The sequence below is a fragment of the Lagopus leucura genome, unplaced genomic scaffold (assembly GCF_019238085.1).
Source record: "Lagopus leucura isolate 7727_CA_CO unplaced genomic scaffold, USGS_WTPT01 Super-Scaffold_1, whole genome shotgun sequence".
Classification (NCBI taxonomy): Eukaryota; Metazoa; Chordata; class Aves; order Galliformes; family Phasianidae; genus Lagopus; species Lagopus leucura.
In genome coordinates this window covers 4607106-4895463 of record NW_024962250.1, presented here as the reverse complement: position 1 = coordinate 4895463, position 288358 = coordinate 4607106, and the positions used below count along the sequence as shown (strand labels likewise).

General features: G+C 42.5%; 5 protein-coding genes and 1 long non-coding RNA gene across 11 annotated transcripts; all 6 read right to left on the bottom strand.

Annotated features, from left to right (window-relative positions):
• Positions 1-1051: 1051 nt before the first annotated feature.
• EXT2 (exostosin glycosyltransferase 2) lies at positions 1052-72924 on the bottom strand. 2 transcript variants are annotated; one of them, XM_042866414.1, is made up of 14 exons: positions 72853-72924; positions 70798-71357; positions 70536-70625; positions 65558-65674; positions 62674-62869; positions 59224-59363; positions 58249-58342; positions 39296-39427; positions 29236-29425; positions 17660-17826; positions 10739-10882; positions 10063-10191; positions 7118-7200; positions 1052-1498 (listed from the first exon to the last, which is right to left on the bottom strand). In XM_042866414.1, exons 2-14 carry the CDS (start codon positions 71331-71333, stop codon positions 1360-1362), a joined length of 2157 nt encoding a protein of 718 aa, XP_042722348.1. In that variant the 5' UTR covers positions 71334-71357; positions 72853-72924; the 3' UTR covers positions 1052-1359. The 2 variants fall into 2 exon arrangements, with proteins under 2 accessions (XP_042722348.1, XP_042722339.1); XM_042866405.1 differs by lacking the exon at positions 72853-72924 and adding an exon at positions 72708-72818.
• Positions 72925-78349: 5425 nt separating this feature from the next.
• Positions 78350-92493, bottom strand: LOC122177788 (probable inactive 1-aminocyclopropane-1-carboxylate synthase-like protein 2). Of its 2 annotated transcripts, XM_042867507.1 has the most exons (16): positions 91457-92492; positions 89646-90256; positions 88502-88561; positions 87642-87653; positions 86179-86249; positions 85612-85681; positions 84509-84575; positions 84046-84143; positions 83418-83495; positions 82412-82512; positions 81639-81728; positions 80679-80724; positions 80392-80533; positions 79696-79838; positions 79161-79314; positions 78350-78944 (listed from the first exon to the last, which is right to left on the bottom strand). In XM_042867507.1, exons 1-16 carry the CDS (start codon positions 92340-92342, stop codon positions 78697-78699), a joined length of 2877 nt encoding a protein of 958 aa, XP_042723441.1. In that variant the 5' UTR covers positions 92343-92492; the 3' UTR covers positions 78350-78696. The 2 variants fall into 2 exon arrangements, with proteins under 2 accessions (XP_042723441.1, XP_042723451.1); XM_042867517.1 differs by lacking the exon at positions 87642-87653 and having other exon boundaries at positions 91457-92493.
• Positions 92494-130472: 37979 nt separating this feature from the next.
• CUNH11orf96 (chromosome unknown C11orf96 homolog) lies at positions 130473-131230 on the bottom strand. Its single transcript, XM_042868016.1, has one exon. It carries the CDS (start codon positions 131206-131208, stop codon positions 130846-130848), a length of 363 nt encoding a protein of 120 aa, XP_042723950.1. The 5' UTR covers positions 131209-131230; the 3' UTR covers positions 130473-130845.
• Positions 131231-136761: 5531 nt separating this feature from the next.
• On the bottom strand, positions 136762-154303 carry ALKBH3 (alkB homolog 3, alpha-ketoglutarate dependent dioxygenase). The gene is made up of 9 exons (XM_042862329.1): positions 154234-154303; positions 153927-154051; positions 153046-153080; positions 151078-151125; positions 150398-150501; positions 148787-148875; positions 145390-145599; positions 138787-138885; positions 136762-138262 (listed from the first exon to the last, which is right to left on the bottom strand). The coding sequence occupies exons 1-9, from the start codon at positions 154301-154303 to the stop codon at positions 138170-138172; spliced, it is 873 nt and encodes a 290-aa protein (XP_042718263.1). The 3' UTR covers positions 136762-138169.
• Positions 154304-154546: 243 nt separating this feature from the next.
• On the bottom strand, positions 154547-231075 carry HSD17B12 (hydroxysteroid 17-beta dehydrogenase 12). Its single transcript, XM_042869905.1, is given in 11 exon segments — positions 154547-156366; positions 156559-156708; positions 162635-162700; positions 167457-167538; positions 172962-172996; positions 180645-180689; positions 181584-181648; positions 186094-186204; positions 202945-203020; positions 206904-206950; positions 230652-231075. Coding segments are annotated over 11 exon segments (1206 nt in total). The 3' UTR covers positions 154547-156261.
• Positions 231076-232258: 1183 nt separating this feature from the next.
• LOC122179330 lies at positions 232259-286917 on the bottom strand. 4 transcript variants are annotated; one of them, XR_006178645.1, is made up of 8 exons: positions 286854-286917; positions 284177-284250; positions 281778-281942; positions 278261-278340; positions 242449-242516; positions 237106-237173; positions 233178-233326; positions 232259-232314 (listed from the first exon to the last, which is right to left on the bottom strand). It is a non-coding gene; the product is annotated as an uncharacterized LOC122179330 (long non-coding RNA). The 4 variants fall into 4 exon arrangements; XR_006178648.1 differs by lacking the exons at positions 278261-278340; positions 281778-281942; XR_006178649.1 differs by lacking the exons at positions 278261-278340; positions 281778-281942; positions 284177-284250 and having other exon boundaries at positions 286854-286884.
• Positions 286918-288358: the final 1441 nt, after the last annotated feature.

Genomic DNA, 288358 nt, shown 5'->3' with positions numbered 1-288358 from the left:
ACAGTGGAATGGAAAAATGGCCCAAAGAGTAGGCTAACCCTGTAACTGGCAGCAGTGGACATTCCGAAAAAACAGTTAAATCACCCTTATCTGCTAACAGACATTTTATCTGTGGAGTTGGAAAAGAGATTCTTTTCTCAGCCCAACTTGAGATTATCTTTAATATCAAAGGACAAGAGGCAATAGTCCAGGCAATTTTATTTCTAATTTTACTGAATTTAGTTTTCTAATTCAAGTTAATTTCAGTGTTGAGAAATATTGCCAAGGCTTGCAAGAAAGGTAAGGGATCTCCAAAGCTCTATGTTTCAATGGCAGCCTGCAGCAATGGGTTCCTTAGTTAAATTACAAACTAAGATCCAGCAATTTTTTTCCAGCAGGTTACAGTGTGCATTAATAGTACCTTACACATGCACATAACCCTGCACATTAAAGCTGTGAGAACTTCTGAAAATTGAAGTGGTTTACAAATCAGTATTAAAACAGACTGTTTGCTGAAGAGAATCCAAACATTAAACCTTTACTTTATAGCTGCTGTTGCAACATACGACCGTGATGTAAAATTGTTACCTGGCTGCTCTGCTGAATAATGAAAAACAAACATAGAGAAAGACACGTTTCTTTCTGTACAATACAACTAGTTTTGACATAGACTCCCAGTCTCTTGCATTGATGCAGCAGAAAACCTGAGATTTATGCAGAAAGGAAGGCTACAGCAAGTGGAGTTGTATCCTGCAGCTCTCTGCATTAACGACCATCCTGCTGTGTGCCTCAATTTGCATAAAAAAGAAAATGCTTTTTTAAACCACGTAGCAAAATACTGATTTTTGTTGTTGACATTGTAAAAAAAATAAACATTTGTCCCACTAACCAGAAAAAAATGTTTGTTACGTAGGTACGTAAGACCAAAATTAAGCAGAAGTCCACCAACCACCCAGAAAATAGGCTCTCCCAAAAAAGCACCACACATGCAGAGACAGTTGCTTCAGATGGATGGATGCTTACAAACCAGAGGGCCATAGCACATTGAATTGAAGAAGACAGTCACACCACAGAGAGAAACTCAGTTTTATTCTCCCAGGTGCACAGCCTCCTTTGCTGTTTGTTTGACAGTTCTGATAGGACTTGTCAATAGATTCAATCCTCTACAAGCAACAGAGAAGGAGTTGTCCAGCTTTCCACTACATTTAGTGCAATATAAAAGGAGGACAGTGCACCAGAATACATTAATTGCCATCTCCCTCAGATGTAACCCACTCTCTAGCTTTTTTTTTTTCCTTTTCTTTCTTTCAGAGCCTTACATTCTTCTTAGTACCTCTTCTGCTGGTGTTTTCAGTGCTCAGGTTTGTCTCACAGCTGCCTTTACAAGCTGCCAATATTGGGAAAGCTCTTCAGTTTCTCAGGAAAGTCATCTTTATACAGAACAGGATCAGCACGGTGCTCCACCACTTTCAGAGGCATGGTCCCAAAGACAGAGGCAAACTTATTGATGCATTCAGATCTGGTAAAAGGGAAAGCAGTGTGATTAAGAACCGCAACAACCAGGCTGGTTACCAGCTCCCACACCAACATAACTTGTAGAAAAATAACTCGGTAACCTTCCCTCATGTGTTTCGAAGTATTTTAGCCATGTTGGCTATCAGTTCTCTCATCACAGAGAGAACCGAAGAGAAGTTGGTGTTTTTTGATTTATCCATTTAATCACAGAGAAGAGCAAGGGGATGCCGGCAGCAGCACATGTGCACATGGAGGTCAAAGCTTCCCCTTTCCCTCCCCCTAGAATTCCAGTCATTCTTCAAGCAATGTACATGCTGTAAACCAGAACAGATTAACTGCCAACATGTCTCTTAAAGGGCCACTATTGGGTTGGTTTGGCTCCTAACGAGAGTTTTGCAAAAAAAACAAGTCTCCCTGAAAATGAATTTCTACAAAAAAATCTCATTTTTTTCAGACTTCTTCAGAAGCTTCCCAGAAAAATAAGCATGCTGTATTCTATATGTAGCATTGATTATACTGCAACTCAAAGGTAAAGCTGAATAAAAACTAAAACAAAATCAACTAGCTTATTTTCCTTGTCTAAATAATGACATTGAGCAGTGAGGCACCACATTAGCACAAAGGAGATCAGATCACTGACAATACTTCCAGTTTTAACAATTTTAGGTGTCAGTAATGCTGTGAAAGGGAGCAGCCATGTGTTCCAAAAGCCAAGCAAACAGATGTTTAACCTTACAGTGCTCCTTTAGCTCTTTCACTGAAAGACGCGCTACCTGTGGCAGCAAGGCAAGGAAAATGTGGCTAATCTCACCTCAGTCGGCACTCAGCTAACATCACCTGCCTACTTCATAATGAAGCTCTTAAAAAATTCAGACACTGAGAACCATGATGACAGTCCCCAAGATGTAATACTACAACAACATTTCTGCTGCCATTCCGAAACGAAGAGAGAGGAGTGCTCTGATTCAGCTGGAGAGGCTGCTGTGCTGCAGGCATCCTGGAGCAGGCCTCTCTCTCTGGAATCACTGCTTTCCCTTCCCGACCCCTTCGGAGGGTTAGGGGGTCACGATGGCTCCGAGATCACTTTCTTGAGCAGACCCAGTCAATCACACCAACTGAGTGTGACAGTTTTGTGATGGAGACTGCTCAACACTGATCCAAACACTCTTTTGAAGTAGATTGGGACAGCAAAAATGCTTTTCAAAACTAATTCCTCTGCCTCTCAGCCATTCCATGGCTCTCTCCTTAGCTAGAGCAAATGACTGAAAAACACAGAGTTCAAGTTGTTGAAGAGCTACATCTCCACACAGCTATTTTTAATCTCCTCCCTGGCCTGAGGAGAGTCAGAAAACGACATAATGGGCGACACATGAATAAAACACTTACTACAAACAAATACAGATATTTCCCTTTCTGCTATCTTCTCGTGTCCTCACACTTCTTCCTACTCTACCTCTGGGTTGAAATCCTTTTGCTAAGAAATAACCAAAAAGGAGCTCAGAGAGGAAGAGGAAACCATGCAGTGGCAAACTGCAGTCAGAGATGTTTCATAACAGGAAAGCCCAGACTTCACAGGCTAGGAGGTAGATGTGCATATGAGAAGCCTGCACAGCTGCTGTGCCTCACTGGTTTCTGGAATACAAGGCCTTTTACTTCTACTCCACTGGTTCAAATCTGCCTCTGCCAAGAATGACTGAAAGACATTGTAATGTAACAGCTGCTTGGTGGCCTGTGTGAAATGAATTAGTTATCTCAGCCTGCTGCCAGGTTGGCAGGTGTCCATGTCACAGCCAACATTGTCACAGGCGGAACTAAGCAGCATCCTCCGAGCAGAACATAAAACCAATTAGACAGTGGAGATCCAACTGTTCTCTTCTCCCAGAGGTCACAAAACTAAATTGAATTTGAGGTCTTGGAGAAATACTAAGATGGACACCCTCTACAGCCAAAATCATTTCATGGTAAGACCAGGCATACCAGTACAACATCTTTCACCAATGAGAAATCAACACTTGGTTGTTAAAGAAATGTTAAAATGAAAAAATGGCAAAATAACTACATTCTAATCAGAAAAGTTAGTCCTCAAGAAACATCAAACTCAAATAGCAGAGGCAGTTTTTTGGGTGGAAGAAACGTCGCACGCAAACCACAACATGTGTTTGAAGGAAAGTTGCCTCTTTCAAGAAAAATTCATCTCCTTCACTGAACTAAACCACTTGAATGCTCAAGTATTTGCCACTTTCAGATAATATAAAACAGAAAGGACATCTAGCACATTAAACATTCAGAAACAGGAAGCCAAAAAAACATAACATGTTGTCTTATATGGAGTGTAGGTGTTTTTCTTGGCTGTGTTGTTAGCTCTGCAAATTCACACTAACAGAGGCATCTTTTCTTCCCACAATTATTCATTTTTCCCTTGCTCTGCTGACAAGGTGCAGTTGCACTCAACAAGGAATTCAGTTAGTGTGAACCAAGAAACTAGGAGCTCTGTTGTCCCTGTCAGACTGGATCAACTTCGTACCTGTTAAGGTCTCCCAGCTTCCTCAACTTTGCAACTCAAACATTTTTGGTGAGGGTAACTCCACAGCCACACTCTTTGGGTCTACTATCTTCTCAGTTTGCCTCTTGAGGGAACGTTGTACTATTTTGACTTCAATAAATAGAACACCACAGTCATCTTTGCTGCAGAAGCAGCTCAACTCTTTGCTACATTTACAGTCATCATCCAAGCTGCATTTTATAAAGTTCTTAATTTTTTTTGAAAACCAGGTGCAAAAATGCTAAATGCAGAAAACTTGTTGCTATTTAAACAGCACCTGTACGTACAGGGATTAAAAGATCTTTCTAAAGCTTCTTCTTCGATCTGATGTAGAGGCCAACCTAGGGCAAGCAGGTGACTTGTTGTTCAAAGCTTTCTTGAGCTAAAGTATTTTAATGATGGAGCTCAATAACCCTGTGGTCTGAAGTCTTTTATTTATTGCAGAGAAATTACGTAGCAGGAAGAATAGCTGTGTTGCCTTTCCAGTTATTCACTGTTAACAGCCATCTGTATTAGTGGAAAGAAAAAAATTAAAAAAAGAGAAAGTTCGTCTGTTGTCATCTTTCCTTTGTCTCTGCTGGGAGCGACAAAGCACTCAACAGAACCGACCTTCCTGGACAGATCTCCACAACTAAAATCTCAGCCCTTTCTTCACTTACAAAACAATCACCAGGCAGTTGCTGTGCATCTCTTGCTATTTCAGAAACAAAAACCCATTTGTTTCGCAAACAGCAGGATGATCCCTGGATATCTGGGCAAGAAACTAGCTCAGGCTACTCACAATCTGCGAATGATAATAAACAAGAGCCAGGCATTTGGAGAAGCTGCAAGTGAAGCTGATAACTGCTCTTTGCCTGATGCCCCAGGCATTTTTCTGGGTATCCAACATTGTAATGTACCAAGTTATTGTTTCATAATATGACAAGTATTCCCTGACACGTATACCTTCTCCATTTACCCTCTCAACTAGTAGCAGAAATAACGTATTCATATGAACATTACTCAGGAAATTAGCTATTAGGAAAATCTGCTTTAGAAATCACTACCATTTTTATGCACTTTAAACGAAGAGTTAGCGTAGAAGATGAAAGAAAAACAAAAGAAAAAAAGGAAAAAAAAAAACATTTCAAATTTTCGAATAACTTGCACAAGTTGAAGGCAGGTAAAAATAGCAATATGGGATGAAAAGCTGCTAGGTGTAGCGTGTGCTCTTGGAATTATGATTTTCACAATGAAGCATGAATACATAAACCGTATACCACCAGCTTTCTCCTGCACCCAGACCCCATGGCAGTATTTGCACCTTTGAAAGGACGAATAAAACATGTGGTTCTGCAGTCAGTGTAACATTTCAGTTACATCTCAGTTACTGTTACTGTCAGAAACTACGGTGGAGAAGCAATGCAACAGTTTAAACATGGTGTGGATAAACTGTCAAAGATACTTTACTTTGAGAACACAAGAATTGCCGGAGACATGGAAAAATGACCTTTACCCTGCATCATAATGCACTCCGAGGAAAGATCGCTTTTTCATCTTCTGTTTTTATAGTGCTAACCTTAATGAGAACCTACTTCATGACTGAAATTCCTACACACTGTTGTAATGCTAATAGCATGATCATAAGAAAGCTTACCTGGGTTCTGGGAGTCTATTCTGCAAGCCAGCACAGAGCAGCTAGATAAATGACATCCTCCTGTTCTTCTTTCAGCTAACATTTAAGAGCCTCCTGATCCTTTCTAAAGGAGTTCACTGCAGAATAATGTTTACTATCTCCACGGGTACCTTTTACAACTGACTTCCAGATTTTTATTTTTCATTTTTTTAAGCTAGCCTTATTATACATCCAGTCCAAATATCTAGGCACTAACTGTGGTAGTTACAGTCTTCAGTGCCTGGCACCACGCTTGGTTATTAACCAGCCAAACTATGTTTGTACTTGTGTGCGCTGTGCAATGCGTGTTTATACATTAAACAGATGCATGCATATACTCTCCATACAAATAGGCCTCCAGCCTACTAACCAGTTTTACATTAGTTCACTGGACACATTTCAATATGTATCAATTCTATATCCATGACAAGTAGAATAAACTACTTGTTCCACAAAGAGCAGGATGGTCCCTGGATATCAGCACACGTAACTAGCTCAGCCTATCTGCTCACAATTCCCCCAGCAATTGTATGGCTGCATGAAATTTTTCCACAAAGCTTGTGGAGGAGATGCTACAGGCTAAGAAGCTTGAGGGGAAAAGCCTTTGTCAGCTGCTGGTTAATTTTACCTAATAATAATTAATGTACATCTATCCTCAGCTCTTTTCAAACAGCAACTCAAAGAGCTTTGTGAAAGGGAGCAATGTTTTCCTTATTTCAAGTATTTAGTAGCCAGCGTAGAGGGAAGCTTAGTGCTTGGCCGTGGTTAGGAAGCCATTTTACTATAAAGAGAGAAATGGAACTCTTACAGTTATCCAACTTACAGTATTTCACTAAGCATTCGCTGCCCTTTGCAAACACATACTTCATTTCAAAATAAAATTCTCACAAAATATAATATTACTGCCATTGTTAGAAAACACCACATGCAATTGTGCAGACAAATGCCTTTCATTAATGGAAACAATGCAATTCAGAAAGATAATGTACAAACAACAATGCAAATAACATTATTAGCAATTTATATCCTTGTTAGTCAACCATTCTTCAGTAAGCAAGCAAACTGGCTGGATTAAAAAAAAAACACCTCATATTCATTACTGCTCCATGATACAATTACATTCCCTGATAAAATAGAAACGTGACATTACTGAAAACACTGCAAACAACCTGTATTTCATATACAACCAATACACTTTACAGCAAATCTGCTAAAAATAGTACCCTTCCTAAGGTTCTTTCTTGCATTACTCCACTTTTCAGTGCCCCATTATCCACTGTGGGAATGACTTATGTTGATCAAATCCAGGAGACATTCTTTAAAAATAGTATTTTACAGAAATACAATCAGCGAGTGTTTTTGATCCTAATTTAATGCAACTTTGGATAAGATTCTAGCAATCAGAGGAAGAAAGAGTGGTCACTCACCTTTCCACCATGTGTGTCTGGTCCAGTGATAACCCATCGATTGCTGTGCATTCTGGACATTTGAACTTCTTCCGTGGGGTCACCTGCATAAAGGCATGCCAGATACCATCAAATATCAACAGAAGGGACATTAATCTCCTTGCACAGAGAGCAGTGCAATACTTCTGAACATGCCTGCAGTGTAAACTGAGCTGTCTCATAAAGGGAGGGGGGGAGAGGGGGGGGAATTAAAAAAGAAAGAAAGAAAAAAAAAGAAAAAAAAGAAAAAAAAAGAACCACTCCATTCCCCCATTCAGCTCCATCTGGCCTGGCTGACTGCAAAATTCACAGGGGCCCAATAAAAACGGCTTGGAGGGGTTTTTCCTTCTGTAACTGAAAAGAAGTGGCGATGACAAGCTCCTTAATTCCTGTTTAATGACTGTTTTCTCACTGCCAAGGTCCCTGTATAAACACCATTTGTTCTTGCAGCCATAACAGCGATGAAATATAGCTTCCCATACTTCACCGTAACGTTAATCCAACAGACGCTCTTTTGCTCACTCCAGTTAATAGCTGACTGGCAAACTCTGCGAGGCTCTCCAAATCGCACAGAGGTGCCAAATTACTCTGCTGTGCCCTCATACAGCTCAAAAACTTTTTTCAGCAAAAACGCACGCTTTATCTTCTAAAGACTTTTCTAGGAAATGCAGCCACCAGTCCCAGTAAATGATGATGGACAGAAGGGAAAGCAGACCCTGCTAATTGAAGTAACGCCTGGTGGCCTCTAAATCTCATTCCAGGTTGACACACTTTGAAATGAACGTACAGAGTGAATGTCCAGACTTGAAAACGTGTCGAAACATGTCAGGAAATTAATTCAGGGATAAAAAGTTCATTTAAAGCTGATCTTGCAATTAACATTCTTGCAATTAACATTCCTATAAATCAGCTGTCGCTAGGCCAGGACAGAGAGCTGCGGACAGTTGGCTGTTTTTTTCCTTCAGTGACCTCAAATAGTTAAATTGCACGCATGTTGGCTGGTGTGTATGTATATATATAGCTATCATTTAAATTACCTTCTTCATACCTCATCTGGTTGTTCAAAATAACCACCAGAAGCAAATGGTAAAAAAGAATTCTATGTTTCCAGTTAGCATACATTTTTTACTCAAAACAGCCTTTCCTGCTATGGAAGTAGAATCAGGAACCATACCACAGGCAAAGGAGAGAAGAAGATTGAGTAATATACTCAAATTTCCTAAATAAACTAAGAATCACAGAAACTTTTGAGTTGGAAGGGATATTTAAAGGTCATCTAGTGCAACTTCGCTGGAATGAACAAGGACACCGACAGGTACGTTAGGGTGCTCAGAGCCCTGCCCAGCCTGACCTTGAACATCTCCAACAATGGAGCTTCCATCACCTCTCTGGGCAAGCTGTTCCAGTGCCTCACCACCCTTATTGTAGAAAAACTTCTTTCTTAAGTCCAATGTAAATCTCCCCTCATTTAGTTTGGAACCATTTCTCCTTGTCCTACCACAACAGCCCTGCTAAAGATTTTGTCCCCTTTCTTCTTACAGCCCCCCTCTAGATACTGAAAGGCCACTATCAGGTCTCCCCAGAGCCTTCTCTTCTCCAGGCTCCAGACAGCTCTCTCAGCTTGTCCATGCAGAAGGGAGGTGTTCTATCCCTTGGACCATTTTTTCTGGATGTGCTCTAACAGATCCTCAGTACGTACTGAGAGCTTCCCATCTGGACACAGTACTCCAGGTGAGGTCTCACCAGCACAGAGCAGAAATGTGGTATCACCTCCTTCACCCCGCTCATCACACTTCTTTTGGTGTAGCCCAGGATATCACTGGCTTTCTGGGCTGCAAGGGTACATTGCTAGCTCATGTCCCACTCACCATCTACCAATACCCCCAAGTCCTTTTCAGCAGAACTATGCTCTATCCTTACATCTCCCAGCCTGTACTGACAGAGGGGATTGCCACGACCCAGGTGCAAGACTCTGCACTTGGATTTATTGAACCTCATGAAGTTCACTCGGACCCATAGCTCCAGCATGTCTAGGTCTCACTGAATGGCATTCTGCCCCTCAGATGTGTTGCACCACGCAGTTTGGCATCATCCAAGGTGCACTTGATCCCACTGTCAATGTCATTGATGAAGATGTTGAAGAGTACTGGTTTCAGTACTGATCCCTGAGGGACACCACTTGTCACTGATCTTCATCCAGATATTGAGCCATAGACCACCACTCTCTGGGTATGATCTCACAATCAGTTCCTCATCCATCAAACAGTCCACCATCAGATCCATATCTTTCTAACATGGAGAGAAGGATTTATGAGGAACCAGTTGAAAAAACAGAAAAGAGTTCTGCTTCTCTGCTCATTTCCATGAGCGCCTGAGCTCAGAGCCTCAGCCTCTTTGTTCTACTGTGAAGGCTGCTGCTTTTTTTAATAATCAATCTCAAAGATTTAAGTTAGATATAGAGAAAAAATCTTTTACAGTGAGAGTGGTGATGCACAGGAACAGGTTGCCTAGTGATGTCGTTGATGCTCCATCCCCAGAGACTTTCAAGGCGAGGCTGATAAGGCCCTGGGCAACCTGATCTAGCTGCGGTGTCCCTGATCACTGCAGAGGAGTTGGACTAGATGGCCTTTAGAGGACTCTTTCAACTCTAAGGATTCCAGGAAGAACCATGTCAAAGGCCTTACTGAAGTTCAGGCTCCTCTCTTGTCCACTGACACAGTTAACACCATCATAAAAAGCATTAAGTTTGGTCGGCCAGAACCTACCCTTGATGCAGCTATGCTGGTTATCCCATATCACCTTCCTCTCTTCTGTTTATCTAGCATAGCTTCCAGGAGGATCTTCTGCATTATCTTCCATGATCTTCATTTACATGAATATGTACATGTTTTTGAACTTGGTAGAGTTAAACTGTGGAAAAGTCTTACCTTAATGACTGATTTGCCAGTGACATTTGCCACTAGGAAATTCATGGCAATATCTTCACAGTTCATATGGGCATCCACCCAATTCTTGATATCTCCAGGCATTTTGTAGGTGTAAAGATAGTTGAAATACTGCAGAACAGATGGAAAAGGAGAGAAGATAATTTTAAATACAGATGCAATAACTATGAGACACTAAATCTTTCAGTCTCTCAAACAGCAGGCAGCTAAGAATGGATTATGGACAAACTGTGATACTGCCTTCAGCCAAGGACTGCTCTAGCAGATGAGAAACATTTTTGGATGTTTTAGGTTCATAATTATTCCATTCCTGAGCAGCACACTGATTCCTGTACAATTAATTGTGGGGTGGCAGTTGTGTGTGTGTTTTCTTTCCTTAAACTCCTAGTTACAAAGCTACATTCATTGCAAAATATGTTATGCTCTTACTGGTCAGGCAAACCAACAACAGTTCTTCTGTATCTTTCTGAAAGTAACAGTTGTTTTTTTCACAGAAACAAACCAGTTGTTTCTACAACTACAGGAAGAGTAGAAGTCTTAGGAAAAGATGGCAACTGGTTTTCTGTTTGTTGCAGAACACTATTATGGCACCACAAGACACAGAATACAGTTAAGGAGTGGTTCATGTTGTATACCACGAGCTGCATGTTACAGATACCTTGTGATAAAATGCTGCCCCAGTGAGCACCATTGAGACTTCATTGGTCCATTCAGATTCATATTTCCATTTGTTCATCTCATGGTCCCAAAGATGCAGTCGACCTGGATATCCAACCAACCTATCTGGGAACTCACGCCAAACCTAAAGAGAACAAGAAGAGAAGAACAACACTGCAGTAAATTTTCTTGCACAGCAAATATGAATGTCCAGATGAAAATGTCTACTTTTGGGAGGGTGCCAGTACCGTGGGGCAAAGACCATTTCAAATCTCATAAGTCCTAATTCTTGAAATCAGAAGATGACTGGAAAAAGTACAAAAATCCCAGAGCTTGCTCTGGAAGGACCCAGCACTTCAGGGATGCTGTAGTTCAGAGCAAACAACCTCTAAGCCATATGACTTTCTTTTTGTAGAGAAATGCAACCAATTATTCAAAAAGATTTTAACACTAATTAAAACCAAGCATGACTAAAATGGAACTTCTGATGTTAAAATCAGTAGATACGGCTGCAGTCTAACTACTTTCACAGCTGGCTTTGGATCTAACCAACCTGCTTCCTTTAATAGGAATAGGCTTAAAATCAACTTATGTTTTAATATTTCTGGTGTTCTTTAATGGGTGCTTGGATGGATCTACTGCTACATGGAGGGCCTCTTTGCCCTTGACTTGTTCCAAACAGCTGGATACAATCAAAATACCATCCTTGTCACTTCATACATTATTTTGAAGCTGACTACAGGATCAAACACAGTAGACAAGAACAAGGAGAAGGGCATCATTAATGCAACCTCAGTTCTCTACACTTCTGGCCACATTAAATAATGGATAATTTTTGCATAAGAAAAAAGAGAGAAAGGATTATGATTATTAAGAGGAGACTGAATGCTGATTGCTTCCTAAATACACTGCATGCCTTTTAATAATCAATAGCAGAGTCAATATTTATCTGCATTATTTGTAGATGAATTATTCAAAACATGTCCTTTATTTTGATCCAAAGAACTGCTAGATTTGCTGGAAAAATGTGTGTCTGGACTCTTCAACACGCAGTGTTAAGCCACAAGAGTTTCTGTTTCAGATTGGTAATGCGTAAGTAAACAAACACATATCCAAATTTCACTGAGTATGCCAGATCAACAACAACAATTCCCAAGAGTCACTTTACATGCAAATTTTTTTTTCTCTGAACAAAACACCAAGAAACCCTACAGTTGAATTTGCGGTAGAGAAAGCGTCATCTGGAATTCCACAATACTGCAAACCTAACTTTGCCAGCACAGTTCACTGAGGGCACTTGCCATGTGCCAGTATGTTTCAGCTAGAAGCCTGGATTGTATAGAACTCTGCAAGCGTATCCAGTCAAAGCAACACAATAATCAGCATTAATTTACTGCTTCTGTATCTATGTTTCTATGCTTCTGCATTAATATATACCTTTTCATCTACACATCTCAACACATTTTTATTGCTGTCAGTTAATATAGCTTCAGAATCCCGTGATGAGAGAGGTTATTATTTCAAACATACAGATGAGGAAACCTGCCAAAAAATTGCATGGGAAACAAGAATGGGAACCAGATCTTCTGACTCTCTGTCTTGTACTTTAACCAGAAATCAATCTTTCTGGACAGTTCTAGGCCACAGGTACTGGGACAGTATTTAGATAGGACAATCATCTAACAGATGGCTCTTAAAAGCAGAGACGATCTGGAACTCAAGAAACATTGTTATGTTGTTATGAATCGTTGCCACCAACTAATCATAAACAAAGAAACAATAATAAAAAAGAAATCCAGAGAAGACAGTGAGGACTTGAGATACCTATTGTGACAAGACATGACACTAACAAAGAGCAAAAAGACAAAGGTATAGCCACTCTCTTTTTTGAGATTTTATTCCTTACTCTCTAGGTCTAAAAATTTAATGGCTATATTTTGCTGGTTTTATTATTATTGATTTACTATTAAAACCCTCATTTCACAGCTGTTAGAAGACACCACCACCAAAGCTACTGAGGATCAGCAAAGAATTTGACAGAACACTACAGATCTGTACCACACCGGGCTAAGAATCCTCGTAAAGGGAATGACACGCATATTAAATGCAGCTGAAGGAAAGATTAAACTCAGCTACTGCTCCCCAAGGGACTTCAGTGCCTTCACAACACTCAACAGCAGATTCATATTCTTTCCAGTTTTAGCTCTCAGTGTCATCTCAAAGAGTCCAAACAACATAAAATAAAAGCCGATAAAATGCATGTTACTAATACAGATTCCTTTGTATCACCATAAAGCTCAACATTACCCCAGCTCTGGCCTCTGAAAATTGTCAGTTTGATGCACTTTAAAATAACTTAGTTGTATTAAACAAAGATTCCTTTTAAAAGTAATGCTATCTAAGTCAGTGGAAAAGCTTGGCTTCTTCTTAATGCTCATCACTGGCTCATTCAAAGCTAACTCTGGGAAAGGCTCCAAATAGCTGCATCCAGCTCACTGTCCAAACCCATACAAATGTTTTGTGCCAAAATTATTATGTACGGCTACTGCTTATAAGAAAGCTTTCAGAATAGGAAAAGTGGTAATTTTTCTTATACTACTCCCTTTTTTGCAGTCAATTTTCTTGTTTGATGGTTGCCTATAAATTTTTAGTCTGTTAGGAATACATTCCATGGCAGACAGTGATCTTATTAGCTTTCACAGGCTAAAGAAGGATGGCTTGAGTTAATACTGCTAAGGGACACAGCCAGGGAAGAACATATTGCCAAGTGAAGAGGAGGTATACTTCTTTGCAGACAGTGCTATTCAAAGACTCTGCTGGACAACAGCAAAATTAAATATTTTTGGATGATTAAAAAAAAAAAAAAAACCAACAAACAATAACAAAAAAAAACCTAATTGAAATTCTTAAATTTTCTAGTTGTATAAACTGAACACAGTCACTGTTTCCAATGCTACCCAGCAACACTTTAAGAATGGAACACTGGCTATCCTCCACAATTTAAAGAAAAATTGAGCTCTGAGACAGATAAGATCACTGAATGGTTTTGAACTAAAAGAGGGGTGATCCAGGTTAGATGTCAGGGGAAATTTTTCAGTCAGAGGGCTATGAGGCCCTGGCTCTGCTGCCCATAGAGCTGTGGGTGCCCCATTCCTGGAGGTGCTTTAGGCCAGGCTGGATGCAGCCCTAGGCAGCCTAACTTAATGGTTGGCAAACTTTCCCTTGGAAAGGGGTTGGAACTGGATGATCTTTGAGGTCCATTCAATGATTCTACTCACAGTAGGCAAAAAGTTTCCAACAACAACAACAACAAAAAAAAAAAAACAGAAATGTAGTAATGCACTAAACTATTTTCTCTACAAGGAAAATGCACTCAACAATCCCAATTTTTAAAAGATTATTTTTTTTTAAAATATTGTTTTAATAAAAATACTTCGTAAGGATACCGAACAATAACTTTGTAACTACCTAATAAGATATCTTCATGAACTTCGTACTTGGAAGCCATTACCCCCTTTTTCAGATTGACAGAAATGCTAGCAATCTGCCCTGGGGCCAGCTGAGGCTCAGAGGTGGGAATACTAGAATGCATGCTCTCAGTCTCTCATTCAAACACCAAACACTTTAGGAGCAGCCAACAATTCTGCTTTAATTTTTTAGGATTACGATATTTTACATATTTGCTCCTTTTCTTGGCTCTCTGATACTCTCTCTGTGAAAAACAAAGATTGGTAATTATGAAAAATGATCCAGCCCCAGCAGATTATTTCCAGTGCCTCAAGCCATGTCTGTGATTTCACTATGTAACGTACAGAAGTAGTCTTTTTTCATAAGTCAGAACGTCCTGAGTATTCTTATGCTACTTTAATGCAGCAGCACACAGGGACTATTTTTCTGCTTGCTCCAATAGATTTATGCTCTGCAATAAATCACTGTACCATAATAGCTCACTTTTAACAAGTAAAAAATGTCTGACACTTTGAGTGTTACTATAATTTTTTATGGCTGAAAGTGTACCGAGATCAAAGCTTCTGGTTTTTTTTAGGCTTGCCCTGTACATTCAGACAAGTCTGTGACAGAGAGGGTTTGGCCATATGTTTAAATGTAAGGTCTAAGGATGTCAGGAGGAGAAGAGAAAATTACAAAATGTCACGTTTCCAACCCTTCTTGTAACCAAAGCAGAAGCAGAAAAACTTTTAAAAGAAAACTTTCTAGTAACATTATATGCTGCTACTGTTCCCTCTGGATTCTCCTGCAAATGAGTCAAGAGTCTGAGAGATACTTTTCTGGTAACACACATAAACAGATAAATAAATTATCACAGGCTGAGGACAATTCAAACATCTGGGAGCCAGCTCAGGCTTGTCAAACAAGTCACAGACACTCAGGGACAGGAAAGATCAATCTTCAGCCCCCGATTTCTGTGCCAGAGAGTAGGAACTACATCACTCACCCTTCTTAAGAGGAAAACTGTATATTTATAAAATAATCCACTGTGCTTCTGTATTCAAAGACATTTTTACTCATTTATTTTATGGGGGAGGGGGGAGGAAGCAATCTCAAAATGTAAGAGTTTAAGCTTCCCATGGGTTTGTCTCGACTATCAATAATACATTTCAATTTTCCATCTATGTGGCTGTGTACTAAGATAAATTCTCAAAATTAAAAAGGAATAAGATTTATAATAAAAAAGTTTTTATTCTGCCAGTGTAAGCAATTACATGTCCAAGCAGACACCAAACACAAGGCCTGTTGCTCGGGCAGTGCCTGCAGCCAACAGAAGGTCAACAAATCTGCCAGCACAGCCCAGCAGTCAGGTCCAGGGATGTAGCTGTCACCTTGTCACACTGGCCACAGGGCAATTCACTTCAACTTTCTCTGCCTCACCTTTTTGCAAGAGGATAACACTTTCCTGCTTAAGGCACCAGACTCAACATATACGAAGTCACAGATATTCTCGTTAGAGGATGTTCTAATTAATGTTTCAGACACCTGAGCATCACAGTACTAATTCATTACTTCTGGCTGACACAACTGTAACTCAGCTGCAGTGGTGCAGTTGAAAATTCTGCTTCAAAGCCCTCCAAACCTGTTTTGCCAGTAGTAGAGATTCATTTGTAACTACTTACATTGTTGCTTAGGTTTATTCTTATTTACTTCGAGCCAGCTCTAGGAAAATCAAACTGGAAATGGAGCCAGAATTCACACAGCATGCACGTTATGATTTTTTTTTTTTTTTTTATCACACCAGTTCACCCTCAAAGTAGTAGTTAGAAGCACCAACATGGACAAAAGTAAAGTGGCTTGCAGAACTGCCAACACTTCATTGCTTTGCTGCTGTAATGCAGTGCTTAAAATGTTCTGTGGTGTGACCAGAGTAGACAGAAGAGGCATATGTTGCCGCAAAAAAGCCTCAACTCAGTTGTCTTCCCTTCATTCCATCTTTCACACTCCATGCACTAACTCATTACTATTAACCTGGCAAGGGAAGTATTTCCTTTCTTCAGACACACAATAGATTAAACCTCTGCCTTCTGCTCCTAACATCTTTGTTATGGTATCAACATACCTGCATTACCACACGTAACTTCCTGAGTCCAGAAACTTGTTGCTTGCTAAGGCTCTTTGACTTGAGAGTGAGAAGCATCTTACCACATAAATATTCACATTGAATACTTCCATCATTTCTGAAAAAATATCTTCTTTTGTTAACAAATGCATTTGAGTATTAGAAATGATACAACTATCACATTTCATTTGCTTTCTGCCCTTTTGGATAGTATTTTCCATTATTACACTCAACTTACGTAATTGTTTTATGTTCTAGCTCTCATATACAAACCTCAGTGTTGTTTTGCTCTTGATACTGCAGATACAGGTGTGAATGATATATTCTTAAGCATAACTTACATTCTGTAAAGTTTATGATTTATTCACAGAGCATGTTTGTCTTACACATGTGCAGGACAGTCATGTCGTATTATGGACTGTGTCATATACTCAGAAACTGAAGGCAATATTTATTCGAGTCAAAGTTTTGCAAGGAAATTAACAGAGTGGCTTTCAGCAAGTGTACTTTTGGACGAACAACTAAAACATGTCTATGAAGACTTTCACCTCTTCATACTGCTATGGGTAACTGATTTGGAGAAACCTTCTCTTTGTTGATATCCTCATTACAACAGCAGCTGTTGAAGCTTTGCCATTTCAAGCATATGATACATGTATCTCCTTGACATTCTTCACTTCTTTTCACAGCACTCCACCTTACTTTGGCATGTCCCCAAGAGACATCCTCTGTTCCCAACACTTAATCTCTCAAAATTGTCCTGTCTATCAGTGTGATGGAAATGTACCCCTACCAACACAGAAAATGCTGCTTTACAGTAAAGAGGCCAATGAAAAGCAGTTATTTTTGTTTTAAGGTGTATGAATGTTAACAGCTTGATAATGGGACAAGCGAACAAATTATTTTAAGAGACTACATCACAGCAGCCAGCAAAGCAGAGTCCAAAGGTATGGAACTTCAACCCTTGTAATCCCTGCTAAATCTCCTCTGAAATATCTGAAATATTAAGCTACACAGCACTAAAGTCATCATATCAGGAAACTTATTGAAATTGACTAAATGAATCCTATTCACAGTTTCCAGACCACTTCCATTACAAATCTACACAACGCAAATTAGGCAATGCTTTCTAGAAGCTCTTGGTTTCACTGTGCCAATTACTGAAATTTTTCTGTTAGCGGGCAGTGTTTTCCATGAAGTAATTGCAATCTGTAAAAACATGTCAGAGAGCACTGAAATGCCACAATAAACTGAGATGCAACAAATTGAATCAGCAGTACCCTTCCTTCACTTTAAAAACACCGTGTTGCAATGGACAGTGTAAGAGAAGAAAAAAAAACAGAGTTCTCTTACCTCATAGCCAAATTGGAGCTCATCTGAGGTTAGCATAATGATATCATCATCAATAGCCAACACTGCTTCTGTTTCGATCTCATCGTAGGGGAAGAAGCGGTTACTGAGTTTGTTTTCTGCAGTCCTAACAACTTTCAGAGGAACACGAATCTTTGGCCAGAGGGAATCTAGAGAAAAGTGTTAGAGGAAATATAATTCAGTATGATAACTTACTTCTAAACAGGTCTGCACTTCTACCTTTGTTTCTCTTTATGATCTACTTTGAACTCAAAAATGCAAATATATGAAGGCAAGAGACAGAGAAAAGTCTCTTTTGTCCACTGCAGAGAGCTGCACTAAGCTGTTTGGGGGATAGCTTGCCCCAGACAGCAATCTGAGATAGTTACATAACAAGAATCAGTGATGCCCCATATTGATTTAGGATGTACAGCAAGAAAACATTTTACTCATCTGCAGCTACTTAACCATTTGAAGAAGCAGTATACAATCACCGGCTGCAGTCCAGAGTCATAGAGAATGCAAAAAGCAATGTCAGTACAATTAAGTACTGACAAAATTAAATTTTATTTTAATAATTAACGACCTAGATGTACCTAAAATGCTAATCACTGTTAACAGTTCAGGAGAAGATCCGTGTGTGTGTGAGTATACTTGAGTAATTTCTTTTATCTTCAAAGTTCTAAGTGACAGTGACAAGTAAGCTAGTAAATGTATGAAGAGCCTTACTGTGCCTGACATCATCTTTACAAGTAGAACATAGCACTAGAGTACAGAGGGATTAAAAATCTCAAGTCAAATGGTGTTTTAATTAGTCACAAGAAACTGTAAATATAAAATTCACTCTAGAATGAGTTGCATTTCCATTTCTTGCTGTTTTCAAAATGTATCACTTTTAAGGTTGCATTAATGGTCTCTGCAAACTATTAAATACATTGAAAGATTTCATAATCATATTCTATTCCTAAAAAAGCATGACTGGAAGCTTAAGTATAAAGCACCAAGCTAAAGTCAACAAAATAGAATAACTGAATATAAAATATTAATTCTAAATGCACTCATAGTCATTTTCCAATACAAAATATAACAGGAGTTTTTATTACAGTTTGATTCATCACAAAAACATCAGTTCATCAAATGGTAGCTTAATAAAAAGATAGACAGCCATCAAGTACAAGAGTGATACGTTGATTTCTTCCTGCTCTCATAGTGAACATTTATTTCAATAAGAGTTTGAAGGAAGAGAGCTTGTGTATGGTAAGAGGAGCCTAAGTATTTTGAAAGATACTACTGCAGACAAGAGACAGATGAAGACTTGAGTTTCTCTCGCTAGTGAAATGGAGGGGCTGACAGAATGGTATATGAGAAGAAAAAAAAAAAGAAAATACATTAAAAGAACTACAAAGAAACTACTAACAGATTTTGTCAGTTGCTCTCTGTGTCAAATCAAAATGTATATAGGTAGGGTCTGCAAGAACTGACACAGGGACTGAAATTTTCATCAGCGGTCTGAAATAAATATAAGGACTGGGGACATGAAAAATAGTGAGTACAATAAGGTCATACAGAGTACTCTGGACCACTTAGTAAACTTAGGTATATTTAAAATAATAATAATAATAATAAAAATAATTAAAAAAAAAAAAGCTCAACACAAGATTAAACAATAGGAAAGGCAACTTTTTTTGTTTTTTTTCCCCCTCTAAAAGTAGCTACTGAAAAGAATTAAGAAGTCAGAATGGACAGCGTTCTCAGAGTGATCCTAGGGGAAAATAGACTGATGAAGCACTTGTATGTGTAGATGGGTAAATAGTAGGAAATGCTGGGGCAAGAGTGGAGGGCAATTAAAAAAACAAAAACAAATCTGCTTCTGTAAGAGTTCTTAGAAGAATGATCTGAAGAATTAAACAGGAAACACCAAAAATAAATGAGCTACAAACTGATACTTCCAATTCCGTAACAACCCAGAATCAGTTTTGTGTCCCAAAAAGGTTCGCCCTGTTTCCACTGTCATCAGGAAGACAGACAGACAGCCATTTCTGGAGAAGAACAAGAGCTGCTTCATTCCAACACGTACAACTACCAAGGAGCAAAGTGTCCACACTCTCCCTGCCAGCAAACCCCTCAGATATAACTGCTTGCCCAATACTCTTCAATAAAACACAGAGCTACATGCTCCTTCAAGACTTTCAAGAGCTGCTTCACTAAGAAAACAAAATCCTCCTTCCAAACCACAACAAGAGTCTTCAAAAGTCAGTTTTTTTCGGAGCTGTTTTTTAGAAGGAAGGATTGGCCCGTGCGGGTGGCCAGAAGAAAAGAGAAGAAATTGATATTTAATGGCAATATTTTAATTCAGCTTCCTATCCTGGGGTTATTCCTGTGAGACTCAAAAAGTGACCGCAAAATCTACCTTTATCTGGGTGGTTATGTAGACCATGGCTTCTACCTGACATGCATGTAGCCTCTTGTTGAGTTTTACTCGTGTATTTTTCCTCTAGCAGAAACAGAACATTGCTTTCTTACTGGCGTGCCATACAAAATGCAAGCTGACAGATCTGCTAGACAGTTACAAGTGCCTTACAAAGACATACATCACACCTCAAACTCAGTAGACTGTTTAACATTTGCAAGCTACTTAAAGACCTTAGGCTAATTGACAGTAATTACCCAATTATCAAGTGTGTATTGATACAGAAGAATTTTAAGTAGCTTGTGAGATCCCCAAGAGATTCCCCTGCCAACTTTTCAGGAGCAATCAGAGCTGTTATAACCATGTATACATATGTACATATTTATTTATAAATACCAAAAACGTGTCTCATTTATAAATGCTAATTAATTTTTTATTTGGGATTGTTTTCTTCCTCTTGTGCTTTCTACACATACGAAAAAAAAAAATGACAACCAAACTGCAACAAAGATCTTATTTCAGTGCAGGAACACTGTGAAACAAAAATTAAAACCAAAAAGCCAGTGAGAATGGGACACAATAATTCAGAATATCAAGCAAGCAACAACACTCTAAGCTTTAAGCTCTTTGGAAAATCAGCTGCTTGATAACTTACTAACAGTTATGGCATGTGCATAAAAATATGGCAAAAGAAGAAAAAAAAAAAAAGAAGAAGGTGAAGGTGTAATATAACTGCAATTGGCACGCATCTCAGATGTCAGCAAATCCTGTTAAATCCACATGATTTAGCAAGGTCTTGGAAAGTCTCTCAAAATGACCAATTCTCAAAATGAGGTAAGTTACTCTACAACAGTTGTGCTTTGAGAAACATAATACAAAGTGTTCAAATTTGAACTGAAATGAACAGAAAATACCAGCATTTTGGAGCAACTCCGAGGAATACATTAAGGTATCAATTACCCCGCAGTATGCAAAAAGAAAGAAAGGGTCAAAACTACTTGCTGCCTAGAGGCTGATCAGATACTAAATGTTGTACAGAGCTGGATGCGTATGGGAGATGTCAAGACACAAAATAACTTGGGCTGCCACTATCCTAAGTACCTGAAGAAGAAGTATCATTACAAAGGATAGCAGGCTTCACTCAGAGATACAAAGTATTTCTAGTTCAAAATTAGCACTGCTACAGGAACTCCAATGTAGGTATGTAATCAATAAAAAGACAACAGTTTCTTCAAAAGCCAGTTTCCGAATTCATCAGGAAGGTTAAAATTGTCTATAATTATCTTAAAAGACAACAAAAGATGAGTGTACTTCTCCTTTGTACACACAGGAGGAATGAGGCATAAGAAGTCTGAGGCAGGGTCTGACACCACACTTTTAACTTTGAGATCCTGCTTGCAAAGGCAGCGTCCTGAGAAACCTGAGCACTAGCAAAACACATATGGGAGAAATCCTCATTTTAGTAGGCTTTAATTACAACCTAAGTAAAAGTGTATGCTTTAATTCTTATTGTAAGTGGGCGCAGTATCACTTAGCAGAGTACGACAAAGACAAAAGAAGCCCAAGATGAGAAGTGATGGAAAAGGCAGACAACACATTACAAGATGATATGAGGACCTTAAAGCATACAGAAGTAAAAATGCAAGTGAGCACCAGGAAATACTCTTACCTCTTTTAAATTTAGCAAGAGCTTTCTGTGAATACAGCAGAAGACAGAGGTAAAACATTAAAATAGAGCTCCCTGGAGTATACAAAGTTTATCTGTACATGGAGACTGAAAAGAACAACAGGCACCTCCTGTTGTGTATCACACTGAAATAATTATGACAGACCAGTGTTCAAATAATACTCACACTTGCTCTTTGGCAACAAGACTCCGGGCATTCTTGGCAGTTTGCACTATTCAAGACTACTGATCTACTGACTGCAGAAGCTACCACAGAAAACAGCATGTGGTCTTCTGAAAACAAAATCAGCTCTTTCCACATTTTTCCAAATGCAGCTTCCACTTCTAATAGGCTTACAATCCCTAGCAATATGACTGCAGTTCTGGCCAGCCCACAGTTCTGCCATTAAGTCCTGTAACTCCGCATCTCACAGCAAATTTTTCAAGCATGATTTCAAGATGATTTCCACAAACTACAGGATTAAAATCAGTGTTTACCTCCACTACTCCAAGAAAGGAGTGCTGTAATTATGCTCCTGTTTAAAACACTCAGTTAATAATGAAGAGCAACAATAAATAAATAAAAATGATAATTTAAAAATCCCCCAAATACACATTTTTCTACAATTTTCAATTACAGGAAAGAAATAGCAAATAGAAGGGATGACAGTTATGAGAGTCAATTTTCTCTCCCCCTATGAAGTTTCCTTTTCCATATCTCTCCACGTTTACCATCTTGCCATCAGATGTCTGTAACGAAAATGCACACAGGCTTGCAAAATGTGTAATAATGAATTACTGTTCTCAAATCCAGACCTGTTTCTCAGCTCAGAAGGAATTGTTAAATAATATATAGGAGAGAGAGATCATAAAAAAGATAACAGACAATGATATTTCCATCTAGAAGTATTATCTCTTTTCAAAGAGTGATGGCAACAGCATCATTTACTGATTCCTCACTTTTGAGAAACTGGTAAGTCTTTTAGCAGTACATGTGTTATTTTCTGTCTTATCCAGAGGGGAGAAAAAAAAAGAAAAAAAAAAAGACTGTCTGCATAGGAAATTACTTGCTCTAATTTTTAGGGACTATCTAATTTCTATTTTCAACGTTCAACCTAGGGAACAAGAGTCAGCTATTGTAAAGAGTTAAATAATATTTTTGGGACACTCACATTCAAAAATAGCAAGCAATATTTAAATGAAGATGGTCTATTGCATTTCCAGTTGGAAGGAGCAGATAGGGATAGTAAGGAGGAGCTGGAAATAGAACACAGTAAAAAGCACTAAGTAAAAAGCTCAAAGTAAAGCTCAAAGTAGAAAATTCAACACTTGTCAATAGTAAGAGCAATTTGACAAACTGAAATTTAAAAAGAAGAACTTATTGGGTAAAACAATGGCATTTTGATGACTTGCATAAAGGCGCTCATACAAACATGTTCATGCAAACATGCTCTGTTTTATTTTCTCAGTAAGAACAGCCAGGAGAATCTCATGACTGCAGATTACATGGCACCAGAGTATTAGTTCATACACAGCTCAGATTTCCCACAACTCCTAAGTAGTCCTCTGGGAACTGCAAAAAGGAAAAACCTTTCAAGTAGTTGTGCAAAGTAGACAAAGATCAATAAAAAAGCTGTCAGAAAACATCTCTAAACATGCTTCTTTGTATGTATCTGTAATTGCTCAGATGCTCAACTCTTAAATCTGATCTTTCACAAGATCTTTCAGTTGATAATCATTCTAATTGGCCTACAGTAGTTTGTGAGAATTCAACCACTTGAAGCTGATGAAGAAAGCCTAATGAAGAATGTTTTCCAGTCTGGACTTAAGGACAGAACTTAGCTGGTATCTGAAGTTTCAAAAAATTGTCAGAATTAGCAGCATGTTACAACTATTAACTACCAGCGTTCCTTCAGCAATGGCTTACTGAAAGTCTGTTCAGGTAGTTCAACTGCTTAGACTTACAATAAACCATCTAAAAAAAGTTGCTTCCTACCAACATCACAGTTTCTGTGTTGGTCTACAGTAACGCGCAGAATTCCTCTCATATATAAAGAACAGAATACTGGTTTCTGGGACATTACTGAGAGCCTCTGCTCTGGTTTTGTTAAAACTAAATTTCTGGACTTCTTTCAGAAAAAAAACAACCTTAAAATGATTCATAGAAGACTAGAACAGTCCTCAATTAGTTACTTAGCTAATCAAAGAAAATGGCATAAAGTACGCTGTGAAGAAGACAAGTTAATTTAAAGCCTAAAAAGAAATTCAATAGAATATTCCTACCAGTGTCCAGCATTAAAGGCACAGTAGGATAAGAGCTGTCATTTAAGGCTTCTTCTTTTTTTTTTTTTTTTTTCCCTTAAGATACAGTGATCTATAGGGCCCTCGGGATCTTTATCCCCAATGGTTTATATCAGTGTTGTCTATTCATACTATCAAACCAAAAGAAAGACATGGTTACTGTGGTAATATACAGTCTATACCTTATTCTGAGTTTATCAACAACTTAGGTCCAGGAAACTGTGCTTATAGAACTATGCAGAAAATACACATTCTTTAAAATATACTTTTTATTTTGATAAAAATGAACCTAATGAGGAATCAAACTGTAGGACATGATTTCTAGCTTATTGTGCATTTATGAAGTGTAATGCATTTATATACCATTTATGTGGTAGACAAGATGATTTCCTCAACTGCCTGAAACGTGAAACACACGATGAAATGTTAGTGGAAATTACTATCACAGACTATTTTTCTGAACATCAGAACTAGTAATTTAGACAAATTCAAATGAAAGGGCAAAAGTATTTGGCTGAATTGAGAAAATAAAAAAACATCCTGTCTACACAAATATTCCCAGCAGCAGACACTTGGACCACAATGTTTATTATATTGGATGCAGAGTGAGTGAGAGAAAATCATTTTTTCCTATAGTATTTCAAAGCTTTTTTTTATTATTAATATCATACATGGAGTCATGGGATGTTATGGCTGGGTTAACAGACTTCTTATACAACCCATATGGGTGAGTATATATACAAAACTGAGCCAAAGACACAGAACAGAGATCACATCCCCCCACATTTAGAAAACACTTAAGATTAGCAAATTTATTCCCTAAAGCACTAAAATTCTGGATTAAAATTATTATCATATGCGATACTTCCTCTCTGCTGTTTCACACATAAGATCCAACATTTTTACCGCTGGCTCTGTGAAAAATTTGAGATGCCTCCACAAGACTCCTGCATTGCTCATACTTGCCTCTGCTGAAGCTTTTTTTTCTTCTCCTAAGATACCGCTCATACTTTGAGTCCAAACATAAAATTAGACCCTTGATTTCCAGTCTCACCCATAGCACAGTGGTCCTATTTTGGTGCACACATTGAGCAATTATCTCAAAATATACAGTAAAGCTTCCACCTCTTCATTCACATCCATGTCTACATATCTCTCTCAGATAGAAAGCAGGGGAAAAGAGTGCTTTCTACCAAGCAAAAGAAAGACTTAATCACAAGACCCTCCTGAATCTCTTCATTGCTCTTGAGTTGAGTGATGGTGAAGATGTCACCTCTGTGACCTCAGTTTCTAAAGCTGCAAAATGGGAATAAGCAGTTAAAATAGATTTTTATTAATATCCTAAAGGTTCTCAGATGAAAATCTTACTGAAAGCAGTTTCCTCTACTTCTTGATTTTGATGTAAAAGTAGATTACAATTACAGATTTCAGCATCTTCTTAATAATAATGCCATGAATAATGCTACTTACACAGCAGTTTTAAACTACGGATCTCAGTGTTGTATGGAAAACAATATTGTTGTATTCATTTTACAGCCACGGAAACTGAGGCACAGTAAAAAAAAGAGTTTCTCCCACTGAGCAGGTAGAGCATGTGTGTCTGGTCAGTGTCCAGCCTTAAGAACTATATGCCTAGGAAAATTAATTGAAGCACTGTTATTCAGTGCTCACTAACTTATGTCTCAAAAATCTTGAGAGACAAGATATGTGTTCCTCATTGCATTCAGGTGTTTTTCCACATGGAAAAACAAACTGGATTTAGAGCAGACAGCTAAGTGGCTAAGACCAGTCATTCAAGTTTGTACTGGCCACCTTAAATTTCCTTCAGACTCAGTGAAAACAAAAGGGTACTTCTGCAAGGATGCTTTATTTCATTGTAAAATAAATGTCATCCAGACTAGATGGAGGTGCTTTTTTTTTTTTTCTCGTTAATTATAAAAGAAATGTATAGTTGTGAGCTCAGACTTGCACATGAAGCTCTTAAACATTTCAACTTAGGAGTCATCGTCACAAATTCATAGGACAAGGGGAAAATTGCTCTTTAATTGCTTGTGCATGTATGTGTGTATACATGTATACATATGTACACACTTTATCTCCAACTTAGAATTTTGTATTTTATTTGGGTGAAATTTTCCAGTCAAGTATTCAATTTATCAGTTGACCTCTGTTACTTACATAAGGCAATGTGATAAAGAGTTTGCCAGTTTGTCAGCCATATCAGAGCTGCATTAGCCCCTGACACAATTAGATCTGAAAAGCGTATGCTTTATGTAGACCCCACACTCCTGCTTTACTGACAAATGTACCTCCTAACTCAAAATTTACTAAATATTGAAGAGAAGCAAAGAAGATTTCAGTCTTTATGGAATTATCCATTTCTTGAGGGGAGTAGCTTCTTAAATTTCACACAACGTTTTAATTCTCTTCTTAAGTTCTGTATTCACTGAATTTTGCTTACATAAAGGCATTATTACAAGCACGTAAGTATTCATTGTTTAAAAATTAAATACCAACACGAATTCTAGAATTTGCAGGTGTTTGAAAATCTCAATTCCCAGAGACAGATTCTCTCTGTTTACAACACATACTTGTTCTGATAAAAATATCAAGTGTAACTGGTGTCATTTTCAATTATAATACTATTCCTGTGATGACAAGGCGAAGGAGCAGCCCATGTCATACTTGTGCAGACTGTGCCAGGTCCATTTCAAGAGATTCAAATCCAATTCACAATTCACTGCCTATAATCAGTGCTAAAGACAACCTTGATACTGTCCACTCAGCCCTCCCTCTTGTACACTTGGAACAAAAGCAAATCACAAAGTGTTGCAGTGCCAAAAGCCAAGACTTGCTTCTGTACAGAAATGTCCTGTATATGTAAATGATCAGGAAATACAGCTCTGGGTGCTTGAGGAGGTTAAGCACCTCAGCTTTACTACAATCAATTAAAAGAAAATGGCCCAAAAAGCACAGATACTACTGTAGGGTAATAAACTAGACTTTATCAGTGACAGTGGTGCACATTACAAACTTCAAACTCATTCCTTGCCTTAATCCATCAGAAACTTCCTGGCTTTAACAGGCTATAAACAGCAGAAGCTTTGAAGTCCATGGATTAGAATCACTAATAGACAGACTGAAGGAGAGACTGGCTGAAGAGCCAAGTGGAATGCCCTGCATGGATCTGAAATGAAACAAGTTAATTTAATCAAACTGACCTCTCCTCAGCCATAGCCCAAGATAATAATGGTTATAACAGCAATAAGGAGACAAGGAGCACTGGAAACAAATGGTCATTTACTTCGATGCAATGCTTAGTCTAACATAAGGGCACAACTTCCTGGGCATTCAATTGCAAGTTTATGCTTAGAGGTAACAGCAGTTTTTTCTGAAGCTATTAGACTTCATAATAATTAAGATAGAAAAAATTAAACACTTCAATTCTCAAGAATTTCTAAGTTTAAGATTAATATGAATGATTTAACAGAAAAGATCTTGCCAACGTTTGTTTCAACTCTCCTATTCTTCTACTTTCTTTTTCACTCAAAGCAAAACATGGAAACAATCCATTTGGGTCAAATCCACCTGCACTCAGTAGATGTTCGCTCACAGCTTACATAACTGAATGAGTGTAACATTAAGCATTTCAACTTTCAGAGAAAAACTTCTAACTGCAAAAATTCCAGCATCAATTTATATGCAGCACTTCTCACTTCAAAAGTTTGCAAAGCATTTTATAAACCACTAAATTCTGAGATGTTTAGAACAGCAGTATTACAGAATGCTTTTCAAAGCAAACAATAAAGCTACTTGCTTTGAACTGCAACAAGATGCCAAAATGGCAAATGAGCCAAGTGGAGGGTTGCAATAGCTTGGCTCCAGAGAAGCTGTCAGAGCATGGCAGATTGAGACAAGTGGTCAGGGATTAATTTTTGCACTGCATCTTACCACTGTGCCAAATACCTAACTCTGAAGAGTGGAAAACTGCAGCAGCTGAAGCTTCTGCAAATACAGTTACAAAGCAAGGAGTCCTAACAGACTTCTTTTGCTCCAGAAGACAGATGAATACACAAAGTTCTGCACCACCAAAGTTAGCATTTTTGAACACACAGTCCTAGAAGAAGGCATTTATTCTCCCAGAAAAATATCACCTACATTTTCAGATGAGAATAACCAATTCATAGCTATGACATACAGGAAACAAACTCATTTACAAGTACTGTAGATACAGGCTTTCATTAAGAATGAGAAAAGAAGACTAACTGCCCAAAATAATGCTCATGTCTTTTGTACCAATGTTTAGAACTTATGAAGATGGTGAAGGGCCTGGAGCATCTCCCCTATGAACAGTCTTGCCTTGAGACTGAGAGGGGACCTGATCCAGGTCTATAAGTATCAAAGGTGTGGGGGCAGAGTGGCGAAGCCAGACTGTTTTCAGTGGTGAGTGGAGACAGGACAAGGGGAAACGGCTGGAAACTGCAGCATAGGAAGTTCCACACAAAGTTCTTGTGCGCAAGAACTTCTTTACAGTGAGGTGACGGAGCACTGGAACAGGCTGCCCCAGGGAGGTGGTGGAGTCTCCTTCTCTGGAGATGTTCAAGATCCACCTGGATGCCTACCTGTGTGACCTGGTGTAGGGAACCTGCTTCGGCAGGGGGGTTGGACTCCATGATCTCTGGAGGTCCCTTCCAACCCCTACAATTCTGTGATTCTGTGAATGTCACCCTACATAGCAATGAGCACAAAATAAAGGTCTGTGAATGTACCCTCATTTTAAAATAAACACGAATTTCAAAGTTGGAGGGATCCTGCAGCTTCCATCAGATTCTGTTGTGCAAAGAGAAACACAGTATCATATGTGTTGGAAACAAAAACATTTTAATCAAGGCCCATATGTCTTTCTACAGAGAAATAAAATCAAGCATCGACAAAACAAAGATGGTTTCTCTTTACCTCTCTCCAAAACAAAGGTAAGGAAGCCAATGTCTCTGCAATTACTTCATGTTACCTTTGACATTAAGCTGGCAGTAGAACAACTGGAAGGTTTCTTTTCATCTACTTTGGCCCTTCTCATTTCACTTTCAAAAGCGTCGCCACAAAAATCTCGGTTTGCTGTTTTGAAAGTAACTACAGAACAGTTTTTGAAGGCATGTTACTCCCAGTTTCACCCTCCTCCACTACACCTAGACCAAGTCTTACCTTCAGGTGGATTCTTGTTCTGGTTGTTCCAGACAACGAGCAATTTGGACAGGCTGGGCACTTTGGACACCTCGGTGATGACTCGGAAAAGACTCTCCACCCTGTCATAAGTCAGAACAATTGCTGTGAATCCTTGGGACTGTGGTGGGATCAATGGAAGGAAGAGTGGATTGCTCACACTGCTCCATTTCTGTGAAGGAAAACAATAAAATAATTCAAATAAAAACAAGTGTTACAGCAGGAAGTAATTCACATAGTCAGCATTCAAGCATCAGAGGTGAAGTAGGCTCAGAGTAGACAGAATAATTCTCTAATTTCAGCAGAAGTGAACTTCAGCAATTTCTCAAAACTTTCATTCCAGCTCCTCTGTTAATTCAATTTTCATTTTTGCCTACAGGCAAAATTGCATACCGGAGTGGTTTTAGGGAAAAATCAAGTGGAAGAGACAGACAGAATTTGCAGAGAAAGAAAACTATGGTAAATTTTGAACTCAGAAACCAAGAATCAATTCTCATTTACTACTCACTATTTCAAACACTTACATTTACAGTCAGAACTCATTAAGCAAACAGAAACCTAATCAGCCACACAGCTTCAGAAGTGAAAGCAAACAAAAAAAAAAACAACCAGCAAAAAACATAAAATGGGAATCAAGGAAAAAAACACCAAAACAGACACTAGGAAGAATAATGTATTAGCTCCCACAAAATTTGGTTTGTTAAATGGGGTGAGAAAACCTATTCTGCTTAAAAAAAAAAAAAAAAAAAAGCATGAGATACAAAGATGAATTTCAGAGAGTTATTTACCCTTCCTGAATTTTAACTAGGGCATCCCTCTTACGACTTTAAAGGTCTTATTTCAATACACTGCCAGCATAAGGAAGCCAGCTCAACTGGCAAGAGACAAGACAGTGAAATTCTCACTGCGTGTGCCAACCTCATTTGGAACCAACAACGCAGGGGAGGAAGCAGTGAAGGGACTGCTCAACAGGAATGAAAGCGTCGGTGTTGTAGTCTCAACTTTTCCATTCCAGCTGACGTTCCAAGCAGATACCAAGGGTCAGAGAGAGAAGCAAAGGGAAAAATAAGACCCTTTGGGATGAGGTGAAAAGCAGAGTTGGGAAAGCAGAAACTGAGCAATGCTGTTTTGCAGGGAAGTTCTGAACGCCAGCCTGTAAAAACTATGGACACTCATAAGCAGCCACTAACTGCCTGCAGGTTACAGAAACCTTGTGAGGATCTCCAGCTAAACTCATAAGTCTGCTTTTGTTAGGAGAAAAACAAGTTCTTGGATTTTTGTGTGTGTTTTTTTTTTTTTTTTTAATTTGTAACAAATCAATAAATATTGCAATTTTCCGTGTTCTGATTTTGTCTTTGGGCTACTTTTCTTCACATGCTCTACAGTCACCCTCGTGCTCAGTGGTAAGACATTTCTAACTTGAATGTTTTCTAACTACGAGGACAGGGAGAACTGAGCCTATTGTGCTCAAACAGATCATAGCATTTTTGACCATTTTAACAAAGGAAAAAAAAATACAATGTGAATACTATTTACTTCTACATACACATCAGCATGGAAGGGAGGATAAATACATGAGATAGAAAAGCAGTTTTACTTTAAGCACAAATATTAGCACACTGTTTTATCTATGATGGTCTAAGGACATGTTCCAGGCAAGAATCTGTCAGTAGGAGTAATACCAATTACTAAACTTCTCAAAACAGCTGGAAAGACAGATTAGTCCTCAGCTGCAGATGCCCTTTATCATGTCTCATACAAGTATATTTGGTATACAGTGTTGCTGAGGTTCCTAATGGAAAAAAATGCAGTTTTTAGCCCACAGACGTAATAGAAATAGTAACAAATATATTCAACTTCAGTTCACGAAAGGGACGTGGCTACCTATGATAGCAGAGTACTACATTCAGTAACTCAGAATATACATATTCATTGTTTTAACAGTGGATACATGCTGAGACAAATTTTGCATGCCAGTTATACAAGTGGGCTAAGTGTCTGATTTTATTCCAGTTTCAAAAGTTCCTACAGCAAGTCACAATCACAATGCCAATAAAGCAGAATCCATCCCATTAAAGCTTTACAAATTCATTTCCACACAACCAACCACCACCCCAAAATGATCCTTGCATGTTGAGAAGCTCTTTGAAACAACATTCAGAACCCTCTTTTCATTAATACTTGTAGCTGAGGTTTAATTTCATCGTCAGCAGGCTACCAAGAAAATCTTATGTTTCTGCCCTACAAGGAGAAATAACTGGTAAAGTAATCTATGTATTTATTCTGTATTCTATGTATTTAATCTGTATTTATTATTTACAGGTGAGTATTGCCACTTAAATTAATAGTCCCCGCTTTTTCTGTGGCCATAGCATCTGCTACAAAATTACTTGCTATAATATCCCTTGAAAAGGAGTATACTGTTTATATTGTTCTAAGACTATTTCAGTTACTCAACGAAAAATTAAAGATGCACATGTACATGTAGCCTACAGAAATTATCATAATTTCTCTTAAAAACCTGTGTTTTATGTACATTTAAATTCCTACTTTTACTACTTTCAGAAAGGCACAAACATTTTCCCCTGTTGTTTATAACTTAGGAAAAATAAGACAACATTTCAGGTGTTTTTGCTCATGCATCTACTACTAGATGATGGAAAGGAAAAGCCTGTAGACCCACACTAATGGATGGGAGAACCAAGCCGCTCATTTGAGAAAAAACATTTCAAAAAGGCAATTAAGCATCTCTCAAGTGCCATTAAGAGCCAACCCCCTGCTGCCTGCCTGAAGAGTGTGTCTACAGTCTGAGACCTATTGACCCTGCTTTCTGCAGGAAATCGGGCAAATTCAAGCCTCCATAATTTACTAAAGTCTTCCAGATTTCTCCTCGGGAAAAGCAAACCATGCAGGCAATTAATTCAACAGCAATCTAATTAAATCTCCATTATGGCAGCAAAGTATGAAGTGGATAATGACACAGGGATGGGTTTTCCTAGTCGTTGATCAAGAAACCAAGGGTGAAAGAACATTTGCTCCAGACCCATCTTTATTAACACTCATGATGGAAATTCATAGGGACTTTCACTCTCAGAAAGAAGAGCAAGCAGCAGCATTGGACTGATTATCCATCACCTCTCCTTGACAAAGTGCTGACATTCAACTACGGATAAGACAATCCTTCACTCTTGCCCTCACAGCTAATATAATTAGAGGAGCCAGGATAATGAATCTAAGATTAATAGGTTGTTTGTTGTGAATCATTTTTATGGGCAAAACAGATCAAGTTCAAACACCAGTTTCCTTAGAGTAATTTCATGTCGCTTAGGCTTGGCGGCCCTTTGCAGATCACATGAACAGCCAAAGTAGTGGGACCTGAATAACAGCAAGAACTCTGAGATGGCTTAATGCTGGGGAGAGAGGAGATTTCAAGCTTGGATAAGTATTACAAGGAAGGATTCAGGCTACTGCAGTTGTGCATGCATACTTGTATCTTAGAAATAAAGCAAGAACTTCCCAGACATCTTTTAGTGGGAAAAATCAGTAACAGCAGTTTGGAATGAAATTTCACTGTTACCATGAACAAGACAGTGGGTTTTCCTCCCTACATATTTTATTTTCAATAACCAGATTTAGTTCTTGTTTTAGTCAACATATTTTAGAAATCATACAGATTGAATGACTACAATTCTCAGTTAAAAGCATAGAGAGACAATGGCAATAGAATGCTGAACTTATACAATAGCTAAGTAGTCTGTCTATATATCTAAGTAAAGCAGAGATGCATCCCTTGCCAATGTAAGGCTTTTTCAGCTGTGTTGTTCAGAATATCAATCCTAACCTCAATGTGGTTTCAATTATGAATCACTAGACCAAAAAGGCCTTGATTTATTCTATTTTTCTCCAATTATTCATGATAAGCTTTTATTGAATACTTTGAGAAAGTATTTCATCATGCTTCCCATCCTCGAGTGGTCATAGGGCAAAACCGAAGGAATTAACCTCTCTCCTTCTCTGGAGCCAACCACGGCACTTATGCTCCGCAGAATCACAAGGCAAGTTGCATACCCAACATTTCACATTCTGATGAAGATTACAAACCTTCCCCAAAATCATTTTAGCTACGAGGCACACAGGAGTTTCTATCTATTCCTACTTGAGTGATGAAATGTGATACCATGTGAATCACAGATTACAAATGCCAAAATATATCATGCGACTATGATGCTAAGTTATTCAGCATCTTTTTTTGCTTAGTTGCTTAAATTTTATCAGCTGTCCGAGCCCTTCTGACACTGAATCTATTGGCTGAACACATCTTTTGACATAAAAACTTAACTTCAGGTTCGTTTCTTCAAGTCTTTAATTTTAACAATTTTCAGTGAGAAGAAAAGAATTATCAAGAATAAAATTTGCGTTCATGCTTTCAATAAGGCAGGTAGGTTGAAGAATCAAAGGGTGACAAAGATGATTAGAGAGCTGGAGCATTTCTCCTTTGAAGAAAAGTTGAGGGAGTTAGGCTTGTTCAGTCTGGAGAAAAAGCAGCTTCAGGGGGACCTCACTGTGGCTTTCCAGTACTCAAAGGGAGCTTAGAAACAGGAGGGAGACCAACTTTTTACATGATTTAATAATGACAAGACAAGAGAGAATAGTCCTTAATTAAAGTAAGGGAAATTTAGATCAGACGTTTGGAAGAAATTCTTTAACTCAGAGGGGGGTGAAGTGCTGGCACAGGCTGCCCAGAGAGCTGTGGATTCCCTATACCTGGAGGTGTTCAAGGCCAGGTTGGATGGCAGCCTGGGCATTTCTCATTTACAGGTAAATAAGTTTTATAAAAGTGTATATTAATATTTGGTTAATGTTCTGAAGATACCAGGATGTTCGTACAACTATAATATTGGCATCATCTGGGGAGTATGAGCTATAACATACTAGTCAAAGAGCTTAAAAGTAGTTTTAGAAATCATTTAGAAAGTGTGATCTGCCTGGTAATTGGACAGAGCCCACAAATGAACATCCAGCATAGGATTTTCTAAAGCAATGGCATTTGTTGCACAAAGTTGTCTATTTGTTTTAGTTTAAGCCAAACGATGGTTCTGTTTCCTGTCTCACTGGGAAAAACTGAATCTAGTATGTTTAATAGTATGTGAGGCATGGTGATATTCTCAAGTGATTTATTAAAGTCTGATCTACATCACCCAAGGTCAAAACTCAAAAGCATCTACTTACAAACAAAACCTAATGTTTTATAGGCCTATGTTATAAACAGGCTTAAAAGAATTTCAGCAAAAGCAACTAAATAAAAACTGGAAAAAACTCATCTGACACATTTTCCAGAAACCATATATGTTAGGAAGGTATGTAGTACAGTAAAAGGAGAACTTAAATAATCACAAAATAGCTAGCTTGTGAAGTGAAAAAGTAATTTACCCCCATTAGTGCACAACAAAGTTCTTAATTGAAGATAACAGATCATGTCTCAAATCCACATCATTAGTTCTAATCCAGCCCAAATTGGTAACAATCAGAATGAACAGCATATAAGTCGCCATTTTCTGGCTTATTTGAACATTATAGATTGCTGCTACCCCATGGATAATGGCCAACCAATACAAAACACCACTTGCCCTCTCCTCTAAAAGGCAAAAACATAGTGTATTGCTATTGAAACTACTACTTCATTATGTATCAGCATGTTATACACTCACTGCTCTTCCACTTCCTTAACAGTATGAGTAGGAAACTACAAGTAAGAAAATCATCCACTTTTCTTTAGAAAAGGACATCAGCCTTCAGTCAAATGATATGAACACATAAAATTGTTTGGATCCCATTGCTCACTCAGTGTATTAATATGCAATTAACTGCACATGCATCTATCTTCTGTGTACCTTATATCCCTTTCTGCTAGAAAAACACCCTCGCACTGCTGCTGTGCCCACATGGTGGTGAAGATACTCAGGCAACAGTCTCACTAACATTTTGAGCCAATATAAGCCAAACTCATGCCAAACAAAGCAGCCTTCCAGACACCCACTCCCTCCTTTGTTCCTCCCCATCTTTCTTTTATTTTGCTGGGTAAGTTTTACAGAAGGAAACAGATTTCAGTCAATTCACTACAAGTGATTTGGAAAATTCAAGAAGGAGGTAGCACAGGGAGAGGAAATCATCATCCAAATGTGGAAGAATGCAGGACTGCTTCTTTTGGCAACAGTATCTGCTTGGAGCAGTTGGAGTGTTTGGGTGACTACAGATTGAATACATGGTGGTGGGATGGTGTTTCTTTGTGCCGAGAAAGGAGGAACACCTGGGGGTAAACTCATATGCGAACCTCGTTATGAGCATGCCTCATTCATTTTAAATGCATGAACATCACTTCCATGCTGACTGTCCAAATTAACAGCCATCCCCTCAGATAAAAACACCAAAGTAATTTTGCTAAAAAGAGAACGTAACCATTATTATGTTTGTGGATTTTCTAGTTCCTGATACCAGTTATCAGTCAAGGTAAAGCAAAGAGAAAGTCTTCAGAAAGCAGTTGCAAGTCCTTAACAGTCCTGCTTTGCAAACGATGTCAAACTTGAGGCAGCCCTCTGTGAATGATGCACAGCTTCACCTTTACAGCTACTGTAGTTCCAGACCTAATCAAGTATATCAGACCCCCAAGAACCTTTTGTCTATCATACTTAGAGGCTAACTCAAAATAGGCTTCATCCAACTGCACTATAATGAAAACAATAAAAGGCCAGCAATATATAAAATCATAGGAAATAGACCGAAATTAGATGACGAATCTTGTAACAGGGAAAATTCATGAGTTTGCATCAGCTCAACAAAATACAGAGCATAATACATACCTTGGACAGTTATGAGTTACTCTAATTGTTGAAGCAGAAATGCTTTCACTGCTTTATTTTACATCTGAAGCAGTTGGAACAACTGTGCAGCAAAATAACTAACAACCAGGGCATTTTATTGAGCTCTAACTCTCTGTTAGTTTTCAGGACTTTCTGCTAGAAAGGGGCCATTCTCCTAGCAATTAAGCACACGTAACAATTAATACAAGCCATTTCTGTCTGAATATTCCATAACCAAACCTATGCTGTCGTTTTCAAAACCTTATTGCTTTGAGCTCATTAACAGCTTTGTGCTGATCAGAGGAATCTCTAACTGAAGCAAGCCTGTTGCATTAAAATTGTGATTGTACCCTCTGCACCTCCTGCTAATCTGCCTACAGCTTTTACATACTCTTTCTGCAACTCTGCACTCTATTCCTATCTAAACCATGGAATGGGAACAAGAGAACATATACAAGCACTACATTTAATCCTTACTAACCACAACATCATGGTGAACAACAAGGAGAGCTAGAGAACTGCATGCTGAGCCAGCCTAGTTCAAAGGGAAAAAATAAATGACAAGTTCTGGAGGTACAGTTCTGGCCAATAACAGAAGAATTTTTGGCACTGAGTTACTTGCACATTTCACTGTGATATTAATGTTAACTTGCAGGTGCTTCAACAGTTACCTATATCCTGACCCTGAGGCCAACGTGAAATAACTTTTCTTTAAATGTTTCAATCTTGGAGTTTACCTAGATATGAATATAGCAATTTTCTTGCAAATGAGGAACACATTCAAGTCATCTTTAGTTATTTTGTCTTCTTATCAGAGTTTGAGAATACAGTTAACATCTTTGACTACCCCAAAAGCACACATGTACCTTCTTTCCAACTACCATTTTTCATCCAGGCTAACTAGAGATCACAACAGTGCTATGAGTCCACATTAGGCACAAATTTAGATGAGAAATATACTTGGGCTCAAGTAGATTCCTTTTTCTGCAATGAGCAGAATTCTGACAACTGAATACCACAATTATTTTTTTTAATGTTCTAAAAGATCTCCACAACTTATTAAATTTACTAGCAGATATTGTATATATCATCACCTTCCAAACTGTCTGAATTCAGAAATATCTGAGTCCTGGAGAATATACTCCCTTATAGATCGCAACTGCAATACGTTCTCATCTCAAAGAGATAAAACATAATATATTCAACTAACAAATAATCTCAAAAATGGGTTGGAAAAGGCTCCTGTTATTCAATTCCATGGAAAGAACATGGTTCAAGACCCAACAGCATTAGTTGGCTAAAAAAAGAAAAACACCACAAAAAGAGCCTGATAAAATGAAATTTTCATGCATGCTCAGAGCAGCTATCAAAAAACACAGTTAAAGATATCACAGGGTTGTGCACTTCTGTTCTACAAATTTAACTGCTTTTGAACAATTCCCAATCTGAATTCTATTTTCTTTAACTGACCCCATGAGAAAGGGTCACAGGCACACTGTGCTGCTGGCTAATATGGAGCTTACACAGACCATAAAGGAACTTTTTTATGATGTTTCTGTTTCATATTGAAGTGAGAAATGTATTCATGCACATATTAAGCAATTTTCATAGACTAGGATAAATATCAAATTCTTTCAACTAAGACATAAAATCACCAAGGAACTGACCATGTATGGCATGAGACTCATGATATGAGGTGTTAAACTCCAATATGCTGGACAAATTCCAGCCTGTCTAATTGCAGTCAGCCCTCTAACTTTTCTTAGCCATTACATATTGATAAAACATTCCTGCTTACTCCCCTGCTGCCCTAGCATGACACTGCTGTTATGTGTTCCACCGCAGCTTCAGTGCTCTGCTCTACACCATGCTCTGTCTGTGGCAATAAACCTGCCTAAGAGAACCTCTAGGTTGAAAAGCTAAGTATAAATATCTTTTTTTCAAAGTACGTATTTAAGAAGGATTAGAAAAAGCCTGCTTGTTGCCCAGACTTAAGTATAACTTCTCCAGAAATTGACCAGTTTCCAGAACAGAAGAGAACCATAAGAGCTTTTTGTATTCCTTTTAAAGCCTCCCTAAGGATATCCTCTTCATTTTACTAGACGCTTCTAGATGCTTGACCTGCTAGCATAATCTGAAGGTGTTAAGATACTTTGACTCCCCATTTATAGAACACATTCTTCTTCTGCAGCTAATTTGTTGCTTAAGAACTGACAATTGTCACATTTGTTCTCAAGTCAATGACAAAAGTAGACCAATGCCTTTGGCTAGGCAGCAGAAATTTGTCTTCTAGCCCTTCCTAACAACTGTTCACACTCAATCAGCCCGAGGAGTTCGAAGTAAAAAGCGCTACTCTTGAGCACTCCTACACAGCTTCCAGAGAGACTCTCTTTAACTTACCATAAAGAAAGACAGTTAACAAGTTTGTTTTTATTAGTAACACAGAACTATTTTTTTATATTTTAACACAGAGAAAATTAACTGATTATGAGTGAAAATCATCTGCAGCCTTTATATGGTAAAAAATCAGAACCAGCTGCCTGGTGCAGAAGGTTAATTAATTCTCCAGCATTTGTTCTTAACAGAGGGAGGTTCAACCAGTGAAACATTTAAAAAATACAAAAAACAAAACAAAACAAAACAAAACAAAAAAACAAAACAAAAAAAAACCCACAACCAACACCCCAACAAAACTTTGATCATCGGTTTCTGTTCGAGAGAAATTATGTAGAAAAAAGCACGGAGAAAATTGCAGGCATAAGACTAATCAGCTATTTCAGCAAAATTATGTTAAGGACTCTTGCAAATTAAGATCGTCAGTATTTCCACTGACTATTTCCACTGCAGTTATTCAATCTTAGAGCTCTAAACTGACCCTAAATGCAAAATAAATAAATGTGTGTACGCATGCATGAAAAATAAATAAATACACAAATAAATAAATAATCAAGCATGCAATTTGGAGTGCAATAGCCAAAGTTCATATTTCACAGCCAGGACATAAAACAAACTGCTAGTTATTTTGCCAGTTGTCATAAAAATATATTAACTTCATCTGTTGGAGTTACCAACACAATGCATACACAAACACACACAGAATTATTACCAAGTCTCATTCCACATACCTCTTATACGAGGAAGAAAAAGTCATTTGTTTTATGAGTGAATCAAATGAATTTACTTACCACAGCTGGGGGATCATTCCATTCTTCATAAGAAATGGCAGCATATGGATAAATTCTATCATTGATAATCTGAAGAGTAGCAAGAGCGATTGCTTTCATCGATCGAAAATATGCTTCCCAGAACCACCTTGCCTGCAAAGAGAATAAAATTCACTTTCCTACTGAACAGATCCAGCACATAATAATCAGTTCAGGCTTGACGCATACTATCTGCTCAGTGTAGCCAACAAGTCAGGTGGAAATTAAATTAGGAGGCATGCTTACTCCTACTAGGATATTTCTGTAGTGCCAGCAGACTTCAAACTCAGATCCACTTCCATGTAAAAGAAGACTTACGGCCAATAAAAGGAAGCAACAGCATTACTTCGCAATTGATTAATAAGAATGAAAAACCTTGCAAATCCTCAAAGAAATCAGTCACTTTCACATTCTTATAATCAGTTTTCCTCTTGAAAAAACATCAAAAGCAGTTTGACCACTGAAAATAAGTTACTGTTATACTCAATTTTTCCAAAGCAGAAGGACCCACCGTGCAGCTAAGCAGCCTAATAAAGGCATGGAGCATAAAAGGTGGAACTTAAGTCACTTTTTAACTAGATCAACTGGAGAATTTTAGTATTCATGATCTCCATCAAATTAATAAGTCCCCTAAACTGCCAAAAAACAAATTATAAAAATAAATATCAAGATCTTTCATAACAGTCCATGCGCTTTGCTTATTAATAACAAACATTCATCTGGGCCAATTTACAACAAAGGAAGTGTAAAATTGCATGCTGAAATGAAGCATGTAATTTCCTTGTACCCAGGCACACGGGGTTTCACAGAGAAGTCATTCTCAAGCCCTGTACAGTAAGTTTAAATCTTATCCCAGTTTCCACATAAGACACAAACGTTTGAAGAAAAATAGGGTTTCAGAATTGAAAATGCTCACTTCTCTTATTTTCTATTAGAGATAAAAACATATTTTTAAAATGCCTAGAATCATCAAATGATCCTGAAGGATCACTTCCAACCCAAAAGGAAATACACACTGCCAATAAAAATAGTTCAAGTGTTTTGGCCCAAGAGACATGACATTTTTCAACCTGATTTTTCTTCAGGAAACTCCAGCACCTTGAAGTGTCCAGAAAGTAATTTAATTTAAAATCTCCCTATGGTTCAGTATCAACATTTGTATCTAGATGGTAAAGCAATTAGAGGAAAACAGAGCAGAATGCAACAACTGAAGGAAAAAAATGTACAAAGTTGGGTAAATGCTATTTTACTGTTACGTATTTCTTAAACTGCACAAAGACTCTACAGAAAGGCCAGTTTTAGACGTGTGATCTGAGAATATTATTATTTAGAATATTGTACTACCGAAGGAATACCAAGCTTTTGGAGGTACAGACTTGAAGATATAAGAAAACTATAGTTTTAACTATAATTGTAAGTCACTTGTGTGTTTCTTTATGCAGGCTGTTGCCTTTTAGTAGAAGACAAAGAGTGGTTCCTGCTTGTATAATTTGTGCTGCAGCATCCGTCAGCTAAAGAGTGGTGCAGAAGAAAGATTATGGAGAGGGAAAATGCAAAAAAAAATCTTTGGCCAGGATAGTGGCCCCAGCACCCTGCTCTGTGGGGAGTCTGTAAGACAGGTCCTTCAGAATTGTTTTGGTAAATATTTAAAAAGAAAAAAAATTCATGTTCCAATTTTAAAAAACAGCAACAGCAAATCTGACAGGAAAAGGGAGAAGCGTACTCGAGCACTGTCTTTATCATGAGAAGACATAAACGTACAAGCATGCACCACAAAAAATGATTTCAAAGTTTTACTAAGGTGATAGAGGAACATATCCAAAACGTTACAATTCTCTCTGCAACTCATCATCCAGAGAAAATGCTAAGCAGTTTCACTCCAGAACAGAATCACTCTCTCTTCCCTTGATAAGGCTTAGTAGCTGGGTAACAGCCTGATAGAGTCTGACTTCAAAACAAATATTATGTCCAGCTGTAATAGCAGAACAATTAAATGAACACATTAGAATAAGTTACATCTGAACCCTTAAAATATCAAAAAGACAGTAAATAAAGCAAGCACTACATTCTAAGAAAAAAAAAATACATTCTTTTATTCCTGCCCCATTTCTTAATAAAACATATTATACACAACTCACTGCATGAGACTCAGAAAGAAAATAAAATATAAATTGAGAATTAAAAGTGACCAGATCAGCAAACTGAAGAAACTGAAACACAGAATGAATAGAGATTCCAAATATCATTTTCATATGAAACAACAGCTTGAGAAAACTACTGCTATAAGCAGTGCTGATCATGAAGTGGAAGGTGTTTTATGGAGTCTTTCAATATGCAACTTTGTGAGTAGATGGGAATGTGTATTTCACTGTTACTAAATGACAACATTCCTAATCAGTTCTGAGATTATTTGTATTGTAACTATGATTATCCAGCTTTGTAACAATCAACTCTTTAACTAAACTAAAACTCCTTTAGCACAACTAGGATGGATCTGATGTAGCATCTCTTTGCTGAAAGAATGTTTGTAATGTCAGGTAAGACTACACCTTAAAACCAGAAGCAACAGTGGAGAAGAGGGCAGAGGGTATTTATCTTTTAGGGACTAACATATATATAATTAATTTTTTGTAAGGAGCTAGAAAATGTTCCCACAGTTGGCGGTAATTTTTTGGAGTGTGTTTCTTTAAGGCAGAACTCAAAACCTTCTAAGGGGATTCTAAGTCCCCAAACAGATGTTTCAGGGTCTCATTACTTCCTCCCCACCTTGTTTGCTTTTATAAAGCAGAATTGATTAACATGGTTTGCCAGTCTCTGCTGCTCAGCATGGTGAGTTGCTAAACATTTTGGGAAAGTTCTCTATTGGGAAGATGTGTGTCAATTCCATTTGAAATGTATTTTCTGCTCTACTTGGTGTGGTTGAAAAGCTTATGTTGGAATGTAATGAATACCTAGTGGGAATAAAAATCCTATGAACACAGACAGGGATATGGGAGAGAAAAACAAGAAAAGCAGCACTGAGATCTGTTCCTGCCTCCTATGCCAACTTCCTCAGTATTCTTACACAGTTTTTCTGAGCTGTCCATTTATCTTTCCCTCATCTGTGAATTCAGGAGGACAATAGTTACGTTCACAAGAGTAGCTTTAATATACTGGGAAATAGTTCTACGTTTTAACAATTACAGTGTGTTGATTGTTGTCACAGCTGACCTGAAAAGGCTTAGAGAATCTTGCAGTAAGTGATCCACATTTACAGATCTTGTCTTTCACACAGTATTGATTATACAAGGTCTGCAACTAAGATACAGTCAGGATGCTATTCCTTTCAACTTGACTGAAATCAACTAGTTCTTTAGGAGACTGCTTGATTAGGCTTTGGAACTTTCTGAGAAAACACCTTATGTGGGCCACAGACTTGGAGGAAATGCTAAATTTGTATACACCTAAATATTGCTCAGGTCACAAGCAAGCTAAATTATGAACAGAGATCAAACGTGTACTTGGTAAAACTGCCAAAACAGCACAGTTGAACACATGCTAACCTATAGCATTTTACTCTGGGTGTACAGCTTATCTGGAATTGCAAACAGGTATTTGAGAAACACAGCTTCTTTTCCTCTTCTGAGTTTCTAAATAAATAGAAAATATGGGATAGATGCAACACAAAAGATGGAAAAGTACTGTTTTCTTTAACTGTTTTACCAACATGCGGAAGAGTCAAGGAGGGGGGCTGAAGTATGTGAGAGGTCCCTTCCAACCCCTACAATTCTGTAATATGGAATGACTGACTCGATAGGGAATGAGGAATACAAGATATTATTGGGTTGCCTGATGGGTTTGAAGTGACTAGCACATCATATGAGACAACAGATTCCCCATTTAACTAACTCATCTGAATCAGGAGAAAATTTCACAAACCCAAGACCACCTCACTGTAGAAGCCAAACACTGAAGGTATTGGAGACCAAACCCTCACCACTCTTATAGACGTAAGATCTGCAGACCAAAGTCACAAACACAGGCATGCTAGGAAGAAACGGCTTTAAATTGTCTCTCTGTCCCCTTGCTTCTCTGAAGGATAAAAATGCTTCCTATGATGTAGAGGTATTAACGTATCTCTACAGCTACGTGTATACACTTTGAGTAACAGTTGCAACATCCATAACAGTACTTAGGTTCTTTTAAGAAACTTGCAGATAGAATGAAAAACGTGGCATTTCATCAAACAAATCTTGTTGTCAGCTGCAGAGTTTTGTACAGGTGGGATACGAAGAGACCAGGCAGAAAATACTGAGCATATACTGATACAGGCAAGAGCTTGGGACAGAGCCATTTGCAGCTATTTTTGTAGGAGACAACAGGAAAAGTGCAACAGGCATCAAGATTGAAGCCTAATGACAGAAAGTAACATTTATTTAGTTAAGGTGTTATTTTCCTAAGAAGTAAACACACTTGGGGGCCTAGCATCTCTTTATAAGCTCTTTACAAGCCAGCACAGCATCAGGTTACAGAAGTCCATTCATATAATGTTTATAAGTTCTAGTGTTAATGCTACTAATGGTGCTGCAGAGTAGAGTGCAAGACAGATCAATGTAAATCTTCTGATTGGTTTGTGGAAAGAAAAACACTAGGAATAAGGAAAGGAATACTTTTTGTAATGTTTAGATTAAAAGGAAAAATATTCCCCTAAGCAAACTTTTTAGACTTGCTTTTTTCACAGCCTACGACTTGGTGGGAGTTAGGAAAATTAGTAAACAAGAAAAAACAAGATTCACAAAAGAACAATAAAAGTTAACTGCCTATAAACCACTACTTTTCTCAGCTTCTAGGTCAGGAGCCATGACACCGTAAGATTTTGCCCAATGCAGGAATTCAGTGTTCCCAAAATGCCTTGAAAAGGTTTATGATGCCTTTGAACATAACCATTTTCATGCTACCTGACGTGACTCTCCTTCAGTGTTTTCCCCTCTTGATGGCTCCTAGTGTTCCTGGTTTTCACACCCTGACCAGTTGACTTAGTGAAGTTCTGGTGAAGAGAACAACATGATGTAGCTGCTGCAGTAGTTCTGGCCTTGAAAATCATATCCAGGTGATATGTGATTGTCTTTTCCATCTTGGTTCTGTTAGTTACTTTCAGCCAAATGTTTCACATTCATTTGATCCTTTTCCTCTACTTCAGCATCTCAGCAGTGTGTCTAATATCCATCTTAGAGACATATTGAGATGCAACTTTTTCAGACCTTTGTAAATTTGGGATTGGATAGAGCCCAGCTTTATCCTTTCATTATTTGTAAAAAGAAACTTGAAACTAATAAAAATTATGTTAAGCCAAGCAATGCTTCCAAAGCAACTGACTGCTGCAGCCCACTCACAAAAAATGTATATCGGCAGCAAAAACATGCAGCACAGTCATAAAAGGCATTACAAAGAAATACCTACATCTCTGCTGTGTATCTACCAGCTCTAGTCATGGAAGTTCAACCACAAGGACCTTCAGGCTCTAAAGCTGCACAATACTGTGATAAAATGGAATACTTTTTAAGTTACCAAAATCTAACTAGTTATTGCCCATTAAGTAAGCTATTGTAACTGCTCACATGCACTTCATACCCTTTCTGTTGTGCAGTAAGATCAGATAGGTGACTGAGGTTCAAGATAAACTGAATTATATATTTGCCTCGTAATAAAGATGCATATGAGCATAGCTGATGCTATTTAACAATCAGATAGAAAGCTTGAGCTCTCACTCTCCCACTCCAGTCTATTCACTCAAGGTAAAATGGGACTGAAGAGATACGACATAAGATCTTTTGCAGAAACAATCATTTAGTGCATAGTTTTCTAAACGAGATCTTGGGTTCTGATGGAGGACTCCAAAACCCCAAATTCACACATTTTTGTCTCCTCTTTCTGGACCACTACTTCACTGTGTCCACAGCTGGTTCCCTGCTCCAAAAACTGTTTTGCTACTCATATGTACCACTTCTTCAGCAAAGCTGATACCAGCTGGGTCTCAACTAAAAGTAGAGACATCCTTGCTTCTTTAAATAGGTTTACTGAAACAAACTCAGAAGACTTCATGCAACTAAGAATTAGATGGCAATGTATTGTTACTGTACAATGATAATGATAGGAATTTGATTCTGAATGAGTGCTTGTTTGGTAGGGCCCTCGGGAGCAATATCATACAATCAAATTCAACAAGTCTAAAATTGGCTGGCTCACTGTTCCCTCTCATCAGTGGAGAAAAAAATGGGTTCTTCTGAGAGAAAGTGAGAAGTCTGGTGCTTTGAAATACATCCTGGACAGTCTGTGCCTCACCTTTTAAATAAGTAAGAGAGGAGGACAGAAGTAAGCAAAAAATTCAAAATTGCAAAATTTATCAGGACACCTTTTTCCCAGGTACACAAAAAGATTTGACGTGAGGAGAAACAACAATGCATGTTTGTCAAGCATAATTTATGGAAGAGAAAAATCAAGCCAGCTCTAAAATCATGGGAGTCTTTTGGAGTGCCAGTATAATTATGCCCAAACTCAAGGTAAACCCTTTAGAAAACACAATCTGAAAGTGAAGATTTGATTACTGTCTCTACAACCAAGAATTTTAAGGAATTCTGCGGAATACTGGTAAGCAAGCATTCTTTTATATCAAATTGAAAAACTGTCCAGATGATTGTTATGTTTTATAGCAGATTGAATTAAATGCCTTTTTCAACTCTGACCTATTCTTATTGTATAGTTGCCATTTGCCAGCAAGTACCTATCTAAAAAAAGTAGTTGTGTGAGTATCACATGAAAAGCACTCATAATATCAGCATGCCATTTTAAAGGATAAGGAGTGGTTGAGAGTGTCTAATCATTTCAGGCAAAAACTAATCCTCAATTCAACACTGAGTTTTGCCAAACCTCAAACTAGAGGGTTCTTCAGAAGTAAAAAAGACAAATGAATAGTAGGGCAATGCAGGGCAGGTACATTTGTTTCCAGATAACTAAGGTTTGCTTCTATTGGAACATGACGTTGTTCCTTTAATATTATTCTGAAATTCCATTCTACTTTTGTTTCCTAATTGTGCTTGACTCCCAAGTAAACCTCCTCAAAATATTCATCTATTTAACTCATATAACCTTTATGATATGCCTATGGAGAAACATTTGTTAATGAAGACACTTCTGCAGGCTCACCAAGCAAAACGTTTATATCATTACGGTCCTACATTTAAAGAAAGAGATTCCGGATGGACATTTTGAGGTGCTGCTTGTCTATCGTAATTCAGTCTCAAAAACCATCTCTTCAAAAGTAAAATAGCTTGTGGATTTAATCCCTAGATTAATACTCTCAATTGTAGTAATTTCAAGTCCTAAAACAAGCATATTTGCCTACTTCCGATACACTATGAAAAGTAGAACTAAATCTTTCCACTACCCAGATTTTTTATTTATTTATTTTTTTTTTGAAGCTGCCAATTCATAAGGGAACAGAGGCCAGAGTTCAAAATGCTAGTCTTACCCTTCAGATACCAGCCACTTGGGAGAAGCTCACTTATACAGACTCTCAGTTTTATTGCTACTAAACTACTTGACAAATGCTGACTCACAGGAGCTAAGGGTAAAGGAAAACGTTAGTGCAAGAATAGATATTAATGTTAAGCTTCTTGTACTGCAGTTTTCTTCAAATTCTCCTCTTTGGTGTTTTGAAAAGAATTGCTTACTACTTATAATCCATATGTAGAAAAAACACTGTATGCATATGTAAATGGATCTCTGATGCACACCTGTTAAAGTTAAAATTTTAAGTCTTGCTTCCATACTTGTAGATAATTTGTGGCTTGGTTTCTATTTCTTAAAGTTTTCATCTGCTGTTACGAGCAACAGCCTGTACTGCTTAAAATCTCACTCAAATATAAGACAGAGAAGAAGCTATTCTAATAGAATGAAATGGTAACATTTTACATGGTTTTGAAATCCTACATTACTAAATAGATTTCCAATATTTCTGGTCCCAACAATAGTAACTGGATTCTAAAATAGCAAGAACGCAAAACTTACGTAGGTAATAATACCACTCAACACTGATATTTTTCCCTCCTACTGCAGATTTCTTCAGTCCAAACTTGCTTTTTGACTAAGGATTATGTCAACCTGATGAATCTGTTGAAGAAGGCAACATTGCACCAGCCAGGAAACCTGATTTTTCTGCCCTGGCACCCTATAAAGCCATTGTCAAAATAAATTTCAATGATGGAATCAAGAAATGGATATCAATGCTATGAGCAGCACAGAACCCATCCAATCTCAGCTGTAATTGGGAATACTGTTGCAAAGCAGGGAGACAATCAGTAAAGAAAGGAGCAGGTTTAAAAAAAAAAAGAGTTCAGATTAATGAAGCACTTAGAGCTTTAAAACAGCATGATGCAAAAATAACCACCATTTATTCCATTCCCTTTGCTCACAAAGAGTGTTCAGCGCTGTCCTCCTATTTACAACTCAAGATGTGTTGGCATAACAGATATGAGAGAATAATACAGATGCTCAACTGGTTTCTAGATATCTATATAGTCATTGATAATGATGTAAAGACAATCAGTTCAGTTTCCCTTCAGTTTCCAAGATTTTGTAAGGCTCTCTAATGATTCCAATTTCAACAGGCTGTTACTGTGAAGGGGCAGGCATACCTAACCTGAGGAGCAGACAAAATGACTTGGGTGCGTGTGTCATCCTTTCTACAACAGCTGGTCCTTCGTACACTCCCTGTTAACTGCATGAAACCAAACAGTGGTAACTTAGGTTTATGCTACCATTGATTCTATAGCAGTCCAGAAAAGAATAGAGAACAAATATGTGTACGCAATTGTAGAGAATGTTCAACTACACTATGTCCAAAATTTGGGGGCTGCAGGAATGTTTTAGCTGCGTTTCTTGACAAATGATGGACAGCTCCTGAAACTGAAAGCAATAGGTTTCTAGTCCCAGTGGTATTGCCTTCAAATATGTCTATGTTCTCAGGGTGGATCAGTTTTCCCTGCTGCAGGCATCCTGCTGAGAGGTGAGGTCCCCAGCAAAACACAGGAATCTGACTGCAAGCCTTTGAGGTGGCAGGAGCCAAGGGGGGTTCAAAGACAAGGCTGGCTGGTGGGCAGCACCTCTGAGTATTGTGGAGGTTAGAGGTTAGTAAAGCAGGAGCCACTGGCCAATAAAACAGTGTTTGGAGAGCCCACTCTACAGATAAATTGGGGATCTGTTTACACCTTTCCCAGCTTTCTGAGTTACACACACTGAAGCTTCCCACTGCGATCTTGTCCTACGTCCACTAGCATCTCCCCTTCTCAGCAGCTGCCCTGTTCTCTGCTGGTTGGCTTTGTAACATGGCTAAAGGATGCTTGGAAACTTTTAATCAGCATCCAGCATCAAAAATAAATAAATAAAAGCACAAGCGCTTTTATTTGTGTCAACTGCTGCAACAAGATCTGTCTTGTTTGATATTTCCCATGACTGCTGTACTAATGCTGGGAGAATAGAAGCTTAAATTCCCTTGATTAGAGAATTTAAACATAAAGCAAGCCCAATGCCAATCACACACATGAAAGGACAGCTTTCTGAAGCAAGAAAAAAAATGATCTAGGTAGAGTTACCACCACATTATAGCATTCAAAAATCAGTGCATACCTCACTTCAGAGCTTAAGCCCTGTATGAGGAAGAACATGTCCTTTTGATGAAGACACGTTTTCATGTTTCCTGTAAGCTATATAGCTCTATTTTAAGTGAGCATAAACATATATATACCCCGCTCAAACAGTTCTAAACACTGAGCAATTTTAAGTGAGCATTACTGCTTGCTTTGATTCAATACAAATGTGTCTTACTAAATTCTATGAGGATAAAACCCGAAGGACTGGTAGTCGTGTCATTTTTTTTTTTCCCCACTGTGCATCTATAGGAAAAAAATCAGTTTACAACTTGGTGTTGACTTCTTCCTCAACATCTTAAAAATTAAGTGACATAACCTTAAGCTGTGTGAACACACTTCATCCTTTGTGACTCCATAATTGCTGGCTGTGTTAACACTGTCAGATGGTCACATTGCAAAGGAAAGGGGTTGAAAATAATTTTACATAAACAAAAGAGTTGATAGACACCAACTAAAGTCTTTCATTTAATCTTGGAGAACATCTGAAATAGTGTGCTACAAGAGGAATGTTCCTTACTACATGAAGTGGAGTTTGGAGAAAAAAAAAAAAGTAATCATAAAGATAAGCATGAAGTCTCTTCACAGAGTCCCTGCTATCTCAAAATAAAGATGGAAAGTACACCACTGACCTGTGTTTGACTATTCATTCTGTATTAGTAAGAGTGTCAGGAAGTAGCTATTGTTCCCCTCTTGACAGATATGTAACGTGGCATCTGCAAGAGATGGAACTCAATTCTCAGGGGATTCCATAAAGCACTTTGCTAAACAAAGGTAGCAATAGATCAGAAACAAATGAGTAGTAAGAGGAAGAGTGCACAGCCCAGGTTTGGTGCTGCTAGCTTACTGAAGTATTTCAGACAATTGGTTAACAGGTTTTTCACTCATTCTCAGGCTTAACCTAATCACCAGATTCAGGATCAGGAAAGTTTTTAACCAGTATCTCAACCAGGACCATTGACATTTTCCTGTTATTGTTTGTTACAGTGTTGGGAAGCATCTTACAGTAGACTGTGCTGTGTGAGGGAACAGAGATGATGTATTCCATGGATCCTGTGAGACTAGAATTCCCTTACCCAGCTGAGTCGAGTTGCAGGAAACTATTTTTGAAGCTTAACAGCACTTTAACAAGAGGAAAGAACCAACCCTCACAAGTATATAATACAAGTTATACTGCTTGTCAGCTAAAAGGCATTACAGTATATTTCTAGCACAGTCCGCTTCTTCAGTCCTAACAAAGATACACACACAGACATCTAAGAAGCTCTTAGATACATCTGCACAACTTAGGAAGACTAAAGGAAAAGGTATTTAAAGATTATCTGGCAGCAGTTTGCCTCTACAGAACATGCAAAGCCTTTGTAACTTAAAGCCAAACATTTCCACTGTGTTGCAAGATACATTTGATGTAGTCATTAAAACAGGATCCAAGACTTTTAAGTTCCATTATTAACACTGTAGTTTGACCTTGGGAAAGTTATTTGTATCTCTATCCACTCATCATGAAAATGGATCCAAGACAAAGTTGTATTTACTATTAGTGTTTAACACACTCAAATGCAAATACTACAGTAATACAGAGCATTTACATCCTTGTAACAGTTTGAATAACCAAGGAAAGGTTTAGAGAAGCAAGGAAATTTGATAAAGAAGTGTGATGTGATATAGACTATGCAGAGGGAGAACAGAGACTAGTGAGAACTAGTGGAACAACAGGAGAAAGGCTTAATCATCTATAGCTAGCTACTTTATTGGTACAAAACAAACCACTCTCTAATACACTTTTAAAAGAAGTTCACGCTTCTCCAATTTTTGGATCACCTGGGTTTTCTGTAGGATATTCAAGCTGTGTATAGTGATCTGCAAGGGGTAAGTACCACAGGCCTACTTTACAAAAACATAAAGACAAACTTTTTTTTTTTTTTTTTTTTGAGTCTTAAAATAGCATTATTTTGCTTCTACAGTTCAAGTTTAACCTTTTTTTGTTCAGAGGCTACAAACCTAGATACTAAAGCACCACAACTGCATCCTAGAGAAATTACTCGATATGGTGTTGACGGCTCTCAGTTTTCAGGGCTCTTTGTCAGCTATGCCATGAAGCCCACTCTGTAATAAAGCAAGATTAAAAATAGTTTTCTTCGTTCAAAAAAGTAATGGCAGGAGAAACAATAGGAAAAAAGTCTAGGATAAGAATACTCGCTACAGCAAGTGAAGGGCAGGGGGGGAGCAATGAAAGTCTCATACACAAATGCCAAGGATTCTACAACTCCCCTGGTGACTCTGGCAGTAATCCAGGAAAAAGTTTTCTCTTTCCTTTGCTGTTTGCAGCAACAAATCTTTCCTCTGGAGGAGGGGTGAGAGGGCTGCAGCTAACTTCACTGCATCTGATAAGATGGCAAATTGTCCAGGTCTGACATTTATGGGGGACCTGGAGCTCCACTGAAGCACTCTGGGAGGATTAATGCAGGGTTAGCCTCTCCAATCACACTCCTTAAAATGCTACAAATGGCAGACAGATGAAAGTTCATTTAAATTTGATAATGATGAGTCTAAAGAACCCAAGACAGAAGTTGTCCCCTCTCAGGGAAAGAGCAGCAGCTGGAAGTTGAGCATTCTCACTAAAAGAGTTGTAAAACCTAACCATACTTGAAGAACTTCCAGTGTTTAGATACTGAAATGAGGTTCTGATTAATTGATTAATAAGAATTAAATCCCACCTCCTTCATGTGAGCTGTACCACCCACAAGAGAATTCCACCATCCATTTGCCTTAACTCTATCCAGGACTGTTTCACTTGAAGAATGGGAAATTTCACGCGCCTGCACTCATTGCCTGGAGCCAGCAGAAAGGCTCATATAGCTGTCAGCAAGCTGATAAGAGCTGAAATTACTCTGCAGAGCCCTCTTTAAAGAAGAGCCAAAGAAGTACATTAAATGAAAGGGAGGAGGGGTCAGAAAAGCCAGCCACTCATGTTGTCTTAACGTGGCACTAAAACAAGTCATTGATTTATGGATGTGTCTTCAGCTCTGCTTGACCTGGAGTCTGAAATTTTCTTTAAGTCAGGACTGTGGGACATGGCACAGGCACTAGAAAAAACATAATAGCTTGTCCAGATATTCTGACTGTGGGAAAAAACACTGCAAAAATATATGATTCCTATTCCTAACTTCCCTTGATTATTATATTATTTAAATTGCACTTTACTTAAAAACTAAACTTGTATCTTTTATGAGCTTTTAATTGTCTACCTAGGCTGAAAAGACAAAAGATTGGAATCATCTAAACAATTAATCAAAATCAAGAATGTCATATTGCCATTATTTGAGAAAATACCTTGAGGGGCTTCAGGAAAGTGAGTTACTGATTTACGCAAAGGAGGAAAACAGACATCACAATCAAGATTTTTTGTCACTGAAGTGCCTGACAGTCACTGAAGCGGAGATACATTTTTTTTTCAAAAGAAAAGCACACTGAAAATCTGCAGAAGTTATTCCACAAGGCAACACAGAACCAAGGTCTCTGGCAAATCTGAGCCCTGAAGCTGGATCAGCTGCAACGCATCCAGCTGTTCCCACATTCTGACAGCAGTCTGCAGCAGGTAGGAGCTCTCACCTACAGGCATCCCAGGCACAAGCCACCACTTTCCTAAGTACTCTCTAACTGCCATAAGTTTGCAACTTATGTCCTCTGGCTTAGGAAGTTCCTGTCTTTGCATTCATCTCGATTGATTTTCCTTCCCTGGGTTTTTTCATTCACCCCCCTAAGCTGATTAAAATCCTTCACTCACAAGGTACTGAAGCAACAAGTCCCACAGACTACATTGAAGTTCTGTGACAAAGCCATCTCCTCTCATGTTTTTAATAGAGCAGATTCCCAATAGTAAAATCCTAGGGCATGTCAAATGAAATTGTATCAAACAATGAGTAGTCTTGGCCATTCACTTTACGCATGGCCCTATTTTGCACTATATTCTAGCTCGCTATCTTATCCCCTATCATTCATGTTCAAGATGAAGAGTCTGGACTACTTAATTATCCTCATGAAAACTTTCATTGCCCCTGCTCTCTCATCGAGATGGGAGAACTGTAACTACTGCAGCCTATTAAGGGTGCAGGCATTCAACAGATCTATTCTGTGGTGTTCTCTACCTCTTTTATAAAAATTCTTCGTCATTTTTTTTTAATCACAGCTGACCATGGAACTTGTATTTTCATTGAACTGCTTATCATAGCTATAAGAACTCTTTCAAATGACTGCACCCAGCTGAGAGGCCAAAACTGCATATATGAGAGCTATTCTTCCTTGCACATTTATTCCTTTTTAAATCTACACTGAATTTCATTTGTCATTTATCATTCAGTTGTGCTGTACTCTAGCTTCTTTGGCCTAAGGAGGCACTATTTCCACATAAAATATTTCCCAAAGAACAGCCATTCACGAGGAGGATGTGCAAAGAGCTTTTGCTATGAGCTTGAGCTGCAAGTTTTTCCTTAAAAGTAATGTGATTCCAGGATGCTTACCTTGCACAAAGTTACACAACTTTGTGGAATTTCTTATCTCCAAGATTTCCACCACAAAGTAAGATTGGAAGAAATCAGGCAACAACAGAAATCCAAAGTGGAACAAAACAGCATTCAGACATGATGATCATGCCCTTGTTTCCTCAGGAAACCATGATGAAGAGACTTCCTTCCTTCAAGAGCTCTAGCTAGCTCTTTATTCTTGTACTGTTAGAATACATGAAGTCATTCTGCCTTCCAGACTGGATATTAATTCAAAAGTTTTAGTTCTGGAAGGTGGAAAAGTGTTACAAAGTCACTAAAGAACACACTAAGCCTTCTCTGGAAAATAATCTCTTTACCTGAAAACCATTTTCCAAGAAAGAACATCTAAATAAATGAAGGAACGACTCTTCTATTCCCAACACTTGACTATTTTCATATTCTGATCTCTTAACTTAATGAGGCTTTCTGTGTTAAAAGACTTCCAAGTAGGCTGATATTCAATGGGGAAAAACATTAACAAAACACCTGCATGCTGGGACATTTATTTCAGAAAAAGAAAGGGGATAAAATGAAGATGGTCAAATTTAAGGTGTGGAAAACTGTTATACAAGTTGAAGACATTTCTGTATCAATGACAGTACTGAAGTATGTTTCTGTAGATTAGCAGACTTTCAAAGCAACAGGTTAGAAATACCTTAGCTGACAGGGAAACTATACAAGGCATGGGATAAGCAGACATCAGCCAAGTTTATTTTTGCCTTTTCTTCCCACCTATGTCAGTCCTACTGTTCAGGACAAAGAAACTTCTGTTCTCACTCTATTACACACATCTACAACATTCACTTCTATTTCTTATCACTCCACTTCTAGGACTTTGCTATTAAGTGGGTGCTGCTTTGTGGTGCAGACAAAATGAAAGCGTAAGGATGTAGTGTCAAGTCTGCTGGGTCAGTAGCAGTGCAGCTGAGTTGCTCATCAACTTGCCTCTGGGCATTTCAGCCAGTATTTCAGATTCCATATGGAACTACTTGTGAGAGGGGGACTGTTCAAGGAAGCTTCAAAGAAAACGAGTATGACAACATTACTGTACAAAGGAGACAAGACAGCAGTCCCAAAGATGGGCAGATTTCATCCAGACTGCTATTAACTTCAGAAGCTCAAGCAGTGGGGACTTTTTTCTGATGTTCAATGCATTGGAGAACTAAAACATGTTAGCTTCCAGTTTCTAGGAAATCAAATCAGGAATTGTTGACAACAAAATGTTCCGCAAGTTCAAACAGTAAAAGCATATGTTAACATGGTTAATCTTCAGAGAACTCAATACAACCATGTATAATTGCAAGATTTCCCACACAGTAAGCTCTGTTCAAATCACTAAATGACACTTACTCTTTTTCTGAGCTGATACTACACACTGCCTTACGAAGCAACTGGACAAATGAAGTTGTTCTATAGGAAATCACAGCCCAGGTCATACCTGCAGTACATCCTCACAGGTAGCTCCAAATCTAAAGCACCTGCATTAAATCCTTTCCATGACAGTACTTTCTGATGCTCATGGATCAGTGTACAAAGTGCAAGAAAATCTTTTTGAGTACGGGTTCCTATATACTGCAGTGGCTTATCTTAAAGTGTCTTCTTTACTTCAGCAGATGCATGGCTTAAAGTGCCAAAAACAAAGCAAAAAATACATAACACTTTACTCCCTAAAAGCAGTCAGTCTATTTTAACCTGGAAAAAAAAAAAAAAACAAAACAAAAAACACCAACATTTGTATATATATCCTTTTGAACCAGCCTAAGCACCGGTCTCTTCAGAAGTTTCATTCCAATTCTAAATTCTCTCACCTCCTAGCATCATTTCATCTTTAGACTATGAATCTTTTTTGCTTTGTCCCTGTACACTGTCACAGAAATAAAGTCAAGACATTGAAAAAAACTGGTTGGGTATTTTGGCCAGTCAAAACACCCTACAACATTTTTTTTTCCTGAGTCATTCAAATTGTAAGAGAGTAAGTAAGACATGCAACTGCTCCCTATTGTGAGGCTGATGAGGAGGAAGGAAACAAATCTGTAGCACAGGTGGAATATTACTGCACATTTATCAATGAGGAAAAGCAATCAAGTTATTGGTAGTCAGCACAATATCAGTCCATAAGTAGCTTTTCACCATATGAGATTTCTAGGACATAGAACCATGTACAGCAAGGGAATTTCACAGGTACTTAGACTGAGATTCCACCTTGTAAATAGTGCTGACAGTGCATGAAACATATGGATAACATGCTCAAGTATTCTCAGTATACAGTCAGAAACAAATTGAGGAAGACAAGAGGAAGACAGACCTTATAATTTCATCGCAGTATTCTCAACACCAAAACATAAAACTATATTCCCAACTAAAGCATCAAGATGTGAGAGCAAGCTTTAGAGGTACTTCTCACCTCCAGTCAATTGAATCAGTGTTTCTGTTATATTCAGTGATGTTTTGGATCCAATAACAGTGACCAATACAAACCACCTACAGTTCACAAAATTCTCTCCAGAAACAGACCAATATCATATTCTGCTTATTAAATATCTTCTATTTTAGCTTAAATTCAGGAGTTACCAATGATACAGATAATTTACTTGAATTAAGGTTGCTTAATTGGTTTGCTACAAAGCATCTGAGAAACATATATTGTGAATGCAAAGGGAAAAGTGAAAGAGAAAAATATACAAACTAGTGAAGTTTCCTGATTTCGCACTTTAAATTTACTGTTTAAAGCACCTTCTCTGTAGGAGAATATTATCTTGATCTGATTATTTTATGACATTAGTAAAACAGACAAGAAAATCAATGTATGCTTTCATGAACTATTCATGTCAGTTCTAGTTTTGTCAGGCTAAACACCCCTGTGTTAGTATTTTTATGTTCAAGTCACAGAAAAACAAGAAAAATCAAGCAAAATATTGTTTCTAGGAGTTGCAGTTATGAAGCTACTTCTGCACTTCTCTGCAGCAAATTAGTGCTGCCAATGGGCCCTACCAAAACAGTTCATTTGTCTGTAGGGACTAAAGAGAAAGGAGACCCCTGATGGCTGATACGATATTTGCAGACACTCAGAACAGAGAAGTCAAGCTGGCAAAAAATCTCAGGCATGAAATATAACTACATTTCAGAGTAGTTTCTTCACCCATATCCGTTATTAACGTAACGATGCAAATTTTAGCACTGCCTAGGTAGAAACAATTACACTAGTATTACAGGCCACAGCCTGAGAAACCATGCCTTGGGCCACCTTTTACAAGAATCACACAGAAGATGACTTCATCAGTGACATGCAAGGGGATTTCAGAAACATCTCCAAACCCTGTGGAGAAATCTGAATACAGAAATCCCATGCATCTTTAAAAGTCATCTGAAATCAAGTGGTTTACTTTTTTCCCCACATACCCAGCACTTAATTATTCTTTGCCTCAGCTCCTCATCACAAAACCAGAAGCCCCCTACCATGCACTAAACGTCTATCATTCCAATAAGGTGACGAGGATTACAGATCCTAGTTATGTGTTTACAATACATGCCAACATCTTACTGTATTCATCTCTGGCCCCAAAATGTGATCCATATAGCACAGCGATCAGAAGAACATGGCTGAATCCATGTAATTTGACAACAAAACTTTTCACACCATGAAAACCCTCACAGTGCCAATTCTGTTCAGACAGTGTTGATATGTACGAGCTCTTGAGTTAAAGGAGCTGATGATGGCTGTGTCCACAGAAGCAAAGTTTTGACAGTAACAAACAAGAATCAGCATCAGCTGGAGCGAAATAGTTTCTTTTGCCTCCAACTACACAGAATTCAATCACAAGTTTGGACAATTTAAGATCTCTGCTCTTCAAATCACAAAATAAGTAAAGTCTCCCTCTCACAGCAATCATCAATTTAGTTAAAATATTTAAAACATTTTTCACTTGATATATCCCTCACATTTTGGAGGATTAAAATTTATCTACAAGACAAAGCTCCTGGGACACAGGTAGACTCAAATACTGTCTTTCAGACAATTTAGTTACTATGTAGAAAAAATACATATATGCTATAATTTCATCAAAAACATGTTAATAAATTAGAGTAGGTATTAAGTCTGCCTTCAGGCAGAGCCTCCAGCCCAGTGTGTATTAGGAAGCAGAAAGGAAAACAAGAAAGAAGTTTCTGAAAGTTTAGTTTGACTGGATTGGTAGGAATATGCATTCCCCACCCACTGTAAAAATCTTCATATGAAAAAGCAGGTTGTCAAAACATCAGTTTCACATTTCAGATGTGCTGCAACCCAGGATGGGGAAGCTTTGATCACTGTGGATACTGAGAATCCTATAATATATTTCACAATAGCATGTAAATTAAAATAGGTTGGTGAAATTCCAATCTGAGTAACTGGAATCTGCCTACTCAAGTGTTCTTCTGCAATTGCAATCACATGCAGTATTCTTCACTTCCTGACCTGAAGGATAACGTAGTACCGCTCAACAGCTGCTGTTTACCAGATTTATCTGCATCAGTGAAGGGTAAAGATAAAATATTGAAAAATAATGGTGAATGCATATGCTTAGCATAAAGAAAGAAGGAAGAATAATCAAAATATTAACATGAGAGAACAATCAATGCCTCAGCATTCCAACAAATTACACAGTAAGGCAGACATAAACCCACATTAACTGCAAATAAAGGATAATCTAAATACAGTTCATTATTTTACCTGTCTTTGCATCTCTTCAATCTGTCGTTGGGGAACACTTTGCAGAATACTGTACATTTCAGGCATTTTTTCTTCAGGGATGACTACAGAGGCCCTATAAGCAAACAACCAGAAAAACAGTAAGATGAGAAAAAGTACATTCCACATTAAAAGAGATCAACAGCTCTTTTAACACAGAAACTTGTTCCACATCTAATATGATGTGCTCAGAAGATATCAGTAGAAATAAGCAGTATTGTCCTAGTGTAATTTATTATTCTGTAGCAACTCCCTCATGACCACGGTCAGCCTGCCCATAGATGACACAACAGAATTCTATGGACTGATCTGCAAATCAATTTAGAAAATATGGAAGGGACGGAGACACAGAATTCCTGAAATCCCATCCCTGGACTGCCACTGACTTGCTGACACCTTCGATCTTTCAGAGTGACAACTGATAGCACCTACAGTGTTATGCATACTAACTAGTAATTTTGTATGTATTATCCTAAGATCACATAACTGAACATTGTGCACATATAGAAAAATAAAATCTAGACTCTTAACACAATACACACAACTACAAAATAATTATGCTTTTCAGTCTCAAATGAACTTAAGAATCATGATAAAGTATAATAAATTAAGCATCCAGATGATGCCATTTTTTGGCACATTCTGTTCTTAAATGTCTAAATGCAGATCAGTCATCATTAAATGCAAGCTTAAGAAAACAAAGCTAGTCTGCCTTGGAAAAGATATCATTGGCTACAGGATAAACAAACAGCTCAATCAACTCTGCCTCCTTTGTTTTCCTCTCTTGTTTTCGATACATGAATACATCAAAGGCCAAGACCACATTTATCTTATTCAGTATTCTCTTCACTGTAACTACCAGTGCTTTTGACTTATTACAGCAGTTTCACTCAAATCACTGAATACAATGGATGCCTCTTAGGTGCAAACTGGATGTACAGCAGTTATGGTACAAACCTCTTCCAGTCCAGAACCTCAGAGAAAGGCAGGATGTAGGAGTCAGCAATAATGACTGGGACACAGCCGGCTTGAAGAACATCGCTCAGTACAGCCTGTCCGAGGCGTGCTCCACGTAGAACAACACAGAATGTAGCTTCCTGTCAACAAATGATACCCAACACAATGATGAGGGAAAAAAGAGCAGTATTAGAGTTGAAGTAGGTATGTACATATATGCCCTTTAAATTGTCAGGGGGGGGAAGCCAAAAGGAAAGACTTGCACTTGCACTGCGCTACCAATGTATTCTGAGTCACCAATAAATTCAAGTTTATCTACTAGTGGCTCATAAATATTGAGTGGAAAGCAGAGAAATCAGCTAACGAGATTATTCTAAGCTTTACTTTAATGTTCTAATTTCAGAATTCTAGTTGAGAAAATTCAGGTGGAAAAAATAAGTTTGAAAGTTGGCATAACAAGATGAGCAAAAAGCAGTGTGAACTTATCAAGTGCAAAATGTACGATGCCAAACCAACTTTTTCCACTAAAAGGATAACAGGGACATAACAGATTTCATAGGCAATCTTAAAATGCACTTAGCATCTGATATTTTCATAAGGAAATTAAAAAAAAAAATCATGAGATTGATAAAACCCTTAGAGGCTTTATAGTTACAGAATTCTATATAAAAAGCAGTTAGCAGTGGCTCATAGGTAAAAAAAAAGTGACGAATCAAAAGAGTTCAAAAAAAAATTTATCCTAGTTGCAGCATCCAAAATGTCTCTTAGTTAAGGGAGGAGCAAAATTAAGACTACACTACTTATTATATGTGATGATGGTTGACATTTTTTGGAAGATTAAGAAACATAATGGATAACAAGATTAGAGTTTGACACTACATGGAGAAAATGACTAAAAATACACATATAGCCTTCAACATTTAGGTAAAAATCAACAGCACAAATGTAGAGCATGAAATAATGGGCTATGTTTTGCGTTTTGCAGAGAAGGATATTTCATACAAAAGGTATGAAGAATATTCATGTGCAACAACAATGTTATGCTACTGGAAAAAAAAAATTTAAATCGCTCCACCATAGGTTGTAAAAGAATGTAGAAAGAAGCACAACCTAAGAGAATGGCAGTAATCTCTCACTCCGTTCAGTATTGCAGGACCCCAGACATAGCAGCGTATTTAGTTTTAGGCAATGCACTTCCAGGGAAAAGAAGTATGATAACTTATCTCAAGAGCGTGACCAACAAGACTCAACAAGACTACTTATTCCAAAGGGGTACAAATGGGAGGAAGGTGGCTAAAGGGAGCTTCAAAGATATAAAAAGATTCCACAAAAAAGAATATTAACAGCTTATTCATGCCCACGGCACACAAGATGAAAAGCCACAAGCTGAAACTCCAGCAGAGAAGGTATCTTGGCTATGCTGCAGATACGGTATTTAGTTCACTTCAACATTACTGAGGAAACTTGCTACAGATTCAAGATGACAAAAAAAACATACTTGGAGGGTTTAGCTCTACAAAGAAAAACTCCAAGTCAGTATTATTCCCAAATCTAAGAAAGAGAAATCAAAGTTGACACAAGGGCTTGCACAGATAAGAAAATATCTTTCCAGTTAGCATTCTGTGGCATGATGAAAAGGAGCCAGGAAGGCAGGGTAGAAAAACATGAAAATGAAACTAGGAAATACAACAGAATTTGCTGGATCTTCACTTGCTTCCTAGTGCAATTGTGAGCCTTGTGCTCATATTTGTAGAGTACTGAAGAGTCTGAGAATCCTGTCCAAGAGAAGAGTGCTAACAGGAGGCTTTAGCAATCCAGAAGTCCAAGAGCCTGGCTAGAAAAAAGTCTGTACAGGCAGTGCTGGAAAGGATGAACAGGGATCAGTCCTCAGGCTTCCTCCTTCCCCTACTCCCAGACAAGAACAGAAGGAAAAGAAGGGTGGGGGAAAATGGAAGGAGCAGAGAGAACAAACACACTTTAACCATTCACTTGCTGGATCACAAATAAACAGGTGGAAGAAATCCTAGTAAGGTCTGGGAGAAGGGGGTGGGGAAGATAAAGAAGAGCCCAGATGTGGACACAGATGCTCATCTGCCCAGATAACCATTTTTCCTGTCTAGACAAAGGTTACTATAAATACATCTCCTCACATCACCACTGTTATCAGCCAGACATTCCAAAGGGAGATGCAGGGCTCTGCTAAGGAAAGTATTTTAACAATCTCTGCATGTGCCAGCTCTCTTCAGAGATAGAAAATAATACATAGCAAGATATAGATACAGATCCTCTGACTTGCTATCCTTGAGCTATCCAGTCAGTATTTAAAGAAATACAGCAAAGAGATTTTTTTCCTCCCCTTTTGACTGGAAGTTTAGGACTCATTGTGACCCGTTGTTCCCTCTCCCTCTCCCCCTCCTCCCCAAGGAATTTTAAACATATTTCCTTCAAAACATAACAGGAGGGGTGGAAACTTTGCCTTTCTTCAGCCTGTTTGTTATTTTATCATCATTTGTTGAAGTTCAAAGACAAATTATGTGCTGGTGGCCACAGACAGAGCACAGTGGCCTATGGCATAACTCACTTCACCACACCACATGCCAAAGCACCTCTCTGTTAGAGAATTGCCAAGAGACCCAGGGGTCTGAGAATGCTACCTAGTTTTATCTTCCCTGACACATCAAAAGGCCTCTGGAAGTTGGGCCAAGGCCATCAGACACATTTCACCTAGATATTTTCATAGTTGCATGCTGACAAGTCTTCTAGCTCAGTCCATTGTGTCTACAGAGAGTATTTTGTAGAGTTTAACTACTGAGTTGCATGCAAAAAATGCAACCTGATGAACTGTATTTGTAGCAGTCTTTTTTTCCCCCCAAAAATAAATATATACATAAGCTCTGCAAAGTTCATTTTAATCTGTCCTGCAACTAACAAAGCAGGCCACTGCTCTAAGCTCGATCTAACAAGACCCGAAGAATCGTTAAGAAATCAATTTCAAACTCATGCCTACTGAAGGTCACTTTACCAGTCATTCTGGAGGTGTAGATTCTAAAGTTCTTCCCTAGTTTTAAAGCAATCAATTTTGCCTGACCTTCAAAATTTTCACCTCTCATTACAGCTGGATTTTGTGGTATCTGCACATCCTTATTTAAGTTTACACCATGTTATCGTGTACTACCACAACCACCATGACCAACCCCATTAAGTTGATACACTTAAGCAGTATTTCAGACTGCAGTGTATCCTCTATACCAGCTTGAGTACACGGTTCTTCATTCTCTTAAAAATCAGAATAAAGTTGGGATATAACATCCCAGCTGATCTAATGAACTGTGCATTTGCAAAACATTAAATGAAATATAAGCAAGTTCTCTATCAGGGCTAACTAGGAACAGCTCCACAGCTAAGACAGTCACCAAGAGAAAGAGAAATCTGCAGAAGAGACAGTCTTACCTGAAGCACTTGAGGATAATCAAAGATTTGATTGTTGTGACAGCGTTTGCGAACAGCAGGGACCCCATCTGACAGATTTGTACATTTGTCAAGGAGCAGCACCGATTCCCCATTCTCAGCCTGAAGAGCTTCCAACTCAGACTGGTATTCTGGGTGCAGAGACATTTGAGATGACAGAATGAAATACCTGCGGGGACTGAGAAAACACAGCTAGTTTACTTGACAGCAATGCAAGTTTACTTCCAAGGTGCTCGGCAACACGTTCCCTTCCACTCTAGAAAAGTTAATCTCATTCTGCTAAATGTAGACATAGTGCCAAAATTGGATTTTCAGACAATGCAGGAAAGAATGCAATATAATTAAATTTTTGATATTAAATGGCTTAGTATTATTTACAATATCAAATAAAATCATACACAGAAAAAGTGCTTGTATGAATAGGCACTTGCATTATAACCTCTTTTATAAATTGAGATTAATGTTACTTGTCTACATAATAAAACAGCTTGCTACTGATGCTTGATGTCTGTGCACTGTTACAAAGCAGACAGGACACTGAATGCTGCTAGTGCTTTCTTCTCCCGTATTATTTTTTTTTTAAATCAATTTTAATTGGAAAAAAAGATGCTGAACTGTCTAATCTTATTCCCTCTTAAGTCCTACCACATCCCAAAACCACGAATATTCAAGATGTGCTTCAACACTGAATTATTTCACAGCTTTAATTAGACCTGGAGGTAAAACACACAACAACAATGACAGATCAGAAGCTCTCTCTTTGAAAAATGGGATTTGTTAATGCTGGAATATATCATGTCACACAAATGTTATACTCATTTAGTCTGATTTTTTTTTCAAGCAGATCGGATAAGTCAAACTACTCTACTGCTTCCCATTCGAGGGAACACGCAGTGAGAGCGTGCCCTCACGCAGCCAAAATAACGCAGGAAATAGGCGGCCTGAACTTAGGATTCCAATTCTGCTCCACGTGATACTACTTTTAATTTACAGCTTTGAAAACACACACAAACACACACTTTATAAAGTCAGACCTTTCCTGCTGCTCTTCTCACCTCTTTTACTTATTTCCCTGCTGGTCACTTCAGCGGATCCAATTAGCAGAGAAGACTTGAACAGAATTTTTTTAAAGCCACTCTTGTTCCTAAGCCTGCAGCTGCTACCATCTTGCTACAAACAGTTTTAAAGAACATATGTTTCTTGCAGAGTTGGATTTAAAATATTTCAAATTATCCAACTCAAAAGGCCAGTAAATCACAAACTCTCTGTTCAACTCTGTAAGAGGAACAAAAATAGGATTTGCCTTTAAAAAAGGAAATGCCACCACACACTAGTGATAATGGATGTTTACGACCAGTGAAAGATTGTGTGGGATTGATTGGGCGTTTAAAATCAAATTTTGCCTTTAAACCATCATCATCCTATGACACCCAAACCCAGCTATCAAATCTTGTTACAAAAGAAAGTAGATTGCAGCTAGCAGGCAATAACACTTCAGTGTAATGGAATGTGATTACTTATCCCTATCAAGCTTGAACCTGAGCTTTGTTCTCTTGTCACTGTTTTCCAGCATAAAGCAACCTGTGAATGTTTCAATTAGTAACGCTAACTGGCCGCTAGATGGTACTCTGGAGACTGCAGTCTGTTTCTCACAAAAAGTTGTGTGTGTTTGAGAACACAAACCTCCCATCAAAAATGGGCTGACACAGCATTTGGTTGACTATATGGACACAACCAGTATGACAGCATCTCTCTCTGCAACAGATTCTACACATGCTGAAACTTATGATCACGTTTATACCTTCCAGATAGAAATACAAAGCATGCTCTCAGTCTACATTGGGCCATAACACTTGAGACGTGACGAATCAGTTAGGATTCAACCAGGTGTCCCTACACCTTCCAGGTGCAGAAGCATTATAAACAAGAGCATAATGTGTGTGGGTAAAACAAACTTCTACTGTACAGCTTTGTCCTGTAACTAACTACGATTCCTTGCTCTGGAGCAGCCAAGAGCAATAGCAAGAATGTTGCCCTTACCAGAGGAGACAACTGTAGCCAAAGCTCCAGTTTTTGTCTGTTATCAGCAGCACCCTTGCAACAACAGTTTTCAACTCTGATAAATCCGTATTCTTTAGAGGACGCGGTTAGAAGAAATCCCTAAAGCTTCTGCGTTTCCAATCTTGAAATTCATAATCAATAAGAGCACATTTACCCCACTGCCTCAATCTGCTCAGCTTTTAAACCACAACACTGGTAAGAACCTGCTACAGGGAAGCTTTCAGCTGTGTAATTAAAAGGCTTATTGAAAATGCTTCTTTTGTCTTTGCTATATATACAATTTATTGTCATTAGTTTGCTTTTAAGTATCTTAAGTGATCTGAAAGTATAATTTACTAGGGAATCAGTGCTACTTGGAATTACAGCTCTGCTTTACCTAAACTTTAAAAACAAACATTAACAACTATTTTTATTTATTTTCTGTAAGTTGAAAATATATTCTAGATATATTGAATCTAATGCTGCTAGAAACACTGTTGTCCTGTTTCACAGTTCAGTTTCTGGAGTGGATCACCAAGAAACATTGTCAAACTATCACCTACCACACTTTAGTCTCTGAAGTGGGAAGACAGAATCATCTCCCCTATACCCCCAGCTCATAGGTAACCCACACCCCGGCAGATTAGCCAAGGCTACTAGCAGCAGAACCATCACGTATTTTAACAGGAAGAGCCATACATGAGCCCAACCCTTACACAAATTGACCCAGCCTGCCAAGAGGCTAGCAGATATGTTTGTATTTTATTTGTATCCATATCACATGCAATATTCAATGTACTTTGCCAATTCATTGGAATCACTTTACCCTGGTCCTCTTTCGGGCAGATCCACTTCTGCAGACAGAGGGCTGTACACAGGAATACTGACATCGTAGCCTTGCCGGTAAGTCCACGTGGAAAAGCCTCCACCAGCTAGCAGAGCTCTGAAAAATACAAGAGACTATAAACAGAGAATGTAAATCATTCAGACTCAGAGCATGATTTACTGGTTATCATTACCAGAACAGCAATAACAGTTACTGAGATAACAGTTTTTCTCCCAACTTCTGTCAGTGGAATTTTTCATGCAGTTTTTAGATTCACTTCAGCCTTCCTGAACCGGGCTTACTGCCAGACTGGATACAGTCATCAGTGGAATGTTTGCAGTGGCATATGATCACTGAGGAAAGGACCATTTTTGCATTCTTATAGGGAAATGGAATCTATTGCTGTCATTACAATCACCCTACATTTTTTCAAGCTTACATGCATCAAGTCCATTTTAATTTAAGGAAATATTTTCTTGATTATTTATATCAGTTAACATATTCCTCAATGCCTGCCCTAAAACAGTGCATAACACAGCTCTCAGAGTGTCAGACAAGCTGTATTTCGGGTACAAGTCCAGATAAAATACAGCATTTTGTCAGCTTGTAACAACTCAGGACTTCTATGGCAAATAAAATTAGTTTATATTTTGTTCTCAAAGCAACTGCATAAACTTTTAAGTTTATTTTCACCTATCACAAGAAGAAATGCTGTAAGCAGAACACACCACAGCAAGAGCTCAGTATGCTCTGAATCCAATCTCCAAGAGTAGAGGCAGCTTGGGACACTGCTAGAATGCATGAGAATAACCAAGGATGGATAAATTAAGATCCATTTTAACTCTTTAGAGAGTTGACTCTGTCTGTGGCCTTTCCTAAATGGGACAACCTTTCATAACATAAAGAGCTTTCAGAAAAAGAAGAGAACCATGTGTACAGAAGAAAGCAACGCACCATTCACAGTGCCAGAAGAAACTAATGTGTTATTATCTCTTATCCCAATTCCAGCTTCTTTGAACAAATGATTAGAGGCCAACAGTTTTTCAGTTACATTTCATCCCCAGTGACCAGGTGGCACACTGAACACATCATCTGATTCCAAAATATGCTCTCATCCAGCTTCTTCTGAGACTCCTGAAACGTCTGATCATACTTTTAGCCCTTCGTCACCAACAGCAAGGTGAGCTATTCCTAAAGTTGCCCTAGAGATACTGTGTTTGTCTTAATTACCACTTAAAGTAATTTGCAGAAACCTGTCTCCAGGCAAAGAAGAAGAACACAAATACAGCACTACTCTAGATAACGTGGAAAGGGGCTTGAGGAACGGTACCCATTGCAGCAGCTACAATTACAGCCTGCAGCCTTACCACAACCTTGCCCACTTTCACAGTTGAGACTGGAGCAGGCAGGTCTCATCAGTAACATGAGAAGAACATCAGTATGAGACCAGATGAGATGCTGAAAACACAATAGGTGAAGTAGTTTCCAGCTATCACTGAATTAAATGCATAGTATAGTGTTCAGAGCAGTTTTTCTATTGCTCTTATGCAACAGATTATGATTTTACTTAGTTATCATCCAAGACTAATTATTTTTTCCCCTCAGAACTCATCAGCCTGGTTAAACATCAGCATGTTCTGCCTCTTCTAACTCCCTTCAAGGTGTTCTGCAGGATAATTCGCTTCCTGCTTTAAATTGCAGCGCAGCCGTTTAGCATTCCTATATCCCATTTTGGTACAAATAAGACTTCACTAAATGTCATTTCAGAAGCTCTTGGAAAACCATAGGCTCTGGATTAGAGACATATTTCAGTTCGATGACAATTACAAACTCAAACACTTGCCTTTCATTACTCTTCACTCAGAACACAAACCACTTGTAGACGCAAACTATTTGTAGCAGCAGAAATCAACTTGAGAACAGGACGATAAATCAAGAACGCGTCGAGTGAGAATTTACGATCCAAGTGCTTATTTGGGATTCCTTTCCAGTGCCTCCCCTTTGGTGACATATATGCGTTATGTGTATATTATGAGCAGGTCTCACCCTTGAAGCTACATGTTCCAGGGCTTATCCATCAACTCAACTACCAGCCTGGAGAAAAAACTGGCTTAGACATTGCTGTTCTTGCACTTTACAACCTCCTCTTTTTATAACCCCCCTAATTGGGAAACTACAACCAGATTGTTTTAATTGGATCCGGTGAAAACATGACAGCACCTCATCAGCCTTGAGAAAGCAGGTGTGTCATACAGACATTTACTTAAATAAACCCGCAGGGAACCAACACCAGCTAAATAACTCCTCTCAGATTTTCATTCTGTGGTGCAGTGAGGGAATAGAGATATTAACTCCTAATATAGTCAAGGTGAATAACCTTCAAACAGCACTAAGCAATGAGCCTGTTTCAGAGCAACTTTTCACCACTTCTCAGATACTGATCCTGCTTGCTCTCCAGGAAGTGCCCCAACTGGTCTGCACTCTTAAGTGTTTCTGCCCAGCTGCCAACATCACCAGTTTTCTGCCAGATCTCACAAGTCACTGAAACCCAATTTGTCAGCTGAAGCAGAAAGAAAAGGTATCATCATCCCTACGTTCAATTCTACGGCTACAGAGTGGATCAGAAAAAGAAGTCTCTTCAACCACACTACTATACTAGATTTAGTAACACTTATTAACAAATAAAGGGCTTATCTTTTAAGCTTTATGGCAGGAGATTACATATGTTACAGCAGCTAATATCAGCAACATAGGCTCCACACCCTCAAGGCAGACTTGCATTGTGGAAATTATGGAATAAAGCGCTTTTATCTGTCTCCTAGTAATCAGATTTAAAGATTTAATAAACAGTCAACTTCTCAGTGAGCTAGCTTAGCTAAAGACTTCTACAGACATAAAAATAATATATAAATTAATTCCCTTTTGTGCATAAGGCCTTTACCTGGATTCACATTCTGCAGCAAATCAGCAGAACATGATTCTATCACATCCATGATCCATTAGCGCTCAGTATGAGAAGGCGGGCCACACTCCCTGAGCAAACTTCACAAATGCTACCTGTGTATTTCACCAGTCACCCACAAAATCCCACACACCCACTAGTCCTTATGGAGCTCCATCTGTACAGTTCAGGCCTGTCATTCAAAATCCATCAAACTCTGCCAGAATACATATATTTCAACCTGCAGCCTCACACCTCACAGCGCTACCAGTGCTGCATACTTTGTTAACTACCCATTCTGTACTTTGTGGATGTATTCAGATGAAGAAGGCATGCTGGGTTCTCCTGTCTGTTAGATATGAGGTAAGGCCTCCAGAGGTCTCCAAAACCATACTGTAACCACATGTGACAGCACTCAGGCCCTTCCAGAACTAGATCCTCACAAGTGATTTTGTCACAGATCATTTATTTTCACACCTGTGGCCAGGATTTACACTTAGTACAGTCTGACAGCTGGCTGCCTACAAAAAGGTATTTCCACCTTTTCCACCTCTCAAACGTTGTTGCCTCTCTACTGTACTAGAGCTAGTGGTTATGCAGCTACAGAGCAAGTCAACTCAGCAAGCTATGGCAACAGCCGCTTCAGAAAAAAAAGGTGGTTTTTGTTTTTTGGTTTTTTAATTCAAATGACATGAATTCCTGTGGTAGCTTGGGAGACACTTACAAAAAACATCTACCAAAATAATGTATTTTCTGCACCCTAAGCTAGGGTCAGACATAAATGGACATTTGACACAATTTTATTTTAATTGCGTTGCGTAGTAAACCTCCTGCATTCACTTAATAAGTCTGCTTTTTCTAAGGACACAGGCATGCAGTCCAAGAACAGTCCATCCTGCTCAAAAGAACATTGTTAAATGAAAACCCTTGTTAAGAAATACAAATCTTAAAGAGTTTTGTAGGAACAGATTTACAGGTTTGGTTACACAAGAACAGTGCTTGGCTGCCCTCTTCAGGATAACCCACATCCATGTAACATATTCCATACGCTGGCAAAAACTAAGAAATCACTTCACAATCAGTGATGTGATTACAAAGAGTAAACATACTCTTCAAACATGTCAAAAAAAAAAAAAAAGCCAACAACCAAATGTATGTCTTCTGGTATTGAGGGATAATGTTTTAAATCATCTTTGGTGCAAAGAAATCAAGATAAGCTCTACACTCAACATTCTAAGTTACAATTCCATGTCTCAGGGAAGATTTTGTTGACAGAACATTCAGCAGAAGGCGGCTAACCTTGATCTTCAAGGGAAGGACTGATTACATGGGATCCAAATCAGCAAAGCTAAATGTGCATAAGCTAATCCACTAGAAACATATTCAATAACAGCTTCTAAACTAATAAAGTTTCTCTTATTCCAACTTGCATTGCCTTGCAACTTCCTTTTCTCCTTCAAAAGTAAACTGTTCTGCAAGTGAAAATTAAGCTCAGGAGCCTTTTAAGCCCCTGCCAGATATCTTAAAATGACAAAACAACTATGAGAAATTGCCCAATTACTAGTGCAGTGTAACTGTTGAAATAACAAACGTTAATGAAAATCACCATAGTTTTAGTTTTGTCAAGTAGAACATCTGTTTTAAAACATCCCATGTAAATGTTCTGACTTGTATCAGAAAGTTGAAGCTAGGAGCAGTCTTTGGATTTCTACTTTGCATCACATGAGACATTCTGTAAATACATCAGGTTTTGTAATACAATATACAAGCCTAAACTGAAAATTCTCCATCATTACAGCAAGCAAAAGAGCTAAGACAAACAAATGCTACAGATCATATTGCCTGTAAAACTGAGAATGGGAATAAACTGTTGGAGCAAACACTTGGCCTGTACAAGACAGGGACTTCTCTACTTCTCTTGACAAAGCCATATTTCAGCTTTGTAAAAGCTAAGGAGCTATCAGCTACAGTTCTGAACTTGCTGCTTCTCCAACGGCATTTAGAAATCTATGCATTCAAACACAGTAAAACTCATACCTATCTCTAGGAACATCCAGTGCAGTGTTGTAATCTGGTGGCCCTCCAGGCAGCATATTGAAGAGTAAGTGATTTGTGCCTCGATCCCATCTAAAGCAAAAGAAAAAGCAGACAACAATTAGAAAGATGTTATCTGTAAACAGATGATAAGTTCTGTCCAAGACTAGCTCCAGCACTGACTCACTGGATCCTCCCTCCCCTCCAACATAATTTTATTCCACTTGAGTTCTGCAGCGTCCTATGTGGAAGTTTCAGCAAGTACCTGGACAGCTGTGCCAAAGCCTGAGCTGTCTCCTTGATACGGAGTGTGTTCTGATTGAGGACATCTATGGATGGCACAAAAAGGCAGGCTCGGTTGACATCATCAGTGTAGTATTCACTGTCAGAGATGGCAGTCAGCAGCTCATTGTATTCCCTGGAAATAGTATTGCTCACTGACGTCCCATACTCATCCACATACTTTTTCAGTGAGTAGATGTATACTTTGATTTTGTTTTTGGGATTAAAGCCGCATCGATAGACATCAAAGCAGGTGTGCATCCGGCAGCTGAGGTCTCCCCGCTCAGGAATGGGGCTGTCAGCAGGAAGCTTGACCACAGGCACATCGTGGACACTGCGTTTTTCAACAGTCCAGTCACTGGACGACTCGATGGAGTGAGGCCAGAACTGGAACACTCCTGTGGCAATTAGGCCAAGCAGAACTATGGAAAAGAGAGTGATGTAGTAAATGCGATGCTTGGTTTTCATTCTTGGGATGAGGGCTGGACCCCGGGTGTTATATTTGGCTGACGCACACATAATGGCATCAATTATCTCTTGTCTCTGCAAATTAGAAAGAGAGAGACTTAAGGCTGAGCTCTGGAGGAGACACAAAGTTATCACTGTGCAGAGAAAAACATTAACCCATTCAAGACAAGCTCTTTGCCTCAGCAGATTTACAGTAAAACTCCTTCAGATGCTCACGTCCCTCTGGAACATAAGATGCCAGTGGTTGGTTATATGTTGTGACTGCCACTTGGCAATGACAAGAAGCCCACCTGAAGCTCTGATTCTTCACAGGCGGCAATCTGGAGTGTACACACAGTGAACACCAAAAAAACATCATGCCCAGCTTAGATGTGAGTGAAGAGACACAATGTGGATAGCATGTAACAAGCAGAACTTGGTATCAGGATACTGTTTCTAACACCAAGTGACCTTCAAATCAAATTGCACGTGATCGACCAGAAAAATGCCAAAGAAAACCTAGAATACAAACCAACTCAAAATGAAAAAGCTTTGCAGAATTCAGACTAAATGATTGTGTTCTAAGATCCTCATCCATGGAGACAGCCAGGTACACAAGCTTATTTACCCATAGCTGAGGCTACCTTAGAACTGACATTTTATCTCCCAAAAACATCCGTTTGTGCAAGCAATCGTATTCTGGCACTGAAATAATTACTTCTGGATATCAGTTAGGAAACAGGGAAACCTTACACATTTTAACAATCTCAAACGTCCACTTCCCCAGAAAGAGCGAACATGCATGCAATTACTACTACAGGCATTATACCAGCCAAGGGGGTTAGTTGGCTGTAGTCTTAGTGACACTTTTTTTACAATAAATACGATGTAATATAAAGTGTCACAAACACAGTCACATCACTGCTGCCACTGCTGACTGTTCTTTAAGCTTTCACATGCAGAATCACAGTTCCAGCTGTATGACTGAAGGATCAGCTACTTGTAGCATGCTGAAAGCTGCTCAGGTCATCTGCTCCAGCTTCCACATTAAGTAAAAATCCACGGCTCCAAGCTGCACGCTGCACAGCTGGTATGCTTCCATGCTTGAAGAAGAATGCAGGTGATGTAATTACACATTCTGGACAAAGATGGGACATTTTCTTGCCTTGACAGCAGTCAACTGCACAGCAGACAACAAATATGAATAAAAGAAGTACCACTAAGCACAAATAGTCATAATGAAATCGGTTGACACACTGATCTGGCAGTTGTTGACAAAAGGCTGTCAGGACAGAGTAAGCGAGCCGCGAAGCAGCTGTTAAAGCCCACCGTACAAAGTAACATCCCCGCGACCCCTCGTCGCGACGACCTTCGCAACCAAAAGCTTTCCGTACGCTTCTGACCGCTCATCCCGTTATCCCACGCTGGCCGTACCGCCCTCGTTACCTTCAAGGCCACACGTCTGCAGCAAGCTTTGCGTCACCCGACCCCACAGCCGCGGCACCTCCGCTGCTCCTCGCCCATCCGCGGCTCGGGGACGCGGGCGGAGAATGGCAGGACGAGGCAAGCCGCGCCTCCGGCCCAGACTCACCTCCGCCCGCAGTCTCTCGGGTGCGAGCAGCCAGCCCGCCGGCTGCCCCTCCGCGCCGGGCGCGCCGCCCGCCGCTCCCCGGGCCCGGACCGTCGCCACGCACGCGCACGGGCCGCCGCCAACTCGGAGCAAGAGAGGCGCCGCCCTGCCCCGACACTGTGAGAGCGCCTCGCTGTGGCGGGAGGGCGCCGCTGCAGCGGCAAGGCAGGTTGCCGTGGAGTTCGTTGAGGCTTGCGAAATTGGTAGCAAAGAGCTGCCGCCGCCAGCCTGCTTTTAAAGCTGTCAGCTCTTGCTCGCACCTTGTCCTGAAGCGTATCGTGCTTCTCCCTCAGGCATCTGGAATTGTTATTAAGCACTGAAATAGGCTCCCCAGGGTGGTGGTTGAGCCACCATCCCTGGATGTGTTTAAAAACCATCTGGATGTGGTGCTCAGGGACGTGATTTAGCAGAGGGTTGTTTGAGTTGGGGTAGAATGGTTAGGTCATGGTTGGATTCGATGATCTTTAAGGTCTTTTCCAACCTGAGTGATTCTGTGATTCTATGATCTTGCAAAGGAAGGCCTGTATAGGAAGTGAGTGGAACAAAAAGCCCCTATCCCGAGGGAAACCATGAGCTCCCCTCCTGACAGGGCATGATAAATCCGTGGCACAAAACTCTGTGCCAGAACAACACACACTGGCGGCATGCCAAAAAACAGGTGTCAATGAATTGCCCCTTTGCCAAAAACGTGTCAGTGCTGCTATATCCCCTCGCATGACCCCCCTTGAGACCCTGTCACCCCAGAGCCGTGGGGACAGCCCCTGGCAGAACCACATCCAGGCCTTCCCCTCACCCCTAGTGCAGCTTGCTGGGGCCCTTTGCCCACCCATTCAAAATGGCAGCCCAGAAGCACTTGCTGCAGCCCAGATACATGCTGGCATGCTGCCGGCCCCCTGGGCCATGTGCTGCAGCCCATTCCTCCCTGTGCCAGGGGACATCTTGACATGCAAGGAGGCTTCAGCACTACAGGAAAATTTGGGTGGTAGTGCCATTTTATTGAGAGCTTAGATTGAACAGAATGCAAGCAGCATCAGCTTTTTTTTCTATCCAAACAGCAAGAAAAAATGGAGGACGTAGTCTGTCTACCTCAGGGAGCCCATTCGTATGCTGGTGATGCTGCTCAGCCAGACAAGTCTGCAGCACGGCACTATTTTTAGACTCTGTTGCCATTTATATCTGGTAAAAATATTCATCAGCATCTTGGGTAACAGGCTATCAATTTTTATAAATGTAGAAGAGAGGTGGGATATTTTACCTCACTTGCTTTGCCCTCTTCTGTCTCACCTTATCTGACCCTCCTGAGGTCGTGTGGGGATTTGTTGCTGAGTGCTTTTCCATCATGCCATACATTCACTGTCTGTCACACAGCCCCACGGATTTTCTGCTAGGACAGAAAGAAATGGCTGCAGAGCCTTTTGTGTTGGGTCTCCTTTCACTCAAGGCAGCTGCAGGAGAGGCTGCGAGGTACCTGGTGCAGCCAACATTAGAAGCAGCACGCTCTGAAAAACCCTTCTCAATAAAAGATTGTGCTAAAAGGGAAATATGAAACTCAGTGTCTTGGGGACATCTTTTCCATCTTTGCTTTCATTCTATGGCATAGCATAAGTCATAGCTCATACTTCATTTCTGAAACACTCATTAACGGCTACAACAAGGAATCAAGGACCTGGGATGAATGAAGCAATTTGGCTCTGGCGTAAGAAAAAGCAGGATTTTGTACCAGCCAGAGCATTCCCTTTCAGCTTATGTCAGAACTGAACAATGAGCTCAGTGACAGCATTCAGCTGATGCCTGGGCTGAGCAATATCTGCATCCAGCATCCACCCGCACAGCTGCAGCCTCCTGAGCCATCGCACACCTCCAATGGGGCTGTGCTGTGCCCGGTAGCACTGAGCAGCTTGTAACATGCCAACCTCTGTAACCTGAGGTCCAGCCTTCCCAAACCGAAAGGAGAAGGAAACGTGAAGAGACTCCAGCAATCTGCTGCTACAGCTCCCGCAGCAGGACTCGAGCCGTGAGGAAATCTGTTCAAGCAAGCGTTCCCTGCAAAGAAACCCTGCTGTGACAGAAGCGCATGGATAGGGATGCTCTCCGTGTGCTTCCCTGTCCCCAGAGCCCTGAGATGTCATGCCGTGCGGAGGCATTCATGCTTCACCGAGCAGCACTCCCTGCACCGCGCTGCCTGCCTGCTCGCACCTCACTGACCGGCAGCGCCGAGGGGACGGAGCTGCTAAAAACAGCATTTCCTCACGGTGTTTTTCCAGACTATTTTTGATTCCCCATTTTGATAAGGTCGACTGGCTCACTGCTAAAAATAACCAGTCCTGGCAAAGCGAGGACAAAAGACAGAGTATTTATAACCACCTCTGAGTGAAGTGCATTTGTCGCTGGCCAGTTGCTGGTTTTATGTAAGCTGCACAGAATTAATTGGAATGAAGAATGAGCACACCTTGCTCCTCCGAGCTTCTCCAACAGGATACGTGTGTTTTGGTACATATCCTCGTAAGCTACCTTGTGCTTCACAGTGTGGCCTGAATTGCCTCCGGAAAAAATCCAAACCAATCCTCTCTTATGGGAGTCTCTCCCACTAAAATGGCTGCATGTATAAAAGCAGCTGGATTTGTTTGCATGCTCAATACTTCAGATGCAGGTATGGCTGGGGAGGGATTCACACAGCTTACTCCATGAAGAAGGTTTTTTTCACTATCTTTCTGATGAAATATAATCCTGCCAATGGCAGAAAGGTGTACTGTGCAGGAAATTACCTCCTCTAGCTGGAAAATTCTAAACATCTCCGTGGGATAAATGTGCTGGGAGGGGGGCTGAGAGGCTGGAACTGCTCCTGGCAAAGGCCAGAAACCATCTAGCATCCTTTCTCTGCTCAAATGAGTGAAAACAGGAAAACAGAAATTATAAGCAAAGGCAATTTTATCACTTATTAGAATTACAGTGGATATAAACATGAAGGCTTATACTCATCTTAATGTGTTATACTCAACTTGATGGCCTTGCATATTTTATATTAAATGTTGCTTTATTTATTTATTTTAATGTAGCTCTGAGCAGCTTTATCATTTCAGATACTGCTCTGTTTGCCTATTGCTGGAAAAAGAAACGCAGGGGGCATTCAGACCTTACTCATTTCTGTATGTATTTATTTATTTATTTACTTCTGCCATGCAGAAAAGAAACCAAAAACTGTTACTGATGCTAAGGAGCAATAGCGTGCACAGCACATATCTTGCGGGGAGGCAGCAGGGGGAAGGAAACAGTGACCAAGGAGCTCTTGCTCAGAGGAGCCCTGCTGCAGCTCCCTGGAGCAGCAGCCATCCTGGCAGGGCATTCAGGTAGCAAGCAGCAGCCAGCCATTGGGATGACTGAAACCTACTCCAGCAGTAGGCTCCTAATGCCACATTTCTCTACCCTCATTTCCAGTTATATTCCGAGTTTCCATTATCAAGCTAACTTTACCCAGCAGGGAGTTCAAGCTGAAAAAAAAACATGAAAAACAGTCCAAGCAACAAAATATTCATCTCCCCTGCTAATTTTAGTTGCCATAAGCTCAGATAGAAGTGGCTTTGCACTGCAGTATGATAGCTGTGAGAATCTTGAAAATGTATTGCAGCCTCTGCACTGCAGAGAGGTGTGTTTTACTAGTCTTTTCCACATGGACAGTACAAAAAATCCACTTTCTGAACAGTAAAATTCTACACCTAAGTGAATGCTGGATAGCAATATACTCCAACCATTGGGATGAGTGGAAAGTCTAATGAAAAGAAAGGAGGGGGCAATTAATAGATTGAATTTGTCCTAAGAGTCCTCTAAAATGCAGTTTCAGCAAATGGCCGTACAGTCTGCCTTTGTCATTTCAAGAGCTTTCTCCGAACGTTTTTGTTGCTCAGATCCTCCATGGGATAAATAAGGAAGGGGGCAAGTCAGTAAGTCCATTTGCATTTTGGCTGCACATCTCACCTCCCACTCGTGTAAGGACAGCTGCTATGTGCTATATCTTTCTCTGTGGACAGTCAAGTGCAAATGCAAAATAAATGATAATAACCTCAGAGTGTGCTTAGAACCATTTTACATGGAAATGTAACAAACTACTAAGCAAATACGATGATTCCATCTCTCCACTACCCTTGCCTCCCCTCACTGTTGTTGGAGATGGAGCAGTCCCTCTACCCACAGCACTGCTTGCTCCTCAGCCCCTCACTTTCCCCATAGACACATTACCAAAGTGCAGCTGCAGCACTTATTTGCTACCTATGCTGTGGTAATTCAAATTACGATACAGACACATGCTTTTGTCACTTGTTACGTGTCTTTCTGCCCAAACCTACAAAGCCCAAGAACAAAATCAACAGAACCATAGAATAGTTGATCACTGACACACTATCTCATAAAATAATTGTAAAAGGAAAGCTCTTTTCCTTGAAGACTGGACCAAAGAATAACTTGAATTATTTTTACTCTGAATTTTGTCTTTCACCTCTCTAACTCATTATATTCAGGCTCCATAATGCTACCAAGATATAACTTGGTACTGCCAAGTCACAGGAGGAGTCATGCGCTTCCATTCACCTTTTATGGACCATTTCCTTTAACTCTAAATTAATAAGTATGCAGAAAAAAAACTTCCTTTAAGATATCAATAAAAGTAATACTCAAGAAACTAAACATTTCTGCATCTGAGCAAGAAGCTTTCCAACAAAAGTTCTTTGTCATCATCATACAGCGTCCTTCAGAATGGAAAACAGAGGAAGGACAGGAGACCAGAGAATATAGTTTAGTCAAGAAGGCTACTTTGCCAAATGACAGACTTAGCAGTTCAGGTAACAGTGGGAGATGCCACCTTGAAAGCCTGTGGGCAATAAGTAGGTACATCTAACACAGAGGTATAAGGAACATTCTCAATAGTGTCCTGTGAATAATCTCACTGGTAACCAGAAGGGATGATCTCAGGAGTTGAGAGGCTGCAGAGAGAATATTGTCTTTCCATCATCTCTCCACTCTTAGTTCTTTTGTGGACATAGTGGGCTAAGAAGCCAATGGGCTCTTTTTATTTATACAAAGTGAAGGACAAAAACAAAAACAGGCATTTTACCAGCCAAGGGGGTTAGAGACTGTCTGACCTGAGAATAGAATGGAAACCAACTCAAAATGAAAAAGCTTTACAGAATTCAAACTAAATGATCATGTTCTAAGAGCCTCTTCCACGGAGATGGCCAGGTACACAAGCTTATTTACCCATAGCTGAGGCTGCCTTAGAACTGACATTTTATCTCCCAAAAACATCTCTTTGTGAAAGCAACCATACTCTGGCACTGAAATAATTATTTCTGAATGTCAGTAAGGAAAATGGAAACCTTACACATTTTAATCTCAATCTCAAACCTCCACTTTCCCAGAAAGAGTGAAAAGAGAAGTGTAAAAAAAACGACACCACAACACCACAGGACCTTATAAGAGAGTTAAGAGCATATTCATTAGAAATGAAATACAAAATACAGTGATGCAGCAGGATGAGGGGCAGCAGGTGAACAAAACCCCCATCATTCCCTACCCTCACCCCAATCCAAGGAAATCACCTATATAATACAAATCAGAGACATCAAGTGGGGTAGAGGAGGGGTTTTACAAAGTGATTTTCTTGCTATACAGAAAATATATTATTTGCTGGAAGTCAATGCTGAGCTGCTGTTAGGGGCCCAGGGCCATTAGTGCTCAAGAACATGCCTAAAGGTACACTGGCCCCTACTGCTTTCCCATGAGTTTGTTGAACATGCTGTACATCTCTGGCTTTTTCTATGCAAGCTGTTCTGCTGTGTTTTTCTGTAGCCAATCAGATGAACGCATCTGCTGCTGCAGGAGGCCCATAAGGTCACTGAGATTGGAACTACCAGCACAGGAAGATTCCTGGTGGCGGGATACGAAAATGACTTCATCTGTGCTATGGGCTTTGCCATCCTGATCTGACTGACAAGGCTGCTCCTTTTCCTCAGACAATATCTCCTGCTCTCGTTCTTCCAAAACCTTGCGGATCCGCTGCATACCTGCAATGGTAAAAGGAAGGGAAACATTAGTGGGTAAGTCTAAGATACAAGGGTCTCCAAATTTCTATCAGATCCAGAAAAATTTGGAGAATTGAAGGGAGAAAAAATGGAAAGACAAGAGGATAATAATTATAGGGTAGTTTAGGACTAAGGAGAGGAGGAAATGGTGCTGCAGATTCTCTAGCGGAAGGAAAAACAAAAGAAAGCATCACTCACCCAGCTGTAGCCGGTGGGTCTTGTCAGCAAAGATGATGCGGAACCATCCAGGTTCACTGCACTCAAAGGCTTTGCCACACGACAGGAGGACCTTGTTATCAAGAAAACGCCTCCAGAGCAGCATCTCCTCCTCAAATGTTCCTGTCCTAAGGTACTAGGAGAGTCACCAGAAGGGCCAGAGGTTAGTCACCTATAGGCTAATTCACAGAGACCCTCATCATCTGTGATTCCCATGAGGTCTGCAGAGGCCAGGGAAACACCTTTTACCTCTGAAATACAGCAGTTGTGATAAAAAGGAAGAAATGGAAAGGAGAGTGGCTTGAGAGCAGTAAGATTCCTGCAAGGAGGGAAATGTACAGGCAGAAAAAAAGGAAAAGCATGCACAGAAATACCAGGCCACCCGTCCCTCTGCTCATCAGACAACAGATGGGGCTTTAACAAAAAGCTTATCACAATATTGAACTTTCCCCTGGACAAAGCTGCACCATGAGGCTGCCCTCAACCCAGGAGAAGCCTCCTTTCCTAACAGACCAACCTTTCGGAAATCAATCCAGACAAAGAAGCCTGCATTACGGTTGAGGAAAGGAACCCCAAGTGTCTTCAGCTCATCTGTCACATACGTATGGGCAGCTTTCAGGCGGGCATGGTTGGCTCTCAGGTATACCTGGTTGATCCATTCTAGCCAGGAGATTAAAAAAAAATTAATCACAAAGTGACTAAGGATAACAACCACAAATTGACTAAGGTTTCTGAAACAAAAGGGCCTTTTTACATTTCAACCTTTTACAACTCCTTTTCTGTTTGCTCAAAAAGCAGAAATGGAGACAAGAATTCTGTAGCAGTTTCATGCATGTACGTATCTTCTTTACCACTCTGCTGCGCTCATGGCTGGAGCACTAGCACCCCAAGACCAGGACAAAGCTACAAAGTCCCCTCCCGTTTCCCTCTTCATAGAAGGTTGAGTTCCCTGCTCTGTACAACATCTGCTGCTTTTACACATATAGCTATCACACTTCTTCAGAGCTGCTCTTCCATATCTGCTGATGAAGAACTCTGCTGAGAGTTCCTCTGTTGTTGAACTGCCAGCCACAGCTTACAGAGGCAGCTTCAGGATAATGGACGGCTGCTGAGCACACAAATAAGACAGCATTGGGAAAGTAAAGGGACTGAATCTCCTGAAGTACTGAGATAACAGGACGGCATGAGGATCCTACATTAGCTACCAACTCACCTCTGTCCCTAAGTAGCTGTGCAACTTTGTGCTGGACTGGTCCACAGACCCCATGGAAATAACACAAAGAAGCCACTGCATTAGCAACATCTTGGTTCTCTGTATACAAAGTACCAAAACGAATCCCAGAGACAGCAAAATCCTGCAGAAGACACATAGAAACTACTGTACTGAACAGGAAGTTCAAGTAGGAATGGGTTCCTACCAACACTATTTTCTTCCTTATAACCCAAGGAGCCTGAGGACAGCAGTAAGAAAGCCAAAGCACAGCAGCAACTGGCACTCACCTTACTTATTCCCCACATCACGTGAGTCCTCTGTGGATCAGGCAATCTGTATGTAGAAGGATGCAGATGGGCAATTAGTGTCATGGGTGCTGAAGTTTTGGATCACCAGTGCAGCATTGCAAAAATAGAGAGGCAGCATTACACAGCGGCAGTGGAGCACAGATCATCAATCAAGCAGGGAAAATCCAAATCCAACCTGTCCTTAGAAGCAAGGAACTCCCAGGAACTAATTTTAGACACCATTTTTAAGTATTTCAGATGTAAGTACTTCAAATACTCACGTTAAGCACTGTATTTTTTGCGCAGATTTCCTGCACATACAGAGTTTGCAAATGTAATACTAAAAATTGATACATTTTCTAAGATTTTGAAGTAATTTTCTTTCTTTCAAACAATAATACCTTGAAGAAGGATATTCATAGTCACAGAATATCCCGAGTTGGAAGGGACACACAAGAATCATCATTAATACCTAATAAAACCCATTCTCAAACCTCTAATAACACTGTGATCAGTCACTACTGTACGAAAACAGAATGTAAACAGCAACAGAAAGTCTTTACAGTCATCAACAGAAATAAGAGAAAGACGTAGCAATACTGGGGTAGGAGAGAAAAAGCCTCACTTTCAAGGAATGAAACATCCATTTCCAATTTTTTGGGGACTGTCACAAGTGAATACGAAAGCACACACACACACAAAAAAAAAACAACAAACCAAAACGTACCATAACAGAAAATTAACCCACCTTTTTCTTGCTAGAATTTTCCCTGCACTTGAAAAAAACGCATTTGCCATTCGGAAATTATGAAAATAAAAAACACAAAAAGAAGCCCACGATATATAAGGCAGATTCAGAATTTGCTAGCTCACGACTTAACTTCCAGTCACAAGTTCTCAGCAAGGCATCATGTTGAATTGTCACTGGAAGATGGCCAGGGAAGTAGGAGCTGGTTTTACCTGTCCATGCCCAGGACACTGTGAAACGTGGCTGATTCATCAAAAACTGACAGCATGTAGATCTCATCTACTATCACATGCAATTCGTGTCTGCAAAAGGACAAAATGGAAGTTAGAAAAGAATTCTCTGGCTGAGAAGCAAAGAGAAATTCAGAACCCTGCAAAGGCTACCTTTATACATCAAATTCTGCAACACAGAGTATTTTTTCACAACTCAGAAGGTCTATTATATTGAACTATGTACACTGAACTGATTGGAGATATATCCAGATAATTGTCACCCACTGCAACTGTATAATGGGATAAAATTTCAGTCATTTCCAATGTACTTGTGAAAATTAACTCCTATATGTACGACCCCTCTAAACTACATTGTGTTGTTGTCCATTCAGAATTGGCCAAATTGCAGAGAGCATCCAGTGGTGAAGATGGGCAGCCATATTCAACTATTTCTTATTCTCTGCACATACAGAGAAAACGTGAGGAAAGAAAGTCAGTTTCCTACCAAATAGCACCGCAGCATTTGCTAGGACTGTCAGTAAAACTGCTAGTATTCCTTGATGCAAGTCGCCTTGTCCCTCCAGCCCACTGGATGGTCTGCACTCCCTTCTCCCCACCAGCCCACTCTCCTCTCTATGTGAGGAGAACAGGTGTTTTTTTTTCTTGCCTGACTGAGAAGATATTCACAGATAGATTAAGGTACAGCAAGTAGACCACCAGGCTCTGAAAGCCATCTCTGCCTCTGGTTATCTCAGCCTTCCAAACTGGCATACCTTTTAGCAAATTCCAGGTAATCCCATAGCTCTGACAAGGAGTAGACGTCCCCAAGGGGATTCTGGGGATTCAGAAGAATTAAGGCCCTTACAGTTACACCCTGCAGAACACAAACAACACGACAGGAAGAGAGCATTCACCATGGGATAAACTTTCAGTCTCTCCAAGGCGCAGTGAGCATATCGCAAGACTCCCCTTCAGCCTCTACTATGACATTTCACCTCAAAAGTGACATTTGTATGAAAAAGTTGAAGCCACAAATGACATTTTTATAATGATGGCACTCGCAAAATGAACTGAGGAAAATATTATAGAATGAATCTGTGAGTTTGAAAATGGTGAGTCTGCAATCATATGAGAATGTGCCTTCTCATATTCTCAGCATAAAAGAGAATTCTCTCTGATCTGTATCAGCATTGTTAAGTAGCAGATTACTGAAGATTGCCCATTAATAAGGCAAGAAAAATAGCAATTTGAGGTACATGGATGTGAATTGCTCATAGATAGAGCACAAGTGGCTGGAGTCAGAGCTGCTAATGATCTAAAGATGAAGCTAAACATACACGGAGTTTAGGATAATCTCAAAACTTACAGACTAAATATTCAGATAGGTAGCACACATCTGAATTTACCTTCTAGATTTGCCCCTCACTACCTCCTGCAATTCGTGCTGTTCTTAGCGGATAAATCTGCACTGCTGAGTAGAAAAGCCCATTTTGGGTAACCCAGCTGGCACTCCTGAAGAAAAAACCCTGCAAAGACCCTACATTTTAGTGCATGCCCAGGTATGCATGATACAGTGGGATTCCTCCAGGAAGTGCTGCTGAATATTCTTCCACAAGAGCAGGCAGGATTTGCAAGCAGCCTGACTTCAGGTCTATAAGGACCATGAGAAAGCCAGGTGCTAGGTTTTGAAAATGTTTTGCTCTTCAGGTCACATCTGAGACCAGCCATCTCAAACATACTGTAGCCTTGACCAGTAAGGTGAAGCTCATCTATGCTCACCTCTGCCTGGGCATCCTGCAAGGCCTTTTCCAGTTTTTCCACAGTAAGCTGGAAAGGCCGAGTGCTTGTTCCAGTAATCTGAAACACACCACAAAGATAAAATTAAAAAGGCCAAGTTATTTCAACAATCTGACTTGAGTCATTTCACACAAAACAAAATAAAAGCCCAACAATAATGACTGGCATCCATCCCTTTATCCTTTTATACTACAGAGAGAATAAATACACAAAATCAAAGACATTTTCACCATAGACTGGTCACATTCAGAGAATTCTCTGGGAATCCTTAATGACTAAAGCAATGTTAGACAGCCATGCGTTCTTACACCTCTGGGACAGACCATCTCCTATAGGACAATACATATGTCTGACACCAAAATGGTCATTTTTCCCCACCAGGAGTCATTATTAGATATTTATAGGGACAAGACACAAGAAAAGGACAAGACTGGAAACTAGATGTACGGCCTTCAACAAGTTTCTTGAAAACAATGTGTCCAGTTCCCCAACCATAAATGAAACCACAGGCTGCTGCCTGGCCTTGTTTTGAGTCCCCAGAGCTTGGCACTTTCCTGTGCCAATTGTTTTTTAACTGCGGAGGTCGCTATTCCCGTTCCTCAACTCTTACCTTGCTGTCCAAATAGGCATACACCAGCTTGACGTTGCCATACAGGAAGACGCTCTGGGTGATGCCACCATAAAAAGGAGTAGCAATCAGAACAGCTTCTGGAACCAAGACAACAAAACTTGTTAGCAACAGATTGCTGTCCTTCCTTCTCCTCTAACGGACTTCAGTTGAGCATGAAAAGCTTTCTTACAGTTATGCATTTTGCAAATATTTTAATGTTACTGTTCTTTTCTCCAATTTCTTTCTATATCAATTCTACAGTCTTCTGCAAAAACTGGGACACTGTATACCCACCCTCAGTATTCCAAGTAAGCATAAGCGTAGTCTACATTTCAGTAGATCAGTGCTAATTCCACACTACTTCACCTCCACAAAACAGTATTTAAACTAAGTAACACATTAATTTCCGAGCAACAATAACAAAAAAAAAAGCATTAAAGATATTTTCCAGCAAACCACTTACCCCCTGGATCACACAGGACTGTAGCTAATGCAGAAAACAAAGAGCCACAACCGTTCAGAACAATCACCTAGAGAAGAAAGGGAGAGGCTAGTGATAAGTATGTCCATAGAAACACCACCGCAAAATTTCTCACAAAACCAACTAAATATATTTTCTCCCTAATCCTCTAGCATGGATGTTCCCAGAACTTTCCTGCTGACATCTCACTTCTATCAGAAACAACATTAATCCTGGACTCTGTTTCATGATACTTTGTCCCATTGCCTTTTTATTATGTGTTATTTTCTCTTTGTGATAATAGCAGCTCCTACCTCCTGCCAAATCTGTGCAATAGCATAAACAGAAGCATAGAGAAGCAAGTTTGTCTCCTGTTTCTAGAAGACTGATGCACAGAGGCCCCAGGAGTTTCAATCCAAGCGTCAGGTAGAATCTGCTGCCTTGGAGAGGCAATGATCAGCAAACTGATCAGTGATGACTTCAGTTCATGTGAGACAACAGTTTCTGCTGAGTTACTGCAGCCAGAAGAGCAGCAATAGTACTGGATCCTGCTGCCTTTAGCACCCAGCAAAAGCAGGACTCATGCATGCACAAAGCCCAGCCCGCACCCCTCCCAAATCAGAAAGTCCTGCAAAGACTCAGGTGTTGACACCTTCCTTATAACACCATCACAAGTTCTGAAAATATCTGTTCTTGCCAGGTGAAACTACCATTGGCTCAATGACAGATTTTGCCCTGAGATGCAACAGCAGAATAGTATGAAAGTAAAGTCATCAGAAACAATGGGCACTCTTTGTCAAGGCTGAGGGACATGAACGCAAAAGGTCCCAGAGCTGAACGGGGAGATAAAAACACAAAGCCTCACTGGGAGCAATGGAATGAGGAGCTGGCACATAGAAGCAAAGAATAAGGCAAATACGCAGTAGAACTGAAATGTTTTGGCTGATGTGTGCATCAAAAGCAACTAACATGGCTATGATCCAATCTCATTTACATGATAAAAGGCTTCATTCTACAAAATCATTTGTTTAAAAAATAAAATGAAATTGTTTGATAACAAATGGCAATACATTAGAATATACACCAACGGAAAGTGGGTTACCCACATTTTCTGCCTTAAGAGGTGCAGGAGCCTTGCAGTAATAGGTCAAAAATCGAGCCACTTCCTCCCGTAAACTGAGAAAGACACAAAAGCAAATATTGATTCAGCTTATTCTCCAAGAGGCTGGGCTTCCCCAGGTCCACATCTCAGGAAAATAAAGCCAGGGCACATTAAAGTCTGATGCAGACAGCCCATGTCACAGATGTGACTGCTACACATGGCAAAGGCATCACAGACAATGGCTATGGCTGCACAGACATTTCTGAAGAGCACTAAAGAGAACTGAAGGATTAAAGTCCTCGATGTTAACAGGGCTTCAAGGAACTTTCCTGAGTTAGCTCATCTGTTAATGTATAGAAAATTAGCATCTTCTCTTACATAAAATGATTTTAAACTGGATTTTCAAAGGATTTTAAGTTGGATGACCAATTACTGTTTTGAAAATAAAAATATGATTCTATGACCTGGAAGAAGTTTTAACTACTATGTAAGAGAAGCAGTTCATACTCATCCATTCTGTTTTCAGGCAGGTACTCAAACAGAGAAGCATTACAGAAATGAGAGGACTTACAACATGTGTCCCTTCCAGTCAGGATACTGAAGCAGCAGCGGCTCCATGAGGTTCATATCGGTCTGTGTCAGCTGTGAGCAACAGGAAGACACATTAAAAGCACAGTCACCAATTTCGGAAACAGAGAGAGACAGAACCCAGGGGCAGGCACATTTCTGTATGGACATGCACACACAACACTTCAAAGCCTTAAAACTGGACTGAGAAAGCCACTGGCCATCAGAATTAAGGCAGCTCGGAGGGGCCAAGAACAGCAAGCTGACCAGTGATAACTTCAGCTTATAGGAAGTGGGGGCTTCTGCCAAATTATTGTAGCCAGAACTTCACTGCGCAGAGATCTACAGAAAGGATGCCAAATAGTTCATTTTGTTCTTAAAGTCAGAATCACCCAAACTGTGTGAAAGCTCCACAGCCCCTTTTTATATTTATGTTTAGATAAAGTATGCACATCGCTTTTATCTAAACATTTTCAGGATTGTAATTTTCAGGGTTTCACATAATCCAGTTCTATGAAGTTGCAAGAGAAAACGCAGTCATGATCAGGGAATAGAGAAGAGGACATTTTATGTGAACAAAAAGGGAACAGACAAATGTTATGTACAATGTACCTTGCAAATATTTGATAACTACCAAGGCTGTGAGTTAATACTAAAAGGACATGACAAGTAAGTGACAGTGCAAAAGGGGAGGGATATTTAACATGCAGTGCAAAAGTCTACCACGTAATAACAAATCCACAGCATTCTGTATCAGTGTTTAATAACTTGTGCTAAGCTCTAGTGTTCAAAGACACTGTCCTCATCCCATCCCACGCAGAACTGCAACCTGACATATGAGATTAAAGTTCTTTCATTCACCTGCAGATGTTCTTGATACCTGTGTAGCACAGAACTACTTCTCCTTAGACCTCCCTCCTAAACTTATCTAGATAATGCAACACAAAACTATCAGCAGACTTGGCCAAAAATGTCCGTGCAGTAATGAAGAGGAGAACCCTTAAGGATAATTGCCTAAGGACTAAGAAACCAGATGGGCCAGATGGGATCAAAATGAAGATTATCTGAGATCTCATACCACAGACTGCTAGCCAATTTAAGGGCCAAAAGTTGAAGGCAGAAATCAAATACATTACTTTACTCTGTGGAAACTGAGTACTTACTGTCCCCAAGAGCAACAAATTATTTCTTCTTACAATCTCAGCTGATGCTGCACTCAGTGAACCCTTTCTGTAACTCTGGGCTGTGATGAAGAAACTGGAAGCAGTAACTTCTTGCCAGCATGCTACAGCTCATTTCCACAACAAGGCTAATGAAGACAAGACTTGCTACTGTCTCCCTCTGCACTACTTGCTGCAGACACTGTGTTAGTTTAGGGAAAGGATGGTGAAGGAAGGAAGACACAATCTACGCAGCCCATAGGGCACCTTCTGAGAGCACAGCCACCAGGCAGCAGCTCTGCCTTACCTGTTCCTTTAGCTGGAAGGCCGAGCGGTGGGGTAGCATCCCCAAGTCAGTGGTGTGGGGGGAAGGAATAAAAGGAACATTTTGAGGGTGGGAATTGGTGGAATGGGAGTAACAGTGAGTTTCAAACTGCAGAGACCAACTGTCAGACACTCGGCTACCTTCCCCCCCTCAGGCAGCTGCAGCAAGGAAAAGGGCAGCCTTCCCATCCAGGGGGCTGAATCTGAGTAATAATCTTAATGAAAAATCAAGAAACACCCCGGGAAGGCACAGCTCTGTTGTTGTCTTTTGCCTTTTTCCTTAATGAGTTATGCCATTTGTTTCATGGAACTGAACAAAGCGTCCAAGTAGCAGCTCCCCAGTACAATTTCAAGAGATATCATGAGATATCACATTTGCTGCTGCCATTCTCTCAAACCTTAGCTGAGTTGCGAACTGGGTGCTCAAATTGTGTACCTTCACAATGGACAGAATCAACGTCCTCTGTCCCAAGCTGTGAAGATTCTTGAAATTCAGCAGAGTCTGAAGTAGTTATCTCCGTATTAAATAAAATACTGTCAGTAGGAGAAAATGAAATGCACCCTATCTTCATTTAAGTACTGTCTTAAATATCTCAATGAGCCAAGTACACCCCTCCAGGGAAACGCAATGAAAGGGAACAGAAAACTCCCTGTTTCTGTTCTCCTGGGAAAACAACATCAATAAGTGTACAAATAGCTGGATTCAGAAGTGGCTTTCAATAGTAAGAAATTCATGAGGAAAAATTTTATCAGAGAAACCTCAATAGCAGCAATAACCCTAGGAAAGACACCGAGGAGGAACCACATACTATATTTGGTATTCCTCTTAGGAACAGGACTTACCCGTTTGGACATCAGGTCAAAGCAGAGCTTATTCTCACTGGTGCCAAAATTAATTATACCCTAGAAAAAGAAATAGCGTGTCATTTATGGACACACACACACACAAAATCAACGTGTATGTACACCATCTTAGCTATCATTCCACTCAATTGCCCCCAGAAAGCCTACCAAGGAAAAGTCACAGCACAGTTCATGAAATAGAATATAATTAGAGAGGTATATATGCAGGTGTGTGCTCACAGACTTATCTCAGACACTCCAGCTCTCAGGCAATAAGCTTTCTACAAATGGGTAAGTACTAACAGTTCATTCTTCTTTACAGAATGTTTAACTTATTCTTGAATTCACTCATCAGTGTGCATCTACCTGCAAATACATGTGAAACAGTTCTGAGAAAACTGAGGTTTATGCTTCTGCAGTGGTTTAAAGAAATGTTTTTGAAACATTTCTTCACCTAAATTTAGTTGTTTATCAGTCCTGTTCCACTCCACTCACTCTTTCAAATGTCACATAGCACACAGACATGAAGAGTGGTTAAAACATTAAGTTTTCCCCTCTGGAGAGGCAATTCTGCGATTGCAGGGCCAGGGTCTGGCTCTGCTTATTTAATATGGCATTGGGTGCTGAAGAACTCCAGTAAACCAGCACATGCTCAACACTGGAAGAAGCTGGATAAACAAACTAAAAATGTACATAAAATGAAGATTAAACAATCGGACATGAATGGTTCTACTAAAAGTCGAGTCCAAATTTAGGTGTTTATCTACTTTTCACATCGTTAGTAGAAGTTAGTAGAAGAGCTAACAGCTTGTGCCTTATAACACATCTCTTATCAAATAATTACTGTGCTTTTGGATCTTAATCTAGTTTGCACCTCCTCCCCCCCACACACCATGACTGCAGTTAGGGGTCAGAATAAAACATCTTGACATTTTCAAGTTGTTCAGGATGGAATGCTGGATCTGTTTAAAAGTAATCCCCAGATAAATCACGATTTCCATTCACTCTATTCGTTACTCATTCAGTACCGAACGTTAACATTCAGCCTCTGTGCCGCCAGGGGGTGTGCGAGGAGCTGCGTACCGAGCAGCGGAGCTGCAACGGGCAGAAAAAGTGCCGAGCGGTAGTTAAGAGACACACTCACGTTGGGGTTCGTGTCTTCATCATACTTGTCAGCGTGGTACGCTTTGTACCCCTCGTCGTCAGAGCCCCGGAAGATGTTGGCGACGTTACCGCGAGCGGAGAGATACGGGCTGCGCCGGAACCCCTCCGGAGGGCAAAAGCCGCTCATGTCACCCCGGCTCACGGCCAGCCCTCCGGCCCTCGGCCCCCGCTGGTCTCCTCCTCCCACCCGGCCCGTCAGTTCCGACAGCATTTGGCTGAAGTCCAGGCCTCGAGGCACGGCAGGGGAAGGGGATGCGCCGCCGTGGCTCCGCTTCAGGATGCTGAGCATCTGGGCGAAAACGTTGAACATGCGGAACTCGTGCTCCCTCTCCAGCTCAAAGCGCCGCTGCTCCAGCTGCATCCGCCGCTCTTCCACATCCAGGTCCCGCTGGAACCGCCGCTCCTCCATCTGCAAGAAACGCTCCTCCATGGCCCGCTGTGACGTCAGAGTCTTCAGCAGGAGGTCGTCGAGTGGGTCCTTCACGCGCTGGCCTTTCCGCTTCTTCCGCAGGCGGTGCAAGGCGGAGAAGCTGGGCCGAGGAACTGTGTTCTGCATCCGGGATGAGTTGGCCATGCTGGGCTCACTGAAACCTGTGGTTGTGTGAAAGCGGGAAAAAATGAAACACGAGGCAAGTTAAATGGTGTGGATGTGCTTTGCTGCTTCCCACTACCTGACCTAGAACACACTACAGCAGCATCTTTAGGAAAACAGTGAAATCAGTCAAGTACATCTTGGAGTTTGTGACTTTGTTTGCCGTCTCTGACTTCACATGGCAGGCTCACCACTGTGCTGCAAGCCACTGATCTGGCTCTCACTTGCTTTCTCAATTAACCCCAGTGATCACTATTGGGGTTAATTCAAGGATCCTGCCCTTGGCTACCCACGCACTCGCCATGGTGAGGAAGACATAGCTCAGAATGACTTGGGTTGGAAGGGACGTTAAACAAAGTTTGGTTAAGATCACCGTAGCTGCTCTTCCTGATCTCAGAAATGAGCCTCATACTGACTATCACTTCTCTTCTTCCCAAGAAGGCTGTACTCTTCCATCAACCTATCCTAGACCGGTTGGAAATCACCACAATCTCTAGTCTATCTTTCTGTGCACCCAAATAACGGCCAAATGTACTACCAGCACAGAGCTCTCATCTCCTCTAAACAGAACAGCTGTTTCTACCAGTGATTTCCAAAAGTGTCTTCTTTCCAAGTGCTAATTAGCAGATTAGGAAGCCAAGCAATGATTATTCCCAAGTATTCTCTGTTGCTGACTATCCTAAAAGATGAGATGCGGAAAACATTCAAGTAGAACATAAGAGAAGTTTCACCTGCAGGTTTACAAGTTGCAATGGAAGAGGAGGGTCTCCTGATACAATTCAGCATGAGGACTGCAGACAGCCCATGTCGCATTCAGTCAATACCAAAAAGCTTATAATTTTTCTTTTTTTTTTTTTCTTTTTTTTGAATAACACATGTACTGTCTGCATTACACAGAGAGATCTAGCACAAATGCCTATCCCAGCTCAGAGTAGATGCTCCAGTCCTCTGGAGTTCATATGCAGTATTTAGCCTAGAGCAGTAATTTTAGATTTTATTTACCTGCGCCAAGACACATGTCAGGAACTGCCAAAAGACAATTAATGTTGTTATCAGCATTCTACTTTAAAGCTTTTTGGGGCACGAAAAACAAGGATCAGTGAAAAAAAACCACATCTCTCTGTGCACCAGAACAAAACCCTCTCTTTCTGGGAAACAAGGCAGCAACCCTATGCTGGAATGCAGAAGTCTATCCCTACCTGAAGGTGAAACACTGGTTTCAATGGGGATCTCCACCCTGGAGATGGGAGAGTCATTCTGGGCCCTTTCCAGGAAGGCTCTCTCCATCTCGTGCTCTTCAGGGCAACCCTGCTGGTAAGAAATGGCTGCTGGGGGCTCTGGGCTCAGGCAGTGCTCGTCAGAATTCACCTCCTCGCATTTGATCTCCATCAGTTCGGGGTGCTGGGAGTGCCCAAAGGGCAGGACAGGGGCAGCGAACTGGTGGTGGTAGCCATCCACCATGCCGCCTGGCAGCACCTGGCTGGCCATCACACCGCCGCCCATGGGCCCGTAGGCCAGCGCTGGTCGGTTGTTGAGCACTCGGTCCATCACGTCGTAGAACTTCCAGGTGCGGCCGCCCCGCGGGGCCTTACTGTTGTCCTTGATGCGCCGGTACTCCAGCTTCATCTTCTTGATCTTCTCGCGGCACTGGTCCCCGGTGCGGTGGATGCCCTTCTCACGGAGCACCTCGGCGATGCGGTTGAAGACGTGCTGGTTGCGCAGGCAGCTCTCCAGCTCCAGCTGCACCGACTCGTCCGCCCACAGCTGGAGCAGCTCCACCACCTCGGGGTCCGACCAGTTGCTGCCGCGCTCGTACTTCTTCCCTCGAAAATCCATCCCTCCCGGGGCCGCGGGCTCGCCCTTCCCCCCGGCTCTCGGCGCCCCGGGCCGAGAGGGGCCGTGCCGGGCCGTGCCGGGGGTCGCTGCCCGACTCCTCGGGGCTGCCCGTTGGCCGGAAGAGCCTCTCGCACCCTTTCTCTCACGGTTCCTGCCCGTCCTGGCCCTTCGGTGGCCACGTACGGCCGCCGCCACCGCGCTTGGCACGGCTCGGCTCGGCTCGGCACGGCTCGGCACGGCTCGGCCCATCCGCTACAGCCGGGCGGAGCGAGCTAGTGGGGAGCCGGGCCGGCATGTTCACATCCGGGGTGACAGCACATGCGTGCAGCCTTATTCCGGGATAACTTTAGTCCGTGCCAGTCTCTCGCCGTGTTCCCGAGCCGCGCCGGGCTGAGCGCAGCGGCACGGAGCCTTTTCCACGACCCCCGCCTTCCTCCCTCGGCTTGGCTCGGCTCGGCTCGGCACGGCTCGGCTCGGCACGGCTCGGCACGGCTCGGCACGGCTCGGCACGGCACGGCTCGGCTCGGCACGGCTCGGCTCGGCACGGCACGGCTCGGCTCGGCACGGCTCGGCTCGGCACGGCTCGGCTCGGCACGGCTCGGCTCGGCTCGGCACGGCTCGGCACGGCTCGGCTCGGCCCATCCGCTACAGCCGGGCGGAGCGAGCTAGTGGGGAGCCGGGCCAGCATGTTCACATCCGGGGTGACAGCACATGCGTGCAGCCTTATTCCGGGATAACTTTAGTCCGTGCCAGTCTCTCGCTGTGTTCCCGAGCCGCGCCGGGCTGAGCGCAGCGGCACGGAGCCTTTTCCACGACCCCCGCCTTCCTCCCTCGGCTTGGCTCGGCTCGGCTCGGCTCGGCCCGGCCCTACCCGGCCGGTAGGGGCTGCGCTGGGTCGGGCCGTGCCAAGCCGTGCCGTGCCAGATCCGCCCCGCCCCGGGGAGGTGCCCGCTCTCCCAATCCCGCCCGCCGCCCCGCCCCTGTGGCCCCGCCCGGCCGTGCCAGGCACGGCTCGGCTCGGCTCGGCCCGGCCCCTATGGGGTTGTACGGAGCGGCCCGTTTTGCTTCAAAAAGGAACCCGGCGGACATCGCGGGGAGCTCCCAGAAGGAGCCGCGCCGTCCGCGTTGGGGCACGATGGAGCGCGGAGTACAGAACGGCGCAGAGAACCCGCGCGGCACCTGGCCGTGCTGCTGGGGCACCGGGTGCTGCGGCCGGGCCCTGCAGGGGGTGCTGCAGCCCCGCAGCGCCAACCCCACCCGGCCCGGCGGGATCGCAGCGCCCCGGCGGTGCCCGCGGCCGCCGTCAGTGCGGGGCTGTCCGGGGCTCCGCGCACTGCCGCTGTGTTAGTGGGCAGAGCTTCTGACCGAAACCCTGAAATCACAGAGAATCCCTGAAATAAAGCACATCGACCAAAACGAATGCTGGACCCGCGTCCCCCAAGGCAACCCTTCCTATTTTTTCACTAATTCTTCCATCTCTGCCACGCAAACCTTTACAGCTGCCTTCTTCTAAGCTCCTTATTACGTCGGAAGCCAAAGCAGGTGTACCGTTTGCCTGGTGCTACCAGGTGCCTATTTTAATAAGCAGACTCAGCATACGGCCGTGAGAGACGCCGAGCTATGGAAGAGGCTCTGTTCCCGACACACGCCTCGAGGCTGCCCACAGAGGGCAGTAGGAGAGCCTCCAGAAACCTTTGTAAAGCAGAGCTGGGCAAGGAAGGGAAGGGATTGAGAATCGTGGTTATTAAGCACCTTGTTATCCCGAGACAGACTTCGGGGGGGGGGGGGGTGCTGGGGAGAAGGAGTTAATTTTGTAACCAATTAAACAGCACGTTGGGTTTTCCGTAAGTCCGGGGCAGGAGCGCAGGACGTGCCCAAGTGCTGGGTGTTTCCCACCCTCACACTCAGTGCCCTGTCTGCACAAAGAACAGGGGAACAGTGTTTTTCCCATTTTCTGTGGGAATGACCACGGTAAGAGGCAGGCCTGCATACTCACACAATCCCATTAGTGCATCCCACTAATGGGGTTACCTAGAGCAGGAAGCAGTGGTGCTGTGGGGGACTGTGTCGAGGGCCTTATTGGAGTCCAGATAAGAGACATCAGTGGCTCTTCCCTTCTTCAAAGACATCTAGGTATCTCTTTCAAAGCTACCTGGATTCTTGTCGGTCCAGCTGTCATAGCAACATTTCTGTGGGTTGTGACTGACTACGGGGGAAAGCCATGATGAAGAGAGTGGAAGAAGGTAATGGCTCTTACTGGTACATGAGCACTCTAAGCTACTTCCCTCTTGACAAGCTGTTTATATTAGCCCCTCGTGCATTTTTATTTGTTTGGTTTCTTTGCTTTTTGGCCACTGCTTCTTCTCAGGCTGGATCTGGTCAGTACTGCGAGTTCTTTGCAAGGAGACATGCAAATGTTTTCTCCCTGCCCACTGCCAGAGAATGATGCGACCAGGTCAGGGCCCACAGACACAGCCAGAAGCTCCTCAGCTGCGTGCAGGCCTTGAAGCCAATAGCTGGGGATCTCAGAAATCCCAGCTTGATACGATAATTTGATTGCTCTAATCACAGAAAATTGTGTTTTCTGACGTGGTTATCCTTTATTTGTAAAGAGACACTAACACACTAGGAAATCGCTTTGGGAACAGTGACAGCCTGCAAGGATATACGTGTTTCTTTGCTCTGCAAAGTCACGACATGCTCACACTAAAACTGCATCACTGAGGCAAACTCAAGGGATAAAATTTCATAGGCAACCATGCAACAAACCCAGGTCTCAGCCTTTCTCCCTCTCTCTGGCTGCACTGTCACTCCACTTGCTGCAAGATTTTGCCCCTCCAACTTGCAAGTAATGCATACTAAGGATCTGTCACCATTTGCCTTAAAAGAGAAAAACGAAAGGCGAGGAAAGGAGCCAACTGGCCCTTATCTAGTGTTAAATATAGACACAGTGATCTTCCTTTTTGGTCTGGTAGGGAAAGCAGTTAGATATAACCATGGGTGAGAATCCTCCTGTATTTTCATTTATAACAACAAGCAGTTTACATAGCTCATGTAGTTATTTCAGGCAGAAGCTGAAACTGGGATCACGTTTCCTGTAGCACGACCTGAGCAGGACCTGTTCATCCATAGTCTTTCCTAACCGGGGGTCAGAAATGCCAGCAGCAAATATTTTTGCAGAGGAAATTAAGTGTTTATGTACAGTGGGAAACTGAATTCATAACAAAACCTTTCCCACACAGCTGTAACGCTGCCAAGGGTGTCCTTGCTTTGCTCACGGCTCAGTGCAGCTCAGCCCCATTCTGCTGCACCCTCGCTGCACTGATGGTGGATCGTTGTCCTCATCCTGACATTCTTTTCTGCTCTGCCAGGCCTGAGAAGAACACACTACTCATATTTATGGGTAGCTTTGTGCCAGAGGCTGAGGCCACAAAACTCGTATCACTGTTTACTCACTGAACAGAGAGCTGTGGCTGTAACATGCACGTACCCATCAAGCTCAGCTGCACTCGGCTTCTTCCTGATCCAGGTGCAGTTCCCAAAAGGTAATATTCCCCTCACATGTTGTCAGTTCTGGCTACCTTTCTGTCTTTTTCCTTTTTGCTTTTATTTGTGGCCAGACAGTGAGAGCTGCAGGCCTTTCTGTTCTCCCTCCCTCATTCTCCACATCTTGTGCAACAGCTTCAGTGATGTTGCCCTTCTGCAAGAACTCTGCAATTGCTCTTTGGATTCTAGGAACATGGTCTGTCCTCCTGTAACTATCAGGGCATTCAGAAAGCAGTCTGAATTACAGTGAGACAACATGGTCCTGCTGACCCCATTACACCATCTGTACGACGTCTTGGTGCCTCATCCAACTAAATCATGTTTTTCCAAACTTGGTGTGCAAATTCCAATCTTCATAAGGCAAACTTTTCAAGGAGGTTTGGAGAAATCACTGCTGAGTGGTTGTGCAAAGGACAGAATGACAGGGAAGCTTCTGAACTGCCTGAAGTCAATTTCTAAGCAAGCATAAAGTTTTTGCCAGCTTATCATTTCAGTTCAATTAACCACACTGAATTGATTGCTTTCTGGAAAGTAGACATGACCAAGAGTTATAACAGCATCAGTATCTGATGCCAGTAAGTAGATGTTTGTCAGTCTGGATTCTTGTAGAATGCAGATTCTGCTAGAAGCCTATATTCCCTTCAGAGTAGTGTGTGAACAAAAAAAAAAACTGATTGTGGAAGGAAACACAGAACTGGACAGGATGGAAGACAGTTCTGTCAAGACGGCAAATCCTTCCACTTTTCCTTGTGGATGCAAAATCTGAACCTGACATTCTTCTAAAGACAGGAGCTTCCAGGCGCTTAAATTGCAGCAGATGAGAGGATCCTCTTGCCCTGATAGACATGCAACCTGTAGTTACTATTTGGAAAGCAAAATAAGGCTGAAGTCATCAATAAATGCATGCAGGTACCTCTGCTATCTTTGTTTCCAAAAGAGCTGCAAAGCTTCTCTCATTACAGAACATCATCTCCTGCCTCTTCTCTTTGTTTGGCATGGACCTGCAGTGGTGCAGCCCAGACCACTGCAAAGCCAGATTATCAGCAGCTTGAGACTGGAAGAGGAATCTTTTGGCCCAAAGGACCGTCTGGTTTTTGCAGCTATGCTGTCTACACTCTCTGATGTGCTCTCTTGTTACTTCCCTACCTACAGCAGCATTACTGTGACACAGTTCCTGGAAGATACAGGCATTTTGTATCTTCAGTTAAAAACTCCCCAGTCTCCTTAAGCAGTGTACTCCCTGCTCAGTATACTCACTATGAGAAAGGTTTCCTAATGTCCAGCTTGTATGTCCTCCACCACAGCACAAGGTGTAAGGGAAATTTCTTGTCCTATCTACCACCAAGTGAAAAAAGTCTTCATTCTTTTGCAGCAAGTGAAGAGGTTAGCATGCAGTTTTCTCAGCAAACTCCTCGACCTAAAAAAAAAAAAAAAAAAAAGTAGAGATAATCCTCTGTAGACTTCTGATTATTTTTGTTTTTCTTCTCTAAGCTCTCTCATAAACCAATCTACAGCTTTAGGGAAACGTGGTTGCTACAGTCAAGCATAATACTACTGACAGAGCTGCATCAGTACTAAACAGAGAGAAGAGGCTTTTTCAGGGACTGCACTCATGTCCATCTGTCCAAGGATAACACTGATCTCTGAACAGAAAAGTACATTCATATTGTGACCTGTTAAGACCATTAAAATCTAAAACCTTCCTACCTGCTCTCTCTAACTTGTATTTCTTCAGTGGATTATGTACTTCTGTGCTGTGCCTGTCCGTATCAATTCCTTTCCTGTTTGGTCCCCCAGCTTCTGAAGACCCCTTTGACTTCTGATTCTGTTCCCCATGCGTTCCCCATTCCTCCTGGCATGATACTGTCATCAGGCTCAATGAACATCATCTCTGTTGCACTTACAAAGCCACTAACAATAAGACTGACCAACCTGGGAGGGTCCCCTGCAGCTATCTGATGCAAAACCCTAAGGACTTTCTTGCAATTAGGCTTCTCTTTGAGGCTGTGCATCCATATTCCACCAGTTTTACCCAGAGCGTGTATATATAGCTGGTTTGTGAATATCATGCAAATGAGTGTGAATAGCCTTACTGTAGTGGGAATAAAAGACATCTCCTTTTTCTTCCCTGGTTGCTTACTCTGTATGGAGGGGAAAAAGAAAAAAAAAGAAAAAAGGAAAAAGGGCAGTCTGTTCTGGTAGGATTTCTTCTTGACAGTCCTGTATGCCTGCAACTTATCACCTTGTTATCTTCAAGACTCTTACGCACAGATCGTTTGTTCTACTTTTTCCAGGAACTGGGATGACTTCTGTTAGGTTCCTTTTACCTCTTTCTCTCTCTTTTCTTCAAAGGCAGTATTATGTGCATCCTTTTCCTACATTTTGGAATCTCATTCATTTCCCATTATATCTCAGCAATAATTCCTAACACTTATGCTGATGTCTCAGCCAGTTAGTTCCCTAAACACTGGACTTCATCAGGTTCAGTGAATATGAAATATCTCAGCAAGTTCCAATCTGTCAGAGATTGTTCTTCCCAGTGCTGCTTCTGAGCCAACCCATTCCTCAAAGCAGAACACCACACATGTTGGATCTGACCTCGTTACCTTTTCCAGACACCACTGTTCCTTCACACTCGCACTGAAGAAGCAGCACGCACTGATCAGCAAGCAAAGACTTTGCATTACAGTGGTGCAAACCCAAGCAGGAGGTTCTCACAAAGTTCTGCTGATCCAACAGGCAGCTCCTGCACCCCAATACCCAGTGTGTTCTCCCCCACCAGCCAGATCATGGTGAGCTGATTAACAGTCATCTGACTGCACTGGTACAGTTCCAAAAAGAAGAAAATACTGACTCAAAAATCTAGCTAGTCATCCCAGTATTGACTTCTACTTGGAAATACCTCATGAGTACTTATGAATGTAACCCAACAACACAGCTGTGCAGCTGGTCCCCAGTGTACTACTATAAGAAAGAGAGGCATGGAACAATTCAATCACTTTCCAAAAAGGACATATACAAAGAAATGCTGATAGAAGATGCTGGTTGTTTTGGCCAAGTTCACTGCCCCAACTACAGCAGACTCAGTTATGAAGATCTGGGCTACCCCAGAAATGAGCCAGACCTGTTACCTAAACCTAACTTTATTAATATTTCTTAACAATTGGAGCTCTAAAGCAAGTCTCCTAGAAAAGGGGAGGTCAGGGTGAATGTTTGTAAACATTTGCTAATTTGTTGTCTAAAGCAAACCAAAACATTTCCCAAACCTTATAGCTGAAGCAAAACACAGCTGGAGTAACATTTTGCTCTTACCTGTGGACTTAGCCAGCAAAAATAGGCTTTCAGTAAGTCAATCAGTCAGATGTTCCCCTAGGATCCTAGGCACAGCTCCTGTTGTATCTCTGACAAAAAGGCTGAGGAAATGCTCTTTTTCATAGCTGTTTACTTTGTCAGGTGTGCTCATTAGACCTGGATTGCATCAAGGAGCTCCCAGAAAAGCATGTGGGAGAATCACACCCCCCTCGCAGGCTTTTCCCAACCAGAGGGCATGTCCTTGTGCCCTCAGCTAGAGTCATGTGCCTTGCCCTATTAAAGAGCAGTACGTGCATTAGTTATCAATCAATAGGCACAAGCTTCCTGGGGTGAAGGGAACGCTTGGAAATTACAGCTATTGCTAGAAATTTCTGAAAATGATTCTTCTCAGGCTGACGGGGGGTTTTATTGCATTAAGTAAGAGGACAGAGTTTGTGTTGCTGCTTTTGGCAAACCTTCCCTTTAAGAACTCTGTTTCAGTTCAAGCTGTACTGTCTTCAGACATTTTAACTGGATGATGTTTACTGAGCTGTTCTCAAGCAGTGATTCATTCTGAAGAACTTCAGAAAAGTTCTAAAAACATTTAAGAAAACATTTCTAGATTTTCAAGTGAAAGGCAGTTGAGCTGTTCTCTGGTCCAGACATCAACAGCAATCAGACATCAGTGTCCTGAGGAACTCCAGCACACACTCTGCTTGCCACCCCAACATTCAGATTTGCAGCGATCTGAGGGTTTCTGTAGAAATCTCTTCCTAGCCTGAGACTGCCCCAAGCAAATTACTGTTCCAGAGGTTGAAGCAATGCTTGAGACCCTGGCTTCCAGTGCAAGTTGAGGCTTCTTTGCAGGGGCTCTCAAGCCTGCTGAAAACCAGTCCTCACTGCTGACATGCTGACACTGTTTTTCCAGTGCAGTACATGGTGGCAAAAGAATCTGCTGTTTTTGTAAGTGATTTTTAAAAATAGTTTTTCTGTTAGTGAGTCAGGGTCATCATGCCCCAAATACACCCAGAGGAGGTGTGCAATGCTCAGAAGCAAATGGAAACTTTCCCCTGTCATTGCTGCTCATCTTGGTACGGGTAGGTGACTGCAAGAGACGAAAGAACATTTTCAGTCTCTATTTCAGTCTTCAGTGCATCTGGCAAAGCTTCTGAGAGGCTTTTGTGCCACTAGAGTTGCACAGTGGGCATGGAGCAGAGGTCAGCTCCACTCAAATCCCCTGTCTGGGCCACCAGGAGGTGGCCAAGATCACCACCAACTTCACTGGCCCAGAAGAGGGAAAAGAGAACACCAGTGTTAAGAGGTGAGCTGAGTGGCCTCAACATGGGGCAGGTGTCTATAGCTAAGCCTGTCCTCACAGGCCTTCATCCTTCCTAAATTAAGGACAGGTGAGGAGAGAAAACAGTCTGACTCACGCTCCTATCAAAGCCTTGCAAACAAAAGCCTTACATCACATTCCCACCTTCAAATCCTTTGGTCAGTCCTGTGCACATCAGGAGTGTATTCCCCACCTTTAAGAGACCTTGCTTTAACGTAACTCACATTTGAATTGCCCTTAAAAGATCCCTTGCTGGCTAGACTTAGTTCATTTCCCTTCACCCTGTCACCTGTGGTTTTGAGTGCATTGCAACAGGCTGAAAAGTATAGTTATCAATAGGGTAATTACACCTGCAGACCTTCCCTTTGAAATGCGTGTGTTATCACCATCTTGCTTTCCTCTGTTTTCCCATGTTTCAGTTTGGCTGGAACTGCTTTAGTTCAGAAGGGACCAAGATTACAGTAACTTTTATGAAAGAAATTAGTTACATTGCAAGCCAGCTATTTAGAAATGATGAATACCACACAGAAGAACCATTAAGACTGTTTCTGGGCCAGAGGTCGTGACTGAAACAGGCTGTTTGTCCCACAAGGAAACCTGTTTTTTTCCCACTGGAAGCAAAAACTATTTTGGCAAGCAGAGGCATCATACATGGAAAGGTATCCTGCCTGTGCCCACACTCCTTCAGTCTGATGGATGGGATTTTACTAACTCAGTCTCCATGAAATTCCTTAAAGTTCACTGTATTACAACATGTGAAAACAGAGAAATCAGAGTATAATTATGTTCAGAGAGACAACAGTGTTTTTCAAGCCAGCTCTCCTCACTAGCATACTTTGAGCCTCTTTGCAGACAGATGGACACATTTTTCAGGAAGCGTCGGAGTCTGTTTAAGCTACCAGCAATCTGCTTTGATTAGCTGTAGCCAGTTATAGACCACTCCAAACCCCATTTGCATCACCAACCTTTGAGGCAGGAGTCTTTGCTGAAGGAACGTCAGTAGTTGCTTGGTGCTCAGGAGGTAGTGTTGTCTCTTGCTTACATGTCTCCAGAGGGCACTGGGGTGGCAAACCTCCCGTCACGCTGGAGTCACCTCCTAGCCATGTTGGCTTTTGTTCCAAGCCACTGGGGAAGAGTGAGAGAGAGCAGCCTCCCTCCTCAAGTCAGGTCCAAGCCACGTGGCTGTCCCATGTGGAGAACACACCAGATGCTCCCCAAGTGATGCTGGGGAAAAAGCACAGGTGATCTGCTGAGTACACAGTCAAGGTCTAGCCTCTGGTCCAAAACCAATCGTAGTTATTTATGGAATAATTTCCAAGGAGGGAGGAGAGAACCAAGTTTTACTTATAGCTTTTTGTCGATTTTTATCACCTCCACTATTAAAATGAAAACTGTAGATATTAACACACACAAAAATATGTCATTCCCTGAGGTCTGGGTATCATCCAGTCTGATTCATAAAACCAGAAATTAAAACCAGCCTGTTTTCCACCGAAGACTTTATTATCAGTATTACTGAATTAGCAGATGTTTAGAAACAGTCATCTTGACCCACCCTTTTCCAGAAGACTTGCTTTAAATTTCCTTTTTTTTGGGGGGGGGTGGGAAATGATAATAAAGTTGGGTTTTTAACTCAGGATGTTAGTGATTTTAGGCTCACTCAACTTCTACCTTCATGCTGCAAATACCAGAACTAGGAAGGCACTATCATAAATGTAAATTAATACACATTGATATGTCTACGGAATGGGGGCATTAAGAAAAGTGGCAACAATCACAAGGATGATGGAAAAATCCAGTCTTTGGCAACCCAGAATAGGCCTGCTTCCTTTCCTGCTTGCGTTCAGTCAGGCTGTTGACTTCAATCTTGTTCTTTCCCTCTCTCTCATTCACTGGGAAGATATGTTTGTGTATCAACAGGCTTTAGAGACTAACCCAAAAAACTCTGGGAAATTTTTCAGAGTGGTCTGGGGTTAGAAATGAGTTGAGTAGGATGGTGGCACCTTACCTGGAATGAGCATAACTGAGACAATATGTTGATCACAAAAGTTGATGGTTTAAGTATAGGCCTTTCTTAGCCTGCTCCAAGACTGCGCAAACTAAGTTCATCTCATTCTGTTCTGAGAGATGCTCTGAGCTTTTTGGTGACGCATCTTCATTGCTTTCTCCTAAATATTTAGCTGTGCAAGCTCATGTTCAGCTCCGGAACATCTCAAGATGGAAGAGGGAAATAAGCCTGTCTGGAGATGAGCCCAACGTTTCTCTGGCAGATGCACATCAAATAAAACAAAACATTTTCAGACGTAAATAAAAGATGAGAGATCAGAAGGGAGGAGGAATGGGAAACCCAAATCTTTCTTCTGCTGTGTCCAGCTTCAACTCAAACGTAAGTACTAGAGTGGGAGAAAGAGAAAATGATACACAGACAATAATATGAAGAAGCTCTGTGTTCCAGCACAATCTCATACTTGCCAGGAAGACCATCGAGAATGAACAGGTAACAGTGTTGTGTTACTTCTAATGAGAAATCTTCCATTTGTAGGAATTCTCTTACTTTCTGTATGGCCGTGTCTACCTGGTCTTTCCCCCAACGCTGGCTGATTCTGGATTCACAGATCCTGCCTACAACTAACCACAATTAATAAGAGTCGTTTTGCATCTCACACAACACTGCAGAAGAAACCTAAGACAGGACTACCAGGAAAAAACTCAGAGCTATGAGATTCATTTTAAGAATAAAATGATCTGTTTTAAACCAGCGTGCTTAAAGCAAGTGGAAAACGATAGAGCTGCTCATCCACAGATCAAAGGGGAATTGGTTGCATCTGTCTTTCGAACTTCACTTTTCATTCTGATGTGGTGAAGAGACAGCAGCTTGTGGTTTTGGGTGGAACATCTGACACTCAAAAGTATCAGCAGATAACATGATTGCCATCACCTCAAAGCAACAGTCAAGGACATGACAGAAGAAAAAGGATCTGGTTTCACTTCACAGCTGTCCTAAGATAACAATGCTTTCATGGACTTTGAGACAATGTGTTACGTTCTTTCAGGCAGTTACAGCTCTATTTTATTTTATTTTTTTTAAAGAAACTAAGACATCACTGTTGCCATATTCCTACTAGAGAGCAGGGATGGGATGTTGAGGAGTTGCTGCTGCAGTGCTTCCCAGAGATATGTAAATTGATGATGATAATTTTTTTTTGTTTCCCCATAATTAGGTGAATATTGGAATGGGAATGCAAATCCAGATACATTCAAAATACCCATTTCAGCAAGAAGGCGACGTGGGCATCTAGAAAAAGCAGTCATTTTCAGCATGGAAACAGGTAAACTAGAGCTGGTGTAATTTACTCAACACCCAGACAAGCCACCAGTAAGAGCCTCAGAAGATCTCAGCTGAAGAGAGAGCTGTGCAATGGGTGGCTAGGCAAGATGTCTCGAGTGGCAATTTAAAAACAAAATTAAATCACTTGTGAGTAATCCAGGAGAAAAAACAACATTGTTTGGTTCAGCAGCGGCCAAAAACAATCAATCTCAAGGCATGTTGAAAAGATCACAAAATGCTACCACAAATACAATGCAATTATAGAAATGATAGCAGTCCGTCCTGTGTAACAAATGTCTTCAATTTTCTCTTTCAACAGAAACAGTCAACTAAAATAGAAAAGAACCAAGGAAGCATGAGCAAGTCTGGGAAACACAGAAATATATGTCTATACAAAATCACAGAGAGGACAGCAAAGAAACGGTTCCAGAAGATAAAGAAGGCAGGTGAGCAGGGATATTTGTGAAAGAGATCACTCAAGTGTACCTAGTTCCCTCAGTATGCAATTTAAGAACCATGGAACATTCGGAACAGCTCCAAGCTGAAAGCTGATTCCCATGCTTGGTTCCTGTTAGGCAGAGCCTACATTGAGAAGGTGTGCTACACCGTGGAAGACAGCTCGTTGCCTGAGCTGCTGGATCTCTGCTGCCACAGCCTCACATTTTCAGGAGATACTGCCTTATACATCAGCTCCATTGGAGGGAGGGGCTGCCGCCATTCACTGTTGGATTTGAATTAACAAAAGGGCTTCTCTATTCATCGTTATCCAGCAACGTCGGGATTGTCAAGAATAGAACAAATTGTAATGATTGAATTTCTGCATTCATGATAAACTAGCACTAGTGAAGGGGGTAATTAGTCAGACGAGTGTGTCTAGGGAGAGGGAGCCAATCTGGGACACGTGTGCTTGTCAGAGCAATCGCAGAGCTCTGGGATGGTGGTGGGGATGTATTCCAGGAACTGGGAATTATGGAAACACTCAGAGCAGTGAGCAGCTGCAGGAATAAAAGCACATACCAGATGCCAGGCCACATGAACTCAGGAGGAAACTTCAGGCAGGAATGGGAGAGCAAATGAGGAGTGGGGAGCTAATGTCACCAGGACTGCTTCTGGCCCACCACCATCACAATTCCCTCTGCAAATTCCCTGTGACACTCACCCCACTCGCTAGCCTCTCATGTTAGAAGACTGTAAAAGGCCGTTCTCTGCTTTGTGTCCTCTTGCACAGATTCCCTCTTCCACAGCAATTAGGCACAACCAGACTGTGCTGCTCTGAACACAACAGTGGAGCAGAACAGAGCCCGCTGAAGCTTTGCTGGTTTGAGCAGCAAAGGCCAAGTCTGCTCGAGTTCACCAATTCCTTGTCAGTCTGGGCTGTGCTTTGATCTTAGTACTGCATTTTGACCAGAGCAATTGAAGAGAATCCATCCAAAGTCCCCTTCCAGAAAGGCCTGCATCAGGGTAGCAACAGAGCCTTTGGAGAAGGGTTTGAACTCAGCAAGCTCAGCACCACCTCTAGGTTCTGGTGTCAGCTAGCCCAGACCCTGCGGGAGGTGGCAACTTTACTACAGCACTAAAGTCACAGGGGATATTATCTCTGCAGAGACTGAATTCTGTTGAGTGCATTGCATGCAGGGCTCTGCAGAGCTTACTGCAGAATAAACAGAAAGCAGCTGGAGCCTGGGGTGCCCATGAGGCTCTTCCAGCTGGCAGTCCATGGGAGCCAAAGAGGAAGCAGTGAAGCTGCTGTCCCCAGGAGACCTACCACAGCCCTGTCACCACTGCTCCGAGAACCTGGGGACCTGGGAAGAGGAGCTCAGCCCACAACGCTCAACCTTTGCCCTGTGGGATGGACAGGTTGGGAAATTCTCCCTCTTCTAGTCCTTTCTCAACAGCCCAGCCTCTCCTGTCTCATTTCTGTTCTCCTTCCCCTCTCCTCTGCTTTGGACATCACCCAGATGTTCTACAGCATGCATAGATTCATGCTCTCAAGCAGCAGAGATGTACACAGGCAATGCTTATGCATGTGCACTTCAGTTTAGAAACAGAGACTTGTGCTATCTGAGGTGCTGACTTTAAGCTCAACAATTTCTTCTGCAAATGATATACAAACTTCCAGAGAATATTCACACACGCTATGTAGTTGGGCAAAGCTAGAGCTTGCAACGGCAGAAGCAACTCTAGATCTTCCAAGTACACCAGTTTCAAAGGGATTTGTACTTAAACCAAGAGGAATGGTTATTGTGAGGATTCAAAACATGAGAAATAGGACATAAAAGAAGTGAAAAACGAAAAAGTGGGACAGGCATATACTTGACCTACTGTATTATCTAATTGCTCGGAAATTAGAACATTGCAGCCTTTGTAATCATTTGCAATGCTCTCCAAATATTGCACAAAATATAGTGCTATAATTTTCACCCACACTTTCAGAAGTTACAGTGAAAGAAAGGCCTCTGTATATAGAAAGTGACATCCCAGCCAACATGGGAAAAAATCTCTGCAGCGTGGGAAGATTGAGCTGAATTAAAAAAATAAAAAAATAAAAAACAAATTACTGACTCTACAAAAGAGGGACTGAGCTGCTTTTTCCATGAGAAAATGAACAGAGAAAAGGGAAAAAGGAAGGAGAAGTAGAACAGAGATCACAGGGGAGCACAGTAGCCAACCTGCCTTGCCACTGCTTTGGCACAAGTGCATCAGAGGTCTGGGACCCAGTCTGCTGTCCTCAGGGGTCTCTTGTCCTAGATCTGGCCAGGTTAAAGCCTTCCTGAACTACTCCTCAAAAATGTCAGATCTATGTCAGCATAGCGAAGAGCGCTGCTACTCTAACAAAATACACCATGGTCCGATGGAGAGAGGGGGTAGTCCTGCTGGCTGAGGTCTGTGGATGATGACCTCTGGGACGTCGCTCAGTAACAGGCAGCACATCACCAGGAAGATGTTGCTGAAGTGGGAATTCAGGAAAAAGAGAAAAACCCACACAAGAGAGATCCGAGCAGTCAGAGCTGAGTTGTTCCTGCCACTTGGCTGAGAGACAAAGTGTGCTGGTAAGCTTGCAAATATGGCAGAAGAATTTTTTATACATGTGAAAAGAACACCTAGAAAGAAAGGGGGAAAAAAAAAGGAAACAAAGAAAAACTATGAATACAGTCATTCTGAAAGTTTCATTATGGGAAAGAAAATGTAAGACCAGCACTGTATCCAGCTTCCTGCTCTCCAAAATCTGTGTGTTCTCCCATTCCCTGGGTGCCCAGTGGACGCCCTCTCTCTAGCCCAGCCTGTGTCCCACTCCAGCCTGGGGTCACTGGCCTGCTCTAGGGCTCTAATAACGTGGAAGCACACATGACCAAGGAAAGGTTGTGTGAAGGCATCTTTCATCACCAGCTCTGTTTGCATGCCCAGCACTTCTTCGTGCACTTCAATCCTCTGATTGAATCCTGACCTGCCATAAACTGTGGTGTTGTTTTTTAAGATCTTCCAACCAAACAACACAAGTAATCCTGCTGATTTCAGCATACAGGAAGGAACCACTCAGTGCAAACAATTGGGACCTAAAAGTTCAGATGGAAGCATGTCAGACTGTGCTACTGACTGACTCAGCTAAGTGACTCCTTGGTTAGGACACGAACAGTGCAGTACTGCCTTCAGATGATCTTTGCGTGTGAATGCTTTAGGAGAAATGATGTGCTATAGCATCTCACGGAAGCACAGAGAAAACCTGCAGCATGTCCATGTAATGGGATAGGAAAGTTTGTATGATGTGATTTCTTTGCAGGGTTTTAATCTCTGTGAAATCTGCTGCGCTGTGCATCATACCAGCTCAGTCACATCCAGAAGCCTGCACTCAGAGTCACTGCAGAGCAGTGCAAACCCCATATGTTCAAAGTTTGGGGCTTTGGAGAACCCAGATAGCAAGAGGCTGAAAAAGGAAAAGACCTGGGAAATATGGGTTACAATACAGGGCCTCCAGCAGAACATATTAAATCACACAGGTCAGACGAGAGTATCATAATAAAATAAAATTAAATCATTAAATAATGAATGGGGGAAGGCTTGGGCAGCCCTGCTGAGACCACGGAGCAAACAAAAACAAGGAATCCTTGGCACAGGGCTGAAAGTACAGGCATCCCAGAAGCAGTGTTTGGGAAAACGAGACCCACATCACAAGAGAGCAGGCAGGGTGGTGGGTCCCCCAGCCCTGCAGAGGCCGTCACACACTGTGCAACCCCACAGTGGGGATGGGAGACAGGAACAAGCAAAGCACTGTGCCAGCTTCCACCAAGAGGGAAGAGAAATGACAAAATGAGAGCCCTAATTGCAGAGCAGAGACGTGTCATTCCCTCCTCTCCACACCCCATAAGGATGTTCTGTGCAGCTGTCTCTGGCTGGAGTGTCTGCCAGCAGGCTTTGCAGAGGCATTGTCCCTGCATGGGGACTGTGTGCTGGCAGAGAAATTACGTCTTTCATGCACTTATTAGCTGCAGTCACAGCTTTACGTGCCTCGCTTGTTAGAGGACAGTTTGTTCCTCCTTCCACATCTATCCATTCTGAGAAGAGCTTTGTCATGGGCTGAATAGCAGATGAGGGGAGGAAGGATGGATGAGTAAAAGCACAGATTTGACATTCACAGCAGAGGTGAGAGCATCCCTGTAACGTGCTCATCACAGCCACAGGGCAACTGGAGAGCCAAGGACAGCAGCTGTGGGAGGAGGAAAGCAATCAAGGGCAGACCTTCACTCTGGCCTTCCTTGGGCTCTTTCAGCAGTGCCATACATCCCCATGCCAGTCTTCCCAAGGCTGCCCTGGAAGCTGAGACTGCAGTCATGCTCCAGAGGAAGGGCTTTGACGGAGGCAGCACTGTGATGCTCTTCCACCATGCCTGCAGCAAGAGAGGGGGTGGGCCCAGGAGATGATTAATTCATTTCCCTTGTGGAATTGAAAAAAAAATGCAAATGTTGTTGCGAGTCCCTCTGCGATTGACGTATGTTGGAATGTAAGGCAGATTGAAAACATTTGGCTTCAGATGAAGTGGTTGATTAGGTGGGAAACAAGTGGTTTCCCTTCTGGGGGGGGGGGGCATTTTCTGCCAGAGGAATGAGAAGAAATGGCTGTAGTTTCTCCAGCTCTGGGGAACAGACACAATCCTCGGAGCTGCAGAAAAGGAGGTGCTGCAAAGCCTGTCTCAAAAGCCTCATCTACCCAGACCCAGAGAGTGCTGTGGGGCAGAGCACAGGCCCCTTCAGCAGATATTCACTGATACGCTGGCGTAGCCCTGGTGCTCATTGTGCACTACAGATGGAGGAACCCTTTTCCAAATCTGATGTTTGTAAGCCAGAACGTGCAATTTTGTCAGCTTACATCTCTCATTACCCTTCTCATTGGAGATTCCCTCATCAAAGTGGAGAACGTGCTGCCTGTGCTTTTCAGTCACATCTTTTGGAGTCATTCCACCATTTCTATAACAAAACCCAACAGAGACAACAGAGCATGGCACCAGGTGGTCGAAGCATCCAGATGTCAGCTCTCTCAGAGGGAGGCTTGGGCATGGCTCTCATACACCAGAGGCTTCTTCTGCCTAGGGAGCAGATGGTAACCCTGCAGTAACAAGGAGACAGTTTCTCTCAGGGTCCCAGACAAAATCTGGAACATTTTGTTACAGAAACACCACAAATCAATCAGTGTGCACCTCACGCCACAGATGGCTAAAACAGTGTTTTTATCTAAACTAAATTATTTTCACCAAAACTAATCAATAGCTTTGAGTAAATGGATGCTGCAATTTTTGGCAAATGGATGCTACTCAAAAGGAAAACAAATCTGCTAAGATAAAGCTGTGAGATCTGGTACCAGGCAAGGGTGCTGCAAACCCGAGAAGGAAGGCCAACCATGCCCTGCAGAAACAGCATCAAGGTCCTTTTGTACCAGCAGCCAGCGCCTCAGAAAATTACCTCGCGCCAAGGATTTTGGGGAGAGGAGCTCAGCACTGCTTTCTAGCTTCCTTGACGTAAATGCTTGCAACACACGCTTACCGAACACGCTCTCCTCCTGGGTCAGTTTGTACTTGTTTTAATATTTTTCCAAAATATCTTACCAGGGTCATGGGAAGTGCTACGCAGCCAAGTCAAGTGACAAGCATCAGCATGCTGTCAGTGCACAAAAGCAAAAACAAACCTCTCCTAGATAAATTAGAGATTCAAATAACTGAGCTAGCAAGAAACAAAGCCAGACATAATGGCGGTGCATGAAGGAGAGAAACCTGAGTGTTTCACCTCTGTCGGTGAACCTCACAGCACCCCAGTGTGCCAAGCCCAGAGGAAAGCAGCAGGATGGCCGATGCAAAACACACCATTCCCAGTCTTGACCAACCAGCTTGTAATTTCTTGCACAGCTCCAGATAAAGCTGGATCCCTGCCTTGGCTCTGCAGGAAAACAGGTGGATCTGTTGTACTTCCAAACTAACACCAACCACCTGACCAGCACATAAAGCCGGCAGCAGAGCAGCTGACACGAGCCCAGCTGGTCTGTCCCCAGGCCACGTCTTCAATCCTTAGCTCTCTCCTCCCAGCCTGACAATTTAATCTAGAAGGTAAATACTAAGGGCTGTGGGTGAGTTCTTCTTTTCTCTTGTGCAATTGCAGTTCTTGGAACTTACCTCTCCAAGATATCTCTTTGTTTACAACAAAATTGCTGCACGGAGAAACTAAGCATCTCACAGCTGTGTAATTTCAATACCTCATAAAGACACTTGGAAATGGATGTGGTATGCATGCCATGGCTTTAGAGATGTAATATTTCAGATCTTATTCTAGACTGTAATAGGGTAAAATTGTGTAAACTTGTGACATTGGGTCTCCGAAGGTAATACTCAAAATCCTCAAAAGATTTGGGTTCTTGTGGGTGTTGTTTTTTTCCAAACTTTAAACATACCTGTGACCAAATTCCCAAGGGAGTAACATCTCCTGCACAAGAAAGCACTAACATTTCTTGCTGTTGATCTTTGGGTTTGTTCTGTAGATGCAGAACAGAGAAAATGATTTTACAGGCTCTGAGGAGTTATTATTATATCCTTAGACAGAGTTCTAGAAACAGCCGAACCTATTTTCCACTGGACGAGCCTCCAGAGCCTGCGTGCAAAAAAGGCTCAGAGTGCACTGTTATTTATGCTGCAATACATAACATACATGACAGCCACTGCTATCTAGGAGCAGAGTGGTTGTCCCCACAGCTCCAGTCAAAATCTCAGTTCCAAGGGGGCAGGTGTTTGATCTCAGGATTCCCTCCTGTAGAAATTTGCAATTGCTTGAAACGCAATTTCAAACAGGCATCATAAAAGGTTTGCAAGTTTCCTATGAAACATAAGTTCTAAAAATATATTTATAATAAATATAATAAATATAAGTTCTAAAAATAAATTTAATTTCAAAAACGCTGATGTGTGGTATTTATGAAATATAAGAGGTAGCTCCAGCCATCAGTAGCTGTTAAACAAAATTGCCAGTTGTTTTTTTCCCCCGGTATCACTGCAGCTTAGCGCAAATAAAGACAGCAAATTGATTTGGGAGGGAGCAGCAACAGAACTGAAGAGTTTTATCAACGTTATTGAAGAGCCAAGCTTCCAGCTTCCCTGGACCAGGAGGAGATCTATCTTAGCCAGCCAGAAAATGCCAGGACCACAGGGCAGTAACAGAGGGGCAAACCCTGGAAGCTATGTTTCTGTGCACACGTAGCTCACACATATGGTACAAGTGAGCTGTCTAGCAGCAGAATACTGACGATTAAGATTAGTCAAACCACGTATGTTTCCACAAAACATTTCTGCTTTACAACATACACATTTTCTAACTGCGTCATCTTTGCTGAAACATTCTTAACAAGCTCTATTCAGATCTTCTTGCTCCAGAAATTACAATTACTCCCCAGACAGACAACACAAGGACTGTCATTAGGACACTGTCAATGCAGATTCTTTGAGTACACAGATGGACAGTCTAATTCTGTCACCAGTAGCATCAGCTGTTGCAAATCATACACACTTGCTTCCTTCACCGATTTGTGACAGCATTTAGAAACACACTGGGCCACAGTGAATAGATGGCATCAGCCAGCTCTGTGTGATGACTGTGGACCCAGTGTAGGTAGGGAGAGGGTATACAGAGGCCAGCTTTGCTTTGAAAAAGGCACCTGAATGGTCCATAAAAGCTAAGACAGACAGATACATTTAAAGGAACAGCTAACAACTTATTTCCATGGTGTTGGATGTATTATGCTGAGCAAAGCATAGCCCAGAGGCTGGAGCATTTAAACAAAAACACAACCCAGCACAATGAGAAGCTATGAAAGGAGGCAGTGCATAAAAAGCCTCATTTCTCTATCCTATTGCAGTATCATCTAGGAACACAGAGTACTTGGTACAGCCACGGCTTGAAGGCCGTTGAGCTCTCAGCTGCATGAAGTGTCCGAGGAGGCAGAAGGTCCTGAGCAATGACTGAATTCTCTTATCGCTTATTAAAAGTAGGCACCCTATTTTCCACACTCAGAAGGGTCACATCAGTGGGCAAAGATAGGCAGGTCCCCACTGTCACAACTGTCAACTGTCATTGCTGGCAGCCGGGGATGTTGGGACCCAGAGAAAGGCAGGACAGAGTGGTGAGGCCTCCCAGATGCATGGCTACACCTTCAGATGGTGTGAGAGCACCTGTGAGCACAACCTGCCCAAATGATCTCTCACAGACAGCCCCAGCCTGGTTGCAGTGGCCTAAAAACCATCACCATGGCATCATTGCCCAACAGGAGAGCAAGCTCCACCCGCACACACTGGTGCAGCCCATTTGAGGCACTGCACTTCATTCCACAACAGGAAGACAACTGCCATGAGATATTTTCTCTTCTACAAGTTCAAACTTACAAGAGTTACGGGAGAAAGGGCCTCTGTCCCAGCTGCATAAATAAAAGTATTTCCATGCAGAACAGGGCTGAAATGGAGGTTAGATAAGCAAAGCCTTGGCAGCAGGAAAAACAAACAAAAGCCAATCCCTGCTACACCCACCTCAAAGCAGCCTGTTTTGCCATCAGCAGCTTGTCACATAAGACCTGCAAAGATTCACAGACAGACAAGACCAACTCAAGGAGGTTTCTCCAAGCCCTGCCAGGAAGAGAAAGGGCTGTCGGTTGGGTGATCTCAGGTTCGATGTTCCCAGCATTGAGACAGTGCAAGGCTGCACCCACCAAAGCCAGATAGTTTGGCATGAAGAGAGAGAAGCCCCTGGCTCTCACCTGGAGGCCACCCCAACTCCCATGCCAAAGGCAGGCAGGTAGTGTCACCTGAGGACAAGGAGCCTGTTCAGCTGGACCTGGCAGGATCACAGTTCTCAGCACGCTTTCCTTCACTGAGAACCCACCTCAGCCTCAGCTGGTGGTGTGCAGGTTGGCTCCTTCTGCTGGGAGCTCAGCACCGTATCGAACACGAGACACTGGGGTGTCTCAGTGCTCCCTGCTACACTCCTCTCTAAGGGAACCAGGGCTTGCCAAGCTCAAGGGCAGAAATGACACAGCCACACACAGGAAGCTGCAGCCGGGGCCACCCATGGAGCTGGCTCTCCCCACGTGGACACCCCAGCCCTTGAAGCGAGGTTGGGCTGAGGAATGTCTTTTTGGCTGTGGGGATGATTTGAGGCAGTTCTGGTGAGGGCTGTGCTCATTCTACCAGAGCAGAACGGAGCATCTGCTGCTGAAGCCTCTCTCCGCTGCCCCAGCTCTTCCCTCTGATTTTACTCCCAGAGTCCAAGGACTGCTTTTAACAAAGACAGTTGAGTCATTTCCCAGCCCTGATGTGCCATCTACCAAATGCTTCAGATGACTGATGCCTTAAGAAAGAAACCAGCCTGTTCCCTCGCTGCACTTCTGAAAGCAGCTGAAATGGAGCAATTATACCCGATTTCTGTGACAAAGAACGAGGAGTCCTGTCATTATCTTAGCTTCCCCTCAGAAAGACGATGGGTGAGAGGAGGAAATACACGAGCAGTGTCACAACAAGAACAGGCTGACGCACATGGTGCCTGCAGCAGGCTGAGCCTGCAACGGGAGGTGCCTGCACATGTGTGGAAGGACTGGAGCCTGTGAGATTCACCTGCACTCCCATATGACTCACAGCGATGCCACGTCCTCTCATAGCCTCCCCCTCTCCCCTCCCCCCGGGATCCTTTCTTCCACCTCAACCCGTGGTTGTTTGAACCACGTGGCCTGGTTACACCTCAGTCAAGTCTCTCTCCATCTCCTGGCTAATTGGCTCCAAAAGGCAGAAACTAAAGAGTGAGTAGAAGGGGCTGAAATGGAAAGCGTAAATGTAAGCAAAAGAAAGGTTTAGACACACACTTCTGTGCCTGGAAAGCTACATGTTGTTTATACTATTGGCAGAAGACTGACTTCATGAACAAGTCAGTACGTTCTTGTGTATCCAGGGTAGAATATAGCCTACATCCCTTGGATGAAACTCATGCAACTCCCAGCCCCAAACAACAGTTCCAGAGAGCAGTTACTGCAGTCACTTTGTTTCCTTCCGCAACGGGAATATCCTTGGAAAAAAGTCACCATCTCTGCAGCAGGGTCCCTGACCCAGCCTTGCCACACCCACAGCAAAGCTCTCTTTAAAGCTGAGAGCTTCTCTCCCTGGAGCAATTCCCTGCCCCTGACACCAGTGGCTGTCAACTCATCTCTCTGCTGTCATCTGAAAGAAGGAATAACATGCGAAAACCATAAGCCGGGGTGGCCTGGGAACATTTTGACAGCCTGACAAAAGGAAAGCAGAGGAAGTTTCTATTTGTTTATACTTTTTCAGATCTTAGAATAAAGATTTCACTGAAAAAACATCGTGACTTCCTCTAACCAGATGAAGAAAATGAGATGTCAGCTTGTATCTCATCAGATTTTTCTGGTATAAAAGCTGAACCAGATATTGAGATAGATGATGCCATTCATTCAAAATAACGTCCCTTTTGTGAGGCACAACCTGCATTTAAATGCACAGACTAAGCTAAGCCTCTAAAAGAACAGAGAGTACAGAAACCTCCAAACCACCCACTCAACCTTGCAGATGCAGAACAACACAGCAAGCAAAACAAGCAGGGATAGCAGTTGAAGACACAGTGGTCATGCAGAGGTGGCCGAAGGGTTGCACAAACACTGTCCTGGCTGCACGGTCCTACCCCTCACCCCCAGAAACCACTTGGGGAGATGGTGGGCTTTAGCTCCTGCAGCAGCTGCTGAAAGTGAGACCCACTGATGCCCATCATGCCTACGTGCCCCAACAAGGTCATTACCACAGGGAAAGCACGGGGAGCAGCGGCCTCCTGCCTCTGTTGGGCTTCTCACCTCCAGCTCCACAGCACATTTCCCAACATGTAGCACAAACAGAAGCATGCTCATAGTGTTGCAGTGCACCCCAGCCTCCCTTCATTTCAGTGAGTGCATGCTTGGATCCTGCTAATTTAAGGACTTTAGGACTGGCAGCAAGATGAATGGAGGAAATGGAAGGGAAACATTGGACTAGAATAAGGTAGATCTCAATAACAGATTCAACAGCAGGATGTGATGTCATTGTTGCAACATGCACCAAGGGAATTTCCCCTGGCTATTAAGCCAGAAGACAACAGATATGGGTGGCCAAGTAGTGCAAACAGGCACCTGGAGAGGCCATGGGATCACTTTTGTGGTGATCCTCTGGATAGAGGCTCGAACAACACAATATAACTTTGAAGTTTGCCCTGCTTTGAATGTAGGGGAGGACCAGGTGATCCTCAGTAATCCCTCCCAATCTAAATTGGGCTCTATAATGGTACATGATCGCAAGTTACCATTAAGCATTGGAATAAAACAGAAACATAAAGATGGGTATTTAGGAAGGGAGCATTGATGAAGCTGAAGAAATCAAAGGCAGGAAGATTCAGTGCCCAGAGTCAACCCTCCTGTTCCCCACCACCTCAGAGGCCAGGACAGCTGGGCACAGGAGTGACCTCTCCTGGAGACTGCCAGCCCTGCAGTCCCACTCCTGAGACCTGCAGCAGCCACCCACAGGCTTGGGTCACCTCCTCTTTGCCAGGCTATTACAGAAAACCCTGGCAAATCTCATCCCCCACTGAGCCCATCATCTCACAGCAGGCACCCTCGGCAGAGCTGCCAGCCCTCACTGGCAGGAGAAGGAAATATTTTTCACTGGGTTTGTACTTGGCAAGAGCTGGGTCGTCTGATAACAAACTCCTTTCTCTTTTGCCCATGGAGTTCTTTAGGCATATGCTGGTATATAAAACATTTACATTTGCAGAGTTGACTCAGTTAACCTGTCAGTGGAGCAGGGTGAAATGCAGGAAGGTGAACATAAAGGACAGTGACAAGCATTAAAAATAGCAAGATAATTAGCCACGTAGTTACATAATTACAGAATAATTTGGGTTGGAAGAGACCTCTGGAAGTCAGCTTGTCCAAGCTCCTTCCCAAACAGGGCTGATTAGATTTGTCTGCTCGGGGATTTGTCCAGTTTAGCTCTGAGATCTCTGGAGACAGGGGTTCTCCCTTCTCTCCAGGAAGGTTTTCAATGGGAAGCAGGCCTTGTTAAAACACACATGGTCCCATATTTGATGAGGCCACACAGTCTTTGAGATGAGGATCACTATATCAAAATGTTTACCTCAAGAAGCATTCTACAGCCTCACTCGTTACTCTCACGTAACAACAGCATTCTGCAAAATCAGTATTGCTCACAGGAAAGAGGTGTCATTTGAGAGCAGTACAAAATGGGTGGGCCTGGAAAGACAAGGAGCACGCTCAGCTGTACAAACCCGTCCAGCACAACAAATTCATTTCTGCAGTGAGGCTGTTCATACACCAAAATCCAAACAGGGTTCATTCACGTAGCAGCAAAGGATGGTATTGGCTATAGGTGCACCATGGATGACAAAGTCTTGTGAAGCAGCTCTGGGAAGGCTGATTACGAACCTGACTCTGCTTCAGGGCACTTCATGGCACACAGTCAGATAAATACAGCCCCTTAACAGCACAAATTGTAATGGGGTCAAAAGAGAACTGCAAGAAAGATTCAGCATCTGGAAAACATATTTCTTGCAAAAAAAAACTTAGGAAGGTCAATCCAAGTTTATCCAGCAGAAGGTCAGAAGATGTCTCGAGCACTGTTAGTAATTATCAGTGCAAGAATAAATGATTAATAATAGGGCTCTCTAATCAGGCAGAGAGAGAACATAACAGAAATATAATTTGTTGTGGTGGCTGGAAACAGAAGCTAAGCAAATTCAGATGAAATGCAGGGTGTACTGTTTGATGAAACTGTTCACCTTTAGGACAATTTACCTAAGGATGTCACAGACTTTCCATAATCTGAAGTCTCCAACTGAAGTCTCTACAGTCTTTTTTAAGATACGTTGTAGCTCAAGAGATGTTGAAGCAGAAATTATTAGGTGAGATTCATTGTCAGAACAGATAATCGTAAAGTTCTCTCTGCTCTGAAGAACATGAAAAGCACCCAGGAAGAATGGCCAAGGCTGCTGAAAGTGCTGAAGGGCACCGCAGCAAACTCTGCTGCTGTAGATTTCTCCATTATTACAAGTTACTGTTAGAGAAGGTGGAATCTTCCTTATGAAACCATGTTCACCTTAATAAAGGTGAAAAATCCAATGAGATCCCTCTTGCAGCTGCTGAGAACTAAAGGAGAGAGAAAAGCCATTTCTAGGAAAAAGAAAAAGGGGGGGGGGATGCAGAGCAGCATTCCCTTCTGTGTAAGTTAATCACACATCCAAAACAAAGTAAATTCAGATTTATTTTGGCGCAATGGAGAGCAGAACCAAGGCTCTTCACTGAAGAAGACACAGATCGATACCCTCATGAAATCAAACAGGAAGGTGCAAAAATTCCCATCCGGAGGCTGCTGCACGCTGTGGGCCATGCTGTGCCTGGTTGCTGGAAGCCGGCCTTGTGCCGCCATCTCCACAGGGGCTGCGGGTGCCGCGCAGCAGAGCAGCACCAAGGCAGGCATGAGGTGCCTGTGGCAGCTCACAGCTGCAGAGAAGCACACGGTTGTGATGTGAAACCAGATGGTGTCTTGGTGGTGGTTTGCTTTTCACTCACATCCAGAAAACTCAGGAGGAGGCAAAGTATAAGCAGACAAAACCAAACACAGCTAGCGAACAAAGCAGCTCACGCAAGAGCCCGTTGTATGGCCTGAGGAGGGATGTGCCCTGGTTGTGCCCGTGCTGGGACCCAGGGCTGAGCACCATGCTGTGAGGGGGGGCACATGGATAGGAGAAAATTTACAGACCCGGTTCCTCAGACAGATGGGAAAGGAAGCAGGAACTCAAAACAGAAAAATGCTTTACAGAAGATGGTTTTTTTTTCTAAAACAAATCCCAAACAACTACCATCTGGTTCTCATTTCAGCCCACAAACGAGCAGATTTCCAGCTGAAAACCAGCAGCAGATGCCTGGACGTTGCTCTGCAGGATGTTCAGACTCAGGCTGAGCAGGCGCTGGGCTGGCTCTGCTCTCACGCACTGCTGTGTGGGCTGGGGGCCCGCTGTCCCTCGGGAACAATGGCAGGGGCATGTGGAGGATTGGCCCCCACTCTGTTAGCCAAGCCAAGGGCTCCTGGAACCCTCTGAGGTTGTGAAGGTCAGGGTGAGACCATCCACAGCCCACCCAGTGCTGGCCATGAGAGGACCCTCCAGTTCCCCAGAGCCCCCGTAGGCAGCTGCAGTGCCCCAAGGTAACCTAACACAGAGAAAGAATCAAGACGTGAGGAAGCAGCATGGCACTGGTCTGGAGGCACAAGGACTTACCTCCTCTTACAGCCGTTGCTGAGCCTGCAAACACTTCCCTCTGAGCAGAGGCTTACAAGGTGGCCAATTAGTGGTTCCTTCCTTTCAGCCTATGAGCAGGTAGCAGCAGGTGGGCTGAGGCTGGGATGGGGACACCTGTGTGTGTGCGCTTGACATCCTGAAGCCTGGCTTATCATTCCTGCCTCTTCCCAGGGCACCATGGGGTTATTTCACATCTGCAGAACCAGAGTCAAATGAGGAGAAGCCATTCAGGTAGAGGCTATCGCAGCAGGATAGTCACTGTCTTTAGAGAGGTCGCACAGCCATTCCCACTGTGTTGCAGCCAGCATCCTGCAGGGCCAAACTTCTCTCACGAGCTTTCTGGGATGGATGCCACATGAATTTGTATATAAAACAGAGGGAGAGCATATACACGCTTTATATAAACAGCTGTCGGTGTGAGGAACTCTACCACAGTTAACATATCCTCAGGTCAGCTGTAGTTGTTATGATTGCAAATGGCTTTTCAATTACGGCTCTTCACATCCAGGAATTTGTGTTTTAAGTATTTTCAAAGCATTATGCATAAGCACATGGCTACATAAACAGCACACACGCCCTCAGTACTCACACGTTACATTTGCCTCTCACATGCTCAGCCATCAGTCTGCTAAAGGCCCGTGCTGTGCCACAGCAGCCAGGACTTGCAGGTAATGGCTCCTCAGCTCCTTGTGACAAACCAGGAGAAGTGATTAGCTCAGTGTGGTTCTGAAGAAGCAGGTTATGGTCTCTTTGAGACCCAGTAGCGCCACCGAGCAGCCTGATGGGCAGAGTGCTGGTGGAGGTGGTGAGGCGACAGTGAGGAGCAGACAGCAACCCTTGCACTTGTCTTGAACTGTACTAAAAATAGAGGCACTTGAACCTGTTCCACTGTGTGAAGCCTGCATAATTCAGGCAACTTTTACCAGTAAATTGCAGCTATAAAGCAAAAACTCCACAGCCTTAAAAGGTCTCTTGAAGCCCATCCAAAAGAGTGCTCGGTCCAAGTGCCTTACACAAGAGGGTGAAGGAGGAGGCTGTGGGAAAGCAAATGCCAAGTGAAGCTTAGGGCTGGCAGGGAGAGAACAAACTTTGCCCCCAGCCTCTGTGCTGTGCCTACAGCCAGGACAGCATGTTCGAGAGCTCGAGACAAAAGGGTGTCCTCTGCTCCCTCCAGCTCCCTGCCACACCTGCGGGGAGATGCCCTCCCCTCTGCTGTTTGTTGAACCTTGGTGCTGGTGTCCCCATGGATGGGGCTGGATCCAAAGATAGGGACTGCATCCCTGCTGCCTTCAGTGGTGCAGCTATGGCCTGGGACAGCTGCTGTGTCCCATGCCAGGAGGAAGCGCTATCAGGGTTTCCCACTTGAGGTTGCAGCATCACTGCAGAGCCACTTGCAGGATGCAGATCAGGTTTTTCTGTTAAAGATCCATCCAGAAGCACTGCAGGGAGCACAGGCAGGGAAGGCAAGCATGGTGCCGCTCAGCAGAGCAAAACTCTTCCAGCCTCATGATAAACAAATCAGTGCTCAAGCAGCGAGCAGGAGCACCCCAGTGTGAGTCAGCCTGCACTCTTCTCTCAGCAGTGCCTGAAGGCTTCCCACTCGGCATCCAGAGATGTCTGTGGGAACAACGAGTGAAGCAGAGCTGACAGGAGCTGCGGAATGAAGCCAACATTCAGTTTTCACTGGGAGCCTCACACAAATAAGGTGAAGTATTTCACTTAGAAGCATAACCGCCCTGCTGGAGCTGAGAGGATGTCACACAACCAGAGGGAAGCATGTACAGGCATTTTTCAGACAGCAGTGCCCAGGTCACACTATGCTGATGGCACACTGATGAAGGCGAGCAGAAGGCACATGGATGGCCCAGTCAGCCTTCAGCTCAGAATAGTGGCACGCATGCTGGCTGCTCGCCTCCAGCCCCGTGTCCCTTCCTCTCTTTTGGCTACAGCCAATGGGAAAAAGTCTGGCTGTTTGAAGGCTGGCTTCTGTCTACATATTAACACATCTGATGCAATATGCAGTTGGATCTTAGGTAGCAGGTGAGAGAGCAAAATGGAAGGTACCATTGTATTCTTGGAGTACAGCAGTTTTCCTCCGTGCAGCCTGCTGCTGTTCCACATTAAATATCACACCCTCAACAGGCCTTCTGCACAGAGCTTTCTCACAGTGCTCTTTTGACCTGCATTTCAAAGTCCTGGTCTTGCATACTGAGATATCAGCAGGTCAAGATCAGTCCAAACAGTCTTCAGAGTCATTCTAGCAAATGGTGCAGGACAACAAGACATTGCAAATGTATCAGTACATTCCTTAATTTCTCCTGTGCCAACCTCTCTCGGTCCCCAGACCTCTGGTGGTATCTCCATCCTCCTGTCAGATCTTTTCCTTTGCCTGTCTCCTCCTGCCCAGAGACAGCAGGCAGTAGGCCACCACCACACATACTACTCTTAGGATATTTTGAAACTGATTTAGTACTGGTGAAAGATCACAGCCCCAGAGCCCAAGCCAGAGCACTGAGCTGAAGCAGTAGGGCAAGCTGCCCATATGCTGCCCATTATCAAAATGCCCTCAGTGAAACTGGGAGTTCAATCTTCATGGCCCACTCCTGGCTGCTTTCCTGGGAATGCCAATTAGTGCTCAATATTTTCTAAAATGTAACTTTGTACAGTTTGTGAACTCAGTAAAGACTGCAAAGGCACTGCAGACCACTGAGTGGCCATGGGATCCAGCCAGCCAGGGTCACACTCCCACCAGTGACTGGAAAATGAGTGGCTCTGTAACCTTTTTCCCACCCCCTTCCTGCCTCCGAATGACTACTAAGCTGAATCTGAAAACACTGACACCGGTGACAGGAGCAGGAGCTCTGATTCCTGGGAACAAGTGCTGATGACAGGGGAATCACTAGCTGTAAGCAAAGCCTGGTTCCCGAGCTCTGTTCCATCAGAGGAATCTTTCCTTATTATGTCCCCAAAGCCTCCCGGGGGGAGTGGGGGGGGGGGAGGCGGAGAACACGCAGTAGGAGCACAGTCAGTTATTTTTCAGAGACTTTCCCCTCTGGGCAGTCAAAAATCTGAAGGAGTTGGCATCCAGCCCAAGCTTATTCTGATAAACGCTATTTGCAACTAAAAGATGGATTAAAATAACCTCTGAGAGCCTGTCTGAAGGGGAGCAAGAAGTCTTGTTCAGCAATGCCACTAGCAGGAAGAGGTGGAGAGAACTATTCTGAGGGCTGCTTATTTTGGGTTTCACCCCACTTTGTCATTTGCCCTGACCGAAGCAGAATGAGAGGTCTATAATTAGCACTTGGGGCGCTGTTGGTGGGAGCAGCGAACAAGTCCTGGCCAAAATTCAGACTCAAGGCTTCTCCAGTTCTTTGCCCCTTCCTCCCACAAAATGGAGCCAGGGAGCCTGGGCTTTGGCACCAGTAGCATGGGTTCACTGCTGACCATGGAAAAGCAACACAACCATCTCATATGGAGTCCTCCTTTTGGCACAGATTTGCAGCTTGTGGATCACTGCACTGGACTCACATTCATCTGCTGATATACTGCAGCCCTTCCAAACAGGAATTGAAATCTCCCTTTCTAAATGATGGGTGCAGACAGGTGAGAATTAAAATCCAGTACTGCCACATGGGTACTTGGAATCCCAGAGATGACAGAACAGATAAAATGCAGATGTCACTGTGAAAGCCACAATGACTCCTGTAAAGAAGAAGGAATATGGAATGCAGTTGGTTTTCCATTTCCTTTTAGCTAACTGTAATAAAGTCACAGAGATGCAACGTTCATAAGATGGGTAGATACAAAGGGTTGTTGAAAGGGGTAGATAACGGCAAACGGTTGTTTGAAAGGGTAGATAACAGCAGGACAAGGGGAAATGGTTTTAAGTTGACAGAGGGAAGATTTAGGTTGGATGTCAGCGGGAAGTTCTTTATTATGAGAGCAGTGAGGTGCTGGAACAGGCTGCCCAGAGAGGTTGTGGATGCCCCGTCCCTGGAGGTGTTCAAGGCCAGGTTGGATGGGCCCCTGGGCAGCCTGGTCCAGTATTAAATGGTGAGGTTGTGGCCCTGCATGTGGCAGGGGGGTTGGAGATTCATGATCCTTGAGGTCCTTTCCAACCCTGGCCGTTCTGTGATTCTGTGATTCTGTTGTTACAAAACCTGTTTGACACCTATTGTCAAAAATACTGATGATACGCTGAAACTTGTCTTCTGAAGGGGCTGTAATCAAAAAGTTTTTCATCTGGCAAAAGGTTTTTCCACCTGGGCAGCTCTCAGAGCCATCCACTCCATAGATGCACATTCTCATGGATTCATCAGGGGATGCTGCTGTGGCCATTAGACCTACCAGGGCTGCATGATCCCTGCATGCATATTCTGCTGCTGGGGGACAGGACCAGCTGATGATGCTCCTTGCTGCTTAGCTCAAATGCTGTGTGACATTGAGGTTTCATGGCAGCAGTAATAATCTTTGTCTTGCAAGTGGCACAAAAATTATCAGAGGTTGTGTAAATAAGAGGACTGGTAATAGGCAGACAAACTAGCCTGTTACTGGGTCACACGATTTTCATGATTGAGCTTCTAGGAAAAGCTTCTCAAGGACAAGATTATCATGCATTACAAACAAAAAGAATCCTACAAATATTCCCCAACCTTCAACAGGCAGAGCAGTTCCCCCTTCAGACCATCCATCGTCACTGTGAGAAAAGAGATACGATTGCTCTCCTGCAGTGAGGCCCCCATGTTCCCACACGGACTCCCTCCAAGATAAGACTGCTGAAAAGTTATACTTAGGTCCTAATAGTTGATGCATGTCCCCTCTCTTTCCCCTAGCCTATGGAGAATACTGGAATCCCATTTCCAAGCTTCTTCTTGCCATAGACAGGAAGAGTGGGAAGTGTTATAAAAGCAAAAGCAGAGATTCTTGCCAGACCAGAGGCTTCCAGGAGCCAAGATAGTAAAGAAAAACAACAACAACAACAAAACCCCTCAAAAACAGTAACAATAAAAAACAAACAAATAAAAACAAACAACAAATAGCAGGAGATTTACAGTTCCACTGCGGAACCAGGAATGCAGGCATTACTGTGCCATGAATCACCACGAGTACCTGCATGATGGCAGCCCTCCCTGCACACAGGACTGGCCAGGGTGCCAGCCTGGGGGGTCCTTCAAGGCAGAACATCCCTGAGGTACAGCTTTGCCACCAGAGACCAGAGCAAGTGACTGAAGTGGGAAGGAGAACCTCCCAAACAAATGTCCTCTCCAGGCCAACCCCTGCATGTTCATGTGCAGCCAGCTCATGCAGCAGCATTGATGCAGCCAACTCTTCCAAGGTGGAAAACCAATGCAAGAGGCAAATGCTCACAACTTGCCTGCTGTACCACCCACGGGGAAGCACTTCATTCTTCACTGCTGTGATGGCTCTCCTAAAATGTTTGAGGCATAACAGGATACATCTCAACATATGCACCAGCATAGGGCAACTGAGCTCCTGTTGGCAGACATACCAGGTAACTGTCCCGTACCTGTGCACTCTGTGTCTCTGTGTCTCTGTGTCTCTGCCCTGGCCCCTGGGCTGGCAGCTCTCACCTCAGAGGGCTCCTGCATCAAGGAGGCAGGATGAGGAGTCAGTGGCAAGAAATGCATAGCAAGGGGAATATTCTGAGAAAGGCTAAAAATAGATCTCTAACCCTGCTCGTTTATATATAGCCAGGTCTATACGTGCACTGCCTGGCAGCAAGGCAGCATAGGGGCAAAGACATCCTGCAATGCTGACAAAGAGCTGAAAGAGCAAAACTGCATGGTGCAGCAGCCAGGCAGCCCCAAAACTGGCAGAGGCAGCAGTATGAAGTCCCAGCCAAGGTGGTGCTGGCCTTGTAACAGGGTGGAAAACTCAGTTCTCCAATAGGAGAGGCTGAAAGAGCTGGGACTTTGGCCTGGACAAGAGAAGGCTCAGGGGGATCTTGTCAATGTCTGTAACACCTGAAGGGGGTACAGAGAGGATGGAGGTGGGCCAGTGCCCATGCCAAGACCAGAGGCTCGCGTGCAATCAGGTCCTCCATCCTCCTGCCCACAAGGGGCCCTGCCACACATCATAACAGCATTAAATAAGATGTCTTACCAATGCACATAAGAAGCCTGAAAACTCTGACAGAGGCACTGGAACGATTTTTACGTGAGCAGTTTAAAAGGTTACCCCTGACAGCTGCTTGTGCCGGTGTGCAGCATCATGCATCTCCTCCTGTGCTTCTGCCCTCATACCCACGTGTGGGCACTTGGCTGAAACCAGCAGCAGCTTTTGGAGCCTGACAGGAAGAGAAGCAAAAACAGTCCCCTTCTGGAAAATGGTTGTCCTCCTGGCAAAAAAAAAAAACCCAAAATTTCAAAATCTGACTTCAGAGGGTTCCCTCACTCAGACAGCTCACATGGTGCCCCCACTCTGATGCAGGACAGATGCTGTGGCCAAGCAGTGCAAGTGGGATGCAGCCATGAGCTCTGCCTTCAGACCCATCCTACCAGCAAGCAGGGGCAGACGGTAAAAATAACAACTGTTTTGGAAGTGGGGATGTACTTGCTGGCTCTGACACGCTGTCCTGCTTGAGCATGTATTGGGTCAAAGGAGAGATAGCAAAATGGAAAATGTGAGTGTGCTGGGATTATGAAGGCAGGCAGCTCCGTGTGATAGATCAGAGCTGTGAGTGCAAGGAGGGCTGGGGCAGGCAGCGTGAGCATTAAGTGGAGTTATGGCTTTCTTTGCAGTTTGTTCACCTTGGGGCAATGGCAGAAGAGCAGAACAGGGTGTGATGGACAGAGAGTACTGCGGTGGGGAGCAGCACTCGGCTTCTTTGGGCCAGAGCTGGGAGCTCCAACAAAACCGCTTCACAACAAAAATGCACTGGGGGAGGGCTGAGCTAAGCAGCTTCTCAACCATATTTCTATCCTGAGGAGCACGGCCAAAAGAGGCTGCTTTCCACCTCCAGCAGCCCCACTCCCAGCACAGCGAGGCCACAGAAGCCTTGAGGGCAAGTGGGAAGCAGAAGCCTCCCAAATACCAGGGGACTGACAAGGGAGCCCTGGCATTTCCTTACTGTGACAGCATTAAATAAAATTCCCAACAGCATCCTAAAAGAACCGCCTGGAGGCTCAGGCAGAGGCAGTGCCTGTGAGAGCTGAGCAACAGGACCTGGAAACCCAGAGCATGAGCACCGTTGGAGCCTACATGCCTGGCAGGCCTGGCCCAGCCCGCAGATAAGCAGCAGGAAACACGTCAGGCCATTGCGAGGCCCAGCCACGGCCTTGTGTACGTGCATGGGTTCATTTGTGCGGGAAGTGGGGGCATCACACGGCGACAGGAGCTTCCAGCTCGCTGTACGTGAGCTGGAGACATACTCAACAAAAATAGGCACGGCACACTTGGTAACAGCAGGGAAAAGCACAACCCTGGCTTTTCATGCATAATCCCAGTCTACCTGTTATTATTGTCCGGACTCCAGCAGTGGACCTGGAGCCAAACGCTGGAGTGATTTATTCTTTGCTCAGTATAATTCCATTTACTGAGTGGAGTTATTTAGTCATTGCAAAATTCGGCCCAATTATTTTTATTTGGACATTCGTCTTATTTTCATAACCGTGCCCCCTGAAATGCTAACCCTGCCGCCTCCAGAAAGAGCCATTTTCTGCAGCAGAGCTAACACGGCATTTGGAAAGGAATTGTATGCTGGCACCCAACTTCTCCCGCATTATCTGGCTGCGTTCTGGAGATGATGCTGATGCTCACTTGGAGATAAGCCCCCAAATGTTTAGGCAGGCATCGAGCAGAGGGCAAGAGATGGAGCACACATCCATAGGGACACAGACATGGGAGGATGAGGAGTGGAGTATGATTCCACTGTTCACTGTAGAAGGAAAGTCTTTCCTTTTGTTTGCCCTAAACCTGCTGTCTGCTAACTCATATGGTGCTCCAGCCCTGTATTCTCAGAAATCATGAACAAGTTCCTCATCTTCTCAAACTGTTCAAGAATTTCTGCAACTCTCTCCTACCCTCATTTTATTTTCTGAACTGTAAGGCCCCACACTATTACATCTCCACCCTGCAGTAGGAAACACAGATGCCTTTGTTGATGTACCATTTTTTTGGAAATAAGTGAACCAACACAGAAAAACAGTTTTTCTGATACTGCCTTATCCTCCCTGAGGGTTCGTTTTCTTCCCCATTCCGAAGAATAGCCAAAGACTTCATCAGCTCTCCCAGCCTGCAATCCTAAACCTAGTGCTGCATTTAAAGCCAGGCAGAAATCTGGGCAGTTTTGTCTCTTCCCTGCTTCATCTGTATGATAAAAACACATAGGGACACTTTACCAACGTAGACATAGTCATAAAATTAATAGTTGAACTCCTAAAGCTAGCAGATTGGTTATTTGGGACTGGTTTTCTGGGAAAGGGAGGAGCTGATTGGTAAGTCTAATGTTTATTTTGGGAAGCAAACGAAAATGCCACAGAAAAATGTTGATACGCTTCCTAATTAGAATAAGCAGGCAACACTGCAACTCGTTTCCCTGGATCCCTGGGTGCTCCCCATGGCAGGTCACCCAGAGCTGGCTGTCCCATAGCAGAATGGCCACATGCAGCTTCTCTCAGAGGCCGGGTATTTTCACCGCCAAGCCTAGTGGTGCAGTCGATACAATAGAAGGAAGGGATTTAATCTAGAGGGAACTGGACAAGCTTGAAAAGTGGATCCATGTGAACCTAATGGGGTTTAACAAGGCCAAGTGCAAGGTGCTGCACTTGGGTTGGGGCAATACCGATTATTAGCACAGACTGGGAGAAATGCTCTTTGAGAACAACACTGTGGGGAGGAACTTGGATTTCTGGTGGATGAAATCTGGAACCAGCTTATACCCAGAAGGAGGACAGACTACTTTTTGCATGGTCTAATAGTGATAGGGATGGTTTTAAACTAAAAGAGCAGAAATTTAGGTTAGATGTTAGGGGGAAATTCTTTACTCAGAGAGTGGTGAGGCACAGGTTGCCTAGAGAGATTGTGGGTGCCTGATCTCTGGAGACATTCAAAGCCAGCTTGGATCTGCAGCCTGATCTGGTGGGAGGCAGCCCTGCACGTGGCAGGGGGTTGGGACTACATAATCTTTAAGGTCCCTTCCAATCCAAGCCTTTCTATGATTCTATGTTCTTCCCTCCCATGCTTCCTCTCCCCACACTTTAGTTTGCCTTTACTTCAGATACGGTGAAAAAGCTGTTCTGCCTTGCTGCTTTTCCCTGGAGCTGGCTGGAGAGCAAAGCTCAAGTTCCCTCAGCCATTCAAGGCTGCTGTGAAAAGAGGCAGAAATGGGTCCTTAACAAGCACGGTCAGGACCTCCAAGCATTTCTCAAAGGGAAAACACAGACTTGCCAGAAGCCAGGACTAAAAGTAACAAGCACATAAACATCATTCATGCAGCTCTGCGCTAGCCAAGAGCCATTCCACAAGTGAGCTGTGTTCTCCCCCTCCCTCACTGCCTTTTTGCCAGTCCCCTTCCCTCCTGCCTAAGAAAGGTCATTTTCTTCACAGGCAGGGAAATCTTCCACAACAACAGGGTTTTAAATCAAGCCAAGGAAGAAAACTTCCCTTTCACCAACTCCTAATAAATAACTTCAACATCTTCGATGCAAGTATTTCCAAACAAAGAATCCCTGTTCAAGACAGAGCTGTAAATTACTGCAGCCAATCTTGTTTTGTTTGAAATCAGACTCAGGCAGACTTTACTCATCTGTGTTCCAAAGCAGCAGTCTTCTGCTTCAAAGGTCTTCTGCTGCTCTCTACCAGTGCTCGGTGGCCGAGGAAAAGCCCTTTCCCATGTCCTTCCAGGGGCTCTGCTCCCCAGTGCACCTGAGAGACATTTGCAGGGCATACAAAGCTGAGAGATGCCCTGGACATTGCATTTCATGCATTGAATTTCATGCCAGCATGTGAACGTGCTCAGAAACATCAGCACAAAGCTCAAGCTGCTAAGGAGAAGGGACCAGAGCCAGGCTGGCACCACCACAGCTGAAATCAGGAGCTGACTCTATGCTAACACCAGGGTAAAATGGCCCAGGTCACAGGCTCAATAGCCCTGAAGATGGTTCTCCAACAGTAGAAGCACTGATGTGACTCTGACACCACAATTAGCAGCTGTGCAGCTTTAAGGCACAGTTCCCTGTCCCCTGGCACCAGTTACACTAATTGCACTCATTAAATACCCAGAGGTGCTGTGCTCCATGCTCACAGGCTCAGGCAGCTGGCGCTGAGGCACAAAGCCGGCTGGAGGCAGCACCAGAGCTGTGCTCAGGGCCTTGCTGGTGTAGCTCAGAAAGCCCAGGGCCACGCGCTCTGCTCTGCTCTTTCTCTCCTCATGCTCCCCGCTCCCTCCCACACACACGCAGCCTGCCAGTGCCCATTGGCTGTATCCCAGCTCTACCACACAGCACCTCTGGGTGCTTTAGGCTGTGGGCCTATGGAACGGAACGGAACGCTTAGCCCACGTCTGCAGCCTGGGCAGCGGGTGGCAGCCTCAGCAGCCTTTGAAGCAGTCTCAGTGAAGTGAATTTAATGCAGTGGTTTCGCAGCCCTTACAGGATGGATGTCCACGGTCCTAAAAACCATGGCAAGAGGAACCTTCTTAATTCACAGCAAAGGCGGTCAGTCACTCTGCGTGGCCTCTCTGGGACAGAGCTAAAGCACTTTGTGCTTCTCTGCTGCACAGGGCAGTGCTGGGAAGAGAAACACCAGCCTGCACCTGGGCATCTCCTGTTTGCATGTCATTTGCTTTGAGAAGCAGCAGGAAGTTGTTAACAAGGAACTGCTGAAGAGGAACTTATTCAGCCTAGCCACTGGGATGGCGTTCTTACCTCTGTATTAACATCCAGCCCGTTCTGTCTCTCAAAAGCATTGTTTTTGACCACCCTGCTTCTTGAAGCTGGATCTACAGGCGCAGAGAGCAGTCCTGGGTTGGGCACTGAGGGCAGCTGGAGATCACAGGCTGATGAGGGAGCAAGCTGGAGCTTACACACTGTGGGCACAGTTTACTACTTACAGTTTACCCCTCCTGCCCAGCCAGGCTGGCTCTCGCATTGTACAGGATACTGTAAGACTCTTCTGGTACTCAGAGAGGTTGTGGCAGGACTGGTCCAAAGGAATCTTCCCCACACCACTGCTGTCCCTCAGTTCCCAGGCAGAGGCAACTCTGAGCATGGTTCCCCATGCTGTATGGGTCGTTACACCACACCGGGCTGCTCCCGGCCCATCTGTCACACTCACCTGCACCTCTGCCACCGAGGAGCAGCAGCATGGGGTGCATCAGTGTGGCAGCACCCGAAGGTAGGATGCAAGGAACCTCCTCTCCACCTCTCACTGTAGTGATGTTGGTCAGAAGCTCCCAATAACCACCTGGGGTAACCCCGGTAACTGGGATGATTGCAGGGCCCCAGGGGAGCTGTCAGCACAGGGATGCTGCCACTGGACTGAGAAATTATGGCACGGAGATTCCCAGCCCTGTGATTTGCCTCTCGCTCTGCAGAGAAATACATGATCAGAGACTGGGAAGCCACACAAACACTCACGCACCCCAAAGTGCCAAAGAATTCACTTGTCCCACACTAAAACCCTTTGCCCATCAGCTCCAGGTGAATCTCACCCCTCGCTACTAGATGGCAGCTATAGGAGCCCACATCGGCCCCAGGTACTGAACCCGTGCGCAGCACTATGCAGCTGTGGGCAGGGAAGAGGGGCGGGAACCCTCGGGTAAGAGCAGAAAGTCAATGCACCGAGCCACGAACTACACCTGCCCGTCTGCGGCAAAGCTTTTGGGCACAGCCAGTTCCGAGCAGTCCTTAAGCATCAATCCAATCGAACACGACCATCTTAACAAAGCAAACGAAGTTGCGTAAGGTCAGTCCGCAGCCCATCTCCGTCCCATCGGCACTCCGCGAGCGGCAGCAGCAGCAGGGGGGCAGGGCACCGCAATAAGGACGGCCCGGGGATACTGTGCAAATATATCGGATTTTATTACTCTTTTATGGAAATAATAACAGACATTCAGGTAGAAACATATTAAATTAATGCAGTCGACAGTCTAAATGCAAAAATAAATATAAAGTCCGGCAGCTCAATGCATCTAAAACAGCTCATTTCTTCTAACGGATAGAAAAGATTTTTTTTTTTTTTTTTTTTTTTTTTGTCTTTTAGACGGAGAGTTTCATACAATCAAATAGAAACGAAGGTACAAGCGCTTTCTCAGAAAACACCGCGACCCGGCAGGCAGCGGAACCTCCCACCGCCGGGTCCCCGCCGCCGCCGGGTGCAGTCCGCGGGCCGGGCCGGGTCCCGCCGAGCCGAGCCCAGCCGAGCCGCCCCTCAAAGGGCCGAGTCCGAGTCGCTGGAGTCGAGGCTGTTGCGCAGGCGGCAGCTGCCCAGGCGGTCCCGCTGCAGGCTGAGGTTCTGGGTGCTGCGCCGCAGGCACTCCAGCGACTGCAGGAAGGACTTCTTGGCCTTCTCCTCCTCCATGGGGGACACCCCCTCCTCCTCCACCTCCTGAATCTCGTCGAAAGTCACCGGCTGCGTCTTGAAGCGCGACTGCCGCGGCCGCCGTGCCTTGCCGCGGGCGGGCCGGGCCGGGCGGGCGGGCGGCGGGAACTCCTCGGCCACGCAGACGAAGTGCGGCATCACCGCCTGGTAGCTAGAGCAGACGCCCAGCAGCTCGGCGGGTTTGGCGGCCATCCTGCCGCCCGCGGGGCCGCCCGCCGCGGGGGCCGGGGCCGGCGGAGCGGGGGGAGCTGCCTCGGCCGTGCCGGGCGACGGTGCCGGAGCGGAGAGGGAGCGGGAGCGCCGCGGAGCCGAGGAGCGGTAGACGAGCGGCGCGGTGCCGAAAGCGGCGCGGTGCCGGGCGATCCGATGCGGTGCGACGCGATGCGACCGGAGCGCGTCCCGCCTGCCTCAGCCGAGCCGGCTGCGCCCGCTGCCGTTATATAGAGCGGCGGTGCCCACGCGGGAGCACGCTCGGCGGCGGCGGAGCCCACCCGCGGCCCCGCCGCCTGGCACCGCCCCGGCCCCCCGCCCCCGGCGCCGCCTCTCCTCCACCGCCCCCCAGCCGCGGGGGAACGGGGCGCTGCGAGAGCGCGGGGCGGCGCGCCCCGATCCGCACCGCACCGCCCGCGGCCCCCCGGCGCTCAGCCCCGCAGCGCTGCGTTCGGGACAAGCCCAGCTCCGGGCCGGGATAAGGCACCCCAACGCCACAATAAACTATGGAGACCGCGTAGCACCACCATTCAGAGACCATCGCGCACATCTCCTCCCACTTCTGCCCCTTTTGATGCGTCTAAGCAGGGTTAAGAACCTGCTTCGGTTGACCCTATGTCCACTTATCCGAGGGATCCTAAAATTTTCCATTCCCCGCAGTCTCGGCCACACTGGTGATGCACAAACAGAGCCACAGACAAGAAATGGCATACACATAGCACTGAGCTGAAATAAATGCTATAAATGAGCAGAGGCTGCAACCACACCTCAGAGCCGCTCAAGCCAAGGGGTCACAGAATAAGCCAGCAGCATAGGGCATAGGGCAGCATAGCATAGGGTCGCATAGGGCAGCGATGGGGACAGAGCTAGGTAGAAGCAGAGAAGGAAAGAAGGAGGGAGATAGAACCTGATGTGGCTCAGCTGTTCCCTATGCAGGGCGAATGTGAGAACAGTCCACTCAGACACCCTCTGGCAGCTTCACCCACACAGAATATTGCTGAGGCCTGGTAAGGAGCTGAGCAAGGGCAGTCCCACTGCAGCCTGGCTCCAGAACATGGGGCTGGGAGCGAAGTATGGGCAACATAGGGCAGCACTGCCAGCAACGCTCCAGCCTCGATGTGAGGAGACATCTGGCTGCAAGCATGTTCCTTGGCTGCTTGCAGTAACCTCAAGGCCAGGCTTAGTCTGAAGCCTTTGTACTGGGAGATACAATTAATTTAGTAAGAGAAAAAGCTTTTGGTTAATCTCAGTGGCTAAATGCATTCCCTGAGCCCAAAGTGCACAACAAGGCTTAGAGTAGGCCCATCCCTGGATCTCGGCTCTGCCATCACAACCACACCAAGGCCAGGGCCTTCGTCCAGGGGTCTCTGGGGCTGAGCTCTTCCCTACAGCAACCCAGACGTGCTGGTGGTGGGCAGGACACCTCACACCCACACGAAGCCCGGTGAATGCATCTGCGCTAGCAACAAACTCAGCACCAGAGGATCCCAGGCCTTGCTGAGAAATTCAGCACTAGCAGCCCCAGCCCCAGCTGCCCTCCAAGTTTGTTCAGCACAAACACAAAAGTTTTCTTTCAGGTAAAACCTTTCAGGTACCTGAGCAGGCAGGATTATAAACGGTTCCGGGAAATTTCAGTGTTGAGTTGGGAGCAACATCACCATGGCAATAACCAGGAAGCCTGAAGTTTTTAGTTGAGACAATTTGAAAAAAAATATCCTGTGACATAATCCCCCAAGTTAGGCCTGCAATGCGCTAATGTAACAACTATATTTATTCCGGCGGCTTAAATCATGCCTTTAATCTGGGTGCTCCTGGTGCTGAAACGCGACCTCACCGCCGGGATGGCAGAGCCTGCTGCCAGGGGGCTCCCATGGTGGGGTGGTTGTGTCACATAGTGCAGAGCTGAGGTCATCCTTGTGCACAGGGCCCGGTGCTGCTCATCTCTGATGAGGTGTGCAGGCTACATGAGGCCCTTTGGAAGCCTGATTAGAGCCTGTCGGCTGGAGGTGCACAGCGACTGTCCTCTGTGGCAAGCAGGCAGCAGCACCCTGGCTGTGCTGAGTCCCAGCGCACTGACCCTGCTGCTCCCTCAGCCAGCCTGCGGCCCAGCCTGACTTCTCATGTGCTTTGTGCCACCGTAACTTGTAATGCTTCCTTTTACCCACTGGACAACGTAGAGACCAGAAAGTTTGAATGCATTAATGCTCCTCACAGAAATACACCACGTTATTCTTTGAATTATTTTAGTTATAAAGCCATAGCTGAAATGAAGCCAGTACTTCAGTAGCAGCCACAGGATAACAGCGTTTGGCTGTCATCACTCTACTTCTAATTAATGGGGTAATACAGCTCATTGTTTTCAAGATGAGCTGCAAAATGTTCCCTGACGGAAACTGCTATGCAAGTTTCCTCTGTTTGGGCTGACGGGGTCAGGGCAGGCTGCAGCTCCTCCAGCACTGCCGCAGACGCAGCAGCACACAAGGATACACGATGGGAGCACGGCTCGACAACAGGAGCTGATATCTGGGGGGATCTGCTGCTTCTCTCATGTTTTAAACACTTCAGGTTAAAAACCCTAAGCTGGGATCCACCTTTCCAACTATCAACTCCCAGTTCCTTCTGTGGCTACAGCCACTGCAGAGAACCCACATACTTCAGCAGAACAAACTTGTCCTTTCCTCTCCCCTCTCCTTTTAAGCCTGTTTGTAAGTAATTAAGACAAAAACCAGCTCCATTCTAAGGATAAAAACACCGGCATGTGTTGCACAGGCAGGAATTGCTCTTGGTTGAGTACCATCTGACTGGGTGATCCCTGAAGTCTTGCTCAGCCATAGAAAACCCTCCTGAGCAATAGGAGCACAAGCTGGCTCTGTTCCTCTTGGGGAACCTAAGCCAAGTGGCAGCCTTGTGACGGACCTCTGCTCAGTTTTCTGGTAACAGCCTTCAATTTGCTCCCCACTTCCTTCACTTAAAGCAAAGGAAAGATGCACCAAACCCATCTTCTAATGCACAGAGACACATCCTCATCGTGTGGGCAGCCAGAGAGCTGCCAGCCAGCCCGGGTGCTGCTCTCACAGGGAGATCACACAGCGATCTAAAGCTGCACAGAATGGTGCACAGGAAGAGGAGGTAAATCAAACAGGTCAGCAAGCGAGGAAGCCCACATCTGTCATCCTACTGAGCGATGGCCCTCTGGGAAGGGCCCATGTTTTTACAGAGACCTGCTGGTGAGCCACTATGCAGTACTCATGAGTCACTCCCAGGTATGCCAAGAAAACGAGTGATAGCTGCAGGATCCCAGCAGCAGTGAGGTGCAGGAGGACAGGCCGGTGAGCTCCAGTTTAAACAAATGGCACCAGTTGCTATGGAAACCTTGAGCATTTACAAAAAGCACTTCAAAAACAAAACACAGTGAGGCAGATTTCATATCTAATCTGGAAATGTTTATGACCAGAAAAGGCAAAGCGGGTGTTAAATGCTTTTTAGCTAAGTCAATAGCAGCAGTACTTGACAAGGAGGCATTATGGATTTGCAGCACCCATCCCAGAGCTCCTATCTGAACTCCCCAGGAGAACAATCTTCTGCACTCAGCCAGTGCTGCAGTATGAATCTTCTGGCTCCTTAACTCCTTCCTGGCACCCCATCTCTCTCTGAATTGCCACTGGCAGAAGCAGATTTCGGTAACTCAACCCGTCAGTCACGACAAATAGAAAATATATAGCTGGATAAATCTGATGCAGGAGAAATAAAATTATGGATTGCTTTAAAGTCAATGAAAACTATAAAACGTAATATTTTTTTTTCCTGAAAGAAGTGGTGAACATTGCTGTTGTTTTTAAACAGAACGTGCTCAGATCAAGCAGGTATGGCCCAACAGCACAGTATTTATTCAGCTGTACTCCAGCCTCATCAAGAGCTTATGCTTGAACGTTCAAGTATCCCATGATTAGATGTTTACTGCAAGTAGTGGGGTGACATAGATTCCTGATACCACTGTGGTTTATTAATAATGCCACTGCTTATGTATGTGTTAAATGAACAAAGGGTTATATATTATTGATGGAACAACCCTGTGCACCAGTCACAAGGAGGTTGTTTTTTTTGGCTGGCTTGTTTTTGTTTCTTGTTTTCTGTTTCTTTGTTAAGAACAGCTCCATTCTGCATATTCTCTAGGGGCAAAAGACAACACTCCATCCTTACCAAAGACAGCTTCTATTCACCTACTCCTTACCATCAGGACTGAGAGTTGTATTTTGGAAAACGTGGCAGTTACTTGGAAAAGGCAATCTGTTGGAAAACCACAGGGAATGAATGGTTTTGAGGAATGCAATTTTTCAGCTTTTCATGGAAAAGACATCCATACTCTGCTGAAAAACAACACGTCACAGTGAAGAAACAGGAAAAAAGTAGAAGCGCAGTTGATACCTGCTGCATCACACACCTGCTGCAGGAAGCGTATGAGAAACAACCAGAGATAAACATGAACAAATAACGTAGCAGTGGGACTGGGACAGCAAATGGCTACGAAAGGCAGTTTGGGAGAGATGGCAAGAATACGGGGAAATAAGGAAAACAAAATCCAAAAGTGCTCTGTAGGCAAAGCGGCTCCTAACATCTGCTCCACTGCTGGTGGATTCTGGGGAGAACAGCAAAAACAAAACTGCCCAGGAAAAATCCCCTCTCTGAATCCTTTGTGCACGTAAAAACATTCGGTTTTGGATAAACCCAACAGCCCTGCAATACATTCTACTTTAAATTACTGCCACGAATTCTGAGTTTAAAACTTTTTCAATAAGCTTTTGGCTGGGAATGCCGTACTGTCAAAACAATTCTAGGAAGGAAGTAAAGCCTCGTGACTGGAAAATAAACCTCTGGATAGTGCTTTTAGAGGCACTGCTTTCAAATCCACATAACGAGGGAAAAATTTCCTCCAGCTATCTATAAGTTGGACACTCTACACATTTACCATCTTAAACGAACATCACGCTGTGCACTTGATTCCAATGGCAGAAACACCCAGATGTACCACCTGAAATTATCAGGCTGTCTGATTTCCCATGAAAAACCAAGCCTTTTGGTATCACAAAACAACACCAGGAGCAGGAATCTTTTAAATGCTACTTCTGCACACGTTCACTTTGAGAACCACAAGAGTGCTCGCAGCATTAAGGAACAAATCTCTACAAAGAAAATGTCCCTGCAGAAAGACCTCCTGAGGAGATGTGGGCTGAAATCTCCTCTGCTTTAAGCCATTTCCTGCTGTTCCGGCAGGCAGGAGGCTGCAATCTGCTGCCACCTGGCTAGGGGACATTTTGGGAGGAGGTGGGGGGGAGGAAGGAAGGACCCACAACACCCAACACCCCATCTGGCGTGAAGAAACCTGACCTCTATGCCAACTGTTCCCCTTGCAGGACAGGGGAGGAAGGACGCCACACGCCTTCTCCCCACTGCCACTGGTGTGGAAAGAGAGCAGCACAGAGGAGACAGCAGCAATAAAACGACATCACCCCAGGAGAGAAATATGGAATACAGCAATTCTCTTGTAAATTGTTTTATTTTGGGGTAAACCTTTGTCTTCTCACGGCTCAGAGCAAATAAACTAAACCACAATTTGCCAACATCATAAACTGAAGCTGAGAAAGTAAGCAAAAAACTGTTTTTCCTCAGCACAGCCCTGCCATCAGTCACGCACCAGGGCTTCATTGAATTCAAACCAGTTGCCATTTCCATAGGCTGAAGTTTGGGGATTTAAAGGTTCCCAGTAGTCCCCACTCATTCTAGCAGCATGACCACAGGTAACACAGTGTGAACAAAGGTAGCTTGTCTGAGCTGACAGATGCTGAAATGTTACCTTGTCAGAATACCTGGAGAAGTCTGCAGAGCTCCTTGGTTAAGGGAAAACACTCTCTGTAAGAACTGCCAAAACTGGGCACGCATATGGGGTAATAAACAAAATATCAGTTACCTGAACAAAACAAACATTAAAGGAAATGGCCGCCTGCTTCAATGCTCGTTCTCAGGAGGTGCATCACAGAGCTGAGAACTTAGGTTCAAATTGAAGGAATTAACATCAAATTGAAAATATATTTCTAGAAACATATTTCTGTATGAACTGGGATGAAAGAGGAGACATTATTAGATAACAAAGAAGGTTTTCTAACAACATTCATTCCTTTTAGAAGAATAAGCTATGTCTAAAGCTGTTTGGTAATTTAGGTAAAGAAGTTAACAAATGTGGCTGATACACAGAGAATTAAAGAGCTCAACAGCCTGTCCTGCAGGTCATCGACACCTTAACTTTGGGCATAACTGAATATTGACAATCTGACCACACTTGTCAAGTAACAAACTTTAAGTACAGAAAATGTTGACTAAGAGAAGACAGACATCTTTCCAACACCAACTTACTCTTGAAAGAGGTTTTCTAACGTGTTACACAGCATTGAGTATTTACTCATGCTTGGATCCTACTTGAAACAGAACATGAAGACACACCAAACCAATGTTCTAGGTCAGTACAGTGGGTTCCATTCAGCTGCAGCAAGAACCAGGCACACAGGGTACCTGGCTTAACATCGAGGTAAGCAATCACCAGCTTACTGGTTCCTAACAACAGGTAGGCCAGGCAAACTCTGGTACAGCAATCTAGAGCCAATTCTGAGCTGCTGACTGCTCTGGTCAGTACCTCTCAGAGCTTCCATGTTAAGGATAATTATCCTTTTGCAAACCAAGTGTATGATTTAATATCACCCGAAAGCACACCACTTCTGAAAACAAAACAGCACAGCTTGCATAACACGTAACTTCTGATTGTCAAAGATCTTCGTGACATCAGTTCTCTTCCCCATCAGACATTTCTCAGAACTCCTTCCTGTAGGCTTCTTTTGAATCTGAGGCTCTTGATCTCCTGCGGTTCACATTCAACAATGCCCAAAGTGCCTCTTCACTTCCAAACTCCATCAGGTTCCGGATAAATGATCCTAAAGGTCAAGTTTATACGTGTGTCTCTGGAATGGTACTCCTTAGGTACTCGATGCTGTGAGCAGCATTATGGAAAAACAAACAAACATCCATGAGCCTGTGCATCTAAAATACAGGTAACCAACGTAAAGAATTCTAATATTCTGTGATGGCTTTTTATTTACCTTTTTAAACATTCCAGTAAGACAACATATCCACATTCTGACTACTGAGCCACTGGGAAAAAAAAAAAGGTCTTTGCAGATAACTGTGGGTTGTTAAACTAAACTGCCATTCTTTTTTATGTATTCTAAATTCCTAAACTGATTGTACTCTTTCATCTGCAGGCTGTAACTTTCACTGAAGACCTGCAATGAACACCTACATGGTGAGACAGTTCTTATTATCACTTAGCAGCTGAATAAAAACCCATAACTTTTTTTGGGGGATACTCTGAAATTCTGAAGTAATATTAGCACATACTGAAATATCTGTTCCAGTAGAAAACATGTATTCCACATCTTTACAGGAATGCCTTGCACACATTTAGAGAACTGCACTGGAAGTAAAGCGCAATAAGCAGTGCCAACGAATTCTTACCTGCCAGTCCTCCTGGGTAGCTCCTTCCATCATCAGCAGAGTCCCATGATCAAGCGGGATTCTTAGTCTCTCTACATAAGTATAGTCTCCATTCTCTTCCTAAAAAGAAACAGTGCACACTGAAGTAGATGAGTGCATTTGGCAGAAAACCAGACCTCCGTAGCAGAGCTTAAAAAACAGGGACATGGGAGGAAGAAAGGAAGCTTGTGCAGGATCAGGAAGTCTAACTAAACTTCTCAGCAACCATATTTCATAGAGAGTTCAGGAGCTGAGCATTTTAAGGATGAAAGAAAGCCATATTACATCTCACTGTCTGTACAACACAGTTCAACAACTGCTTCCTACATCCAGTGCAGAATCCTGGCTGTGACTCTTTTGGAGACATCCACACAAATTAAACAGTTCTGTGTGAAAACGTTCTGCAACCATAATGGCAATGCCAATGGTTAAGTACTTCGTCAAAAATGAACATCCTCCTTTTATTCTGAATTGGTCCCATTTCTGATTCCAGACACTTGTTGGTACAGTGCTATCTGCTACATGAAGAGTTCTTTCCCATTAAAAAAATCTTTTTCCTGTAGTAGTTTGTAAAACAAGTTCCTTAAAACTTCATTATCATTAAGCAAAACAGATTGCTAAACTAGAAGACATCCATCAAGCACAAGACTTCTACTGAGCTCTCAGATGACATATCAGAGTTTTAAAGGATGAACACTTCAACTAAATGAAGCTGCACCACAGCCCTGGCCTGACACACATGACGTCATTCAGAACAGGAACTCCTCATCTCCAATTTTGCATCAGACCAACACAGGGCCATTGGCACATGGCTCAGGGAAGCCAAATACACTAACATACTTGTCTTGGTCAATCACCACAGTTACCCCCTCACGAAACCACACTGTGCCTGGCATCAACTGTCTCCCATGCCACATGGGCAGGTACAGCACTCCATGTACTCTTCTAATATTTTCTGGTGTTAGCCTTCAACAGTTGCAAAAATCTGCTACAAACCTTAAGCAACTTCTATTCAGCATCTTGCCTACTTACCACTGGCACTTTAATTACTCATCTGCATTAAAGTACTGAGTAGGAAAAATACTATTTTTCCCCCAGTACAGAATCTAAGTACACAGTTGGCACACTGAAGATGTCTGCTGCCAATTTAGAAAGCTGCTTAGGAAGAGTGGAAAGCAACTCTCTGAAATGAGGAATTCAGAGGTTTCAGATAGAAAATTGCTTTCAAAATACAGGGAGAGAGAGGGGAAAATTTGTACACTACTGCATCTCTGGGAGCAGAAATATGGGCTTTTTTTTCAAACAGATCACCAAATCAGTTTTTTCTTCATGCAAAAAAACCTTGATTGAGGTAAACTCAAATCCCAGTAACAAAAAGCATCATCTGACATAACTGATTTTGCAACTTCCTGTTCATCCTAGGACTGGAAGTTGGGCTCAGTGTGACAGAACGTGGTTATTCACTACTGCTGGTGCAAGGGGCAGTGCTGGCTGGCAGCTCCATGTTTGTGCCTCTCTTGGTGATACCCGCAGGCCTGAGGCTATTCCAGCAGTTAGTTACGCTCATTAAACCTCCAAAATCAGGGAGTGCTGAGGGCACTGAGAACCACTTGTAGTATTTTCTTTTTCAGAAGGACAACGTCCATTTGCAAAATATATTGCCGAGCTTCTGGAATTATTAGGCATTTATCTCACTCTATTAGAAATACTGCACAATGCCATTTATTTTTTTTCTTAAACATCTAGGGAAACAAGGAAAGAATTTCAAGAACAGATTTCATAAACATGACTGCTGATGAAAAGCAGTGAAATATCACTGCATGGCTGCTTTTTCATTTCACAGGATTGCACCATTTCAAAGGACAACAGTGGACTTATTTTTAACATCTCTTGTCTGCTGATCATAATTAAAATTAATCTTTTAAGATTCAGGAGAAAACATTCTTTTGGCTTAGAAAAACCAGTATGTAAAAGCAGCAATTACAAAATCAAAAAGGAAAGATAGAGAAAAGATCTGGAAGCCAGAGTGCTGGCTCCTGGACTTCTGCTTTTCCTATTATCTTGAGCATGATAATTATCCTTACAAACTTCAAATCTTTTATATTTCAGATTCCCATCCCCCCTTTCCAGTTTCCTTCTCTACCACCAATTGTGGAAGCTCCATTTGTATCTCTACAACAAACTGGGCTCATCTGTGAGGGCTGCTCCAAAAGTAATGCCTCCCATATTATTATGTTGGCCCATGATGTTCAGAGGCAGATTGCAGCAGAGGTTGAACCTTCCCACCAATATCCCATTACATTTGGTGCTGTGTGACAGATGGCAGCAGAGGGGCACTCTGACAGAATGACGTTGGACTTGAAAGTGTGTACGAAGCAAAGGTGTGCCACTGAATTCCTCCTTGTGGAAAACATGGCACCCATAGGCACTCACTGATGATTCCTGAACATTTCTGGAGACCAAACAGTGGATGCGAGCACAGTGAGGCAGCACGTGGTGCATTTCAGCAGTACTGACAGTGGGCCACCTCTGCCAGTGCAGACCATTACGAGTGTTCATTGCTCACTGCTGGTGAAAATGCACAGCTGACGGTGGTGACTCTTGAAAAACAGTGTTTTGTAGCTGAGATTTTACTCTACCAAACAGCGTTGTTATGCTTTTTGTATCTGTTGTAGTTTCCACAGAAACAAACAGAAAGCATTACTTTCAGAGCGCTCTATGCATCAATCATTTTGCATTTTTGCCTGTTTATTCTCACCACCTTGCTGACGTCCTCAATGCAGCTCTTTTGTGCATTCAATGAGAAAGAGTATCAGTGCTATTGCTGTTTCCTCATGTAATCCCCCTGCCCTCCTACACAGGACTATCTTTAAACTCCTGCTGCTGACCTCGCTTTCTGCAATTGCGGCAGCCTGAAGTTAATTGCCTCTTCCTCTCTGCTTGTCTATAGCTGCTCAAGCCCTGCCAATACCAGCAGAGAAAGGCACCTCCTCTACAGCTGCTGTTGCCCACAAGTCTCCTTCCTGCTAATCCACTCATCCTAATCCAAGCCTTGGTTTCTACTGTGCTCCATGCACTCCCATGTCAGTCTTCAATGGCTGCAAGGACACCAAAGCTTATTTTTCTGCTGTTTACTGAAGTAGCTGACTTCCACTAGAACAGATACACAAGGGCAGCAGGACCTTATCTTAGCGTTTCACGTGAAGGACAGACCCACGTGAAGGCAGGAGCTCAGAATGCCACCAACACTGTTACCTAACATGCACAGAACTCCCTGCAGTACCCAGCACCCCCCAGTTGCCATGGTTACCAAGGCTCACAGCTGGCAGTGACTTAGCCCAGGCCTCTGTGCCCTCAGCTGTGGGCACAGGGGGCTCCTGGAGCATCACGTGGTGCCCTTTGGCTGAAACCTCTCATGGTTCCCACAAGGACCCCATCAGGTACCCTGGCACTGCCTGAATCGAGAAGTGATGAGCAACAGTGAAGCGGTCCAAACGAACAGAAAGGGCTGTATTTTAGAGAAACAACGCTTAAAAAACTCCAGTGGGTAAAGATAAACAGTGTCTGGCATCGTGTGAATTTCCATGAAAAGTCCCTGTAGCGACTCCACTAAGACATTTGCTTCCAAAAAACAGATGAGGCTTTTCTCCTTCTACATGTGCTGGGCTGAAATCTGAGTAGGAATTATCTTCTGCTTACTCAGAGGGGGGGCGATGCGGATACAGGCAGGCTCTGCATGCCTCCCTGCACTCCTTCCCCACCTATTACATGGTGAGCAGTTATTCATCCAGTACAGCAATCACCAAAAAGGAAAAAAACAGAGGACTGGACCTTTTCTTAAGCTCACTCTGGAATCATTTTCAAATAGAAAATAATAACACCTGAAGCTAAATAGCTTCCCCCTTTCCTTCCACCCCACCTCAAAGGACATAACGATTTCCTTTTGTGGCAGCTTCAGAGTGGCCTACGTAAACTCCATCAAATCTCTCCGGTGCACACGTAAAAATCTCACACAAACACGCAATAACAGCAAATGCAAAACAACCAACTCAAACAGACACCAACGTGACTTGTCTTCTCCATAGGTGATTTAGGGAAATAGGTTTTTATTCTCTAATAAGTCCATCGATGTTTCAGGAGGAAATATGCTTGTACAGATGCACCCTAATACAAAGCAAAGTCTGCAAAGGCCCTGCTCTGTTGTTCCCCAATGGCAATACAAGGTGTTACTGACTTCTGGTACATGCTGTTTTGTACCCAGTACACAATCACACAACAGGCAATTGCTTTTACTCTTTTTCCAGCTTCACTTACCACAGCGAGATTCTACCACAGTACTTCTCACTCTGTATTTTCATTATGTCTTCCATCTCAGAATACTTAAAAGCACTTACCTGAACAAAGAGAAATGACAGCCTTTGAAATGCTAAGGTCAACATTACTAGAATGCTGGTCTCAAAGAGTTTTAACGGGGAGGAAAAGGAATTACTTCCTCTTTGCCTCCCAAGAGGAGACTGCCTCCAGAAAACCTGATGCACAACTAATGGCAGATTTCAAGCCAGATAAGAGCCTGAAACGCCTGCAATGACTGCTAGTGCAGATTCACCCTTCCTTAGACTACATCCCTACTGATATAATTTGCTTTTGAACGAAGCAATAATCAAACTTCAATTGTCTGCAGTCAACTTTAACTTTCTCTTCATTAAAGTGAGAGTGCTACATTACAATAGAGCACAAAAATTACTTCTTTGCTGGTACAGCCTGAAAGGTGGTAATTTCTATCAGAGACTCTAGTAACTTCCACTTGGCAGAGCACCTCGTGCCATAGGATGCTCAGAAAATTGCAGGCTTTTGGAACGCGCAAAGAATACGTAACATGACATATAATGTAAGTACAAATTCCCTTAGGCACAGGATATACAGCTAATAGCAGCGTGTTCAAACATCACTTTGCATGTGGGCATCTTACTTTAGAAACAGGTATGTCACAATTGCAAAAGGAATACTTCAGATATAACAAGAGTGAGCTAGCCAGAAAGAGCAGATCAGAGACACTAAAGAAAAAAAAATGAGGAGACCTGATGAGTACATGTATGGAAAATGATCCAGCTCAGGAAAAAGAAAGGAAGAAGCTATCTATTACAGACCAAAGAAGCTGGTCAATTAAGACTGGGATAGATTGAATTCCCCCTTTACTCATAGTAAATGTCTTTTGAACAAAAAGAAAATGAAACAATAGACATCTCGCCTAAGAACTGTGCCTAGTTTTTAAGCATAAATTGCAGAGTTTATACTGAAACCTAGGTGGCTTAGATTCTGATCCATTGAAAGGGAACACATGCAATCTAGAAACGAACTCAAGCACTATTTACAGCTTCCCAGAAGAATGAACTTGCCAGCTGACATTTTGTTAACATCACAGCATCCAAGACACTTCCTCATGCTATGCCCAGTGATACAACGCACTGGTTATGTGATCTCCTGCTCAAGGACCACTGGATTAAACTCCTTTCACACAATACGGGATCTACAAACTGGAGAACTGGTGAAAAACACAAGTTATTTAGCTTTCCAAATGAAATTGTGATCCGTTCTGCTCAGCTGGGTGACCCACAAGAGGCAGATTTCAGTACCTCAGCGCACAGTTTTCTTACACATTGATCATCTCCACCTCTGCTTTCTGAACTAGTTTATTCAGAATTAATAATGACATAAGAGCAAACTTCTTCCCTAAGATCCAAAGTGCTTCCCAGAGTACGTACACACATATTTAAAAAATAATGATTACTCTAACCAAAGCTCACTGCAAGCATACTGCCGCATAAAAGAAGACACGCAAAACAGACATCTGAAGCAAGATACCCTAAAGTAAGGCTTGGGTTCTCAACAAAGGAATGTGTGATTCCTTTACATCAATCAACATGCATTGCAGAACTAGTGTGTGAAGCTGGCCTGTAACAAAGCATTTCATCTAGAAAAAGTATTCCTTACAGAATCAGCAACTAACCCCCGAGAGGATGTTCCACACATGCTTCCCATCCAAGTAATGATCCCTGTTTATTCTGTGAAGTGTGATACCAGAGTTTGGTATCTTAGGGGAAAGAAATGAGCAGTTCCTTCCTGCTGTTCTCTCTCTCTCAATCTGAACATACACAAGTCAGAATGCAAACAATGCAAAGGGGATTTTTACTTACAAGAGCAGTCAGAGCTACTCTGCATCCCACGCATACTATGAATTACACAACGCTTACAGGAGTTTAACAAAATGGTATCAAATCTATGGTTCGCTTACACAGTGAAAGCACCCTTCTAACATTACTGATGGCAAGGAAAGGGAAAGGACCTGCTTATGGCAAAGCAATACCCAGGCTGCAATTACACTGCTGTGCATTATTTCAGAGCCATTCCATTCCCACCTTGAAATTGTCACGTTCCACGTGATGGACTTTTTGCTTCCTATACTTATTCCACAGAATTTCATGAATGCGTTTTCACTAATTACTAACGTTACTAAATGTTTCTAGTTCTTACATTACATAAACAGAGGGAAAGCACTGAAGAAATGACACTGTTGAGTGTACTCACAGGGGAGGGTTTCTTCCTCATCTCAAAGATCCGGGTGGCACCAAAGCTGAGCGAGGCAATGATGGGATTTTTTCCCAGTGATGGCTCATCATCACTGTGCCAGTCCACACTATCCTTCTCATTTCGGTACAGGTTGCAGAGAAGGGAGTTGAAGGTATGGCCAGTGAACTCCTCTATGTGCTCCTTTAGCGTGGTCAGCACAGGATGCCACTGCAATCGGCACAGGAGAAGCAAGATAAATGCAATGAAAGCAGGCCGGCGTTAGACACGAGAGGAAAACTACTCTTGGATAAGAAACAAAACACACTGCACTTTCACCACAATAAACTTGAAGCTGAACAAATACCTCTGCACAAACCTCACTGAAATTTTACCAAAGCTTTCTGCAAAACATGCTTATGTTACCCTATGGCTCAATACTAAATCAAAAATATGAAGCCAGTCTGCTTTTCACACTGATGTTGGCAGCCGCCTCAATTAACTGAAAGGTGAGAAAGTCAACAGAGTAAAACCTGTTTGATCTGACCATAAGCAAACAGTAACAGCTCTGAACTAAAACAAAAGCTATACAACTTCTCCCATTCATACCTCTCTTTTCAAATTTTCTGTCTAAGCCAGAACAGTTTACCATATGGGTCTGACAGCATCTGACTGACTTAAGCACTGCTAGAAAAAAGTTGGACTTGGTGACTAAATGACACTCAGCTCCCCGCAGCTGACACGGATCCAGAGACAACAGTTGGCCAAACACTGGCACGGCACAGCCTTCTGTTCCAGGTCTATTGGCACTGCTTGCTGAGCCCAGCTCATCTTCTCTTGGGGTTTTGACTTCAGCACTGTAACTTTTCAGTGGTTCACAAAAAGAGTATCACGGGCCCTGAATTTCAGCCTTTCCTTTGCTGATATCTTACTGTGTCCATAGCCTATGGCAGCTATGCACATTCCATTACAACTCAGCCCAGTGAATCATTACTCAATGTTACAAACTTACATCATGGCTTTCATCTGTCAGAGTGCTTTTAAGCACGATATAAGCTAAAAGAAAAAAAGGCTTAAAGCAATGTAGGCCAGAATCTTTGCCCATTACATAAGCAGATCAAGAGAGGACAAAGAACTGACTCCAAACCTCTGAGTGAACACTGGAAGGAAGAAGAACAGGCAGCAAGAATTAATTCCCAGTACTAACCTCAAATAAGCAGGTATGAACCCCCTTCCTTCCATGCTCCCCCACATTTGGGGGTTTTTAACCTATTGGCTACACTGCAGGAACCTTCAATATGTCATCTTTCTGTTTGGGGTTTTTCTAGCTAAGTCACCCCTACAGTGACTAAGCATCCTATGAATAATTAACTATACTTGAACATGGCTTGTAGCTATGAGACATAGGGAAATCAGTAGCAGATGTCAAAAATGCTACAGCTTGTACTTAGTTGGGTTGCCTGAAGGAAATCCACTGGATCTCAAGTACTGCAGTATGTGGTGAACATGCAATGCAGTGACAGAAGAAAGCAATGAGAATTACTGAAAGCACTTTTTAGTGACCCACTGCACCAGGTTCCTTCAATTCCTACCACAAAAGTGGTATGGGTGAAAATGTTATATAGTCAATTTTACAGTTAAGTGGAAACTTCACTATAAACCAGCAGCTGTGGAAGTCATGCTATTATGAAACATTACTGCTTCTCTAACTACATCTCTGCTTATAAAGAATCGTTCCCCAAATACCAAAATTCACTTAAGCACTAGCACTGCATCATACTTAGCAGTGCTGCCATCACACTCAGTCTTACCAAACAAAAAAGGAGGGTCACAAAACTAATTACTCCTATGGACCAGAAGATCAAGGCACGTAACTGGCTTTGGCCAAGCTGCATATCAAATTACATTTGCTTTTACTCAGGATATTTCTGTGCCATAAATGCTATTCCACAGGTAAGGGCAGTGCTATGTACACCATCCACAGCTTCTTCAGGCTGCAGGAACTTGCATCTACAAAGCTGAATAAGACATCAGAGTGACAAAATGCAGTCTACCCACATATCTGTCCATGGCTGTTCCCATGGGCAGTTTCCAGACAGCGGCAGAGCTGGTTGCCACTTAAGTAAATTTGCTGGTGCAGGTCACTTTCCTTTTCACAGCAAAAAGGAGAATGATTCAGGGATCAAAGACTAGGTCAGCACGTATGACTTATTTGGTCTTTGCATCTCTGGGATAAAAAAAACTAATCAGTGTTCCACTGAGTGCTAATTCTCAGCTTCACATAAACGAGACTGAAACACTGAACTTCAGGGCACATGGGCTCTATCTAAGCTCTAAGCAGCAACAGCTTCCACAACAGGCAACTCTGAACTAGATTTAAATCATTAGCATACAACAGAATGATTTTGTTAATGCACTTCAAAGCCCTAAAGTCATTCTGCTTCTAGAAGAGTCCAATTAAAATAATACGCAGTGAGTAAGCAAAAAAATGCCTGTTATCCCATCATAAATTCCACAGGCTTCCAATTATGGAATTTCTGAGACTACAAAATCTTCATAACTCATCTTGTTAAGTAACACTTTCCTGCCCTCAAACTGAGCTTTGCTGGGGAAATGTTCCCACCAACAGCAGTTCTGGGACTCGGGACACTTTTTGCATGCCATACAGCCTTCAACAGTCACAATTTATGGTTCAGAACACAACAGACTACTGTCTTGGAGCTGTGAAGCAAAGCAATACCAAGAAATAAGCTGATAGGACAACATGCTGGAAGCCAGAGAGAGTAACCGAGCAGGAACAAAGCATCAACATGTCACTTGGAAGGTTTCTGACCATTCCAAAATAGCATGGGAAGTTATGAACCATCTGAAGCTGCTGAGCAAGCACATGATGCACTGAATTTCATAATGTTCACACAGGAATCAACAACATGCCTACATTCTCATTTCAGCTGTGTTGAATTGTATTGAAGTGTTTCTAAATGCAAATATTTCAGTATTCAGTTGATATTATCACGTCTTTACAGTAAAAAACCTCAGTATGACTGCATATGCTGTGAACTCAGTACGCTACATGCTACATGTATGCTACAGACTTCAACATTACGATGCGTAATCACACACAACAGTTAGGAGTTTTGCCCAAAGCTACATAGCAACCCAAATCCCAAACTTTGAACTAAACCAGAGAAATTATTCCCTTTTCCCAACTTTTAGTCACTCTATCATGTTTCTCTCAACCAGTCCACTCATAACACTTATTTTACATAGTTGTCCACATTCCACTACAGGCTGATCACAAAGAAATTCTGATATGTTCTAGATAAAAAGAAGACAGAAGAGATTGATTGACTCTCGGTCTCTGCAGTGTTTTTATTTTGCAGACAACAGTAAAAGGAAACTGTGCACAGATACATACATGTGGGTTTGGCTGCATTGTTATCCTGGAGTAAGTGTAGGGAAGTTCCCCATACCAGGAGGTAAGCCGTGGCTCCTCAAAAGATCCTTCTGAAAAAAGAAAAAGGAAGGCCTTCTCAGTTGCTCTATCACACGCCTTGAAAATAGAAAGATGCAGTTCTGCCACAGAAACTTCATCAAAAGGGAATGACCATCCACCCTCCTTAAATTTAAAAGTCACCTTAGAAATCCCTGAGCCTTACATAATGAACCCAAGAGAAGGAGTATTACTCAAGAGCAGGCCTTGTGCTACATTTTTGATCCCATGCAAAAGGGATCATATTGCAAAAATCTTGGAACCACATCAATTTTCTCATCCCTATGCCAGACAGGGCAACAACTGGGCAAACTAGATAGTAGATAACCGCAGGACAAGGAGAAATGGTTTTAACTTGACAGAGGAAGATTTAGGTTGGATGTAAGAGGGAAGTTCTTTACAGAGAGAGTGGTGAGGTGCTGGAACAGCTGCCCAAAGAGGGGCTGTGGATGCCCCGTCCCTGGAGGTGTTCAAGGCCAGATTGGATGGGGCCCTGGGCAGCCTGGTCTGGTATTAAATGGGGAGGATGGTGGCCCTGCATGTGGCAGGGGGGTTGGAGATTCATGATTCTTGAGTTCCTTTCCAACCCAGGCCATTCTGTGGTTCTGTGAAATTAAAGGTAAAATTACACTGAAATTTCATTTATAATCATAGGTTGCTTTGGATTCTCCCAGTTCCAGTACCCAATACACTGACCTCAGCTGCAATGTATAACCACAGCAAAGCATGAAGTGGAAAGGACTGCCACATCAGTGGGATTTTACAGAAGCAGGAAGCAGCAAAGCTGGACAAGCTGTCACGTTTTTGTTAACTGCATATGTATTTCGTGGTGTAATACAAACACCAGGTATTTTCAGCTTCTGAAAAGACTACCTTGGTTGCTATTTCTCATGTTTGATAGGTGGCATTCTCCATTAAACAGTACCTTTATTACCAGCTAACAAACACAGACGTTGAAGAAATTTTCCAGCCGTGTTCAGTAACTACTCCAATATATTCTTTTATATCCATTGCTGATTGGAAAGAGAAATCTAGATAGAACTAGTGCCCCTTAGTGAACAAATCCAGAATAGCAGACTCTTACTTACCGAGTACTGCCACCAAAAGTCAAAGACAAGGGAAAATAAATGTGCTCTTCTGGGATATTAAGTGGAAAAAAGTACAATTGGTAACAGAACACAAAGAACACAGTTTTTACATCATACTGGGAGATGGTAAGAAGAAATGGAGCACAGACTTAAAGGAAAAAAAGAACAGGAAAAAGAGCTGGAGACAGCACAGAAAAGAAAATCCTTTAGGGTTTTAAGATAGAAAGGCACCCTTACTTTCTCTTCAATTTGAAAAGATCTGATACAATTGTGTATAGGAACATGGTGATGTAGATCTGAAAAATAAGCAGCAGTACACCTCAGGTATGCACCGAAGACCTGGAAGGCAATGTGCAAAGGCAATACATAAATGAAAAACAGGCAATGTGCGGATTTTGGTGCAGAAGTGGTATGGAGATGACCTGAAAAGTCAAGCTACACACCTTACCCTGCCTGGTGTGAGTTCTCTGACCCCATGGTATGTCTTGGAGGAGTTGTTCAAACATCCAGTCTGCCTGTTCTGAGTCAATGAAGCCAGGAACCAAATGAATCCTAAGGAAGAACATGTATAAAAAAACAAAGGAATAAAGGCTTCTATATATGCCTCGATAAAATATTCTAATTTACAGGATTCCCAAAGAAGGTAAGAATGCCTATAACACAAACAGAGAAGTCAGCAAGGGCTCCTGCTGGATCTTCCTCTAACCAACTATGTCTAATTGTTTTTCAAACCTACAAAACATGATGACAATAAGCCACAGTCAGCCATGTGCTGAGCAAAGAACAGCATTCTTATCACACTCGATAAATTAGATATCTCCAATCATGGTACTGCCATCAACACACAGTAATTCCCCTTTATTCCCCATGTCCAGGAGCACTGGATGTCCTACGCAGCAGACATTAGAGCTGCGTTCTTCTTTTTGGTGCTGCTCAGAACTACACGAGTGCCTGCTGCTTGAGAAGCAAATTGCTTGCAGAGGTGCTCTGAGCAGATGAGCACAGAAGGGCAACGCGCGCCTCCTACAGCCGGAACTATGCAGGGACCAGACTGCAGAGAGCTGCCTCAACACCTCACGGTTCAACACAAGCACAGAACAGGTTTCTGAAGGTGTGTTCTCCACTCACCTAGAAACACCGGTTGGACCTTTGCTGAGCTCATACACACCGGGCTTGCTGGGGGTATAGAAAAGAAAGAGCCATCAGACAAGCCAGCAAGAAGAGATCTCACACCGAAGAGCACAGACTGTAACTGCTGTAATCTTGTGCTAGGAGAGCCTTCTTCAAAAAACAGCAAGAAGGTTTGTGTCGCTAAGGGAAGCAAAAGTGTTCTGAAGGGGTGATCAGAATGAGGCAGCAAAGGATGCAGCAGAAACAAATGAGTTTGTGCCTGCTTCCTGCTCCTCACTCCCACTCTTGTCCAGGCTCAATACACGGTTTTAGGGCTCTAGAGGCGAGTAAATGAGGGATCCCACCAGGAAATGAGACACCAACGGGACTGTAGTCTGACCACTATCCTTACAGTTATGGCTACATCAAGAGCATGAGTTCAACTGTAGATGCAAAATAAACAGGTACCAATCAGAAGACAGATAACATCGTCCTGCCAATAGCAAAGCATTCATCTGTCTGCAAGACACAGAGAAACCAAACCAAATGTATGGAAACAACATTTTAACCACTGAAACAGGGAGTAGAGCAGTTCTTTCCTCTGTTGCAGGTGATGCTACTGTGAAGTATTACTTGCTCTCAAATGAGCTGCTTGTTTCTGCCACTACCTCATTTTTCTACTAACCTAGCTCCATACTTTATATCCCTTTTTGCCTAAACATCCCATAAGTTAGTCACTGTCCAGCACTGCTCCTCTGTCAAAACAGCTGACCAGCTCTCTCAATCATCACAACCTGTTTCACATCGCGCTGTATTCCAGAAAGTTGAAAAAACAGAATTCTGTGACCTCCTCTGTCCTGCAAATACAATCAGAGCATAAACCTTACAATACTACCTACAGCACACTGTCTTAATGACAACAGCATCTCAGTTCTGATTCCTGTGTATTTCTTAATTTCTAAAAAATCAATCAACAAAAAAAACCAACAAATCAAAGGTCAGTGAATCATCTCTGCATGTTTTAACACACTGAATTTGCTTAGTACATAGAGGCTACGTTACTGCTACTAGCAAACAAAACAAAAGAACATATGGCTGTAACATCCTATTAAGATGGAAAGTTAAATCATGAGAATAACTGTTACAACATCTAAGAGCTTCTGGGGAATTCAGTTGCTATTTCCACCAATATTTTTGTGAATCTTGACAGAAACACCTCTCTCAAGAAATAGCTCTACTTAAGGGACTGTTCACTGCCACACCAGTAGTGTGAGGGCTTTGCAGAACATCTCATCTGAACTGTGTTTGCTCTGCATGGATACCCACCAAGCACCATACCTGAAGTGGATCCCTCAACACATAAATGCTGGATCAGAACAGCTGGATCTGTAGCCTGCCTCACAGGAACTGCTCGTTAAGAAAATTCTCTCACGATAGGCAAACTGAAGCAAATTTAATTTTGAAAGCCTTTAACTTCACCATGGACCACCACACCTTACCACACTTCATATCAGTTCTACTCCGGGAAGATCCCCATTTTTACACAAAGGAAAAGTGACCCACACCACTTGAGAATCTAGCTTCACTATGACATTAGCACGTACTTTTTAAACCTTCAAAGGAAGTGCTGCTTGAGTTGCCATGCCAGCTACATACCTATATACCAGCACATCATTTCCAGCATAGTTTACCTGGCAGTTTTCTAGGAAAACGTACACTGTTAACCAAAGCAGACGTGTTAGTGGTTCTTATTCAGGAATCCCCTACTGTTTCATTCTATACGAAAGCTGCAGTAACTACTAAGACAGATACGAATTCTCCTAACTATTGCCTCAGCTCTGGACAAAAAGGTTCACATTTCATACTGAAATTTCTTTCAAAGGTATGGATGCTATAAGAGGAAAAGGAATGCTTTTTTAGCAAACTCCCCCCATTGAGCAGGGCAGAAAAGCTGCAGAAGGGCCGTTAAGTCTGCTGCATACTCACTCTATCACGCCTGCCTCTGGAACTCTGCGTTCCACCTGAAAGGTAATCAGACAACACAGGGTGAGTACTAAACGCTCACATACCTGACACACCTCAGCCAAACAAAGCCCACTGCCACTTGTGGTGACTCTACATAGATGAACACTGTAGTGCCGATGAGAAAAACACCACTGCACAGCTGCTAAGCTGCAATATAACCTCTCCCTTCCAAACCCTCACATGCAGCCAACCTTCCAGACTGATTTTAACAACCAAACGCCCCTTGAAAGGACACCCATTAATAAATTATTTGGATCTCTGCAATACTGAATTACAATTTAAAACATTTTAGCCTTACATTCTGAAGTAAATTTTAGCTTTACATTCAGAAGTAGAACTACAGAGCAAGGAGAGGAGAAACAAACAAATCTCAGCCACAGTGAACAAGCACAACATAAGGCAGATCAGACCACAGGAGTCAGCGGCTTAAAAGGCACCGTGGGATGGCCGTTCTTAAAGGCCAGTTGTTTAATCCAGCCTAGATGGGCATTCTGGCCGCCCCGGAGATGAATGCTTCTCTTCCCCGAGCTCAGTGCTGAGACACGAGGTGGTTCTGACAGCGAGAAGCAGCACACAGCACCACGGAGGAGCCAGGGCTCTGCCTGAAGAAAGAGAATCCTCCCAAGCACCTCCAAATGACTTCGCGGTATCTCTGCCTAGACTGAAGCCAAATGGATGGGCCACACGATTTCAAACTTTGCTTGGTAAACATCTCCGGACGTTCAGCTCAGCTCAGCTTCTCATTTGTTTTCACACGTCAGACCTCAATCTCAAAGCCCGCAGTTTTTCGGTTTATTGTGGAAAGTTTCAGAAAGCTTGGCTAGAAACCGCTTCGCTTTTACCTCTGACGGCTTTTCAAAGACAAACTGCTTCTGAGAGCGGAGCCGATCTCTCCTCCCCCACGCCTGCCCTCCACCTGCGCTGGAACGGCCGCCGGCCTCGGGCGCCTTCGGTGCTGCGGCAAAGGGCAAAACAAATCACGTGAAACTGCGCTCCAACGCACGGAAAGCGCAGCGCTTCTCTTCGCGGAGCCCTCCGTTGGGCACCGGAAGAAGGGAGCCCTGCCGAAGAGCGGCTCCGGTGCTCGGCACCCAGCGCGGCCGCCTCCCCCGGCTCTGCCCGCCGGCCCCAGCCGCCGCCCCGCCTTGCCTGCCAGCCGCCCCGCCGCACCGCCGGCCCAGGCGCCCTGCACGCGGGCCTGCCGCCGCCTCTCCGCCATGGCGCCGCCGGCCCGGCCCGACCCGACCCCGCCCCGGGCTCCTCCCCGAGCCGCTCCTCCGCCGGGCGGCGAGCTGAGCCGCGTGGCCGAGCTCCTGTCTCCCTCTGGTGGCTGCAGCGGAGCCTGCAGGACTGCGGCTCGGCGCAGCGGGGCCGGCCGGGGACGTAACTGAGTAGCTCCAGCTAAGGGCTCATTGCGCTGCTTCAGTGACCGGTTTTAAGAAGGAAACCGACACGCCAAAGATTCAGAGTGAATGTCATTTTATTTGTTTGACCAAGTGAAAACACACACAGATCAGTTAGTCCAATGCTTCCACGTCACCTCCAGGCTTACAGAACTGGTACCACCAGTCTCTCCATTGCTGCTCCAAAAAAGTAGTAATGAAGACAACTATGGGACAGGATCTTCAGCTCAGATCTGAGCAGCACCATTGCATCGGTATTCAGGTTTTCTTCACTGTACAGGAATGTCAGCCCCAAATCGTGTCTCAGTGCAACACTTCAAAACCAGAGCTCGGAACTGTTCCTCAGGGACCAAAACCAACCTGCAGCCACTCACCACTGAAAACACTGGTACCACTTGCCATTCAATCTGGCTTGGAAGTTCTGGTGCATTTCACACAGAAAGGAATGATAGGAACCACATCTTCAGAGATCAGGTAATAGACAACAGCAGTGCAGACCTCTCATGTACTCTGACCCATCTCAGAGCTTCTATAGAACAAATCAAGTACATTGAAAACAGAAAAGTTCCACGTTTAAAAAGTTTACTGGTTCTCGTTTGTAAGTAAGTCAGGAATCACATTCTGAATGGCCTCACCAAAAGACGGACTGATGTACTGCAGAAAGAATGTAACCATCAGTGCTAAAGGAAAGTAACTCATTTCAAGCTCTGCTTTTGAAGTGCCAGTGGTCTCTTACATAGCAACTACCAAGTAACACGTAACTCGACATTTAGCCAGCTGTGCTATCACCCTCTATTACAGACAGCAGGCACTGAACTTGTAAAAACTTTACAAATCGAAGCTACATACAACTGAAGAGTTGACTTCATATTCAAGAAGCAAGAATTTAAATACTTACTGAAATGTTATTTTATGTATATATTTGTAGATGAGCAATCACACTCATTGGGGGTTTTTTTGGCTCACTCCTCTCAAATTCATAACCAAAAGTCACACTGAACCCTTGAAGTTCACATAAATGACTGCTCAGGTTTTGGTGCAAGAATCCATTTCAAGACAGTACCAATCCATGAGCAGACTTCTGAAAACATCACGCTAAGGACCATTTTGTGGTCATCCTTCCCAAGTGGTGATCCTTTCTAAGTTACACAGAAGTCTGAAGTGGAGGTACTCTTGTTTTACAGAGAGATGACTTCAACATAGCCCGAGTCTGTCCCCCCTGCCCATGGCGTCCCAGTTCCTTCGACTGGGCCATGTGGCAGGGGAGCACTTGCTAGCTGGCTGACAATGATGAATCCTTGCAAGTATCCTAAACCCAAGCTGGGAAAAGTTACACTCTGAACAGAACCAGGCTTCCTTTTCAAAGAAATACACTTCCTTCCCACACATCCCTACCTCTGAATATGCCAGAGAACTACTATTGTTCTGCCCGTCACCCACAGTCATAAGACTCAGATGTGATGGATGCTATATGACCAAGCTGTTCTTCAGCAGTGCAGTGTCTGATCAAGTCCGTTTAAGTATTTCTTAAAGCATAGCGTAATTTTAGTCCAAAACACTTCCCAACTCAATAAACCTATAAACAAATAAAGCCTATTTTGAAATCAGTATTAGAAGTCAAGAATTTGTCTGTATTCTCTAAACAATACAGTTTTGCTTATTAGAAAGCACACTTACAACCGCAGTTGTTTAAAACATTAGGTCTACACAGTGCTGAGGTGCAGGCATGGAACCTGCAGGAGTTCCAGGCTTCTGAGATCTAGCTGCTTGCTATTTACTTCTCCTTCAGCTTCTTCAAAAAACGAGCCCGTATTTGTTTGTTTGTTTTCATGACCAAACTCTTGGCAGCAGGTGTAGGTAGAATAGAGAAGATCCAGGCCTTGAAATCAAAGGAGAAAAGGCTCAGTTTTTACAGGCTGTACGAGGCTAAATCAATACCAGTACTTGTAAATGTTACAAAATTATGATTACAAGTTAAATAAAATCCATTTTTGTTCTTTACTATTCTAAACTGCTCTTCTATCAGGCAGATAGAACATATCAGATCCTTGTGCCTCCCGAGGTGACTTACCATGATGGCATGGGGCAGGCACCCGTTGGTCTGGGACTGCAGGCCTACTGTGCCTATGGCAGCTCGCACGAAAGTTTCAGGACTGGGCTTACTGAAGGTTGGCTTGCGGATTTTGGACAGTTTTGTTGCCACGTAATATGGGAGAACACTCTGCAAGTAGGAAAGATCACAATAGGCACAGAACACTTTCAAATTAACTTACAGATTCAATAAGGAACCAAAACCACTAGCAATCAGGTAACCTACACGCTGAATTTTGAAACACACTAGCTTAAATTAGACTTCTTTTTAATTCTGATTACAACATCCTAGCATACAGTACTAACATTTTCCATCAGCTATCCTGTAACACACCTCATAATGGGCCCACAAGCCATGCCTTTCGCATGCTTACTTTCAACTTCTCAACCTTGGCCTCTGAAGTAGTCAGAATGCCACAAACTAAAGCTGTTCAACCAGATATTAATATCTCAGAGATCTCGCAATCTTACAAACATTGGAACCTTACCAGCACTTTGAGAAGGATATCCAAAGATAAGCACAGTCCTACAGCTATACCAATGATTCAGTACCTGCATTTGCCACAGTTTGCCCCAACAGTGAGCACCACGAGTTGCAAACCTTTATAGCAGGTATCTGAAAAGCATCCTTCCCCTTCTGCTACACTAGTAGATCTCAGAATAAGAACATCGTCTCTAAACTCAGCATACTTGGGCAAGTTACACTCCAGAAACTTGTGTCAAAATACTTAGTCTTTAAAAGAACAGTGACCATATGATCTCAGAAACATCACCTTCCCCAGCTCTGAAGAGTGTAATGTGAGTGAAAGGAACAACTACAAGCCTCAGTAGATCTGAAACCACAGCTTTATAGGAATATATATAGCAATATATATAGGAATATAGGAATTCAACCACCACGAAGAGGAAGCAGTACTATGCTAGCAGCTTAAAGAAAGTGTGCCTCTCTCCACAAATGGGACTGAGAATACAGATAACATACTGAAAGATTCCATATTCAAATTGAGAGAAAAACTTGGATACCTGAATTTCAGAAGCGTAAGCATTCACCACTGACTTTAAAGTCACTGAAAGCTTTGATAAGAAAACTATTCAGTGTGGTGGTTTTGCCTATACACATAGCTAAGCTTCCTCACTTCATCTCCTTGAAGAAAGAAGAGTAGAACAGGGTCACTGAGGTTGAGGTAGGGACAAGATTGCTGACCATTATGGGCAGAACAGATTCAACCTAGGGAGATATCCAATAATTTACTGCCTATTACTAACAGACTAGAGAGTGAAATCCACAAACTAAAGACACCTTCCTCCCACTCATCCTCTTCCACTCCTCCATGGGTGCACACGGAGATCTGCTCCATGTAGTGCACATGGGCTGGGAAGCAGCCTGCTCCACTGTGGGCGTCTCTCTGACTGCAGGGAACAGCTGCTCTGTGCCTGGAGCACCTCCTGCTCTCCTTCTGCACTGACTTCAGTGCCTGAAGGACCGTTTCTCTCCATTTTCTCACTTTTCCTTCCCAACTGCAGTTTCTCAGCTTTTTTTTTTTCTTTTCTTAAATCTGCTCTCCCAGAGGCAGAATGAGCATTGCTCATGGCTCAGCTCTGGCCAGCAGCTTGTTCCTTTTGGAGCCAGATGGAGCTGGCTCTTAATTCACATGGGGCAGCTTTTCTGCACTCTGCTCACAGCAGCCATCCTTGCGGGCCCCCCTCCCAAAACCTTGGTACATAAACCAATGGAGTCGGACACTGTAATATCAGTAGGTGTCTAGTTTAAGTTTTGTCCACTTTTTGTTACGTTTCTAAATTGAATCTATTATCTATCTATTAAAACTGGCCAGCCCACAGAATTGCATTCAACATCATATGGATTCAACAAGAATGATTTCAGGCCCTGAGCAGAAGTTTCTTCTAATTATGCTACAAGGACATGAACAAACCAGAAGTCAGAATAGCTTGTTTATGCATTTCCATTTCAGTTTTAAAAAGAAAGATCTGAATTCCCATGTGTTTCCCCAGCAGCATCTAACACTTCAACATAGTGAATATAGTTGAAGAAAGCAGGTAACAAAAGTTTTCACTGTTTCACTTCTGCTATGCACAGTAACCAAATTTAGATGCAAAATGCTGATATTAACAGGAATTTAAAGAGTTATCAGTAAAATAAAGGGTTAAAGAACCAAGCAATGTTTTCCAACACTCAAAGAAAGTTTCAGAAAGTCTGCAGAAACTTTCCATGCAGAGATTTTTCCAAAAGATGATCAGGAGAAATCCTTGCAGTCCTTCCCACTCCTTTTCACCTGATTCTTGCTACAGTTCCACACCCCTCCCATACAGATGTAAACAAACACAGAATTAACCCTTTCATACGGTGAGCCCAACTGGAAGCATAAGCCTGAAATTAAAAGCACTACATTTCTGAAGGTCAAAGCGATGAATTTCAAACAGTCCAAAGTGAGTGCAGTTTTCCTAATGGCTCCAAGAAGATTCGTCAGCTAATCTTCACAGGAACGCACTTGTAATATTCATTAGTGGTTTATAGGAGCTTAGGAATGAGAAGACAAGGACACAGACTGCAATAAAATTAGCATAACAAATTGAAGTTGTGACAGCTATTGGTCATCAGGCTCACCTAACCCAGAAAAGCAAAGCACTGCCTACATTTAGGGACATGCTATCTGGAATTCAGCACTCTTAGCCAACAAGCGAGTTACAGCTTACCATCACCCATCAAGCTTTCTGAAGGAAAAGCCTATTTGTTGATACAGAAAGCCAGATTTAATCTTCATTTATGTTAATAATGTAAGGTACTGAAAATATTTTCATAGCTTTTTTATATCCTAATCTCAAAAGTAGTTCCTCCCCATACTGTGTGTTCACACTGCGTTTAACACCGTTAGAATAGCATGTCCTACTGAGGTTTTTTTGGTTGTATTTTTTTTCCCCTTCATCTTTTCAGTATGCATAGATATTCTGTAATAAGCTGAGTCATAAATGAGCAGCTCCTTCTTCATTCTCCTCTTAAAGCAACAACACCAGTTAGAAAAAATTCTGGGAGGATGATACCGCCTGGTTACAAACACAGGAAGGTATAGCACATCTCAAAGGTACAACACTTCCTTCTCCTCCAAGCACTCATCTCTAAATACTCTCACACTGAGGGAATTATCAGCACGCTTATGCTTGTGAAGACAGCAGAAAATAATGATCAGACATCCTAACTTAAGGAGGGATTTTCCCGAATGAAACAGTATCTGAATCAAACTCCTTGAGGCTGCTCTGCAAGGCTTTTCAAGGATGGACATACCTTCCACAGAAACCACTTATGTTGCCAGAGCTTGTTTCGGCATGCCTGTACTTGTTTCAGCATCCCAGGTACTCTCAGTAGCAGCAAAAAGCCACAGACTTCATGGAAGGGTGGGAGGGAGAAATCCCACCAGAAATGCCACGGAAGCTGTGTGCCGGTAAGTAGATTTGAGCAGGAAATAAATCCTATTAGATGACTTACTGATCTTATTAATGTAGAAAAGAGAATCAGTATGCTTTATTAGGAGAACAAGGTGTTTTCAAAACGAAGAGCTCCTGATGTTTGTACTTCAAAATACAGAAGACTCAGCTGAATGTCCTGATCTGGGTTGAGGGCAACGAGTTCTAGAATTAGACAAGCCAGGACCTGCTACTGTTTGATGAAGAAGTACCAAGAGGTGCTGCATCTTGTTTTAGATTTTAGATGATTGAACAAGATAGGATTAGCAAAAGGCTGGATCTTCCCATCTCCAGAATCAAAGACAAATGCAGTAAGAATCCCAGAAACACACTCTTGCTAATAACTCAAAGCAGAGTCTAGAACTGTGTAAGTACAAGTCCAGAAGACAGTTAAGAATGTCACCCATCCCACTTGAGCTCCACCTGTCTGACATGCTTATTTAAGAAAGTCACAATACACAGAGATACTCAGTAGTTCAGCTTCATTGATAAGCTTCCTTCCGTGCAGGCTGTTGTTTAAAGATACTGCATGATGTTCGTTTTCACCCATATGCAATGGCACCATACATAGTAGCAAGCAGGCAGCTATGCTTTCCAGGCTGCCTCAAACTCTATAATATTATTACATAAGCCACACTCAGAGGACATTCTCCCCATGCCAATGAGGCATTGCTCTTACCCACGTGAGACTTCTCACAAAGAGGTCAGCACAGCAAACCAACACCACCAGTTCCTTCAGTCTGAGACACTCTGAGCACAGATTAAAAGAGGGCCATATTGTGCACTGAAGAAACAACTGGAAGGACAGCTGTGTTACATGAAGATAAATCTACGATATAGAAATTGAATCCCTCAGGGGAGAGGGATAACATGTAATATATACAGAGTAAAAGTAATAAGGCTAAAGAACTTGCACTAAGGTAAAATTGTTGCAGGGGGGTCTGGAGCTGAAGACAGGAAAGGCCTGGAAAGCCTTCTGAGTAAAGAAGGAAATGAGTAGACAAGACAACATAAGAAGCTCTAGTTCAATCTGTTTCAAGACAGGAAAGCACACAAACCACTATGTAAACTGAATGTGAATTTGATCAGAGTGTCAAGTTTTTATGCATCCACTGTTGATGAGAGAAAATTGATTTGGCTGAAGGAACATCTCAGGGTGCTACTGCAGTGTCAAGCAGTCCAAAAAGTTATGCTTTGAGAGCTCTAGAGCAAGGTGTAACTTGTTACCCACACAATGCTAATGCCATCTTATCTGACGTCAAGAAGTTCTAGAACAACAGTGGTTAGAATGCTCTCAGGAGCTTTTTTTTGCTAGCTTACTCTCACCCCTTTGCTAACAGGCCCCAAAATAAACAGCATCCTTTAAGGTGTTTGACAGAGGTTTAAATAGGGCTGCCATTGAATGGTCAGAGACTGCATGGGAATAGCTCACCCGGTAACTTTCTTAACAGGCTAACACAATCCTCTCAGGAACTGGGACAGGACATTTCCTAGTGATGAGTTCTTTTCAATAAATACAGTTGAAAGGGAAAAAATAATCCAGTAAGTCAAACAGTAATATAGCCTTGAGTTTTAAAACCTTGTGTTTCAATACCAACAAGAAGAACCGCACTCTCACGATTAATGACTGCAGAAATTAGACAAGCATCTTTGCTCCTTACTCTCACAGTGCCCCTGGACTTGGGTGGCTTTGAAAAATCACTGTACAGAATAGGAGGGAAGCAAAGACAAAGGAATGGACATGGGCTAATACTGTTTGTATGAACCCTAACTGAATATTAGAAGATTCACAATTGTCTCTGCAGTACAGGTAAAATCTTCCACCACTTTTATCAAGGCTGATCATTGCTCTTGAGAGCAACAGATGTAATTACTAATGAAGAACTCAGCAGCTGTGATCCATAACGGAGTCTGGAAACTTTAGCAGCACTTGGGAAGCAAACACTAATATTAATGCAAAATCTCTATAAAGCCGAGAAACTTTGCTCTTATATATATCTACAAAGGGGAAAAAAAAAACCCCACCAAAAAACCACATGGAATGTGAACAAGTGGGACAAAACAAAACTCACTAGAAACATGGAAATCAAGTACTGCAGAAAATCTGTATCAGCCTATTACATACTAGGAGTCTAAGGTTTTTGTTCTTGTTATTATGCTTATACTAGCAGTTGGCTCACTGACACGTAGGGAAGGGACTGCTACTATTTCAGTCTTTTACTTATTCAGTATCTGTATGAAAGCAGTTCAAAAGTAGATTCCAGAAAATTAAGCTGCACAGGTGTATCTTAAAGAGTAGCACACAATCTTCTGGAATGCATTATACCTAAAAGTGTGATCACCAACTTTAGGTAAGATATATATAGATATATAGATATAGATATATATATATATATATATTTGTTATTTCAAGATGCATTGTTTCAGGTAACTGAAGAAAACCGCTAATAGGATCAAAGGAAATCCTCATCCCTAATTTGTGTCATGTTCATGAATAAAAGAATATGCTGATTTCCTTTTGTTACCAAGACACCGATGTTGCTGTGGTAACCACGCTTACATGAGAAGCTACTCACCTGCACAATGATGCCCTTGCTCTTATATTCTGCATGGAGGCCTCGAGAGAAGTAATCCACAAAAGCCTACAGAGAAAAGAGAAATATGCAGTATGCTGTGCATTAAAATGGAAGCTATCGTTTGGAGCTTTATGTAAGCATATTTGATTTACTATTTATAGCTCCTGTTTTCAAAGTGAAAAACCTCAGGCTTTCAAAGAAACTTTGCAGATTACAGCAATGTCATCTCAATAGAAACCTCACGCTTACGAAGCATTTTTACAGAAATGAGACTATCTAAACAAATAAAACCCTTTTTAATTTACAAGGAAGATGAACTACATTTGTTACATAAAGTCCAGTTAAAAAAGGAAAATAATACTGAGTTCACATTATTCATTGTGCGTGTCATCTCCTTAGATTTCTTTTAAAAAGAGCAATTTAAATTTCTCCTACGCGAGGTTTTTAAAACATGTTTAAAAACCTCACCTTTTTCCTTTTAATATTTAAGAATATTAAGAACATTCTGTGATGATATTTTTTCCAAGTCTCTACCCATAAACTGTCCACTACCATAAACTGTCCTCCAAACTCCTGGAAGTTTTTAGAATTTTCAAGACCAGATATTTAAAGAAGGAAGCAAAAGGGCTGAAAGTTGGATATGTGAACCTGCTGTCACATCTGATACACCACCACCATAACTGGAGGCCCACTTGCTGCCCTCTCCCTCACCACTTACTCCAAGACGCACACCTCGCACCTCGATACAAAAGTACTGACCTAATAATCCAAGGCTACTCAGCAGTTCAAACCAGCGCAGATTCCCTCTCCCTTTCTTCTAAATCATCTTCTCTCCCCAAGTCAAATGAAACAAAATGTTACGTTCTACTATCATTTCTTGTTTTAGAATAATGATATGGCTCAGTAGGATAAACAGTGCCCTCGGCTGAAGGAAGTAAAACTGTTACACCCGTAACTGAAGCAAAAATAAATACAAAATAAACCAGTTCACGTATTTAAGAACAACAGAGAATCACAGAATCATTAAGGGTGGAAAAGACTACTTGGAAGAAGATGTAGCTCTAGAGAAAAGAAGGCTATTAAAAATAGCAGCTTTTGCTTCAGACCAGTGCCAGAACAAGCAGCAAAGCTCTAATACTGCACCTACTTTAACCATCTTCTTTTGCTGGCCGTGTCATTAGTGGATTAGCACAAGTTCTACCTGAAGCCAGTGCTTAAAGTTTGCAGTGTCCAGTGTTTTCCCTATTAAGACCATCCTACTGTACTCAGCCAATGCACAAAGTAAAGAAACACTCCCACGCTGCTGGACTATTTCTATACTTTTCTAAGCATACACAAGATGTGAAAGAAAAATAGATTTTGCTGTGTAGCAGATATGTCTTTTTATTCTTCATTTTCAAGTTACATGTACCAGCTAGAAGTAGGCTCATTAAATCAAATAAGCTTATCTTCTGCTCAACTATTCTTCTTCTCTTTTCCTCACCAGTGTAAGTTCTTAATGAAAGACAGTACTCAGCATCAAGTCTCTGAAAATCACACATAACAGCAAGGATTAGTGTGAGCTAGCAGTGTTACTGCAACAATATGAGGAACTCGTATGTTTGCACAAATGGTTCGGTGCAGGCTCTGAATGCTGTTGTCAGATGTATGTGTGATAACCACACAGCAGAGTGTATCAGTAACCTATTAAGAATAAACAAAACAAACTATATTCTGTTAATCACAAAGTGCTCTGATAATTCAAAGTTCTAGCTGCTTCCACATGACAGTCCTGAAATCAGTTACTGCTTCAAATACGGAGAGATCGTATAAAGAGAGTCATCTCTACAGCTCAGTGCGAGCTTTGCAATAAAGAAAATGTTAGTTTTACGTGAGAAGGAACAAGCAACTTCCAGTTTCCAAATAAACACTGGATTTTTTCCTTCTTCAAGAATTCATTTCAAGAAAAGCTGTTTTTCTTTCTTTTTTTTTTTTTTTTAACCTCCAGATGCTCAAAAGTGCTCCAAAAACTGTCACAGAGTTAACTAGATCAATCTAAGCCCATGACAGGGGGGCAGTAGGCCCATGGTCCCCCAACCCCCCTGGCCCCACAAAATGGGAAGGGAAAAGGAAAAGGGATAGGGAGATGGGAGCTGGGCTCAAGAAAGGAAAATAACAGCAGCAACAATCTATGGAGGAAAACTTATTTTACTAACTATGATATCAGAATGCAAGATAACACAATATAATACATTCTAATTGAAATTGAGACTAATAAATCAAATAAGATAGGAGAGAGAGTTCCTGAGACTGAGTCAAACTTGTAAAGCTTGGAATGGCTAGGAAAGCAGCCTCCAGCACTCACTGCCAGGCAGTAGGAGACTGCCCCACCTGGAAGGGCCAGATCCCATGACTTCCTATGTATCCCTAATGTACAGGGATAGGTACCTGGAACTGGAGCATTAACACTTTAACTCCCAGTGCACTTCATGATGTTATGATGCGGAATACTGAAAACCAAAAAACATAAAACCATGGCAATAGCCTATGACTTTAAAAAGTCCTAAGAATGATCTCCAAATAAGAACCCTCCGAATAAGCAGATAAATGCAGCACACAAGAGCCAATTTCCTCTCCTTGGATATCTAGTAACAAATCCAAATACTTGAGAAATGGTGGGGAAATAAAAAACAAACATCTTTCACTTTGCATTGGTATTAATGCAGGTAGATAGGGAAGCCTGTCAAAAAGCAGGAGTATGATTCCTTTTAAAGCATCTAATAGGGAATTCTCCACATGAAGGTTAAAGACTTGGACTGCTTATGTTCCTGACAATTAGCCAAAGCCATTGACTTAGATCCGGAGGATACTATACTTTAAAACCCCTCTATATAGATGAGGAAAAAACCCTAGAAACTGCAGATACAGTCTTTCTATAGCTACATTAGTGGAGTCACTTTCATGCTTACTAATCTTTCTGTGGTAGAAGACGAGCAGTGCTGAGAATAGGCAGATTACTTAGCCTGTAATTGAGTTTCTTAGGAGGAAGGGAGGAATATTTGAGATTCTAATTGAAAAAAAGACTAGGCAAAGCAGCCTAAGGTATATTATCTCTAAAATCAGAAGCTCACATCATTTGATAAAGCTGAAGGCAATGCCACAACAGAAGTGACCTTCCACATTAAAGCAGAAGCGTGCTGTCAGAAAATAGCTATTTCAAGAGCAAATTTTATCAGCTATTGCTAATTCAGGCTTTCACAATTTCTGAACTTAAATATCCCTTACTCACACTAATATTTCTTCAGTGTAAATAAAAAAAGCATGCTAACTTTTTCTCTTGATATATGAAAATTTAGCTGAGGGTTTAAAGGAAACACAGGTCTGTTCTGACATGAATACCACTGACTGAAAGCACCTACGTTCCATCAAGGTTCTGGTTAAACTCTGAAATTCTTTAAGTATTGAAGGCAATTGCTGGTTGTATCTAAATAAAACCACAGTGCTATACTGTTTGAATATCATGTCATATATACCTCTTGCATTTAGTTTTGTTATATATACTGTGAAGCCATGTTTTGCCTTTGGGTGTTAAAAGGAGATGTTTTAGTTGAACATTTCAGAAGCTCGTACAGATACCTTGGGAATAAAACTAACCCTGGCTGCAGAAAGACAAAACTGTTCCAGATGACACAACGAGAAACCGAAGCAATAAATTTAACATGAAATGTAGATTTAGAGTAATAATATACTGTATGTCTTGAGAGCATATATTTGATATCATCTTCTTCGGCGTTCTCATTTGGAAGTTGAGCAGGTATGTGCTGAAAGGACAAACTGCTGGGTAGATAGAAAATTGTCTGGACCACCTGGCTCAAAGGGCCGTGATTAATGGCTTGACATCTGGCTGGTAACAAGCACAGAACCTCACAGATCAATACCAAGGCCCATATTCTTCAATATCTGCCATCAGCAACCTAGATGATGGCACATACTACATTCTCAGCACATTTGCAGATGACAAAATTAGATGGAGTGGCTGACACGACAGAGCTTCAGTCCAGAGGGACCCCGTTCAACTTGATGATTGTTAAACTTCATGAGATTTCTTGACAGGCACAGAGTGAAGTGCAAAGTTCTGCATACCAAGTAGGATAGTCCATGTCTTAATGTTGGCTAAGTATCAGTGCTGTTGCAAAGAACCTGGAATTTATGGTGGCTGCTAGGGAGAAGGTAAGCCAATAACCCACCCACTGCAAGACAAACAAACTACATACTAGGCTGCATTAGCAGGACATATGACCAGCAGCTCAAGAGAAAATAATTATTTGGTACAGGCAGTGCACTAGAACTCTATTTTTTTCTCTTAACTGAAGCACTAAACTTAAAGCAAATAATCAAAAACGAAGAAAAATCTTTGCTTCCTGCAAGCACCAGAAGAATCCTACTTAAATACATATGTACATACATCCTTATCATATGTATTTATCTTCTTTAAGACTAGACAATGAGACTTGTTTCAAAGTCTCAAAATAAGAAGTTGTACTAAACTCTGTCAGCATCCTTCCTCAGCCTCACATTAAGACTGCTTGGTACAGTAACACCCTTTGTTGTGTGTGATGCAGTATATAAAATTGTCATGTGATGTAATATATAAAATAGTAGTTTCCACACCAGCAAGCCTCTGCATTCATTTTTATACTGACCTTCCAGTTTCCACTATTTGCAAATTTTAAGTTAGAACTTTTAGTTCATGAAAGCACCACTAGATGGACACCAAAACACTTATTTCTGTAGAGTTAGCTCACATTTGACACTTGATTTCAGCGTACAAAAGAATATTTACCTTGGTTGCAGAATAAAGAGTGAGCAGTGGAGTTGGATACATCCCAGCAGCTGATGAGATGTTCAAGATTACCCCTTTTGATCTGAAAGTGAAGATAAATTCCAATGACATAAGCAGCAACAATAAAAAAAACAAAAAAACAAAAAAACACCCTTTCATGTTTCATAAAATTATTGCAAGCCCTAAGAAAGTCTTTAGGATGCAACTGAGATAATTAAGGCGTGTTTAAAAACTTCAATCAAATTCTAAACTGAAATTTACTAATATCCCTTCAAGCACAATGTAAATATTCAAGTAGCTGGTATAAATCAGGAATAACTCCAAGGTCAATACAGCAAGAGAATCCAGCTCCAGTATATGTTTATTGAGCTCAACTATGCAAAAATCAATCAAGAGAATTTGGCATGAATTCAGAAGGCAACTTTTAAACCTTGGGTTAAGGTGGCAGAAATGACAAGTTTGTTATGTGGATTACACTTTGATAACTCCTTTTGTCATAAGTCTACACATCTTCCAAGTGTTACCTTCATGACGGATCTTTAAGATAGCAAGCATTTGAATCTACTACTTAAACACAGCAGCATTTTAATACAGTGTAGAAGATATGCAGTGGATGACTACAGAAGAGTTAGTTTAGAGGTGTGTTACTGTAATATTTCAGGTATTCCGCTATAATAGTTAGCTAAGAGTACCTGAAACTAGCTACCACCAGCTCCATCAAGCACTTCTAAAGTATTTGCCACGAGGACAGACACTAGGACTCCTGGATTTCTCAGTCACTATTTTGAGTATGTCCATTTCTATGACTAGTTCTATGTACAAAAGCAGACCTGTTACTTAGCGCCACGTAGAAATCAGAATTAATTAAAAAATTTAGGGCAAGTAAGCTATTAGAGGATGATAGCAGACTGTCCAATACAGGGGAAGCTGCCTCTGCTTGTTCCTACCCTACAGCAGACCTCAGCCAGTTTGCCTGAACATACCATAAGGTTTTCTGTGTGCCGTGCAAAGAAAGAACATGCACACAGGTCATCACACAGCTCAGCTGCTGCAGTTTCACAAGCTTCTTATCACATTTGTTCACCTACGCATAGCCTATGCCACTGCTGCCACAATGAATTAAGAAACCATCTTAAAAACAAACAGCTGAGCTTAAGCAACAATTAAAAAAAAAATAAATTTTTTTGATTCTTTGTGACAACAGATTCATGGCCTCTGCCATGGTACAAGTGGGAATTAATTCCAGAAATGAGAGTTGACATGTCAGAAAATAAACATTTCACAGTCACTGAGGTCTTCAAACACTTTTGCTGAAGTTCTTGAGTTCCAGAGTTACCTGCCAGGTTCTGCTGGTCAAACAAAGTAGTAACGTGGATCCAAATATATGGCATGAAGAAAAAAAGGCTACAAAACCATCATGAATTTTCACAACAGCAGAAGGCTACCAGTGGATGCTACAGGCTTTTCATATCGAGGCAGGTGGTGCTTGAGATATTTATCCATGAGCTCAGATGAGGATTAGCAGTGAAATGAGTATTCGTGCAGTTTTTAAGAGATTACCAGATCGGAGAATACCACAAGGAACTTTTTATAGAGCTCAGAAGGCTATGTGAGCAGACTATGGAATGGCTGCTGAAAAATCAATATTAACAAAACCAACCACACATGCTAAAGAAAATAATGTGAATTAATCACAGTCTTTGCAGAATTCTACATCAACTCCTCATTCCCTTTTAGAATTCAACTAAAGTCACCAAGGAATTGGTTCCCTTTTGTGCGACTGTCACCAAGAGCAGCCCAAGGGGAGATGGGCAGGGAATGGCAGGGACACGTCTGTCACATTCCAAGTCCTGCCAAGTCTGCAGAATGCTTCTCTGCCCAACACAGGACAGAACCTCATGGTTTGAGAAGAGAGAAAAGGAGGAAGAAAAATACCTGGTAGGTGAGCGAGGTGAAAGGGTTCAATTTAGATATTTAAGAGACTATTAAGAAGAGCCCACGACAAGAGTATAAAGACTAATGAATAACAAAGATCAAGATCTCCATTTATCCTCCCACGATGCAAATAGGAAGATGACACGAACTGAAAGACTGTGAAACGTAGACCCGATGAAGGCAGTGCTCTCCCCACACTCATGCTGGAGGAGTCACCACCACAACACGTAACACAGGACGAAGCTTGATGGGACTGGATGACGATTAAGCATTTCTAGGGTCAACGAGACTCCCCTGTAAAGCTAAGAAGCATGCACGGAGGGGTGCACGGGCACCCAGGGGAACATTTCCCATCGCTTCCAACCTCTGCAGCGCTGCAGAGAGGACCCCGAGGGCAGCAGGCCGCACCCAGCCCACCCTGCTCACTGCAACCCGTGGCTGCAGTTATATTTAGCCGTCCTGTTGCCGCGGCAACCAGCGCCCGCTCCAGCTGCACGCCGTGGAAGGAGCGCTTCCTCCCTAATGTCATTAGACACTTGCTACTTCCCCAGCAGTAAACACCAGAGTTGGGAGTTAGTCTAGAAATGGTCAACCGAGTTCGCTGCTGTGTGCCCAAAGACATCGAGGCTCAATGTTCGGTTCTGCAAAGCCTCTCACCGGGATGCTGACAGAGGAACTGCTCATTTAAGTGGACAGGAAGATGCAGATTATGAATGGTCACTGTAAGAGTCCAGAGAGCAGGAGAGGAGCCACAGAAGTGTCCAAATGCCATTACCAAAAATGGCAGTCGTCTGATGCTATGGTACTCATCAAAAATAAGAAGTAAGGGACACATCAAGTTTTCTGCTAACAAACCTGGATGTAAAGCACATCCGCTCAGCTCTGAGGAATGCCATCCGAGGAATGCCATTCAGCCAACCCCAAGTACCCCCAATCAAAGCATGCAGTGCAGGTGCAAGATGCAATGGTGCACTGCGTGACCCCGAGTGCTCAGCACACTGCCCTCCCTGAACACGCGGGATGCAGCACATTTTGCATCCACAGCTTCAACTCAAACTGATCTGCCACGTGAAGTGGCAGATTGTACACAAGCGGAAGCTTTCCAAATGTGTAAACCCTTCTATTATTTTGATCACCCTTTCTTTCCAAACTGCTGCCCTTAGGATTCCCAAGGTGAGCCAGCAGATAGGAGTTGTGAGACAAAGAAACATGATTGTTTGCTCAAGGATAGTCAGAAGCAAACCTGGGCCCTACTTTCATTCAAACCACCTCTGCTGCTGTAATATCTAACAGAAAGACAGACATTCTGCAGGCAGAATATGATCACTTTGCTCTGTGAAATGGAAGAAATCAATCTCAGCCAAAATGGATAACTATGATGTTTCCTTAGACAAAGAAGAAACTGAGGCAAAAAGTTGCCATTAGAGTTCCAAAGTTCCAAAAACTTGTATTGAGAGTACTTAAATCCCTACAAGGCAGGATGGCTTTGGTCACGTTGCCCTCTTCAGAAGGAGGATGTTTTCACATAGGCCACATGCCATTATCTGCCACGTGGAGGACCTGGGCAAGACATAACATTTGTCTTCTGAACCTTAACTACCATCACTGCAGTGCAATCTTCAGTCTAGGCCCCATCTTTCTCAAGAAATATCAATAACCAGCTCTCCCAGATTCTGGAATTTTCTTTTCTAAATCAAGTTTTCTCGCATGAAATAAACTTCTTTTGCTTCCACTCTTATCTCCAAATTGTCTCAACTAACGAGTCTAAGCTTGCCATCAATCTGATGTGCAAGGTACCAACTCCCAGAGTGGCCACTAGCTGTGACAGTTCATACCCATGAAGAAGCTTCATGTTAGATACAAAACACGTGCTCTTCATCTGTGCAACACTAGCATAACTGAACCCTGATCTGCAGTGAAGACTTCCAGATTGTGAGAGAATACAAGAAAAAAAATATCTTTTCCCCCTCTTTATTAGTCATATTTTGAGGTTTGCCCCATCTATATGCTCCTACTGTATTACTCACTACAGTATCCGCGTTGGAGGTAATACCACAGTGAGTATCATGCACAGTCCTATGCAGCCTTACTCAATATTATCATAGAATCCTTAAGAGTTGAAAGGGATCTTTAAAAGTCATCTAATGCAACTCCCCTGCAAAAAACGTGCATAGCTAGATCAGGCTGCTCAGGATCCTGTCCAGCCTTGCCTTGAAAGTCTCCAGGGATGAGGCATCAACCACATCTCTGGGCAACCTGTTGCAGTGCCCCACCATCCTCACTGTAAAAGACCTTTTCCTTACATCCAACCTAATTCTACCATCTTGAAATCTGAAGCCATTTTCCTTTGTTCTATCACCACAGACACTGCTGAAGGGTCTGTTTCCTTCTTTCCTGTAGCTCACCTTTAGATACTGAAAGGCCACTATCAGGTCACCTAAGGGCCTTCTCTTCTCCAGGCTGAACAGCCCCAGCTCTCTCCTGACCTTGCAGGAGAGGAGTTCCATCCTCTGAATCATTTTTGTGGTTCTCCTCGGACATCCTCCAACAACTCTATGTTGTCCTGTACTGAGGACTCCACATCTGGATGCAGTATTCCAGGTGAGGCCTCACCAGTGCAGTGCGGGAAGGTCACCTCCCTCGACCTATTGATCGTGCTTCTTTTGTGCAGCCCAGGATACGGTTGGCTTTTGGGGCGCCAAGGGCACATTGCTGGCTCATGTCCAGCTTCCTATCCACCACTACCCCCAGGTCTTTTTAGGCAGGGCTGCATTCAACCCTTTCATCTCCCAGCTTGTATCGGTAGTAAGGGTTGCAAGAGCTTGCATTTGGATTTGTTGTACCTCATGAGGTTTACCTGGGCCCCACTGCTCCAGCCTTTTTTTTTTTTTTTTTTTTTTTTATGAGTGCAGCTCAACTCTAACCTAAAGCAATCCCCAGTGAGCCAGTGTTAGTGCTGCAGCAGACAGCAAACACCCTGCAGCAGTCAACACCAGCTAGAGAACAGCCTGGAGGGACCACACCAAACCTGGGTGCCTGTAGTTTCACCCGGGAGCTGCCTAGGAAGTCAGTACACGTCTCCCAGCAATGACAGTGGTGTGCATTAACTCCTTTTTTAAAGAGCTGGTCTCCAATTCTACTTCACCAAATGATCACAGACTTTCCTCAATATACCTCGTACTGTATAATGAGAACATACTCTTTGCATCCATTTTACTTACAATGACTTAGAGAAATAGCCTTAAGAAGGTTATTCCCAGGAACTGTAACCACCCCCTCAGAATAGCAGGTTGTTGAGTTAGTGCTGATGAGTCAGACGGGCTTTTTAATTCTGTTCTAAAAGGAATCACCACAACAGTGGAGAAGGGAGAGGAAAAATAAAAAGGGAATCGAGTGGAAAAGGCTTCCACCGTCTGATGATTCATGCACCATCAGCGTGACTCACCCAGCATTACTCTGCCATTAAAACATGGAGACCAGGCTGATTAGTCACAGTAATGAATTTTTCAAGAAAGGATTCTCCCCTATAAATAATGATGACTTTGTCTGGATAGTGGTAGTGTGACTCACCTTTCCAGCATGCCGGGCAGCACCAATCGTGTCATCTGCAAAAAGAAAACATTCGTGATGGCTGAGAATGCAGGCACCACACAGCCAGCAACAGGGAAGCCTCCCTTCCTCCCAGAAGCAGCTGCCACCCCCTCCACCCCGGCCACAGCTCAGGGAAGCAGAGACCATACTTTGCGTAGGCAGTTTATTTTTATTCTACCTGGATAACTTGGCTCTGTCAAGCAGTGTGTGTACTGAAACTGGTGAACCGAGCCAGCTAGCAGCATAAGTACAATAAGTGCAATAAGAATAAATAAAAATGCCTCCACCGCCCTGCAGCATCCATGCCTTCTAAAGAAGATGGAAACACCAGAGTACTATGATATGTGTATGATCTTCCTCTCCCCAGAAAAGGCATCTATATTTCTTATGATTGACTAAATTTATCATCGATGCCAATGCATTTTAGCAAGTCTTACTAAACTGCTGATTTGAAATTAAAAAAACACCAACACAACAACAATAAATTGTGGAGCAGCAAGAGCACTGGACAAAAGCACTGGAGCATTCTAGCTCTGGTAACCATGTCAATCAACTCACTGCTCCAACATATCTCCTTTATTTTAGAATAAAGTATATAAAGCTTACCAGCATTAACATAGTAAGAATCATTGCTGTTAGAAAGCAGGCAAAAGAAGTTTAGTTTGCTTCTGACCAAGGGCTGCTTTTGTGTAAGAGTATTACTATAACAAGAACAAAAAACAAGCTTCTATGGTGCAGCTTTGGTACCAAGTTCTCAATAGCCCCAGTTTTTCAGCAGCTTGCTATAAATATTATGTTGCATACAGAAAGCATTTAGGAGCCTAGAAGCTTACTTTGCTGATTACACAGGTGTCTGCAGTAAGAACATTTTCCCCGTGCTGAGGAAAATTTCCCCACTGCTCTGCAGACTCTGCCTTCACCACGGCTGTGAGCAATCCATCTATAACCCAGTTGAAAGATTCTCCACAGCTGTAATCCTAAAAACAAGCTTCCAACCACAGACCAAGCAGCTGTGGCAAAGGAAACAAAGCACTGACCCAAGCTTAGATGAATTTTGAATTTGCAAGAAAACTAGTCCTAATACTGTTACTATCCTTAATTATGAAATGATTCCAAAATCGCTGCCTATAAAAATCATATAGTCAAAGTTCAGTTTCTGCCAAATACTACCCTGCTCCCAACCAACCCTGTTTGTAAGCATCGTGACTGACACCAAAGACATCAGAAATACAAATTATCACTTCTCACATCTTTAAACAAAAATATTTTCCAAACAAAACAAAATGCTTGATGGTACCAAAATATAGCAATATTCCCACTAGCACCAAATTACCTCAACAGATGAAAACATGAAGCTAAAACAGCATATAGAGGAGAACAAAACATCTGTAAGCACTTTTATTAAAAGAAAAAATCTGACTTACTGTAGTATGTAGCTGTGTTAGTATTACTGTTGCATGAACACTTACATGGGGTGGAATTTGGTTTTGATTTTATTTTTTAGTTGTGAGCTCTCAGACTATCAGATACATCGCATGACAGCTATGGCAGGGCATTGCACAAGCAGGGGTTGAGCAGACCTTACAGTCATAGTGTGGGCTGTTGGCACATGCAACTCCCAGCATTGCTGCAGAAGTCAAACTAAGTTTTTCCTGAGGTGGTAAACATCACCGAGCTAACCAGGTTCAACGCAACTTCAAAACTAACTCTATGCAGGAGCTTTCTCACACACCAATACTACAAAAGAAATGTGGAAATAACCACTTTAATATTAAAAGATAATGAGTGATTCTGGCTGATTTTAAGGCTAGCTCAAGAATGGCAGATCTTTTATCTGGTACAAGCTTTATGATCTCTACCACAGATGTCTTGGCAAAAAGTGGCATACTGTATCTTGCCTATCAGGGTAAGATAATGCTGCACACACTTCTCAGAGATTGACATGGGGACAAGGATTGTAATTGCATCCCCTTAGGGAACCCAAAAATGGTTTGAAAAATTAGTACAGCAGCTCCACTGTAACACAGAGGGAACCACATTTAAAACTTCAGTGGTAAGTCCCCACTTCTGCATTTAGGGTCTCAGTCCCAACTGCAAGTCACCAAACAGCTCTAACTTACCATATTACACAATTTCTGGTCACTACTGATATCCCAATGAGAGAGTACACACAAAAAAGCTACAGTGATTAATGTTTGATACAAATTAAGAAACGATGAAGTCAATGACAGCAGAGACATTGCAGTAGGTACGTGACAGAAGAGGAAATCACAAATGCTCTCCCCTGTAGCTCTGGACACCATCTGTGTCCAAAGTTCAGCTGGAAGGGCAAGTGAATCCCCACCCCCAGAAAACACCAGTGGTAAAACCAGATTTCATACTCAACATCACCTTCATTTGTCTCCATTAAAATGAGTATTTTGAGAGAACTTCAAAAATCTATCAAAAAAAGCAAAACTGTTTTTCCTGTCTGTATTTACATCCTGCAACATATCAAAAGAGATACTTAAATATTCAGTATCTTTGTGCAAAAAAAAAAAAAAAAAAACACAACAAAAAACCCACAATTTTTTTTTTTTTTTAATGAATAGAACTAAGTAACAGAAGGCAGCCCGTTGAGTCAGTCTCACCTCACCCAGCCAACATACTAAGGCTGTTCCAGTAATGCAAGAGCACTACTGTAAAAATGCTGGCAAAGCATTCTGTAGGCATTTTCAGATTATCTGGCAAATCTGTATGTTGTACACATACATAAAATGGCTCCAGCACTAATTCAAAGAAAACAAGCTTTAGCAAGAATGAATTTTTTACCACACATGATTGTTTCCAATTGCTTGCGTGATCTTTATCCAAAAGAGCCAATCTGGTTAACATCCTTGTCTTCAACAGCTATAACTACAGACATGGAATTCCAAAACAGGCAGTTCAACAACAAATAGATGTATAGTTGAATACACTTGTCCCAGATAAAGAATCCAAATGTTTTGCTTGGTCTGATTTATAGACATACAGTTCTGCAATAATGTCAATTTAATAAATCCCAATGCATTACAAAGTCTGAGTCCACAGGACTTCACGTGTAGGATATGGGAGAACTCTATGTGAATACTTCTTTCTCTGAAAGCAATCTAATCAAGGACAAAGTGGTATGAGACCTAAAGGAGAGGTCGGGAACTATCCTAAGAAGATTGCCTTTGGCTGGTGGATACTGAACTCACCCCAGCTTTCTGAATGAAATGCTAATTTTCACAGAAATACACATGCTGTGGTTGAACTCATGAAAGCTCCAAGAGTCTGAAAGCTAGGCTAATTTCAGACAGAGCAGCCAGACACTAAGCTATGGAAAACCTGCCTACTCATACAAGTTTCTTATTTCTTTCTGAAAGCCTGAATTAGAGAAGAGCGTGAATGCATGTATGTGCCAGAAAAATTTGCTCCAGACAGACTTCTTAGTGTCAGAAGCTGTCAATACTTTACAGCTTGTATAGATTGGTAAAACATATTGCACACAACTGTTAAATACTAGTAGTTGGTGTTTTTCTGCTTATTTTTCAATAATTTCACATACACACAGGTAAATCTCTCAGTAAAATTACCAAAAAGTTTGGAGTCTCATTCCTCTGTTGTGGTAGATAAAAATAATGCAGCCCTGATTCACTCAAGCACTCAGCCACCTCACAAATAGCTAACTGACACTGTGACCATGCACAACTCACACGCAAGTCTTACTGTTAAAGAAGCAGGGAACTGTATTCCTGCACTATTAGTTAAATGGATCATGAAGGCTATTATCAGCATCTACTGCTAGGTTCTTACAATGCATCTCAAAAATCATTTCTTAATGCAGCTCGTACCCATCTGCCACTTTTTACAAAGACAAACCATTCTCGTTTGGCTTGGGATAAAAACTAATGTCACTTCTATAGAAAATAATGCAATAATCTTTGTGGCAAAGTCTGTAAGCAAAAAGGGGCACATACAAGGATATACAAAGGGAACTGTGAACTTAATATGCTGCAAGACCTGTCCGTTGTCAGTGACTTTCCATTGAGCAACATTTCTAGGAGAGTTTTTTTAATTAGAATCTCAAACTTTTAGGCTCCAGCTTCCAAGTACAGTTCCCTAGTTGAGCATTTCCCTCTCTTTCCACTTTCAAGATGTGGAATCTGTATTTGTTTAACCCCAAATCTTAAAAAACAACAAAAACAAACAAACAAAAAAAACCCATAACCAACACAACTAGATTTTCCTAAATTTCACATTGTTGTTTGTATTCAGAAAAAAAATCCTCAGTGCTCCTTTCACCACTGCTGGAATGTACTTGTCAGTCACATTTTCCTCGTCCTACTTGGCCGTGTATCATGCTCTTAGGTTCAAAGTCAGCAAGGTGGGAAACTGCAGCATCTAATTTCCCCCTGAGGAACATTTCATTGCTACTCATGACCACCTTCACAGTACACTTACTTCCCTTCCAAGTACTGGCAACTGTTCTCCTCCGCTACAAACTTGCATTATCTTTTTGGCTAAGTCATCAGCTCCCCCTTCCATTATGACTTTGAATATAAATGTGATAGTTATCCCTTGACCAGAGGTACGGTACACACACACACACACACACACACCTCTTCTCGACAGCCAGTGTTGCCACTTCCCTCAGAAATACGTTCTGCTTGAAATTATCCTTTCCAATACACAACAGATGCAATCCTTTTATGCACAAGTCTACAAAAGAACTTTTCCCCTATCTCAGATAGGCTAGCTCTCCTCCTCACTTCAGTCTTGCATAGGTTGCTATTTGTTTCTCTCCTAAACTCCATTTTAGACTTCTCTGGCATTGCTTGGAGTTGCTTGTCTTGCCAGGTGTTGGTGCAATTTACCTTCCCCTTCCACTAAGAGGCAGCTGACACCATATCTCAGTTTAACACAGCATGTTTATGTTTTTGTTTGGTTGGTTTTTTATGTTTTTGGCAAATTATAAGACTCTCAAATACAGTAATGAATAAAAATCTTGATCGTGTAGGGCTGTTGTCCTTTCACATTTAACACTCAGTACAGAGCATAAATAAGGCGAAGAAGGCAAAGATTAGCACAGACATCAAGGCATATAGGTGCATGTAATTTACTCTCCCCCTTCTTCCAATAATGCCAATTTCGAACAGAAGACTGGCCTGTAAGTCTGAAAACCACATTCCCCCTACGACATAATGGCTTTCAAACCAATTCAGCTCCTTGCTTAATCAAGCGCCAAGCCAGCACCCCCTCAGCTATTTAGTCCCACTCATTTTTCAGAGCACACGTTCATGCCACACTCCCAGTGCAATTAGCATACTGTGATCCTGCAAACAGAGACAACACACTCGCTATTTGTTTCTCACATACTTAGTATCTTGTGACAGGATACCCGTTCTCAAACATTAGGGGAAGTTACACTGCATTAGAAACTTTACTGCTGAAAAAAAGGTTGAACAGGCTGTTAATTTATCCTGTGAGGTGAACTTTGTGAGTTTCTCATGCAAGAAGGGAGATTTTTAAAAACTAGACACAAACATGTGCACTTGGAAAAGAGGTGACATGGTGATATCTCCATTACACACCAAAATAAATGCTTATGGGATTCTGTCCCAAAAATATAAGTGAAAGGACACAGATTTTTCCTAAAATTACTTTTCCCTCTATTTTTATGGATTCTTCTCAAGAAAAAAAAAAAAAAAAGGAAAGGAAAAAAAGACTTACAGATGGTACATATCTCTAATGTGCTCCTCTCCCCAAAACAGTAAGCATCTGGCATGCCTACTGTTTAATTACACAACAGGCTCATGCAAGAGGAACATTTTCAAGCGTGGAAGCTGATGCTCAGCCTGCGATTATACCCAGTAGCACGAGCTGCTCATGGTCAAGGGAAGTTTTCAAACAAACTGAAAAGCACTAACATACACTAGGTGTCAAGGAACCAGATAATAAATTTTTACATGTGTGGGAACAACCACGTTACAATGTGAAGAGGCTGACACAACACAAAATTTACCAGAAACAAAATCATACATTTGCTAACTGCAGTTGAACATCATTGATTATAAACACAGAGAAACAAGCCACAAAGCAGCACTAGTTCATTCTGGAAACCAAGATAATCTGGCTGCATCTCTCTAGAATTTTAGCATACCAAAGTAGACCTCAAATTATTGCAGTCTATCATCTTCAGAAAAACATAATAAAGTAGTTCAGCTGTAACTCTTCTGTTCTGACAAAATGTTTCTAGGAGGATCAACACCCCAAAACCTTTGTTCACTGAATAGTGCACTCCCTCTGCTGGCACAGCACAGGTGTCACACCGTAGCAGTTTGCTGATTATACCTGGTGTAACTGTGTTAACACCTGGGAGAGGGGGGTGCTTAGGATGTCTGCTAAATGGCTTCTACAAGAGAAACAGTAAAAGGTGCCCACTAACAATTGCCTTCCCTGGTGCAAATCTTGTAGGTGCCCAGCAAGACCCATGGGCCACAAACCTCAATTAACAGAAATTGGAGTTTGTCAGGTTTGCTGTGTTCTTAAGCAGAAAAGTTGGAGAAGAACCACTCTAATAACTTTTCCAACTTCATAGCAAGTTGTTCTAATGTACCACATAAATACACAGCAAAGTGAGAGCAACAAACTGACATCAACAATACCTTCAGTCACACGAGGGCTGCGCTTTTCACTGTGTGCTGTTGTTGAACCGAGGTGTACAAATCCTAGAGAGGGCTTAAGGGCTTATTTTCAGAGGTCCTGAGCCTACTCACATGGCAACAACACACCTACATTTTCCACTCCCTGAGAGCGCCGTACTAAATGGATTCAGTAGTTGACCTCATCAGAACAGCTGCAAGCCAGTCAAATCTTTCAAGTCACCTTTGAAGCACCTAACATTTGGGCTTGGAAGGAACAGGTTAACCCTCAGATATTGGGGATGCAAACTTTTTATCATGCAGAAGAGAAAGTTGAGGCTCAGCAGTGAATAATCACAAGGAATTTCTGCATCACTGTCTGCTAACACAGTAATTAACTCCTTATGTCATGTTAAGCAGCTGCCATTAGCTCTGGCCTCCGTTCAGCTTTGAAATATCAGGACGAAAAACTGTTCTGTGAATGGCCCTCATTTTAATAAAGGCAACAGTTACACTTTTTAGCCTGAAGTGCTATTCATTTCTTCCCAACAACAACAAAATTATACACGCACACACACACACACACACATATATATCTCAAAAAGGGAAAGCATTTTATTTCAGAAGTTACGACACAGCTCTGTAAATTTGGGTTTCCATGTCACAATAAGTATAACTGTGCTTTCTCACAACAGCATATGAAAGCCTTACATGTGCACTGATCAGGGTACTTACCTCAAAGAACACAGACACAGAAGGTTTACAGAAAGGACCAGAACAATAAACATAAACACTGCTTTGCGTACGTATCACGCTCTTCTAAATAGCTAAGAATTATCTTTGTAACAAATTGTATTTCAATAACAATCTGAATAATCTGCTGCAAGAATCATAAATTCTGAGTTACACTAAGATGAAAAGTGAATCTGTGGTCCAGTAGGTGAAAGTAATGCTTTGGACAAGTGAACTTGAATTGAGTTAGGATTTCAGGAATAAGTGCTGGCAGCAGGGCTCTTACCTTACAGACAGACATGATGTTAACGTTGATCATTTGGTCAATCGTCTGCAAGAAAACAAGGATTTGCATTATCTTCTGTTTTAAGTTATTTGAACAAGATTTACATACTGCCTGTCGTTGCAACTGCTGGAATAAATTGAACCTCACTCTTCTACATCCACATCCAGCTTTACTCCACGCCTTCTTGCTTCAGTATCAAAAGCTGCAACAGACTTTCAAAGCACTCTCTGAATTGCTTCAGTCAAATTTTATTCCACACACATAAAGAACATAGATATATCACATTGACACATTGACATTTCTCCACACCATTTGCAATTTGATAAATTCTGGTATTTCAGTCATATGCCCACATATTTATGTTTATATTTTGCTCTTCACCATTTTATAACACTGTTTCAGTCACTCCATTCATCAGGTTAATTTGATTTTATTTGTTTGCTACATGTGTTATAAAGTTTAGTGGATGATGTACAAAACAAAAGCCCCAGGAGATACGTTCACTAACACTGAAGCAGAGAGCAGAATCCTACAGTGGATACAGTGAGCTACAGGGATTTTAGAAACCAAGTCATGGTGAAAGTGTTCGAAACAAATGATTACAAAGTACTCAAGTCAACCACAACTGTTTCTACAGTACAAAATGTATCCTCTGGCCCTACTTAAATTTACAATCACTGTTTTTGAACATGCAGCTTCCACTCATGAAGTTACTTACATTCCTTCAATCTCTTAAAAGACCATCCCACCTACTAAAGCAGATCACGCTGCTTATGTAAACCTCTAAGAATCCTTCTGGAATGCTTTCTAAACGGGAAACTTTGCTTTTCTGGGGGTACTTTGACCAAATCTAAATACTTTTGCCTTATTCATGAAGTAGAGAGAGCAAACACTGTAAAGTAACAGGAAAAAAAAAAAAGAAAAAGAAAAATCACTCACTTTATCCAGGTCTGGAACATCAATAAAGTATTCCGGATAAGAATACGAAATTCCCACGTTGTTTACTGAAATGAAAGCAAGTAGTTTTTATGTAAATGGTTTCAAATATTTGACTACTGATGTTCTGTAGCACTCTAGAACTGCTGCATTTGAACCATTTAGCCCTTCTAGTCAAGTTCCCTTAGCTGTAAGTATCTAAGTATATACATACACAAAAGCAGAACTCCAGAACAAAAACAGGAGCCACTCTGAACATGTGAATGTCACTTCTCAGGTGGTTTGAGCACTGAACCCTGACACCCCGCAGCCCCACAAAGAGCTCCCAGGGGCTGGCAAGACAGTCAGCAGGGCTGTTTGACCAAAACCAAGCAAAAATAAGGTAAAAGAAACATCCCAACACTAAGTTCCCTCAAAACTTATCTTGGACATTGGCCCCTTCCCCACGTGTTGCAAAGTGTGCAGGTTCAGGATGGCCTAGGGACATCCTCCAAGGCCTTCCTCAGTCTTACAGTAGTACAGAAAAACAACCTGCATGGTAGGTTTTTTGGCCCAGCAGAGCATTAGGAAGGACCTACCCTGCTGCCCAAAAGGAGAGGACGAAAGAGGACAGGAGAAGACGAGCAGAGGACAGTAGGTGGCAGCAAGAGCCCAAGCGTGGCTGAGCTCCCCGAGAAGCTGGGGGAAGAAGGAGGCACGGCTCACAGCAAGGAGAAATCACATTAATGACAGGCTGCGTACATTAAGCAGCCTGTGTTTTTGACAGAGAGTCTCTGCCTTCAGAAATGGTTCCTGGTTTGCCTTCCGTGGGCTCGCAGCTCAGAGACCCACTGCAGCACACCACTCTCTCAGTCATACCCTCATGCTCCTCACATCTGCACAACCCGTCCCCACTGGCAGCATTTCAAATTAACTGAGAGAATATATTAATTTCCAAAACCTGATTTTTTTCCTGAGCAACGCCTGCAACTGGCAAGGTTTTACCCTAGGACCAGAGCCTGGTGCTAATCCTCCAGGCTCACCCCAAGTAACACTAAACTTCTGGTATCATCAGAGAACAACGCAGCTCTGCAGTCTCAGTTTCTTCAAACTTAATAGAGCATATTGATATGGAGACCAAAAAATAAACAACAAAAAACAACCAAGCAAATGGGATCTCCGCTTCTTGAGTATCTGTTGTTCATCTTACGCAAGTGAAACTTGTGACATTTGGTTGCTGTGGCAACATTTTACATTTCTATAGTGTCTTACACCCCGGAGAATCCTGAAGTGCTCTATAAGCTCAGCAGCACTGCTCACCTCTAGGGCAGCAGCAGGGTAAGAAACAAGGTTCGATGGTACTGATGCCCTTTTTGTGTGGCAAGTTGGGTTTTGGTTTGGGGGTGTTCTTGTTTTTTAAGCCCCTACACCTCTGCCAAAAGCCCTCATTTTAACACCCAAACCGAAGGGTATGTAAACATCACAAGACATTCTGGACATACAGGCAACACACAGAAGGGATTCTGGCAGAAGTCTGCCAGCTTCATTTAGGAATCCTCTCAAAGGACAGCACTTGTAGCCCCGATCTCTTCATGTATTTATGGAAACCCTTAGCTGATTAGTCAGGTTGTGATTAAAATTTTAACTTTTGGACGACCTTTACAAAGGTTTACAGGGAGTTTGGCAAATTCCCAGCAGACATTTGCTATATTTAGAGAGAAAAGTTTTAAAAAGGAGGAAGGTCCAATCTTGCCATTTCCAGAGTAAGCCAGAAGGTATTTTCCTAATTTTCATCCTAAATTAAGCTATTCTTCAGTTTCTCCCTCTGAAAAGGATTTTTGCATGAACTGTGGCAGAGCTTTGAGACTGCCCCTGGTTGGTCCTTCCAAAAGCAGCACACTGCACATGATCCATGCTACACAGATAGTCACACAAAATTCACACCAACTACTAGAAACTGCCACCCAGATACGTACCCTCACAGCCTTAGCCATCATGTTTTTTTTTTAACCAGGTCGTATTTTGCTGCAGTTTGGAACAGATTTATTTACTGATTTTTTACAAAAGATCAACTGGCAGTTTGTGAAGGCATATTTTACCTCAGAAGATCCAGATAAGAACAGGGTATGATAACTGCCCAGCTCTAACTCCTTTTGAGACTCACAGAGATTTAAGAAGAGCGAAAGAAAGATTTCCCACCTCTGCTTGTTTAACATATTGCTGTAGCTAGCACATGTTCAAAGTCACTGACAGACGCTGTTTTGAACACACAGCAAAAACATTATGCAAACTCTTTTAGCCTCCATACGTGGGTGAGAAGAAGCTTCCAAATAAGAAGTTCACAAGAATTCCAATCTGCAAGTACTTTAGTTCAACTCTGTGCAACTATATAATCAGAAGCTCCATCTCCAGCTGTATAGGTGGAGACACCTGTGTCTAAGTGCAAGGTTCAAAAAATAATTTCCTGTAGGTCACCAGCAACAGTGCTACAGCACCAAGGGTTCTCACAGCTATTGCTGCAGAGGAGACCAAAAGAGGAAAATACACTGTAACCTGAGAGCCCATCTCTCATGGTTGTTCTCAGTGAAGCCCACTCCTTCCTCACAAAAAAAATGCAGAACGCAGAGTAGTAAAGCTTGTATTCCAGATCACAAAGAAGCTACAGTATTTAAAATATAAGGCAACAAAGCATGAAATCAATTGCCATAAGAAATTAAAATATCATCCTTCCAGAGCACCCATAGTCTGTGCTGAAAAAAATGACACTGACGAGTGGTTTTGGTTAATGCAGCTATAGCTAGAGAAAAACCCTATGCATCACATAATCTGATGAGCACGAGACCTACTAAACTGGTGGTGAACGTCCTGCTTAGTTAGACAAAACATGTCTGTAAAGCTGTGCTGGCCAGTGCTGCAAGGAGATGGTGAAAGAGCTCAGCTAGAGAGCACACAACTCTCCAGCATTTTGGTGCTATTTTTACCACGCTCCTAGTCAAGGTGCTTGTGCAAATAGAAGAGAGAAGCAGGCTCAGCTTCAGGAGTGTCGTTTTCCTGTAATAAGCTTACACAACTTGAAACACATTCACTGCTTTAGTGCCCAAAGTCTATAAAAAGTCCAATTTCCACAATTCCATCCTCACCAAAACTTTATCACGTCTAACAAACGGAAGCTCTTTTAGTTCGGATACGTACCTCACGTAGTTCACTATTCTCTAACAATTACTTAAGGACAGATAAGAATAAACATTAATTTTAATCCCCAAAGCTTCTTTGGAAATTTTTTTTTCCTTCAGAAAGGGAAAAAAAAATCAAGGCATCCATAGTCAACCACTCTATGTGCAATATGTCATAGAGATGCTGGCACCTACTGTTACTCAATTTTAGGTAGATTTGAATTTTTATAGCAATTAAATGTTGGACATCATGAATTGCACACACTCAAATCTGTCAGAAGTATCCGGGAACGTTCTGTGCTTTATCATTTAACAACTGCATTTTTACACTGAGTTTTTATGAATACTATTCTTGGGGCATTATTTACAGGCATCATAAAACAAGACCCATCTATTAGAAGCAAAGCTCAGCTTCTGTATCATCACCCGTGACAAATTTATTTTGAAATACGCTTTAAAAAAAAAAAACAAAACCTGGTTCCAATGACTGCACTTTGGGTGAACAAAATTAGTTTTGCAGCACCAAAATGACTTCAACAGATGACATATACTGGCAGGCATCTGAGCCACAAGACTTGATAAAAATGTCATGCCTTATGTTGAGCACCACAGGTTCTCATCCCCATTCAGAAGAACTGTAGAAATATAGGTTATGCACTCATACATATGCGCTTCTACAGAATAAACCACAAAACTGATAAGAAACTGCCTTTGCTCCACAGTTCAGGTAAAAGGTAAATCGCTTTATGCCAGTTGTTTTGTGGCACTTCAGTACTATGCAATGCAATACACCTGGAGGTATCACCATGTCTTCTCAAGGACTCCTGCAGCACCCTACACCTCTGTGCTACCACAGGCTGTGCCAGCAGAACACCAGCAGCGCCCCATCACTATCAGAATGCTCTCAGAACTTTTGGAGCAGGAGTCAATTACTTGATGCTATATTCTAATGATTGAATTTCCACAGCTCTTAATTAAAAGTTAACTGTCCTCCCAAAGGACTCTGCTGTGAAGTTCAATCTAACTACCTGGAGTTAGCTCAGATTCTGAGATGACATAGGGTCAAAAAACTGTGCATGCAGTCACGAGCTGAAGGAGCCTTTTAACAATTGCATAATAACGCACTGAAGACACCCAATAAGCCTCTGTTCCTAGAATTTGAGCACACATGCAGGCAGTGGCTTGTGCAGCAGACAAGCAGGATACCAAGAAAGCACACTGAGCACACAGGGACAAAATTTTAGTTAGGCAAGCCATCAGCTTTTGTGAATTGCTTTCAATAAACTTCCAAACATGAAGAAGTCAGTAAACACACTGGGACAAACCACAGCGTAAGGGATTTATAGAGATGAAAAACAAACCCAAAATGCCGATCTCCAGGCCTTCCAGTCCTGCTTTGATTCTGTTGTAAATGTCTCCTCTCTCTCCAAAGTCCGCCACAATAACTTTTGTTTCCACTTTGTACTTCTCCTCTAGAAAAAGAAAAGGGTTAAACAATAAAATGGAAGCAGCTGAATGAGCATTCAAACACTACAAATCTGTCAGTTATGGCTTCGTAAAACAACATTTTGAGTAGCTAATATTACACAGAAACATTTTTGCTTCTTCAACAGGAATCCTTGAATTTTAACACAACCTGCTCAGGAAGTTTGCAACATTAAGCTACTTCTGGTGAGAACATTAATTCCCAAATGATTCAGCACGTTTTGTTTGTAAGGACCATGAAGGTGGCAAGAAAACAAATTATACAGGTTTGCACAGCAGGCAAAAAATGCTGAAATCAGGAAACACACATACACAACAGCATCCAAGTACAACTTGACAAGGACACTGCTTTCCCACCTAAGGCAAATGGTAAATGAGTTGCTTCAGATTGAGCGAACCAGTTCTTTATTGCCCCTCATTTCCATTTTCAATTCTGATGCCATAAAATGTTTTAAATATTCAGTATTTCAAACATAAAGGGAACGTGTGGGTGAACAAGAGGAGAACTGCAAGTTCAATCATTCTTAAACCGTTCTGATGTGCTTTTATCTCCTTCCCTAATGGAATGGGAAAAATACATATAACCAACCGCATTTTGAAACAGAAAAGGGAAGTAAGTACTAAAAATGCCTCATAGAAGGAACAATTCTACTTCCATCAAGCCAAATTAATTACACTTAATTAGCGTCAGTACAATGTCCTCTTGGACTTCAAAAGGACAAAACGGCAGCTTAACAGTGAAGCATTTCAGAAGTTTGCTGCGCCCAGATTCCACCCGTTCCTTAAGTGCTCTGCATCCACCCGGAGAAGGCTCTTGCAGCATTCTGCCCCCACGGCCATTCATACAAGTAGTGTCAATTTGAAGGAAAAGAATCATTCACAAAAAGATTAGGAGCAGCCCGCTTCCCGTGATGCTCTTTGCCATTCAGGGAAAGCCGCAGCTCCTGTGATGCTGCCGTCCATTCATGCAGAATCATGAATCCCCTGAACTCGCCGGGCTGCTCCCCACCCCCCGCAATATCCCTAATGGCAGATGGGATTAGTTCTCCTCCTTTCCCTCTCCCCTCCCTCAGCCCCTTCATCTCTCGTGAACAGCTGCATTGTTTGAAAATCCCCGGAGAGATGTTGCTATGTCAAATGACGACGTAAATAGCATTAAGCCCCTACTGCAGCAGCAGCCTTGTGATCGCGTCAGAAGAAAATCAAGTTCAACACTGGGGGGAGGGGGCGAATGAGTCTATTTTTAGGCACAGCTGTTCTAATATTTAACATACACATTCAAATTCTTACAGGACACCGAATTATAGGCATATCAAATATGTACGAGGGGACCGGTCAGGCAAAGCCAAAGCAGAACACATCCACACACACATGCCATTTTTAGCTGTTGTACAGTATCTGCAGCTGTCTTCGCAGCCATTCAGATGCTTTGCAACGTGCATGTTGTTTAAAGGGCCCAAACACCACCCTCCCCTATCTGTTCTGTTATGACCTTTCTAACTAAGCACTCCTCATTAGAATTGTTAACGATTTATCCTCTAAACCTTCTGAAGTTACTGCAGAGATACTGAGAAGGGTTAAGACAAAAAAAAATAATAATAATCTTAGGACCTAATACTGGAAATAGAAAAAAGGAAGTGCTCACACTGCAGCTCACGTAAGACCTGTTCCTCCACCCTTCAGAACACTAGGTAACGCCATTACATGTAAGGCAGTTGAGCAAGAGCCCTGTACAAAACCACACAGCACCCTTTGTGTGCTGCTGGCAGGCAGCAGAATGTATTGAAGAACACAAAGAACAGAAGTCTCCTCATACGGTCAGAGGACGAGGTCTCTGCAGTTCTCACTGCTAGCACACAGATTTCCCTTCCCAGCAGCCTCCCATGCAATGGCCTGACTCTGCCTCCCCACCCCGTGTCAGCAGCTGGCCATTGTGTCACTTTGGAGAAGCCCATGCTCTGCCCCCCAACCTGCAACAGACAGGATGAACCGCTTGCCCAGGGAAAAGACTAGCAGATAGATCTGATAAAATGACTGTCAAACAGCAGTGCAAACAGCATTAGGTCACTTCTGCATAAGCTCATACCAGCAGTCAGGGCACAGGGTGCTGGGGAGAAAAGGTGTGCTCTGCTCTGTACAAACAGTGGGAAAGGGAGCTTCCTGCACCCTACCCAGAACTATGATGCTCTCTAACAGCTGAGCTAGAAAAGACAATAGAACTTCATTTTATCTCCCAAAGAGACTGAGATAAAGTGTAACAGAGAAAGTAGCAGGAGGCAAAGTTCTAACCCAGGATGCCCAGCAGCAACTGGACTCTTCTCCATTCAGGAAAAGAAAAAACTGAGCTTGGTATTGGAGCTTCCAGCTTGAAGACCCTGAGGTACTCAGGGGCCACAAGGAATGAAAGGAGGACAGCAAACCATTTTTTACAGTTGGCAATCAGAACATTTGAAGCATCTGATAATAGGTACCTGCATGTCCAGAATTCTCAATGATTTATTGACAAGTGAATCTGACGTTTCATCTTCAAACTTGGTACTTTTAGCAAAGGACTGAATACAATCCATCACATTACAGCAGCAGTCATCACCCAGCCATACGGTCTCAGGGATGGGAAAGGTAGCTCAGTAGGTCTCTTTGTGTTTTTCAGCAATGACACGTCAGTGTTACAATAATTTTCTCCCTCCTCATTTACTAAATATCTCAGGTGAGAACAACCTTGACCCTACAAATGAAAGGTTTTAGCCTAAACTTGCACTTCTCCAGCTGATTTGTAGGGCCCAAGACTTCTGTTAATTTAGTAACAGACTGACAAAGCACAACGGTATATCTGTAGACTGATAAGAGTACATAGGAACTTCAGTAAACATTGTCATTTGGGAAGTAAACTGCTGACCTGAAGGTGTAACAAAATACCTTCATGGCTGTGGGAAAGCTGAATGAATCAATAGAGGGGAACAGAGCAGGGACAGAGCAGAAATTACATGAAGAAGCAACCTTTGAGAAGTCAGCCCAGAATCAAGAAACAAATCCATCTTATACAAGTTCATGATTCCTGTGATGAGTACTGTCTTCCTGGTTAACATATAGACTCACAAGGAATCTCTACAGCAAGAGGTCTGAAAACAGTCTGCTGTTTTGCTGGAAATATGATGAGTAGTCCAGTAGGCAAGCTCATACTGGAAGGAACTACAAGAAGAAACCACACTAATTGTATGTATATACTCACAGTTACTTTATAGTAAGTATATAATAGCATGTATACACAGGCATAATTTCAAGAATGGTGCAGTGAGCAGGGCTAGAGAAGTAATGCTGCCCCTGTACTCAGCACTGGTGAAGCCTTGCCTTGAATACTGTGTTTTGGGCACCTCAGTACAGAAAGGTGCTTTGAGGTGCTGGAGTAGGTCCAGAGAAGGGCAGCAAGGCTTGTGAAGGGCTTGGAGAATATGTCCTATGAGGAATGACTGAAGGAACTGGGGATGTTCAGTCCAGGGAAAAGGAGGCTGAGGGGAGACATTATTGCTCTCTTTCAATATCTGAAAGGTGCTGACAGCAAGAGTGGGGATCGTCTCTACTCACTGTTGATGAGAGGAAATGGCCTCAGGTTGCCTCAGGTCAGGGTAAGTTTAGGTTGGATATCAGGAAACACTTCTTTACAGAAAGGGTTGTTAAGCACTGGAATAGGCTCCCCACAGGGGCAGTGGAGTCACCATCCCAGGATGTGTTTAAAAACCATTTAGATGTGGTGCTCAGGAACATGACTTAGCGGAGGGTTGTTAGAGTAGAATGGTTAGGTTGTGATTGGACTCGACGATCTTTAAGGCCTTTTCCAACCTGAGTGATCCTATGATTCTATGATTCTATAATTAAAAGCTCTAACAACATCACTGGCAAGATGACCAAAGCAACTGATTACAAACTAGGCAAGCAATAAGGAGCAGCCTCAGTTCTCACTGAGACATTATACACCAGATTAACCTTGTAGGAGTGATCTTGGCACATTCCAAACTAACACCAGCCACAACACCACTGTGTACCTAATGTGTACCTAATAACATGAAGCCTTATTCTAACATGGAACCTTTGCTGGCCGAGCTATTTCAAGGATACAAAATAGGAGACAAAGACTCAAAGCAGAGAACAATGTTAAAGATGGTGAGTCAAAAGATGTTTGAGCCAAGCGCACACCTAAAGATCACATTATCTTCCTCTGGACGGACCATCCAGAAACTCCTCCCTATTTGATGTGAAAGCCCAAAACTAGCTTTTAAATCTCATCAGCTAGTAATACTGTTTAACAGCAAACTGACAGCACAGTACGTTCAGAAAGAAGGCTTCTGCATAGCACTTCTCAGACACGCACACCTTTCTGAGCCAGAGCAAGTACCTGTTACTTGGATCAGATGATACAGATGCTGTATGGGGAAAAAGGGAAAACAAAATTTTGTAGAAGTTACTGGTATGGGTTAAAAGATGCAGATAGTAATCCAAAAACAGACAGATTACAAAGTTGTAGGCATCAAGACCAATACCTACAGAAGAACAGTTGCAGTGCTAACAAAGGCAGTATTACAAACAAACCACCATGTGCAAAGCCATGGTTTTGTTTTCAAACGTGTCATGAGCAGAACTGATCAAATTTCAAAGCAGTGTACCTGGATTCATAATGACTGCCTTACACAATATTAAATTTATGAACTGCCATCTCTTCTTTCTCAGTCAATTCACGTGACCATATTTTTCTTCCCCATTCCTGTCACTATGGATTGGCTGACAGCAACCACGTCAGCGTAGCATCACTGAAGAGATAACGCACTTTTCTTACTCCTAAATTTTGAGCCAGAAGACATTAAGATGTTAAAATGTACTTGCCTTTATCTTGTCCTTCCCAGTTTCCTCTGCATGTCAGATTTCCTGGTGACATCATCCAGGTCTTCCTGAACTGGAACCTGCCTCTTTCAGCTTTTACAAATCCTAACTTTATTGAACTTCATAAGCCTAAGGATGGTAGGATGGAGACAGCAAAAGCAAGCGCCGCATCTGTCCTCCCTGTTCCCTCTAAGTGATCCTCACTATGCCTTCAACACGGTAAATACACACACTGCCTGCAAAGAAACAGTACATTAACTATGTGTCCAGATCTCAACAGCCTTCCTAAAGCCTTCTATTCAGACAATGTCTGTATGCAAAACTGAAATTTGCCAGGAAGTTCTAGCAAACAAATGTTTGGGGGAAATTAGTCCGATGTATGAAAATCAGAAAGTAAACTGGCAACTTAAGAATGTTCATTAAAAGGATACTCGTGTACTCTCACATGACTTAAGACATAACTTAGTTGACAGGGAAAATAACCTCTACACCCATACAGTGGTGACATTACTGCTTACTTATGAACACATGTAACTACAAGAGCAAAGACTGCTGAAGAGTCCATGAAACCTAAGAGGCCCAGTTCTACCCTCCGATGGAAACAGCACCTCCTATATCCATATCCATAGTCAGCAAGAGCAAAAGTGAGGAAAGCTCCAGCATTTAAGGGGGTACTACTCAAGGAAGAGAGTGATGGAGCTGGAAGCCTCAAACTGCCCAAACAGAGGGAACAGAGTGCACAGAGCCAGGGCATCCCAGAAGTGAAGGTAGAGAAAGGAAAACTCCATGGCAGGAACGGCACCAGCATCATCCTGAATAGCATCTGGAAAGACACGCAGCCTGTCTGGTTTCTCATCTGCAGGACAGTTACAACCTCACTAGGAGAAGCAAACACTATTATCTATTTTTAGGTAACTCCAAAGGCCAGACAGAGTAATTTACAGATAATGCATCCAGTGTCTTGCCACGCAGGGAAATCTAAATGCATCTAAATGATTAAACAAACTGGGGCAGACCTTTATTATGGAAAAAGTCAGGCAATGTGGCACCATCTTGCACCTAGAGCACTAAAAAGCAAGCATAACACTGGAATTTGAAAAATGGAAGTTAGTAGTTTCTAACAGTGATCTATGCCCTAAATACAGCTAATAAAGAATTTGAAAGTGGCTTGGAGGAAGGCTTACCTCCTATGTCACTGTTATGGAAGTTTAAGTAACTCAAAGCAGTAGCTTTCCCTTCCCACCAAATTGACATCTTGGTTAACACGCTGGAAAATGCTAAGGAAGTGAAGTTTTGACACCCAAATAAGCTGGACTTGAAAGAAGGTTCTCCCAGACAAGCAGTCTTATGAACACTGATGCAAATGAAAGGAGACAGAAGCCTGGTAGTCAGGAGAAACAGCTCTGGTGGCATGACAGAGGGAGTGTCAGTGTTAATGGGGTCTGTAGACATAAATCCCACAGAGAAACAGAGAAACTAATAAGTGACTCCCTAAAAATAACATTCATACTTACACTGCTGCTTTCAAAATGGCTGGATAAAGCAGCTTGAATTTATGCTACATACATTGAAACAAATCCAGTCAGCTTTACAACAGAAAGGTTCAGGATGAGGCGCACGAGGTCCACACTGCAGGAAGGAATGGGGAACACTTATTTCAAGCTCAGAGAAAGTGCATTAAAAACCTTTTGCTAGAACTGAAACATCTCTTCTGCTTATATTCAGAGCCTGATAGAAATATTGCCATCACGACGACGAGGCAAAGAAACAGCCTGCAAAAACGCAGAAGAGGTGTCACTTGGTCTTTAGCTTCTGAATGGCCAAAGAAACAAGCAAAGCAGTAGCAGGAGAAGAAAAATAACTCTCCACTCTTCAACATACAGATAAGAAAAATTTGGTTAAGAGTAAATCAATTCAACTGTATTCACAAATAAAGACCTCATCTTTTCAGTTTCGTGGAAGTGGCAAGACTCACACTGATCCAGGATCCAGTCTCTAGAAACAGTTTGTAATAATTTGATAAACTGAGATAAGTAGAGAGATGAAAGCTAAAAACTCCTGCTTTTTAGTGCCATGTCTATGCAGAGCAGATAGGAAGAATTAAAGACGAGAATGGCTGCAGACAGCTCTACAGTTTAGTTGTTTAGCAAGAGACACCCATTCATTTGCAGACTGCATCATGTTTAGGACTTGCAAAATTTACAGACATAGCACATAGAATGTTAAATGTGCACTGAATCTGCCTTCCAGAAGAACCATCAAATACTTTGACAGGCAATAGCAGATTACTGTTCAATTTGTTGATACTTTGCATCATATAGAAGGTTATTAAAATCAGCCAAGTATAAGAACTCACTTTTTCTGATCATTTTGTAGCAACTTAAAATTGCAAGAAATCTGCTGTTAACTATGGCTCTAAGTTTCTCAATACCTAGGACTTGATTAAGATGTTTTGAAGTGGGATGCAAAAATCAGTTGCAATGTAATACAGGATTACCAAAGGCACATGGGGACATGTTGCAGAGTGGAGAGTTATTTTTCTTCTCCTGCTACTGCTTTGCTTGCTTCTTTGGCCGTTCAGAAGCTAAAGACCAGGTGACACCTCTTCTGTGTTTTTGCAGGCTGTTTCTTTGCATCATCGCCGTGACGGCAGGAGAAACAACAAAAAACCTTGAAGAAACTGCAACAGCTTTCAGAAAGGAGACCACAGTAGCACAGATAGAGAGAAGGTGATCTAGAGCAAAGACTCTGGGCTCTTTCGCCACCTGCATTTATTCATGTTTCAGTTACCAAGCCCACTAACATACTGAACACCAAAAAGGATGAATCAGAAGAGACTTCCTATTTGTGCAGCTGTGTCAGTCCTTCTCTTGAAGGATAGATCACACTACCCATTTCTGTGAAAGGGGCAACAAGATCAGCCTAGAAGATGGGCGTCATCACTGCTGACCCTAATCCAGAGGGATTCCACAGAGACCCAGTGGAAGAGAACATGGGTATTCAGAAAGGCAGCAGATATGCAGCAACAGTTAGGTATCCAAACAAAAGTCCTACAATAAGTCACAGATATCTCTATAAAACTCTGAAGCAAAGTACTGGTCATCTAAGGAATAATAAACTAAGCCACACCTAAAAGAAAGTTCTGCAAAGCTGGGTGCAAACAGAAGTTGTTATGCAGGAACACCATAGTGTATCCATTTCTGCAGAGCATAATGAGATGTCTATCTACAATTTAACATAATTTGCTATGTTAAAACACAGTTTATGAGCATTTATGTATACACATTTGATCGAGTACTAAGGACTAGATCTGGACTCCTCTCATTCTACTTCAGAAGCAGCACTACCAGGGAATTCCTTATAATGCACTAATTGCACAATATGCATACAATGTCCTTCAAAAACAGTAAATACTTAAAAATCTAGTCATGTAAAAGTGTGGAACAGGTAAGAAATGCCAGATCTTGTTTAAAATGTTAAAAAGGTGTTAAATAGCTTCAAGTTTCAGTACATATGCACAAATCGATTCTTCACTTTCGAACATTGAAAGAGACAGCAGAAGATGGATCTCTAAAGCCATAGCCCACAACCCTTCCAAGCTACGTGGGACATCTAAGCTTTTAATTTGTGTGAACAGTACTTTTACTAGAAAACATACAAAGGAAACACATTTTATTAACATTTGCCTCTGTTTGCAACTCAGACTCCACTACTACTATATATTATTGTCTCTAAGATACACTTATTAAGTCAGAAAAAACATTCTTAGCAACACACAGGATCAATCAATGAACCCATCCACTCAAATTTAATGCTTAATACTGTAAGCTTTCCTAAATCAAGCTTATCCTAAATACAAGCTAACTAAAAGCACAGCACCAGGCAGCCTGGAAGCAGCTGCACATGCAAACAGCTGGGGCTGTGCAGCTGAGCTGTGCCAGCACTTCCCATTGGCAGCACCACGTCTGCAGGCAGGCCAATGCTCAACACACACAGCCCTCCATCCAGCTCCCCACAGTGCATCTGTGGGTAATGCAGGAGATGTGCCCCCAGATGCAAAACAATCTGCCCTTGCTCTTAAGGCAGCTTTGGGACACTTGAGCCAGTTGCTACATGAATCGCAACCAGCAGCTTCACAGTCATTCATTATTATTTGTTAAGTATCTGCTAGTTTCATCTGAGTTTGGCACCCAGTGAAAAAAGTGCTATTAGAAGCCTGTAACTTGGAACACAGTCTTCAGGGTTCTCCAAAGTGTTAGCTGCAAGGGAAAATGCATTGTTAAGTAGCCCAGTAATTGCACAGAATACAGAAAGCAGCACAGTGTCCAGTTGAGGGCTGGAAGCATGTTAAGAGAGTTTGCAGCAAGCACAGCACACATGTAGCCATTAGCTGAACCATCTCAACATCATTTATTGTTCATATTCATGTTTTGTTTTGTTTTTCTCTAAAGAATCCATGGTGAAAAACAGACGAGTCTCCTCTCTTTGTGAACTAGTAACTGGCATAAATTGTTTTCCTCATCACAGCGTATTCCTGGAAAACACAGAAGTGACCATCAGCACTTCTTAAGCAGAGCTAGAGAATTTTACAACTTCTCCAGACACAAAGGGCTTGGTGTAATGGAATTCAACTTACTAAAAAATGTCACCTATAGAGCAAACCTGTAGAAGGAGACAGCACAGTGTGGATCATCCAGTGCTCTCCTTGGGTCAGTTTCCTAGAAGTCCTGGTTTTACATCTCTCAGGCAATCAGATTTCTACCAATTGCCTTACAATAGATTTGCAATGCAGACTTGCACTTGTGAAAACAATCTAGCCCTTATTTTCCATGTGATACTAAATTTACATTATGCTGAAAGTGATAAGCAATATATTGCAACTTCTGCATTAGCAAGGTGACTAACAGCCTGGAGAGCAGCACAAGAGCTCTGCTTTTTGGCATCCACTAAAGCGTATGTAACAAACAGGGGTTATTTAGTAGACAGTCATTAAGTTCTTGTGCATTAAGGAAAAGGTGAGCTTTTCCCCCACCAATAAGCTATGTTGCAAAGTTTCAGTGAGGAAAAAAACACCAACAAAACACAACAACAACAAAAGTGCACAGAAAAAGATGGCCCAGTGGGAGAAAATACATAAGCAGAATGCTTCATAAGGAAAGAAAAACCAAAAACAGTTAAAAAGAAGTTCCCTTCCTGATCACTCTAACTTTTCATGATATGTTGATCATATTCAGGGCTCATCCATTTTATTTACTGACAAATTAATAACAACTTCAGCTTGAATCCTCCTTCAGCTCTCTACACTACGTAACAACTGCTCTGTTAGTATCTGATCCCATTCAAGGCAAACTAATTGGAAACTATTTTCACTCCATTGCAGCGAAACTTCCTCCGAAGATGAATACCAAGAGTTCATTCTGAATCAAAGACTCTTATGCTACAACATGTTAAATGTTGCCCGATGCATTAAAACAAGTTAAAAATATTTGAAGCAATTTTGTCAAGTCCAAAAAACATTGGAGAATACAGTATGTCAAGCCAAAGCCAACTCAAATGATGGAAGGCTGCAAACATTAATTTACCTTGAAGTAGATCACAAAAGGTCAGAATAACTGCCAGACACAGTCAGCCTTCAAGTTAAGCTCAGGAAAGTGAACCTTGTCAATCCCCATGCAAGGAAAGTAAAATGATGTTCCCCTCCTCAGATCAAGTGTGTCTGCTCTACAGCCTCCTTTATTAAGTTCAAATGTTCTTCCTCGCAACTCAGAGCTGGTGGGTAAGATGTACAAGAGCAGGGGGAGGAAACTCAACTGACAGGGCAGAGATCATGAAACTAAGTACTCCAAGGTAGGTATATGTGAGGTGCTGTCTGGGAGAAACCCTGTAGAGGACAGATTTGCTATGGCAGGTCATCGGCCATTTGCACTGGGAGACCACAATAATACCTCAGGCATGAGCAAAGTTGTCAGCATCAAGCAAGCCTGCTTCAGTGTCACCCATAATTTTGTTATCAAGAAAGCAGGAAAAAAAGCAGTGTGAGCTATCTGCCTAAGAAATGGAGAAGGAATGTTCCCGGTTTTGGCACCACATCCCATTCCTTCCTTGTGCATACTTGCAGTCACACCAAACGGTAGCAGGCGCATGATGGATCCCATGTCTGAAGATGAAAGCTCTCAGTTTATGATGCAGGTCAAGTATCTGGATCAGTGCAATTCAAGAAGGTTAAGCAACTTCAAGATCACTATGTGCTAAGTAAATAGTCATCAAGTGCAGATTTTAATTTTAACAGAAGGTTGTGCAGTGACATAACTAGCAGAGCCAAGACAATTCTAAAAAACAGTCACTAAAGGAGCAAAAACAGTAATGTTTTGGACAGTAACTGGTGAATAGTGTTAGAGACAGACTGACAATGAGTTGCTTTTTTCTTGCCTCCTCACAGCTCACACACAACACTACTGTCTGTCCTGGTCAGCCACTAGCTAACAACATACATCAAGACCAAACTCTTCTTTTGACAAATTTCCATTAAGGAAAACTCTCTTTACAGCATTCTCCTCACTCAACTCATTTTCACTACATCCTTCACATTTCAACCTCTAAGAAGTGCGTTTCTTTGGAGTTCTTTCCCAAGCCTGCTCAGAACATACCCGCTGGCAACAGTGCAAGTGTTGCCACTTATTGCACTGGCAATAAGTGAAGTTTTTCTACTTGCAAATCTGTGATGCTTTCTGAATCAACTGCTGGCACTGAGCACCCAAGATGGCTTGGGCCATACACACTGCTGAACACAGCAAGCGAGGGAATAGTCACTATAAGGTATTCAAAAGATTGACTCCATTCACAGAAAGGTTTTCTTTCTGAACACTTAGAAGTGTTTAACAGTACAATACAACAGACATCTTAAAAAAATGGTGAAATACTGATGTATTGTGAACTAGACCAAGAACTTTGTGGAGCAAATCTAGAAAGTCGAGTGTTTGTATATGATGCTTTTTGATTAACAGAACTGTGCAGCTCCATGAGAGGCAGTCCACAATCATTGAAAATAATTTTCAAAATCCTTTCTTCATTCTGTGACTTTAGACCTAATTCTGTGAGAACACAAAAGAGAATTTCCTTTTTGAGGGAAATCCTACAGGCATTCTACAAACAAATTTAGAGACTTTAACTGCTTGTTGTCCACTAATTTTTGTTGCTCAAACTGAGTTATAAGTTCAGAACATTGAGTTATAAGTTCAGAACATCTGGCTGCCTTGTAACACCAGTCCAACAATGCACACACACAAGAAAAAAAATCACATCCAGGTCATCTGGTATTTACCATTCAAAAAGACCTATCAGCACTTCTCTTAAAACGGTGCTTATGCAACTTGCATTTTGTACACACATGTCACTCCCAATCTAAGTATATTTTTGAAGAGTGCAAGAAAGGATTCATCTGAACAGAATAAATGCAGCTGATCCTTAAAAACCCTCCCATTGTAACGGAGAGCTTCTAACCCTTTGCTAGAACCAGCAGGACGGTGATCAGTGAAAACAAGGAAGGAACAGAAAACACACACACAGCTCATACAGTACAAAGAACTGTGATTATCCAGAGCTAAACAGCCATTCTTCCTTCAAGTGAAGGAAATGATCAAGCTCAGGTCTGCAGGACCATCATGAATAAGTGTAAAGCTACCTGAAGAACCTGAAAGGGAAACATCCAAGTAGTTACAGCATTACAGTTTAAGAAGAAAAAACATACATGCCCATCTTATACATGGCAATATCTGAACCGACTGCAGAGACCACATGAGAAACTGTTGTCTAGCTAAAGCCTATTAGGATCTGAAAGCACTATTCTGATTTGCTTGATTATTCAGACTATCCTAATCCTGTAGCATATGCTACAGTGAACAAAGTATACATTTCAGTAGCTCAGTGTTGTCAAAAGAATGTTCTGAAAACCCAATATGAGTCATTTCACTTCAGAATCGTTTAGGAAAGAAAGCAGAAAAATGTTTGGGTGAGGCCTAACAGTAATTATGTATTACAGGCAACTCTACAAAAGTAGATGTACTTTTTTTTTCTTCCTAATTTGAAAAACTCTCTCAGCAGCCATCATTTTGGTGCTGAAAGCTTAAAGCAGCAGATTTGTCTGTCTTGTCAGCATCACACTCAAGTCCAAGGGAGAAAGATATTTCCAGACTGGTTCAGAAAGGGTTATGACCATTTTCAGGAAGCTTGTCACTTCATGCTTAAGAAAGCATTTGTTTCTCGAGCAAGATATTTGCAGATAACTTCCAGCAATTCAGTTTTTACTTAGGAAGATACCTGTGTATGGTGTAGTAAGAAATGCGACTGCGTGCCCACATATGCAGCAAGCTATTACCCAGCTGCTGCAGTTAACCACCAAAAAGACGGTAGCTGCAACTTCAGTATTTGCAATTGCAAAGCTTCAGTACTCACATGGGTTACCCAAGCAGTGATATCTGTACAGCCGATTTACCCTGCTGCTGCGTTGACAAGATTAGTGTATCAGAGGTATGATCAGACACTGCCGTGACATTCTTAAATGGAGGATGCTAACGAGCAGGGACAATTACTTGCAAACTAGAAGCCAGGATCTGATGCAATCTGAGTTCTAATGAGAATGTTCTTTACCATCTAAATATACACACAAAGATTTTTGTCTCTATAAAACAGTTTCATATGTCGTCTTACGACAGACATGAAAGTTACATACAGTGACATTTAAACTAATTTAAAGAGAACTGTATGCCCTATTTTTCTCAGCAAACTAGTAAAATAGTCATTAATAAGCCTGCTGAAGCTCTTTAGTGATTTAGTTATCATTATACTTAGCAGTTCACCACAGTGGTACAAAATAGTTTGTGTACGCTTCTTTCTAGATTACACTTCATAGTGAAATGGTGCCACTAACAAATTCAGTGGAAATTTAAACTGCATTATTTTGGCTTAAGTCTGTTATAACCTCTGAAAGAGAGCAGCTTTTACAGTTACCTGTATTATACACACAGACCATTTTAGGAAAGTCTAAGCAAAACAAGCAACACAGAAGACGGATCTTAAAGCTTTCATTATCCAACATCATTATGCTGAGAAACATGCTTTATAGTACACAGAATCACAGAATCATCCGGGTTGGAAGGGACCTCAAGGACCATGTAGTTCCAACCCCCCTGCCTAGCAGGGCCACCAAACATACACATTCAGATCAGGTTGCCCAGGACCCCGTCCAACCTGGCCTTAAACACGTCCAAGGACAGGGCATCCACAACCTCCCTGGGCAGCCCGTTCCAGGGCCTAACCACTCTCCTTGTAAAGAATTTCCCCCTAACATCCAACCTAAATCTTCCCTCCTTCAACTTGGATCCATTTCCCCTAGTCCTGCTGTTGTCAGCCCTTTTGAAGAGTTTACTCCCCTCCTGGGTGTAGGTTCCCTTCAGGTATTGATAGGCTGCAATGAGGTCACCCCGCAGCCTTCTCTTCTCCAGGCTGAACAAGCCCAACTCCCTCAGCCTGTCCTCATAGGGGAGGTGCTCCAGCCCCCTGATCATCTTAGTTGCCCTCCTCTGGACCCTTTCCAAAATCTCAATGTCTTTCTTGTACTGAGGGCTCCACACCTGGACACAGTACTCCAGATGGGGCCTCACAAGAGCCGAGTACAGAGGGACAATCACCTCCCTGTCCCTGCTGACCACCCCTCTCCTGATGGAGCCCAGGATCCCATTTGCCTTTCGAGCTGCCAGAGCGCACTGCTGGCTCATGTTCAGTCTCTCGTCCATCAGGACCCCCAGGTCCTTCTCTGCCGAGCTGCTCTCAAGGACCACTCCTCCCAGCCTGTACGGGTGCCTGGGGTTCCTCCGGCCCAAATGCAAAACCTTGCACTTTGCCGTGTTGAACCTCATTAGGTTCACCCGAGCCCAGCCCTCCAGCCTGTCGAGGTCCCTCTGAATGGCATCCCTTCCTTCCACCGTATCAACCGCACCACTCAGCTTGGTGTCGTCAGCAAACTTGCTGAGGGTGCACTCAATTCCCTCATCGATGTCATTAATAAAGATGTTAAAGAGCACCGGTCCCAAGACAGACCCTTGGGGGACACCACTTGTTACCGGCCTCCACCTGGACATAGAGCCATTGACCACCACCCTCTGTCTGCGGCCTTTCAACCAATTGCTTATCCATCGGGTCGTCCACCCATCAAATCCACTTCCCTCCAATTTGGAGATGAGGATGTGGTGGGGGACCATGTCAAAGGCCTTGCTCAGGTCCAGGTAAATGACATCGGTCGCCTTCCCTTCGTCCACCAATGCCGTCACTCCATCATAGAAGGCCACAAGATTAGTTAGGCATGACCTTCCTTTGGTGAAGCCGTGCTGGCTGTCTCGGATCACATGCTCATTCTTTATGTGACCAAGCATGTTGTCCAGGAGGATCTGTTCCATGATCTTCCCAGGCACGGAGGTGAGACTCACCGGCCTGTAGTTCCCCGGGTCCTCCCTGCTCCCCTTCTTGTATATGGGAGTGACATGACCCTTCCTCCAGTCATCCGGGACCTCGCCTGACAGCCACGACTTCTCAAATATGATGGAGAGCGGCTCGGCAACCACCTCAGCCAGCTCCTTCAGGACCCTGGGATGCACGCCATCCGGCCCCATAGACTTGTATTCATTCAGTCTAAGGAGGCACTCTCGGACTTGCTCTGCCCTTACAGTGGGGAGGGATTTACCTCCTTGGTCCCCACATAGAGGTTTGGGGATGCAGTACACGACTCCCACTCCTGCTTATCGAAAAGCTCTACACACAAGGCTACATTTCTTCTTTTATCTTGACATACTACACATAAACTAATAAACTTGCATTAAATCTGCCCTAATAAAAGAGATGTAAATTACAAAAAGAATTTTTCTGCATTATGGTTATACCTCGCTCTAGTAGGAAAATCATTTGTCTGCAAGAGACATAAGGAAACTAAATGACCCCAAGCAAATATCGATTTTACATTTGTGATTGGAACACTGAAGTTACTCCCTTTTGCTTATATATAGCTATTTACTAGATGCTTACTAAAGAAACAATCCCTAGCATAAGCTCTTAAACTTGCACATCAACTCATTGCCCACATTCCTATGACTATAAACATTTGTTACCCTAATAGAGCTCACAGCTCTTTACAATGATCTTTGAGTAGTTTATCCAAAACAAAATGAAATTGGAGAAGCAGGAGGGAAATAACCACTCATATCCACAATAAATCCGTGTGCTTTGTTAAACAATGAATAAAATGAGAAACAAAGAAACCACCTTTGTGGTTGAAACCCATGAAATCATACTTGCTTCAAGCTGAGGTAATACCCGGGTGAAGTAACAGCTACATGTTTCTCTCCACATTACCATACAAAGATGCCTATAATGACAATCACTGGTATGGGTCGGGTATGCAATGCTAACAGTTTTAGAAGTACATATTCATAGAATCCTATCACAGAATGGCTTGGGTTAGAAAGAACGTAGAAGGAACCCTAGGATCATCCAATTCCAACCCCCCCATGCCCTGAGCAGGGTTGCCACCCAGTAGATTAGACTGTTGAGGGCTACATCCAACCTGCCCCAGTGCCTCATCACCAGAATTAAACCCTAGTGTTCTCAGAAGATAAAGAGGGACAACTGAAAATCATTCAGCAAGGCCTTTATCACTTATGTCTGTAATATTTGCGCTGTGGACAAGAACAAACTTTTATTTTTTATATAGAGTTGTATATATCAGCCTGTAGGAAATTAACATGCAATCACATTTATTTTATTTAAAAGCACATATGTGAAATGTAAGGAAGAAGTTTTTAACTCACTTATTTCACCAGCAACTTGGTCCAACTTTTCTTTTGACCGACTGATTAGAACCACTTTCATTCCACGTCTTGCCAACTGAAAAAACAAAGAACAGGAGACATAAGGACAGTCATACATCACTTCCAAATCAGCATACTAGTTATTGCAGGGATTGGTCAAATATTGTAACAATGACCAGCAAGTTTGAAGAGTTACAGTTTCACACAGAGATATGGATGAGAAAAACAGGACAAGTACTTGCACACACTTCTTTCTTGATTTCCCTCATGGAAAACTTAGCGTCTTCTTTGTCATCCCATACAGGTGTATAAGCACATGTATACAGCAGATAACCAACAGCAAGTATTTTACTGTCTTCCCACACTTCTGAAAGTTCCACCAAAGAAGCTACTATCTATAATTAAGCTCAAAATGCCCAGTTAAGATATCCATGGTCACTTCAACACCTGTGTTGCAAAATTACCCTTGCACTCAATGCCTCTTTCCTTCAGCAGCTTACTTAGGGAAAACCTAGGCTCTACTCTTACTTTGTCTATTCATGGGTAATAAAGGTCAACTTAACTCACACAGTTCTTTTAAAGAAGTTATCTGTGTAAATTCAGCTGGGTCCACAACATATCCTGGTCATCAAGTCAGACCTAGTTCTGCATGCTTGTAATGGGATCTAACAATTTAACAGATCACAGAAAGACAGCTACATACCTGAATTACCCAGCAGTGGAAAATAAACAGTCTTTCTTTTGCAAATGCCTATTTCAATGAAAAGTAAAAACATGTATCCTATCGCTACAGGCAGCTAGCTTACTGGAACAGTTTTTTTTTATAAAGTCAAGCAGTGGGCTTTGGAGATGGCAGGAAGAGAAGAAGGGATTAAGATAGCTTTCTCCCATTCCACAAGATCAAGAAAGCAAAGGCAAAAGGTTTACCTAAAAGTATCTCTGCCTGTGATATTGAGGACGACCTGACAATAATCTGCTTACTGTGAAACAGCTGAGGTACCAAGGGGCAGGAAAGCCCTACAGCTACTCCTCATAGGTGCAGACTCTAGACTGCTGACACACAGCTTGCTTTCTGTCAGCAGTGAGCTCTGGGCTCACAGATTGCTTTAAGCAGGTACCTCAGCTTACAGAAAAGTGCCAAACTGTACCAGTCCCAAAAACAGATCAAGTAGAGTCACATTGCTACATCAAATTAGCAGACTCCCAGCAAATCTGAGAACTTCCATAGCAAAAGCAACTTGAGAGAAATTGCTGCCATGTTGACACTGAAGAGTTGCGCTGAGAAGCTCGTCCCAAATCTAGAAATGGAAACCAAATGGCAAGAAGAATCATCTAAGTACAGAGCATGAAAAATGCCTTAGAAACAACTTGTAAGTAGGAGTGGGTATCAACTAAAAGAAATAATATGTCTTAGAAAAGATACAGTGCATACTGACTGATGTAACCTGATAGAGTTCTGCTGTGTTTGAATATTCACTGATAGAGGCCTAGTGAATTAAAAAAAAAATCACAGCTGTCCAAAGAGAAAAAAATCATCCTCTGAGGTTCCAGTATAAGGAATGGGGAAGATCCAGTTACATTGTAAATAACTTGCCATTAAACTTGGATATTTGGCCATGACCTCGTCAAGATGAAAACACCCAATGAGAGGACCTAAAAATAATCAGAAAAACTAATCTAGAGTAGCACAATGGGAAGATTCTCCTGCAGCAAAGGATTAATTGATGCAAGCAAAAGTCATCCTTCTAAATTGAGTTGGTGGATGTAGGTGTCTAATTTCCATAAATCCAATGTTAGTAACTACCACATTTTCCACTTTGATAGCAAAACATAGCTGCTTTTAAAACTCTTTCTCTCAAAGAATGGGTGTGATTGACAGCTCTTCCAAAAGCAGAGTTAGAGCTCTTGTTAGAGCAAATACAGCAAGAGCAGTACTGAAGAGATGCAGATACACATCATCACGCACTCAACTGTATCACAACCTGTAGTTTATCACCCAAGACGAAATTTCCGCTGTTTGCTTTTACAAATCAGGAGTACAGCAACAATGGGGCAATAGCTAGTCCTGAGTATATCCTTATTAAAAAACAAGGGAGAAAGAAAGCGTGTTCCTCTGGAACCAAAGGCAAGCATTACTTGGGCAGAGAAGAACACATGCATTTGGCAGAGCACTGTTTATGAAGGGGTAGCCCTGTCATGAAAAGGATATCAATGCTGAGCAAGGAACAAAGATCTTGTTACTACAGGAATGAAAAGTGTAAAAGCAGCTTATTGCTTGGAAAATAAGGAAAGCAACCACAGCAGAATACAACCAGGGAATTCACTAATTTTTAACATTCTCCCACCAATAATCAGAGATGATACTGAACTTTTGAAGAGATCTCAACACTTGCATTTCTCACTTTAACTCCTCCAAAGAGAAAGAAATAATTTGCATGATTATATTCACAGCTGTGAGCACCCAAGCAGCTGTATATGCCAGCGACATTTATAGTAACCTGAAGGGAATTCCTGGTAGAAAGTCAAGCCTCTGCTAGCAGTCTTAGGAAGACAGACAAACCTGGAGTTAACAGAAAGATTGAGAAATCTTTTAAGGTATTTCATATTTCAACCTCTATTCACTTGATGTAATTAAACATTCATCCACCTGAACATTCAAAGGGGAAAGTACATCTTTTTTTATAGCTCAAGGATGGCTGCACCCTCTGGAGTGCTCTGTGCCTACAGTAACACCAGCAAAAAAAAAAAAAGCTGAAACAGCCCATGTTTCCCATCAGGGCCTCATACTTGCAGATCAGCTTTCCTACTAGCTGTACATGTAATAGGGATCTGCCAGCAGCACACATTTGTGTTCAAAGGCAGCCTAGCTCTCACAACACCAGCAGAACATAAAGCAAAACTGTAGTTTCACTCACCTGATAACCTAACATACAGAGCCTGAAACCAACAACCCACAATGTTCAGGGGGCATCTCGCATATCAGAGGGCTTCCTCCCAGTAGCAGTATGCCCTGGGCACAACAACCTCCTTCCACTTGCTCTAGGCAGTTATTTAAGTGTTGCATAATTTGCTTCAGGGCCATGTAACTGGCATAATTTGGCATGTAGGAGCTGTCAGCCCTGCAGAAGAATCAGGTGCTCTTGACATCAGCCTCCCCCCTTAGTAGGGGTGGGTGCTCCTATCTGCAAAACAGCAAGGAGCCTGGGGGAAAGGAGTGTATGTGTGGAGACACACTAGGATGGAAGGGGAATCTGAAGGGTGAGGACTACCCTCAATGAGGCCTGAACACCCTGCGAAAAAGAAAACTCCTGAAAAGAGGACCCCTCACAGATCATTACCTCACACAATCGTGTCTTGGAGAAAACAAAAAATGAATACAAGCAGGCTCACTTTGATACTGATGCTGGAGTTAAAAGTTATTTTTGCTATAAGTTGCTGCAGTCAGCAATATTTGTCATGATGTTCTCTGGGCGCATAGGCTAAACTGCCCCATACTAACAGGCACTTTCTCTCTCAAAACAATACACTGCAGTACCATGTGTGGAACCCGCATAATATGCATCAAGAGCAAAAGCACAGTAAAAGTGGTAGAGATAAAGCACCAGCTTCAGAGACTTGATAAACCATGGGGAATAATTGGAACACAGTGCAGGCAGCTAGAAATGCCATTTAGCCAGTGTCTGGAAATACCAAATGAAAATTCCAAGGCTTGGGGTAGGTGAAAATAATTACAGTAACTAAAAATGTTAAAAGTAAAAACTGAAGGACAAGGTGAGCGCTGAAGACAGAAGAAGTCACAAAATAAGTGAAAGGAGACTTGATTTTCAGCTAGCCACCTGAGGGAAGCAACACAAAACATCTCAATCTCCACGTACGTGTTAAAACAAGATGAAGGAACAAGGCCTGCTGCTGACAGCTTGCCAAGGATCAGGACAGCTCCAAACAACAAGAATTCTTACCTCTTCTGCATAGGCTTTTCCAATCCCATCAGTAGCTCCTGTGACCACTAGGAAAGAAAGATGGATATCCATTAGCTACTTCACAGCAATAAGTACACTAAGTGTTCATTAGCAGGCTACTGAAGTACTTATTCCAACCAAGAGACACAATGTCTCTGGAATAGGTGTACAACTTGAAATTTTATTAAAAGTCTCTCAGGAAGCTCCCAATATCCTTTCCACGTAGAGAAAGAGTTATGGGCCTAAATTCTTGCCTCAAGAATCGTGTTCAGCATCTCTTCTCATGCCAGTTTTCTGGCCTGCTATGCTACTTCTGAAGTTTGTGGCTTAGGAGATTTCTAAAAATCATACATTGTACACAGCAAAATAAAAAGCATCCTAAAGCCTGTAACAATTCAGTAATTTGTTACATGGGCAGAATGTAAATTCTCAAAGCAGAAGACATCTTTTTAAGACTCTCCAGGAGCTTTTAGATCCCTGTAATGCGGTGCCTTGCCACCAGCAAGTCTGACTGACCAAAGCAGCCAGATGTGTCTAGAGTTTTTTCACCTGTGGGCGGACTGGGATCTGTGTCAAGCCTCAAGTCTTTCTAGGATTCTTTTCCACACACTGAAAATCACTGAGTGACTCAACATGCCATTAGTTTGACAGATTATTCCGGGACTCACCACACCAGTAGCTGATCATCTCAGTTTACTCACTAAATAGCAACTCCTTCATCCACAATCCACTTCTCCCAAACTATTGTTTGAGCAAGCACATTCAGCATCACTTCCTTCTCTCAACTATTCATCCCCATCAGTTCCAATTCCTACACCTCAACATTCTTACACTTGCAGCTCGCCACTCCTTCATCCACCTCTGCTCTCTCTTAAGTGGCTACAGAACACACCGTACTTATCCGGCTGCCCTCAGACAGATCAGAACAGCTTGTTTAATGCTTCCACCGCTTAGCCCTGAACTGAGGCATGCCTCAAATAACAGAGCTTGTTTAACGGTTCAGAAAACTGAACTGGGAGTGCTGGTTTGATTCCTAAACCCACCGCTAGCCCTGCACAGCCGAGTGAGGTGTGCAGCCAGCACTGCATCTAGCAGCAGCTTCCCCCCAGTGCAACAGAGGGAAACGTGTTTGCAGATGGCTTGATTAGTCACTGCGGATCACCCAAAACAGTTGGAATGCAAACAGCAGCCAGTATACTTCTGTTTGAGTAATAACAGCTAGGAAATGCTGTAACCATTTCAGTTTCTCTGCCACTAGCTATAAATAAGCAGACATAATAACAAGTGATGAAGCTGCCAGGAAAGGTCCTATTCTAGCTCGAACGGCCAGTCAACAATGCAGTAACAGCCTACGAATGAGATCCAGTAATGTCCCTGACTGAAGCTAGATTTACAGATGACCCTACATGAAGATATACACACATACATTTATCCCTTCCTTAGTTTCAAAGTTTGTTTGCAAGACGTCATAGCTCTAATATGAAGATACACAATTGTGCTGCCAGTATGATAGCACACACTGAATGCAGAGGATGTGATGGCTAGTGAGCAGTTCTACATGCTGCATTGTCAGCCCCTGTAAAATGTATTCAGAAGGCCATGTGAGCGTGTCACACTGTTTTTGCCAACTCCTATTCAACTATAATTAGACAAGTGTGAGTAAGCTTTGCTATAGATAGAAATCCAAATTTAGAAAGGTAAAGCAGTAGTCCAAACGATGGATAAAGGCCTCAGAGAAAAAAATCAAGAATACATTTACAGGAGCCCACCTGCTGTAACCCAAGTTGTGTCAATACTGTGACACCCATTTAGCCAGACAGAATTATAGCCCTGCAAGATGGTGTCAGCCTTTCAGTTGTAGGACCATCAGGCTTCAATTTCAGCATTGCTGATCTTCGGTTTCATATTATGCATTATCACACAGTTCATTACGTTTTCAACAAAATAACGGAATAAACAAGAGCACAGAGAAAACACGTATCAGCACCATTGCCTGTTACTCTTAGAACAATAACTGGACATATTTTAAGTTGACCCAGACTGAATAACATTTGACTTCAGTGACTCTTTGAAATGAGCTGTTTCATAACAACTAATACTTAATACTAAGAATGCAAGCACAATTGCAATCCCAGATATTTGTTTTGCTTATTGGATCCACTGCTTAATTAGTCTGCAGAAGAAATGGCTGGAGCATGAGATTTAAGCATTTGGAGATCAGAGTTTTCAAACTGACCTGTGAGTAACAGGACATGTCCTCCCCTGTTAGGTTCTAGTTCATACTGAAAGAATCTGTAACCCAGAGATTAAAGCAGCCTCCAAAACAGAACTTAAGAAATGTAAACTAGTCTGATGAAAAACATCAAAAAATACAACCAGGAAAAAGAAAAAAAAACATTTGGACCATCACCTACACAAAAATGTATCATGCATCATGCAGATGTGCCATCCTTGGAGGAATTGAAGGCCAGGTTGAAGGGCCCTGGGTAACCTAAACCAGGGGGTGTGGTGTGGGGTTTGGAATTTGTTGGTCTTTATGGTCCCTTCCAACCCAAACCATCCCGTGATGACTTTGCTTCTGCTGTAGGCAAAGACATACACACAAAAATGAAGAATACAGGTAGTTCTTCATAGCTATAAAGGAATTGTCTTCTCACAAGAAGGCACTAACACTATCACTTTATTGGTGGATTCAGTTTGAGAGGAATAACATTGTCTCCTTTTCCAGCTTCCATACAGTCTTGAAGAGAAAGCATACCACAAGGACTGCTCTCCACTGTGCTATAACTTAGAAAACACTTTTTCAAGCCACACTTCCCTTCCTACAGCCTTTCAAGAAAAGCAGCCTAGCTCAGCTCTCACTCAGTCTAAGCAAGTGATTTTCCCACCAAGGGTTACGCTGGCATTGAGGTCAGCACTGGAGGAATGTGATAAGTTGTGACACAACTCCAAGCGCAACTCCACAGACCATCCAATCACTGACCAAGATCCTATAAGCAGCTGGTAGGGTCAGGAAGGCTGTCCAAACAGGTACTTCCTAGAGCAAACACCAATACTTACACTTGATGTTCTGAAAGCAACAAAGAGAGGTGGGGTGAAGGCAACTGGCGGGACAAACGCCACAGAAGGTAAGGTTCAACTATCTTATCCTCCTCCATAGTTTGGATTATCTGCACCACAAGTGTGATGGGGAGAATGATAAAAAGAGGTTTTGTTAACTCTTGCACACTTACAGTTTTCACAGTGATTATGCTCACGTCTGTCTTCCACTCTGAAGCCAAATGCTGCAGCTTTAACTACTCCAGCTACATATAAAGCTGCACTAGTTTAACTCAGTTTTAACTATCACCTTGACGTGTTGAAGCCAGTTTAACTCCATGTGTAGATAAATTGTTTAAATTCTGTTTCTTCTACAGACTGCCTTCCAGCGAAGTTACAAACAGACTGCCGTTGGCAGAGCTTAAAGAAAGCAAAGCAAGCAGAGTAGGAATTAGTTATTGTCTGCACAAGGAAGCTGCACCAGCTCCTAAGTGTGACTATCTACATTTACTCAGTAGTCAGAGGAGCTGTAGTAGCTTCCCACTTCAGCCATCTGCGCTTTCCTGAAGAAAAGTGAGAAGAATGCCCAGGAAGCTTGTTTGAGAGTCAACTGAATTGAAGTTGGTCTGAATGGAAGCTGGTAGCAAGGCGCTCATTGATTTCAGGCAAAGAAGTCATCTTCCCTTATGACAGTCACCAGTGTGCACCACACAAATATAAGTGACTTAAAAATCCACCACGGCATTGGATACAGCCTAAGGTATAAATGGGCAAAGAACTTCCAGTGTGGTATCTAGGTCCCCAGACAAAAAGCACTGTGGGCATTCAAGTGTTTATCTTGAAAATGAAAACTTCTACCAAGCTCTGTAGTTAAATATACCTACGTGTGGTTAAATATATCTACACAACACATTTTCATGGTGCAATTGATTAATAACAGTTCCAATTCTTAAAGTCAGGTATGTTTAACACAGAGGTTCCAGACAATCCAAACGTTTCCTGTCTATAGGATCTACTAAGCTTTCATCTCTACTCTCATGCTCCTAATGCCACAGCCACTGGCAGTCAAAGTCACAGATCTACGCACCTATCATCCAACAGTGTCTGTCTTTTGCAGAACTGGGGATCAGGGAGAAAACACATGCAGGCACTACATAGAAAAGCAGCAAACACATTTTGTCTATTACTCAGCAGCTCTGTATTTTACACTGTTAGCTTCAGAGGCAGCCAAAACACTGATGGGAAATACATGCAAAGATATGGCTGGTCTCACTGGAACTTGAAATGAATTCGCACAATGAACATGGACATATTTCTGTTTGTGTTGTATCAAGCCTCCTACTTCATCAGAACAAATAAGTGAAAGAGATTACTTTAGTTATCAACTCCAGCTCTCAGAAATCAAACACTATTCATTTAATATTTACTATCCACACCACACAACAAAGCATGCAACAAGTTTCTGTCATCTAACCTTTGACTGTAGGAAATGCCATAGGAAGAGTATAAAAAAAAGAATCAGGAGGATCTTAGGTCTTAGCTCTTTTCAAGAGGGGAAAGTGTTCTGACACAAGTTACAGCAGAAAGTGCAACAGTCCCACCAAAGCACCAGCCTTGAGAGGAGGAGAAAGCCTTTCTAACCTCAACCTTACTGTTCCCTAACAGGTATCAGTGTCTTTTGGAGCACTGTTTGCCATGTTCAGCACATCCTCAGAAGGCAGAAGAAAAATAAAATCATCGTTATTTAACTACAGAATTCTACAAGCAACTAAAAGTCCTAAAACACATTATTAAGTACACTATGGGAAGTACAGAACAGATTCAAGACATCTCAGTTACCACTGCATATATACTAACAAATCAGTGGCACAAGAACTCAGATTATCAGTTCACATTTTCAGTTGCAGTGTTATCCTTACCACTTACCATTTCTGTAAATCAGAATCTCTGCTTTAGGTCAGTATAGCACCTTTTCCCAAAAGGCCATGCCAGAATTTTGCTTCTTGAGTGGCGAAAACATCACAACCTCCACCATGAGTTTGCCCACATATCTTTGAGCTCTTACAAGGATATCTTAAATTTAGGACAGAGGTGCACAGGAATCCACCATAGCTGCCCCTACCAGACTAGTTGTCAGTAGATGCAGTTCATTCTCTAAACCCTACCACCATCAAACCACTTCGCCTCACATGCTTCGCATGGCCCATTTCATAGCTCATCACATGTACAACACACACAGTTCATAAGCACCTGAGTCAACTCCTAGGTGGTGCCAAACTCAAGGCAACCCTTGACAAAGGCATCAAAGATCAATGACCTCAGCAGTCGGTGGCATGCCTGGTATTTCACTGAAAGGGAAGAACTTCTCAGTTGCTGTAAACCACAGACCAAGTCTACAAGACACACCATTTAAGCAGTCAGTGACTTCAGTTCATAAGATGATGAATATGCCCAGTGGTACACAACTTCAGGGACTAAAGACCAGACTTTCCTCAGAAGGCCTTCAAAGGGTCACCCATACGTGAATGCTGCCAGTAGCACCTACATCCCCCAGAAGCCCCATGGCTCAAGATAAGGCATCAGTGCAGGCAATGAACCTATGCTCAAATGTTTTTTCTGTTTGCAACAACCAACAGTTACTGCTTTTCCAAGGAAGAGGTGACTTAGGGAACTTGCACCTCCTCTCAGGAGGCACGCTAGGTAAGCATTATCTGCTCTTACAAAGGTAACTGCTGTTTCACAGGTGAGCAAAAGCATGACTATGGCAGTCTGGAGGAAGTGAATATTTGAGGACCTGAAAGAACATTTTTACTTGTTCCTTATCCAGCGAAGATATCTTAAAAACAAAAGTAGCAAATGGTGCAGCAGGGCATGAGGCAGGTATGCAGGAATCCTGCCTCACGACATGAGCAAGGAGCAGCATTTATACAGGGAGAGCAAGCAGCAGCAGGCGCAGAGAATCTGACTGCAGCTCTGCAGAGCAATCACGCTGAAACAAGATTAGAGATTCGTGACTCCCCAACTCAAGGTTAGACAACAGAGAAGACAAAGCTTAGAGATCAAGCCTGCCTTCAGATACAAACACACAGTTCCCACAGCAAAATAAGCTTTCAGAGATGCTTAGTGGAGATAAAGCATCCAATGGCACCAAGGATACTCCTTGCACTAATGACTGTTAGTTGTGTTCTCTACTAGCCTCTCAGAACTACAAATTCATTTAAGTTTAGCCGTTTTCCTGTCTTCACTAAGAAAAGCATGAATGTTTAGCTAACCCTTCAAAGTACTGCAGATGCACTTAAGGAGGGCTGGAGCCACCAACCACAGTGGTTCTTCCAGGAACATGCAAGTGCTGCAGTTTGGGTCTAAGTGCCCTCTTATTGCCAACAAACTAAGCCAAACTTGCCAAACAACCCAATCTGCAGGAGAGCAGCATAGCAACCCCTGCTGCCCACTGAGAGATGGCCAAATTTGTTGTCAAAATGGCACTGCAGAGGGAGTTTCCCAGCCATTTCTTCATTCACACAGGAAAACAGCCCTTGTCCTGCAAAGACATCTGGTTCTTTCTTCGCTGCAAACATCCTCCTGTAGCAGAAACAACATAAGGAATAAGCCAGGAAGCTACGTGGCTTTTTTAAGCAGTACAGTTCAGAGAAACTTCCCAGCATAGCTAACCTTAGCATAGGTTTGAAGTACACTGCATAAATAACTAAAGACTCGAGATTCTTCTGCTACGAAACGCAGAGGCTATATTAAGAATATGACAGCTCCTGGGGAAAACAAAAGCTGGCAAGAGGAGAAGAGACTATCCCTGCTTGGCATCAAGCAGTGCTTCATCTATTACAGATTTATATAAATCACTGGCAATTGACCAATACCAAGCTTCTAGATTATCTCCAGCCAACAAAAGTACTTAGCCTGTGCTGGTTAAAAATATTCTACTTTTTTTGTCCTCAACTTGCTAGGAACGGCTATTTTTAGTAAGAGTCCAATCAACCTTATCAAAATCAAGCATCAAAAATAGACTGGAGAAACACTGGAAGCAAATCCTATTTTTAGCCACTCTGTCTATTCCCTGCCGTTACCCACCGAGTCCTGACTGCACAGACCATGCACGAGTGCTCAGTTATTCTAGGCAGATCCTCTTCGTGACCCTTTTTTCCCTGAACACCTGAATGCAGAAAACACTCGATTGATTAAAGATTAATACAGCCGCAAACCGTGACAGCTGCCTTTCGTCTGAGTGCTTTTGGGGAGGGGGAGAATATGGGATGACAGAGAGCTTGCATCAGTATTCCTCCTGAGGATCTATTACATGGAAAGAAAATTGCTATTTCAATTCCCTTTTGTTGCTAAAAATAGCAGCCCCAATTGATTCGAGCAAACAGGGCACCGGCTTAGCAATGCCAAATTTAGAAACCACTGAAGTCCCAGAGAGTGAACGCTAACGCAGTCTAACACATGCCAGCTCATATTTAACAAAGAACAAAGAAGATAAGCATGCCGGCTGCAAGTTAATAAGACGGCAGCAACTCCCTGCATTTTTATTAAACAAAAACAGAAAACTTGGTGCAGGAATTACACAAACTTTGATTCCGTACCCAATTTAATTTGCTGAAATAGGAAGCCTCATCATAAAGATCATCTGCATCTAATCTGAAATCATGAAAGTTCTGGATATTTTTTTCACATGAAGGTTTTTTTTCCTGCACAAAGCAGCTAACGCCTAATGGTCAGGCTCTGAAAAGACAGGCTACAGCAAGAGGTTCAATTCCCAGAACCACACACTTACTTGGTAACAGCTTGTGTCTAAGAGCTAGGATTGTGGGTAGAAAAATATTCTATAAATATCACAGCACTGACAAGTTCCCATTTCATCTAGAACTACAGCAAGAAAGCAGTGCACTCCTCAGATTTCTTTAGACTCTAGAGCTAGAAGCAATCTAGAAATCTCAACAAGAACAAAGAGCAGCTCAGGAAAGCCACAGGCAATGCCTACACACCACCAGTTCCCACTGCTCCTGTACAACACCTCCCAGTGCTCCAGGTGCCCCTTATCACCCACATTGCCCTCAAACCTCCACCACGGGGCCCACCACCTGGGGCTGCGCAATGGGGGCAGGGGACTCCATCATCTTCTCTCCTGCTTACAGAGCTCTCACGGCACCCTGCCACAGGTTCAGGAACCATGTTGCTTTCAAGGCTAGGAAGCAAGGACCTTGGAAGTGCCATGAAGAGCATGCCAGGACTGCCTTGAACTTCAGTTCTGCAACAGTGTGGGAGCTGTGCAGGGTACCTGAGCAGGGCTGGTCAATCTAAGCATACGCGAAAGCTGCTTTGTGCTCCGTAGGCTTATCGCAAGGCTTACTGAGCATCGCTGGCATTAGGTAAAAACAAGCTCTCATTTGCTCTTCATTGAGAAATACGTGACAGATGCTCACTGTCACACTAAGCACGACTGCACCAAGGAAGCACACACAGGGAGGCTGGTTGGTCTTCCTGCCTCTAGCAGGGGATGAACGCAGTGAAGTTTTGAAGATCAGATGGTTCAGAATTGGCACCAGCTGAAGGCTTTTGCGTGTTTGCTTGGAAATAAGCATGGATTGATTGGACTCAAAGCTGTGCAAGTTCTCGGAATAATCAAGAGCACAGAAAATAGCAGGGACTGGGATCAAATGCAACACGCGATCCATTTTTAATCAAAAGGCAATCTGTGTCAAGCTTCAAGAAAGTGTCACCAGTTTAGACAAGGATAATGCTCCAAACACACAGGGCAAAAGAAAATCATTTTATGTTATGACTATCGGAAACTACCAGTGTGAAGGTGACTGAGACTGAACATAAGAATCTTAGTATATCGTCAGGAACTTGGCAGGGAGGTGTCTAAAAAAAAAAAAAGTAACTCATCAGGATTAAAAAAAAATTACGTAGGTGGGCTCCTCAGTGACTGATCACAGCACAGATCTTGTTTGGTGTCATCATTACTGACCAGTGTGCTTAGGAAATTTGCAGGCAACCTAACCACTGAAAAAGGATCACAGCACTCCATCCCATAGAATGAGATGACTTCATAGACCTGAGTAATAAAAACATAATGACACCAGATATTGCCTGGTGACATATTAGTACCAGATGCCAAGCCATGCTCTTGAGACTAACTTTGCTTGAAGTTAAGGTGACAACTGTAAGTGATGGTAGAGAGGTACCTGAGGTGCAGTGGCTGAATGTAAAATGGACTGATGAGGTGCTTCCTATCGCAACAGAAAGCAATAATACATTTTAAGTAATTTAAATAAGAACAGTTTTGAAAAAGGCCTGCTAAGATGATTAAGAGTTACCTGTTTGGGGAGATGAGTTTGAAAGCATTTTGTTTGCTCTTCATAAGCTCACAAAGTATAATCACCAGAAAACGAAAAGCCCAGATTCACACTGGGAAGACAACACAGGCTGATCATAAACATGCCTGGAAATTAGGAGGTCTCAAAAGAGAAAAATTCCCAAATTCGAAGAATGCTAGTTAAGGAAGCTGAGGTGCTGAAGGAACTCTTGAGATACAGACAGCAATGCAGGGCAAGGTAGACATGGTTCAGGAAACAGAACTAAAAACTTGCAGTAGAAACCTGTGTGCTCATTAGTGGCCAATTCAATGTATCAAAGGGAAAATGGGAAACAAAACAAGCCTGACTGCAGTTTGTTGATTGTTTTTGAAACATTATATTAATCCCATGCTTTTAGACTACCCTGTGTTGTCAGAAGACAGCAGAAAAAAAACTAAATAAATTCCACCCATCTCAATGTATATTTAGACTTACAGAGTGTCTCTGCTCCTCTCTCCAGAAAAGAGGCCAGCTGCAGCTAGACACAGAAGAGACAAATGCACAGTGCCCCTAACAGAACTGGGATTGACTTCTGGAGCTTGTTAGCATGATCAAGATTCGAATCAGAAAGGGGTTGGATAACCAGCACTCTTCTCTCAAGAACAGCATAATCTGAGCAACTTTCTTGCTATTGAAGGATTTCCTAGGTCAAAAGCCTTGAAAATAGCCATGTTCATAAATTTATAACAGGACGCTGGTGGAAGCTTTTACAGGCAGAAGACAGGAAGAAAAAAGTTTCTCCCTGTCTTCCTGGACTTGTGTCCATCACACAACAGCTGATGACAGAGGTGACCTACCCATTCTGCATTTGAACAAGTGCAAGAAGGCAGCACAAACATTTCCTACATTCCCTCTCAAAACCATGGAAAACCCTCAGGACTTCCTAAAGAAAGGTAAGTGCAGCTCCTAGGCTACATGTTGTGAACCGAGCTTACAGGCAGGAGCAGGACTGACTTTCTACATGGCCTGACAGTGATAGGACAGGAAGGAACAGTTTTAAACTAAAAGAGGGGAGATATAGATTAGATGTTAGGAAGAAATTCTTTATTCCAGGGCTGGTGAGGCACAAGCTGCCCAAACTTGTGGGCACCCCAGCCCTGGAGGGGCTCAAAGCCAGGTTGGGCCCTGGGCAACCTGATCTAGTGGTTGGCAACCTTGGCCACAGCAGGGAGGTTGGAACTGGATGATCTTTGAGATTCCCTCCAACCTAAGCCATTCTATGATTCTATGTACAGCAAAGATATTCCTTCAGTTCAATGAAAGCATGCTGCAGAAGGCGAGAGGTGGAGAGCAGCTCCTAGCACTGAGCTCAACCTGCAGCAGGCGAAGCAGAGCTATTGGGTAGCTGTTGACATCGCTATCAATTGCTTCATGGATAGGCATGCACAGAAAAATTTTTCACTGAACTGGACTTAGCCAACAGATCACAGCCAGACATAAGAGCCCACACACAGAAAGCAGTGAAAGCACACTGCTAGGGATAGGATGCTGCTACATTTTCCAAAGTGTACATTCTACATACAGCAGAGCAAACCAAAGTTATACCACCACCATTCATTCATGCTGGCCATAACTTAAAGCACGTTACCCAACCACTTCCATATTCACTGAGGAACACGACTATGGCAGGAAGTTACAGTGTTACCTACACTCTGCATAGAAAAAACAGCACCATTTCCTCCTCTTCAGAATTGATCTTCTTGTTGTAGATTTGGTGCTTTCTCTACCAGCTACCAATCACTGTGAGAAGATGCAGATCATTTCACTTTCCTTCTGTCCTCTGAATCGAAGTTATGGACTTCCCAGTAGTTTAATTCAGTTATTTAACAGGTATATATGACACATGAGGCAACTCCTTATTGTCATCAGAATGTCTTTTGACTAGACATTTGCAGTTAGAAAAATGAATTTAAAATAATTAAATACATTTTAAATACCAAAATTATGCTCCTTTTCCATCTTCAGGATTAAAATCTTCATTTCAAATGCAAGTCAGAGTAGAAACATCAGTACATCAACAACGTACCAAAAATAAGAAAACTGGGAAGCACAGCACCCACTAGAGAAGTGTCGCTGTAGGAGGTGATTGGCAAGACTTGCTTTTTCCTTTCCTTAAACTTCCAGCTCCTTTGGACCTCCAACCTGCAGAGCTGCTCAGACACTTCATCACCCCCCATCAACCAGCCTGCTGAGCCCGCTATCCAGACCTCAAGCCATCCCCTGCAGAACCCTTTGGTCCTCCCCACCGAGCTCCGCAGCCTTCTGGAGTAATCAAAAATTCAGCCACAGCTGCAGTGTCCCACTCAACACCTTCATCCCTGCCCAAGAACAGCCAGATGTATGCACATGATACTCAGACCAGTCATGTCAGAGCACATCATATGGCCCATATTCTTAATCTCTTATTTACAGAAGTGATTTCAAACTCAGCCAAAGGAGATCAAAATCTGAAATACATGGGCTACTTCATTTCCATTGGGATACCACCTATTGCTCTACCTGCTCCCACAAGGCCACTTTCCTAAAGCTTACAATTCACAGTATGCAAAATGAGAAGGGGAAATTTGATTTTTAGGAACGAACATCATAAATCAGGATAGCTACCTATCTGTGTAGAAGCAAAGACAAGTTTTAACCCTGAGAAATTCATAGTACTATCTTGTGCAGCAGAAAACTGAAAAAGCCAATCTGTAAGCTACCTTTTAGTTACACATACATACATACATACATAGGGAGGTGATCATCTAAGCTGTCCTACATGCTATGTGTATCATGTGCCCATACACCAAAGACGCATAACTGGACCCAAGAACCACCCTAGGAAGGTCTCATTGTACACTGCCTTTAAAATAAGACAGAAATCCAGTCCTTACCCCCAACTAAAGAAAGCTTACCAACGTGTTTATGTACAGTCTAAGCATACCAAATCCACATTTTTAAGATGGAAAATATATGACCAGTCACTCTAACCCATTTACTGCTCTCCCATTTGTGACTACCTATCATTAACCAGCATAACACTAAAGCCTGCCCCTGTCCCAACAAGCCATCTTGGGTATCAGTGCTCCCAGGATCTCAGAAGCTTTCAGAACTATGCATAAACCCAAACTTATCAGGACAGAGCTGACTCAGATCTTCAGTTATCGACAGAATGCTGGTACCACTTTCCCTGGTTTCACCCAGCACTGTCGGTCTCCCGGCGCTTGTATTCAGTATTGTGTGACCCACAGCCATTCCAGGCAGGTCCCACTGGGCCGTGAGCAAACTCAGGTCAGCAAGCTGATCCTTGTCTGCCACACTGCTATGCAACCATTCCTCCACTGAGCACACGTAAGCAGCTGAAAGCCACTCAAAGCCAAGCTCCTGTCCCACTTTGGGGTCTCAAGCTGCCTGCCAACCTGGAAGGCTCTTCAAGGGCTCAAAAAGAAATTCCTTCATAAAGCTATGGAGATCCAAATCCAGCACACAAGGAAGCAGCAGCAGCACACGGCACTCTGACTTCAACCAAAAACGTGGGCTATAGGTTTGGGCTCAGTGAGAGCTGCTGCCTAATGTTCCGAAAGCCTCTTGGCTCAGAGCTTCCTCCAGCAGGCACCAGCTACCTCCTCGCATCCCAAACCAGAAGAACTGTGTCCCCAGTTGTGTTTTGAGAATCACCTGATCTATACAAGTATACTGCAAGGAGAACCAGGAAGTAATTTTCTATACCTTTATCATGTGTGTGTAGATATATAGATACACATACACGACGTTAGGTACATGTTGGAGACATTTCTCAGTTGCATCACTGCAGCCACCCCAGTGTGGTTTGGGGTGCACTGAGGGAGGGGGAAACCAAGGAGATCAGTGAAGCACTGGCCCTGCTTCCCCCTGCCCGCGCGTTCGGCTCCGTGCATCGGAGCACTTCACCCATGACAGACAATGAGCAAAGCTGCGTAAGCAGCCAAGTGCAGAAGATGAATGAACCGGGTGACGCTAAAGATCTGTGAATTGAAAAATCCAATGCATGAATTAAAACCCGCAACCCCTCTCCTTTCCCCCTTCAAAAAAAGAATAGTGTACATCAGGACATAAAAGGAGAAGGAGAGAGAGAAAGGTGGAGAAAACGTGGTCTGACACATTTATAAAAACTGATGGCCTGTCACCCAGACACTGATGAATATTTTTTACAGGATAAAAATGGCAACCCAGAGTCTAAAAATAAAACACTGTGCTGCAGACCTGTCTGGTTCAGCAACACCACCGGAATACAAACGCTCTCCCTTGCTGGTACAGCTTGACTGAGACTTCAGAACAAAACACCAGAGAACATATCTACTATTTTCAGGGGAAAGGATTTGGATTTGTTTTTTCATAAGAATTTAGATTAGTTTTATACTTTGCTTGCATTGCATAATTGCAATTAAAAAAAAAAAAAAACACACTCCTAAATTTCAATGAGAGTGGCAGAGTACTTCGTGCTGCACAAAGCAGATTCTTCTTCTCTCCTTCCTCAGAAAATTACAGCATAAGAACATATTTACCAGAGCCTTTAGGTTGTAGTTTTAGTAAGCTTAAAAATGTATTTTTAGAGTCATGCTGCAGTCAGAACTGTAGACACCGCTACTTTCACACCTACCCCACCCCCAGGGACAGAAAAAGAAAAGCTCTTATTTCATTTTGCCTCAAAATTTAGACTAAAAACCTGCTTAGCTGAGAAGCAGAAGTGACCGAACATCATTCACAAGAAGCACTAATTTCTCAAGCCTAGCCACACTGCAGACAAGCGGCCTTATGCAGCACAGATTCTATTTTTGGCAAGTGATGCAATAGCTGCAAGGGCTCTCCCAGAGCCTTTCACTTGAGAGCTCAAGCCATATTAAAACACGTTACAAGAAATATAATAACCCCATGTTGCCACCTTCCACTCTGCACCAGCACATTACACACAGAAATAACCCTTTCTCGAGTCAGATACCCTAAAAAAGAATCACATTTTATACACGGAGTGATAAAATGTGTGCACATCTCTCAGCACACACACCTGCCCTGCACCGTGCATGACAAGAAGTTACACAATGCTGTGCAGGGATTTTCTGACCTCTTGATTTTCAGTCGGAACATGAAGCAGCTCGAGTTCCTTGCTGAATTCCAGTGAGGACTTTGAAAAGCCCACAAAGCTAATTCAAAGCTTAATCTTTCCAAAAGATATTTCCATTCTTAGAGATCTTTCAAAACCTTCTCGTGTATAACTGACAACCGTTAAGACACATTGCTGCTGGGTGACTGTTTCAACAGCTAAAAATTCTCGAAATGGAAAGAGTTCCAGAAATGCTATGGCCTTTTTTAAAAAAAATGTTGTACTAAAGTAGAATAAGGATTTTTCAGTCCTTCATCTGGGCACCCTTTAGGTTTCCCCAGCAGCCATAGGGACCTCTGCATAACACATCGTGCACCCTTGTAGGTTTTGCACCAATCCCTCATAAATCAAAACTCCACCTGCCCCTTTCCAAAACTGGAGGTATTCCTGAAGCCAGGAGGCATTCACCTACACCAGAAGTTATTCCTGTTTGAATTCTGATCTCAAAAAATGGTCTTTTTGGGTTTGCCACAAACCTCCTCCCCACCCAATACATGTGTGGGGACACAGATTCAGGTAGAACTCAGAGTCTGGAGGCAACCCGGGGAAAAGGGAATGTGGCTACAGACAAACGTCATTCAGAAGCCATATGCAGAACAGGGAGTTTAGCTCTCTTGGAGATCCCAACTGTTCAAAAGTAGAGCAGAAATTGAGGCAGGAAGACACTTAGTGATATTTTATTCATTTTGGCTAGGAGCAACATTAAAACAAGCTGTACACTGAGAAGTTTGCAATTGCTCTAGGGACACTGAGGTAGGAAAATAAGGACTTGCAGAACAGCACAAGCAGTGACAAAGATTGTGCCTCAACCACACAACCTGCTCCAAAGGAGGGAAGTTGGAGCACAGGAACTTCAACAAGCAGAGCCTTTGAAGAGCTGTATGGGAGCAGTATTTGGGAATTTCACACAACCTTGCATGCAGAGACAGGAAACACCACAGCAGTGTGAATGCTTGGCAGGAACGCAGACCTGGCAGTACCTGCAGTATCCAAGCAGGAGGGCCAGCCCACTGCACACTTATCAAACTGCAGCAGTCTATCCAGTACAAGTGGGACTGAAACTTGTCTGATGACTACAGGTAAGTCTCTTGAACATCAATGAGGCAACAGAACAAAGACTTTAGAACACTAATTAGCCCAGATGGTTACTTAAAATAGCATATGTTAAGTGATACCTTCTTGTGAAAGAGATTTTGTATCTTCTAGTAAAATGCAATGCTGTTATTCCCACCGAGTGGGAAGATCCAACATTTCAGGTCATCCCATTTCCAGTTTCCAAACACAGAAAGGAGCAAACGAGATCCCCTGAGCTGCCTGTTGCTACTCAAGACCAACGCCTGGTACAAGGCTGCTCACTTCTCCCTGCCCAGAAAGGCAGCTTCATGCCCTCCTGCTGCCACCAACCACTACAGCAGTGCTCCTAGGGAGAAGGAAGCACTGGCAGATGCTCTGCATTCCAGGAGGGGCTGGTGAGCATCTTTGTGCTATCCCAGTAACAGCTCTCAGCCTGCTGCTATCTCTCCCTCTGAACACGGCCGTTACTCCTGCTAAAAGTAAAGCCCTCTCAGGCACACTGGAAATAGCTGCTCGTGTTATCATAGACAAAGATGGCTTAAGAGTATATTTAGGAGATAATGTGCTGTTAAAAAGATGCAATGGCAACCGCAGATAAAAGCTGATGTAGCTGGCAAGCCTTTATTCAGCTGCCAAGATATTACAAAGATAAGTCTTAAAAATGTAGAGAAATAAAACAAGTAGAATCTTAATTTCTTGAGTCTTTGGAATAGAAGTTACCTAATAATGAGGAGGAGTGATCAATTCACACAGACGGCTCATACAAAAAAAAAAAGAGTCTAAGGTTGTTGAAAAGCCATTAAACTTATCTTCTAAAAATACCCTGCCTTCAACTAAAAGCAAGAGGCACTCTGCAATGTTTTGCTTAAAGCCTGTGTTTTACATCTAAGCTTATGCTCTAGGAACCGATACACAACGGCAGCTTTGTTCCAATTAGAAGTCATCAGATTATCTTGCATTTGTGCACTGCAGTTCTCGAGCAGAAGCTGAAAGAAGCTCAAACCACACCTTTCAGAAAAGTCTTTCCTCTCCGCATTGTCAGAAGGATCATTGAGGTGCTCGCCAGCACCCTCTACCCGCAGATTTTCCAGCAGGAACACAGAGCTGGCTCAATCGAGCTGAAGCTGCCATTCATAAAAAGGGGTTGCTCGGAGCTGAAAGACAGAGGCAGAGCAGTGCAGACCAACCAGGCGGGAAGGCCAGCCTGCTTTCTGGCCCTAGGATACATACAGTGCTCAATCTACAATGCGATTACTGACGTCTCTTCCACCTCATACCCTTAATAACATTTGCTTTCATTATTTCAATCCACCACTGGCGGGGTGGGTGGTGGGGGAATGATGTTAAATGATGTTAATATACCCAAATTAATCAGTTTAGAAGGTTACTTGATATCTTAGCATCAAACATTAGGGGGAGACTTACGCTAAAGCGCTTTAGAAATAGTTGAGTGTTTTATTTGGATCGGCTCTGTCTCGCAATAAGTGTTTGTGTTAAAGACTCAAGGAAAAGCTCAGACGACATTCCCTTTTCCTTCCCATCTCTAAATAAAGAAACAGCCACAGATGCCTTCTATATTTCACTCTGAGCCCTTGAAAACTCACAGTATTTTCTTCCCCTGGCAGAAGCCTCCCCAGATTTTCCCATAGGAGCAAGGCTGCCAGCAAGTCTCCTGAGCTGCTGCAGCTCCCACCGACTCATTCTGGATTACTGTATAAGAGACAGTTTCAATCCAAAGCTTACCCACGGCGATTGAAACAAGTTGGACTACATTTGTATGTCACGCTAATATTTCCCTTACCAAATAAATTATTTTCGTACGCTGGCAAGGCAGTGTTTTGTATCAGAGCTTCCACACTTTACTTTTAACCACAACCAGAGACAGCATGGAACAGAAGGCTCCAGCTGGGGTGAGATCCTGCCACAATTCTGCACAGCTGGCAGCTCAAAAATCCACCTCTTTCTTGGTGAACCAAGGAAGTTAAGTCAAAGTGACTTCCTCAACACAGTTTCATGATGCTGCTGAGTTTGCCACAGCACTGGAGCTCATTTGACCCACAGCAAAGCAGCCTGAGGGCCACAAGCAGCCAAAACCAAGCAATTTTCTGCAGGGCAGACTCCTCAGCCGGGACAGAACAGTGCAAACACCAGTGCCAGCTCAAGGAGGAGAAAAGCTCTCTGTCTAATGTCTCCTCTCCCCGTGCCAAACAGATGAGAAAGGCATGCTGTTAAACCACACACTGGCTTCCTGAGACTGATGATACCTCACCTATGAGCTGCCATCACACAGGACAGGAAGTGCAAAGGAATATGAACAAGGCCCTCAAGGTTGGAGCAAACAGCCAAAAAAAAGCTAGAGTTGGCAAAAACCAACAAAGATGAAGAAACAACCCACTGAATGGAAGATCTTCGATGAGAATCTGGGAAGAAATACAGAGGTGTGGAGTACCAAAAGGTTTGATGGAGATGCAATGACAGAATGAGCACTACTGAAACAATAGGCTAATGTAAAGACTTGATATCAAAACAGCTAACATTGCTTTTAGCACAGCTGTAACTTCAGCAGAGTGCAGGTTCCTTTTTGAGTGCCAGAGACTGGGTTGGATACAGCGGGATATCTGAGGACAGAAATGAACACCAAGAAACGCAATCAACTGAGTTTTGTTCAGCTACTGATGGGACAGACACTTCTTCCAAAAGCTCAGTGACGCTCTGCTGTCCTATCCTCCTCTTCTTGCTCCTGATAGAGACCTGACTCCAGAGCTGCAATGAACTGAGCCCTGCTATGCAGGCTGAAGGCTGCTGGGGCAGATGGGAGAGACTGCACCAGTTTCTTCCCTCAACAAAATAAGCCTTCACCCCTTTGAGAATATCCTGCTCTTCATTCCTCCACCCTCACTCCAGCTCTTCTCCCTTCTGCTCTGGTGGCAGTCTTCTAACACACATGAAAATCCTTTGGGAAGTCTATATGGCTAATGTCCCAAGAGCTCAGCTCCCCAGCCCTGCCCTTGCCCAGTAAGTACAGCATCCTGCTAGAAGCAGAGGCACAGCTTTCCACAGGCGCTGCCATGACTGATAGGATATATGCTCCCACAACATCTTAACTCACAGTTGCACAAGAAGAGACAAATAGAAAGGAGGTAGGAAAAAAAGCAACAACAAAAACACACAACCATCACCAACAACAAATAAAGCTATCAAACCCAAGGTGCTTATCATCAATTAGAAGGCAACCACTGCACAGAGACTGTGCTTCAACCTGAGCCACAGGGGCATCTCCCAGCCTTTTTGGGACAAGCAACTGTGAATAACGAGAGGGCTCTGGAAAAGATAAGCTGGGTGGGAGTTGCACGGGCGGGAGTTACATGGGCATTAAAATTAGATGATCTTAAAGGTCCCTTCCAACCAAATCGTTCTATGATTCTACAAAAGCGAAAAAAGCACAAGCAGCAAAAGAACAGCACAATTTCCTCAGCCTCTGCTTTGCTGGACACCTCTCACCTCCAGTTCTATGCACTGCTACACCAGAGGCTTCCAAACCCCAGACTTCAGGTGTCACTGCCTGTTGCTGAGGGCACAGGAGTAAGCTGGAATCTCTGCAAGGAAGTGTGCATACGGCTCTTTTCCAGCCTGAGCTGTAGTAGGAGCTTTTAACTGTCCTTCACTGTTGCTAAATAAGGCAAAGCCCACTCGACTTCTGATTAAATTTCCTCAGTGACACTAGATCCGCATTACTGAAAAAATTACACCCAGAATTTCACTTAAAAAACAAAAATGGTATCTGAAAAAAACAGCAGAAGGGAAACGATCGCACCGGGTTAAGCTCTGAGCTGGGGACGACGAGCTGGCTGATGCCGCGGGCGGAGGCGGCTCTGCACACCAGCACAAAGGCTGAGCAGGTGCCAAGATGAGAGCGGCAGCGATCTGCAGGAGCTCGTCCACAGGGAGGCAGCAGCTCGGGGATGGGATGGTGCGCTCCTGATGCTCAGCGCTCGCTCTGCCTCTCCTCCTCCCACAGCCGTGTGCAAGCAGGAGAGTTTCACAAGCATTGAGCAATGCTACCAAGCAGACATTTCAAACGGTCGGTAACAGCAAGTGTGGAGTAAAACACCTAAAAGCTGAAAGCAGAGAGGCAGCAAAACTGTAGAAGACATGACAGAGTACGGTTCACTCCTTTATTCTGCCCAGGAAGCAGACAGACGTCGGTGTACGAAAGCAGCAGCCCATGTTAAAGACTCCAGAGCCTCTCTGAGAGGCCAGGAGCTGTCAAGGTTCCACTGGCAGGAAAGGATGGAGCCACAGGGTCAGAGAACCCAGCTCTGCCCGACCTCACTGGGAGCACAGCACTCATCGAGCCCCATGGAAGCCACTGGCACATTCAGTGCAGTAACCCCACACAAACATCTTGCAAATAACCATACAAGAAAACAGTACATGCTCCAGTCTGAAAATTTGACTTGAATTTGACTTGAGCTGTCACAACCAGGGGTTAAAAGTAAGCTGGTGCATTTTCATATGCTCTCAGCATTACTTTTTGGCTTGACAAGTGCCATGCTTTATCTCAACTAGTGTAGAAGTGTTTGCACAGGGTCCAGAAACACAAGCATTAAAAAATAATAATATTGCCACAGATCTAAAGTGCTGAAGACGATAAATCCCTGAGCAAAGGATTCTGCTAGAGAATGACAGAACAGAAAACTGCCGCAAAGCTCTGCCCACAGCAGCCAAGCACTCAGGTGCAAGAAAACCAGGAGTTGTCAAAGCCCCTCCTCTCCCACCCTGCAGCAGCAGCGCTAACAGAGGGCTGAACCCCTCCTCATTTCACCACTACCTACACCCTTCCCACGCACAGTACTGGACTGGCTGCTTTCATCTGCAACAGATTTACGATGTGCTCTGTCAACTAGTTGCGCAGCGCCAAATGCCTGCAAAGCATGATTGCACTCACTTGTGCAACAGTGATTTAAATTTCTCTTCACCAAACAAAGGAAAACACCCTTCCAGTAGCAGAACTTTATTTCATGTAATGCTAAGGAGCTTGAGAAAATGACAGTGCTTGCGAAAGCTGTTCAAAGGTACCAACCAGTTGGCACTTGGTGAGCACTCCAGCCAGGACTACAGCCAATGTCCTCTGCATAGACCTCTTCAATTACCACTAAAATAATCTATCGTCAAAGAGATTTCATTGTGGTTGCCCCAATATCCTCATTAGGATTGGGGTCCGTTTTAAAGTGCACAGTTTCCAGGGACTACAGGAAGCAAATTCCTTTACATGGAATCAAACTCAAACTCTTGACAAGCACAATATCCAGCTTGTCACTTCATCTTCCCATAAGCATCTCATTGTATTAGAAATGATAATAAGATGACAGCTGAGGTCTTTCTAGAGCTGGCTATTAGCCCTGCTTCCTTGTCAACCAGAGCTTGGGAATCACCTGACATGTCTTGGCTCTTGAACCCAACTGCTAAGAGAGATCAACACCTACTTCATTGCTTGGGCACCCAGTTAATCCTGTCTTCCACATCTTCCTTAGCGATCCCCCAGAAGTCGCTATTTTCAGATGTCAGACTATGCATACCAAAGCCTGGACTACATTAAGAAGAAAAAACCAGCAAGAGCAGGCAGAGTGCTCACCCATCCTTGCTGCTGATGGAGGAAGTTACTGCTCAGCATTTATGCAGGAAAAGAATGGGTCAGTGCTGAGTGTGGGGATTTTGGCTAAAAGCAACCTATAGAAAATTGGAGGCAGCTGAGTGCACCACTCTGATTAATGACCTTTTATAGATACTTTTTTAAGAAATCTAGAGCAAGTTGCCCACATTTGGTTATTTTTGCATAATCTCCAAGAAGCTTAATTAAGGCAAGCTCATCTTTGCAAACATTTGTTGGCCCCAATACAACTGTACAGCTGTATTCACCACATGAGGAAGCATCATTGCTATTAGACATTTTGTAATCACTAAATGTCTGCTCGTTATTTTGTACTCGTTTGTACCAAAGGCAGTGGGGAAGAAGAGCACGTTGTCCTAAGGAATCACGAGGCCTGAAAGAAAACTGGGGTTTTAGAATCATAGAATCATTTGAGTGGGAAGGGACCCCTAAAGGCCACCTAGCCCAACTGTCCTGCAATGAACAGGGACACCTACAGCTAGATCAGGGTGCTCAGAGCCTCACTGAAACAAACCTGGCTTCCAGTTAAATGTCCTCATTAAAATCTTTGCCATTTTGAGAGAGGAAAAAAAGATGAAGTAATTGACACAACCAAGATTTTAGAAATCTTATGGCATCAATGATCACTCTGACTTGGAGTACTGGAGTATTTTGAATGCCTAAAGCTGATGATTTACATCTACCCAGCTCAGCACTGTTTCCTTCAGAACCTCCACCTTCAGAACCTCCACCTTCAGAACCTCCACCTTCAGAACCTCCACCCTGGCTGGAGCAGGGGAGGACAAAGGCCTCACTGTGCTGCATCCACCAGAGCGGCTCCCTGGCACCACGCTCCTACCGAGGTTTATTTAGCTAAACTGTTTTACAAAGAAGGAAGATATTATTCTTAGCTTCTGCCATCGATGTATGAGGCAAATTAAAGCTGTGGAGCAGCTGACCCAAAGTTCAGTGTATTCTCACAAGGTGCACCCAGAGATCCCATACAGGGACAACATCCACTCAACCCAGGTCACTAAAGAGAAACCAAAACCAAGCCAGTGTGAGCTACAGGGGGAGAAGAAAAAAGCACAGCCCCACGCAGACCTTCAAACAAACCTTTGTGTCATAGTGGAGAAACAACCCTTTTGCAACTACGGTTGCTATTTAAAGAAGCACAAACTTCATTTTCCCGGAGTACAATACCGGCTCAAGTAGCTCCTCCTCCTCACATCCCCTCTTCCTAAGCACCAGCAACCAGACACAGCACACAGCCAATTGCATGCATGCAACCACAAGTCTGCTCAGAAAACAAAGAAAGAACTCATAAATCAGTCCCAAAAGCACAGAACGGCCGGAAGGCAGGAAGGGGTGAGCGGCCCCCGCAGAGCTTCTGAGGGGGAGTGACAGCAGTGGGGACTGAGCTGTGCCAGTGTGCCTCTTCTTCCATACTCAGAGATCGGGAAAGAAAGCGTTTCTGTCAGCAGCCATCGGGTGCAGCACTAACAGAGAACGCTCTCATAGGGCTCCACACTGGTTGAAGACGTGGCTGGGGAACAACAAAGCACGTAGCTCCATGTGATGTGCTTCACGAAGGCACAGGGCTGGCACAGCAGTGCACAGCAGAGAGAGGAGCTGGGGGCCCTCCCCAGCCACACTACCAACCAGCACTCCACTTCCCTCGAAGGAAGGCGTGGGCCTTAGCTAGCTGCGGTCACACCATAACTAATCTGACCAGAGCATCAGCTCACGCCTCCCAGGAGCAGGTGCTCACTGCCCGATGTCTACCCACGTATGGATCCTCCTCGGCCGCCGCAGGGACCACGATAAGATCTAGCTGGGCCCTTTGTGCCCCGCACCGCCACACTGCTGCGGGCCCACAGCGCATCAGCACCCGCAGGCTGCCCCGCTGCCCTAGCGGGCAGGAAAAAAGTTTATATCAGAGCCTTCCTAAGGACTCCGTCTGAGAGGCACCGCTCGCAGTTTCTCACACCACCTGCACAAACCTCACGCCAGCCTTCCCGCTGCCCGAGGGTTTACGAGCGGCCTCGATCCGAGCCGCTGTGCCGCGGCACAGAACTTCGCAACTCCTCGTGGTCGCTCAGGAGGGGCCGTACAGAGACAAGCGAGTTGTGAGCAGGGCCCCTTCCAGCTCCGCGCACAGGAGCTGCCCCGCGCGTTACGGCCGCGCCGGCTCCTCGCAGCACCCCTGCCCGGAGCTGCGCCGCCGGAGTACCGGGACGGAGTGGCGGCAGGAAACCGTCGGTCGGGCTCCGAGGACCCACAGCTCTCCGGCTCCCCCGCTCAGCAGCGCTTCGGAGCCCGGGGAGCGGAGAGCGAGAGGACACCGGGGCGGTCCCGAGCGCGCCCACAGCCTCACCGAATCCCGGCGCTGCCCCTCAAAGCCCCGCTCCCGCCCCCGACGCCCCGACACCGCCTCCCCCACGCGCAGACGGACAGAACGCGGACCCCCCCGCCCCGCGGAGCGCACCCACCTGCCCATGCGCCCAGCTGGGGCCCCACGGCGCGGCCGCCGCCCAGCACCCATACACGCAGCCCGCTCAGCAGGCGGAAGGCGCCCAGCACCACCGCGTACAGGGCGCCCAACGCGCCCACCCAGTAGAACAGGCCGGCGGCCGGCAGCGCGGCGGGAGCCAGCATGCTGCCTGCGGAGGCGGCCGTGACGGGACTGAACCCTCCCGGCCACCGCCGGCCCGCAGCCGCCGCCGCTCCCGCCCCCGCCGCGCTGCCGTTGGCTGAAGGGCCGCTCGATCACGCGGTAACCTGGCAACGCGGGCGGCCCCGCCCACCCTCCTCTAGCGCGGCCGGAAGGGAGGGGGGAGGGAGCGCGCGGCCACACGCCCCCGTACTACTTGCGGCCTGCGCCCCACGTGGTCGGCACCGCTCCCTTACTGCCATTGGCCGCGAGAGATGGCCGTCACGCGGCGGACGCGCTCCGGTTGGCCCTCCGCTCCGAGGGCCCCGCGGGATTGGCGATAAGAGGAACCTCTCCTCCCGCCCTTCCTGACGTCATATGAGCCCATTCATAAAATGCCGTAGCCCCGCCTCGGGCCTGAGCGCGTCTCCAGGCTCTCCCTTCCCCCTCCGTCCGCTCGCGGGCTGCCTCCGCACCTGGTGCGGGGCCCCCTCCCCTTCCCTGCCCGCGCGCAGCGTCTCTCCCCCTTACCACCCCCCCCCACCGCGTCATTCGCGGGACCCCAAAGAGCGCCCTTAGGGCAGGGATCGTTTTTCGGAGCCGGGCACGATGCGCTACGGGCGCTGCGCTGCTCAGAACGCGGCCTTGGCGCGGTTCCAGCGATGGGTCGCTGAGTGAAAAGGGGACCAAACCCAAAGACACTGAACGGAAACAAAGGTTTACTCGTTTCGTAGATTTATTAAAGAAAAGTGTGTATATATATATATATTTTTTTTTTACATTTTCCATTTTACATAAATAGATACACAATAATTCTTCCATTCAAAACCACATAACAGAAAGCTGTGCTCCCGACCTTGAGAACAGCCATTGTTTTCGTGGTAGGATTCAAACCCCATCGGATCCAACACGCAGCTTCTATACAGCCTGCAGTGGGAACTGGGACAAGCTGCCGTCCTGCTGGCTGACCTGCAGCTTTATGGCTAAGTTTGGAAATTTACCTTTATCATACAGCACTTACAGCAGGTCTAAGAGGAGACAGTTTGTCCCCGGGTTTCCTTCTACCCTACAGCAAACCCCACACAACATTAGCTCTCCTGCTAGTTTTATCAGCCGGAGTACAAATATTTTGGAATTACTTCATTCTCCTTTTGCTCTGTCCAAGCCCCTCCTGAATTTGTAAACCTTAATCTGCGTGGGGTATCCTTGCTATTTCTGCAGGAACACATGGCTGTGGGAAAGAAACAGCTTAGTTACAGTAACGGAGAAGAATACAGATCATCAGAGGGAGGACACAGCATCCCCTCACTGGGAATAGGGTGCTACCGTACATTGTTAGAAAGAGCACAGACAGGCTGTGATTACATTGCATAGTTTTCTCCTGCTAGCTGTCAAAGCGGTTCTTCAACTGCCTGCAGGACAGCAGCGCACCGCTGATCGTCCCTCTCACTTCTGTCTTCCAGAGGGCGACGTGATGAGGAGACAGGATACTGCAGCAGCATCTGGAAAGAGAAACCACTGTGGCTCAGTAAGAGATCTGCTCCCAGTTACAGACAGAACCAGAGCTCAGGCGCGGGATGGAAGGTAATTGGACAGACAGGGTCTCTGTGGAGAACAACAGCCCATTGGGCAGCACAGTGTAGGCATGAGCTGGAAGAAGGAAGCTGGGCAGCCTGCTGAACAGCTGCATGTCCACATAATGGCCACCGCATTTTCCAGAGGGATGTGGACAGTAGGTCAGAAATGGGGAAGGACGTACGTGGGTGCTAAGATTTTCTGGCCTCTGTCAGAGCCTACCACCTTCTATTTTAATGTCTGTTGCCCATGGCACTGCTGCTGTGCTGCCCCTGAGCCCATGCCTGAACTACCTTCTTGCTGTGGGTCACGACAGAAGCTGCTCCACTGTTCTCTCAGGGAACCAATAAATCTCTTGACAGAGAAGCACAAATACAGCAAGGCAGTCCTCAAAAAAATTGTGTTAAAAAATAATACTGGTTATTCAACAGCGTTGCTATTTTTTATGTTGCTCTGTTCAGAGAGAAAGGCAGTCCTCTGAGAGCTTGCAGGCTGCATTTAGACAAGGATGAGTCACAGGCAGGGAGCGCGACTCACTGGAAGGGAAAGAATTAAACGAAGGTCAGGCGAGGGGGTTTGGATCTCTGGCTTAAGGTCATCATACATTCCTAGGAACAGGCATCTCCCTTCTGAGGGTGCATTCAGCTCTTCCCCTAGCCCTGCAGCCCTGCTCTCACTTCCCTCAGCTGCTGCAGAGCCTGAAAGAGCCTCCAGTCAGCTGAGCTGATAGAGCTGACGGACATTTTGAATGAGCTCACACAGCAACATGCACACACATGTATGGGAATACCTTGCCAAGATGCTTCCCCAGCGTCACTTATCAATCCAGGCATGAAGGCAGATCTCTGCAGATGCAATCTCCCTCGGGGTTGCAGTGTTGCAAGCGTAAGGCAACCTACAGCTTAGCTACATTGCTCCATCACATGGAAGGTGGCCCAACTGTGTGGCAGATCACAGGAGAGATAACAGAGAAAGAAGTTAGGAAAGCTAAAGGGGTAAGTACATGTGTGAGTAAAACAGCAAATAAAAATGAACTATAGGGAGGCAGAGCTATAGGCAGGGAGAAGTCTAAAGAAGGCAAAAAGGAGAAATAAACCAGAATGAATAGGGCACAGCCAAACACTAGAGATATCCAATTGTTACTTTCAAGATCTCCTGTGACCTTGCTGGCACACAAGTACCTCCTAGGCAGCTCCACATCTGGGTGAGATCACGCTGCAGCCCCTCACACGCGCTCACTCCCTCCCACCTCGCTCCCAAAATACTGAAGGCCCCTCCCTGCAGGCCCCACAGCCGGGAATCCCCCGCACTGGCAGGCTGGGCACGCAGCCGGGTGGCCAGGCAGCACAGCACACTGGGGCTGGCACTCATCCCTCGCTCGGCTCTGACTAACCCAGCCTGCGGTGCCATCAGCTCTGCAGGGACACCGAGAATAGGAACGGGGACTGCTGGTTATCCAGGATGTGTCACTTTTCTCTGCCACTGAAAAAGAGGTACAGTCGCTTGTTTCACTAAGTGGCATTCTTGTACCCAACACTAATTGAATCCCTTTACAAATATGTTTTTCACCCTAGCAAGTCAAGTGCAGCTCTCTCCCCTGTACAGTCATTCTGTTCTTATGACTCCGTTACCATTACTCACACACACTGCAGTTTGAGGCCAGATCCAGTACAGGGCCCGGCTACTGCACCGCTGAGCCCCGCACTTTTTCTTTGCCCAAATCCAAAGCTCCAAATTAGACACCCTGCCTCAGTGTATAATGCAGAAGAGCATATAAGAATGGGATCTGACAAGCCTAGTTAAAGTGAAAAACTCTTTACAGGAACCAGATGGACAGTTCAATACATTTCTCAGGACTCTTCATACATGGATCCCAGCTCCAGGTTGAAGTAAGCTAACTTGCTTGGGATTCCCAGTCCTGAGACTTTTCTTAGGCACCTCCTCCATCCCTTTTACAGGGCTCATGCAAAAAGAACTCAAAAAATCAGTAGTCCCTTCCCTTCCTGAAAGCACCTGTACCAGCAAACAGGCACAATTTCTCATTGGAACGTTTCTCTAACCCTGCATTTTCACACCTTTCACTATAGCTTCTATCAGAAGGACAGGAACCTTTAAACACAAGCCTGAAACACAAGTCTTTCAAACTAAATCATTGAGGCTTCTTAGGTTACCACACTGTGCTACAATTGCACATATCTTCTTGTTTCTTAAAAGAAATGGAGGCATCATGAGCACACCCTTATGCTTTAGGGATTAAAGTCCCGTATTTCTCAACAACTAATCACGCTAGATAAACGTACCAATGGAAGCTGATCAGAAATGAAAGCAAGACAGTTATTTGCATATTAACTAGTCAAGTCTACAGCTTGTAATTCCTCATACAGGTAAACACTGATCTTTATAAATAGGTCCACTCCATTTCTTTTTAAATAGAACAAGAAACAACATTAACAGCACTATAACCTTCTAGTACTTTATATAGGGATTTTTGACTTCTTCCCACCCTAGTTAGCAAGTGAGCTCTGCTGTCTCTTGCTAAACCTCATAATTCCTTTTTTTTTTTCCATTCCCTGTTCAGAGTTCTCATAAATTATTACAATGAGATTATTACCTGGCTCCAGATCCACTCCTCATGCAAAACTGGAAAAACTTTGAGTAAAACATACATATGAAAGTTTGGTGGTTTGTTTTTTCAATCACCAACAGTGCTAAAAATCAAGCATTTCTTCAAAACAACCCTAGTAGTTGTGCATGCTGCAGAAATCCAAGCACAGAACGTCTTCAATAAAGAGACACAGTACGGGCTGAAGCAATAGAAGATTAACCTTTCTCAATCCTACAGCCCATTGAAATGTATTGATTTTGAGCTGAAAATATCATCTGTAGAAACAAAATATTGTGTTCTCATTGTTCAATCCTTGATGTCTCTGCTATCTAGTTTTGTAACTGTAGATAAGGGATACAGATATTTGTCCATATAAAATGAACAAAGTTCAGGAATGTGTGTTCCTCATGCCACTACCAGCACACAGCGTCATCTTGCATGATGAAGTCACTTTCAGACCCAGATGGTGGACTACGTTTGGTAAGAAACCTTTTTCTCCTCATCTATGACCACATTTTCGCCACCACTCTCATCCCTCTTCCACTGAATCCTTTTGTGGAGTGTACTGAGTGTGAAACTGTGCCCAAGCCCTCCACCCACCTCCACCCAATCCAACTGCTGTCATTGACAGACTCTGTCTAGCACCAGCTGGATCCTATCTTTGGGGCAGGAATCACACAGCACTTCATCTCTTCCACATAACTACTTTCGTTTTCCCATATTCAAGTGGAGTAGCTTTGTCATCAGATCCTTTAGAAAAGCCCTTGTTCCTTCAGTGCTTCCTCAAACATTCACATACTGGATGCCCCTCCAGAATCTGAGAAGGTTTTCTGTCTTGGCCACTGCCGGTATTTCACAACCATGAATTATGCTTCAAAGAATGCCCATAAAGCAAGATGTGTCACTCATAGTTAGATGTGAGGAAACAGCAGGGCACAGAATTAACTACGGCACTAATAGGGACAGAAGAGAAAATCTGTTGCACATCCTTAAGAGGCAGATAAATGTGGGGGCCGAAACGGGAGGAGGTCCTCTCTCCAACATCCCAAGCAGGCAACTCGGCAGCTTCAGATGCCAAAAAGACATCCATGTGTTCCAGTCTTCCATTCATGGACTGTAACTGAAGCATCAAAGGGCAATACAACACTGGGGAATTTATGGTAGCAGATCACTGCCTGGCTCAAACTGCTTAAGTCTGTCCTCTCTGAGTGCTTCTTTGTGCAAGACGGTGGGAGAGCAAAACTCATTACACCTTCATAGCTTAAATCAAACTGCCATCTCCCTTAACAACAGTTAAGAATGGTGGCAATCATTTGAACTCCTCCCACAGAAACACCTGAGACAGAAATGACCACCACCACTCTTAAATGAGTACAGATAGTATTTTCACCTAATAAGACAGCCTGATTAAATTTCGAGGTAAGCTTCTGCATAAGAAGGCACTGCAGAAATAGTAGCTCCAAAATATGTAAATTTCCTTCCTAAAATTTTCACAAGTTGGAAAGCGAGGGAATGCCAGCCTTCCTATTTCTCTTCTTGCTATTTCTATTCCTGTAGATGCTGCTATAACAACAACAACCAGCAGCTTTTGTACCAACTGTATGATCATTTTAGGGGTTCTGAGCTATTTTTTCCTAGGAGAGGCTCTTCTAAGGGAGCTACCCTATCATTTCCTCTCTCCTTTGACTGTTTTTTCATTCTTGGAGTATGAGGAAGTAAACTACATAAAAGACAAAAGACACCGTACTAATGCTCCCATGCAGAAGGCCACCTATTCAGGGGTAAGAAACACTATCCCCCTGGAAACATCAGCACAAGAGGAGGACAGTAAGTGGTGACACCAGTGAAAGTCCCTCCTTTTGCAGTGGAATGCCTTGTAGGATGATCTGCGCACATCAAGTCAGAAAACCTTCCTTTGCTGTAGCCCTTGTACTGTGTTCCCAGCATTACAGTGGGAAAGACAACAACTTCCTTCTAATTCAAAAAGGTCAGGAGAAGAGAAAGCATATGCTATGGACAGGTATATTTTTCTTCAGAAAAATCAAACTTACAATAAAAGAAAAACAGGAATCCAGTTTCAATAATGACCAAGCACGTTTCATTCCGTACTCACAGATTTAGTTCAGTCACATTTCTTCCCTGTAAGCCTCCAGTTTCTATCTGCAGCTCACATACTACCATCTGTTAAAGACAAAGTGTGCAAGAAGCCATTTAGAGATAATATATATATATTTGTACTCCCAGTCTTTCATACTGTCTCCTACCAAACAAGCCTTTCATTTTCACATGACTTGCTCACCTCCAGGGGAATGAAAGAAGTTTAATCCCTATAATCTATTCACTACTCGGTTTCAGCAACTAGAAAAAGAGCCACTGGAAGCACTTAACGCATGCGCTGATGAAGAGAGTGATGCGATCACTTAGTTTTCTACTGACCACCGAGTGGGATGTTACCTCCATAACACTTTTTTTTTCCTCTCTGAATAACCTGGATCAGTTGTGGACTATAAGATAAAAATGAAAAAGGACGGCTGAGCAATGATTGTTTAATTTCCTGTGTTATGGAGATTTCCCAGATAGCAATGGTGCCAGGAAGGAATCTAAAATGTCTGCCTGGACCATGGCAGCCTTGGTCTGAAGAGCAACATTCTGTAATGCCAACGTTCTTCTGTTAACTTTTTGATGCTGCACTAAGTGTGGTATGTAAAAACTACAGACACTAAAAATAAAAGCAGAAGAAAGATATAAGGTCTCAGGTAACATCACAAGGGAGCTGATTGTACACACATTCATGAATGCAATATTGCCTTGCCCTAGAAGACTTCAAGTTTTTCATTTAAATGTTTTCCTAAAAAGCTGTTCCATGAGGACTTCTACTAATGGCACATCCAGGCACAGAAAGTCCTGCAGAGCTGTGTGAGTACACCTCAACAGTTATTCGATATATAAGGGTGGAAATGTACAGAAACTTCACACGTTGAAGTGAGCAAGGTAAAGAACACAGCTTCCATTCTGTGAGCATAATGCCGAACGTACACATGAGATGCATCTGGCAGTGAATATAATTGAAGTACTCTGCTTCTGGTACGGGTCCCAAAGAAAAAAAAAACACACTTGAATAATGGAAAAGGAAAGCATGATGACAACAGCTGTATCAAAATGGGCCCACTGCAGAAGTACTCATCCATCTCATAGTCCATTTTGCTGGGTCACAAGAGCACTGAACTAATAGATGGGACATTCAGGATTCCTGAGCCAAACTCCCCACTACTCTGCAGAGCCACACACTGATCTTCTTTTCTGAATTTTTCAAACTTTATTTCAAAAGCAATTGAGTTTTCTTGCCCATTTGAAACCTCTCCAGAGCATTTACAGAACAACAGTGAGAACTTTTCTTGCTATTTCCAGTGAACTGCATTCACTTTCTTTAAGCTTGCTTATGCTAACCTTGAGCTTGCAAGTTCCTTTCCTCCCATACATAAAAACCACACAACTTTCCTGTCTCCCAGCAAGCAGACTCTTCATTCTTCTTAACATCCACAGCCCTATTCTGCATCTGTTCAGAACCGTTTATCTGAACGTGGGCGATCAGCCGGGCTGCAGATAAGGACTCGGCAGCCATGCACTCCGACATCCATGTTTTGCACAGCCGACGGAGGCCCTCCCGCAGCACATTCCAGAGGGCGGCCTTTTTACTCACGTACTTTCTGAGCCCCTCACAGCAGCAGCACGCTGCCATCCTGCTGCCTACCGCTCCGACCCCTAATCCACTGCCAAGCCGGGGAGCTCTACTTGAACAGATCGCCGTTGCCTTCTATTTGCATCACCGAATCCCATTAATCTTAGCTTTACTTCATCTTGTCGGCACACGGTTCCGAGCCTCCCCTCTGTCGATGCCGTCTCCCAGCTTCGCGCTGCAGCATTTCCTCACTCTAACTCCTCTTGTTTACAAGCCGCTTCCCTCCTCAGCTCGTCCTCAGACCAAACATCCCTACTGCCGAGTCCCGCCAGCTTCTCGGATCCGTCCCCCCGCCGCCCGCCGCCCCCCGCCCGGCCCCGCCGCGGAGCCGGTCGAGATCCGGGCAGCCGCCGAGGAAGGGCCGGGCAGCCCCACTCCCAGCACAGGGAAGGAAGGCTCTGCTCCCCCTCTGCCGAGCTCCCGAGCCGCCATGCCGGTGGCGCGGCGCGGCGTTTACGACAGCTCCCGGCATGCCGCGGCGCCTACAACTCCCAGCCGCCCGCGTTAACCCTCTGCGGCGCCGGGTTGGCCCCGCGGCCGGGCCGGCCTCTCGCCGCCCCCCCCAACCCCGCTCCCTCTCGGCCGGGCCGCCGGCACCGGGCCTTGCTCCCCGCGGGCCCTGAAGGCACGGCCCGGTGCTGTGCGGTGCGGCCCGCCGTCCGTGCTCCGAGCGGCCCGGCCCGGCCACGCTGGCGGCTGTGCTGTGCTCTGCCCGCGGCTCTGCTCCTAGCAGCCCGGCCGCTCAGTGCGGGCCGCACCGGGCTCGGTGACTGCCCGCTCCCCCCGGTTAGCGAACGACCGCTGACGGATCCTCCTCCGCATCTTTTGCTTTGTTCCGAACTGTTTTCACGACACTGATGCTGCTGAGTGAATTAACTCGGAAGTAGCCAGGCGAGCCCCCCCAAAACTTTGCAACAAAGTTATCAGGAACGCTGCGTTTTCCTGCAGCGAGAGCAGCGCGAGGCTCCGTCGAACTGTCGTGCCCTCTCCCCTTTCCCAAACGCTCCATACAGGTGCCCAGCACACGTACTGTTCACACGTGCAGCGCTTCCCAGCTCCTGCCTTATGCCAAGCACCGGGTACGAGCACGCAAACAGCCCGGTGCCAGCCAAAAATCACCCACGCCCCCGGCACCCAGCTCCGAGTTGGCCCAGCACAGGGGACGGCAGGGCCCCTCTCGGCAGCACCCCACCGGGACAGCCACGGGGTCACCTGCACCGGCACCCCCTGCTGTGTCCAGCCCTGTCCCGCACACCTGCCCGGCTACCAGCATTTTTAAAAGAGCACCGTACCGCAATACAACTCCAACGGCTCTAATTCGTAGCGCTACAAACTGTAATATGCTCAGACGTGTGCTGCCTGACAGACTACACAGGGCTGCCTCCTGCTCCGGCCCTGCAACAAACGCAAATAGCCAGAAATGTTCTGCTACGTCTCCGAAATTAAGACACCAACTAAAGGAAACTGACTGTTGGGCTTTTTGCATAAATATTGCTTAAAAAAAAAACAAAACAAAACAAAAAAAAAAAAACCTCCACAGATTTATTATTTGCCTTAGACCATAAACAATACAGAGCAAAGTAACACTCACGGATTTTCCTTTTCTCAAAATACAAAAAAAAAAAAAAAAAAAAAAAAAAAAACCTGATAATAAAACCTCATATAAAGCTTTTTTTTTTTTTTTTAAGTGTATTTTTTAATATCTTGCTCCCAAAAATCAGCCTACGAGCCAACAACTTTATCCACAGAAAGCACAATTGGAAAGGCTTTTTCTGCTGTCCTGTTTCCGAGACTTACAAGAAGGTTTTTAATGACAATTTGCAGCCACGCTATTCCAAATAGCACAAACACAATTATTTAGAATTTATCCCTCTTTGTAGCAATTTTTTCTTGGGCAGATTTTCCAAAATTTCCTTGGAAAACACAACCGATTCCATCTAGCTCAGCGCACTTACACTGTTATCTCTTTCTCTGCATTTTCTCCTTACCAAACAGCCACAAACATTTTGTAAGTATTTTACATATATATAGCAAAGACTTACAGAGGATGATACAGCGAGAGAAATGCCCCAGAACAAACCAAAGGTGTCAATGACCTCCTCCTATATTCCAGACACAGTTCCAAAATCCCTGCACTGGTACAGGATTATATATTTTACTACGAGTTCGGCCTTTTTATATTTTGTACTGTTTCAACACCCCAAATTTATAGATTTTTTAAATTGGCATGTTAAAAGGGCTTTATTTAAGGATCTCAATGAAAATAGTGTTATGTTTTGTCATATTACCATAATCCTTCTTTTTAAATCACTTAGAATTTCAGTGTAACCTAATTAAGTAATTTTAAGTAAGTCTTAACCCAAATACATAGATCTAATAAAAATGTATTTTGCAAATAGAGAAAATGGACTTCTAAAATGGATTCCCCAGGTATGAATAAAAATGCTGAAACATTTTCTCCCCACAAACTTTGAGATATGAACTGTTCCAGAGCGCTTGCAGTTCAAAAACTAAATACTTAGAAGAGAACAAATTTCACCAAATACCGAGCGTAACGTTTCATTTCAATTGTATTTGTTTATTCACGTGATATTTGAAAGAAATCTTCCAATTTGCCTTTCCAAAAAGGAGGGAGAATTTGGGAAGAAAAATACTGCAAAGCCCTGTCTTTCTGTTTGAACGTATCGTTTATTTCAAAGCCCTTCTAATAGCAATTTATATTATTTTTAGATATTGTATATTATTTTGGTAGTGAAAATTTGGCTATTTTGATATTTTTTTTTCCCCCTTTTGAAAGGCTACAGAACAACATTACAGATTTTAAAGACTTCAAACCATTTTTAATCTCTCTCCTTTTTCAGTGCTGCAAACATCCGATTTGGTAAACAGAATTTACATTTCTGTCTTGTCTAAATTATCAGAGTTGGACAAGGAATCCAAACCAGAAAGAACAAGCGAGGTACCGTACGCAACACAACAGCACGACCAACACTTTAACACAGCTCCTCTCTCTATTGGTGTATAAGAAGTTCACACAAAGTATACAATATCTTCAAAATATCGTCTCCTTCCTCATCAGAAAATTTTGCTTAGTGACTAATTTCACCCCGAGGAACTGCATATCGTCAGAAAGCATCCTGCCTGTAGCTTTTTTGCCATTTACTAACTCTTGTTTAATTAACCAGCATGCTTCCAAAACAAGTATCCGTCCCTCAATTTAATCGAAACAGAATATTTTTAATTGCGACCACACCAAATATATTTGTCAGCACAAGAAAATAAGCCACAAACAATTAGAAAGAATTATTTCTTTTTAGCCCTGTCTTTGACCAAACACAAACTACAGCATCCACTTCAAATTCACTTTGCATTTTAATACGAGGTGAACTGAAGCACACACCCCAGCTAACAAACACATCAGCCCTTCTGTAACATCCTATCCTTTGCATGTTTTAATGGGGAAATCCCAAATAACACCGTCAGCTCTGCTGTTCTCACGCAACCGACCAGGCTTCAGCAGGGCTTCATATTTGCTGCCCTCCCTCACAACACTTGGCCTCCTCACCTCTCCCAAAATAAAGCAGGAATCTTTAGGCTTCTGCAAAATGTCACCGATAAACTACAGAACCGAAAAGACCAAAGGGTCGGGCACTATTTAGCCCTAATAGAAAAGTTATTTTCTCTCCGCCTGGAATGCCACAAGTAGCAGCACATTACCTGAGAACTGATGCTCCTTCTCCTGGGACGAACATCCTCCTGTCCGAAGCAGAGGCTGCACCACGTTCCTTGCAACATAAGAGAAAACACATTACAATTATTCCAATGTTTAGGCCCATTTCTGATCATTCAAACTGTCTGGCCCTCACAAGCTTTTGTACCTCTTAGGCTGAAAAGCATCTTAAAATACTCCTGTTACATTCTAACTGAGGCCATCAAATCTGTTTTGGTAAGTCAGACAGACGTGTTAAAAATCACCCCCCTCATGTTCTGCAGGACTTCCAGAGCCTCCAAACCAGTTCCTGAGTTCTCAGAGGCCTGTGTACTGCTGCATGCTGTATCTCATTATCTCATATCTCTCACTTAGTCTGCAAATCGCTCGACCTTATATTGAAAAACAGAAAAAATATCACTTATTTTTACATAGATGGAGATCTGATTTTTTTTTTTAATTTTTTTTTTTTTTTAAGGCATTTATATGAGGGACAGAATCCTGACATATTTCTTCCGAGAGCAACTTTTCCCTCCTCTGTTTCAACAGTTGAATACCTTCCCAGAGAAATGCAGTGTTTGCTCTACCCATTTCTCCAGGATTTGTGTTACAGCGTATTTATTTGTTACAATGCAGAATTTACACAGATCTGCAGGCTGGAGGCTTCTATCTCCTCCCTTCACCTGCAAGAAGGCTACCAGCTAAAATCACTGTCTGTACAACACTTTTACACCCTTTTTGCCTCTGCACCTTTTGGAACAAATACGAGAGAAAAAAAAAAAAAAAAAAAACAAGCAGGTAAGATAATGAATACAAATTCACGACATACTACATCCTCCCAAAATCCCTTGTTTCAGTTTGTCATTGAACAAACATTATCAATGAAAGCCACGGTCAGAAAACCTCAATGGTCAGCGTAGTATTTATGACTGAATTGCATTTTTTTTTTCTCTTAAGGCAAAAAGAAAGATCTGCCCATGTTGAAATCTTTTCTTCCATCTTTTACTCTTCTTCTTCCATATATATTCCCCTCCTCATACTGTCTAGATCCTAAAAGACTGTTGCCACGTGTGTTTTTCCACCTAGTTTCCCAGACATTGACAGAAGTGAACCAAGGAAGCACTTTACATGAGGTTAACATATCTAAACCATACATTCCCTCCATTTTCACTTTTTCTCTATGACACCCCATGCTTCCTGCTTTCTTTTATTTTTTTTTCATTCTTTTTTACCCTTTGCTGCTGCTGCGTTTGCTCTCTGCTCACTTTTCTGCACAGTTCTCTCCTACTGATCCTATCAGACCAAGCAGGAAGAAGTAAGCATCTCTTTCTCACATTTGCTATGCTGCCTCTCTCTTTTTTGGTATTTTACAGATTATACACGTTCTACCATCTTTTTCATATATTTTTATAGCTACATATTTTTCTCCTCCTCCAGAAATGTGCAGGTTATAGGCACCCATTTTTGCAAAGCAAGGTGAGCTTCCTGCAGCTGTGATGCATGCTCCTGTCAGCATACTTGTGTAAATGACTCAAAGCTTGGGATCAAGGCATGAAGAGGGGAAAGGGGGTGACACAAGGGGATGCCCCTTAACATCACGAAGAAAAAAGAAGCCATTTCTTATCAATTCTGCCTTTTTAAGGCGATAACCATCAAGAAAAGCACCTATGCTGGAGGGGAAATCTTTATCTAGATCACTAGCTACACTTTCTTACACTAATAAAAGTAAATAAATTTTTAAAATTCAAATTTACTGTTCAGCATCACCTGTTAAGAATTTACTTCTCTGCATTTCACACAGCCTGGACAGTGAAAGTTGCCTGTTGGTTTCACTTTTGCTCTCAGACAGTTTCACTTTCATTCACTGGCCCAATCTTTTATATTTTGGGTTCAGCAATGTTCAAGACAATATTTATATTTATAAAAACTCTCCATTATCCTTCTAATATGTACAATTTGTGTCCATCTTTTTTCCCAGGACAGCAAGGAAGCAGAAATTGGGAGCCTAAAAGCAACAGGCAACCTCCTTCTAAAGGAGCAGATTTATCTGTCACATGTTAAGCTGTGGTCTGCTCTTTCTTTCTGAAATAAATAGGAAATATGCCATTAAATGCCCTTATAGCAGGATCAGGCCTCTGGTTCTGTAATTTTCAACAAAGGAATTCTACGTGCAAACCAATATATTGCTGATAAAATATGATTCTTGCCTTTAATTATTCTCCTATGCAAGCTCTAAGGAAAAAACAGTTGTTGCATTTACCCTTCTGTATGTTTTTAAATTAGGAATAAATTCCCCCCTTTATGTGGGCCATGTGAAATTACAGGGCGTCCTTGAACTTTGGCATGGATGAGGAGGAACACTGTGTGTCTTTGCTACCAACTGAGGATAACTGATTCTCCTTCCTGTGTGCAAGCAGCATGAAACACTCCAAGCAAAACAAAAGTGTGACCGCCTTGCACCAGTACCCTCGTTAGGTAAAGTTTCTAAAGCACACACCTGTTTAGTCCTCATTTTGTCAGGACAAAGCTTTCAGAAGCTACAATTTGCAACAGCAGGGGAAATGGGGGGGAAAAAAAAGAAAAAAAAGAAAAAAAAAAAAAAAAAAGAAAAGGAAAGGGAAAAAAAGGCTTCAATTTATATTTTTCCCCTTCTAAATTCCTTTCCCTCTTTATGACAGGCTCCAAAATGCATCCGTGCATATGTGCAGATATGTGTATATACATAAAAAGGAAGCTTCCCTTAGCTACCTAGGCACTGCCAATTCTATCTATCTATTCTATCATAAGAGTTCATGAGATATTGAGACGTAATGGAAAAGTTTTAGGAGCTTTTAGGGGCTGTGCAATGTTCACTTTTCCATTTTTTTCCCCAGAAATTCTGTGCTCTGCAAACACATGTAGAAATTGGCGTTAGCTCTCTATGGCAGTTATTGTCCTGTTTACATGACTAGTGGTAAATCTTAAAAGCCTACATATGCAATTCCCATGAGAACATTTGCATCTATCTTCATCTACCCTACATTTTATTGCACCGTATCAAACACGAATGAAAATGGGGTATCACATTGTGACCATGCACACATCCCACTTCACTGACGCATGCACTCTTTCCTTCCTGAGCTGACTCTGGTGCAACACATTTGACCATTACCACTTCACACACCTAGACATGAATGGCTGCCACAGTGCTATGTACCAAGTGCTCCCATCTTCTCCTGGACCAGGTGCCACTGTACAGGAGCAGAGCAGCCACCCTCCCAAAGGATTTCCCTCACCTTCTTCTACGTTTCTTCTCCATTCTTTGGTAGACATCATTCACATTTCCAAGCCTAATTCAACATCAGACTTGCACAGGGATTTAACTTCGAGTGGAGAAATACACCTGCCATGTTCAGTGGGCTCATTTACTCACTCAGATGAGCAGTGCCTTAAAACAATTCCATGCCACACACTTACAAAACCACTACAATGTCCTGGATCACACAAAACTCAGTTTGCCAGGAAGCACCACAACAGCACTGAATTTCACCAAGTCACATCAAGCTTTTATGCATGTCCAAGTGCTGCCACATTCCTCCTACAGGGTCAGATTAGCTCTTTCCTAAAAGCAACGTCCCACACTTGCTTGTTCCTACTTTCCTAATTCACAGCTGAGCTGCTGACACAGTGCTTTGGTGTGAGGTGGCTGTCATACAGGGGGGGTCACCTCTCCCCAGTGCTAAAGTAGACCCGCATAAAAAGATAGCACTACCTCCAGCATTCAGTGCATTTGCTTTTTGGAGTGAAGACCCTGACCTGTACCAGTTTCACAGTGAAGCTTACCTTACACCAGTGAAATCAGTAATTATCAGTATCAGTTAATACTGGTGGACCATCACCAACAGCAGAGAACCACAGGGCAATAAAATGGCCCGTGTCAAAATGGCTCCTCTGAAGGAAGGGTTTTGTAACTTGGGCTTGCTTTTAAAATACAGCTCATGGAGCACAAGGAGAAATTCCTTCTGGAGAATTTTCTTCTGTGTTTTACCTGCCTTTTACATAAATCTGTTCTGTATCTTTTTACTGCTCTAACTAGCAAGACAACTTTAGCTGTGTGATAGCTGCTTATCTTCTATCTTTTGAAACTGAAGAGAAAAGCCTCACAGCAAACACCACCAACGGACCCTTCTGAACACTGCGAGAGCAGCAGCAGGGCTGAAGGCTATGGAAAGGGGTGGTTGTTTCTTCCCAGACACTTCACATCGCCCTAATTCCCAAAGTGCAGGGACAGGAGCTCAACGGGCCCCTCCTGACAGGTCTCCAACATGCCTTTCTTTTCCCAACTGGAGGCACAGGGGAAGCAACAAATATTCATTTACTTATTTGCTTTGTAAGGCGTCGGGTGATATGTGACAGTCACATCCTTAATAATAACTGCATCTGAGAGTGACCACCATGATAGGTAGGTTACACCGAGAGACAGAGGTGAGAGCAGGTCAAACAGTGGCTGTGACAGGAATAGAGAGCACAGCCTAGCATGGCTGACTCTTCACCTCTTCCTCACTCTAGCTCAGTCTCAACCACCCCAGACTTTTGCTTTTTCCCCCATCTCCCCAGCACTGTCCTGCTCCACACACAACAAGGCATGCCACAGGAAACACTGTGGTTGGCTCAGCACAGTGGGATTGCAGCTGCAACGGGTCAGGGTGAGCACCCCATCTCTTTGGGGGGCCTTCCCTGTGACTTTGAGCCAGCAGCGTCCTACTGCTCACACCAAGGAACTGACAGAAATACGGGGAATACTGTAGCACAGGTACTGTGTGTGTCTTCTGGCCCCTGTTTAAAGAACCGATGTACCACATCCCCAGTATTGCCAGTACACTCTTCTTCAGATTTCAAGGAAAGACCAGCCAACCTTGAACTACCCATCAGGAGGACTGAAACAACACACACAGCATAGGGGAGAAATATTTTCTTTTTTTTTCCCCCCCTTAAATTGAAAGCAAATATGCCAAAATCATTATCTCTATCACCCATGTTGTTTAACAAGAACAATTTTGTTTGAAGAGGAACATGAGAGAAAGGCAGCTGTAACTGAGATGATTATATGGAGTTTGCACTGTCATGAAATTACATAGATCCTCTACTACCATGAACAGACCTTTACCACATCCAGGTTCAACAAACCTAGTTTCTGCCACCTTCTATAGCTGTGTGGCCAGGAAATTCATCAGTACACACAAAAGTAGGAATTCCACTTCTGCTAAAGAAGTGTTTCACAAACTATGGGCTCGAGACAAACCTGAAGACAGTCAGAGCTTTGGGGAAAAAATAAAGTTTCAGTAACTGTTTTTTGACACTGGGGGACTGTGGAGCCACTGCAAGTACCTTGGTTAGCCAGTAGGTTAACTGCCCTTGCTTGCTGGCCATAAGGCAGCTCTTCCTGGGACACAGAGTGGGTTTCCATGCAGTGATTACAGACAATTGCTACCTTAGAAAGAGTGAGAAGATAACAGGAGGAAACATGAATCATAAAGGATATTAAGGATTCAGAAAGTTTGATAAATACTGCACTAATTTATGGACATAAATTGTATACAGCACGTCACGTAATGGAGGTACACACACTTCCCTCATCAAGAAAAGGAAACACACCACAGGTACTTAGTACATGATCAAGAAAAGGAAACACACCACAAGTACTTAGTACATGATCCATGCAACCATATGATGACAAAAGACAAAACTTATTTCTCCTACTGATAGACTGATCAACAGAAGATTTGGGAGATCTGATCAATTAACAGTGCTCCATTTAGTGACTACATTCTTTTGCCAGAAAAGCAGTATAATTCTACAATTAAAAAGCAGAACATGATTCTCCTAGTACAAAGGCATTAGTCTTCCTGAATGAGTTATTAGTGGACGAATGGAAAGGAACTCATCTCAGCTAGGAGAAGTGCTACGGAGCTCTAAAAATTCCATAGATTCTGACTGTCTCAAAATGTTTTGTGACCTTGCCACACATCATTTATTTTGAGTTGTAAGGAAATAGCTGATGAGTTTGTTCTATTTCCCTCCACCTTTTTGAAGAGTTTCAGCTATGAAAGCAACTTACTGACAAACAGCCCTTTTGTTTTCCAGTGTTTAGGCCAGTTTTGTACACTCCTAAGATCCTTCCCCAAGTAAGGCTAGAGGGAGATAGTTTTCCATTTCTCCTACAGCAAGTCTGACATTAATATATTTTACTTATTTCTACATTTTAGTTGACATTACAGGGCACCTAGGAAATGGCCTCAACTCATTGTATCAAGTTGAACTACTTGCAAAAGATAAAATACCTCTTATTTCTCCTGCCCTCTTAAGAAGCTAGCATAATAAATAACACCCTCTAATAATTATTTTTCTTTAGAAAATTTTGCTTCATATTGGGTCTGAAACTATCTACTATACAGGACAAACAGGACATCCAATTTCACACCCTCTCAGGAATATCATTCAAAAATATATCTAGTCCCCAAGAATGTGTATTCACGAGTTGTACACAGAGTTGTGTCCAACAAAAGCTGAACAAATTGGTATGACCATCCCTTTCTTGGCTACCAGGTCTACCAAGTTCCAAATAGCAAAGCACACTTGTTTTCACCAAGCAAGTGAAGAGCATTTGAACAGTGCTGTGTCAAGAGTGACATAATTTAAATGGAGTGAAATAAAATCCAATAGACGTCCATGAAAATAAAATGGAATATTTTAGTTTTGGAAACATTCTGGATATGATATTGATCTTCCCCATTAAAAAACAAACAAAAAAACAACACAGAGAGAAAATTTTAAAAAAAGATAAAAGTGCTCTATAAAAATTACGCCAATGTGTACACTCTACATATTTTTAAGAAGAATGGGATCTTGTCAGTCTTTCCCATTGAAATTTCTTATTGTGCTATATGATTTTGTAACTCCTCAGAATTAAAGAAAGATTTCATTTTAAAAGTTTCTATTATTTGTCTAGGTACTCAAGGACTTCCAACTATCGCTAATAGCAACACAGTCTTCTCCAGCAGTCCAGACGTAGCTGGAGCAATAAGGAATCAGTCAAGGGCACAGAAGAAAAAAACTGGGCCAGATATTTGTGTACACATTGTCACTTAATGATTGATCCACCTGTAAACAGTGTTGTGGACCCAAATTTTGACTCCTGATCAAAGATCAGGATCAGCTGATGGATACAAAGTAGACACTATATGCAGATAAGGTAAAACATATAGGACTCTCTGCAAGTAATGCCTCCTATTTATTTCCATGAAAAGCAATATTTATGTCCGTGGAACACAGTAAAAATATTTCATAGAGCAAATTCTCAGCTGCAAAGCAGTGCTTTTCAACATAGTCACCACCACTAACTATGCATTTTCACCAGCGATGAACAAGAGAGCCTGCATGCCACATGTAAAAATCTGCACCAGTGAAGGTGGCCCACTGTTTCACAGCTGATACATCAGCAGCATTGCTAGAAAAATGCTGCCCACGCAGTCCAACTTTCACTGTACTCACATCCATAAACCATGTTTGGTCTTCATAAACATTCAGCATCAGTGAATGTCAATGGGTGCCATTTTTTCCACACAGAGGAATTCAGTGGCACACCTTTGGTTCGTACACACCTCCACGTCAGACGCCATTTTGTCAGACTGCTCCTCTGCTGCCATCTGTTACTTGGCAACAAAATGAAATATTAATGGGAACATTCAGCCTCTACTGCCTTAACACCAACATTCACCTCTGGGGTTGTGGCCCAGCATAATAAAATAGGAGGCATTACTTTTAGAGCAGCCCTCATGTTTCTGCTCTCTCAATAATGACATTGAAAGTGGTCTTACTGTGCTTCCTAAGGGGACCCAGCTAGCTAGCTAGACTGTGAAGCCAAACAAAAGAGTAAGTTCAAGCAGATTATTTCAAACATCTCTGCTACTCCTCATTCATAACCTAAAAACAGGACAGAGACTGTGAATCAGAACAGTATAGCTAAGATTTTTTTTTCTTCCCTTTTCAGCTTTCATAGCTTATAGACCACTTAAATATCATACAGCTGAAGAACAGTATGACCCATACAGCACTATCGTTGCACTTCTGCGTACAGCAAGCAAACTCTGACAATTCCAGAGATCGACCTTGGTATACAGGAAAAATTCTTAATATTAGTTACATTTGGAAAAGGAGCCCTCATGGACACCAAGCAAATCCACCACTATCAACCTGCTTTTTACCTGTTATTAGTTTATAGCCACCATCAGTACCTTATAGCTTTGTGTTACTTTCCACCTCCCATGGGTAAGGAATGAATACGTCAGCAGTATAGTGACATGTAATCTACTCATATGGAATTTGTTCAACAGAAAAATAGTTTTTCATTGGATAAAGCTGTAGGTCTCTATGCCTAAAGTTTTAGTTGTACATAAGCATAGCAGAAAATATAGTTACGAAGTAAAGCCCATCATTACAGAACGTAGCATACATAAATACTCTGATGGATGCCACCTGATGAAAACTGAATGTACTGTGCGCTAGAATGCAGCCAAGCAGCTTTTACAAAAGGAGCCTGTTCCAAAACATCCAGAAGACCAGGGAAAGGCAGTAGCCACCACAGATGTGAACCCTCCCCATCACAGAACTGGGCAACTCAAAGGGTCAGGCCTATCCCCAGACCACGAAAGTTCAGACTGTACCTCCGCCTCATTCCAGCCCATCTCGAGACTAGAGCTGTACCTCCAACCCCATGCAAATCTCATCTCTAAACTCCATTTCAAGGGGAGTCAAACTGCAGTGCAATGAGTCCCTGTGGCTGAGCTCAAGCATCACTGATGATATTTTGGTTGGATTTAGATAGACAGGATTGCCTATACAATTCCATATTTTCACACCTATGATTTCATATGAAGTAAAACTTTACATCTTCAGCAATTTTCATTTTTAAAATTTTTAATATATATATACTTACTAAAAGGTTTGGTGCTCTCTACATTAACACAGGCATCCTTATATTCTGAATGACTCCCTTTCATTTCCCATATTAGGTGCCCTTATGCACCCACTGCTATCTCGTATCTCTATGCCATGAAATACAGATTTGCTACATTATAGTATCAGAACAGTGGTGAAGATTATTTGAATAGTCACTTTAAATCCTAAAAGCAGGAATCCTGGTTGCTTAAATAGCATTCTGATACATACAGCTACCATAAGAATAACAACCATTAAAATTGAGTCAATAACTGAAACTACAATTTGCAACCTCCAACCAATTAAATGGAAAATTTTTAGTGAAATAAATTTAATTAATGTTATATTTTAGGTTAAAAAAAATGCACACTAGTAGCAGCATGTCATTATTACCCTATGAATCTGATCACAGAATTTGATGTGATTTGGGAAATTATACTAACCCAAGTCCTATTTTTCCCCTCGCCCAAATTAACCAGGGAAAAAAAGGGGAGAGGGAAAGCTCAAAGTTAATCAAAGCTATCATAATTAATTCCCATTCTGACAGGTTAGACTTTTAGAGAACACAGATCAAGCAACTAGGTCTTCTTGTTTGAAATACATTAACAATGAAAACTGCAGTAAAGCTTTTACTGGTAAATAGAACAGAAATCTAGATAGATGTAGTAGAAAAAAAAAAAAAATAAAACAAAATAAAATTTAAACCTCCAATGCAGGTATTTCTCTAGTTGTAAGATTATAGCCACAAACTTAGACTTTATTCTGGATACAACATTGCAAATCCTGAAGTACCTGCTCTGCCTCATCTTATACTGCCATCAATGGGAGTTTTGACTGCAGGGCTTTGCCTTATTGTCTTATGTTTACCTTGTCCTACAGAAGAAATTCACATCAAATTACTTAGTAATGGCTTACAATAATAATTTATAGCTGAAACTTCATTGTTGGGAAATTTGAAATTAATGGATTACATTGAATCACCTTCAACATCTGCCTTATTTTAATACAAAGAAATAGAAAGAGCTTGAAAAACTTTCTCTGGAATTTAAGGCAAACCGGTGATGTGTTTGACCCTTTCAGCAACGGTGACATTATTTAGAGAGAGCAAAAAAGAATACCTAATTCGTTGAACAGGAGAACAAAACATTTTCTAAAAAGGTAAGTGAGGTATGCATTTGTGAATTTATTCAGGAGAATTTCCTATTCACCTCTAAAGCCATCCATTAATAAATAAAGGATGAAGCATATTACTAATACATCAATTCTGTTTTCCATACTGGTCTTACACAATGGCTTACAGAGCTCACTTTTCTAATTAATGAAATATTTAATAACATAATCATATTTAAGCTTATTAATAAGCCTTTTAGAAGCACGTGACTTCTTTGAAGCACTTACAATTAACAAACTCACATTTAAGGTAGCGTTCCACTGGAAACTGGAATCAAAGAAGTTGGACTTGGTTCCTGATATTTATATTTACCTGCTGCCACTGCATACACGGAGCTCTCTCCCACTTCAGACCACACTGCACCTCCCTGCCATGAAGCTGGTCACGCTGTTTATAGCACTAACATGCCCTGTAAACATATGCCCATTGATTTAAAAGTTCTGTGAAAATAATTCTTTTCCTTCAGAGGATCGCTTTTGTGATGTTCACCTTTCCATTGCCCATATATTTATGCAGCTGCTCTTTTTCAAGGTAAACATTTCAGTTTGCTTGATCCACAAGAACACACCATTTTATATGTAGTTTCAATTAAATTTACAGATAAGACCTCTCCTCTGAAAAGCTATGTTCTGTGCATTGTGAGTTTTAGTGGCATTGCCAATGTGAATATATATTTCCAAAGTGAGAAAGTTCTTCTCCCCTCTTGAAAAATTTGTTGCAGACATTTTAAGATATTTTGATTCAGATGTTTTTATTTTTAGTTGGCTATTCTTCTTCTAAATCTCCCCCTTACTTCAAAACTTTAATGCCTCCATTGCATAAAGTTACATGTGCAAAATAGCTGCATGTCTCCTCCTGTCAGTAATTTCTTTCTACATCAAACCAAAATCAATTTTGGTTATATATTATCAATTTCAAAAACAACAAGGATATTATGTCTGTTATTATGGGAGCTGGGGAAAAAAAAAAAAAAAAGGCAAGAAGATTTTGAAGTAAAAATTGAATAGACAGTTTTCAGACACAGATCAGTATGGGACCACTGACATACATTAATTATTTGAAGTGGTATTACTTGGATACAACTTCCCACAGAATACTTCTATAGCTGATTGCCCTGTTAAATAAGTCTCAGCTGAACTTACAAACAAATGCGATGTAACCCCGACGGCTCAGGCAGTTTAATGAAATATGAACTACCTAAAAATAGAAATCTTTTATCGTAAGAAGGTTTATAAATAACCTACACATAGCAGGGGAAAAATAAATCGAATCACATTTAGAAACATTTCTGAAGTTTTTTAAGGTAGGTTTGAAATAGATCTTTTTCATCTCTGTTTATTTTCACGGCTAACTGCTCCAAAGCCTTACAAAAGAGCAAACCCCCCACCAAGATTAAATAAAGCAAATTAATGTTCCTAATAATCGTAACTGTATCTACATCCACGTGTTTTGTTAATTATTATGTATAGTATTTGATTTGAGAGAGGGCTGTATTCCAGCTGCAGTCGGTTGTAAGAAAAACAGCATTATAACTTTCCAAAAGCTTCTTACATAAATTAATTTGGAATAGAAAATGGTTAAAATAATTTTCTAGTAATAATTTTGAAGTAAAAATCTGCCTCAAGAGAAGGAACATTTGTGAATTTTGATCAAATTCACTGATTCTTTTCATTCCTCCAAAGAAAAGTCAGAATCAATTTTCAGACCAGATGAAAAAAACCCAAATTTTCTATAGAAATATATTTAGTATGGATGAGAAATAGTTCTAATATTTTAGGTTTAAGTCACAAGAATTAGTGTGAAGTACTGGAAGTCACAGGATAGTAATAAACCCTTCTATTTATTCTGTCTGCCCTTATCAAAATATTTTCTCTTTATCCAAATAGTAGGTTTCAACCCCAGCATTTCCCCCCTTTGAAGATCCTTTCTCTCCCTGCTATTTGGAACAATGCATTTACTAAACTGCAAATTCAAACTCACAAATATATTTTTTTGAAGGTCTAAAAGATCAAATTTGTATTTTTTACTAAAAGAAGTTCTTTCTTGCTGCAAAAACCTCTTTCCTTCATTTTCTATTGCTAACATTAAAATGTCAATCCTTAGGTAACTAAGTTTTAGACTTAGTAGCTTTATCATCTTTCTTCTAATTGCCAAAGCCTGTTTCAGGATTTGTTCTGCAAGGGCAGGGCTTTTTTAAAATTATTATTTACTTGACTCAGATCCTGAACAAGTTAAAAGGAAAACTGAAAACATTCAAATCCTAAAAATTACTCAAAAACAGTAAACAAATAGGATGGCATCCTTTCTATCGAATTATCAGCTGATTTGCTGTTAATAGCAGATACCTAAAATCTTTATGCAGCATTTGCTACTTAGATTTTAATCCAACATTTTTGTTGCTTTGTTTTTAAAGAGAAAGTGAATTTCTATTCTTCAGCAAAATCCTGAAAAGTTAATACATTATATTTCAAATGCTGACATAAAATTCAGCTCCCTTTGAAATCGAAGGGACTTTTACCACTGATTTCAGGGGAGTGGGGTCTGCCACAAGAATTTAAAATCCAATTGCCTCCCAACTTTTGCCTTCTGAATTTGTTACTCACTGGATATACTTACTCTTTGGAAGTAGGTGATAATTCACATCTTTTTTATTCCTGCAAGGAAATTAATCCAGCAAAAGGAAAAAAAATATTTGGTTGAAATTTTGGCTGAAGTTTACTGTATTCCCTCTGCAGCTTTTTCTTCTGTACATTAAGGTACAAAGCACCCCACCCTTGCTGTAAATAGATGTCACAAATAGTTACATTTATGTCTATATTAGATAACGGAGCTTACTTTGTTTTATATTTAGCTGCATACTGCGTAGTACTTTGGCTATTATGAGTCCAACTTCACAGAATATAACAGAAGAAAATATCTTCCCTGAAACTGATTTTTCAACTGGATGCTGTTTAATATAAATATTCCCTTAAAACAAGCTGCCCACTCAAATTATCTGTCTGATGGCTGCAGTCCTATAGTGTTTTTCCTAAATGTTAATCTATTTTTATTTTTAACTTCCCTAAAGTCTGAATCCTAGATAATTAAGAGAAGCCATTTCTCGAAGTCCATCTTTCACAACATACCACATAAACAAACAAAGGCTGTACATGCCTAATTCCTTCCCTCTTTCCCCCTTTGTCTCCCCAGACAAAAGAAACTTTGGACAGCAGATTTCAGGGCTGTAGGTATTTTGCCTAGGTTAACTGTGGACGTCAAAGGACATTTAGAAAACTTCTCTTACAATCAAAAATATGTTTTTTACTATTATGTGAAAATGATGGTGGTGGTAGGCAGGATGTTACCCAAAAAGCTTTGGGAGCTGATTAGTTACCTTCTCTGAAAGCTCTGGCTAATCCTGGTTTTCCCTCATCTGGAAAAGAAAGCTGTTTTCCAAGTTAAATTTGCAAATTATTGTTACAAATCTCATCACAGTTTTCATTCCCTAAAATAAACAAACAGACAAACAAAAAAACCCAAGTATTTTGCAACATTCTATTTATGCAAAGATTCAAGCTGCTGGTCCTGGAGGTTTTCATTTTTAGTAGAACTGATTGTAGCAGATTCCAAATATTCAAGGGAAGCAACCCATGCATACCTACAGCTGAGGACCTCTTCTAATGACTTGGTTTTTAATTCCTCTGAAATACCTGATATTGTCTGACCTATTCTGCATTTTGAAACACACGGTTACATATTTTAACCTTTACTTGTGATTTACTGCTTTGGAAACTCAGCTGCCAGGGCCAGGTGTTACAAGCAGAAGCGCTGCAGCGTTACCACTGGACGTTCTGCCGGGGCTGTATTACACAAACATGGATCCCTTGGGATAATCCTGACCCACACTCGTGTTCCTTCAGATTATTTTCATGCATAGATATAAAGGTTCACTACAGGTTGGGGCATTTAGCTTCCAAGTAGCCAGCACAGACCTCTCACTTTTCAGTAGGAGAGCAGAGAGCACCTTTAGCTCTAACATTTACTGTGGCTATTTAACTGGACAACTTTTGGATGCCACTGTTAAGATTCAGCCCCCAGGATGTATGAGCTCCTTTGGTATGCAGCACAGCCCAGCCCCAGGTGAATGCCTGTGAACCAGGCGGGGGAAAGGTGCAGAGGAGGACCAGCACAGCATGCCTGCGGCCACCAGCCCAGCACAGCCTGTTGCAGTCCTCCCACAGGACGAGGCGTAGGTCCAGCTAAAGCAGGCCCGGCTAAAGCAGGCCGAGGGTTCTGCCCCCAGCTTCCAAACCTGAGGGTGTCGGAGGGCAGCAGAGGTGTGCAGAAGGTTACCCAGGTTTGGGTCATCTTTGTACACATTGGTGCCAGTGTGCAGTTCTGAAAAATTAATGGTTCCATCTATTGTGCTTGAGCTCTTGATGCCTCTGTTCTGTATGCTGATATGCAGCGCTCCTTTCACCTCAAAAAAAGAAAAAGTTTAACTGGCAAGAACTATTTCCAGCAAATGCAAAAAGTATCAAACAGAGGTGGGAAGAGGTGGAATTGGTGAAAACTCCTTTACTTTCTCCAAAACAAAACAAGTTAATTCAGGATAAAGACTAACCAAACCAAGCCGGAAAAACTTTCAACTGCTGATGCTTCACATTGCTGCCAAAGTAACTCGCTGAGAATGTGCTGGGCAGGGAAGGGTTAATGGGGTTTGGCTGGGAGTCCGATGGCTCCACCTGAAGTGACAAAGATGCTTATGGGCCTGACCCACCCAGATGGCAGTGCTTCCACAGAGCAGGAACAGGGACTGCACACCATATAGGAGAACACACCTCGTGTCCTTCTGCAGAGCTGCTGCCAGAAATAAAGCTCTGCTAACGTTTCTGCTCAGACCTGCCCCTCTTTTGTCCACAAAATGTCTCCCTACATTAAAACATGGCATCTACAAATTCAGACTGAATGCAAAACAAACTTTTATTTAAATGAGATGGGAATCTTACTTTAAGTGTAATTAACAAGTTTTTCTAGCTTTTATTTCTAAAAGATAAATAAATGCATCAATAATAAATTGAAATTACTGGTATTCCGGTGATTTTTAATATTTCTGTCATTGCAAACAACACAATTTTTTATGATCTGAGCCCATTATCATTAATAAGGATCATTATTTAAAGTAGACAAGGTGTTTTTATAGATGGGAGGTAGCTATCGCAGTGTATGGAAAGAGTTAACAGTGCTTTAAAGAGCACTTTAAGTTGTTACAGCCTGTGGGGTTGCTGATTTTACCCTTTCCGAGCCCTTTCGTTGAAGATCCTAACTTCTTAGTGCTTCCCTACAAAACCCGCTCTCCTTTTCAAAAAGCCCCAATTCCAAAGGGTTAACCAACAGCTTAATCCCAGAATTTCTTTTTTAAGAGCCTAACTGGAATCTAATGCTTACAGTTCAACCTGTTCTCAGGGGGGGGGGGCTGTTTGTCTGTAGTTCTCCCTGACTCGAGTTACCTCACCTTTTTGGTGCTCTTGTGTCTTCACCTACAAAAAAGCCCTTCAGGAAAGCTGCCAGCCCAGAGGACCGTGTGGACGGGACAAGAGGTAGGATCTACCTTTTAAAAAGCTACAACATTCTGCATTGAGCAGAAAGCATCATTTTTATGATGCCTTTATCTTTCCTGCTAAATGCAACAGCTTTAGTGAGTTGGTAAAAAAAAAAGACAACACCACTAACGTTTGAAACCCCAATGCACAACTTCTACAGTGTCCTCTCGGGGTCCAATCACATAAGCAAAGATATACTGGGATCCCCCGAGGTCAGCAACTGCTCAGTAATTAGTCTCTTGCTCTGTTAGCTGTGGGCTGCATCTTCTAGAAAGGTGATGCAAAAGCTGCCCATGCCTCTCACATGCATTCAACTCCCTGCACACAAGCACAGTCTGTTAAACTGAAGTTACATGGCACAAGCCACTGACCCACGGTGGAAAACTTCCAGCCATTTTAAGAGCCAAGATCTCCAAGTTTTCCTGACAAACTGAAGCCAAATATACTGTTGTGATCATTTGCAGCTGTGAGCATTGTAGTATTTGCTCTTGTGTATCTCCAGCAAGGATTCAGGTACATTGTGTGTACTTTTGCCAGTGTAATACTGCCAGAATACCTGTACAAGATACACAGAGCTGGACTTCAGCCTGCCTAGTATAGAATCATCACCACTTCATACTGGAGCACAAAGATCTATAATTATGAAATTTTCCTGTATACCAAGGTCATCATGAAAGGCAGCAAAACATACTTTGATTTTCAGACCTTGGGGGCTAAAATGTGGGTAATGACCCTTCTGAGAACCTACCACTTAACTCTGTGACGTAAGCTGGGCTTGAACAGGAATCCCTCTGTGCCGAGGGCAGCACGGCCCCTTCAGAGCCCCACCCAAACCTGTGCAGTGATGGCTGCCTGTCAGCACCTGGAACAAGAATCAGAAGAATCCATTTTTCCCAGGTTAAACTGAACTAGAGATCTACGTAAAGTCTTTCATTGTTGTTTTGTTTTGACTATTACTACTTTTAGACATCTTTTTCTTAAATTTCAGCTCAAGGGGTTTTCTTCACACGCACTCCTTCAAAAAAGCAAAAAAAAACAAAAAAAAATCCTTTTGCATACACATATGCAAAATGCATGTGCATGCTTTACATGTTTTATTTCCTCCAGGTTTACAATAACAGGAGAGAGAAGGTTTTTACTAACACATTTACTCCAACTATTTACTATTTAGCCTGTATGTTGATACTACTGATAAGGACTTGCATAGCTGCTAATTGACGCATAGTCAGGGTGCTTGCTTAGGATTGCCCAACAGAACAACTTGCACTTTCTCCTTCTTGCATTGGCTCTCAGAACCAACACTCTAAGCCCATCCAAAATGCCAATGACAGCACTGGTTGGAGCTGCAAATCCCTTTGCATCTGCTGAGAAAGTGTAAGTGTAGGGACACCTTGCATTTAAAGATGTACAGAGAAAACCTGCTTACCTTCACGCCACCTCCCCTGATGAAACTGTCTCCCCATCCAATACTTGACTTCCTCTCTCATGGCAAAACAGAACCTATCTTTTAAAATGGATTTGACAGGTATTTTAGTATCATGTTTGTTTTTTTTTCAAGAGCAACATTAATTTAAATACGTGTTTTAAAGAACCTCCTTACCTTTGTTACCAGTAGCACACTGAACTGCTAAAGACAGTGATTTTTGGTGCCTCAGGCTGAACCAGCCAGCTCAGCCCTTCCCATCCTCCCAAGCTCCCTGCAGCCCAGGGCAGTGTGCACCAATTGCCCCAAACAGCCCTGTCATTCTGTTTTTAAAGAATCACATAAATATTTCTAACTAATCTTCATTACGCATACGAGAAACGAACCAGTTTTTAAGCTGGACTGCACAATGTATTTTTAAACATTTTGTATTTATCAGGAATTATTTCATCCTGTTTGTTCTTAAGCAGACATTCCTCTCCTGCAAGTTAGGTCTTCAGTGTGATGTGGCTCTATGGATTTTAATGTGCGTATTGGAAACATCACAAAGTAGACTCATAAGTTCATCAAAAAATCCTTATTTGACAGAGAATAAGTCAAGTGGGCTGAACATAAAAATACTCGTCAGTTGGAAAGAAAATCATTTTTCTTACTTGTAGTAGAAGATACATGTTGAGGCTGCATTATTCTAGCTGGGAAAAGGGATGCAGTGAGAAAGATACTCCTTCCTTCTCCTTCTGTCAGTCTAAGTCTTGGATGGCTCCAGTGAAGTGACTGAGGTTACTTGGACTTTCTATCTTTGTAACTGAAAGTCACTTATCGATATATCTCTTGTACAGTTTAATTGACAAATATGTCTTTTACTATTTGGTTCAAAGCCTCTCTACCCCTGCTGTAGACGAAAAGGTATTAATTGAGAACAAACCATGTCCAAATTGGTTGACGTTCAATAAATAAATACATATATTCATTATGTCTATAGAGAGTCAATAGTTATCCCCTTTGCAGCTCCCCAGATAGACAAAGGCAAATTTTTGGTAGATGGGATTTCCTGTGTGGCTAACTCAAGTCCTATTCTGGACATTCTCATTCTATAATTCCTTTCACTAAGTAATCAAAATCCATAGTTAATTTCCTTGTTCCTCAAAGAAAGATGTTCCAGAATTCTACACCCACTTTGTGTAAAACCTCTCCTTGATTTCCAGCTTACGTTTTAAGGTCACAAATTAGAAGTACAGATTAGGACAAATCAATAAAAACTCCAAAATAAATCAGTGCCCATATGTCTCAGGGTATTATTAATGAGCAGCTAAGTAAAACTATGTCATGAAGAACGAACGCAGAAATGCCCCTTGCTCCAGCACGTCTTTCCTAGTCTGATGCTTTGTGAGCCACACTGACGTCATCTACCCGGTGTTCTGCCTAGATCGACACGTGCAGCTCCTACTGTCATCAGTGAGAACTGCCATTGCACACCATGGCCTCTGCACAGCCCTCCGTTTTAATACTGCCAGCACAGTGCAGTTGGTATAGCACTAGAAGGATGAGTACACATCTTGCCTGGTACAAGTTGCAACTCTCTTACTCTAGAAAACTCACTTATTCTAGAACGTTGATTTCTGGGGGTTGGATTCAAGTGGGGAAGGAAAACCAAGCATCTAAACTTTAGGGAACACGCTGATCCCACTGCAGAGCTAACCTCAAAAGAGCGAGGAGGAACAACTCTGGCACTGAACAAACTGAACAAATGTGACACGTGTCCCAGAAGCACAGGGATCGTGGAAAATTCCTCCAAATAAAAACAATCTATCACATAGTAATGTTCTCTTCTTATGAAATTCTTTAGACAAATCTAGTCCTTACGCTGCATGTTTCAAGAGACTGCTAAGAACGTTAGAATGAAAAAAAAGGAGAAAAAGAAATCCTGGAATGGCCTTACACTTTGCTGTCATCTGCACATGGAAAAATAGCATGGCCCTCTGAAGTGCTGGTAGGAAAGGTATATGCCTCTACCCATAACAATCATTAGAAAAATTCATGAACCTTTTGCCATGTTCACCAGAATACATAAACTTCTCTGACATACATCAGTGACACTGGAGAGCAGGAACAACTGATATCATTCAGAAATTGGTTATGTAATAGCCACTAATCCCATCGTAATAATTACAAAACAGTGTAAAGACGAGCCAGACTAAGCAAAATATATGAACAAATGTGTCAAGAAAAAATGTGATTAGAGTCTTGGGCTTGATACAGCTCCCTTTTGCTTCAGTGGGAATTCTGATAGACTACTATCCCACTGTAACTAAAGATCTAGGTTTAATCCAGCTCCTGTTTGCTTCAAGGGAAGCTGGATAGGCTCCTACACCCTAATTTTCTGTTGTCTTGCCCCTTCTGCAGAAGCAAAGTGTAGCTACTCCACCCACTGGTACTCTGTTACATACTAGGGGATCCTGTCTCAAGACTCAGAAGAGAAAAGTACGTGCAAAACAGAGTGCTGAGATCTGTTTTTACACCTGAAGGTCTACACTTGCTTTGCATACATCTAAATGATTAGATGAAGCAATGGATGACCAGAAGTCTACTTTTATTCAAGGTGCTGGAGACTGATTTTTTTTTTCCTGCTACCATTACAAAACTATTCATGTTGTTATAGCAAATTGTATGAAGTTCTCTCAGGGAGATCCTCAGGAATGTTGCTTCATTTAACAAAGCACTAGACAGAGCCACTGACAGACTCAGTCAGTTACTTTTTCTCACCAGACAGCTACAGAGAGCCTGTAAAACATGTACTTGAGATACAATTTCCAAACCTGGGATCAGAAATATAAAGATTTCTTAGTTCTAAACATGAGGCAAACTTTCAAAAACTATCATAGCTGGTATTGCCCATATTCTGCATTCCCTTAAAAAACAAAAGTCACCTTTCTTAGAATGTTATAATTCTGACTTTAAGACAAAGTTTTGTGCAATAATATGGATATTATTGACCTGATAAATTAAAATTTATGTAACAGTTATACACACACATGCACATACATATATAACTGAGCCTGATACTTTCATAAGCTCTCAGTGGCTACCAGTCTGTATGCTGAGAATATGTTAAATGATAGCAAACACGTTGCCACAAGGAGATGTACTATCTCTGCAGCTCAGGCAAAAACAGGTTAACCATGTCTATATGAATGCAGGTGTGTTATGGATGACCACACGTCCTGACTCATATATGTAATATGAACTGGAATATGTGCATCTTTTAATGACAGCATGGTTATAGACAAATGGCTATCATTACACCTTATGTACACTTGGAAAAGCCCTTAAAATGGATTGTACATACATCCACACAGTCACACATAAAAATAAAAAGCACACATGTAATGTACTATGTGACATAAACACACAAAATATTAAAAAAAAAGCATACATGTACATACACAGAAGGAACACATGCATGTTTTCATTCAGACAGTATAAACACTACGTAGGCATCTGCATCCTCTGTACACATTCTCATACAACTGTATATCTGTCCCTCCAAAAGCCTGAAATCTTATTTGAGCTTGAATCATCTTTTTGTATATGTGTTTTTTTCCTTCTTGCATAGAGAGACTGTGTACACATAATACTTCATAGACTCCAGTGACAATAGATGCAGGCACACTTAGTGTGTACACACCACCACTTACATTCCGGAGAGAAGACCCCATTTTTCAGGAAAAGAAACAGCTATTTTTCCCCATAAGTATGCCTCTTTCTCTTTATGAGCTGCTTGTGTCCTTCAGCAGTAAGTGGGATGAGACAAGCAAAAATATCATTAAATAATAACCGTTCAGATTGCATTTATAAAGATCTTCTTCCCCCACTTTACTTCAAGCTTTATTCCAAAGTAGCTTGTCTTTCCACCTGCAGCCTTGTCATGAACAATTTGACTTGAAAATTCAAAGCATGGAGGAGTAAAAATTATGAAATAATTGGTTAGTACACAGAAGTTAAAGCTGAAGGAATTGTGCCAATCCTTTTCCAATTCTTACTGATGGGCTGCCATATATACACAAATCCCAGCACAGGCCAAACCAGGAGAAATCTAATGTTCTACATTATACTAATCTAAAAACATACTGTAGAGGGCACAAGGAAAAGCAAGAAATAGAGTGAGAAGTGCAAGGGTTTTCTGTGGAAGGCAGACAGCAGTCGCTGTTTGGTTCCACGTACTCCTTGTCATTTTACCATCCTTTTTAACTTGTTATCATTGACATTTCTCTGGTAGATCTCCTCTAGAAGGACTTGCAGAAGAAATTTTTTTTTGTGGAGGAATCTGCAGAAAAAGACAGTATCTGTGCAGCAAAATTAACCTAGGGATGGGTTAATTATTTTGAGAATAGAGGCATCCTGGGAGTCGGGATGGCAATAGGAAGAATGTAAGGAGAAGAGAAAGCAAAAGAAACACTTCATAGAAGCTAAATTCTAAACCGTCTAGAAAAGCAAGATGAAGAAAAGATGAAAGTTAACGATGCCCCTATTCCTCCTACTAGCAGAAAGATCAAAGTCAACACACTTTGAGGTGCTGGAGCACTTACTGAAGGCCTCCAATGGAAAGGATTCTGCAGTAGAAGACTAGTATCACTGTTGCTTGTTACAAGCAATGCTGTTTTTCTTATAACTATCAGCCAACACTAAATCTGCTTGGGGATAAACACATTGTTTCCCATTGAGGTAGCATCATATGGTCCTGGAACAACTGGTTGCCTTTACTCCCCAAAACAATCTGAAGAGTAAGCCCAGACAGAGCTTGGCAGATACAGTTATGGCACTCAGTTTTGACGTAAGGAATAACTCATGACTCATCATGCATCATTGGTAAAACCTTATCGTGTAATTTGTTGATAGTTTCTCATTTGTTCATGGGGAGAAAAAAAAAAGCTTCAGGGGTTTCAGTCACTGTGGTTTTGTTTGTTTTTTTTTTCATTTAAATGGGATGAATTCTCAGTGTCAGTAAAATATCAAGATACAAATTATAAGAACCAGGCAGTAGGTGCTATAGCATTTCTAAAATAAATGTGTACGTGCTGTCTAGCACACAGTTTACACTAGACAGGCTGTGTATGGACTGGTAAGTCGAGCTTTAAGTCAGAATCATGAATCAGTATAGATGTATAGTGTCCTCTCAGATGCGTAAGACAAGTTTCTTCAGATGCCTTAATAATCAGTTACTAAAACCTCACGTTTAAAGGAAATTATTTGAGAAAGTAGGCAAGTTCTAGGGATTCCAATGACAAATTAGCACTTCAACTGTATGTATGCATACCCAAATATTTCCATGGATACGTAAATAAAGAGAAAAACTTAACAGGTCATACCATCAACGAACAATGTTGCTGAGGTTTTTAGCTTTTTATTATAGTCTTCAAATATTAGCCTTTTCCAGCAGGATGCATTTGTGAGATGTACTGATATGCCCGTGGCCAGAATTATCCTTACACACATTGTGCAATTCACACACATTATGCAGTGTGCTATAAGCTGATTATTTTCTTGGCTGCAGCCCACCCTCTAAGCCTGGGCATTTCAGTGTGGAAGGAATTCCTCTACCTCGGCTGTTTTTAAAGCGCTGCAGGATCCTTCAGGTTGAATGTGCACTGTCGGTTTTGCACAAAATAATTCTAATAAATAATAGATATGCTATATTATGGTAGCATTAGACTAGTGCAAAAGGACTAGTCTCAGTAAGTGATGGACTTTAGGCTTCTTGAGAAGTAAAATGTTTGAATGCGTGGCGTGAGCACAGTAATACCAGCTACAGCTTTTCCATGAGTTTTGTCGTTTGAACTCCCCCACAGAATTTCCAGATAAAATGATCAGTGAGATACATGGCAGACTGGACTGTAAAGCCTAATTCTCACAGTGCACAGTTTAAGGACTCTTTGAGATCACTTGAAGAAAATGGGGAGAAATCTGTTGTAGGATGTTGTTTTCAGGAAGGGTTCAACCCAATCTAGCTGAATCACTGTGGAAGCACTGAGCTTCCTTGGTGATGACACTCAAAAAACAGGTCTGAGCGAAGCAAGTCAAGGAACCGCATTTCTCTTAAAACTGAAATCTTTCTAAGGCCCTGAAATTGTAGTTATGTATTTTTGATGCTTCTTGAGAATGTGTACATGCTCCTAATTTCAATCTTATTATCTTAGCAGTTAGGAAATTTGCATCAACATCTTCCTGTCTGGGTAATTTAATTCCCCTTTTTAAAATAAATTCAAATTAACAACAATAAAGGAAAATACAGAAACACCGTTGAACTCAAGTAGTTACCATAAACAACCTCCCCAAACCAATCAGGCATTGTGCAAAGTTATTGTTTTGTTGAGGAAAGAAATCCTGAGAAAGAGGGCCAGACCCTATTCTCACAAAAATCTATATTGTAATTCCCATTGACTGAAAAAAAGAAAGAGAGAAAAAAAAAAGAAAGAATGGGGACAGAACACAAGAGACACTGGATAACAGGGCTAGGTGTACTAATGCATGCAGTGCAGAGCGAATGGCTAGGACAAAAGGTTGGATATTTCAGGCCAGCAACATCAACTCTACTGGAGTTTCAGAGAATTCTTAATTCAGTCTCATCACTGAAGGCTTTAAAAAAAAAAAAAAAGAAAAGAAAGAGGTTGAATCATTACGTGCTTAAAGGCACATGGCTGCCTCAAAACACATTCCTTTGCAATTTCAGTAATCAAGTAATAAATTTGGTCACTCTTTTCAGTCTCATTGACTTTAGGGTCATCATCTTCTTTCCGCTTTGCAGTACAGGTCACCAATCCGCAATGAACAAGATTAATTTTCTACTACTTGCTAGTTTTCATTTTTTTTTTTTTAATTACTATGTACTAGAAAGGTCCTGTTTCAGCTTTGGGTAGTAAATCATTCAGAAGAAAGCCGAAATCCGTGAAGATAAACATAAGCACTTTAAGGAAAAGTTTAATGAAATATCTTTACTCAGCTTAATTTGTTTTTATTTCTAAACAAAACCTAAATCTCGAAACAACTTCACACATTTTCCCCTTTTAACTATTATTTCCTATGATAAGACAGATGCAACTGACAAATGAATTAATTTGTTGAGGTACCTATGGTAGAATATGCTTTTATTTTCATTTAAATGGCCTTGAATTCAAAGGGTTTCAAAATTCACCATACTTCTTAACTGTATGAAATATAAAAACAAAATTAGTTAACATTGTAAATTACTTTTGGAATATTTTGATAGATTGGCAGGTGACACAAGCTGATTTTAATGCTGATGTACCAAAAACATTATAATGGAAATGTTTTTGTATGTTCACTGCACACTTGAAAACAGGAATAACTTTTAGTAAATTATGAAACAATTTTATCACAGAATCACAGAATGGCCTGGGTTTAAAAGGACCTCAGTGATCATCGAGTTTCAACCCTCCTGCTACATGCAGGGTCACCAACCACTAGACCAGGCTGCCCAGAGCCACATCCAGCCTGGCCTTGAATGCCTCCAGGGAATTTTAGTATTAGAGTGTTTTAAAAACTGCATTTTAAATAGAAAATTACTAAAAACAATCAATTGTGTCAACAAATTGCATTTAAAAAAAAAAAAAAAAAACCACAATCAAACAGGAAAAAAAAAACCCAAAAAACAAAGGGCTCCCTGTCTATACATGATGGAATCTACTGTTTGGTCACTACTAAGATAGGGCTGAAATGGTATGAGAAACCTCGAAAAAAAAAAAGAGAAATTGGAAGTAGCTATGCCAGGTAGGCTACCAATCTGAAATTTGTGCAGGAACATACAGTCTGCAAGTTGAGAGCGCTATCCATATATTCCGCATGAAGTGAATCTGTCAGTCTTAATTCATTTTCCACGCCCACATCACAAAAATATACCCTTACAAATGACCTTCCTCATTGGCAGCTTCAGCAAAGAGACAAAAGGAAGATGAGACACAGAAAATCTAGTTATGTTCAACCTGCAAAGCACGTTGCAGAGGAGCAGCATGGGAGAACTGTTGCCCTGGATGGCCCACGAGAAGGGAACGATGCAGACTCGCCTTCAACAGCCTGGCACAGGTTATAAGGCCTGGCCACAGACTTTCCTGGATCTACCTCCAGACCTTCCATGGTCAGCAGCAGAAGCCTTTAAACAAATGATCACTTACAACTCCTTTTTCACATACCTATCATGACCCCTAATGGCTTTTTGAAGTGAATCTTAGCTTAAAGTCGAGTTAATTTTGCTTCAGCCTTTTTTTGAATTCGACCCAGCATAAGAATTTGAAACTCTGCTTAAGAAAACAGGCTGGCTGCAAATTTCATACTGGGACTAAATCACCCCTGTAGGTACTTTTTCAACTTGCACCACCATTCTGGGCTTACACCTCTACTTTCAGGGGAACTGGTAGGGGCTGTATGTCAAGCCAAGATCTCTTTTGATAAGGATTATCAGAAGATCAGAAGGCTAAACATTTGTAAGTGGACCCACATTTCTCATGTTAACTGGCAAGGTATTTCCCACACTGTGTTTATGAGATTTGTCTTTTTTTTTTTTTTCCTTCCCGAAGAATGTCAATGAGCAGACGTGTTTTTTTTCACAAATTATTGAATGAGTAATTGCCAACATTTCTGGCCATGAGGTTGCTCACTAGCTACCCACTAAAATGACTGCTTTGTGTGTATTATGAATTTCCCAATCATAAATTAGTATTTGTAGCAGGGTTGTTGGTCACCCAAATCACCTGACTCCATATTTTTACCCTTGAGTGGGAAATTTACAGCATATCAAAGGCTTCCACAAGAAAATCACACAGATTTCCAGTTCAGGTATTGATATGGATGCATAAATGCATCACCGCGTGTGACACTTTTTCTACAGAATATCACTCTAATTAATGTTTGTGGAAAGTGAAGGATTCCTCTCAATTACCATCAAAATAAATAGTTATATTCAAAAAAAAGTTCAGTTTTCTTCAACATTCACCAGTCTTTATGTTCTAACCTCCATTGACAGAATACATTTCCAGATAGTACAGATGAACAGGACATTTGTTAAAACTACTCTAAAATTCCTAGTTTAGAACATCAAAATTCAATTGCCATATACATATGACTCCTAACCATAGAAGCCCTATGCACACATCAGAGGAAGAGACATGAATACTACCTAATGCCATATGGGGTGTACTGGAGGTTTTGTTCCAAGCACTCCCCCTCCTCAAGGACCAGTTTGTTCATGAATCCTTAAAAACAGCAAACTTGGTGCCCTATCTTCTGAGCCTCCCACAGGTCTCAGGATACAGTGGCACTCCCATTAGTGGAAGAGCCTTAGTAAAAATACAGTGTGGCTTTCTGAGTGGAACAGCTCTCCTAGGTCACTGACGCAAGCAGACTAGCTCCCATGAGTAAGCAGCATTTGGCCCACCGAATAGCTCACCCAAATACCAGCCTAACAGGATGCTCTAGAACAGCAAAAAATAACAAAGCCATTTTATTTACTTATCCAACACAGCTCTAGGAATAGATACACCACTTTGAAATGTAACCACACTCCTAGGGACTACCATGAATCTGCATGATGCTATACCATGCTCCAGGATATGAAATAAAAGGTTTTAATCAGATTATAACAAATTATATTTTCACCAACAGATCTGTAAAATGTTATTAACAAGAAATTTTAATTCTTCTCAGTTAGCCAAATAATCAGCAAAAGGAAAATGCCTCTCCCTGGCTAACACACCAGCACTTGACCACTGCAGATGGACAGTGCAATTCAGTGCAGGGAAGCTCTACAAACATGCCTGGCCAAGTTCAGCCAGGGCTTACATCATGCTACAGAGGACATGCTAGAAAGGAGATGCATCTTGGAATATTATACTGACAAAAAAACAGTTATGATTTTCTTCTGCTGAAGAGACGACGTAAGATCAAAGAATCTGAATACTTAAATCAATAAAAATCTGTTGACCGAGTGCATCCTTTCAGGAGGGTCTGTATTAGGGGGGTTCTATCAAACACGGTAGAAAGTTATGAGCTACAAAAATACCTGAGAAGACATTAAGTGGTTTATTATCTGCCTTCAATACCCTGGGGCTTGAGCAAAGGTTTGTATAATAGATTGTCCTTTGTAGTGGCATTAGAGATTCCGGCAACAGTTGCGCAAGGTCTGTGGTGAATGTGGCACAGGAATAAAAACAGAAATGCCTCTGTGTACCTTACTGGTCATTCTCCCAGTACACATTCTCACTTGCCTACTACGTTATGAAAGAAGCTGACATTTATTAATTAAATCAAATAATATTTATAGAATCCCTTTCCCAATCCTCAGGGAGATAGAATTTCAAACACAATCAAATACAATCACAACAGCAAACTATTAAAAAGCTGAAAATAGTACGCCATTCCAGCATTAACCAGAATAAAACCTCAGGTTTAAGAGAGAAGACAAAATAATTGGAAAATAAAGGGAATCATTGCAGAAAGGATCTATCACTCCATCTTGTTGCTGTGACAAAGGCTCACTCACCTGCAGGACTACTGGTTATTACATACCCTAACAAATTCAGTGGTGCAGAGACACTACTGTTAGCACCTGGTCTTCAGTTTCTAGAAGGTCCCTGACATAGCAAGGTGGTGTACAGCACTCTTCCAGACGATTCCTGGGTGTGTGCTGGGAGCTAGGGTGAGCCAGGGACTGTTTTCAAAAGGCATTCTGCTTATGGCTGTCCTGTTGTGGAATACAAGAGAGCTTAATTGTATAGATGCTGGCTACCTTGTGCCAGTTGACCTCAGTGCCAGAGAGTGGTCCAGGGTGTGTTTAATTTACTAGCATGGACACAGCTGGTGATACAAGACCTCAAGATACGTGGTGCCAATTCTCAGATATCTCTCAATGAGCTGCCAGATCTCTTTTCTTTAAGAATTTTAAAGCTACGCGCCAAGGGTTTGAGAGACATGCAGGGAGACAGGCATACACTCTATGGCAACTTTAATCTCCTAGATGGCTCCTGAAAATAACTGCATTCTAGTGGTTCCTTTCTCTGCTGCTATGATAACATCAACCAGAACATCAGCACAGCTTCCAGACTACAAATGTTTCATGGCTCAGCACCGGGAACTCAAACCACATGTATGCAACCAGTAAAGACAGCAATATGATTCAAGGGAAACCGGGAGACCAGTGGCAAAAAGGTGTTCCAAAAAAACAGGTTTTCCTTGCCTTTGATGGCAGCCAAAAGTACTTGAAGCATTAAAGTTTCCCCACCGCTACATTAATAGACCTCCTCTCTCCAGTAAACCCTTGCTCCAGAGAACATGTATGGGCAAAGGTGTGGAAAATAACGAGCAAGGAACAAATCAACCCTAGCCATGGAAGACCATGGGAAGTCCTAACCAAGTAGGCCTACGTTTCCTAAATTTCTAAAATAGTTATAAAGAAAATAAGAACTTGAATTTATTCATGCGTGATAAATGTCAAAATAACTGTGCCCATTTGTAGGCATCTTAATTTAATGTTTACATGAAATAGATAGAGCAGTACCTATATTATTTTATCACTAATTAAGCTGCTTTATACATTCATAACCAGATGAATTCCTCCCATTATAGTTTGTATTTTATAATTGTATTTGTTAGAAAATGGTAGAAGATAGTGCAACAATTCATACTGAAAGGGCAAAGAAAGCTCTGCAAGCAACCACGTTGGTCAAAAGGAACGAGAGTTGTCCACGACCAACTACAGAACAGATGGCCTTCATAGACAGTTGTTTTTTTATTTGTTTCTGCTTTTTTACCCCTCAGTTCCCTGTCACTAATCCCACTAAATGCCTCTTCACTCGACACCCTTGCAAGAAGTTCAAGCACCCACCTGCATATAAAGAACCAGCAAGGTTATCGGCATCTGAAGATAAAGAGCCTCTAGTTTCCACACAGGGACAGCTCTGCAGCCTGCAATATCTTGAAGGGACCTGTAAGAAAGTGTAGTCTGCGGGGGGAAAAGGAGAGGGTTTGACACTTAGAGCAACTGCTCAGATTGCCACCAGGCCCAGCTTCTCTGTCTGTCATCCAGACACCAGTTTGGAAGGGTGGCTGGCCTCCACCTTGCTCACAACCTCAGAGGTCAGAGCCTACACACCTCTATACTATATAAAGAAAGGTCATTATGCACTAAATGTACTTATGATAAAGCAAAGCTGATAGGGGTTGAGTTAGTTCTACCCAGACTAAAGACTTCCTTGGTATTCAAGCACCAGCAACATTGCTTCAGGCCTTTACACAGACAGCAGCAGCCCACTGAAATCCATTTGAGAACATCCCTCACTCCTGTGGTGCTGCTTCTCCTTCTAGGGTGGGCAAGACTCTGCAGTGGGATGAGCAATCATAGGAGATGCTCTCAACAACAAGCATAGGACCAGGAGGGAAATCTGCAAGCCAAAGCACTAACAACAGTTGCTGAATCAAGAAGAGAAGAACTAGGGAAGAGGTGAGGCCCAACAAAGATGGCTCCCTGACATACCCCACCGCAGTCACCAGTGCCGTGCAGAATAGAGCTTAGCACATGGTATGATTTCCATTACCCAGAAGCCAAGAACACATATAAGCTAATGAATAAAAAAGCCCATGCTAGCAGTTCTAAAAAGGAGCTGCAAAGGAAAAACAATGAGCTCACGCCTTCTGACCTTGCTTGTTTTTAGCCTGGTTTCCTATGGCAACAAGGCTTGTGATCATGCTGTGTGTATGCACGTGCGTGTATGTGCGTGCAAAAGACAGATAGAAAGTGATAGTCAGGGTGCTCAATAACTGCTGAATGCACTGCCACTTCATAGTCAGACCTGGCACTAGGTTGCAGGTCTCAACGATAAGTAAGCTCCCATAAGTTTTATGGAAGCAAGTGCTCACCAAGATCAGTGAGACCAGTAGCTTTCTCAGGTTGGAGGGTAAGAGAACTCAGCAGAGAACTCACACAGGTGACAAAGTTATGAACGTTCCAACTGCAGGAGAAGCAGCTCTCAAAACACACAGCAAAGCATGAAACAAACCTGATAAAACAGCTTTGTTAGCTCTGGTGCTAAGGTATGCAAGACACACCGGGGAAGTTCCTTTCTCTCTTTTTCCTGGTGAGAGTTAATAGGGACATCCTGTCTTCAGGAAATCGATCCTGATTGACAGTAAGGGGAAAAGAACTTTTACATCAGATTATTATTATTTTTAAGAAAGACTGTTCATATGTCAATAGCTACGTAAATAAAATTTTCACAAAACAAACAAACAAACAAAAACAACAGGGATTTTAAAAAACACATTATTCAACAAAGGGCCAAGAAGCACCACAGGCAGCTTACCCAGGTCCTCCAAAAAAAAAAAAAAAAAAAAAAAAAAAAAAAAGTCTAAGCCTTGACATTGCTGAGATCCGCCAGGACACAGTTCATTTATGGTCGATGTGGTGTGGGAAGATCCACCAAAGCCTTTCTAACTTTGTTTGTACATAGCCTTCTGACACAGCAGACTGGTTCCTTTCCTCTCCCAAGAGATTTTTAAGAACAGAGAGGGCACAGGTGACTCTTCCAGACAGGAACCTACGGAACCTACAGGAACTCGTCATTCAGATGGGATCACCGAGCTACACTTGTAAAAGGAGCGAACAAAAAGGAATAAGTGAACATATAACATAAAACACCAGTCTCCATAATTCAGTAACCAGCTGCCTAGAACTGATCTATCAAAAACTCTCTCTGCCTCCATTTTGCTGAAATGTGTCTCCTGTACATATACATGTACAAATATATATTTGTACCATTTGAAAGTCAGATGTTTGTCCAGAGCTGCACTGACTAAGCTGGTAGAGCCTGGAGGAGCACACAGGTACTAGCAATTCGTTTGAGCCAGTCATATCTAAAGGACAGAGGAGCACAGCCATTACAAAGCAGTTTGAAGAGGGAATGATGGTGAGTACTTGCTGTCTCCTTTCAGCAGACAGAGCTGTCTGTAGTATGAAATTCCACATTTGAGCAAATTCTCTCTTTCTTTTAAGAGCCAAAATTTCCACGTGTCATCAACTGTGTACAGTTAAAGAACTATGGCATTTGACTCCAAAGTGCTCTCGCTGACTGCTGAAATTGTATTTCTATATGTTGGCACATCAATTTGGGTTCCTTTGATCTTGAAGTCACTCCAGATTCATCTGAAAATAGTCTTTTTGTTTTGGTTCCAAGTCAGATGTGAAATGTTAAAATCTTCCCTTCCAATGTCAAAAGACAATATATGAGTATACCCAAGAGCAGAATTTGACCCTCATCTTTTTCCGTAATTTTCACTACTGTACAAAAAAATACATATATTTTTTTTTCATTTTACTGCCAGCTCCTGAGTGTTACTGGTGATACTTTCAATATGGCTTTCAATAGCCATATGGCTTCTGAAACACTGATTTTTATGGCCTTCTTAGTAATCATTGTCTATGTCCTCCGAACCCTTCTCTCTCACAGCAGAAGCTTCTGACAATGTTAGAAATACTCTCCAAGTTGTGAAATATTCTTTTTGTGCTTCTATGTCCTTCCGCTTTTATACCATACCACTCATCTCTAAGACTCATCCCGGTCCCATTAAATTCAGTAGCAGCAGGATAAAGAGCCAGACATGTAACTTTTTCTTAGCTTCAGGTTTGTAATTTGAGGCTGCAGTTTAGAAGGGATGGGGGAAATAAAAACTAATCCAAAGAAAACACAGATTAAAATACACAGTAAGTGCAACTATATAAATAAAAAATAATTTCTACAACATACGTGAAATAAATAGCTGACAATCTAATAACATCTTGAACAAACACCGATTTCAGATAGATTCTTGTCTTCACAGATTTTTCAATCAAGTATCACTGAATCAGATGATTTCTAGATGTCGAAATGCTAGCTATAAATTTATCTAAATTAGAATCAAAGGGTTTAACAATCACAATAATTAAATTTGATTAAGGTATGAGGTATTGAAGTTAATTTGGTATTATGATAAGGAAAAGTTAAGCAAACAGTTTAATTTATGTGTAATGTGTCCCAAACAACCTCGCCAATTTCATGAAATATAGTGTTATATTTCTTGATGATCCTGGCAAGCATATGTAATTAAAAATAAAACTTAGCATCTATAGCCTTTCCTTTCTTCTCCTCCTTCCTAATATCTGCAGGTCCCAAGCCTGCAGACACATGCTTGTTTGAGGAGTCCTGCAGGCTTAGACAACTCACAAAATTAGTCTTGCTCATACGTACTGAAGTGTTTATAGCCTCAAACCCAAATCCCCAAGCTTGCAGTCCCAAAGAGGTGACTCCTCAAAACAAGAGAACTTTGGTATAAAGTATTTATTATTTTGAAATATAAATGTAAAGTTGCAGAAGGGAATTCTTATCTGAAAGACAAGATATTTCTAAAGAAAATATTAGGCACATGCATAGAAATAGTGGATGGGGATCATACAGAAATGAAAACTCGCTTCATTAACTGCCCAGAAAGAAATAACAAGTAAAATATAAAATAAAAAGCAACGTCTGGGGTAGTCAACACCAAATTACAAGTAAATAAATTGTTAATCAATAGTTTCATTGGAGAAAAAAAAATAATATCTCCAGCCTTTTTTCTCAACAGCAAAAGCTTTTTATATTCCTAATGTCAATTTTTTTTTTTTAAAGAAGGAAAATATGACTGTTACTATGGAGTAAATAAAAAAGAGGATTAACATTTATTTTTAAAATTCATAATTATTTAATAACTTTCATATTAACAGATGACAGAGTGATAAAGTGGCAGTATGCTGCTCTGACAAATTTTTTTTTTTTCCCTGATCCAACATTTTTTAACATTTAGCTTCCACTAACATAATGGAGTTATTTTTTCTTCCTACTTGGGTTACATTCATATGAAAAATTTATCCTAAACCTGTTTTTTGGTTCCTAACGTGCAGGAAACTTTCATTTGTCTGTGGCTGAGCCTAAACCTGGGGGGTTTTATGCATTTGAATTGCCCTTATGAAGCCAACAGGCTAGATCCTGCTTACATGTACTGGGGATAGGTTTGTGGGACAAAGCAATATGAATTTGACTGTTGTCAAAACATGCAATTAATCTTTGTTTTATCAGCTGCAGCAAGCTTTATGCACTTAATATCAGTAACCCCCCTGACCGCCTATACCAATAACGGCAGAGCAAAGTTTTAATTTTTTTCTTCCCTCTCTCCTTCATTATAAATTTGGTGGGGTTTTTTGTTGTTGGCTTTTTTTTTTTTTTTTTTTTTTTTTTTTTTTTTTTTTTTTTTTTTTTTCCCCCAAAGGATGCAAAGGAATAACACTCATAATTGTCAGTGCTAATTTCTACTCTGGCCACCCAAATGAATACTTTATCGGAAACAAGAATATGGCAAATTAGGTATGGAAAGGTAACTACATGCAGCCCTTACCCTCATGGGCTTGGCATCTCTATCACACCTGCCAGGCAGATATATCTTACCCCCCCCTCCAGTAACATACTCACACAGCAGACTGTTAGCTAAACATACACAAAGTTAAATTTTCTTTGAGGCTTACTGTTAGTAGGCAAACACATTTCTTAAGCAACTATTTAAAAACATCCTCCAGGTCTCCACTGCAGTGCTGCTTAACTCAAGACTAAATAAAACAAAGCTATTATAGAGATCCCTTCAAACAAGAAGCCAAGTCTGCACTCACCATGCATCCAGAGCTTCTCATTTGAAAAAGAGACTCCCAGAGTTTTTGGTATCTTTTTGATGTTTAAGTTTGCTTCTTATATTTTTAGCATTTGGTTTGCTTCAATTTTGTTCCTTCCCAACAGACAAGCAAGCACCAGCCTTGATGCCGGCCACCACAGCTCAGAGGGACTTCCCATGTTAAGAAACTTCTTGTGACTAAACATTAGGAACATTAAAGGTAAATATTCTAGTCTGATGCTGACCCAGAAGTTCTAAATCAGCAGAAGACATCCTCCTATCCCAGCCTCTTGCCTGTGGGATGCAGTGCCCAACTGCATTACACTGAGTCTGCCTTTCGGAGACCCAAATGGGCACTTCATTGCGCTCTGCTAGCATGATCTGCAGCTTACAGAGCTCTGTAGATCCATGATCTTTTTACTTGTTTCACTGAAAGGATATTCAAACGCCATGCTGCTCAGAGTTCCTAAAACTGACAGAAAGCAAATTGAGTGTTTTCCTTCTTGAAGTCCTTTCCCAAAATTCCATTTAGACTTCACTGTGGTTACTTTTTGAGAACCAGAGAAAGAATGCATCATACCAAGAACTGTTAGGTTCTGTACACAGTTATTCTGTAAGCTGATACTGAAGTGCTGATAAGTTTGGGAACTGTACGTAAAGTTAAAAAACAATGGCTTAAATTGTAAACTTACTGAGGTTGGACTCCCAAATTAGGTGGCAGGGAAGGGCAAGCCACTAAATAAAGGCATTTAAAATCAAGGAGCAACTGTTTGATGTGATGTCTGCGATAGAAGCACGTGCACAAGTCCACCTGTGAGAGTAACCAGTATTTTTAGCTCTATAATTAAGTCAATGGACATCATTAGGAAGAAGTGAACACTAAGGTAAGCAAGATTTGGCCAGTTCCCACGTACAGAAAAAAGTTCTTCACCAGTGACACTTTGTATACGTGCTCATGACTTCTCAGTCTGTGTGCCAGAGACATTACTGTCTGCTTCCAAATAAAAATCGTGACATGAAGTGATCACCAAAATAATTTTGACCTTCAAGGACAAATTAAAATAGAAAAAAAAAAAAAAAAAAAAAAAAAAAAGCAGCAAAAATTAATCTGCTGGTTTTCATGCGGAAATCTACATGACACCTATTCCTCTAAGTATAAAAAAATATATATGACTGTGCCTAAAGAGAAGACCGCTGATACACTGCTCTTCTCATCCACAACTTCACACCTGCCTACTCAATGCATGCAGCAAGCCTTAGTAAGAACTATACAAAACATCTGGTTCTGTACATAGATAGATGGATGGAAACAATGTACATGGCTACACACACACACAGAAATCGTGACAGCTGCTCCCTCATGTAGAGGAGGCCACTGAAGGGACCGATGTTACATCTATACTATTCCTTGTCAGTGAAAAACTGACCTTAATTTTTAGTGAGTTCTGGCTCAGCTTTGGTTAAATTATGTGAATGGCATGCACCTTATTAACACGTATGATCAACCATTTTCAAAGCAACTCACTGGAACAGTAACAGATTTGTGAAATCCCTTTTCATTATGACAATTTCACCATACAGGAGAACTATACTGCAGCATTCATGAGCAACTAAGAATTCTATTAACCTACCCAAAAGCCTTGTAAACAAGTAAGCAGAGGACAGATGCATTTGCTTCTATTTACTATTTTCAGTTACTATGCTTTTCCTATTTTTTAATGCACATAACACATGCCTATATATAACTCCCCAAACACAGAGTGCTACTGTACTGGTTCAAATCTGTACAAGAAATTCCTTTAGTAGGAATGAATCAAGAGACTGATTTAGTGCAGTAAAAGTGAAAAGCAATGAGCACTGTTTGATTGGGACAACATTAGCTAAAGTTTCACATTTGGACTACGGGGGAAGCGAGGAGGGGCACGTTTATGTGGTACCTGTGGGTTTCTATTGTAGTATTCAGTGGTGTTACACGATTCGGGGGGGTTAAACTGTGGTCTTTTGCAGATCAGAACACCTAAATTAAGGTGAAAAGAAAAAAAAAAAAGATGAAATGCAATAAATCTTATTTTATGCTTTCTTCCTTTTCAATTTCATCAGATTTTCTATTTTTTTTTCCTGATTGCTTTTGCTGCACATAATATATGCTTTGATTTAGACAGCAAATAAAATATCTAAATTGTGATGCTTCTCCTGTATGCAAGTATATACAAAATGAACAAAATAAATGAAGGGGATGAATATGCCTCAAAAGAAGAGGTCAAAGAAAAAATTTGGAGGAAAAAATTATCACTGTTGAACCAATACCTTCTACATACATGTTAAAAGAGTTTTGCTAGTGGTCTCTCTGTAGGGATATAGAACTGATCACGTAATCTTACGAACCATACAGGAAAGGTCTTATGCCAAAAGATACAGCAGGTTACAAAGGTTTCAGCACTCATCTTCATTTAGGAATCCTTATGCTTCTTCAAATAGAAGTACATGGCTACATTTTGTTTACTGACTGCTGAACTACAGGATCTCCATTCTCAGTTTGACAGCTGCATTAGACGTATATTTTTAAATCCCTCTAAATTAAGAAAGGTCTAGTTTGACTAAGAATAATCAGAGAAGGAAATAAGCAAGCAAGCTAATAGACAAGGCACCAGTGGTTTGCTCGATACAAGTTTGGAAGGTCTCTGTTTAGCTGCCAGACAATAACAGTTCGTAGTTTAAAAGAAATAAAAATTATAAATAAAAAATACCCCCCTGTCATTTTTTGACAATCTGAGCAGAAAGGGCCTGGAAAATCTCTTGGAGGACCTGGAAAACTCCTCTCATCCTCTGAATAGTCCCTCTGACTTGAAGCAGCTGTTGCACCATGGGGCAGCAGGTTATTAAAACCAGTATATCCATTGCTAATGGCCTTGCTGTGCACGTGGTTGGAGAACTGGTCGTATATGCCATCCTATAGAATCTACTCAAAATAATAGCTAACAGAAACATACAGAAACCAGCACCTTACAGAGAAGGCTTTAAGCTCTTTATCCCAGTTCTGCAGCTGGACAGTTGAAAGTGAAGTAAAGTTCTGCAAGAGCTTTATTTTCAATATGTCCAAGTGAAAAGGAGGGGGGGAAAAAAAATCTCAGATTTAATAACGCTAGACAAAAAGCTGCAAGCATCTGTTTCTGTGTGCAGCACTTACTGCTGCAAGCAGCCTGTTGTGGCCAGGCTAAGTCTGGTTAGAACACAGCTTGGAAAACAAAGCACCCAACTTGGGATGGGAAACCTTTGCTGAATCAGGATATAGTTATTTCACTTAAGAAGCAGCTGCTAGGTTCACAAATAACATGCAAAGCTTTGTATCACAACAGGCTGCTGGAAAATAGAGCCAGCCATAAACTTTTTCCCTGGCTACATGGTTAAATTTGGGGGTGAAAAAAATGAATGCAAGTTGCATAAATGCAGGCAACCACAGGTCAGTAAACAATTCTAAAAGGTGTTCTTGACTCCGTAAGCTGTGATATAACAAGATGGACTGCTCTGTACTTCACTATAATTAACATAGAATGGGTCTCAAAAAGTTGGAAAAAAAATCGTGAAATGAAATATAATTTTCCTAGCGTGAAGTAAAACCTGTGTATCAGTAAACCATCTTTAACTTCTTTGCAAAACTTTCATCCAGCAAGAACAGGTCCACGTTTTGCCTTTACTGTTCCTACTACGGATTTGCATGCACATGTGTGTACGTACACATCCATTTGTGCACCCACAAAATAGTCTGCATGCACATACAGAGGCCTGCACTTTCAAAAATATGAAATAAGAAAAGCAGAAGAATAAAATAAAAAAAAAATGCATCTGCATAATTGTAATAGGTTAAACTTCTTCTGCAGATTTTTAAGTTTTATGTAAAAAAAAAAAATTGTCATTGTTTTTCTTACTAATTTTACTTCTGAAAACAAAAGCAGAAAGCATTAACAAAATGAGAGGGGAAATGCTGATTTCCAGTTTTATAGGCTTGGTTGCATCTCATTCAGTTTGGCCAGTGGAAAAAAATATATATTAAAAAAATAATAATCAATTGTTCATCCTCCTGTCCTTGCTGTTCTATCTCCTTGCCCTCACGTACTAAAACTAATCAGTTGCATTTGGCTATCTGACATAAAATATAAAATACTTTAAATGCTAAATATATATATATTAATTACTTTTTTTTTTTTTAATGTTCTTTCTCACAAATATACTTAAAAAAAAAAAACAAGGGAGAAACGTGAGGTTTTAGGAAGTAATTGCTATAGGTCCTTCATGCTGATCTTCAGGGCTTTTCGGCATAACACCCTGTACACTGCAAGCCAACAAGCAGAGCTCCCACACGGCTTCAGCTCAGTGCTGTTGCACCCTGAGCTTCTATGTCACACTATACCCAAGTAATTCATCCTCTTAAAACAGCCTAAAGATGAAGGTGTGTGTGACCTGTGGGTACATGGACAACAATAGGGCAGGGTGCAAATCAGTACCATAGATTTGGGATTTTTTTTTAATTCTTTTTTTGCCTCAGGTTTTCTTTTTTGGTTCAGTCAGGCAGGTTGGCATTCTGCTACAACTACATGACAAAAAAAAAAAAAAATAGTGCATAAAAACATACAAATGCAGCCAATTATTTAGAAAACTCTATAAGAAAGTGTAGAACACAAACTAAAAAATATATATATATTCCCACTGTTGCATATCAGGTCCTTCATTCCCCATCTTGCTTGCCCAGGCTCATCACGAAGCAGGGAGCACAAAGTCCCTCTATGCTTTGCATTTTCTGTGCTGTCTGTGACGTGCTGCAGGTGGGTAATCCATTTGTAATCTGCTATACTACCTGCAACATTCACACCAATGCCGTGCAACAGGCACAGCGGCACACGCCACACTGATTTACCTACAGAGAAGCTAAGGCAAAGAACCTCAGCAACAAACTCAGCAGTGGAGGAGGAGATTTTTTTCACACTTACATTGTCAAACCCTGACATCTGTTTCCTCTGCTCCGTGGTGACCCTCATGACTGTCCCCATGCCAGCAGACAGTGGCCAACCCAGCCAGTGATCACATCTTCTGGACCAGCCAGCCAGGCTCAGGCCATCCCTCTGCCTTCTGCCCTCACTTCTCAGTTTGTCTACCAAGTTCACCAGGAGAGCTCATCTTGTGCCCTGAAGGAAACGAGGTGGGAGGAGCAGGGCAGCAGGGGAATCAGCTGAGGGCCCACTCCAAAACAGGTGTCTATAGGCAGGGATGAAAATCTGAGAGACAAAATGGAAGGAAAAGAGAGAGATTGTGCACGTGCCTGAGCAAAGTAAAGGAGAAGAAGAAAGAACTAAACAGAAACAAGAAGGAAACTGGATTATTTTTTTTTTTAAAGGTGGGGAGAAATAAGAACTGTCTTGCCACATTCAGATCATTAATTGCATGGAGTCATTTTTCTACCTGTGCTGCAACATATTTTCCCAGCAGATGTTCCTGTAAACGTGAGGTGGGTGAATGAAGAGCGCTGCTCTGTGGAGGGCGAGTCTAAGGACCAACAGCAGGCAGATTTTTTTAAAGCCTACGTGCCACTCTGCTAATTCATGTCTTTTTCTGGCTTCTTAAATCCTGATTTGGAAGGGAAAAGAAAGTTACCAGATATGTTGTCAAATACCAGTGTACCCAATGCAACCTCATCTCTCCATGCACTTCAGCAGGCCTCTCTCATCTTTCATTTTACCTTCTCAAGAGGAAAACCAATTCCTCTTCCAGCCTGGAACCCTCCCCAGCCCCGTGCATGAGACGAGCAAGGAACCACACCAGCCAGTCTACAACAGCTCTGAGCACCATGCCCTGGTGGGGAGACCTTTCCTGCACCACCTGTGCTAGGGACATACCAACAAACAGCAGAGCTGTACCGAAATTAACAGTGATTATCTGAGCTACGTCGGCCAACGTGTGGGCATAGCCTGGGACTTCTAACACGTGTATCCAGATTTTTTCCCATTCTTATAACAGAATAACGGCTTGTGTGCATTCACCCTCCACTGCTCCTATTGGTTCTCTCTTCATTTAAATCCCTGCCCACTTCTAATGCGATTAAACATAACATAGACACACGTGTTGAAAATCAACTAAAATGTGGCAATGTAATTAAAGAGATATAGAAAGGAAACCAGAAAGCGTTAGAGCTTTGGCTCCTCAGTGTGCCACTGCAGTTGTGGGTGGCTATGCCAGACGTGCAGAGTGTTAAAAAGTCACCAGCCAGGTCTTCCAAGCAGGGAAAGGCAAGGGCATCAAAGCATTTCCCTTTGGATGCTCGCAGCTCTTGGTGTTTACATTAAATTAGAATTGCCGACTACATATTCCATATATTGAGGTTAAACAACCGGCTGAGTGTGGCTGTTGGCCACTTCTCCCCAACCTTCTCCTAATTAACTGCCCTTCCTTGTCTTTACTCCTCCTGTGGGAAATGCTGATATTTTTTCTAGATCGGATACTATGTGCCATTCACTCAGTGCAAGATCTAATATGCTCTCTTTTGGACCACTTTTTCATTTGCCTTCTTTTACCTTCGCTGAAGGTGGATGCCGATGTGGGCACTGATGTACATCTGTACATTTGGACTCTAACTCAATGAGCTGCACATCAGCACACGTTGTTGGTTTTTTTTTTCAGTGCTCATCCCAATTCCTCTGTTGGAAAATATCCCGATTTGCTTCAGCAAAGCTCAGGAGTGTGGAGGGCCCTGATTCAGGAGTCCTTTCTGCCTCCCACACCGATCTGGTGGATCACGCGAGGGCAGATAATTCAAGGAGGGAAAATGGAAGAATCACATTCTTTAAGAACTAGATATAATTTCTCCACAGCAGTTTCCTTTTTTTTTTTTCTTCAACCATTCACTCATTTTGAATACATGTCATTTAAAACTATAACATTTTCAGAGTTTTTTTTCAAATTCCCCTTTACAGAAAGGCTTGTTCACAACCTGAAAATGTTCAGGTTTCCCACGTGGTGGAATCTCATCTGCTCAGGCAGAAGCCCATGATAGCTTACGTTATTTAGCATGGCATTATCCCAAGCTGTTTGCTTCCAGCTCACTGAAAATAAGGGATGACGGAACACATTTTGCTGGACACACCCCGCCTTTATACTTAGTAAACTGTTCCCTATATTTTCAGCCAAGAAAGTCGGGTTACTCTGAACCCTCTTGCTTTCTTTTCTCACTGGAATGGCCACTTCCAGCTGGGGAAAAAGCTGACTATCCCCTCTCAAAGCCACCGGTGGGTAGCGAGGTGGCCAACTTGGTAAGCCCACCTCCTGAGACACCGAACCGCGGTGACACGGCCAGGAGCACAGGTGGAAAAGAGGCATCTGTCAAATTCAGAGGACGAGCACTGGAGATGGAGGACGTGGTGTGGAGGCTACTGCCACCAGCATAGCATCACACAAACACGGGGCTCACGCTTCGCCTCTGCCTGGACTCCAGGCAATCACCTCTTCCCTCCTGAGGAGGTTCCTGCTGCATCCCAGTGACCAGCACAGGCACTATCTGCGTGTCACTGTGTGCCTCGTCATCCTGCTCATGGCTTGGCCTCTGGCCACCCACACGGGGACAGGAGCACTCATGGGGAGCCACCTGAGTCGCACGGAGCCACAGGAAGCGGACGGTGTGTGCTGACCCCAGGGATTCTCCTGAGGCAGCGGAGCTATGCTGTGAGTGAGGCTCGTGTCATGCTGTTAGCGTGACGCATTTCTCCACATGCAAATGCCATAATTAGTCAAGCATCTTCTATTGTCCTTCCAAACCCAGCCTAACGACAGCACCAAATACGCTATGAAATAAAAGTGGCACTTCTTACTTTTAAGTGGGGATTCAGATTTTCACAGGAATGGCTTTTGCAACTCTCTTCTACAAATTAGGAAGCTTGACTACCTGTAATTAAAATAAAACACTAAAAAAAACCACAACAACTTTATGTACACATACTTATGTATTGCGTCAACATGTATGCAAGCACGTGTGTGCGGCCAACCCTGTGCCTTGTGTTCTGTTCTCAGAGGTTCTTGGTCACTTACGTGGAAAAATCGTCTGTATTTAAATCAGCTGCAACTTCCTCTCCTCTCTGTTCCAAACAATGTCTACTGATGCTGCTGCAGGTCCACATGCATCTCTTCCCTGAGAATTGATTGTATTTACCAAAGAATGCTGAAGCGAAAGAGCACAAGCCTCACTTCAGCCTTTCTCTGTCAGTCTGGCTGCTCTGGTGCTCCTCTCTGAAGTTTCATCACTCTACACTCCATATTTTCCCCCGAACTGCTTACTGTGTCTGCTGTAACACAAATCTGCTGAAGTTTTCTACCACCTCTACAGCTAATTAGGCTTCATCAGGGTTTTCACTCTTACGCTCCCTGCTGTAGATAAATGCAGTGGCAGCTAGGCGTGCTGCAAGAGCTGCTGACTGCATTACAAGTTTGCAGAGCAGTGCCAGTGGTCATGCTAACAGGTAATAATCATAACAGGAAGGTTTTAGCAAAAAACTTGTGTGTGTATTGCCAGTGAGTTAACAAACGCTGCTTGGCATTCCCTAAGACCCTCCTGGAATACAAGAGAGAAAAGGAAAAAAAAAAAAAAAAAAATAGAGAGAGAGAGAGAGAAGCACTAACTTCTTATCATTTTGAGAGAAAAAAAGAAAGAACAGCACCAAAACGAGCATAGCCCCACTAAAGCTGGAGTGTAACTAACAGTATTGGCAAAAGAGACGTTTGTGGAAAAAAACCTTGCAAAACCTATATCTGAAAACTACTATCCAGCAAGTGCATAAGTATTAAAAACTATGCAAACAACCACCACAGAACGTGCCTGAAAATGTAACAGTAAAGATAAAAGTTAACTTCTGAGTGTCCCGTATTAGAGTGGTCTCTGCAGCCAGAAGTGAGGTGGCAGCATACCAAAATGCTCACGCAAATATGAGATCCAAACGTGTTTGTGGCAAAAGATTTGAAAGAGAAAGAATGAGAACCGACGTGTGGATGATCTGTAAAAGACCTGAATGCTAATAAAAATTAGGGGAGGGAGGCAAGAGGGGAGGGTAATGGTGTTAATCATTATTTCATGAGGCCCGTACTCACAAATCAATTTTTTACAGATGGTTGGAGGTATTTCTTAGTCCTTCACTGACAGGAATATAGGAGGCTCCGAGGCCTTAAGCAGCAATTCTATTCATAGGCCCTTAGCCTTTACATAATTGTATTAAGTGCAGTAACAGACGTAAATTAACGCATGCTGACCCCACGCTCCTAGCAAAGTCTGCCGTGACCTTTCCGAAAACCTTAAGAGCAGTAGTGGTTTAATATCTGATACGATCTCTTTGAGGGGAGATTGGATGCTGCTAAGGAGATGCTGCATGCCAGAGGACCTAACAGGCCTTTCCATCCTGCACGACGAGGAGCCGCTCTCCTGCCTCCTTTTCAATAAGCAGCCTGTCTATGTTGGCGGTGAGCAAGCTGACATGAAGCACTGCAAAGCTGAGGGGTGCCTTAGAAGTGCATGGCTTGTGCCACGCAGAAGCCAAGCCAGCCCCCCACCTCTGGGGGCATCCATCCTCCTGGCAGCTGTGAGGGACAACGTCATTGTTGGTTTACAGCAAACTGCACAAAAAACCCGAGAGTCTTCCAGAAATTGGGTGCCAAAATAAACCAACGGAGATGGACTTCTCATTAAAGGCTTTCCTGCGTATCATAGCTACTCACATAATAAAATTCAAAATATTGTAAATATTGTAAAGAGTTTTTTTCTAGTTAGTTATCTATAAACTTTTAATGTTATAACAGGAGTATATTCCCCCTTCCTCTACTGTCCACATTCGGAAACAGGATTGTAAGGCTGCCACCAAACAGACCGAAGTGGCATACATTCCTCTGCCTCACTGGGAGGAGGGCTCCTTATTTCTAAGGCACTGCTGGTAATTGCTTTGCCTCTCCTTCTCCTACCTCACGGCTGCAGTGGTAGCCAGAGAACTGCAGAGCTGTGTCAGAGATCATGGACGTGAGAAGGAAAAAAAAAAACAACAAGCCTACACGACTACATCTACGAGAGCAGCATATGTTGGACGGCACATGCAATTCTGGAGCAGAAGAGAATGTAACTAATAAATAAAGAAGGAAAGATAACGCGAAAATGGAAATTTTAACCCAAGCCTTCTAACTTTTCCCTTCCCCACCTGCTCACAACGATAGGTTCTCTTGAAATCAGTGTGACAGCGTAGCAGGGACACCTAACTTCTGCTGATTTCCCTTCCTTTGGGGCCTCCTCTGCTCACCCTCTCTCTATCCTGCTTGTGGCCGGGCCACATTCGGCCAGGAGTGGGCAGCTGGATCTGGAGGGGCTGCCTGTGCCTTCCCAGTGCTGCTGCAGTGCGGGCTGTCGCTTGGACTGGGGTCAAAGGGGAGAGGTAGGCCTGGCCGCCCCTGGCCGTGTTCCCCAACCTCCCCTGCCGGGACTGGGCCGAGGGGAGCCCGGTGCGGCGCTGCTCTCACCTGGTGCGGGCTGCTGCTCCCGCGGCGCCACGGCTTCCTCGGCCCCGACGGCACGGCCACACCTGAGGGGAAGGGCAGAGAGAAAGGAGGGTTAGCAGGCGGAGGCAGCGGCCTCGCACCTCGCACACGCACGGGCACACACACGCTGCCACACGTGGGGCGCAGCCTGCAGCCGGCTCCCTGACGGCAGCCCCGACGCTCCAAGGTGAAGGCGCGTTCCTGTCTCCGCGGGGTACATGCGAGCTCTGCTCCAGCTGCAGCCCCGAGGGCAGGGAACTCCGGCCCGGGGAATCCCGCAGAAACGTCGAGGGAGACCAGCCCAGTCCCGGGAGCCTCGGCTGGAGGAGGAGGCCGCAATACTGCAGTGCGGAGGAGACGGGGCCTCCCTCAGGGCGGCCCCGACGGGGTGGAAGCGGAGGGGGTCTGTTCTGCAGGGCAGGGGCGGCGGCGAGCCGGGACGACGGCCGCGGGTCGCTGTGCTGCCGCGTTTGGGAACCTTTGGGGAAGAAGGCGACGGGAGGGAAAGCCGGTACGGGCGGGGGAAGCGCCCCGCGGGGCAGCGGCGTCGGGAGCCGGGCCGGGAGCTGCCCCCGAGCAGAGAGGAGCGGCCAACGCCACCGCCCCAGCAGCAGCGGTCCTCAGCATGGCAGCAACAGTTGGCTGCCAAGGTAGAGAGACGTGGAGCCGGCGAGGCTGCAGCTCCACTCGCTCTCGAGCTGCCCCCCCACTCAGACCACCCCTGGTTTCAGTCCTCTAAGGGGTGAGGCAGGAAGAAGAGGGGGTGCTGCTTTAGCCTCAGCTTGGCTGATTCCTCTCATCACTTCTTTTTTTTTTTTTTTTTTTTTTTTTTTTTTCCCAAGTTACCTCTAGTACCTTGTCTCTCCCTTTAAAATATGCTCACATGAATAAAACCCCTGCAAGAAGGTTTGCTGGCTAGTGGGAAGGACAAACACTTTTTTTTTTCTTAAATAGGAGAGGATAAATTATTATGAAAATGCAAGTCTACTTGAAAGATATCGTGACCCTTCCACCTCTGTTTTCATCAAGGCAGCTACTGCTCGAGCTACGTGTCCTGAACGAGAAGGAAGGGAGGAAGGGGAGCGACAAGGTGCTTTTCCTTTGCCTCCTTTCCCTGCTCACCCCTTCGACAGCCTTTTACTCTTTTCTAAAGTGCAGGCAGGTCTTCAAAATCTCTTTTATCTCTTGAGAAATATTAACTCTTAGCCCCGACCGTGGTCCTCGCCCGATCTCTCCACTGCAGGCTTCCCTGAACTGCCAGCTCAGCCCTTTCCCGGCGGATCTCCCTCCGTGCCTGCGGCAGGGCAGCGAGGAGGAGAGCATTGCCGGCTCCGGGCAGCCCCGACGGTCGCTCGCCCCCCCACCCCTTTTTCTTTCCCAGACGGTGGAACCATAGGCCCCTGTGTCGCGTCGAGCGGCTGCTCCGCTCCCAACTTGCTGCTCAGCTCTTGTCTCTTTCACGAGGCTGATCGGCACGGACAGAAACG

Coding starts and splice junctions, on each gene's coding strand:
- LOC122177788 (XM_042867507.1), bottom strand. CDS start 92,342: ATGGGCCGAGCCGTGCCGAGCCGTGCCGAGCCGAGCCGAGCCGTGCCA. Junction 79,315..79,695: donor TCTGGATTGATTTCCGAAAG/GTTGGTCTGTTA, acceptor TGACTCTCCTAG/TACCTTAGGACAGGAACATT. Junction 78,945..79,160: donor GACCCACCGGCTACAGCTGG/GTGAGTGATGCT, acceptor TTACCATTGCAG/GTATGCAGCGGATCCGCAAG.
- EXT2 (XM_042866414.1), bottom strand. CDS start 71,333: ATGTGTGCGTCAGCCAAATATAACACCCGGGGTCCAGCCCTCATCCCA. Junction 10,192..10,738: donor GGGCAGCATTTTATCACAAG/GTATCTGTAACA, acceptor TCTGTTCTGCAG/TATTTCAACTATCTTTACAC. Junction 1,499..7,117: donor CAGACACACATGGTGGAAAG/GTGAGTGACCAC, acceptor CCCTTTTACCAG/ATCTGAATGCATCAATAAGT.
- ALKBH3 (XM_042862329.1), bottom strand. CDS start 154,303: ATGGCGGAGAGGCGGCGGCAGGCCCGCGTGCAGGGCGCCTGGGCCGGC. Junction 151,126..153,045: donor CCAGAGGCAGGCGTGATAGA/GTGAGTATGCAG, acceptor CTATACCCCCAG/CAAGCCCGGTGTGTATGAGC. Junction 145,600..148,786: donor CAATGCAGCCAAACCCACAT/GTATGTATCTGT, acceptor TGCCGATTGCAG/TGGCATCCTGTGCTGACCAC.
- CUNH11orf96 (XM_042868016.1), bottom strand. CDS start 131,208: ATGGCCGCCAAACCCGCCGAGCTGCTGGGCGTCTGCTCTAGCTACCAG.